The 253,217-nt window shown below is 46.9% G+C and overlaps 2 protein-coding genes across 5 annotated transcripts; both read left to right on the forward strand.

The window, feature by feature from the left end:
* The first annotated feature begins 66,946 nt into the window (after positions 1 to 66,946).
* KIF6 (kinesin family member 6) lies at positions 66,947 to 209,233 on the forward strand. 4 transcript variants are annotated; one of them, XM_044286581.1, is made up of 22 exons: positions 66,947 to 67,051; positions 72,581 to 72,687; positions 73,364 to 73,438; positions 82,646 to 82,793; positions 82,928 to 83,037; positions 91,445 to 91,574; positions 96,962 to 97,168; positions 105,512 to 105,655; positions 106,080 to 106,166; positions 106,378 to 106,481; positions 116,434 to 116,539; positions 117,236 to 117,380; positions 118,843 to 119,037; positions 149,113 to 149,215; positions 152,003 to 152,058; positions 186,263 to 186,313; positions 187,458 to 187,542; positions 187,735 to 187,870; positions 189,009 to 189,070; positions 195,332 to 195,403; positions 199,807 to 199,913; positions 207,980 to 209,233. In XM_044286581.1, the coding sequence occupies exons 1-22, from the start codon at positions 66,992 to 66,994 to the stop codon at positions 207,994 to 207,996; spliced, it is 2,307 nt and encodes a 768-aa protein (XP_044142516.1). In that variant the 5' UTR covers positions 66,947 to 66,991; the 3' UTR covers positions 207,997 to 209,233. The 4 variants fall into 4 exon arrangements, with proteins under 4 accessions (XP_044142516.1, XP_044142519.1, XP_044142517.1 ...); XM_044286584.1 differs by having other exon boundaries at positions 189,012 to 189,070; XM_044286582.1 differs by having other exon boundaries at positions 117,239 to 117,380.
* Positions 209,234 to 212,058: 2,825 nt separating this feature from the next.
* On the forward strand, positions 212,059 to 227,525 carry LOC122931402 (potassium channel subfamily K member 16-like). Its single transcript, XM_044285477.1, has 5 exons — positions 212,059 to 212,271; positions 225,246 to 225,360; positions 225,849 to 226,015; positions 226,255 to 226,420; positions 227,314 to 227,525. Exons 1-5 carry the CDS (start codon positions 212,059 to 212,061, stop codon positions 227,523 to 227,525), a joined length of 873 nt encoding a protein of 290 aa, XP_044141412.1.
* The last annotated feature ends 25,692 nt before the right edge of the window (positions 227,526 to 253,217 follow it).

Here is a 253,217-nt window from a genome sequence, read left to right on the forward strand (position 1 = left end):
GTTATATTCCTGTACATAGGAGCAGTATTATAGTAGTTATATTCTTGTACATAGGAGCAGTATTATAGTAGTTATAGTCTTGTACATAGGAGCAGTATTATAGTAGTTCTATTCTTGTACAGAGGAGGCAGTATATAGTAGTTATATCCATGTACATAGGAGGCAGTATTATAGTAGTTATATCCTGTACATAGGAGCAGTATTATAGTAGTTTATATTCTTGTACATAGGAGCAGTATTATAGTAGTTATATTCTTGTACATAGGAGCAGTATTATAGTAGTTATATTCTTGTACATAGGAGCAGTATTATAGTAGTTATATTCCTGTACATAGGAGCAGTATTATAGTAGTTATATTCCTGTACATAGGAGGCAGTATTATAGTAGTTATATTCCTGTACATAGGAGCAGTATTATAGTAGTTATATTCCTTGTACATAGGAGCAGTATTATAGTAGTTATATTCTTGTACATAGGAGCAGTATTATAGTAGTTATATTCTTGTACATAGGAGCAGTATTATAGTAGTTATATTCTTGTACATAGGAGCAGTATTATAGTAGTTATATTCTTGTATATAGGAGCAGTATTATAGTAGTTATATTCTTGTACATAGGAGCAGTATATAGTAGTATATTCTTGTATATAGGAGGCAGTATTATAGTAGTTATATTCTTGTATATAGGAGCAGTATTATAGTAGTTATATTCTTGTACAGTAGGAGGCAGTATTATAGTAGTTATATTCTGTACATAGGAGCAGTATTACAGTAGTTATATCTTGTACATAGGAGGCAGTATTATAGTAGTTATATTCTTGTACATAGGAGCAAGTATTATAGTAGTTATATTCTGTACATAGGAGCAGTATTATAGTAGTTATATTCTGTAATTAGGAGCAGTATTATAGTAGTTATATTCCTTGTACATAGGAGGCAGTATTATAGTAGTTATATTCTTGTACATAGGAGCAGTATTATAGTAGTTATATTCTTGTACATAGGAGCAGTATTATAGTAGTTATATTCTTGTACATAGGAGCAGTATTATAGTAGTTATATTCTTGTACATAGGAGCAGTATTATAGTAGTTATATTCTTGTACATAGGAGCAGTATAGTAGTTATATTCTTGTACATAGGAGCAGTATTATAGTAGTTATATTCTTGTACATAGGAGCAGTATTATAGTAGTTATATTCTTGTACATAGGAGCAGTATAGTAGTTATATTCTTGTACATAGGAGCAGTATATAGTAGTTATATTCTTGTACATAGGAGCAGTATTATAGTAGTTATATTCTTGTATAGGAGCAGTATTATAGTAGTTATATTCTTGTACATAGGAGCAGTATTATAGTAGTTATATTCTTGTACATAGGAGCAGTATTATAGTAGTTATATTCTTGTACATAGGAGCAGTATTATAGTAGTTATATTCTTGTACATAGGAGCAGTATTATAGTAGTTATATTCTTGTATATAGGAGCAGTATTATAGTAGTTATATTCTTGTACATAGGAGCAGTATTATAGTAGTTATATTCCTTGTACATAGGAGTCGTATTATAGTAGTTATATTCTTGTACATAGGAGCAGTATTATAGTAGTTATATTCTTGTACATAGGAGCAGTATTATAGTAGTTATATTCTTGTACATAGGAGCAGTATTATAGTAGTTATATTCTTGTACATAGGATCAGTATTATAGTAGTTATATTCTTGTACATAGGAGACAGTATATAGTAGTTATAATCTTGTATATAGGAGCAGTATTATAGTAGTTATATTCTTGTACATAGGAGGCAGTATTATAGTAGTTATATTCTTGTACATAGGAGGCAGTATTATAGTAGTTATATTCTTGTACTATAGGAGCAGTATTATAGTAGTTATATTCTTGTACAGTAGGAGGCAGTATTATAGTAGTTATATTCTTAGTACATAGGAGCAGTATTACTAGTAGTTATATTCTTGTACATAGGAGGCAGTATTATAGTAGTTATATTCTTGTACATAGGAGCAGTATTATAGTAGTTATATTCTTGTACATAGTTAGTATTCTTGTACATAGGAGGAGTATTATAGTAGTTATATTCTTGTATATAGGAGCAGTATCATAGTAGTTATATTCTTGTACATAGGAGCAGTATTATAGTTATATTCTTGTACAAAGGAGCAGTATTATAGTAGTTATATTCTTGTACATAGGGGCAGTATTATAGTAGTTATATTCCTGTACATAGGAGGCAGTATTATAGTAGTTATATTCTTGTACATAGGAGCAGTATTATAGTAGTTATATTCTTGTACATAGGAGCAGTATTATAGTAGTTATATTCTTGTACATAGGAGCAGTATTATAGTAGTTATATTCTTGTACATAGGAGCAGTATTATAGTAGTTATATTCCTGTACATAGGAGCAGTATTATAGTAGTTATATTCTTGTACATAGGAGTAGTATTATAGTAGTTATATTCTTGTACATAGGAGCAGTATTATAGTAGTTATATTCCTGTACATAGGAGCAGTATTATAGTAGATATATTCTTGTACATAGGAGCAGTATTATAATATTATATATCACCAGTTCATACCTCTCTCTTCCGCTTCCTGTTGTGCCTGCTGAAGAGCATACATTCATTCCAGAGATGTTATTACATGGGACGTCAATTTAATACAACCACCGGTACTTCAGTAGGTATAAAGAAGTAATCAGAAATCCTCTCAGTGAGATTTAGAAACTTTAAATCCAAACTGGGCTGCAGTGGCGCAGACTTTCTGACAGTAGTGCACGTTGTGTGACGCATTTGGTGCATCTTGTTAGACCCTTAAAGGGCATGGTCACACAGTCCGCTTTTATGCTCCAGTTTTGGAAGCCAAAATCTGGAGTGGATCATAAAAGGATAGAAACTAAAAAAAAAAGGGCAGATACGACTACTCCTCTTCTGAATTCACTCCTGATTTTTGCTTCCAAAACTGCATCAGAAACTTGTCCGGAAATGCGCTTGTTTTATTGCACAGCAGACATTAACGTTATGCATTTGTCGCTCTTACTGGAGTCTAAGGCTACTTTCACACTTGCGTTGATGTTTTCCGGTATTGATATCAGGAAAAATAAACGTTTCTGTTTAGTCCTCATGGAAAGAGATGCATCAGGATGTCTTCTGTTCCGGCAGCATTCCGTTTTGTAACCGGACAAAAAAACACTGCAAGCTGCGGTTTTGTTCCTGGTCATAAAGATGAAAAAAAAAAACCGGATCCGGCACTGAAAACAATGCAAGTCAATGGTGACGGATCCATTTTTTTTAGGACCCTAAAAAAACTGATCCTTTGCTCATTGACTTTCAATGTATCTAGTGACGGATCCGTTTTTTTTCAATTTCGATTTTACACAACCGCATCCTGACTGAACAGATGCGTTCTGACGTGCAAAATCAAAACAGATCTGTTTGATTCCGGTATTGAGATCCTCTGCCGAATCTCAATACCGGAATTAACAACGCCAAGTGTGAAAGTAGTGTAAGTTACCGCCAGCGTTAGTAAATCTGCCCCGCTGCGGCGTCCTTACGTAGCCCCGCTGCACTTTAAAACGTGCACTGATTGTGGCACCTTCAAGGTGTTCTGTACAAGCTACATGAAGACTCCGGGAAACCTGAGCGATCTGAGCCGAAGCCCCGGGTGGTCTCCTCCATTAAGTCATATAAAACCTAGGATTACAATGTGAGGAGCGGGGGACGTCTAAGCATTTCTTTTGTCACAGCGTTTTGCCAGAGAGATTACCATCTGTGATCCCGGACAGCGAGCGCTCATGGTTTATGTCTCCTTCTGAGAGATATGGAGGATGGAGGAGAATGTAACATAAACCAGTCCAGGGGACTGCGCAGATTTGAATTACCCGTCTCAGATTGTGAATGTCACCAAAATAATGGGGTGTTCGGAAGCTTCAGCTGTACAGGTAGACCACCCAATCCCAGAAGATGCAAGGACACCATGTACAAACCTGAGGGTCATGGGGGTCTCGCCAGTGGAGTGCTATCCATTCAGGTAGACCACCCCATGCAAGGAGGCTGTGAACAACCCTATCAACATTAATGTGGTCACAGGGGGTCCCATCAGTGGAGTGCACCGAGGTCCCCAAAGATGCAAAGACACTATGAACCAACCCACTAGCAATAACGTGGGGTCTCACCAGTGGGGTGCTCGCCACAAAGGTAGACCACCCCATTAATATGGGTCCCCAACGATGAACAAGCCAAGCAACAAAAATGGAGTCATAAGGAGTCCCATCAGTGGAATGCATCTACGCAGGTAGACCATCCCATTGCTATGGATCCCAAAATATATACCAGAACATCCTGAAGAAACCCACCAACAATACTGTGGTCATAGAATCTCACCAGTGAGGGACATCTGTAGAGGTAGACCTCATCATGGCCCCAAAGATGCAGGAACACCATGAACAAACCAACAAAAATGGGGCCATGATGGGTCTCACCAGTGAAGTGCCATCCATAAAGGCAGACCTCACCCCGGTAAGTGGCCCCTAAACATGCATGGACACCATAGACAAACCCACCAACAATAATGTGGTGATAGGGGGTTTCACAAGTGAAGTGTCATCTACAGGTCGACATTATCTGTCCCCAAAGATGCATGGACGCCAAGAACAAACCCACCAACAATATCGTGGTCATAGGGGTCTCAGCGGAGTGCTATCCATACAGGTAGATCACCACTTTGCTATAGGTCCCTAAAAATAATAAGACGCCATGAACAAACCCACCAACAAAAAAGGATTCATGAGGGGTCTCGTCAGTGTGACCTGTAGAGGTGGACCGCAGCATTACTCTGGGTCTCAGAAGATGGAAGTATACATTAATGGGGTCATAAGGGGTCTGACCGGTGGACCACCCCATTACTATGGTTTCCAGGAAATGCAAAGACGTGCTAAAGACACCCACCAACAAAAACGTGGCCGCAGGTAGCCTCTCCTAGGGCCACATTATTGTAGAATATCAGAAGTCAACTCTAATGGGGTCTCACCGATGGAGTACCAACTGGAATGCAAGGACCATCTCACTGGTAGATAATCAACCAGACAGGGAGCTGCTGAAAACCCAAACTGGGGGATTCCCCTTTTGATATTTAAACTCCCCACCATTTTCAAGATCCCTGTTTGCTGTAAGTGAATGGGAACTCCCTTGTTAACATCCAGAGACTGAAATCCTCTCCTGACTTAATGTCCCACCCTAATGCCCAGGCCCCCCATATAGGTTATACTTACCCCGCTCCCCGACACCACGTTGCCCCTGATGCACTGCATCTCCCTGTGGCCCTGATCAAAACATCCGGCAACCGGGGTGGGGGGGGGGCAGCCAATAGCCGGCCACGACGGGGACGAGCCTCCCTAGCGTCAACCGCGATGCCAAGAAGGCTCGTCCCCGGGGGGCTTTGCTACAATTGTATCCAGTCCAGAAAATCCTCTCCAGCACAAACCTCTCTCCTGATTGTTTGTTACAATGTATCAGTGCAGGTAAAAAGTATCAGTCTGCCGTGTAGACTATGTGTAGATCACAAAGGATTGTTTTCATGGGATGCAAATGTAACAAACCCTCTGCTGTGAGAAGTATTAGGTCAAGACATTCATATTATGAGAATAGTAACAGAATAATAATGCAATATAATGTGTATCGTAATCCTTAGTCACTGTCTCCATTATTTCTCGAGGCAGAGACCCCTGTGACCCCCGTGCGGAGCTGACACAGAGCAGGCGGCCATGTTTGCATTACTCAGGTCTTGTAAAGTCTGAAACCACTTGAAGCTGTGACATCATTTTACAAGCTTCAGACCAGAGGCTGCATCACAGCTCCATTACTGCCCCAGTAAAATCCGCAGTCGGTAAGGCGACCCCTGACGTGCCAGCCCATCCCCCGACATACACCGGCCCACGTCTACTACATCAGTCCTGAGAAACAAGTACGCTTCCATTAATGAGCCATTATTTTTTTGAGACCGGGGCTACATAACGACTTGTGACACCGATCCATTTTCCTAAGCGCTCTCGGGGCGCCATTTATGATGTCCGCGTCATAGCGCCAACATCTTTGATACATGACCCAGCACGCGTCTCTGGTGGGAAGTTTCCCTTCCATGAATGGCCCACAGTGCGGGGGATATAATGTAACATTATGGTTCGTTACATAGGAAACAATTGATGAATTATCAGGCACAGATGTCAGTAATTATGTGACTGCAGCGAGTGGGTTCTTCCGAAAACACGGCCGGGCCGAGCGCTCTCTCCGGTAGGTGATGAAAATCTAATCTGGGATAATGAATAAGGATGGATTGTTCCCAGTCTGCCGGTGTTTACCACAATCTAATCCAGGGATACATTGTAACTGATGTGTAATTAAAAAACGTGTAAACATCCTGAGACCATAGGGAGCTGGGGGGGCACCGGGGCTACACCTGGAGGAGAATTACAGGGGCCCCCAGTCATTACATTATACTGAACACCCCCCCTGCTGGAGCCTGACCGCACCTATGAATGAATAGTTCAGGCTAATTCCAGACACAGGTTTTTCGCAGAGCTTTGCTGGATTTTTGTATTTTTTGAACGGCGTCGTGAACAGTAAGACTACTTTCACATTAGCGTTTCTGTTTCCTAGGACGGAACTCAATACCGGATAAAAACAGATCAGTTTTATCCTAACGCATTCTGAATGCATCAGAACGTCTTAAGTTCAGTCACGGTACGTTTTTTGGACGGAGAAAATACAGCAGCATGCTGCGGTATTTTCTCCGTCCAAAATTTCGGAACACTTGCCGGCATTATTTTACATTGAAATGCATTAATGCCGGATCCGGCCCCAAGTGTTCCGGAAAAACAGATCCGGTTTTGCGGTCTGCGCAATGTGAAAGAGATAAATACCGGATCCGTTTTTCCGGATGACAACCGGAGAGACGGATCCGGTATTGCAATGCATATGTGAGACGGATCCGTCTACAAATGGTACCCGTTTGCATACAGATTGCCGAATCTGGCAGGCAGTTCCGCCGATGGGGGGTAGATAATTTCAAAAATGGCTATGGGGTCCAGGGGGAGAGGAGCTTGATGCTGGGCTCCTACTTCTCTTCCCGACATAAATCTTCTGCAATTTCATGCAGCCACCAATAGGGGGAGCTCAGTGCAAAGAGATGTTTACAGCTTCCATTGCTTTCAATAGCAACTGTATAATGTCCTGTGCACTGAGCTCCCTCTAGTGGTGGCTGCAGGCAGACAGTTTCATCATGCACTGAAGGGAAGCAGAGGATTTACAGCAGTAGGGGACAGACTGATCAGTGTCTTTATGTCATGTCAGATATATCAGTGCCGTATTTATGTAGGTTCTGGTCCACTTTCTCCAACACTCACGGGGAAGGGGGTCTGTGGGGCCATGTGACATCGGTGTATTAATGAAGTGGAGGGTCAAAGGCCAAACTATTGTTTGAGTGGATACAATGTAGCCTCGGTGACACAACGCTGTATCAATTTCACTAAACTCATGCAAGCCTTAGTGTAACATACTGGAAGTACTGTACATGTAAACTGGTTCAGAGATGGGCAAACTGGGCCTGAGTGGTCACAAAGGGTGTGCTGCAATAAAGGATGCGCCACCTGCCTCCACCGTGATGAACTCTGTAGTTCTGTGCAATACTTGGAATTAAGCTCCTGTAGATAATATGGATTTATTATATTGGCACAGGAAGGGTTACTTGATCCCATAATCTGCAGGACATGCCCAGTGTCCCTGCACTCACGTCTTCCCACAAGGATCCAGTGCAGATTTTATCCACTGAAATTTCACGGATAATAAAAGCAGTCACCGAATTCCGTGTATTATATTTATGTGCGGATCTGAGAGGGAGATCCCAGAATCCCTGGCGCTGTCATGAACTAAGCGCGTTCCCAGGAGCTGCGTTGACATACTAATGCTGGAAATCGGAGCTCATCCGGTATGGGTGATGCGGATTATGTGCAGTTTTTTCACCTGGATTTTCGTGTGGAAAAATCTCAGTGCAAGGCCTCATGCACACGGCCATTGCACGGCGCCCAATGCACGGGCAACATCCGTGCGGCGGCCGGGACAGATCGAGACCCATTCTGGGTCCATGATCCGTCTGCATTGTAAAAAAATAGAACATGTTCTGTTTTTTTGCGGTGCGGAGGCACGAACAGAAACACCACGGAAGCACTTTCGATCCGTGCTTCCGTCTATGGACGATATATGCATCCAGAGAGCAGCATGAATACTGACCTGCGGACGGAGCGCCCGACAACTGCTCAGATAGAGGATGCCGCCTGTGCCCGGGAGCCCCGGAATGTCAGGTTCAGCTCCCTGGATACGGTGTCTGTATTCCTTCCATCATTTCTATTTGTATCCAATGTTTCCAGAAATAAGGCCGGTCTCCATGCCCATTCCCTCAGCTGCACGGACACTCCCTGCCGCTCACCTCTGGCACTCAGCTCGAGCAAACAGCCCGGGACGCACCATGCCAGGTCTGTGGGTGCAGCACATGGCGTGTACGTAGCGGGCCGCTCACTACAGAGCCAAACATCTCAGCTCTGCTGTTTCCACTGCCGCTCATTCAGGGCTGGGCTGTTTAATCATGGTGTGTGCTTAACAGGAGCGGGAAGTCATAGGAAAAAGAAAATCATTTAAAGGGACTCAACCACAGACACTGAGCTTTGTATCTAAGTTTACCATGTTTGATACTGTGAATCAGCTACTGTATCTAATCCTATGACATGTGATACTGTCTGCGCAGTAGTTTCCAGTTCCCTCTGTCCCCCTCCACACCCCTCTATCCCCCTCAAGAAGATTCTGTCCGTCTGCACAAGCCTCTGTCATCCTCCAGACTCCTCTGTCCTCCTCCAGAGTCCACTGCTCTCCTCCAGGCTCCTCTGTCCTCCTCCAGACTCCTCTGTCCTCCTCCAGATTCCTCTGTCCTCCTCCAGGCTCCTCTGTCCTCCTCCAGGCTCCTCTGTCCTCCTCCAGACTCCTCTGTCCTCCTCCAGGCTCCTCTGTCCTCCTCCAGGCTCCTCTGTCCTCCTCCAGGCTCCTCTGTCCTCCTCCAGGCTCCTCTGTCCTCCTCCAGGCTCCTCTGTTCTCCTCCAGACTCCTCTGTCCTCCTCCAGACTCCTCTGTTCTCCTCCAGACTTCTCTGTTCTCCTCCAGACTCCTCTGTCCTCCTCCAGACTCCTCTGTCCTCCTTCAGACTCCTCTGTCCTCCTTCAGACTCCTCTGTTCTCTTCCAGTCTCCTCTGTTCTCATCCAGACTCCACTGTTCTCCTCCAGGCTCCTCTGTCCTCCTCCAGACTCCTCTGTTCTCTTCCAGGCTCCTCTGTTCCCTTCAGACTCCTTTAGGCTCATCTGTTCCCTCCGTCCTCCTCCATACTCCACAGTCCCCTCCAGATTCCTCTGTCTCTTCCAGACTCTTTTGTCCCTTCCATGTGCCTCTTTTCCCTCCAGTCTCTTCTGTTCCCTCCAGGCTTCTATGTCCTCCTTCAGACTTCTCTGTCCACATCTAGGCTCTTCTGTTCCCTCCAGACTCCTTTATCCTCTTCCAGACTCCTCTGTTCTCCTCTAGCATCCTCTGCCCTACTCCAGACTATTCTGTCCTCCAGGCTCCTCTGCCCCCCCCCCCCCCATGCTCCTCTGTCCTCCTCCAGGCTACTCTGTTCCCTCTATCCTCCTCCAGACTCCTCTGTCCTCCTCCAGACTCTTCTGTCCTCAAGGCTCATCTGTGCTCCTCCAGACTCTTTTGTTCTCCTCCCGTCTCCTTTGTACCCTCCAGACTTCTCTGTCCTCCTTCAAGCTCTTCTGTCCTCCTACAGGCTCATCTGTTCCCTCCAGACTCCAAAGGCCCCTCCAGATTCCTCTGTCTCCTTCACACTCCTCTGTCCCCTCCAGACTCTTCCATCCCTTCCAGGCTCCTTTGTCCTCATCCAGACTCCTTTGTCCTCCTCCAGACTCCACAGGCCCCTCCAGATACCTCTGTTCTTCTCCAGAATCTTCTATCCACATCTAGGCTCCACTGTCCTTCTCCAGACTCCACTGTCCTCTTTCAGACTCTTCTGTCCTCCTCCAGACTCTTCTGTCCACATCTAGGCTCCTCTGTTCCCTCCAGACTCCTTTAATCTTCTCCAGGCTCCTCTGTCCTTCCCCAGGCTCCACTGACCTCCTCCAGGCTCCACTGTCCTCCTGGAAGCCCCTCTGTCCCCCTCCGGGCTCCTTTAGGCTACGTCTACACGACGACATTTGTCGCGCGACACATAGGGCACAACTACACTGCAACATTTGTATCGCAACATTTTGTTGCACCAATGTCGCGCAACAATTTTTATAATGGCAGTCTATGGTGTTGCAACAGTCGCAGAAAAATCCATCTCGAATTGATTTTCTGCGACTGTTGCGTCGCAGTCGCAGTATGTTGCATGTTGCAGTGCGACACCATAGACTGCCATTATAAAAATTGTTGCGCGACATTAGTGCAACAAAATGTCGCGCGACAAATGTCGTCGAGTAGACGTAGCCTTAGGCTCATCTGTTCCCTCCGTCCTCAGTAGCCTCCAGACTCCACAGTCCTCCTCCAGACTCCACAGTCCTCTTCCAGACTCCACAGTCCTCCTCCAGAAGCCACAGTCCTCCTCCAGAAGCCACAGTCCTCCTCCAGAAGCCAGTCCTCCTCCAGAATCCACAGTTCTCCTCCAGACTCCACAGTCCTCCTCCAGACTCCACAGTCCTCCTCCAGACTCCACAGTCCTCCTCCAGACTCCACAGTCCTCCTCCAGACTCCACAGTCCTCCTCCAGGCTCCTCTGCCCGCCTTGCAAAACAAAAATAAAGGAAGTCCTGGGACATATAGTAGCTGACCCAAGTGTCACTGAATGGAATGCATTGGCTATCATGGGTTCTGTTCAGTAGTCTGGAATTGGCAGGATGGACATTTTCTACCATATTTTAAACAGAGTCTCTGATGGAGTCCTCCAACAGAGCCTCCAACGAGGATGTGAACTTACCTAATGTGTATGGTACCTTAGACGTATGATGTACTTACTACTCCCCATAGGAGGTGGCATGTCCATATCTTATCAGACATAGTGAATCTGAGCACTGGTTCTCCTAGTGGCTGATGAGTCAATGTGTGGTTATGATTCATTCACAATCTGAACCACGCTGGCCATTGGCCAAATTCTGATTCCTTTAATTAAGGGGAAGTAATAAATTAATAAGCTGCAGTGGCCCCAGGAGACAGTGGTCTGTAGGGAAGTTGGGGGATGGGGGGAGTGCATTCTGTAATACTAGGGCCCTGTAGTGTATACAACCCCATCCAGCGCCCCTCTGTGCATTGTGTACACGAGCTGTACACTGCGCCTTTTGTTTCGGCCGCGTCCCCTGTGCTTTACATTCACACTTTGCTCACAACTTCACCCAACAATCTGATCTGAAGATTCTGGAAATACAACAACATTACTGGATTGCGTCCTGGCACATTCACGCTTAAGGAACTTCTGGCACTTTTGGCTGTTTGTAAATATGTGACCAGATCCTGGAGAGTAATGATAGGTCCTAATATAAACCCGTAAGCAGAACCCAACTGGATTAAAAGGGGAACTCTCCTCAGTGTCCAGTTCTAGTTTACCGTATAATGTATCATCTATCTCGAATGCTTTTGCTGTATTTTAATAGAGGTTTTACTACTTTCATGATATTTAGTGCTTTCTTTTTAATGAGAAATGCTACTCTGTGCAACCTCTATGACCAGCCAAGGTGACAACAGCGACACCTAGTGGTCAGAAAAACACAGTGACTGCAACATCAAAGGGAAACTTCATACGCTTTTATTGAAAGCACATAGTTGGCGCTGACATATTCTGTAGCGCTGTACGATCATTCATACGAGTCTTTCACCATGTCAATACTCCAGGAGGATAAACACGAGGCTAAATGTACTGTACAATAACAAAAACACCGTCACAAGCTGCTCTGCCTTCTTCACATCTGGGTCGCAGGCTCAGCAGCTTCTGTCGCAGATTCTCTGTTTCGTGACAAGGAAAGTAATGCAGCATAACGTGTTCGTTTTCCCATCAGAACGTTGGAACACGACCGATTATATTATAAGCCAGTCAGGTCCCTCAGGCACCGCATGTGTCCATCGCCCAACTGGTCAGACAAGGTATAAGCAGAGGTGACGGTGACAATGTGAACAGAGCCCAACACTGACATACTGTGCACCAACAGGGCAAATCACTAGTTATAGAATGGATTCAATAAATGTAGACAAATCAAATATAAAGACTTTTATACAACAGGTTTCATTCTATACCGTTTATGTCAATCTGGAAGGAGCAGAGATATTGTATTCTTTACATTGTAAACTAGATTTCACTTGTGATAACCATTACTAGCTAAGTAAAAATGTATGCATCAGTATAACAACCTATTACATAAATGTCCAGGGCACGGAAAAGCGCGGCACTCCAACAACTGCAAACTGAAGAAAAAGTTCATTCCAGCCTCTGGATATAATATTATAATACTGCCTCCTATGTACTAGAATATAACTACTATAATACTGCCTCCTATGTACTAGAATATAACTACTATAATACTGCCTCCTATGTATAAGAATATAACTGCTATAATACTGTTCCTATGTACTAGAATATAACTACTATAATACTGCTCCTCTGTACAAGAATATAACTGCTATAATACTGCTCCTATGTACAAGAATATAACTACTATAATACTGCTCCTATGTACTAGAATATAACTACTATAATACTCCCTCCTATGTACAAGAATATAACTACTATAATACTGCTCCTATGTACTAGAATATAACTACTATAATACTGCTCCTATGTACAAGAATATAACTACTATAATACTGCTGCTATGTACAAGAATATAACTACTATAATACTGCTCCTATGTACAAGAATATACCTACTATAATACTGCTCCTATATACAAGAATATAACTACTATAATACTGCTCCTAGGTACAAGAATATAACTACTATAATACTGCTCCTATGTACAAGAATATAACTACTATAATACTGCTCCTATGTACAAGAATATAACTACTATAATACTGCCTCCTATGTACAAGAATATAACTACTATAATACTGCTCCTATGTACAAGAATATAACTGCTATAATACTGCTCCTATGTACAAGAATATAACTACTATAATACTGCCTCCTATGTACAAGAATATAACTACTATAATACTGCTCCTATGTACAAGAATATAACTGCTATAATACTGCTGCTATGTACTAGAATATAACTACTATAATACTGCTCCTATGTACAAGAATATAACTACTATAATACTGCCTCCTATGTACAAGAATATAACTACTATAATACTGCCTCCTATGTACAAGAATATAACTGCTATAATACTGCTCCTATGTACAAGAATATAACTACTATACTACTGCTCCTATGTACAAGAATATAACTACTATAATACTGCCTCCTATGTACAAGAATATAACTACTATAATACTGCCTCCTATGTACAAGAATATAACTACTATAATACTGCTCCTATGTACAAGAATATAACTACTATAATACTGCCTCCTATGTACAATAATATAACTACTATAATACTGCTGCTATGTACTAGAATATAACTACTATACTACTGATCCTATGTACAAGAATATAACTACTATAATACTGCCTCCTATGTACAAGAATATAACTACTATAATACTGCCTTCTACGTACAAGAATATAACTACTATAATACTGCTCCTACGTACAAGAATATAACTACTATAATACTGCCTCCTATGTACAAGAATATAACTACTATAATACTGCCTCCTATGTACAAGAATATAACTACTATAATATTGCTCCTATGTACAAGAATATAACTACTATAATACTGCTCCTATGTACAAGAATATAACTACTATAATACTGCTCCTATGTACAAGAATATAACTGCTATAATACTGCTCCTATGTACAAGAATATAACTACTATAATACTGCCTCCTATGTACAAGAATATAACTACTATAATACTGCTCCTATGTACAAGAATATAACTGCTATAATACTGCTGCTATGTACTAGAATATAACTACTATAATACTGCTCCTATGTACAAGAATATAACTACTATAATACTGCCTTCTATGTACAAGAATATAACTACTATAATACTGCATCCTACGTACAAGAATATAACTACTATAATACTGCTCCTACGTACAAGAATATAACTACTATAATACTGCTCCTATGTACAGGAATATAACTACTATAATACTGCCTCCTATGTACAAGAATATAACTACTATAATACTGCCTCCTATGTACAAGAATATAACTACTATAATACTGCCTCCTATGTACAAGAATATAACTACTATAATATTGCTCCTATGTACAGGAATATAACTACTATAATACTGATCCTATGTACAGGAATATAACTACTATAATACTGCCTCCTATGTACAAGAATATAACTACTATAATACTCCTCCTATGTACAAGAATATAACTACTATAATACTGCTCCTATGTACAGGAATATAACTACTATAATACTGCCTCCTATGTACAAGAATATAACTACTATAATATTGCTCCTATGTACAAGAATATAACTACTGTAATACTGCTCCTATGTACAAGACTATAACTACTATAATACTGGTCCTATGTACAAGAATATAACTACTATAATACTGCTCCTATGTACAAGATTATAACTACTATAATACTGCTCCTATGTACAAGAATATAACTACTATAATACTGCCTCCTATGTACAAGAATATAACTACTATAATATTGCTCCTATGTACAGGAATATAACTACTGTAATACTGCCTCCTATGTACAAGAATATAACTGCTATAATACTGCCTCCTATATACAAGAATATAACTACTATAATATTGCTCCTATGTACAAGAATATAACTACTATAATACTGCTCCTATGTACAAGAATATAACTACTATAATACTGCTCCTATATACAGGAATATAACTACTATAATACTGCTCCTACGTATAAGAATATAACTACTATAATACTGCTCCTATGTACAGGAATATAACTATTATAATACTGCCTCCTATGTACAAGATTATAACTACTATAATACTGCTCCTATGTACAAGAATATAACTACTATAATACTGCCTCCTATGTACAAGAATATAACTACTATAATATTGCTCCTATGTACAGGAATATAACTATTATAATACTGCCTCCTATGTACAAGAATATAACTACTATAATACTGCTCCTATGTACAAGAATATAACTACTATAATACTGCTCCTATGTACAGGAATATAACTACTATAATACTGCCTCCTATGTACAAGAATATAACTACTATAATGCTGCTCCTATGTACAAGAATATAACTACTATAATACTGCTCCTGTATACAAGAATATAACTACTATAATACTGCTCCTATGTACAAGAATATAACTGCTATAATACTGCTCCTATGTACAAGTATATAACTACTATAATACTGCTCCTACGGATATTTAGAAGATGCTGAACAGGTGGAATATTTTTTATTTATTATGAATGGACCTCCTTGTATGTATACTGTATATACGGTATGTTATCAGTATTGGGCAGAATGTTGTGTATCCTCTATTCTTTCTATTTCCTTAATCTGAGAAGGTTGTATGTCACAGAGTTTGGCTTGTAGCTTTTGTTCTCAGTTCATGTTATGCCCCCAATAGTGCTAGTACTATACTACCGTATACAGCCCATGTAATACTGCAATTCAATGTTTCCTATGATACCACTATGTTTCATTAATTCAGTTTATTTTATGTTTCAGCTTTCTTTTGGGGTGCCTGTGGGGACCCTTCATTCCTCACCCCCTATTACAGAGCAGTGGAGGCAGCCCCCGCGCGGTGAAAGGCTCGTAATCCGGAGGCCATGGTTGCTTTCCGCACAGCACATGATCTGAGGAAACAGCAGATGGGTTGGCGCAGAGGCGTCTGGCCCGTTTTATAGGATTTCCCAGCCTGGTCCTTGTTTCACCCCGTGTAGGGGATGTTTTACATTATGCGACAGATGAGGGATCAAACGCAGCCGGTCCCCAGGGCCGAGAGGTGCCCGCACCTCCATGTGCCACTAAACATGATGTGTAGGAGACTGCAGTTATGGAGGGGGATCGATTACCCCCTGGCGGCCCGGCCTGCTCTATATCAGATGACAGGATATTTAGTCTGTATAGTAAAAGTCACTGCGGTGAAAGCAGGGATTACGCATCCTGCGGCGCAGCGAGAAGCGTCACGGCAGGGGAGATCAGCCAACAATTGATTGGGTTAAATCCAATTCTATATGAATCAAAAGTTAGTATATTACACTCTGAGGTGTCCTAGGACTCAGATTTAGTATATATTTTTTTATATAAGTTTTTTTGTACAAATTTTTGCTTTTTCTCAGTCCCCACCGTTAACCACTTCCAGACCAGGCCATTTAACCCCCTCCCTGACTAGGTGCATTTTCAGTGCATGCATCTTTGAAAGCCATAACTTTTTTCCATTCAGTTATGTAAGATTTGTTGGCGTCTGTTTTTCAGTTTAGGTGCAGCAGCAGCAGCAGCCGTGTAAAGGTAATGTTAGCGGCAGTAGAGGGATTAGCAGCAGCAGCCATACGGTACGGAACATGACGGTAGGCAGGCAGACAGCGGCAGTGGCACGACGGCGCACCATCACCAAGGCCAGATCTGTTCACCGGCCTCAGCCGGAGGAGTGTGAAAATCCTCCTGGATCCGTGCCTTGTTCATTTTGAGAAAAGTGATGTTTCAGACACTGGCGGAGGACAACTTGTCCTGCCACGCTGGAAGCCCTCCCTGAGATGACACTGGAGGCCAAGAAAAGGAAGAAGATAGAGAGCAAACTGGGCCAGATCACCCACGGTTCTAGTCTGCCTGCCCCGCAGTCCATGGGGTCAGGGAACAGGTTATACACGGAGAAAGGACAGAGGGTACTGTAGGTAGGTGAACCTGGGAGTTGAGGCAGGAGGCCTCCATTTGCCGATTTGACTCAGCCTGGCACAACACGTGCCAATTAGGTGAGGTGAAGCAATCGCCTCAGGCGGCGCTGCCCTGGGTCTAAGTGGGGAGTGATGGCAGGGCCAAGGGAAATAAGCCTTTCCATTGTGGAAGCATCTCTCTATATTCAACTTGATCGGCATCCTCAGGACAGCGATACCATTGGATGCTGTGTCGGAGAGTGACATCTCCCTGCCCCGCTGTTCCCTCTGAGCCAGGCAGCATATAGCGCGGGACACAGGCCAAGGAGGCCGTCAGCGCCATGCAGTAAGTATATGTGTTTAGCCAAGGGGGGAGAGGAGTACTATGGGGGCAGCTACTGGGGGCACTATATAGAGGCATTTTATACTGGCACACATTATGGGGGGCACGATATAGGGGCATTTATACTGGCACACATTATAGAGAAGTGGGGGCGAGAAGAACTCTGGGGACCATCCACTGGGGCGCTATATAGGGGTATTTTACTCTGGCACACATTATGGGGACATTGGATCAATTAGGGGAACTAGGAGGGGGTATTTTTTGTAATGGCACACAGTAGTGGGGTACTATGGGCACATTGGCTCTACTTAGGGCACTAAGAGGAAATACCTCTTGTACTGGCACACAACAGGGGCATTTTTGTACTGACACACATTATAAGGGGGCAATTTTTGGATTCTAAAATCGACACAATTATATCGCCATATTCTCTCCCCATAGAGTCCCCATTAACCGGCTATTGTTTTTTTGGCAGACAACAATAAGACATCTCCTCACAAGCCTATCTGGGAACAGAATGGTGGTTTTTCCTTCTGAATAAAAGGACCGGCCAGCATCCTGCCCCCTGATTGGCTAATCAGACTCTTAGCCAGTCCGTGAAAGCCATCCTTGTGGTGCTGTCCTCTGTGGTACTGTGCAGTGTCATGTGGTGCTGTGCTCTGTGGTGCTGTGCAGTGTTATGTGGTGCTGTGCAGTGTTATGTGGTGCTGTGCAGTGTTATGTGGTGCTGTGCTCTGTGGTGCTGTGCAGTGTTATGTGGTGCTGTGCAGTGTTATGTGGTGCTGTGCTCTGTGGTGCTGTGCAGTGTTATGTGGTGTTGTGTAGTGTTATGTGGTGCTGTGCAGTGTTATGTGGTGCTGTGTAGTGTTATGTGGTACTGTGCAGTGTTATGTGGTGCTGTGTAGTGTTATGTGGTACTGTGCAGTGTTATGTGGTGCTGTGTAGTGTTATGTGGTACTGTGCAGTGTTATGTGGTGCTGTGTAGTGTTATGTGGTACTGTGCTCTGTAGTAATGTCCAGGGTCATGTGGTGCTGTGCTCTGTGGTGCTGTGCAGTGTTATGTGGTACTGTGCTCTGTGGTACTGTGCTCTGTGGTGCTGTGCTCTGTGGTGCTGTGCAGTGTTATGTGGTGCTGTGCAGTGCTATGTGGTGCTGTGCAGTGCTATGTGGTGCTGTGCAGTGTTATGTGGTACTGTGCTCTGTGGTGCTGTGCTCTGTGGTGCTGTGCAGTGCTATGTGGTGCTGTGCAGTGCTCTGTGGTACTGTGCAGTGTTATGTGGTACTGTGCTCTGTGGTGCTGTGCAGTGTTATGTGGTGCTGTGCAGTGCTATGTGGTGCTGTGCAGTGCTATGTGGTGCTGTGCAGTGTTATGTGGTACTGTGCTCTGTGGTACTGTGCTCTGTGGTGCTGTGCTCTGTGGTGCTGTGCAGTGTTATGTGGTGCTGTGCAGTGCTATGTGGTGCTGTGCAGTGCTCTGTGGTACTGTGCAGTGTTATGTGGTACTGTGCTCTGTGGTACTGTGCAGTGTTATGTGGTACTGTGCTCTGTGGTGCTATGCTCTGTGGTACTGTGCAGTGTTATGTGGTACTGTGCTCTGTGGTACTGTGCTCTGTGGTGCTGTGCAGTGTTATGTGGTGCTGTGCAGTGCTATGTGGTGCTGTGCAGTGTTATGTGGTACTGTGCTCTGTGGTACTGTGCTCTGTGGTGCTGTGCTCTGTGGTGCTGTGCTCTGTGGTGCTGTGCAGTGTTATGTGGTGCTGTGCAGTGCTATGTGGTACTGTGCAGTGTTATGTGGTACTGTGCTCTGTGGTACTGTGCTCTGTGGTGCTGTGCTCTGTGGTGCTGTGCAGTGTTATGTGGTGCTGTGCAGTGTTATGTGGTACTGTGCTCTGTGGTACTGTGCTCTGTGGTGCTGTGCTCTGTGGTGCTGTGCAGTGTTATGTGGTGCTGTGCAGTGCTATGTGGTGCTGTGCAGTGCTCTGTGGTACTGTGCAGTGTTATGTGGTACTGTGCAGTGCTATGTGGTGCTGTGCAGTGCTATGTGGTGCTGTGCAGTGCTATGTGGTGCTGTGCAGTGTTATGTGGTACTGTGCTCTGTGGTACTGTGCTCTGTGGTGCTGTGCTCTGTGGTGCTGTGCAGTGTTATGTGGTGCTGTGCAGTGCTATGTGGTGCTGTGCAGTGCTCTGTGGTACTGTGCAGTGTTATGTGGTACTGTGCTCTGTGGTACTGTGCAGTGTTATGTGGTACTGTGCTCTGTGGTGCTATGCTCTGTGGTACTGTGCAGTGTTATGTGGTACTGTGCTCTGTGGTACTGTGCTCTGTGGTACTGTGCTCTGTGGTACTGTGCAGTGTTATGTGTTCCTGTGCTCTGTGCATTTTAAACATAAAAAGGTCATTACAATACATGATAGGGTTATTGGGGATTTTCCCCAACTACCTTACCACCCTAAAACCCCACCAAAAATGACACAACACCGTATGTTGGAATTAAATGGCCACAGCAGCCTTTTATTAATACAAACATAACATGTAAAGATCCATATAACAATATATATAACTATATATATATATAAACCCTGACGAAGGAGGTCCTAGAAGCCCCGATTCGATTCCAGCTGGTGCCCCAAACACCCGGTTAAGCCACCCTGCCTCCAGCCGTATCACTCCAGCTCGGAGACACCGAGTAATGGTCACCCACTGAAACCAATTAACTTTCCACACCTGGGAGTCCAGCCCCACCGTTTGAGGCCCTCCCATCCACAAACACCAAGCCCTACCACCGTCTTCCAGGACCTCCTACTGCCAGACTGCTATGACAAACAATTACCCAAAACTTGCCCCCAAAGTACCCCAAACCCCCCCCCCCCCCCACGTACCAGAAAAAAGGGGAGGGTGGCTGGGAGTTTCTAAACCTAAAATGGCGCCCGTTTTCCCAATTCTTTCTCTTTTAAACTTAAAGCTCCGCCCCCTACGCTAACCCGGCCTCCTACTTCCTTAACCCATTCCTGCCCTCTTTCTAGCTCCCTGTTAACCCTGCTGTCCCCTCGTCCACCCAACCTCTCATGTCAGCCTCCCCTTAGGCTGCGCTTCTAGTCCGGCTGCACTGGAATCTCACAGAACTGGGAGACTTTTGCAAGGGAGAATCCCTCAAACAAGAACTGACAGACTCTTGGCTGCTACAAAAAGCGTTTACAAGCGGCGATACTAGGTACTAACCATGCAGGGTGCCCAAAGTACTGTTTCAAGCCATTTTCCTTTTTGTTATTTTGAAAAGATTAAAATAAAAAATAATTTTTGCTTAAAATATAAAGGGAATATAAAGGGAATGTGTCATCTATAACTTTATGCCTTTTGGAGATCGTTTCATCTTCAACTTAACTGTTCACAGTAACAGGAATTGTGACCGGGGGGCCCAAACCTTCACACGACACTGGATAGTAATATTTGGTATGTAATATGTAATCTAGTGTACATAGCAATATGTAGAATATAATATGTAGTCTGGAGTATATACAGTTGCAAGAAAAAGTATGTGAACCCTTGGATTTAATAACTGGTTGAACCTCCTTTGGCAGCAATAACTTCCACCAAACGTTCCCTGTAGTTGCAGATCAGACGTGCACAACGGTCAGGAGTAATTCTTGACCATTCCTCTTTACAGAACTGTTTCAGTTCAGCAATATTCTCGGGATGTCTGGTGTGAATCGCTTTCTTGAGGTCCTGCCACAGCATCTCCATCGGGTTGAGGTCAGGACTCTGACTGGGCCGCTCCAGAAGGCGGATTTTCTTCTGTTTAAGCCATTCTGTGGTTGATTTACTTCTATGCTTTGGGTCGTTGTCCTGTTGCAGCACCCGTCTTCTGTTGAGCTTCAGCTGGTGGACAGATGGCCTTAAGTCCTCCTGCAAAATGTCTTGATAAACTTGGGAATTCATTTTTCCTTCGATGACAGCAATCCGTCCAGGCCCTGACGCAGCAAAGCTGCCCCAAACCATGATGCCCCCACCACCATACCTCACAGTTGGGATGAGGTTTTGATGTTGGTGCGCTCTGCCTCTTTTTCTCCACACATAGTGTTGTGTGTTTCTTCCAAACAACTCCACTTTGGTTTCATCTGTCCACAGAATATTTTGCTAGTGCTGCTGGGGAACATCCAGGTGCAAACTGTAAACGTGCAGCAATGTTATTTTGGACAGCAGTGGCTTCCTCTGTGGTATCCTCCCATGAAATCCATTCTTGTTTAGTGTTTTACGTATCGTAGATTCGCTAACAGGGATGTCAGCATATGCCAGAGACTTCTGTAAGTCTTTAGCTGACACTCTAGGATTCTTCTTCACCTCATTGAGCAGTCTGCGCTGTGCTCTTGCAGTCATCTTTACAGGACGGCCACTCCTAGGGAGAGTAGCAGCAGTGCTGAACTTTCTCCATTTATAGACAATTTGTCTTACCGTGGACTGATGAACAGCAAGGCTTTTGGAGATACTTTTATAACCCTTTCCAGCTTTATAAGTCAACAATTCTTAATCGTAGATCTTCTGAGAGCTCTTTTGTGCGAGGCATCAGTCACATCAGGCAATGCTTCTTGTGAAAAGCAAACCCAGAACTGGTGTGTGTTTTTTATCGGGCAGCTGTAACCAACACCTCCAATCTCATCTCATCGATTGGACTCCAGTTGGCCGACACCTCACTCCAATTAGCTCTTGAAGAGGTCATTAGTCTAGGGGTTCACATACTTTTTCCACCTGCACTGTGAATGTTTACATGGTGTGTTCAATAAAAACATGGTCACATTTAACTCTTTGTGTGTTATTAGTTAAGCCGACTGTGATTGTCTATTGTTGTGACTTAGATGAAGATCAGATCACATTTTATCACCAATTTGTGCAGAAATCCATCTCATTCCAAAGGGTTCACATACTTTTTCTTGCAACTGTAGTAGTATGTAGTCTAAAGTATGTTATGTGTAGTCTGTATTCTGGAGTATATAGCAGTATGTATTCTGGGGTATATAGTAGTATGTATTCTGGGGTATATAGCAGTATGTAGTCTGGGGTATATAGTAATATGTATTCTGGGGTATATAGTAGTATGTAAGATGTTTTGCTGCACAGGACGTGTCCGTTCGCCCCCATCAGACACAATACATCAGTGACGGAGAACAGTTCATCTTTGTTTAAATGTCTGAGAGACGGAAACTCGAAGCAACATCAAAGTCCTGGAGGATCTGGAGTTCTGAGGCTGAAGGAGAAGAGCGGACGTATCGCTCTATAGCGCGGCGCAGTACTCCGCATGAGGGGTCAGCACCGCACTCTGTCTATCGCCAACCATTTCCTAAAAGGCCCAGATCTCAATGGTGCCCATTGTACGATACACATTTCATTCTGCCGAAGACCTGACCTGAAATGTCATCAGCAGCGGCAGATCCTGCTTCACATGGCTGACAGAGACCTACATCATAGTGACAGAGCCCCCGTCATAGTGACAGAGACCTACATCATAGTGACAGAGCCCCCGTCATAGTGACAGAGACCTACATCATAGTGACAGAGCCCCCGTCATAGTGACAGAGCCCCCATCATAGTGACAGAGACCTACATCATACTGACAGAGCCCCCATCATAGTGACAGTGACCCCGTCATAGTGACAGAGCCCCCGTTATAGTGACAGAGCCCCCATCATAGTGACAGAGCCCCCGTCATAGTGACAGAGCCCCCATCATAGTGACAGAGCCCCCGTCATAGTGACAGAGCCCCCATCATAGTGACAGAGCCCCCATCATAGTAACAGAGCCCCCGTCATAGTGACAGAGCCCCGTCATAGTGACTGCCTCGTCATAGTGACAGAGCCCCCGTCATATTGATAGAGCCCCCATCGTAGTGACATAGCCCCGATCATAGTGACAGAGCCCCCATCATACTGACTGCCCCCTTCATAGTGGCTTCCCCCATCATAGTGACATAGCACCCATCATAGTGACAGAGCTCCCATCATAGTGACAGAGCCTCCATCATAGTGATAGAGCCCCCATCATAGTGACAGTGCCCCAATCATAGTGACTGCCCCTTCATAGTGACAGAGCCCCCATCATAGTGATAGAGCCCCCATCATAGTGACTGCCCCTTCATAGTGACAGAGCCCCCATCATAGTGACAGTGCCTCCATCATAGTGACAGAGCCCCCATCATAGTGACAGAGCCCCCATCATAGTGACAGTGCCTCCGTCATAGTGACAGAGCCCCCATCATAGTGACAGAGCCCCCATTATACTGACAGAGCCCCCATCATAGTGACAGAGCCCCCATTATACTGACAGAGCCCCCATCATAGTGACAGAGCCCCCATTATACTGACAGAGCCCCCATCATAGTGACAGAGCCCCCATTATACTGACAGAGCCCCCATCATAGTGACAGTGCCCCCATCATAGTGACAGAGCCCCCATTATACTGACAGAGCCCCCATCATAGTGACAGAGCCCCCATTATACTGACAGAGCCCCCATCATAGTGACAGAGCCCCCATCATAGTGACAGAGCCCCCGTCATAGTGACAGAGCCCCCATCATAGTGACAGAGCCCCCATCATAGTAACAGAGCCCCCGTCATAGTGACAGAGCCCCGTCATAGTGACTGCCTCGTCATAGTGACAGAGCCCCCGTCATATTGATAGAGCCCCCATCGTAGTGACAGAGCCCCCATCATAGTGACAGAGCCCCCGTCGTAGTGACTGCCCCCTTCATAGTGGCTTCCCCCATCATAGTGACATAGCACCCATCATAGTGACAGAGCTCCCATCATAGTGACAGAGCCTCCATCATAGTGATAGAGCCCCCATCATAGTGACAGTGCCCCAATCATAGTGACTGCCCCTTCATAGTGACAGAGCCCCCATCATAGTGATAGAGCCCCCATCATAGTGACTGCCCCTTCATAGTGACAGAGCCCCCATCATAGTGACAGAGCCCCCATCATAGTGACAGAGCCCCCATTATACTGACAGAGCCCCCATCATAGTGACAGTGCCCCCATCATAGTGACTGCCCCCGTCATAGTGACAGAGCCCCCGTCATAGTGACAGAGCCCCCATCATAGTGACAGTGCCTCCATCATAGTGACAGAGCCCCCATTATACTGACAGAGCCCCCATCATAGTGACAGAGCCCCCATCATACTGACTGCCCCCTTCATAGTGGCTTCCCCCATCATAGTGACATAGCACCCATCATAGTGACAGAGCTCCCATCATAGTGACAGAGCCCCCATCATAGTGACAGAGCCCCCATCATAGTGACAGAGCCCCCATCATAGTGACTGCCCCCGTCATAGTGACAGAGCCCCCGTCATAGTGACAGAGCCCCCATCATAGTGACAGTGCCTCCATCATAGTGACAGAGCCCCCATTATACTGACAGAGCCCCCATCATAGTGACAGAGCCCCCATCATAGTGACAGAGCCCCCATTATACTGACAGAGCCCCCATTATACTGACAGAGCCCCCATCATAGTGACAGAGCCCCCATCATAGTGACAGTGCCTCCATCATAGTGACAGAGCCCCCATTATACTGACAGAGCCCCCATCATAGTGACAGAGCCCCCATTATACTGACAGAGCCCCCATCATAGTGACAGAGCCCCCATTATACTGACAGAGCCCCCATCATAGTGACAGAGCCCCCATTATACTGACAGAGCCCCCATCATAGTGACAGTGCCCCCATCATAGTGACAGAGCCCCCATTATACTGACAGAGCCCCCCATCATAGTGACAGAGCCCCCATTATACTGACAGAGCCCCCATCATAGTGACAGAGCCCCCATCATACTGACTGCCCCCTTCATAGTGACATAGCACCCATCATAGTGACAGAGCTCCCATCATAGTGACAGAGCCCCGTCATAGTGACTGCCTCGTCATAGTGACAGAGCCCCCGTCATATTGATAGAGCCCCCATCGTAGTGACATAGCCCCCATCATAGTGACAGAGCCCCCATCATACTGACTGCCCCCTTCATAGTGGCTTCCCCCATCATAGTGACATAGCACCCATCATAGTGACAGAGCTCCCATCATAGTGACAGAGCCTCCATCATAGTGATAGAGCCCCCATCATAGTGACAGTGCCCCAATCATAGTGACTGCCCCTTCATAGTGACAGAGCCCCCATCATAGTGATAGAGCCCCCATCATAGTGACTGCCCCTTCATAGTGACAGAGCCCCCATCATAGTGACAGAGCCCCCATCATAGTGACAGAGCCCCCATCATAGTGACAGAGCCCCCATTATACTGACAGAGCCCCCATCATAGTGACAGTGCCCCCATCATAGTGACTGCCCCCGTCATAGTGACAGAGCCCCCGTCATAGTGACAGAGCCCCCATCATAGTGACAGTGCCTCCATCATAGTGACAGAGCCCCCATTATACTGACAGAGCCCCCATCATAGTGACAGAGCCCCCATCATACTGACTGCCCCCTTCATAGTGGCTTCCCCCATCATAGTGACATAGCACCCATCATAGTGACAGAGCTCCCATCATAGTGACAGAGCCCCCATCATAGTGACAGAGCCCCCATCATAGTGACAGAGCCCCCATCATAGTGACTGCCCCCGTCATAGTGACAGAGCCCCCGTCATAGTGACAGAGCCCCCATCATAGTGACAGTGCCTCCATCATAGTGACAGAGCCCCCATTATACTGACAGAGCCCCCATCATAGTGACAGAGCCCCCATCATAGTGACAGAGCCCCCATTATACTGACAGAGCCCCCATTATACTGACAGAGCCCCCATCATAGTGACAGAGCCCCCATCATAGTGACAGTGCCTCCATCATAGTGACAGAGCCCCCATTATACTGACAGAGCCCCCATCATAGTGACAGAGCCCCCATTATACTGACAGAGCCCCCATCATAGTGACAGAGCCCCCATTATACTGACAGAGCCCCCATCATAGTGACAGAGCCCCCATTATACTGACAGAGCCCCCATCATAGTGACAGTGCCCCCATCATAGTGACAGAGCCCCCATTATACTGACAGAGCCCCCCATCATAGTGACAGAGCCCCCATTATACTGACAGAGCCCCCATCATAGTGACAGAGCCCCCATCATACTGACTGCCCCCTTCATAGTGACATAGCACCCATCATAGTGACAGAGCTCCCATCATAGTGACAGAGCCCCCATCATAGTGACAGAGCCCCCATCATAGTGACAGAGCCCCCGTCATAGTGACAGAGCCCTGTCATAGTGACTGCCTCGTCATAGTGACAGAGCCCCCGTCATATTGATAGAGCCCCCATCGTAGTGACATAGCCCCGATCATAGTGACAGAGCCCCCATCATACTGACTGCCCCCTTCATAGTGGCTTCCCCCATCATAGTGACATAGCACCCATCATAGTGACAGAGCTCCCATCATAGTGACAGAGCCTCCATCATAGTGATAGAGCCCCCATCATAGTGACAGTGCCCCAATCATAGTGACTGCCCCTTCATAGTGACAGAGCCCCCATCATAGTGATAGAGCCCCCATCATAGTGACAGAGCCCCCATCATAGTGACTGCCCCTTCATAGTGACAGAGCCCCCATCATAGTGACAGTGCCTCCATCATAGTGACAGAGCCCCCATCATAGTGACAGAGCCCCCATCATAGTGACAGTGCCTCCGTCATAGTGACAGAGCCCCCATCATAGTGACAGAGCCCCCATTATACTGACAGAGCCCCCATCATAGTGACAGAGCCCCCATTATACTGACAGAGCCCCCATCATAGTGACAGAGCCCCCATTATACTGACAGAGCCCCCATCATAGTGACAGTGCCCCTATCATAGTGACAGAGCCCCCATTATACTGACAGAGCCCCCATCATAGTGACAGAGCCCCCATTATACTGACAGAGCCCCCATCATAGTGACAGAGCCCCCATTATACTGACAGAGCCCCCATCATAGTGACAGAGCCCCCATTATACTGACAGAGCCCCCATCATAGTGATAGAGCCCCCATCATAGTGACAGAGCCCCCATCATAGTGACAGAGCCCCCATCATAGTGACAGAGCCCCCATTATACTGACAGAGCCCCCATCATAGTGACAGTGCCCCCATCATAGTGACTGCCCCCGTCATAGTGACAGAGCCCCCATCATAGTGACAGTGCCTCCATCATAGTGACAGAGCCCCCATTATACTGACAGAGCCCCCATCATAGTGACAGAGCCCCCATCATAGTGACAGAGCCCCCATTATACTGACAGAGCCCCCATTATACTGACAGAGCCCCCATCATAGTGACAGAGCCCCCATCATAGTGACAGTGCCTCCATCATAGTGACAGAGCCCCCATTATACTGACAGAGCCCCCATCATAGTGACAGAGCCCCCATTATACTGACAGAGCCCCCATCATAGTGACAGAGCCCCCATTATACTGACAGAGCCCCCATCATAGTGACAGAGCCCCCATTATACTGACAGAGCCCCCATCATAGTGACAGTGCCCCCATCATAGTGACAGAGCCCCCATTATACTGACAGAGCCCCCATCATAGTGACAGAGCCCCCATTATACTGACAGAGCCCCCATCATAGTGACAGAGCCCCCATCATAGTGACAGAGCCCCCATTATACTGACAGAGCCCCCATCATAGTGACAGAGCCCCCATCATAGTGACAGAGCCCCCATTATACTGACAGAGCCCCCATCATAGTGACAGTGCCCCCATCATAGTGACTGCCCCGTCATAGTGACAGAGCCCCCGTCATAGTGACAGAGCCCCCATCATAGTGACAGTACCCCCATCATAGTGACTGCCCCCGTCATAGTGACAGAGCCCCCATCATAGTGACAGTACCCCCATCATAGTGACTGCCCCCGTCATAGTGACAGAGCCCCCGTCATAGTGACAGAGCCCCCGTCATAGTGACAGAGCCCCCATCATAGTGACAGAGCCCCCGTCGTAGTGACAGAGCTCCCGTCATAGTAACAGAGCCCCGATCATAGTGACAGAGCCCCCATCTTAGTGACAGAGCTCACATCACAGTGACTGCCCCCGTCATAGTGACAGTACCCCCATCATAGTGACTGCCCCCGTCATAGTGACAGAGCCCCCGTCATAGTGACAGAGCCCCCGTCATAGTGACAGAGCCGCCATCATAGTGACAGAGCCCCCATCATAGTGACAGAGCCCCCGTCATAGTGACAGAGCCCCCGTCGTAGTGACAGAGCTCCCGTCATAGTGACAGAGCCCCGATCATAGTGACAGAGCCCCCATCTTAGTGACAGAGCTCCCATCACAGTAACAAAGTTTTCAAAATAGTCAGAGAGCCCCCATCACTGCCACAGATGGTGATAAAGTCCCGGTCACAGTCACAGAGCCCCCACCATAACAACCACAGTGCAACCTCTACAGCCACATTTACCTTGTGTAGTGGCCGCTTACCTCCCCTAACACTGGTTATTTGTCTGGATTCCTCTGCCCCCTCTAGACTCTTCTGCCCTCCTCCAGACTCCTCTGTCCTCCTCCAGGACTCCTCTGTCCCCCTCCAGACTCCTCTGCCCTCCCTCCAGGACTCCTCTGTCCCCCTCCAGGACTCCTCTGCCCTCCTCCAGGACTCCTCTGTCCCCCTCCAGAACACCTCTGTCCCCCTCCAGGACTCCTCTGTCCCCCTCCAGAACACCTCTGTCCCCATCAAAAACTCCTCTGTACTCCTCCAGAACTCCTCTGTCCCTCTCCAGGACTCGTCTGCCCTCCTCCAGACTCCTCTGTCCTCCTCCAGACTCCTCTGTCCTCCTTCAGACTCCTCTGCCCTCCCTCCAGCCTCCTCTGTCCTCCTCTAGGACTCCTCTGTCCTCCCTCCAGGACTCCTCTGTCCCCCTCCAGGACTCCTCTGTCCCCCTCCAGGACTCCTCTGTTCCCCTCTGTCCTCCTCCAGACTCCTCTGCCCTCCTCCAGGACTCCTCTGTTCCCCTCTGTCCTCCTCCAGACTCCTCTGCCCTCCTCCAGGACTCCTCTGTTCCCCTCTGTCCTCCTCCAGACTCCTCTGCCCTCCCTCCAGCCTCCTCTGTCCTCCTGTAGGACTCCTCTGTCCTCCCTCCAGGACTCCTCTGTCCCCCTCCAGGACTCCTCTGCCCTCCTCCAGGACTCCTCTGTGCCCCTCCAGGACTCCTCTGTCCCCCTCCAGGACTCCTCTGTTCCCCTCTGCCCTCCTCCAGACTCCTCTGCCCTCCTCCAGGACTCCTCTGTTCCCCTCTGTCTTCCTCCAGACTCCTCTGCCCTCCTCCAGGACTCCTCTGTCCCCCTCCAGGACTCCTCTGCCCCCCTTCATAGTTGATGACATCCCTGACAGAGGCCCAGCTTTGTGGCAGAACCACCTGCACTCTCTGGACTCAGAAGTTAGGAGGTGTTAGGCTATGTTCACACAGGAAAGATACACTGTGCATTCTGACGCATAATACGGCTATTTTCTTCCGCATGTGACCATGTGCATCATTTTACGCAGCCTTTCACTTGAGACGTGACGCGTTACTTCTTTTACGTGTATTTTAGCTGCGTTCCCGATTGATGGCAACAGATAAGGGCCGTAATATCTGGCGGTATTTGGAGGAGATTCCGCAACCAAATCTGTGCTGTTCACAGTGGCACTTTATCCAATAATTAAATGAGCTGCTAAGTGCACCGAGGGCGGGTCTGAACCTTAGTTCTGCTGCTCTTCTCTTCCATCCGCTCCCTCTCATGCACTTGCACCCTCCCCTCGCCTGCCCCTGTAATCCTGCACTTGCGCTGTGCATAATCGGCACCATTTAAGGTAAAGCCTCAGTACAAGATTATGTGACTTTTCTGGAAATTGTATTTACGTTGCGAGGGTCTACGTGAGGACAGAGAGTGCCCCCCATGCCGTTTACCCCTCTCGTGATTATTATAATCCCGGCTCCTATTATATGGATTTTGGTGTTTGTGCTCCACAAATCTCCTGCTCCTCAGACTCTTCCCGGACCCTGGCTGGACAATCCTGAGATTTTCGGCAGATCCCAAAGCTCTGAGGCAGCGATTATTACTCTGGTGTCTCATAACTTGCACATAAACATTGAAGCCTCCGTCCTTTTATGCAAACATCAAAGAATGCAGCGATGGAGGACCACCAAGGCTCCGATTACGGACACATTCCCGAACCGTCAACGTGCCAGGAAATACTGTGTAGCGCCTTGGCGGTCCTCCGTCACTGTACTTCTCAGGGATGCCTCCAGGGGAACCTGCAGACTCTGCTCCCAGCCTTCCGTCTCTGCACCGTTCCTCTGCTGCATTGTAGCCACACTTCATCATCCTCATGCACATGTATTGTTATATCCGCCCAGGAATAGAATAATAGATTTTTTTGCACCCTGCTGTAATCTGTGGGGAAACCAGGCGGTAAGTGTTCAGTCTCCCTGCAGCTCCCCCGCAGGAGAAATGAAGTATTACAGTGTTCTTTCACATCCATGGGTTGTCTGTGTAATGCAGGACAGGACAGGTCCTCCAGATTCAGATGTTCTCCCCTCTCACTTAACAGATGACCCCCCCCCCCCCTCACACAACAATATTAATCCCCCTGTATCACAATGACCTAATAGGATGTAGGAATCCAGGATATCCGTATGGAGCAAGAATTAAAGAGAGGAGCCACCCCTCGTGCACTCTGTACACCCATGGAGGCGTCTAACTTAATTCTGGGGCGTCTGCCTCTGCACTTTGATGGGGACAGGCAGTGTAAACCCCCTCACACCTGCCCGAGGATGCAGAGAGAGCAGAGCCTCTAGGTGCAACGAAAACACCCCTGTTGCTCCTAGAGGCTCATTTGCATATATTAAAACATTATTTTTCTCCGCGATGAACATGGGACCAACACAGACGCCTTCAGCTGCCGAGAGCACATGTAACAGGTCAGCCGGTGTCATAGGGACAAATCTGACCTTTAAAATGCATAAATTACAAGATTTACTGAATATTTTCCCATAAAATTATAAATCAATCTTCTCAGCTCCCCCTGCTCTATAAAATGCTGCCCGTGGCTTACAGGGCATTTTCATGGTGACAGGTTCTCTTTAAGGGAAGGTCAACACTAATAAAATGGCCAATAATCCTGCGCTCTGCTCTGGTCGGCTGCTCAGGCGTGCGCTTCTACTGTGACTTAGCTGCAATTTTACAGGTTTCATTAGAGCTAGCCCCAGTGTACCCTCTATTGTCCGGCCATATTATAGGGGTATCATGTCTAACCCTACACTAACTCCTACCACAAATGTCCCCCCCTCCTCCCCTGAGGGTCAGAATACCACTGAGGTGGACGCACAGGCGCTTGCCCTGCAGCGCTCTGTCTCTGATGCCATCATGGCAGCCATGGGCTCCATGTCGACTATATTGTCACAAAGCATCACCCAGGCTCTGTCCGCCCAGCCTGCTAGAGTGACTTTGCAAGACCCTATTGCTATACCGCAGCCTACCTTTAATGAACCTCCTGTACCACAGGAGACTTTGACTGGTGCGCATCCTACCACCCAAGAGATCGCGCATAGTTCACGAAAAAAAGGGCCTCATCACGCCAGGCAGAACGGGCGCGAACATGGAAGTGCGCTAGAGCACAATCACCTAATGTGTCTGACTCGGACAGAGCATCAGACGAGGAGGCTTTTGCGGATTTTAATTATGTGTCAGAGGAGGATGTTGCCCCCCCAGTTCAGGGCCCCTCAGCCTCCGCTACTGCGGCCTCCTCTGCCAAGGACGTAGCGTCCTCCTCCAACATTAACCGATCAGATGCTTTGCTGGATTCATCGGGCGAACCGATGTTCGACCCTGAGACCTTGCATCACCCTCGATCGGCGGAGTGGCTTCCCACTGACCATGTGGGGGCTTATTTAGAACACTGGGTGCGTCACCCTCTAAGCCGTGAGACACGGAACAAGCTTAGGGCCGAGTGTCCCAGGCCACTAGTCCCCAACAAAGTATGTGACACTCCCGTTGTGGATCCCAAGATGTCACAATTCCTGGCCAAGACTGGTTGGAACCCAAAAAAGGGCCTGGACTCAGCTCTACGCAGCTGCCAGGATAAGGTTTTAGATATCTTCGGCCCGCTGGCCAAGATTTTTGAATTAGCCGAGGCGGCTAGAAATGAGGGCTCCCAAATAGACCCCGAAGAATTGCAATCTGTATTGCCGGTAACGCCAATACTTCCTTGGCAATTGAGAGGCGCAAAGCCATTTTGTTTAAAATAGATCCCAAATTGGCTAATTTGGCACTCACAGAGGCGGGTAAGGACGCCCAGGGTCTCCTTTTCGGCGATTCCTTTATTAAGGATATGGGCCGATTTGTGGGTACCTTCACCGCGCTTGACAAAGCACAGGGCTCTATGCGCAGGGTATTCCAGGGACGGGTCTCTCATCGGGCCGGCAGTAGCAGGGGCCGCCTGTCCGGCCGTGCAAACTTTCAGGCCCGTGGCGCGAGTAGAGGTTCCTTTGGACAGCGACCTCCCTTCCAGGACCAGCGCAACCCCTCACCCTTCTTCTCTACAAGAGGAGGCCAGTGGCGATCTCGCTCCTTCAGAGGCAACCCCAGCTCTCGCAGACCCTTGGGTAAGTCTTCCCCAGATTGGGGATTCTATGGTCCCTTGTGTAGGGGGCAGACTCCAACTTTTTTCTCATGCTTGGGGCCTCATCACCTCAGATTCATGGGTACTGACCACGGTCAGGGGCTTTCACATAGAGCTCACGGGGTCCCCATGCCTGGTTCCCTTCCCCCCGCCCATGCCGCTGTCGCGCCCAGATTGCGCTCTGGTAGACGCGGGGCTGTGCTCTCTCAGGCAAAAACAGGCGATAGAACGAGCCCCTCCTTCTGGGTGGGGTGTAATCAGCAATATTTTCCTCTTCCAGAAAAAAGGGGGTCAGATGAGACCGGTCATCAACCTTCGCGCTCTGAATACGGTGGTACGCTACCGTCATTTCAAGATGGAGGGGATCCACCTCCTTCGGGACCTGTTAGTTCCTGGGGACTGGATGGTAAAGCTGGATCTAAAAGATGCTTACCTGACGGTCCCAGTGGCCACTCGTTCCAGGGATCTGCTCCGGTTCTGGTGGAGAGGAGAAATCTGGAGGTTCACCTGTCTGCCATTCGGGCTGTCTTCAGCTCCTTGGTGTTTCACCAAGCTGCTGCGTCCAGTCGTGTCATGGTTGAGGACTCATGGCGTACGCCTCATCATTTACCTGGACGACATCCTCCTGATGCACGAGTCCAGTGTGGGATTGCTGGAACATCTACAGTGGGCAGCGGACCTGCTGTCGGATCTCGGTTTCCTCCTCAACAAGGAGAAGTCATGCCTCATCCCATCTCAGCGGATGGAGTTCCTGGGCTTCATGGTGGATTCGCTCTCGGAGTCCCTCAGTCTTCCGATGACGAAGTTGCGTGCGATTCGCAAGGAGTTGAAACATGCTCTTCTCATTCCCCACCTCTCGTTACGTCACCTGGCTCGCATCATCGGGCTGTTAGCTTCATCGATTCAGGCAGTGTTTCCGGCCCCGTTGCACTACCGTGCTCTCCAGCGACTGAAGATCGCCCATCTTCGGACCGGTGCCTCCTTTGCGGACGCGGTGGTCCTGGACTCGGAAGCCCGAGAGGAGTTGGGCTGGTGGATCGCCAATCTGGAGGAGTGGAACGGCAGAGTTGACCATCGAGTCGGATGCGAGCCTCCAGGGCTGGGGCGCCCATTGCAATGGAGTCTCCACGGGGGGAGCCTGGTCGGCGGAGGAATCCCTCCTCCACATCAATGCATTGGAACTCCTAGCCGGTTCGTTTGCAGTGAGGAGCTTCTCCAACGGGATCGCCAACGCGTGCTTCAGACTGCGGATGGACAATATCTCGGCGGTCCGGTATGTCAACCGATTGGGAGGTACTCACTCGGCAACCTTGGCTCGGTTAGCCAAGGATTTTTGGTCGTTTTGCCTGTCCAGGGACATCATGGTGCAGGCGGAACACTTACCGGGGCTGAGCAACGTTCGTGCGGAATTGGAACTCGCGCTACCTGTCGGACGGCAGCGATTGGCAGTTGGATCCGGAGGTGTTCTCAGCGATTTCGGACATATGGGGACCGATGTCTGTCGATCTCTTTGCTTCTCGGCTCAACAGGCAACTCACCCGGTTTTTCAGCTGGCGTCCAGATCCGGAAGCAGTGGCGGTGGATGCGTTTCTCCAAGATTGGTCGGTATCCCGCCTTTACGCTTTTCCTCCTTTCTCGATGATTCCGAAGACGCTCCTTCAGGTTCAACGACATCTGGCGGACGTGGTGTTGGTGGTTCCGTTCTGGGGGTCTCAGGTCTGGTTCCCTTTGTTGCTGAGGATCCTAGTGGAGATACCTCTTCTTCTCCCGACCCGTCCGGATCTGCTGCGCAACCCTCAGGGTCTGCACCACCCACTTCTCCTCGACGGATCCCTACGGCTGCTGGCGTGCCGGATCTCCGGACACCTGGAGCTGTCGATGGCATTTCGGAAGCGACTCGACAGTTACTGAACAACGCATGGGCTCCCGGCACCAGAAAGTCTTACCGGGCAGCCTGGATAACTTGGGCTAACTGGTGCGTGGAACGGGACTTGGATCCCGTTTCGGTGCCTGTAGCTCACCTGCTACAGTTTCTCACCTCTCTTTTTGAGGCGGGGAAGGTGTATCGGACCATTAACCTTTTCAGGTCCACTATTTCTTCTACCCATTTAGGTTACGAGGGTGTTCCTGCTGGTCAACATCCTTCGGTCTCTCGTCTGTTGCGTGGGTCTCGGTTGGCACGTCCTCCTCGGCATCGTTTTTCCACTACATGGGACGTCTCCCTGGTCCTTTGCTTTTTATCCTCTTGGCCGGAGAATTCTGCCCTTTCACTTAGGCAATTGTTCTCTAAATTGTTGGCATTGTTTTGCCTTATTTCTTGCAAGAGGGTCTCGGATGTTAGGGCCCTTGATTATGACGCTCGTTCTTTCACCCCGGAGGGGGTCACCTTTAACATTTTGCGTCGCACCAAGACTAGCATCCGGTTTGTCTCCTATCCCAGTTTAACTTCGTCTCTGATTTTGTGTCCTGTGGCTTGCCTTAGGGAATACGAATCCAGGACTAAGGCCCATCGGTCTTCCGCCATATCTCAGTTGTTCCTTTCTATCCGACATCCTTTTGGACCCGTTTCTAGCCCTACGTTGGCACGCTGGCTTAAGTGGGTAATGTCGCTAGCGGGAATTGACACTTCTGTCTTCACTGCCCATTCTGCGCGGAGTGCTTCTGCCACCGCCTTGGCGGTTTCAGGGGCCAGATTAGAGGATGTTATGCGCCTGGCTGATTGGTCTAATGTTACCACGTTCAGAGAATTTTATTTTCGTCCTCCGGCTAATTTGTTTGCTTCTATTATAGAGCGGCTTTGAACTTGCAATATGAGCCTCCGTGTCTTGCTGTAAAACTCAATGATTTTCCTATTTCATGACGTAAAGTCATAGTTTTATTAAAGACACGGAGGCGAGTATTGCCCACCCTGGATTCCCTCCCTTGGGTCTCCTCGCGTTTTTTTGTTACAGGGGTAGTTTATTATTGCCTCATTGTATGATTGATCTTTTTAAGATTTTAATTGTTATTGTCATTATTGTTATAATATTTATTTAGTTGCCATTATCTTTAATGTTATTTATTAAGATTTATATTGTTTTCAGTCCTTCAATCCCTAATGTGTCTATTTTGAGTAGAGGGATTCCGGACGTGCTTGGTCCTGACGTGTTTGTTTCACCTGGGCCTATGGTCTGTTCTCTTTTTCAGGTTGAAGGTCTATCCATTCTAGGATGCCGTGCTCCCGGTTGATCTCTCTACCACAGTTTGGCCAGGTTGGCTAGTTGGATACGCTTCGTTGGCGTTGGACTTATCCGTTCCAGTTACAGTTCGGAGTTGTCGTTGTGGTGTTCGTGATGTTGGCACCAGGATCTCAAAGAAAGAGGAAGGTCCAGAGGAAGAGCGGCCTATTATAGGGGCCATAGGGGAGGGACCTTGGTTACTATGGTTGTTTCCTGTATGTAAATTTTTTCTCTTTGCTGCTATTGGTGGACAGTAAAGAAGGAGAAAGCAATATGAGCCTCCGTGTCTTTAATAAAATCATCCTGTATTATACTCCAGAGCTGTACTCACTATTCTGCAGGTGCAGTCACTGTGTACATACATTACTTATCCTGTACTGATCCTGACTTACATCCTGTATTATACTCCAGAGCTGCACTCATTATTCTGCTGGTGCAGTCACTGTGTACATACATTACTTATCCTGTACTGATCCTGAGTTACATCCTGTATTATACTCCAGAGCTGCACTCACTATTCTGCTGGTGCAGTCACTGTGTACATACATTACTTATCCTGTGCTGATCCTGAGTTACATCCTGTATTATACTCCAGAGCTGCACTCACTATTCTGCTGGTGCAGTCACTGTGTACATACATCACTTTTCCTGTACTGATTCTGTGTTACATCCTATATTATACTCCACAGCTGCACTCACTATTCTGCTGGTGCAGTCACTGTGTACATACATTACTTATCCTGCACTGATCCTGAGTTACACCCTGTATTATACTCCAGAGCGGCACTCACTATTCTGCTGGTGCAGTCACTGTGTACATACATTACTTATCCTGTACTGATCCTGAGTTACATCCTGTATTATACTCCAGAGCTGCCCTCACTATTCTGCTGGTGCAGTCACTGTGTACATACATTACTTATCCTGTACTGATCCTGAGTTACATCCTGTATTATACTCCAGAGCTGCACTCACTATTCTGCTGGTGCAGCCACTGTGTACATACATTACTTATCCTGTACTGATCCTGAGTTACATCCTGTATTATACTCCAGAGCTGCACTCACTATTCTGCTGGTGCAGTCACTGTGTACATACATTACTTATCCTGTGCTGATCCTGAGTTACATCCTGCATTATACTCCAGAGCTGCACTCACTATTCTGCTGGTGGAGTCACTGTGCACATACATTACATTACTTATCCTGTACTGATCCTGAGTTACATCCTGTATTATACTCCAGAGCTGCACTCACTATTCTGCTGGTGCAGTCACTGTGTACATACATTACTTATCCTGCACTGATCCTGAGTTACATCCTGTATTATACTCCAGAGCTGCACTCACTATTCTGCTGGTGCAGTCACTGTGTACATACATTACTTATCCTGTACTGATCCTGAGTTACATCCTGTATTATACTCCAGAGCTGCACTCACTATTCTGCTGGTGCAGTCACTGTGTACATACATTACTTATCCTATACTTATCCTGAGTTACATCCTGTATTATACTCCAGAGCTGCACTCACTATTCTGCTGTGGTCGCATTGTCCACATTCTCGCTCTCTTTCCATGATGTCTTTCACAGCACATTTCCTACTGTCTGTTCTCAGACGCCTTTGATTTTGCGGGGGCGGATGTTTCGCTCTTCTATGAAAGCGTTTCTCTGGTGGATATTGTGTTTGGCGTCTGCACTGACAAATTAAAATCACTTCAGTAATAACTGAAATAAGAAATAACATTTCTGGCTTTGATGTCGCCGTGTTCCATATTCTCTGATTCGCGTCCTCTCCTCAATGTGTTTCGCACCTGTTTTGGAGAAGAGAATCTGTTCCTCACCTTCCATCATGTAGACGCCTGAGTAACCGCAACCTCAGCAAGATGCTAAGTATCTGAGTCTGGGAGAGCTGGGTGACAACCAAAACAGAGGCAATCACAGCTCCCACAAGGGTTGTCACCCAGCTTTCCCAGGTCCCTGAACAGCAAATCAGCATAGGTCTGGAGCAATACGAGATTGGAGGACATATAAGTGTATAACATGTCAGACATACCATTCCGGAGTCTGGGAAAGCAGGGTGACAACTAATATAGATACAATCACAGCTTTCCCAGGTCCCCGAATAGCACATCAGCTTAGTTATGCAGCGATATGAGATCAGAGGATGCATGAGCGCAAAACCATCTGCACTTGGCATGGAGGAGTCTGGGAAAGCTGGGTGATACAATCACAGCTTACAGAAGGTTTGTCACCCAGCTTTCCCGTGCTACATCCCAATCTGCTCCTGTGTGGGGGAGGGATGACTACCAGAAATAAGACAATGCTCCTTTCCTTTCAGGGTTCTAGAAAAGCAGGGTGAGGACGCCATATTGGGCTATAACCGTAAATAATGGATGACGCCAGGCTGGGAATTTGCTGGGATTTTGGACCATTTTTCGGAGTCTCTGAAGAGGGCAGGAAAATATTATCCCAAATCCAATACTGCTGACCAGGAGCTGGGGGTCGGCCGCCTGCGGCGATGGGGGGCGCTGCAGGCCTGCGGGGTGTCAGTAGGGAGCCATCACTCACACGTCTCAACTCTGCCGACGTGACCCTTACTACTCCGTGTACTGGGAAGCAAAGCATGATGGGATCATATCTGTAAGCGAGCCGCGGAGTGACATGTCGGATAACGCTGGGGGGGGCGGCTATTATAAACAGAAGACTGTATTATGTCATTGCAGTCAGAGGAAACATGAAATAAGAGCAGCGTCGGCACAGATCATCCAGGATGGACACGGAGTGAGCGCCTGCGCTGAAGTCACATGGCAGACTGTCAGGAAGAGCAAAGGGGCAAATACTTTTGCACAGGGGGGTTGGGGCTATTTCTGAAAGGATGAAATGTCAAGGCCTGGTTGGTTTTAAATGCCTCAGAGTGTGAGGGTGCACATACTTTTGCACAGGGGTACTGGATACCTTGGTCCCAATGAAATTATATGGGAATGGCCATAGTGATCGGAGGACCCAAAGGACCCCAACATTTTGTGTACCCTTGATTTGTAAAGAAATTAAAGTGACCCTCCAGTAATAGGCTCAGCAATGAGGGGGGGTCACATGATACTTAAAGGAGACCTACACCTTCACCCAAAGCCCCGAAGGAGCAGCGACCCCGGGTCCCACCTCAGGGATCGGTACCTGTGTGGAGAATGGATGCACAGGTGGTTGGAAGTTATGGAAACAGCTGTGCCACCTCTGCACCTGGATGCCACGGCTGAGTGGGGTTCAGAAGACCCCTGACCTTCTCCTAAGTGCAGGTCCCTGTGCATAATGAAAAGTGCTACAACTTTCTGACGGCCTTTTTTCGGCTTCACTTTTTCTTTGCTTGCTGTTTGCACCTGGGAGTTGCTCTTCAGAGAGCTCACACTGCTCACTGCTGAGGTTTGTTACCATGTATCTGTCAACACAGTCCTCTGTGAGGTCAGCCCAGCAGCAGTAGGGATTTCTCTCTTGTCCAGATGATTTGCTACAATGTATCAGCTTATTTATAGCCCAGAGGAGACTGGATACATTGTAACACATCACCTACTGTATGTGGCCAGAAGGGATAAAACAGCCGGCACCAATACTGCGCTTCAGAGCGCGCGATACGTCAGAAAACGCTTGTAAAGACGTTAATAAAGTATATCGGAAAATGCCAGAAGTTTTCCATTTGGATCATCCGTCGGGGTGCCTGGACAATCAGGTTCCGGACTAAGGGAGCGCAGCGGTAATAGGATTTTATGGTTCGTGGCCCCTGTAATCCACTGAAGGCCTGACAATCTGGCGGTGGAGCTGCAGGCACGAGATGATGGGATGCAGGAACAACAACAAGGCATCTCATACTGAGAAGATAAAAATAAAATCTTATGGAAAGATTGCAAGTTCTGTGCCAGAGCTAATACTCAGCATCTGCTCGCCCTTTACTGCCGCGGACGCCTGAGCTCTGGAGGTCGCCCATCAGATTCCAACTATAGATTACAAGAAACGCCTCTAATAGCGGGACGGGAGATAATGGCCGCCGCAATAAAAAACCTGCTGAATGTTACAAATCAAGCAGCTCTGATCCCCCATCTCTGCGCCTTTTTATTGGGAGGATTTTCCTTTGCGAAGACTCCAAGGCATATGGCAATAAACCCCGGCATGTAAAGAGGTCATTAAGCCTTTGTCTGCAGAGCTGGCAGCGCCCGCGAGCTTGTAAATCGAGCGCAGCGCTCCAACATCAGCTACGGATTAATATGTTATAACCTCACCACGGCTGAACAGGCCAAGGCTCTGAGTTACATCAGGATGTAAGGAAAGGATCTCTAGTAGATGGAAGCCATTGGGGCGGCTGATAGGGGGGCATAGGGGGTCACTGAGACTTACTACCAGGTGTGAGGAGGAGGGCAGGAACAATGGGTGAGAGGTACTGCTAAAGTCTGATGGTGCTAGATATAGGACCCATCCAACAGCGCCAGCCGCAGGGCCCATCCAACAGCGCCAGCCGCAGGGCCCATCCAACAGCGGCAGCAGCATGGCCCATCCAACAGCGCCAGCCGCATGACCCATCCAACAGCGCCAGCAGCATGGGGCATCCAACAGCGCCAGCCACAGGGCCCATCCAACAGCGCCAGCCACAGGGCCCATCCAACAGCGCCAGCCACAGGGCCCATCCAACAGCGGCAGCAGCATGGCCCATCCAACAGCGCCAGCCACAGGGCCCATCCAACAGCACCAGCCGCAGGGCCCATCCAACAGCGCCAACCTCAGGGCCCATCCAACAGCGGCAGCAGCATGGCCCATCCAACAGCGGCAGCAGCATGGCCCATCCAACAGCGCCAGCCACATGACCAATCCAACAGCGCCAGCCGCAGGCCCCATCCAACAGCACCAGCCGCAGGGCCCATCCAACAGCGGCAGCCACAGGGCCCATCCAACAGCGGCAGCCACAGGGCCCATCCAACAGCGCCAGCCGCAGGGCCCATCCAACAGCGCCAGCCGCAGGGCCCATCCAACAGCGGCAGCAGCATGGCCCATCCAACAGCGGCAGCAGCATGGCCCATCCAACAGCGCCAGCCACATGACCAATCCAACAGCGCCAGCAGCATGGCCTATCTAACAGCGCCAGTGTCACGGTCCCTCAGGTGACTGATGTCAGGAGATCAAGGAGACTGGCTGAGCATGGAGGAATCTAACAGCCTCCTTGATTTCTCTTGATTCAGAGTTGATAGGGTTAATGACCACTTCACTTTTCTCAGCTGTTGCTCAGTGGTCATCACTTCTACCCTTTATAGTCTGACCCCACCCTTCTGACTATGCGGTAGATAGCTTCATTTGGGTTTGGCTGAGCTGGTGTGAGGTTGTCTCTGGTGTTCCTGTTCATCCATCTCTACAAAAGTTAAGTGTCGCGTTTGTTATCTTTCCTGTTGTTTGTATATGGGCCTGAGACAGAGACTTCCTTTCGTCCATCTGGGGAGGAATGGGTTGTTTCTAGTCCTATCCTTATTCTAGGGCTTTATAGGGAAATCAGGGCCTAGGTATACAGCATATGAATATTCCTACCTTCAAGGTCTGTTCATATTGATAGGTAGTTAGTGCCCGGATTAGAGTTGTTTAGGAGGTGACCTGTTCTTCTCTAGTTTCCAGGCCCCTTCCCTCCTGTTTTCAGTGTGGAGTTTCCCCCCACACTGATCGTTACAGCCAGCCGCGGGGCCCATCCAACAGCGCCAGCCGCAGGGCCCATCCAACAGCGCCAGCCGCGGGGCCCATCCAACAGCGCCAGCCGCGGGGCCCATCCAACAGCGCCAGCCGCGGGGCCCATCCAACAGCGCCAGCCGCGGGGCCCATCCAACAGCGCCAGCCGCGGGGCCCATCCAACAGCGCCAGCCGCAGGGCCCATCCAACAGCGCCAGCCGCAAGACCCATCCAACAGCGCCAGCCGCAGGACCCATCTATTTTCTACTCATTTTTCAAAACTGAAACTTGGCACAGGACGCATAATTTATTATCTTTAAACACATTATTAAATTTGGCAAGTTTTGCTTAGTAAATCTCCCTAGAGTAAGAGTTTCCATATAATACTGCCTAATATTGCCAGGCCTAAGGCCTGTATACAGTACTAGTCTGAATGCCACAGCACCTAATCGTGCCAGCTATAGTGCCTTATAATAGTACCAGTTAGTGCCAGCCACACTGCCGTTGCCAGTGACCAGGGCGCAGCCGCTTCAGGACGTCTCTCCTTCCACTGTTCCTGTCTACGGGTCTGTGTGCCATTATCTCTCTGCTCGCATGTGCCCAGCACCTGTAGACCACATGTAGCACTGGCTGCACCAGCGGAGGGATTTCTCACTGTACATTCTGGAAAGTGATGATCGGCTTCTCACTACTGTGTCCAGCAGAGTCCTCTTTGTAATGAGCAACATCCCATCCCATCGTCTTCCCAAACCTCCCTGAGCACTGAGGAAGTCCTGCGCGGCTGCCTAGTAAGACACCCAAACTCCATGTTAGGTAATCTGTATGTGAACGCTGGATCTGGAGGAGTCTTCTGGATATATCTGCCCCTCTGTCCAGGAATTCCTGGTGAGACAGCTGCCCCACAGACCATGGGAAACCCAAGAGGAACCCGGCTGCCAGTCACAACAAAAGCTTGCTTTTTCTGATAAAGAGCTGCAAATCAGCTGCAGTTAAAAATATTGAAGGCAATTATTTCATTACTGCATTTTACTTATTTTTGCCTAAAAATAATTTTTTAAACTGGTCTTTATAAAAAATTGTCAACACTTTCTTCTTGACAGCCTTCACTTTCAGTATACCTGCAGACTGGCTTTCTGTTTTACACTGAATCAGTCAGACAGCAGCTCTGATGGCTCATGACGAGCCCTGATCTCTGAACTCCTGACAGCTCATAAACACTCATTTATCAAACTGATAAGAGTTTACTTATAATTCAGGGATAAGGGCCACAGTCTGAGCCCTCAGAGCAGCTCTCTGATGGGATTTACTGTGAAGGCTGGTCTGCAAATACAAAGAAACAAAAAGCTGTTGAATTATTTTTTTTATAAAGATTGTTGGAAAAAAAGATTTTCAGCCCAAAATGAGATGATAGAAAATTGCCCCCAAAAGTGTTTGTAGCCTTTAAAGAGAAATAACATGCTGTCTGTCTGCAGCCACCAATAGAAGGCGCTCACTGTACAGTGTTATTACTTGTTGCCTGCATCCACCACTAGAGGGCACTCACTGAATAGTTTATTATCGGCCACCACTAGAGGGCGCTCACTGAATACAGTTTATTATTGGCCACCACTAGAGGGCGCTCACTGAATACAGTTTATTATTGGCCACCACTAGAGGGCGCTCACTGAATACAGTTTATTATCGGCCACCACTAGAGGGCGCTCACTGAATACAGTTTACTATCGGCCACCACTAGAGGGTGCTCACTGCATACAATTTATTATCGGCCACCACTAGAGGGTGCTCACTGCATACAGTTTATCATTGGCCACCACTAGAGGGCGCTCACTGAATAGTTTATTATCGGCCACCACTAGAGGGTGCTCACTGCATGCAATTTATTATCGGCCACCACTAGAGGGTGCTCACTGCATACAGTTTATCATCCTCCACCACTAGAGGGCGCTCACTGCATACAGTTTATCATTGGCCACCACTAGAGAGTGCTCACTGCATACAATGTTATTATTGGCTGCCTGATCATTTAGTCACTGACCTGTGTGCTGCTCCTTCAAAGCTGGGCAATACATAAAAGCTTAAAGGGAGTCTTTCACGCTGATTCACCGTATTAACCTAACAACAGACTTATGTCCACAGCATCCCCCCCTATTAAAACTGTGCTTACCGTATGTTGCTTGCTATCATCGTTCTGCCAAAAAACACTTTTAATCCATATGCAAATTAGGCTGTGAAGGTGCCCAGGGGCGGCGTTACAACGGCCGGTGCCCAGGCCCCTGGGTCATTTTCATACGAATCCACTCCCCCCCCACCGCGTCTGCCCGCCCTTGGTCTCTGCTCTAACCTCCCTCCTCCCGTCCGTAATCCTGCGCATGCGCCGATGACCTCGATATCGGCGCGTGCGCATTGAATGACCACAGTCTGGCCGCTGATGCGCTGTGATCACGACAAGAACGTAAGTTAGGCCGGGGCATGCGCACGGTAAACTGTGATGCCCCGGCCAGACTGTGGTCATTCAATGCGCACGCGCCGATATCGCAGGATTACGGACGGGAGGAGGGAGGTTAGAGCAGAGACCAAGGGCGGGCAGACGCGGTGGGGGGGGAGTGGATTCGTATGAAAATGACCCAGGGGCCTGGGCACCGGCCGTTGTAACGCCACCCCTGGGCACCTTCACAGCCTAATTTGCATATGGATTAAAAGTGTTTTTTGGCAGAACGATGATAGCAAGCAACATACGGTAAGCACAGTTTTAATAGGGGGGATGCCGTGGACATAAGTCTGTTGTTAGGTTAATACGGTGAATCAGCGTGAAAGACTCCCTTTAAAATAATTAAAGGGGTTTTCCGGTTGTTAGAGGTTATCATCTATCCACAGGATAGGAGATAACTATTTAGATCGGTGGGGGTCCCACTGCTGAAACCCCCACCAATCACAAGAAAGGGGTCCTCATACCACCTGCAGCCCCCCTGAACAAAGCAGCCGGTCAGGCATGCGTGCGTCCGCTCCATTCATTTCTATGGGAGCTCTGGAGATAGGTGAGCGCTGTACTCGGAGATAGGTGAGCGCTGTACTCGGAGATAGGTGAGCGCTGTACTCGGAGATAGGTGAGCGCTGTACTCGGAGATAGGTGAGCGCTGTACTCGGAGATAGGTGAGCGCTGTACTCGGAGATAGGTGAGCGCTGTACTCGGAGATAGGTGAGCGCTGTATTCGGAGATAGGTGAGCGCTGTACTCGGAGATAGGTGAGCGCTGTACTCGGAGATAGGTGAGCGCTGTACTCGGAGATAGGTGAGCGCTGTACTCGGAGATAGGTGAGCGCTGTACTCGGAGATAGGTGAGCGCTGTATTCGGAGATAGGTGAGCGCTGTACTCGGAGATAGGTGAGCGCTGTACTCGGAGATAGGTGAGCGCTGTACTCGGAGATAGGTGAGCGCTGTACTCGGAGATAGGTGAGCGCTGTACTCGGAGATAGGTGAGCGCTGTACTTCGGAGATAGGTGAGCGCTGTACTCGGAGATAGGTGAGCGCTGTACTCGGAGATAGGTGAGCGCTGTACTCGGAGATAGGTGAGCGCTGTACTCGGAGATAGGTGAGCGCTGTACTCGGAGATAGGTGAGCGCTGTACTCGGAGATAGGTGAGCGCTGTACTCGGAGATAGGTGAGCGCTGTACTCGGAGATAGGTGAGCGCTGTACTCGGAGATAGGTGAGCGCTGTACTCGGAGATAGGTGAGCGCTGTATTCGGAGATAGGTGAGCGCTGTACTCGGAGATAGGTGAGCGCTGTACTCGGAGATAGGTGAGCGCTGTACTCGGAGATAGGTGAGCGCTGTACTCGGAGATAGGTGAGCGCTGTACTCGGAGATAGGCGAGCGCTGTACTCGGAGATAGGTGAGCGCTGTACTCGGAGATAGGTGAGCGCTGTACTCGGAGATAGGTGAGCGCTGTACTCGGAGATAGGTGAGCGCTGTACTTGGAGATAGGTGAGCGCTGTACTCGGCTCTCTCCAAGACTCCCATAGAAATTCATCAAATGAGGAAAAGAAACAAATCACATTAAAAGCATCCAGGTCTAGTGCACTGAGTGCTACTGACAGTAAAGGGATTAATGTCTGTATAAATGGTGGTCTAGAGCATTAAAGGGGCTAATATTTGTGTGTCTGTTAAAAGGTGTTAGTGTCAGCATAACCTGGCAGTAAACAGGTTAAAGGGTTTCTGTCACCAGAAATACCTAAATTACACTGCTCCTAGAGGCTCCGTTCTCCCACCTCTGTCACCTCCCTCCAAGTCTTGATTGACAGGGCCAGGCAGCGTTCGCATCCTCCTGCCGGCCCTAAGTGCCTGGTAAATCTTGTGCCTGCACTGAGCAGTATTCGGCGCAGGCATAGTGAAGGAAGGACGCTCACTGGCTGCCGCCTTCTTTACTGCGCCTGTGCTGAGTACTGAACGGCGCAGGCGCGAGATTTACCATGCACTCAGGGCCGGCAGGAGGATGCGAACGCTGCCTGGCCATGTCAATCAAGACTTGGAGGGAGGTGACAGAGGTGGGAGAACGGAGCCTCTAGGAGCAGGAGCAATGCCCCCCCCCCCCCCCCTGCTCCAAGAGGCTAATCTGCATATCATAAAGGTTACATTTATGGAGTAACGAGGGAATAGGATAAAACTAGGAATAGGCTAGTTAGGTTCAGCTGACATTAGCACATCGCTAATATCAACCAGTTTAATTTAGGTATTTCTGGTGACAGAAACCCTTTAATGTCAAAGTTTTGGTGGCCTAGGAGAGTGAAGGTACTCAACTTTAGTATACCAAGTGGTCTAGTAAGGGTGGTAATGCCAGCATCCCTGATTGTCTAGGACAGGCATGGCCAACCTGAGACTCTCCAGCTGTTGTAAAACTATAACTCCCACCATTCCCTGCTGTAGGCTGATAGCTGTAGGTAGCCTGGGCATGCTGGGAGTTGTAGTTTTGCAACAGCTGGAGAGCCTCAGGTTGGCAATCGCTGGTCTAGGACAATAAAGGGATTAATGTCAATATACCAGGTGGTCTGGGGCAGTGAAGGGGCTGTCAGTACACCTGGGAGTCTAGGTCCATGAAGGGGTTCATATCTGTATACTAGGTGGTCTAGGTTAGAAAAAGGGTCTAGGTTAATGAAAGGGTTAATGTAAGTATACCTCATTGTATAGGGCAGTGAAGGGGTTAATATAAAGATTCCTTGTGGGCTATGTTTGTCCTGGCTTTAGCAGGAGGGTTAATACTGATGATCCTGTTTCCCCCCTGAACTGATCATACAGAAGACTGCAAGGAGGGACTAGAGAGGAATGTGCAGCTGTAACTGTACCGCCACACAGTTCTCTCCATGATTGGGCAGAGTGATTCAGGAGCCCTCCCTCTCATCATTAAAGGGGCTTTCCGAGATTTTTATACTGATGAGCTATCCTCAATGTATAGCGGCTATGCTTGGTAACCTAGCTCAGGCCCATTCACTTCAATGAGCTAGGCCTGGGACATATGACCGATTAACATGGCCCTGGCAAAGCTGGGAGAAGGCTGCCGCACGGCGAATATCGGTGTCTTCTCAAACAGCTGATCAGCGGGATTCCTGGTATCGGACCCCCACCGATGAGGTACTAGGTACAGAGTGTAACGCTCCAACGGGTGTGGACCCGCTGTGCCACTTACCGGTTTGGCTTTGGGCTAAACTTGGGAGCGGAATCTAAGTGTTCCCCTGGTCTTCACCTTTTATCCCGCTCCAAGATGCGGAAGCTGGTCTTGGCTGCAGGGGAGACACCAGGTCGCTACCGCAAGAGTGGTCCCGGTTAAGCGGCAGCTGGCCGAGCAGGCCAAGCACTGGGGATACAGGCAGGTGGAGCAAGCTGTCGCTGGGTGGAAGAAGCAGATGTAGCAGAGCTGGAGCTGTTAGAACAGCAGAGCTGAATAGCTCAGGTGCAGCAGGTGTAACAAGCTGAACAGCAGACAGAGGCGTGGGCGACAATCCGAATCATACACTTTAGAGCAGCGAGGTTCAGGAGGATCAGGCAGAGACGAGGTCAGGATACAGGCTAAGGTCGGAAGAAGGATATCAACACAGGAACCACGAGCTGGAACCTTCACTGTAGAAAACTACAATATTGCTCAGGCATCACAGAAGGGGGAAGCACCCTTATACAGGTGGAGCCTGGCCGGGATTGGAGAGAAGGCGGAATCAGGGGCGTGCACAAACCCTTAAAGAAACAGGACGCGTGCGGCTCCTACAAGGTGCAACTGAAGCTGTCGCCGCCTGAGGGTCTGCAGCGGAGAAGAGGAGCCTTGTGTGCAGTTCGACTGAGGTACATAGCAGGATGCGCTGCACGCTGGCGGCTGCCAACTGCCATTGTTACACAGAGGATAGATCAGTTCAAATAAATCTTGGAATACCCCTTTAAGGAGACAGCTCAGGGAGTCTGCATTGAGTCCTGAGCGGTTGACCCTCACATTATCCTTCAGGCACATGGAAAATGGTTGTTACGTCAGAAGAAGGGGGCGCCCCCTCTAATGGTTTACATGCCATATTCGATGGGCAAGCAGTCGACCCTCTGCTCAGTCGTATCCTCCACTCTTGCATCTTCTACAACTAGGTCCATTTCTTGGAGGATCTCGTTCTGTTTGTGATGGCCAATAACGAGCAGATACTGGAACTACAGACGCGTCCAATCACATGAGGCCGGGGGTCAGCCAGCAAGAAGATGAGGTGAGATGGCGGACGTGTCCAGCGCAATGTCTGACTGTTTGTACATTTATTTAGAGGCTGCGCAGGTTGCTATGTGATCTCATGGAAACCCGTTTCCTTTAGGAGCCATTGTTTCCAAGAGACCTGCTCCAGAAGACTTCAAGACGAGACCGGGAGGCTGGGAACCGGCACAGCCTGAAGATGGAAGCAATCACCAGGTCCTGACTGCGAGAAGGGCGCGACCTCTCTGGAAGCTATTGTTATATCCACAGCATTTACAAGAGGTTTATGGAAAGGTTACAGAGAAATCTGGACGCGTCTGCGGGAAACTGAGCAACGAGAAGACATAAAACCGAGAGAAACAGCAACATAAAGTCACCGACACAGAGCTACCCCCGAGAATCCATTCACTAGAGATCAGCGGTGACATCACTGAGAATGCCGCCTATCCATTTACTAGAGATCAGCGGTGACATCACTGAGAATGCCGCCTATCCATTCACTAGAGATCAGCAGTGACATCACTGAGAATGCCGCCTATCCATTCACTAGAGATCAGCGGTGACATCACTGAGAATGCCGCCTATCCATTCACTAGAGATCAGCGGTGACATCACTGAGAATGCCGCCTATCCATTCACTAGAGATCAGCAGTGACATCACTGAGAATGCCGCCTATCCATTTACTAGAGATCAGCAGTGACATCACTGAGAATGCTGCCTGTCCATTTACTAGAGATCAGCGGTGACATCACTGAGAATGCCGCCTATCCATTCACTAGAGATCAGCGGTGACATCACTGAGAATGCCGCCTATCGATTCACTAGAGAGCAGCGGTGACATCACTGAGAATGCCGCCTATTGATTCACTAGAGATCAGTGGTGACATCACTGACAATGCAGCCACTAGAGATCAGCGGTGACATCACTGAGAATGCAGCCTATCCATTTACTAGAGATCAGCGGTGACATCACTGAGAATGCCGCTGTCACGGTAGGTAAGATAAGGGAAGGAAACAGAACACAGCAAAGAAAACAAAACAACTGACTAGGCCCCAAATGCTAGGGAACAAAGGGGTCACTTCCTAGCAATCCCTAAAACTCTTTCCCTAAGCTGCTATGCCCATGTGCATATCTCGATGGTAGATCTGCACATGCCCATGCCCACTATAACACACTGAACCAAACCCTCAGCTGTAGGGAAGTGGGAAAGAGACACCCTGCTCCTTGAACAACCAAAGGAGCTAGCGTCACCCTAGAGGGCTAGACAAAACAGACACAGAAGGAAAAAGGGAAAAGCACTTATCTAGAGATGTGTTGGAGCTGACGATCCACCAAACTTCCAGAGCTCACACAAGGCAGAACTCAAAGGCTATAGGGAGAGGGAGGAATAAATAGCCTCACCAATTACCTAAAGAACACCTGGGAACACCACATCAGAGGGAATGCCATGTAATTTCACAATGTTATCAATAAAAACCTAAGCGAGAGTTTTCGCATTGTGCAAACCTGATAATGGTACAAAGTGAGCCATCTTGCTGAAGCAGTCCACTACTATCAAAATCACAGTTTTCCCAGAGGAACTCGGCAAATCAGTAATGAAGTCCATGGACAAATGCGTCCAAGACGAGATGGGATGGACAAAGGAAGAAGAGATCCTGATGGCTGAGTGTGAGCCACCTTCACGCGTGCACAGGTCTCACAAGCTGCTACATAACCCTTAACACCTTTACGCAACCCTGGCCACCAGAATCTCCGGGAAATAAGATCTACAGTGGATCTACTTCCAGGATGTCCCGCAAGGACAGTATCATAATGTTCCTTGAACACCTTGTATCGCAGTTCAGAAGGAACAAACAACTTGCCTGGAGGACAAGAATCAAGTGCCTCCTCTTGAGCCCCCAACACTTCCGTCTCCAGCTCGGGGTAAAGAGCGGAAACCACCACCCCATCCGCCAAAATCGGAGCGGGATCCTCCGAATCTCAACCCCCAGATAAGCTACATGACAATGCATCTGCTTTGACGTTTTTAATCCCAGGGCGATAGGTGACCACAAAATTGAACCTGGTAAAAAACAATGACCTGCTAGCCTGCCTATGATTTAAACGCTTTGCAGATTGCAGGTAAGCCAGATTCTTATGGTCAGTAAATACCTTAATCGGATGAGTAGCCCCTTCTAGCCAATGACACCACTCTTCAAAGGCCAATTTGGTGGCCAACAACTCTCTATTCCCAGCATCATAATTTCTTTTGGCAGCCGAGAGTTTCTTGGAGAAAAAAAAGCACACAGGCGCCATTTGCTAGGAGAGGGACCCTGCAACAAGACTGCTCTGACTCCCACTTCTGACGCGTCAACCTCCAAATGAAGGGTTGAGACACATTAGGTTGCATCAGAATGGGAGTAGAAGCAAAACATTTCGTAATAGCAGAAAAAGCCTGTAATGCCTCATCCAACCAGACAGAGAAGTCAGCGCCCTTCCTAGTCATATCTGTCAAAGGTTTGACAATGGTGGAATAATTCAGGATGAATTTTCTTTAGTAATGAGTAAATCCTAAAAACTGCATCAGGGCTTTCCGATTCTCCGGCCGGTCCCATTCCAGTACCGCACGTACCTTTTCGGGATCCATACGAAAACCGGAGGCAGAAAGCAAGTACCCCAAAAACGGCAGCTCCTGAACAGCAAACATGCATTTTTCCAACTTAGCATACAATTTATTCTCCCGAAGGATCAATAACACCTGTCTCAAATGATCCTGATGAGTCCTTATATCGGGTGAGTAAATTAGTATGTCGTTGAGGTAAATAACAACAAACCTCCCCACCAAATGATGAAAAATGTCTCTGATAAAGCGCTGAAAGACTGCTGGAGCATTAGTTAAACCAAAGGGCATGACTAGGTTCTCGAATTGACCCTTGGGGGTATTGAAGGCCGTTTTCCATTCATCTCCTTCACTGATTCTGATCAGATTATAAACTCCTCTTAAATCCAACTTAGAAAACACCTTGGCACCAACAATCTGATCAAATAGATCCGGAATCAAGGGAAGGGGATAAGGATCATGGACAGTAATGAGATTCAGTTACCAGAAATCTAGGCACGGTCTAAAGAATCCGTCCTTCTTTGCGAAAAACAAGCCAGTGGCATCAGGAGACTTAGATGGTCTAATTTGTCCCTTTGCCAAAATCTCGGCAATAAACTCTCGCATAGCTACTCTTTCGGATTGAGAAAGATTATATAACCAAGATTTTGGCAATTTTGCTCCGGGGATAAGATTGACCGGACAATCATACTGTCGGTGAGGGGGCAGCTCCTGAGCTCCACCCTCCTAGAATACGTCCGAAAAATCGGAAAGAAACTGAGGCAACACGTTAGTGGACACCCCGAAATAGAGGCACTAAGACAGTTGTCCATACAAAATTCACTCCAATTCCTGATTTGTCTTGTTTGCCGGTAGGGATGAGCGAACTCGAACTGTATAGTTCGGGTTCGTACCGAATTTTGGGGTGTCCGTGACACGGACCCGAACCCGGACATTTTCGTAAAAGTCCGGGTTCGGGTTCGGTGTTCGTCGCTTTCTTCGCGCTTTTGTGACGCTTTCTTGGCGCTTTTTGAAAGGCTGCAAAGCAGCCAATCAACAAGCGTCATACTACTTGCCCCAAGAGGCCATCACAGCCATGCCTACTATTGGCATGGCTGTGATTGGCCAGAGCACCATGTGACCCAGCCTCTATTTAAGTTGGAGTCACATAGCGCCGCCCGTCACTCTGCTCTGATTAGCGTAGGGAGAGGTTGCGGCTGCGACAGTAGGGCGAGATTAGGCAGATTAACTCCTCCAAAGGACTTGATTAACTGATCGATCTGCAGCTGTGGATCATTGAGCTGCTGATCCTCAATTGCTCACTGTTTTTAGGCTGCACAGACCGTTTGTCAGTCACATTTTTCTGGGGTGATCGGCGGCCATTTTGTGTCTTGTGGTGCGCCAGCACAAGCTGCGACCAAGTGCATTTAACCCTCAATGGTGTGGTTGTTTTTTGGCTAAAGCCTACATCAGGGTGAAGCTGTCACACCAAGTGCATTTAACCAGCAATAGTCTGTTCATTTTTTGGCCATATACTAAATCAGGGGCAAGCTGCGCCTGTCACCAAGTGCATTTAACCCTCAATGGTGTGGTTGTTTTTTGGCTAAAGCCTACATCAGGGTGAAGCTGTCACACCAAGTGCATTTAACCAGCAATAGTCTGTTTATTTTTTGGCCATATCCCAGTCTAATTCTGTCACTAAATCCATACCGGTCACCCAGCGCCTAAATACTAGGCCTCAAATTTATATCCCGCTAAATCTGTCCTTAGTGCTGTAGCTGGGCGAGTTATTTAGTGTCCGTTCAAGCACATTTCTTGTTCTGGGTTGAAATACAATTCCCAATTTAGCAATTTCATAATTTAGTGGTTTCTGCTATATCAGAGCTATTTGAAATCTATCCCTAAAAGGGTATATAATATTCAAGGTGCACATTGGGTCATTCAGAATAACTTCACACCAGTGGCGTAGCGTGGGTTGCCAGCACCCGGGGCAAGCCAAAAATTGCGCCCCCCCCCCCCGCGCCTACCCCAGGCACGCCACTTTTAACAGATACTGTAGTAGATCACTAGCAGTCCTATGTAACACCACAGATAACACAGTGATAATTCTGAGTACAGATAATGTAGTAGATGGGTGTGAGCCCCCAGAATTCAGAACACACACAGTGTGACCTGAAGTCTGGGGCCAGAATGCGGCAGTGTGGGCCAAATTCTCAATCTTCTCCCCCAACCCTACCATGAAACAGATATGTGGATGGACATTATTATTACAGTAGAATACCGCACCATACCTGTTACATCCAGTGACGTCTCCTGTGATGTAGACTCTCCTCGACGTCTTCATTCAGAGATAAGACCGCCATGATAACTTCTTTCAGCCGCTTCTCGTCTCTGCAGAGTTTCACCGAAAAAAATTTAGGTTCTTCACTTTACTATCATGCTCTCCTTCCTGGTGTCTCAACACTGTCATCCTGCTGCCCCCCAATACTGAGCTAGAGCCAGACAGATAGCTTTCATTCCCCATAATATTATTCCCCCTGTATATTATAATGGCCCCCTCTTTATTATTAATGTACTGGCCCCCTCTTTAATAACAAAGAGGGGGCCATTATATTAGCAAAGAGGGGGCCATTACATTAATAATAAAGAGGGGCCATTACATTAATAATAAAGAGGGGGTCATTATATTAATAATAAAGAGGGGGCCATTACATTAATAATAAAGAGGGGCCATTACATTAATAATAAAGAGGGGGTCATTACATTAATAATAAAGAGGGGGCCATTACATTAATAATAAAGAGGGGCCATTACATTAATAATAAAGAGGGGGTCATTACATTAATAATAAAGAGGGGGTCATTACATTAATAATAAAGAGGTGCCATTACATTAATAATAAAGAGGGGGTCATTATATTAATAATAAAGAGGGGGCCATTACATTAATAATAAAGAGGTGCCATTAAATTAATAATAAAGAGGGGGTCATTATATTAATAATAAAGAGGGGGTCATTACATTAATAATAAAGAGGGGGTCATTACATTAATAATAAAGAGGGGGACATTACATTAATAATAAAGAGGGGGTCATTACATTAATAATAAGGAGGGGTTCATTACATTAATAATAAAGAGGGGGCCATTACATTAATAATAAAGAGGGGCCATTACATTAATAATAAAGAGGGAGCCATTACATTAATAATAAAGAGGGGGTCATTACATTAATAATAAGAGGGGCCATTACATTAATAATAAAGAGGTGCCATTACATTAATAATAAAGAGGGGGTCATTACATTAATAATAAAGAGGGGGTCATTACATTAATAATAAAGAGGGGCCATTACATTAATAATAAAGAGGGGCCATTACATTAATAATAAAGAGGTGCCATTACATTAATAATAAGGAGGGGGTCATTACATTAATAATAAAGAGGGGCCATTACATTAATAATAAAGAGGGGGTCATTACATTAATAATAAGGAGGGGGTCATTACATTAATAATAAAGAGGGGCCATTACATTAATAATAAAGAGGTGCCATTACATTAATAATAAAGAGGGGGTCATTATATTAATAATAAAGAGGGGGTCATTACATTAATAATAAAGAGGGGGTCATTACATTAATAATAAAGAGGGGGCCATTACATTAATAATAAAGAGGGGGTCATTACATTAATAATAAAGAGGGGGCCATTACATTAATAATAAAGAGGGGGTCATTACATTAATAATAAAGAGGGGGTCATTACATTAATAATAAAGAGGGGCCATTACATTAATAACAAAAAGGGGGTCATTATATTAATAATAAAGAGGGGGTCATTACATTAATAATGAAGAGGGGGTCATTACATTAATAATGAAGAGGGGGCCATTACATTAATAATAATAATGTACTGGCCCCCTCTTTATTATTAATATAATGACCCCCTCTTTATTATTAATATAATGGCCCCCTCTTTATTATTAATATAATGACCCCCTTTTTGTTATTAATGTAATGGCCCCTCTTTATTATTAATGTAATGACCCCCTCTTTATTATTAATGTAATGACCCCCTCTTTATTATTAATGTACTGGCCCCCTTTTTATTAATAATGTACTGGCCCCCTCTTTGCTAATATAATCGCCCCCTCTTATTACTATGCCAGTGCCATTGAATAGGATAGTCTTTCTGCTCCAGTCCTCTCCCACCCCCCATACTGCCCCCAGAGCCTCTGCAATTAGGTAAGGTAACATAAAAAAAAAATACTTACCTATCTCCATCCCCGCTTGTTCCCGCCGCAGGCGGTCACGAACGCCTCACTGTGCCTTCCTGCGCCGCGTCATCGCGTCATCTCGCGAGACCCGACGCAGGAGGTCACAGTGAGGTTATCGTGACCGAGTCCTGCATCGCTCTACTGCCTTATAGGCTTCAGGCCACTAGGCCTGAAGCCTATGGGGCATAACGGAGGGGACGGGAGCCATAGGCTCCTGTAGCCCTCATTGAAATTTCGGCTGCCTGGCGCCCCCTGCAATTTGGCGCCCGGGGCAACGGCCCCTCCGGCCCCCCCCACGCTACGCCCCTGCTTCACACACACGCTTCTGTGCATTTCCAAGTCTAATTCTGTCACTAAACCCATACCTGTCACCCAGCGCCTAAATACTAGGCCTCAAATTTATATCCAGCTAAATCTGTCCTTAGTGCTGTAGCTGGGCGAGTTATTTAGTGTCCGTTCAAGCACATTTCTTGTTCTGGGTTGAAATACAATTCCCAATTTAGCAATTTCATAATTTAGTGGTTTCTGCTATATCAGAGCTATTTGAAATCTATCCCTAAAAGGGTATATAATATTCAAGGTGCACATTGGGTCATTCAGAATAACTTCACACACACCCGCTACTGTGTATTTCCAAGTCTAATTCTGTCACTAAACCCATACCTGTCACGCAGCGCCTAAATACTAGGCCTCAAATTTATATCCAGCTAAATCTGTCCTTAGTGCTGTAGCTGGGCGAGTTATTTAGTGTCCGTTCAAGCACATTTCTTGTTCTGGGTTGAAATACAATTCCCAATTTAGCAATTTCATAATTTAGTGGTTTCTGCTATATCAGAGCTATTTGAAATCTATCCCTAAAAGGGTATATAATATTCAAGGTGCACATTGGGTCATTCAGAATAACTTCACACACACCCGCTACTGTGTATTTCCAAGTCTAATTCTGTCACTAAACCCATACCTGTCACGCAGCGCCTAAATACTAGGCCTCAAATTTATATCCAGCTAAATCTGTCCCTAGTGCTGTAGCTGGGCGAGTTATTTAGTGTCCGTTCAAGCACATTTCTTGTTCTGGGTTGAAATACAATTCCCAATTTAGCAATTTCATAATTTAGTCGTTTCTGCTATATCAGAGCTATTTGAAATCTATCCCTAAAAGGGTATATAATATTCAAGGTGCACATAGGGTCATTCAGAATAACTTCACACACACGCTTCTGTGCATTTCCAAGTCTAATTCTGTCACTAAATCCATACCGGTCACCCAGCGCCTAAATACTAGGCCTCAAATTTATATTCCGCTGAATTTGAATACAATACATTGGGCCAAATAATATATTTGTTGTTGTGGTGAACCATAACAATGAGAAAAACATCTAGTAAGGGACGCGGACGTGGACATGGTCGTGGTGGTGTTAGTGGACCCTCTGGTGCTGGGAGAGGACGTGGCCGTTCTGCCACATCCACACGTCCTAGTGTACCAACTACCTCAGGTCCCAGTAGCCGCCAGAATTTACAGCGATATATGGTGGGGCCCAATGCCGTTCTAAGGATGGTAAGGCCTGAGCAGGTACAGGCATTAGTCAATTGGGTGGCCGACAGTGGATCCAGCACGTTCACATTATCTCCCACCCAGTCTTCTGCAGAAAGCGCACAGATGGCGCCTGAAAACCAACCCCATCAGTCTGTCACATCACCCCCATGCATACCAGGGAAACTGTCTCAGCCTCAAGTTATGCAGCAGTCTCTTATGCTGTTTGAAGACTCCGCTGGCAGGGTTTCCCAAGGGCATCCACCTAGCCCTTCCCCAGCGGTGAAAGACATAGAATGCACTGACGCACAACCACTTATGTTTCCTGATGATGAGGACATGGGAATACCACCTCAGCATGTCTCTGATGATGACGAAACACAGGTGCCAACTGCTGCGTCTTTCTGCAGTGTGCAGACTGAACAGGAGGTCAGGGATCAAGACTGGGTGGAAGACGATGCAGGGGACGATGAGGTCCTAGACCCCACATGGAATGAAGGTCGTGCCACTGACTTTCACAGTTCGGAGGAAGAGGCAGTGGTGAGACCGAGCCAACAGCGTAGCAAAAGAGGGAGCAGTGGGCAAAAGCAGAACACCCGCCGCCAAGAGACTCCGCCTGCTACTGACCGCCGCCATCTGGGACCGAGCACCCCAAAGGCAGCTTCAAGGAGTTCCCTGGCATGGCACTTCTTCAAACAATGTGCTGACGACAAGACCCGAGTGGTTTGCACACTGTGCCATCAGAGCCTGAAGCGAGGCATTAACGTTCTGAACCTGAGCACAACCTGCATGACCAGGCACCTGCATGCAAAGCATGAACTGCAGTGGAGTAAACACCTTAAAACCAAGGAAGTCACTCAGGCTCCCCCTGCTACCTCTTCTGCTGCTGCCGCCTCGGCCTATTCTGCTGCTGCCGCCTCGGCCTCTTCCTCCGCCTCTGGAGGAACGTTGGCACCTGCCGCCCAGCAAACAGGGGATGTACCACCAACACCACCACCACCACCTCCGTCACCAAGCGTCTCAACCATGTCACACGCCAGCGTTCAGCTCTCCATCTCACAAACATTTGATAGAAAGCGTAAATTCCCACCTAGCCACCCTCGATCCCTGGCCCTGAATGCCAGCATTTCTAAACTACTGGCCTATGAAATGCTGTCATTTAGGCTGGTGGACACAGACAGCTTCAAACAGCTCATGTCGCTTGCTGTCCCACAGTATGTTGTTCCCAGCCGGCACTACTTCTCCAAGAGAGCCGTGCCTTCCCTGCACAACCAAGTATCCGATAAAATCAAGTGTGCACTGCGCAACGCCATCTGTGGCAAGGTCCACCTAACCACAGATACGTGGACCAGTAAGCACGGCCAGGGACGCTATATCTCCCTAACTGCACACTGGGTAAATGTAGTGGCAGCTGGGCCCCAGGCGGAGAGCTGTTTGGCGCACGTCCTTCCGCCGCCAAGGATCGCAGGGCAACATTCTTTGCCTCCTGTTGCCACCTCCTCCTTCTCGGCTTCCTCCTCCTCTTCTTCCACCTGCTCATCCAGTCAGCCACACACCTTCACCACCAACTTCAGCACAGCCCGGGGTAAACGTCAGCAGGCCATTCTGAAACTCATATGTTTGGGGGACAGGCCCCACACCGCACAGGAGTTGTGGCGGGGTATAGAACAACAGATCGACGAGTGGTTGCTGCCGGTGAGCCTCAAGCCCGGCCTGGTGGTGTGTGATAATGGGCGAAATCTCGTTGCAGCTCTGGGACTAGCCAATTTGACGCACATCCCTTGCTTGGCGCATGTGCTGAATTTGGTGGTGCAGAAGTTCATTCACAACTACCCCGACATGTCAGAGCTGCTGCATAAAGTGCGGGCCGTCTGTTCGCGCTTCCGGCGTTCACATCCTGCTGCTGCTCGCCTGTCTGCGCTACAGCGTAACTTCGGCCTTCCCGCTCACCGCCTCATATGCGACGTGCCCACCAGGTGGAACTCCACCTTGCACATGCTGGACAGACTGTGCGAGCAGCAGCAGGCCATAGTGGAGTTTCAGCTGCAGCACGCACGGGTCAGTCGCACTACAGAACAGCACCACTTCACCACCAAAGACTGGGCCTCCATGCGAGACCTGTGTGCCCTGTTGCGCTGTTTCGAGTACTCCACCAACATGGCCAGTGGCGATGACACCGTTATCAGCGTTACAATACCACTTCTATGTCTCCTTGAGAAAACACTTAGGGCGATGATGGAAGAGGAGGTGGCCCAGGAGGAGGAGGAGGAGGAGGAGGAAGAGGGGTCATTTTTAGCACTTTCAGGCCAGTCTCTTCGAAGTGACTCAGAGGGAGGTTTTTGGCAACAGCAGAGGCCAGGTACAAATGTGGCCAGCCAGGGCCCACTACTGGAGGACGAGGATGAGTGGTGGCACCCAACGCAGCTCGGGTCCATCACTGGTGCGTGGCTGGGGGGAAAGGCAGGACGATGACGATACGCCTCCCACAGAGGACAGCTTGTCCTTACCCCTGGGCAGCCTGGCACACATGAGCGACTACATGCTGCAGTGCCTGCGCAACGACAGCAGAGTTGCCCACATTTTAACCTGTGCGGACTACTGGGTTGCCACCCTGCTGGATCCACGCTACAAAGACAATGTGCCCACCTTACTTCCTGCACTGGAGCGTGATAGGAAGATGCGCGAGTACAAGCGCACGTTGGTAGACGCGCTACTGAGAGCATTCCCAAATGTCACAGGGGAACAAGTGGAAGCCCAAGGCCAAGGCAGAGGAGGAGCAAGAGGTCGCCAAGGCAGCTGTGTCACGGCCAGCTCCTCTGAGGGCAGGGTTAGCATGGCAGAGATGTGGAAAAGTTTTGTCAACACGCCACAGCTAACTGCACCACCACCTGATACGCAACGTGTTAGCAGGAGGCAACATTTCACTAACATGGTGGAACAGTACGTGTGCACACCCCTCCACGTACTGACTGATGGTTCGGCCCCATTCAACTTCTGGGTCTCTAAATTGTCCACGTGGCCAGAGCTAGCCTTTTATGCCTTGGAGGTGCTGGCCTGCCCGGCAGCCAGCGTTTTGTCTGAACGTGTATTCAGCACGGCAGGGGGCGTCATTACAGACAAACGCAGCCGCCTGTCTACAGCCAATGTGGACAAGCTGACGTTCATAAAAATGAACCAGGCATGGATCCCACAGGACCTGTCCGTCCCTTGTCCAGATTAGACATTAACTACCTCCCCATAACCATATATTATTGGACTCCAGGGCACTTCCTCATTCAATCCTATTTTTATTTTCATTTTACCATTATATTGCGAGGCTACCCAAAGTTGAATGAACCTCTCCTCTGCCTGTGTGCTAGGCCTAAATATATGCCAATGGACTGTTGCAGTGGTGGCTGACATGAAGCCTGATTCTCTGCTATGACATGCAGACTGATTCTCTGCTGACATGAAGCCAGATTGTCTGTTACGGGACCTCTCTCCTCTGCCTGGGTGCTGGGCCTAAATTTATGACAATGGACTGTTGCAGTGGTGGCTGACGTGAAGCCTGATTCTCTGCTATGACATGCAGACTGATTCTCTGCTGACATGAAGCCAGATTGTCTGTTACGGGACCTCTCTGCTCTGCCTGTGTGCTAGGCCTAAATATATGCCAATGGACTGTTGCAGTGGTGGGTGACGTGAAGCCTGATTCTCTGCTATGATATGAAGACTGATTCTCTGCTGACATGAAGCCAGATTGTCTGTTACGGGACCTTTCTCCTCTGCCTGGGTTCTGGGCCTAAATTTATGAAAATTGACTCTTACAGTGGTGGGTGACGTGAAGCCTGATTCTCTGCTATGATATGAAGACTGATTCTCTGCTGACATGAAGCCAGATTCTCTGTTACGGGACCTCTCTCCTCTGCCTGGGTGCTGGGCCTAAATTTATGACAATGGACTGTTGCAGTGGTGGCTGACGTGAAGCCTGATTCTCTGCTATGACATGCAGACTGATTCTCTGCTGACATGAAGCCAGATCCTCTGTTACGGGACCTCTCTCCTCTGCCTGTGTGTGTGCTGGGCCTAAATATATGCCAATGGACTGTTGCAGTGGTGGCTGACGTGAAGCCTCATTCTCTGCTATGACATGTAGACTAATTCTCTGCTGACATGAAGACAGATTCTCTGTTACGGGACCTCCCTCCTCTGCCTGGGTGCTGGGCCTAAATATATGCCAATGGACTGTTGCAGTGGTGGCTGACGTGAAGCCTCATTCTCTGCTATGACATGCAGACTGATTCTCTGCTGACATGAAGCCAGATTCTCTGTTACGGGACCTCTCTCCTCTGCCTGTGTGTGTGCTGGGCCTAAATATATGCCAATGGACTGTTGCAGTGGTGGCTGACGTGAAGCCTCATTCTCTGCTATGACATGCAGACTGATTCTCTGCTGACATGAAGCCAGATTCTCTGTTACGGGACCTCTCTCCTCTGCCTGTGTGCTGGGCCTAAATATATGCCAATGGACTGTTGCAGTGGTGGCTGACGTGAAGCCTCATTCTCTGCTATGACATGCAGACTGATTCTCTGCTGACATGAAGCCAGATTCTCTGTTACGGGACCTCTCTCCTCTGCCTGTGTGTGTGCTGGGCCTAAATATATGCCAATGGACTGTTGCAGTGGTGGCTGACGTGAAGCCTCATTCTCTGCTATGACATGCAGACTAATTCTCTGCTGACATGAAGACAGATTCTCTGTTACGGGACCTCTCTCCTCTGCCTGGGTGCCGGGGCCTAAATATCTGAGAATGGACTGTTCCAGTGGTGGGTGACGGGAAGCCAGATTCTCTGCTATGGAACCTCTCTCCAATTGATTTTGGTTAATTTTTATTTATTTAATTTTTATTTTAATTCATTTCCCTATCCACATTTGTTTGCAGGGGATTTACCTACATGTTGCTGCCTTTTGCAGCCCTCTAGCTCTTTCCTGGGCTGTTTTACAGCCTTTTTAGTGCCGAAAAGTTCGGGTCCCCATTGACTTCAATGGGGTTCGGGTTCGGGACGAAGTTCGGGTCGGGTTCGGATCCCGAACCCGAACATTTCCGGGATGTTCGGCCGAACTTCTCGAACCCGAACATCCAGGTGTTCGCTCAACTCTATTTGCCGGTTAACGGTAGGGTTATGTTTTATCAACCACGGTAAACCCAGAACCATCGGAGCAGGTAAACCTTTCATAACAAAACAAGAAATGAACTCAACATGAGAATCACCCACCCTCAAATGGATATCCCGAACAATATGAGTTAGACATCTTTGCGAGAGGGGGGCGGAATCTATAGCAAACACAGGTATCTCTTTGCTTAATGCGCTAGTTTTAAAACCATGACTCTGAAGAAATTGAAAATCAATAAGATTAACCCCTGCGCCACTGTCAAGAAATACCTTTAACTCAAAATTTCCAGAGTCTAGCGCCACCATGGTAGGCAGGAGGAATCGGGTACTGCAGGTAGGATACGAATATGCCTGCTCTGACTCCCCATTCACACTACCAAGAGTAAGGGAGCTTTTTCTTCCTTTGAAGGAATCCCCTATTTGTTTTTCATTACCACTTCGAGGTTTAATAAAAGGGCACACATTAACGAAATGACCTTCTTTACCACAGAAGTAACACAGTCTATTCAGCTTCCTAAAATTCATATTACCAGAGCAAGAAGTAACCTGACCCAATTGCATAGGCTCCTCTCCAGCCCCTAATTCAAGTGTCATAGTACCCCGAGGGACTGATTCCCCACCAGACAGCACCCCCTGCCCGAGGGGAACCTTGCACCTCTCCCTAAGACGTCTATCAAACCGTACGGCCAAAGACATGGCCGCCTCCAAAGAATCAGGTTTTTCATGAAATGCAAGAGCATCTTTTAATCTCTCAGATAGCCCCTGACAGAACTGACTACGGAGTGCAGGATCATTCCACTCCGAGTCAATCGCCCATCTTCTAAATTCAGCACATTACGTTCTCCCTGGCACAAGCTGCGCAACTTAGATTCAGCCATAGAGACCCGGTCTGGGTCATCATAAATCAGGCCCAGGGCTCCGAAAAATTGATCCACCGACCGGAGGGACTGTGAAACAGTCAGCAGAGAAAAAGCCCAAGACTGAGCGTCACCTTTTAGCAGAGAAATCATAATCCCTACTCTTTGGTTTTCGTCTCCAGATTAAATTGGACGCAGGCGAAAATACAATTTACAGGACTCCCTGAACCAAACAAAGTTATCACTTCCCCCGGAAAACCTATCAGGGAGAGCGACCTTAGGGTCCAGGCAGACCTGGTTTCTCCCGGCGGAACCAGACGCCAAAGTACTCTGACACCGCGCAACCAAATTGCGTAGGTCAGCTACCTCTAAAGACAATCCCCTGCATGCGATCAACCAAAGCATCAATAGTTTCCATCTTGCAAACAGCATAGGAAAAAATTACGGTATGGCGGGTTATAATGTCACGGTAGGTAAGATAAGGGAAGGAAACAGAACACGGCAAAGCAAACAAAACAACTGACTAGGCCCCAAATGCTAGGGAACAAAGGGGTCACCTCCTAGCAATCCCTAAAACACTTTCCCTAAGCTGCTGTGCCCATGTGAATATCTTGATGGTAGATATGCACATGCCGACGTACCTAAGACTATAACACAATGAACCAAACCCTAAGCTGTAGGGAAGTGGGAAAGAGACACCCAGCTCCTTCTACAACCAAAGGAGCTAGCGTCACCCTAGAGGCCTAGACAAAACAGACACAGAAGGAAAAAGGACTTATCTAGAGATGTGTTGGAGCAGACGATCCACCAAACTTCCAGAGCTCACACAAGGCAGAACTATAACCCGCAAAGGCTATAGGGAGAGGGAGGAATAAATAGCCTCACCAATTACCTAAAGAACAACACCTGGGAGGAGGTGGGATTCTGCTCAAACCCACAACAAAACAAACTGTCAGATCGAGTCACGTGCAGCAACTCTGACAGATCTTCTCAGAACACCCACAGGGCAGGGAGTGACAGCCGCCTATCCATTCACTAGAGATCAGCGGTGACATCACTGAGAATGCCGCCTATCCATTCACTAGAAATCAGCGGTAACATCACTGAGAATGCCGCTTATCCATTCACTAGAGATCAGCGGTGACATACAATGCCTTGCAAAAGTATTCACCCCCCCCCCCCTTGACTTTTTTCATATTTTGGTGCCTCACAATCTGGAATTAACATGGATTGTTTGAGGATTTGCATCATGTAATTTAAAGAACATGCCCACAACTTTGATGTTTTTTTTTTTTATTGTGAAGCAAACAACAAATTAACAGAAAAAGTAAATGTGCAGAACTATTCACCCCCCTAAAGTCAGTACTTTGTGGAGCCGCCTTTTGCGGCAATCACAGCTCCAAGTCGCTTTGGATAAGTCTCTATGAGCAGTCGCCACATCTCACCGCTGGGATTGTTGCCCGTTCCTCCTTGCAGAACGTCTCTAGCTCCTTCAGGTCGGATGTTTGCGCTTGTGAACAGCAATCTCTACGTCTGACCACAGATCTTCTATTGGATTGAGATCTGGGCTTAAACCCCTCAAGTGTTGCTTTAGCCGTGTGTTTGGGGTCATTGTCCTGCTGGAAGGTGAGCCTCCGTCCGAGCCTCAGATCACGCACAGAGTGGGGCAGGTTCTGCTGAAGACTATCCCTGTATTTAGCACCGTCCATCTTCCCCTCAGCTCTGACCAGTTTCCCAGTCCCCCCAGTATGATGCTGCCACCACCATGTTTCACTGTGGGGATGGTGTTCTTTGGGTGATGTAATGTGTTGGGTTTGCACCAGACATAGTGTTTTCTCAGATGGCTGAAAAGTTCAATGTTAGTCCCATCAGACCAGAGCACCGTCCTCCATACATTTTGGGAGTCTCCCACAGGCCTTTCCGCAAACTCACACGCACCTTATTGTTTCTAGCTGAAAGTAATGGCTTTCTTCTGGCCACTCTGCCATAAAGCCCAACTCTATGGAGCATACGGCTTATTGTCGTCCTCTGTACAGATCCTACAGTCTCTGCTGTGGAACTCTGCGGCTCCTCCAGGGTTACCTTAGGTCTCTGTGCTGCCTCTCCGATTAATGTCCTCCTTGCCCGGTCCGTGAGGTTTGGTGGGCGGCCGTCTCTTGGCAGGTTTGCTGTTGTACCATGTTCTTTCCATCTGGTTATGATAGATTTGATGGTGCTCCTGGGGATCATCAAAGATTGGGATATTTTTCTATAACCTAACCCTGACTTCTAGTCTCAGCAACATTGTCCCTTACTTGTTTGGAGAGCTCCTCTGTCTTCATGGCAGTGTTTGGTCAGTGATGCCTCTTGCTTAGGTGTTGCAGCCTCTGGTGTGTATATGTAATGACAGATCATGTGACACTTAGATTGCACACAGGTGACATCATGTCACTAATTATGTGACTTCTGAAGGTAATTGGTTGCACCAGAGCTTTTTATGGGCTTCTAACAAAGGGGGTGACTACATACGCACAGGACAATTTTCTGTTTTCTATTTCTAAACAATAGTTTTATTTCTATATTTTTCTCATTTTACTTCACCGACTTAGACTATTGTGTTCTGATCCGTCACAGAGAATCCAGATTAACAAAACATTGAACTTAAGGCTGTAATGTAACAAAACACAAAAAAAGTCAAGGGGGTGAATACTTTTGCAAGGCTCTGTATACCGTTATTCCTGCACAGTGCGCTCTGGCTGTATTATTACAGTGTACGGATCCTGGTGACATCATTACATTTGGCGGCTGTGATGTCACTGGTTAGGCGCCCCTCCTGATAGGCCACGCCCACAGTTTTTAAAACTCCGTGCAGATGTTGAAGTCCTCAGCGCGTTGATTCTTTGTGCGATTTTCCCTCTTTTTAATGGAAAAGTAAAAACAAATCACATCTGCAGATGACGCATTCGTAAATTTTTGCAGAATTTCTGCGAGTCTGCCCTCAGCGGCGCGCATGAAACCGAACGGTATGACCCCCCCATCAGCCAGTGCCCCCCACAAGCTACGACTGCGTGCAACAGCCAATGGCCCCCAATCTATGCCCCCCACCCCCCCAGCAGCCAAACTCCATTGTATCCCAACCATCCCTACGACGCTGTAAGTGCGGGTCCTCCGACAGTGGGCCGCGGTGCGTCTGTAATACGGACACCGTAACATCCATACATCGCCGCGCTCATCCACATGCGGCTTCTGATGAACATTTGCAGCGGATTTCTTAGATTGTCAGCTCCTGGGGACAGCGCTGCGGAATATGTCAGCGCTATAGAAGTGAGGAAAAGAAATATTAGAACGGCGACCCGACTCTGGGCCCTGGCGCCATCTCACGACACGCGCTCCCCCTTTGGTTCCGCTCAGATATCTTCGGAAGTCTTATAGTAAAGAATGAGAAGCACGCTCCGAGCTCTTTATTCCTTTTAGGGACTCGGAGGTGGAGTCTGCACCCATCATACCATACACTCACTAACGCAGGAGCACGACTAGTGTGAACACAACCTAACGGGATTATCTACACTGGATACACTGTAACAACCCCTCAGCTGCAAAAGCACATTCGGTACCGGCCACCCGATACAAGGAAACGTTTCAACGTCAAATAAATGGAGGAAAAATCCGGGAAGCAGGCGCCTCCCCCACCCGGTGTCCACACTCATTATAACTGGGTAACCGCACAGAGCCGAACACCACCTCACAGGAGGGCAGACCGGAAGTACACTGAGCCCCGCAGACAGTCTGGTCATGTGACACAGTAAGGGGGCGTGTCCGCTGGATCTGTACGCTACGTGATAGTGGTTACACCGCCCTCAGCGATTAAGGGCAGCCAATAGGAATCCAGGTTGGACTGCGCAGAATTCTGGGTAGTGTTCCTAACAACGGTTGCTAGGGAGCTCGCACCTGTCCGAGAAGTGCCCGGGAACATGGTGAAGCAAACTATACAGATCTATGCCCGGGTGAAGCCCAGCAGAAGGCCGCACGGGGTGAGAGCAAAGGGGGCGGGGGATGGAGGGGACCCCCAGTGTATGAGTCCTATTATCACCTTTGTACTGATAACATGGACTCCTCATAGTAGTCACTGACAACTGAAAAAACACTGACTACTCTGCGCCGTACACTGAGGTATCTCTGAGTACTCTGTGCCGTACACTGAGGTATCTCTGACTACTCTGTGCCGTACACTGAGGTATCTCTGACTACTCTGCGCCGTACACTGAGGTATCTCTGACTACTCTGCGCCGTACACTGAGGTATCTCTGACTACTCTGCGCCGTACACTGAGGTATCTCTGACTACTCTGCGCCGTACACTGAGGTATCTCTGACTACTCTGTGCCGCACACTGAGGTATCTCTGACTACTCTGCGCCGTACACTGAGGTATCTCTGACTACTCTGCGCCGTACACTGAGGTATCTCTGACTACCCTGTGCCGTACACTGAGGTATCTCTGACTACTCTGTGCCGCACACTGAGGTATCTCTGACTACTCTGCGCCGTACACTGAGGTATCTCTGACTACTCTGCGCCGTACACTGAGGTATTTCTGACTACTCTGCGCCGTACACTGAGGCATCTCTGACTACTCTGCGCCGTACACTGAGGTATCTCTGACTACTCTGCGCCGTACACTGAGGTATCTCTGACTATTCTGCGCCGTACACTGAGGTATCTCTGACTACTCTGCGCCGTACACTGAGGTATCTCTGACTACTCTGCGCCGTACACTGAGGTATCTCTGACTACTCTGTGCCGTACACTGAGGTATCTCTGACTACTCTGTGCCGCACACTGAGGTATCTCTGACTACTCTGCGCCGTACACTGAGGTATCTCTGACTACTCTGTGCCGTACACTGAGGTATCTCTGACTACTCTGCGCCGTACACTGAGGTATCTCTGACTACTCTGTGCCGTACACTGAGGTATCTCTGACTACTCTGTGCCGTACACTGAGGTATCTCTGACTACTCTGTGCCGTACACTGAGGTATCTCTGACTACTCTGCGCCGTACACTGAGGTATCTCTGACTACTCTGCGCCGTACAGTCTGGTATCTCTGACTACTCTGCGCCGTACACTCTGGTATCTCTGACTACTCTGTGCCGTACACACTGGTATCTCTGACTACTCTGCGCTGTACACTCTGGTATCTCTGACTACTCTGCGCTGTACACTCTGGTATCTCTGACTACTCTGTGCCGTACACTCAGGTATCTCTGACTACTCTGTGCCGTACACTGAGGTATCTCTGACTACTCTGCGCCGTACACTGAGGTATCTCTGACTACTCTGTGCCGTACACACTGGTATCTCTGACTACTCTGCGCTGTACACTCTGGTATCTCTGACTACTCTGCGCTGTACACTCTGGTATCTCTGACTACTCTGTGCCGTACACTCAGGTATCTCAGTGTCACGACCATGGTTATGGCCGTGACTCCTGGAACCGCATGCAGTTGCCTGCGGTCTGGTTTTGTTGTTCAACCACAGGTGAGGGCCGCTAGTATGTTGCCTCACGTGTGGTTGCCGCGGGCATCATGTTGTTATTGTCATTATAGCAGCTTGAGCTGTTGCTAGGCAGCTTGCTGTCAAGGGCATGCGGTTGCACCTGGCAACCTGTCTTTTTAGGTGTGCCTTTTGGCTCCATTCACACGTCCGCAGAATAGGTCTGCATCCGTTCCGCAATTTTGCGGAACATGTGCGGACCCATTCATTCTCTATAGGGACGGAATGGATGTGGACAGCACACAGTGTGCTGTCTGCATCCGCAATTGCGGAGCACGACCCCGATCTTCGGGTCCACAGCTCCGCAAAAGATAGAACATGTCCTATTCTTGTCCGCAGCTTGCAGACAAGAATAGGCATTTCTATGGGGGTGCCGAGCTGGTGTGTTGCGGACCCGCAATTTGCGGGTCCGCAACACATCACGGACGTGTGAATGGAGCCTTTGTCTGTTTGTTGTGCACAGGGTTTATGTATGGGTGCACTTTAAGTGGCTACCTTACCCTCTCTGGTGTTGCAAGGGTTAACTCCCTTCCCAGTGTGTGTCTGTGTAGGTGTGGCTACTGGCTATTTAGCTTCTGCTGAGATCAGAAGTCCGAGGGGTACTCCAGCCTTGTTGTTTAGCTGGAGTCATCCTCCTGTTTAATTTACCATCTGCCAGTGAGGGCCACCCTTGTGGTCATAAGTTATACATGATGTTATGAAGATGTTTCGTTGGTCTCTTTGTTTATTGCAGCTTATGGTCCTGGGTTCCTGTGTGATGTGTGGTGTGTGCTGTGTCCGTTTGTGTTCTTGTGGACAGCAGCACTTATACATAGGTTCCAGGCTATGTGTCTGTGGCAGGTAGGTGTGGTACTTGTTTCATTTACCTGCCATTGCCATAAGCTGTTTATGTTCCCCTTTCTTTGTAGCTTGGCCGGTGAGACTCCTGTTCGTCCGTATCTAGGAGGAACAGGTCGTCTTACTCTGCTCCTAGTCCAGGGCCACCCTGAGGGCTAGTAGGAATCTTAGGTTCCAGAGTATGAGCCCTCCTACCATCAGGGTCGGCTCATACGGCTAGGAGACAGGGTTAGAATTAGGGATGTGATAGGAGGTGACCTGCTCCCTGATTCCTGTCCTGGCCTTGCAGCGACCAACATCTTCTGGCATCGCACGGCTGAGGGTTTTCCCCATCCTCAGCCATGACACTCTGACTACTCTGTGCCGTACACTGAGGTATCTCTGACTACCCTGTGCCGTACACTGAGGTATCTCTGACTACCCTGTGCCGTACACTGAGGTATCTCTGACTACCCTGTGCCGTACACTGAGGTATCTCTGACTACTCTGCGCCGTACACTGAGGTATCTCTGACTACTCTGCGCCGTACACTGAGGTATCTCTGACTACTCTGCGCCGTACACTGAGGTATCTCTGACTACTCTGCGCCGTACACTCTGGTATCTCTGACTACTCTGCGCCATATCTTTATGTATGCTGCGGTATGTTATATTATAGGGATATCCTCTGGTATGTTACAGTATAGGGCTATCCTTATTAGGGATCGACCGATATTGATTTTTTTAGGTCCGATACCGATAATTTGTGAACTTTTAGACCGATAGCCGATAATTTATACCGATATTATGTGAATTTTCATTTTTGAAAAAAAAAATTCCTGCTGAAAATGAATGTTTATTGTTAATGTGTATTTTTTTTTTTTTTGTAAATCTTTATTTTTCATTTATACTTATTTTGGTGTTTTTGTTATTTTTATTTTTTCCTTTTTTATTTTATTTTATTTTATTTTATTTTTTTATTTTTTTACTAACTTTTAGCCCCCTTAGGGACTAGAACCCTTGTCCTATTCACCCTGATAGAGCTCCATCAGGGTGAATAGGAGCTCACACTGTCCCTGCTGCTCTGTGCTTTGTGCACACAGCAGCATGGAGCTTACTATGGCAGCCAGGGCTTCAATAGCATCCTGGCTGCCATGGTAACCGATCGGAGCCCCAGGCTTACACTGCTGGGGCTTCGATCGGAGGAGCAGGGGAGAGGGGATCCTGTGGCCACTGCCACCAATGATTAATACTGGGGGGGCGCACTGCGCCACCAATGTTGCTAATACTGGGGTGGGGGGCCGCGGGAGCACTGAGCCACCAATGATTAAGGCGGGTGCACTGCGCCACCAATGAAGATAAGTCTCTCATTCATTCATATACAGGAGGCGGGAGCTGGCTGCAGAATCACATAGCCGGCTCCCGACCTCTATGAGCGGTAGCTGCGATCCGCGGCACCTGAGGGGTTAACTACCGCAGATCGCAGCTATTGCTCATAGTGGTCGGGAGCCGGCTATGTGATTCTGCAGCTCCCGCCTCCTGTATATGAATGAATGAGAGACTTATCTTCATTGGTGGCGCAGTGGCCATAGCTCCTCCCCTCCTCTTGTCCCCTGTCCTCCCATTGGTGGCGGTGGCAGTGGCAGTGGCAGCAGCAGCACAGGGGGGAGGGAGACACTGCTTCCTTCTCCCCTGTGCTGCAGAGGGAACACGGAGAGCGCTGACAGCAGCGCGATCTGTGTTCCCAATACGTTATCGGAATATCGGCAAAATAAATACCGATAACAGTCAAAATCCTCAATATCGGCCGATAATATCGGTAAAACCGATAATCGGTCGATCCCTAATCCTTATCCTCTGGTATGTTACAGTATAGGGCTATCCTCCGCTATGTTACAGTATAGGGCTATCCTCCGCTATGTTAAAGTATAGGGCTATCCTCCGCTATGTTACAGTATAGGGCTATCCTCCGCTATGTTACAGTATAGGGCTATCCTCCGCTATGTTACAGTATAGGGCTATCCTCCGCTATGTTACAGTATAGGGCTATCCTCCGCTATGTTACAGTATAGGGCTATCCTCCGCTATGTTACAGTATAGGGCTATCCTCCGCTATGTTACAGTATAGGGCTATCCTCTGGTATGTTACAGTATAGGGCTATCCTTATCCTCCGCTATGTTACAGTATAGGGCTATCCTCCGCTATGTTACAGTATAGGGCTATCCTCTGGTATGTTACAGTATAGGGCTATCCTCCGCTATGTTACAGTATAGGGCTTTCCTCCGCTATGTTACAGTATAGGGCTTGCCTCCGCTATGTTACAGTATAGGGCTTGCCTCCGCTATGTTACAGTATAGGGCTTGCCTCCGCTATGTTACAGTATAGGGCTAGCCTCCGCTATGTTACAGTATAGGGCTAGCCTCCGCTATGTTACAGTATAGGGCTAGCCTCCGCTATGTTACAGTATAGGGCTAGCCTCCGCTATGTTACAGTATAGGGCTTTCCTCCGCTATGTTACAGTATAGGGCTTTCCTCCGCTATGTTACAGTATAGGGCTTTCCTCCGCTATGTTACAGTATAGGGCTTTCCTCCGCTATGTTACAGTATAGGGCTAGCCTCCGCTATGTTACAGTATAGGGCTATCCTCTGGTATGTTACAGTATAGGGCTATCCTCCGCTATGTTACAGTATAGGGCTTTCCTCCGCTATGTTACAGTATAGGGCTTTCCTCCGCTATGTTACAGTATAGGGCTATCCTCCGGTATGTTACAGTATAGGGCTATCCTCCGCTATGTTACAGTATAGGGCTATCCTCCGCTATGTTACAGTATAGGGCTATCCTCCGCTATGTTACAGTATAGGGCTTTCCTCCGCTATGTTACAGTATAGGGCTAGCCTCCGCTATGTTACAGTATAGGGCTATCCTCTGGTATGTTACAGTATAGGGCTATCCTCCGCTATGTTACAGTATAGGGCTTTCCTCCGCTATGTTACAGTATAGGGCTTTCCTCCGCTATGTTACAGTATAGGGCTTTCCTCCGCTATGTTACAGTATAGGGCTATCCTCCGGTATGTTACAGTATAGGGCTATCCTCCGCTATGTTACAGTATAGGGCTATCCTCCGCTATGTTACAGTATATACACATTATACGGTATACTCGGTGCTGACCTCCTCTCTGTCTCCCTACAGATCTATTCCGTTAATAATGACGAGGCGTCTTCGTCCCTGGAGATCATCGTCCCTCGGGACCTGGCGGACGGATTTGTTAATAATAAGAGGGAGACGTACAAGTTCCGGTGCGTTCCGTTTCTGCAGAATTTTCTGTAAAATATTTGGAGGTTTTGGATTCATTTTATTAAAATATTTCCCGTTGGTCACTGGAGTCACCAGGTTGTCTGCGCTCAGGCTTCGGGGGCACTTACCTCTCCATTCCTGTATTTTTTCGGTTCCAGTTTCTGATAAGTACATGTACATTTAGGGCTAAGCTGTAAGAACCTGGCTGCAGAGGGGTTAAGTCATGGCTATTGAAGGGTCAGGTGGCGGCCGCGGTGTGGGCGACGCTGCCACAGGTGGTACCTTAGGTGAAAGAAGGTTGTCCCAAGCAGGTGACCCCCCCCTTGGTGTTATGAGGTGTCCGTCTCTGCACCCCAGCAATGTGTTTAATTTCCTCGCTGTACGCTCCCAGTAACAGGAGGCGTCCTCGCACCCGGCTCAGTGCGGGTCGGACGCGCGCCACAAAATAAATTCCACCTTGCTACGTTTTTCACAGGATTTTTACTGCCCAGAACTAATCTCCGCCATCAATTTGCTGACAATAGTACAAGCCGGCGCTCGGGCAGAACACAGGGCGCTTTGTTTCGTTCTGCACGCGGTTTTTACGAGCGGTGGGGGGGGGGGGGGGGGGGCTATGAATCGAGCTCTGTTCCACACACCGAGGTGCTAAAAACTGCTAATTCGTTGGATATTTTGCAGGTTTCAAGAGACATTTGACCAAGAAGCGAAGCAAGAAGCCGTATTTGAATGCATCGCGAAACCAGTGGCAGAGAGGTAAGGTGACGGTGGTAACGGGGCGGAGGATCATTGCAAAGCCGTGCCACAGGCTGCCATGCACACTGCTGTGGGCACTGCATTGTGGTAATGACCGTTAGTCTGCCATGTGAGTATGGGGGCGATATACTGTCCCTTAGTGCAGTTCTATGTTGTAATCAGTGGGTTAGTATGGGTTAATAAATCGCCTTCAGAAATACAGGTTGGCTCCAAACTTCCTGAGATCTAAGATGTTTCACAGCTGAGGGTTTGTTACTGTTGTATCCGGTCTATACAATATTCATAAGCTACTCTCTCTCCTATCTTGATGATTTGTTACAGTGTGTCAGTCTGGAGTCCAGTGGTCGGACCCCCCCGCGATCAGCTAGTTATCCCCTGGCCTGTGAACTTGGTACAACCCCTTTAAATGTCCCTTTGAATAAACTCATGGGTGACACAGCCCCACCCCCACCCATCATAACCCATTCCTCCCATATATCAAAATGACCGTTATGGAAAATATATAAAAATATTATAATAAGAAATATTTTAGTTGCATTTTATGAAAAAAATGTAAAATGTGAAAAACAGACTATTTTCCCACTTTTTTGTTACTTTTTACATTTTTCTTTTGATATAAAATAAAAAAAATACTTCTATAAAAAAAAAAAGCTCCCAGTAAAAAAAATACGCAAAAATTATTTACATACCCGAACAGGAGTTCAAAGAAGCATGTATTTAATAAAAACTGAAAACCTGCCGGGTCAGGAAGGGGGATACATGGACCAGTATTAAACTGGTTAATAAAGATTTTTTTTGTGACCCCTGAATTTGCGGCTCGTCCCCTTGGTTATGGCGGACTTTGGGGTTTGTGATGCTTCTGGATATCGCTCTGATCACGGTGAGTGGTTTCCTAGTCGTTGGTATTTTCCTGTGGTCTGTGAAATGCTGCTCGTATGAGGGTCGGTCGGTGCCTCTGTTCACATTTTGGGGCACATCTTGGGGTGTGTTCACACTGTGCCAGGAGATATGCCGACTTCTCCATAGGCCCCATTCACCTGACAGACGGCCAAAGAGTCTCCTTTTGTCCATGGGAGTCTACAGACGACGGATGGCGCTTTGTACAGTGTCACCTGTATGTATACACCCGGAAACCCTCCCGATGTGTCGAGCTGCACTGCCGCCCCAATACGAAAAAGATAAAACTGCATGAGTGTAGGGTCCCGCCGGCATGGGACCCCGGAGCGGAGTGTAGGGTCCTGCCGGCATGGGACCCCGGAGCGGAGTGTAGGCTCCTGCCGGCATGGGACCCCGGAGCGGAGTGTAGGCTCCTGCCGGCATGGGACCCCGGAGCGGAGTGTAGGCTCCTGCCGGCATGGGACCCCGGAGCGGAGTGTAGGCTCCTGCCGGCATGGGACCCCGGAGCGGAGTGTAGGCTCCTGCCGGCATGGGACCCCGGAGCGGAGTGTAGGCTCCAGGGTGAGATGTCTCTGCCCCCGCGAGTGACCGCTGGCGCTCAAAGTGGGTCTCACACATCAGATTTATGTCAGAGGCCCCCCCTTCCGTATCATCAGGTCGCTCTGTTTCATTAAAACAAGAACAAATCCATATTGTCAGATGGAGTTTTCCCCCCTCCCTCCATCACAAGCTTTTCCTCATAAGGCTGGTCCACGGTAGCCAAATGGCAAGTGCCAACCAGGCCAGAGACGTGTTAATGGCGCGTCTGGATATTGGGAGTAGGAGGATCACTCCAGCACTTCCCGTAAGTCTTCTCGTCCAGTACATGAATACTCAGGAAAAGAGGTAGATATGCGTTATGTAGCGTTACCGCATTCTTTCTGGAGATGCATCTTTTATATGATTTAACCCTCTGTGCTGGACGTCTACAAGAGGCAAAAAACGATCAAAGTGCAGGTACGCAGCATGAAGGGCCTGACATCGCGTCTGAGCAAGCACTGCCAGAAGAGCGCGGCCATGGCGCTCGGCTCCTGGGTGCAATCAGTGAGGACACAGAGCGGGAGAAGCTGCGTCCTCTGACCCAGTGATGTCATGTACAAGGTCCCATCCTCTGACTGGCACTTTTCAGTAACCCCGTCACATGGTCGCACGCAGGGATTTATTCTATATTCATCGCCATGAATTACGTATCTTGTGAAGCTTTGCTTTGGTTACAGGTAGATGCTGCATCATCCGGATACGGTGGGCAATCGCTGCACAATCTTGAAGGTGAAAACCTCAGTTTTACTTGCAGAATTGCGAAGCCATTGGACACTGACACCGCTGTCCAATCACAGGAAAGGGGGCGCGAATACTTTTTATGGGAATTAGCGAGGGCTGCAGGTCACTTCACTTCTAGGGTCTCTAATGGTGTTTGGTTAAGCGCGGTCAGAAGCTTTTATGATCCATCTCGGACAGCATTCAAGTATTGCGCAAGGCCCGGGGTTACTGTTGACAAGGCCGATGTTTTCCATAACAGAACATTGTTTTCTGTTCTTTGCGACTTGACACGGACACTTGGAACAAGGCGTGCGCCGAGAGGCCAGAGCCTAATCATCTGTGGGAGTAACGCCTCGCACTCTGCAGCTGACGCTGGCCCCTGGAACTGACTGCCGGGAATCCTCATCATCCGGGGTCCCCTGCTCTTCTGGGGTTCCGCTCTGTGCTCGTCAGTGTACTCTACATGAGCGTGTTTGTTAGGAAGCAGGGAATCCTCATCATCTGGGGTCCCCTGATCTTCTGGGGTTCCGCTCTGTGCTCGTCAGTGTAATCTAACCGAGCGTGTTTGTTAGGAAGCAGGGAATCCTCATCATCCGGGGTCCTCTGCTCTTCTGGAGTTCGGCTCTGTGCTCGTCAGTGTACTCTACACGAGCGTGTTTGTTAGGAAGCAGGGAATCCTCATCATCCGGGGTCCCCTGCTCTTCTGGAGTTCAGCTCTGCGCTCGTCAGTGTACTCTATATGAGCATGTTTGTTAGGAAGCAGGGAATCCTCATCATCCGGGGTCCTCTGCTCTTCTGGAGTTCGGCTCTGTGCTCGTCAGTGTACTCTACACGAGCGTGTTTGTTAGGAAGCAGGGAATCCTCATCATCCGGGGTCCCCTGCTCTTCTGGAGTTCAGCTCTGCGCTCGTCAGTGTACTCTATATGAGCATGTTTGTTAGGAAGCAGGGAATCCTCATCATCCGGGGTCCTCCGCTCTTCTGGAGTTCAGCTCTGCGCTCGTCAGTGTACTCTATATGAGCGTGTTTGTTAGGAAGCAGGGAATCCTCATCATCCGGGGTCCCCTGATCTTCTGGGGTTCCGCTCTGTGCTCGTCAGTGTACTCTAACCGAGCGTGTTTGTTAGGAAGCAGGGAATCCTCATCATCCGGGGTCCCCTGCTCTTCTGGAGTTCAGCTCTGCGCTCGTCAGTGTACTCTATATGAGCGTGTTTGTTAGGAAGCAGGGAATCCTCATCATCCGGGGTCCTCCGCTCTTCTGGAGTTCAGCTCTGCGCTCGTCGGTGTACTCTACACGAGCGTGTTTGTTAGGAAGCAGGGAATCCTCATCATCCGGGGTCCCCTGCTCTTCTAGAGTTCAGCTCTGCGCTCGTCAGTGTACTCTATATGAGCGTGTTTGTTAGGAAGCAGGGAATCCTCATCATCCGGGGTCCCCTGCTCTTCTAGAGTTCAGCTCTGCACTCATCATTCCGCCGCTGAAATGTAGCCGTCCTGCTGTGAAATCTGCGACAAATCCGCAACCTCATTGACACTTGGAAATCTGCAGCGTGTTCAGAAAAAGTAGAAACAAGTCTGCAGCACGTGGATGTGGTCGGTAATATGCTGATCACTGCACAAAATCCGCCGCAATTCCGTCTATTGTGAATGCAGCCTGACGCTATTTTTCTTCCTTGCATCATTTCTGGCGTCTCCATGCGGCTGAACGTTTTAACCATTTTCGTCAGTCCTTGGGTTTCCGCGGTAGTATGTGACGGTCTTCGGTGTCCATCTCCCCGTGTGTTACATTGTCGGATGTTCCAGACGGCTGGTTCCTCTCACATCATGTGCGTCACTCTCGTCATTCCTTGTGCCTTGTGCACACAGCTGTGTCATTGCACGCCGCAGCTGCTCTATCATGCGCCGTCAGTACACAATGTCTCCGTCAGTCTATTACCGCACCATCGAGGCTCCGGGATGAAGAGTCCTTATTTTAGTTCATTTCATCATATCCTATGTGTTAAAAAAAAAATATAATGCTAAAATGGCAAAGGAGGAACTGGGCTCTTAAAGGGAAAGTCATGTCCGTAAAATACTTAAAGGAACAATCTGGGCAAAACTACAGTCTGTCAACTAATGCAGGGACCGGGGTGCGTGTTCTTTAACTTTCTGCGTTAGGCTCCTCACCTTCAGATCCTGCACCTTTCAAGAGCCCCCGTCTCCGTCTTCATCCGGCCGGCGATGGGGAGGATCACATTCATCAATCCCTTTAATGGCTGGCCAAGAGCAGCACATCACCACTGAAGCCAGTCATTGGCTGCAGCATTGCCTATGCGCCACCGGGGACTAGAAGATGGAGGGAGCGGCGGGGAGCAGGTAGGTGTGAATCTTCTTTCAGGGGGCATGCTGAACCCCTTTAAGGAGTTATCCAATGTATGTTCGCTGCTACTCCCCTGCGATCACTGGAAGGGGTCCCGAGCCTCACCGTCACTGTATGACTAGAGCAGGGGTCAGGCATGTGCGCTGCCATCTGACTGTCAGTCCCATAGAGTACAGCACTTGGCTCTCTCAGTCAGTCTCATACAGGTTTAATGGAACAGAAGTGCACTCGTGTGTCTATTGCTCCATTCAAGGGGGGGGGGGGGGGGGCTCAGGACCCCTGCCTTAGTGGTCGGTTGGGGTCCCGCAGTCATGCATCCCTTGGATAGGAGATAATTGTGATTACCCCTTTAAGTGGTAATACAGCCGCAGCACATAAGGGGTCAGGACCCTGCTGCTGCAGTAAAGGGTTAAGCTGCGGGTCAGAACGCGGTGTTCAGCCGGGCTGTATGGTAACGTGGACATTGCAGGGAGATGATTCATTATATCCACAGCCTCTCTATATAAATAATGCAGAGGAGATTTTTCTACTTCTGACACGTTTCTATTTATACAGCTTCCTTGCCGAAAACGGCTCCAAATCCTCCCGCTCCTCCATCGAAATCCAGGAAACCGGACGTCTTCTGAGCCTTTCTTATGTTCTAAATCTGTCACGCTTCATTTAAAGGCCGCTGGCCCGGGCTCGGATTCCTTTGGTGCGGTGCCCTGCGTCGTCCGTGCAGCCACAAAGCTGTCAGTGTTCCCTCGCCTCCTTTTCTTCTTCTTTTTATTAGTCCGGATCCAGCGTATTTGTACAGTCTAATGAGGGGGCTTCGCATGATACCCGGCTCTTGTTGCTGGCGATCATAGACGGAAATTTTACGTGATGCAAACAAGCTGCGCGCCTTCGGTTATTGTCACACGAGCTCCTACGTTGGACCCAAAGTGAAGATTTGAAGAGCATTTCCATGAAAAAGGCGCAATAATTTTTTCTGTCCTGGACCGTGATGTATTTCAACAAAGCCTTAAATTCAGACCAGGCGACATCCTTCTTGGCTGGATTACTGACACTGGCGGGGAGAGGGGGGCAAACCTCTTTGTGGCATCAGGACTGGCGTCCGTTTTTAGTTTGCTTCTTTACATCTTTTTTTCCCCATTCACATCCGGAGCTGATTTCATAATTCTGCTGCTTTCCTGTTGGCTCTGACACTTCAGAACATCTGTTTTCGTTGCTTGGGCTTCTGTACGCGGTAAACTCTGCTGTGCCGCATCCAAGAGGTCCCGGTTATGCCAGTCACTATATAGTGGATGCTTTATATTCAGTTTTAACTGGCGTTTTAATTGGATGTAAATCCAAAAGATGAGCCCAATTTCAATCAAGAATCGCCTGATTCTTGAGGATCCGGATTCTTTCAGGACCCAAGCCTCGACGTAAAAGTGTCTGAAAGGTTGCAGCGATGGTAGGGACTATAACGGACCGGGTTAAGGTGCTGGTTGGCCTGGTGGTGGGCTTCTGGGGCAGCCATCCTGCGAGGTCCTACTGGCACCAGGCTGTGTTTTCCTTCGGCAATCCTCGGCGCTATATGGCAGGCCATCGAACTAAAGCCCATATTGTTCTTTGTTTAGTCTGAGAGCCGACAACCCCTATGGTCATAACCAGTGGCCATTCCTGTTCCCAGTCCTGCCGTTCCCAGCCTCTTCCATTGCCCACCAGGAACAGAGGCGCAGGAACATTGGGCAGATTAAAGATTTTAATGTATTATTTTTAATTTGCCACAGGTTACCACCATCGGGGTTGGGCCGGACTACCTCTTTAACATGGACTGTTGCCTTTTCTCATAATCTTATAATAAACTAATGGCAACAGCTTATAGAAAAAGGGACTTATTCTGTACAGGTCACTGCTGAGCAGCTCCTCGTGGGCGGGACCAGAGTATGATTGGCAGCTCCGCTTGTGCTATGCTGCACCGCATGCTGTTACTTACAGACTGATCGCTCCGCTTACAAGACGCTTCTCCGCCGCCTTTATAAATGGCGATCCTTCCCTGCCGCAGGCCGTTTCTCCGGGTACGTTTTAGGATCATTTCTGCCCATTGTTTGTGATCTTGAAGTTGTCTTCATACATGAGCCCGACCATCTTGGCCGCCCCTCCCCCTATGTTTTTAGTTTTTTTTTCATCTTGTTACACAGACATCTGGTGCACATCGATTTCGGCGCCGCTCGCTTGTGCTTGTTATTTGTTTGTAATCATTTGCGATTTACACAAGGGCGCTCATGCCGAAGGAATTTTCTAATAATAACCCCAAGTTCAATTTGTCACCCCCGATGCCACACGTCTGCACCTTGGCGGTTTTGCTCGGGTTGCGGACTGACTCCGCATACCTCTCTGTTAACATCTCATTAGCGGTACGGGGGCTGTTTGAAACCGGGATGTAAATGTCTCTGCCTGAGGCCACATGTGGCTGGAAATAGCCGAATAACTGGATACTGATGTGTGGCCACGTGTAGAGGAGAACTGCAGATGGAGGATCGGAGGCCAGTACTCCGGCCTGAGGGGGCGCTAACGAGTTCTGCTGACTGTCACAAGCACCCCAGCCATCCTTCCTGGTCTTTACACGATTCGCATCCTGCTTCACTGCGGGTGCAGCTGTCACTTCCCGTTACCTGGCAGCAGAGCAGCTGTCACTTCCCGTTACCTGGCAGCAGAGCAGCTGTCACTTCCCTTGCCTGGCAGCAGAGCAGCTGTCACTTCCCGTTACCTGGCAGCAGAGCAGCTGTCACTTCCCGTTACCTGGCAGCAGAGCAGCTGTCACTTCCCTTGCCTGGAAGCAGAGCTGCTGTCCCTTCCCTTGCCTGGCAGCAGAGCAGCTGTCACTTCCCGTTACCTGGCAGCAGAGCAGCTGTCACTTCCCGTTACCTGGCAGCAGAGCAGCTGTCACTTCCCGTTACCTGGCAGCAGAGCAGCTGTCACTTCCCGTTACCTGGCAGCAGAGCAGCTGTCACTTCCCGTTACCTGGCAGCAGAGCAGCTGTCACTTCCCGTTACCTGGCAGCAGAGCAGCTGTCACTTCCCGTTACCTGGCAGCAGAGCAGCTGTCACTTCCCGTTACCTGGCAGCAGAGCAGCTGTCACTTCCCGTTACCTGGCAGCAGAGCAGCTGTCACTTCCCGTTACCTGGCAGCAGAGCAGCTGTCACTTCCCGTTACCTGGCAGCAGAGCAGCTGTCACTTCCCGTTACATGGCAGCAGAGCAGCTGTCACTTCCCTTGCCCGGAAGCAGAGCTGCTGTCACTTCCCTTGCCCGGAAGCAGAGCTGCTGTCACTTCCCTTGCCCGGCAGCAGAGCTGCTGTCACTTCCCGTTACCTGGCAGCAGAGCAGCTGTCACTTCCCGTTACCTGGCAGCAGAGCAGCTGTCACTTCCCGTTACCTGGCAGCAGAGCAGCTGTCACTTCCCGTTACCTGGCAGCAGAGCAGCTGTCACTTCCCGTTACCTGGCAGCAGAGCTGCTGTCACTTCCCGTTACCTGGCAGCAGAGCTGCTGTCACTTCCCGTTACCTGGCAGCAGAGCAGCTGTCACTTCCCGTTACCTGGCAGCAGAGCAGCTGTCACTTCCCGTTACCTGGCAGCAGAGCAGCTGTCACTTCCCGTTACCTGGCAGCAGAGCAGCTGTCACTTCCCGTTACCTGGCAGCAGAGCAGCTGTCACTTCCCGTTACCTGGCAGCAGAGCAGCTGTCACTTCCCGTTACCTGGCAGCAGAGCAGCTGTCACTTCCCGTTACCTGGCAGCAGAGCAGCTGTCACTTCCCGTTACCTGGCAGCAGAGCAGCTGTCACTTCCCGTTACCTGGCAGCAGAGCAGCTGTCACTTCCCGTTACCTGGCAGCAGAGCTGCTGTCACTTCCCGTTACCTGGCAGCAGAGCTGCTGTCACTTCCCGTTACCTGGCAGCAGAGCTGCTGTCGCTTCCCGTTACCTGGCAGCAGAGCTGCTGTCGCTTCCCGTTACCTGGCAGCAGAGCAGCTGTCGCTTCCCGTTATGTTACTGCAGAGATGTTTTGATGGTGACACGGCCATGCTGGTGCCAGAATCCAGGGCCTGAGGCTGCGGATTTCATCCTGCTGAATATCATATCCGTGAGTTATGTCCTCTTCACCATAAGTGATGATAAATGTGAGGGGAGGAGGCCTCAGCAGGAGCCGCGTCCAGTCTACACATTTCTATTATTATGTCTGGCTTCTGCTGGGATGGACCCGGCGACCTCTGAGCGGCTCCGGTAATTTATCCGGGTATAGTTCATGTGGCCAGGATGCGGATGCCTTCAGTCAGGTTGCTGATTATGTTCCTTCACATATACAGATTTCCTCCAGTTTTCCTCTTGTCTTTCTGCGTGGCCTCAGATGTATTTTATCCCATTTAGTTGGTTTTTAGAGAAGATATTTTTAATGTCTTACTTCTGTGCAGAGTTTTAGGTTACACTGCTGTCCCCATGACAAAACTTCCTGTTCTGACATACTGTATCATCAGCAAAATGACGGAATACATTGTGTGCATCTAAACTAACCGCCACATAAATGTTCACATAACAGCGAGCCTAGTCACGTGTGAACATTGATGTGGATGGTGATCGGGCCTCTCTTTGACAGTATAATAATGTGCATTTATACCGCCTGGTCTGTCTTCACAGCGTGCTCACTGGCTATAATGGCACCATATTCGCCTACGGGCAAACCGGCAGCGGCAAGACATTCACCATCACAGGAGGAGCGGAGCGTTACAGCGACAGAGGCATCATCCCCAGGACATTGTCCTATGTATTTGAGCAGCTTCAGAAGGTACGAGAGGTGGTGGGGGGTCGCTGAGTGGTGGTCCTGTCCTGCAGAATCCTCTCTGACTTTGCACATCTTCATATCTCTGGCAGGCGCCATGTTTCTGTCAAGCACTTACCCTTTTCATTCTCTTTATTCAGGACAGTAGTAAAGTCTACACGGTGCACATCTCCTACCTGGAGATCTACAATGAGTGTGGCTACGATCTGCTGGACCCAAGACATGAAGCCTCCAAGCTGGAAGACCTCCCGTAAGTCACTTCAGCGACTTCATGACTATTGATGTTAATTATGATGGTGTATTGATTTGATATAGTAGCAGTCATGTAGTATCAGGTCACAGGGTGGTGACCCTACCCAAATCCAGCCGCTGACTTCATGCACAAGGTCCTCTTTACAGTGTATGATGGTGATAGTTCCTGATGAAGTCCATGTCCACAAGGATCTCCCCGACGTTTGGTGATTTGTTTCCCAGCTTTAGATTCTGTGTTAGAATTACAGGCTTTACAAATGACATTGAACTGACTACACCGAGCGTCTGGTCATGGAGAATAGCAGCGGATAACCACCTGAAAAGAAAACACTCATTTATGTGAGCTGGCTGTCAGAACTAATTGGTGATTTGCGTGCACTGAGAGCGGCCTGGGCTATGGAGAAAACCACAAAATATAGCGTGCCTCAGGCATGAATGTGTGCAGGAAAATCACCTCACTAAATAATAAACCAGGCCGGGGGGGGGGTCACTTATCCAGAATAAATCAAGGCAACTGGACTTGCTGTAGATTTCTTGAAAACGTTTCACTCGTTCTTCCAACGAGCTTTCTCAATTCTGAGTGACTGTGCAAAAATTCTCTGGGAATAAATATGTAGCTGAATCAACATCTGGTAATTATACCCAGCATGGGGTCAGAGGTCATTATACCCAGCATGGGGTCAAAGGTGTTGATTCCATTATCCTAATTGGAGTCAGTAGGTGATAATGACCTCCCAGAAAAAGGAGTCAAGACAGCATTGTATGTGGCAGACAATAGAACATCAGCGTATGGCTCAGCATAGAAGAGCCAAAACCTCTGGTCAAGATTCAGCCGTGTACTTACATCTAAAAGGAACAGGTCACACCTTTGAAGACAGTCAAGTACGTGTTTTGGATAAGGAGGCCGATTGGTACAAACGAGGTGTGAAGGAGGCCATCTACGTAAAAATGGAGAAGCCAAGCTTGAATAGAGGTGGGGGGGGTTAGACATCTATTGTCTTCCACATACAATGCTGTCTTGACACCTTTTTCTGGGAAGTCTTTATCACCTACCGACTCCAATTAGGATAATGGAATCAACACCTTTGACCCCATGCTGGGTATAATTACCAGATGTGGATTCAGTTACATATTTATTCCCAGAGAATTCTTGTACAGTCACTCAGAATTGAGAAAGCTCGTTGGAAGAACGAGTGAAACGTTTTCAAGAAATCTACAGTACGTCCAGTTGCATTGATTTATTTTTTACAGATATTCAAAATATGAAATTCGTTTATCTCTAAATATGTCCAGCTTTTTTTTAATCGGTACACCAGATACTGTTCCGTGATATTTCATACTTTTTGTTTAGTAAATATCACAAAACAGTATTGGGAATCTGTGGTAATAACCCGTACAATACAGTCAACGTATTTTTTGTGGTGATTGGTAAACAGTGTGAATAAAAATACAGGGGGGGGGGGGCACAACGTTTTCCTGTATGGAGCGGGGGAGAGCTGATGGTTCTGGGGGAGTGGAGCTGAAGGCACTGGGGTGGCGGAGAGCTAATGGCACTGGGGTGGGGGAACAGAGCTGTTGGCACTGGGGGAACAGAGCTGATGGTACAGATGGGGGAGAGCTGACGGCACTGGGGGATAGTGGAGCTGACGGCACTGAGAGATAGTGGAGCTGACGGCACTGGGGGATAGTGGAGCTGACGGCACTGGGGGATAGTGGAGCTGAAGGCACAGGGGGGGGTGAGCTGACGGCACTGGGGGATAAGTGGAGCTGACGGCACTGGGGGATAGTGGAGCTGACGGCACTGGGGGATAGTGGAGCTGACGGCACTGGGGGATAGTGGAGCTGACGGCACTGGGGGATAGTGGAGCTGACGGCACTGGGGGATAGTGGAGCTGACGGCACTGGGGGATAGTGGAGCTGACGGCACTGGGGGATAGTGGAGCTGACGGCACTGGGGGATAGTGGAGCTGACGGCACTGGGGGATAGTGGAGCTGACGGCACTGGGGGATAGTGGAGCTGACGGCACTGGGGGATAGTGGAGCTGACGGCACTGGGGGATAGTGGAGCTGACGGCACTGGGGGATAGTGGAGCTGACGGCACTGGGGGATAGTGGAGCTGACGGCACTGGGGGATAGTGGAGCTGACGGCACTGGGGGATAGTGGAGCTGACGGCACTGGGGGATAGTGGAGCTGACGGCACTGGGGGATAGTGGAGCTGACGGCACTGGGGGATAGTGGAGCTGACGGCACTGGGGGATAGTGGAGCTGACGGCACTGGGGGATAGTGGAGCTGACGGCACTGGGGGATAGTGGAGCTGACGGCACTGGGGGATAGTGGAGCTGACGGCACTGGGGGATAGTGGAGCTGACGGCACTGGGGGATAGTGGAGCTGACGGCACTGGGGGATAGTGGAGCTGACGGCACTGGGGGATAGTGGAGCTGACGGCACTGGGGGATAGTGGAGCTGACGGCACTGGGGGATAGTGGAGCTGACGGCACTGGGGGATAGTGGAGCTGACGGCACTGGGGGATAGTGGAGCTGACGGCACTGGGGGATAGTGGAGCTGACGGCACTGGGGGATAGTGGAGCTGACGGCACTGGGGGATAGTGGAGCTGACGGCACTGGGGGATAGTGGAGCTGAAGGCACAGGGGGGGGTGAGCTGACGGCACTGGGGGATAAGTGGAGCTGACGGCACTGGGGGATAGTGGAGCTGACGGCACTGGGGGATAGTGGAGCTGACGGCACTGGGGGATAGTGGAGCTGACGGCACTGGGGGATAGTGGAGCTGACGGCACTGGGGGATAAGTGTAGCTGACGGCACTGGGGGATAGTGGAGCTGATGGCACTGGGGGATAGTGGAGCTGATGGCACTGGGGGATAGTGGAGCTGATGGCACTGGGGGATATTGGAGCTGATGGTACAGGGGGGGTGAGCTGATGGCACTGGGGGATAGTAGAGCTGATGGCACAGGTGGGTGAGCTGAAGGCACTGGGGGATAGTGGAGCTGATGGCATTGGGGGAAACTGATGCACTTGGGCTGATCGCACGGGGGGAACGAAGGGTGTTGGGGACTGATGGCAGGGGGTCTGATAAGTTTTTATAAAGGAAAACAGTCTATTAATTCATTTTTTCTTATTAGAGTACTCGATTAATCAGTAAAAAAATAATCGGTAGAATACTCGATTACTGAAATAATCGTTTACTGCAGCTCTAATCCCAAGCTCTCAACATCTCACGGGGCAGTGTGCAATCAATCATCCAAAAATGGAAGGAGTATGGTATAACTGCAAACCTACCATGGCCGTCCACCTAACCTGAGAGCCCTTTTTGAAAGCAGCCATAAAGTCCCGTCTGCAGTTCCACAAGCCATGTAGGGGACACGGCACACATGTGGAAGAAGGTGCTCTGGTCAGATGAGACTGAAGTGGAACTTTTTGGCCTAAATGCAAAACGCTACATGTGGCGGAAAACTAACCCTGCACATCCCCCTGAACACCATCCCCACCGTGACCCATGGTGGTGGCAGCATCATGGGAGAAGCTCTTCTTCAGCTGGGACAGGGAAGCTGGTCAGAGGTGATGGGAAGATGGATGGAGCTAAATACAGGGCAATGGAGGTAAACCTGGTAGAGGCTGCAGAAGACTTGAGACTAGGGAGGAGGTTCACCTTCCAGCAGGACAACAACCCTCAACATCCAGCCAAAGCTACAATGGTTTAGATCAAAGCACCTTCATGTGTTAGAACAGACCAGTCACCGTCCAGACCTAAATCCCATTGAGAATCTGAGGCAGGAATTGGAAATTGCTGTTCACAGACGCTCTCCATCCAATCTGACTGAGTGCTAGCTCTTCTGCACAGAAGAATGGGCAAATATGTCATCCTCTAGATGTGTAAAGATGGTAGAGACAGACCCCAAAAGACTGCAGGGAAAGTTGCTCCTACAAAGTATTGACTCGGGCTGAATACAAATGCACCGCACTGTCCAGATTTTTATTCAGTAAACCAGGTATGATTTTCTTTGCATCTCACACAGACTTGTACTTTGTGTTGGTCGATCACATAAAATCCCAATAAAATACATTTAAGTTTGTGGGTGTAACGGTAAAAAATGTGGAAAAAGTTCAAGCGGTGTGAATACTTTTTCAAGGCATATAGACGTAAAGCCTATAAAGGGGAAACTGGTGAAAAATGCAGCATACAAGTCAGAAATGGTGTAATTCCTCATGGACACACACATGGCAGCTTATCCTGAAACCCCCGGCTGTGTTCACATTACCCATTTTACAATGACCACAGCGGGCAGACCCCATTATAAGTCAATGAGGTCCATGGGACATTTTTTGGAGAAGTTATTTTACATGCCCAGCACAACAATGTGAAAAGAAGCCACAATGGATATGTGAACAGAGCCTGACCGGGGCTCGCTCTGCACTGGTGCTTTATGGTCATGTGTACGTAATTTAAAGCGGTCAGATGTCTTCAGAAGTCCTCCTCTACATTGAGAGCTGTACAGATCCCCTCCTGTATGATTAATAACTGTGACAGGTCCTCTCTTGATTTTTATTCTTTTACTTTCAGAAGTTTCTCTCTATTAAAAGTGAAATGTCGTGGGTCTGGAAGTGAGGTAGAAATGGAGCCTTCTGTAAGTCTACTATATTAGATGGGTCCATAATAATCCAGAGCCGGACCTGCACCTGCTCCTTGCCCATCTGTACATAGTACATGGCAATCCACTGATGTGAATGGGTTGTTCCCACCACACGATCCAGACATAGCTAATGGGAATGAGCAGGAGTCTGATCTTAAAAAAGCACGAATAGGTTTCAGAATATCCACAAGTTTTTGGATGAAATCTGCCTTCATGCAGTATCCTGTTACTGGTAATGTGGATATGCAAGTAAATTACAGACAGCCGTCCTATATTTATCAATGGTTAGCTTCAGATGCATTTGTCCTGGTTAGAGCATCGCTATTTCGGGGAAGCAGACACCCATTCCTGCAAAGTCTTTAATTGACACGTTACGTAAATGAATAAACCAAAATCCTATCTACTACTTACAGTTCAGGTGTCGTCATCGCACAGATATTTTTGTTCTTGGCAACAGCAAAGTTTGAAATGCTTGTCTTTCAATATAGTGAAAGCTCCTGTCCTGGCCCAGTGACTGGGATGAGCTCCTGTCCTGACCCAGTGACTATGGGAAGAGCTCCTGTCCTGACCCAGTGACTATGGGAAGAGCTCCTGTCCTGGCACAGTGACTACAGGAAGAGCTCCTGTCCTGGCTCAGTGACAGTAGGAAGAGCTCCTGTCCTGGCTCAGTGACAGTAGGAAGAGCTCCTGTCCTGGATCAGTGACAGTAGGAAGAGCTCCTGTCCTGGCTCAGTGACAGTAGGAAGAGCTCCTGTCCTGGCTCAGTGACAGTAGGAAGAGCTCCTGTCCTGGCTCAGTGACAGTAGGAAGAGCTCCTGTCCTGGCTCAGTGACAGTAGGAAGAGCTCCTGTCCTGGCTCAGTGACAGTAGGAAGAGCTCCTGTCCTGGCTCAGTGACAGTAGGAAGAGCTCCTGTCCTGGCTCAGTGACAGTAGGAAGAGCTCCTGTCCTGGCTCAGTGACAGTAGGAAGAGCTCCTGTCCTGGCTCAGTGACAGTAGGAAGAGCTCCTGTCCTGGCTCAGTGACAGTAGGAAGAGCTCCTGTCCTGGCTCAGTGACAGTAGGAAGAGCTCCTGTCCTGGCCCAGTAACTGTGAGAAGAGCTCCTGTATAGGCCCATTGACTGTGGGAAGAGCTCCTGTCCTGGCCCAGTTACTATAGGAAGAGCTCCTGTCCTGGCCCAGTGACTGCGGGAAGAGCTCCTGTCCTGGCCCAGTGACTGCGGGAAGAGCTCCTGTCCTGGCCCAGTGACTGCGGGAAGAGCTCCTGTCCTGGCCCAGTGACTGCGGGAAGAGCTCCTGTCCTGGCCCAGTGACTGCGGGAAGAGCTCCTGTCCTGGCCCAGTGACTGCGGGAAGAGCTCCTGTCCTGGCCCAGTGACTGCGGGAAGAGCTCCTGTCCTGGCCCAGTGACTGCGGGAAGAGCTCCTGTCCTGGCCCAGTGACTGCGGGAAGAGCTCCTGTCCTGGCCCAGTGACTGCGGGAAGAGCTCCTGTCCTGGCCCAGTGACTGCGGGAAGAGCTCCTGTCCTGGCCCAGTGACTGCGGGAGGAGCTCCTGCCCTGGCCCAGTGACTGCGGGAGGAGCTCCTGCCCTGGCCCAGTGACTGCGGGAGGAGCTCCTGCCCTGGCCCAGTGACTGCGGGAAGAGCTCCTGCCCTGGCCCAGTGACTGCGGGAAGAGCTCCTGCCCTGGCCCAGTGACTGCGGGAAGAGCTCCTGCCCTGGCCCAGTGACTGCGGGAAGAGCTCCTGCCCTGGCCCAGTGACTGCGGGAAGAGCTCCTGCCCTGGCCCAGTGACTGCGGGAAGAGCTCCTGCCCTGGCCCAGTGACTGCGGGAAGAGCTCCTGCCCTGGCCCAGTGACTGCGGGAAGAGCTCCTGTCCTGGCCCAGTGACTGCGGGAAGAGCTCCTGTCCTGGCCCAGTGACTGCGGGAAGAGCTCCTGTCCTGGCCCAGTGACTGCGGGAAGAGCTCCTGTCCTGGCCCAGTGACTGCGGGAAGAGCTCCTGTCCTGGCCCAGTGACTGCGGGAAGAGCTCCTGTCCTGGCCCAGTGACTGCGGGAAGAGCTCCTGTCCTGGCCCAGTGACTGCGGGAAGAGCTCCTGTCCTGGCCCAGTGACTGCGGGAAGAGCTCCTGTCCTGGCCCAGTGACTGCGGGAAGAGCTCCTGTCCTGGCCCAGTGACTGCGGGAAGAGCTCCTGTCCTGCCCCAGTGACTGCGGGAAGAGCTCCTGTCCTGCCCCAGTGACTGCGGGAAGAGCTCCTGTCCTGGCCCAGTGACTGCGGGAAGAGCTCCTGTCCTGGCCCAGTGACTGCGGGAAGAGCTCCTGCCCTGGCCCAGTGACTGTGGGAAGAGCTCCTGTCCTGGCCCAGTGACTGTGGGAAGAGCTCCTGCCCTGGCCCAGTGACTGTGGGAAGAGCTCCTGCCCTGGCCCAGTGACTGTGGGAAGAGCTCCTGCCCTGGCCCAGTGACTGTGGGAAGAGCTCCTGCCCTGGCCCAGTGACTGTGGGAAGAGCTCCTGCCCTGGCCCAGTGACTGTGGGAAGAGCTCCTGTCCTGGCCCAGTGACTGTGGGAAGAGCTCCTGCCCTGGCCCAGTGACTGTGGGAAGAGCTCCTGCCCTGGCCCAGTGACTGTGGGAAGAGCTCCTGCCCTGGCCCAGTGACTGTGGGAAGAGCTCCTGCCCTGGCCCAGTGACTGTGGGAAGAGCTCCTGCCCTGGCCCAGTGACTGTGGGAAGAGCTCCTGTCCTGGCCCAGTGACATGATGTTAGTGAGGACTGAGCTCCATATTGTCAGAAAGGGAATGGAGACCAGGACAGTGCAAGGTCCCCAGCAGCACAGAGTATGTCAAGAGATATTTTTGCTCCTCTTATGAGCCTCACTGGTCACTGAATTAAAGGCTTTGTAGGAGATGAAACATACATGGTTTCCTTCTAGATGCAGCACTTTCCTTGATGATGGACAGTTCCTGGTGTTGCAGCTCACCCCTATTTGAGTGAATGGAGCTGAGCTGCAGTACCAGGCTCAACCCATGAACAAACGTGGCACTGGATCTGGAATAATGCAGCCATGTTGGTCTGATTGCACCCCACCCACCCCTTTAATAATTGATGTTTTACTGAAGCTGAAGAATATATCATCCAGCAGAGCCTATGACACTGAGATACGGCGAGGTTTAATCATCAGCTGCAGTCGCTCCAGGTGGAAGGAATGGAAAGTGTCTCTGGACATGGAAGGAACGGAAACCAACCACCTGCCGCTAAATACGACCGTCCGCTGATTACTGCTCTCACCGCCCCGACCAGAAGGAAAATAAAAATAGGCACGGACTGCCGCCCTCATCACTTGGCTTTGTCATTGTTTTGCTAGAAATACGATGCCACAGGACAGATGGAGCGGCCGCAGATATTTATATTCCTGCAGCCTGGACCAGGAGCCGGAACGCTGCCTCTGGGGGCTCATTGTGGGTACTCCGAGCAGCCATGTTGGATAGAATGAAAGAGGCAATTGCCCCTTTTATATAAAGCCGTCCTCTTCTGGCAATTGTTAGTTCTAGCTCTTTCTAGAAAAGCGGGGTGCCAGCCCCTATGTCCCCCAGTAGCTGCAGTCTCCCCAGTATTGTTCCTCCCATCGCACATCATTCAGGGCAGCCGTATATGAGGGAAAGTTGGGTGACCAGAAATAAAGCAGAACTTTCCATCATGTTTTTTTGTAATAATTGTATAATTTGCCTTTTTTCCTCTTCCTCTCCGTCTCCAGGAAGGTGACCATAATGGAGGACCCCGACCAAAACATTCATCTGAAGAACCTGTCCCTGCAGCCGGCCACCACCGAGGAGGAAGCCCTGAACCTGCTCTTCCTGGGGGACACCAACCGCATGATAGCAGAGGTGAGCAGTTTATGACCAGCACATGTAGCCGGCAGCAGCTTATCGGGGTGTAAGGCTTAGGACTCGTTCACACGACCGTGTAAAGCCCGTGCTGTGGACCGCAAATTGCGGTCCTTAATGCACAGGCACCGTCCCTGGGGCAGCCGCATGGGGATCACAGACGCATTCACTTGAATGGGTCCGTGATCTGTCCGTTCCGCAAAAAGATGAAGCAAGTTCTGTCTTCTTGCGGTGCTGAGGAACGGAACCCCAGAAAGCACTTCGTAATGTTCCATTCCGCATCTCCGGATTTGCGGACCCGTTGAAGTGAATGGGTCCACAACCGTGATGCGGAATGCACACAGAATGGTGCCCTTGTATTGCGTATCTGCAAATGCGGTCCGCAGTACGCCAACGGGGCAGCACACATTCGTGTGAATGAGCCCTTAAGGGTGATAAGTCCCGGACAGTGAAGATGCCGAGGAGCCAGAAATGTTCCATTGCTCTGCGTGGCTCCGACTTTCCTTGGGCTCTTTTCCTCTGGATAGAAGGCGCTGTGAGATATCGGGCAAAAAGGGCCACAGGGAGAGAAGCTGCAGCTGCATCCCCCTCCTCCCACCACCGTCTGCTGGAGACTGAGAATAGAATAGGCCTCGTCTACCTGACAATATGATTCTCCACCAACACGACCTGTATATTCAGAAGGTGTAAAATCCCCGCTCCGAGGTGGATCCACCGGCTGTCTGTGTCCGTCAGTAGATGAGGTCATGAGGAAGGCTACTATAAAATCTGAGGTCTGTATGTACAGAGGGAGGGACATTGGGGGCCCCACTGGTTTTAGACCCCATTTCTTTAGTCACTGACTATCATTGCCTTGTTGTGAGGCTTCACCCGGGATCATTACTGTGCACAGTTTTCCTTCACGGCCCATCCCTCCTAGGAGCAGAGACTTTCCCATAAAACTGCCGCCCCTGATCTCTAACACGTGTTGGTTTTGGCAGATTTGGTGTATAAGTGAGAGGTGGATTGACCCCTCCGTTCTGGAGACTCTGAGGGGTCCTCTCTGCAGAAGCTCTCCTCATTCCTATGTCTCATTGTATTACACATTGCATTCATTGTCCAGACCAGGGGGGCTCAGCTAGTTTTAGTAGGGGTCCGCTTACCTGGGTCTGTGAAGGGCCAAGCTGAACACCAGCAGTGAAGATCTTCTGTTCACATTCCGCAAAAATGCGCAGCCCCCGCTCCCATTCATTTCTATGAGGCCGACGGAAATAGCCGAGCCAGCGCTTGACTATTTTCGCCGGCCCCATAAAAAATGAATGGAGGGCCCTCCTTCACTCTAGGGCAGCGATGGTGAACCTTTTAGAGACAGAGTGCCCAAACTGCAACCAAATACCCACTTATTTATCGCAAAGTGCCAACACGGCAATTTAACCTGAATACCAATATAGTATATCTTCCATGTACTTTATCATTTAGCTATAATAGCTTAATAGCCTACATTCAGTGCGCTGCCTGCGCTGTTCATAGTGCGTCCTGTGCTGATAAATGGTAGGAAAAGTCTAAAGCATATTGGTACACCATAGACTTTTTCCAAGGCACGGGTGCCCACAGAGAGGGCTCCGAGTGCCGCCTCTGGCACTTGTGCCATAGGTTCACCATCACTGCTCTAGGGGCTCCGTTCTCGATATAGGTCCTTGTCTCAGCAGTGGGACTCGCACCTATAAGACAATGGGGGCATATCCTAGCAATATGCCCCCATTGTCCATGAGGAGACAACCCCTTTAATATTGATCAGACACCAGACAAGACCCATAACCCATAAAATTAAAGCCCGGACCAGACCCCTAAAATGAAACAGACCTCAGGAATCCAATATTAATTCAGAACCCAGATCAGACCCCTAAAATTAAATAGACCCTAACCTAGCACCCTAAAATTAAGCAGACCCTTAAAATAAACAGACCCCAGACCAGGCCCTTAAAAAAAATTCAGACCCCCAGGACAGGCCACTAAAATGAATTAAAACTTTAGACCAGACCCTTAAAACGAATTCCATAAACCAGACAAATAATGTATATACCCCTCCCGGGCGTGGCTGCAGCATCGGGACCCTGTGGATCGGGCCCCGGCAGGTGTTCCGCTCCTGGCGGCAGAAACTTAATAGGTGCAATGAAAGAGACAGTGCGTGCCTAATCCAGTGTATCTATAGAGGCAAGTGTGGGGGGTCTGGACAGCTGGGGGCCCCGGTCTGGATACGAACCTCAGTCCCCCTGGTCTAGACGTCTGTACAGGGGTCTTACATAGATTCTATGGGTTTTCAGTGTACACTCTGCTTTGTGAATGCAGCTCAGGATGTGACTGGAGTAATTCAGGATCGGTACAGGACGAGAAAAGCGATGTGCATCAGAACGGTGAAAGCTGCTCAGCAGCGCAGTTTTCCAGAGTACCGACCACCACACTTCTGAAGGGCTGATAAGGAGAGAGCTGCAGAAAGGACACGCCCCTGATATAATGGAGGAATATTTATAAGACGAGAGGGCAGATTTCCACTGGGTGGCCTTACGTCGCTGCAGAAGACATTAACTGTCTCCATGTACCTGGCATAGCGTCACGTAAAAATCGAAATCAGACATTAGATGAAGAATAGAGCTGAGCATGTGCGACCATCTGAGCGAAGTGGACAGAGAGACAGAGGAGAGGGAAAGAAGAACCAGAAGATGGCGCCATACAGATAGATTTTACTGAATAGCTCAGTGGCTATACAAAATTTTTAATTACATGCAATTGCAAAAGTATTCACGTCCAGGTGCTGGAGAGCCCCTGACTGCGGAGGATCACTTCCCAGAGCCCCTGGGGGTTGCAGCCTCAGATGCAGCATTCTCACTGCTGACAGGTTCTGTTGTACCCCATGTGTTCATCCTGACAGTCACAACGGACCGGAGAGGTGCTGGATTATCAGGCAGAAGGGAACCTTCATGAAAACCAGGCCCTTAGGCCTCATGCACACAGCCGTTGCCGTATTGCAGGTCCACAATATGCGGGCACCGGCCTTGTGCTCCCCGCATCACGGATGCAGACCCATTCACTTGAATGGGTCCACAATCCGGAGCTGCGGTGCGGAACGGAGGCATGGAACCCCGCGGAAGCACTAGAGCGCTTCCGTGGCGTTTTCTTTCCGTGCCTCCGCACCGCAAAAATATATAACATATTTTTTTGCGGTGCGGACGGATCACTGACCCATTTAGGTCCCGGCAAATTGCGGTCCCCAATGCACGGAACGGCCATGTGAATGAGGCCTTAAAGGGAATCTGGCAGCAGCTTTGACCATGCTAAGCCGCTGACAGCACTAGCTAGGGATTGGAGAGGACTTAGCTTTTGTGGAGCTTTTATTATGAGAGGTAGTGAGAATATGAAGTTTTATTCTGCCCCTGTAAGAGCCCGGGAGGCGGAGCCTCTTTGTGAAGTGCTCTCTGCAGTGAGCTGCATCCCCTCTGCCGAGTGACCGCTGTATTAGACAAACAGAAGTCTATTAGAGCTGTCCCTAGAGCGGAGGGGGAGGCGCTGTGAAGCCTCTCTATGCAGAGGGCGCTTTACAAAGAAGCTCCGCCTCCTGGGCACATACAGGAGCAGAATATAGCAGAATAAAACTTCATCTTGAAACTACTCCTGATGAGTAAAGCTCCACAAAAGGTATGTTTGTCCTTCTCTCCCTGGCATCTACCTAGTGCTGCCAGAAGTTTAGCATGGTAAAAACTGCTGACAGACTCCTGCCGGTTGTGTTCATACAATGCTCCAGTGGGCTCCGTTCACGTTTACATGTGCCATTTAGCCGCAGAATTTGCTCTGGTCTGTGAGCCATGTGATCGGCCGCCGATGAGGTCATAGTTTTGGATTGTTCCAACGTGATCAGCAGGGGGGGACCATGTATGTGGAGCACATGTAGTCTGATCAGAGATCAGAGGCTTCTCCTTCTTGTTGCAGCATTGTCAGGCAGTCGCCGCAGAGTCATCGCTGTTTGAAGTGGTTCTACTTGAAGACTCTTCTGCTTCTTAATAATGACCATGTGCCGCCGCCGCCTCCTCGCACCAGCACATTCTGTCCACTGATTTTTTTATTTTATTCACCCCCCCCCCCCTTATTTTCGAGGCTCCCAATCCTGAGAATTTCCCTGGGGGGTCCTCTTTGTCCGTCGGAGCACTCATAATTTAGTTGGACCGGTGGCGTCAATCACAGCAGAGACATCCACTGTAATGTCTACCAAATGTGAAGCCTCTGAGCCGTACCAGGAGGGACCTGCGGAGGAGAGGGCTCCTCTCGGACGCCATCGGACATATGGACTGGGGTTGTCTTCTTCTCACGTGTCGCCTCTTTGCTGGATGGAGGCAGTAAATCGTCTGCGGGGGGCGCCATGTCCCCTCTGCTGGTCACATGACTATTTTATTAGCTTAGTGATTTAGAATGGTTACGCGGTTGTTATTATATCATGGGGAGCGTGAACTGCCCCCGTTATTCCTGCCGCTGGATCGCAGCTGACGTCCGCGCCCCTCCCCCCAGTGTAAATGTTTATGAAGAAGCCCCTTCTGTCTATAAATATTTACTGCGTTCCGCTTTACTGCCAGGAACGTTTACCTGACCGCGGCCTATAAATCTTTACTGTCCCAGCAGTCTGTAGAGTCTCCAGTCCATCATTCTACCATCAGACACTCATAGACTCTAATTCCTCACCATTGTAAAGATCTCTGCTTGCTGTCAGTGAAAGAGAACCAGAGCTCTTCCTGACCTAAAATTCCTCACCGCTGAGGGTCTGTAACAATTGTATCCAGTCTGGACAATCCTCTGTTGTCAAAACACATCGGCAGCCCAAATCGCTCTGCTAGTTTGTTACAGTGTATCAGTGCAGATCACATGAAGCAGAATGGAGTCCAGACTGTCTGTATCAGAGAGGGTTGTCTTGACCCCGGATACATATGTAACAAGTCCCTTTGTTGTCCTGATACTTTGCTACAATGTATCAGTGTAGATAACGTCCTCCCGGTTGTTTTTATATGGATAAGCAATATATATGGATCGACACATTTGTAACAAAACCTCTGCTCTGAGAAGTCATGAGGTTTTCAGGGTAGTTTGGCTGAGGGTTTGCTACTATGTCCGTGTCTGTATTCGTGCTGTATCCTCTCCATATAAGTCAATGCTTGCTGCCAGTGAATGGAAATTTTAGACTGCTTTGCAGATTCATTGATCAGTGGGAGAATTCCAGTCTGTGGATGTAAATAGTAATGTTTCCATTCATTGGCAGCAAACACAGATCTTGTAAATGCTGAGGAATTGAGGCTTGGAGTATATTAGAGAGTCCTTCCTGTTGTACTCTACCTGACCGCAGCTCTCCTTTCCTTGTGTCTTTTTAGACCCCGATGAACCAGGCGTCCACCCGCTCGCACTGTATCTTCACCATACACATCTCCAGCAAAGAGCCCGGCTCCGCCACCGTCTGCCGCTCCAAGCTGCACCTTGTAGACCTGGCCGGATCCGAGCGAGTAGCGAAGACTGGAGTCGGGGGGCAGCTGCTGACGGAGGCCAAGTACATCAATCTGTCCCTGCACTACCTGGAGCAGGTGAGCGTCACCCCGGATGGGGGCATGGGGCGTCATTCTGGGGGGAGACCCTGTGACATACACGATGTGTGGAGGCGCAATATGATCCCTCAGCTGAGATATGGTCCAGGTTCTGTACAGAGGCTGCTGCATGATCACACCACTGGGGTCTGCTGGGGTCTGTTCACACTGTGCAATTTTAAAGACTGTGATATGATCCCAATTTACAGCATAGCATTAACCCTCTGTGAGCCATACATCAGCAGCAGCATAAGGTCAGTGGATTTTACCATCTGGACGTATCCTCTGGACGTAAACCATTATTCCGCCTAGTGCCCCCTTGTTCTCTAGGAGCCATGCCTTTCCCGCATGCTATAATTTAGTATATTATTAATCCTTACCCCCAGATTCTTCCCATTATAGATGGGATATAAGCAGCATAGATAACCGTACATTCCTCGGCAGGTATAGCCGGACACTCCCCGGCAGGTATAGCCGTACACTCCCCGGCAGGTATAGCCTAGCGGTACACTCCCCGGCAGGTATAGCCGGACACTCCCCGGCAGGTATAGCCGTACACTCCTCGGCAGGTATAGCCGGACACTCCCCGGCAGGTATAGCCGGACACTCCCCGGCAGGTATAGCCGTACACTCCCCGGCAGGTATAGCCGTACACTCCCCGGCAGGTATAGCCGGACACTCCCCGGCAGGTATAGCCGGACACTCCCCGGCAGGTATAGCCGGACACTCCCCGGCAGGTATAGCCGGACACTCCCCGGCAGGTATAGCCGTGCACTCCCCGGCAGGTATAGCCGTGCACTCCCCGGCAGGTATAGCCGTGCACTCCCCGGCAGGTATAGCCGTGCACTCCCCGGCAGGTATAGCCGTGCACTCCCCGGCAGGTATAGCCGTGCACTCCCCGGCAGGTATAGCCGGGCACTCCCCGGCAGGTATAGCCGGGCACTCCCCGGCAGGTATAGCCGGACACTCCCCGGCAGGTATAGCCGGGCACTCCCCGGCAGGTATAGCCGTGCACTCCCCGGCAGGTATAGCCGTGCACTCCCCGGCAGGTATAGCCGTGCACTCCCCGGCAGGTATAGCCGTGCACTCCCCGGCAGGTATAGCCGGTCACTCCCCGGCAGGTATAGCCGTGCACTCCCCGGCAGGTATAGCCGTGCACTCCCCGGCAGGTATAGCCGTGCACTCCCCGGCAGGTATAGCCGTGCACTCCCCGGCAGGTATAGCCGTGCACTCCCCGGCAGGTATAGCCGTGCACTCCCCGGCAGGTATAGCCGTGCACTCCCCGGCAGGTATAGCCTAGCGGTACACTCCCCGGCAGGCATAGCCGGACACTCCCCGGCAGGTATGGCCGGACACTCCCCGGCAGGTATGGCCGGACACTCCCCGGCAGGTATGGCCGGACACTCCCCGGCAGGTATGGCCGGACACTCCCCGGCAGGTATGGCCGGACACTCCCCGGCAGGTATAGCCGGACACCACCCAGCACTGCCCCTCGTCTGCTCCTTGTGTATTAGAAGGTTGCCGACCTGCGGCAGTGATTACTCGTGGTGTCCTCCTTTATTGGCTCAGGTCTTGCCGTGAATTACAAGCCTTTATTGTTTGTAACGGTGGAACACCCACAGGTCCGGATCCAGGCCGAGGAATAACAGCGCGTCCTCCAGCGGATCCAGTGGGTGGATTAGATAAAGTGCAGATGACGAGGAGACAGGCTGACAGTACACAGGGCCTGTTTACTCAGGTCCTTCATGTATTGGGGTTCACGGGGTCTCCTTTCTGAATACACCCCCCACTACAGTGTACTGAATGACTGATGCAGATAGAAGCTGCTGCAGTGAAGACCTCCTCATGACCAGAGCGTTCGGGGCCACAGTGTCTCCCACTTCCACCCGCCGGGCCCTGGGCTGGAAACCTCTGGTGGCACTCCCACAGCGCTCCTCGGAACCTCTCAATTCTCCCTGATTTTTCTTACTGATCTCCATTCAATTATGGCTCTTTCTTGCCCTGAGTAATCCAATGACAGCAAGCAGAGCTCCTGAATACTGATAGAACTTTTCATGATACCATAAAAAAAATGTACTTTTGGAATATCTGTCTACTGACACCACAACATTCCACCGTCTCTGGTTGTCAGAGCTATCAGATTTGTTAGAACAGATTCTGGGACTGTGGGAAAGCTGGGTGACAATCCACCACGGCTGCTGTAAAGAGTCACCCAGCTTTCCCAGGATCCTGAAATGGAAATCGGATTCGCCCTTGAAATCATATTGCTGCAAAACTACCAGAGTTAGAAGGAATGTGAAGGGGAACGTATCAGCATTGAATGACTGTACGAAGATGGCACGTCTCAGACTGCAAATCACCACAGAAAGCTGTGTGCAGACAGGGAGTGCAGCTCTGGAGTATAATAAAGGATGTAACTCAGCATCAGTACAGGATAAGTAATGTATGTACACAGTGACTGCACCAGCAGAATAGTGAGTGCAGCTCTGGAGTATAATACAGGATGTAACTCAGGATCAGTACAGGATAAGTAATGTATGTACACAGTGACTGCAGCAGCAGAATAGTGAGTGCAGCTCTGGAGTATAATACAGGATGTAACTCAGGATCAGTACAGGATAAGTAATGTATGTACACAGTGACTGCACCAGCAGAATAGTGAGTGCAGCTCTGGAGTATAATACAGGATGTAACTCAGGATCAGTACAGGATAAGTAATGTATGTACACAGTGACTGCACCAGCAGAATAGTGAGTGCAGCTCTGGAGTATAATACAGGATGTAACTCAGGATCAGTACAGGATAAGTAATGTATGTACACAGTGACTCCACCAGCAGAATAGTGAGTGCAGCTCTGGAGTATAATACAGGATGTAACTCAGGATCAGTACAGGATAAGTAATGTATGTACACAGTGACTGCTCCAGCAGAATAGTGAGTGCAGCTCTGGGGTATAATACAGGATGTAACTCAGGATCAGTACAGGCTAAGTAATGTATGTACACAGTGACTGCACCAGCAGAATAGTGAGTGCAGCTCTGGGGTATAATACAGGATGTAACTCAGGATCAGTACAGGATAAGTAATGTATGTACACAGTGACTGCACCAGCAGAATAGTGAATGCAGCTCTGGAGTATAATACAGGATGTAACTCAGGATCAGTACAGGATAAGTAATGTATGTACACAGTGACTGCAGCAGCAGAATAGTGAGTGCAGCTCTGGAGTATAATACAGGATGTAACTCAGGATCAGTACAGGATAAGTAATGTATGTACACAGTGACTGCACCAGCAGAATAGTGAATGCAGCTCTGGAGTATAATATAGGATGTAACTCAGGATCAGTACAGGATAAGTAATGTATGTACACAGTGACTGCACCTGCAGAATAGTGAGTGCAGCTCTGGAGTATAATATAGGATGTAACTCAGGATCAGTACAGGATAAGTAATGTATGTACACGGTGACTGCACCAGCAGAATAGTGAGTGCAGCTCTGGAGTATAATACAGGATGTAACTCAGGATCAGTACAGGATAAGTAATGTATGTACACAGTGACTGCACCTGCAGAATAGTGAGTGCAGCTCTGGAGTATAATATAGGATGTAACTCAGGATCAGTACAGGATAAGTAATGTATGTACACGGTGACTGCACCAGCAGAATAGTGAGTGCAGCTCTGGAGTATAATACAGGATGTAACTCGGGATCAGTACAGGATAAGTAATGTATGTACACAGTGACTGCACCAGCAGAATAGTGAGCGCAGCTCTGGAGTATAATACAGGATGTAACTCAGGATCAGTACAGGATAAGTAATGTATGTACACAGTGACTGCACCTGCAGAATAGTGAGTGCAGCTCTGGGGTATAATACAGGATGTAACTCAGGATCAGTACAGGATAAGTAATGTATGTACACAGTGACTGCACCAGCAGAATAGTGAATGCAGCTCTGGAGTATAATACAGGATGTAACTCAGGATCAGTACAGGATAAGTAATGTATGTACACAGTGACTGCAGCAGCAGAATAGTGAGTGCAGCTCTGGAGTATAATACAGGATGTAACTCAGGATCAGTACAGGATAAGTAATGTATGTACACAGTGACTGCACCAGCAGAATAGTGAATGCAGCTCTGGAGTATAATATAGGATGTAACTCAGGATCAGTACAGGATAAGTAATGTATGTACACAGTGACTGCACCTGCAGAATAGTGAGTGCAGCTCTGGAGTATAATATAGGATGTAACTCAGGATCAGTACAGGATAAGTAATGTATGTACACGGTGACTGCACCAGCAGAATAGTGAGTGCAGCTCTGGAGTATAATACAGGATGTAACTCAGGATCAGTACAGGATAAGTAATGTATGTACACAGTGACTGCACCTGCAGAATAGTGAGTGCAGCTCTGGAGTATAATATAGGATGTAACTCAGGATCAGTACAGGATAAGTAATGTATGTACACGGTGACTGCACCAGCAGAATAGTGAGTGCAGCTCTGGAGTATAATACAGGATGTAACTCGGGATCAGTACAGGATAAGTAATGTATGTACACAGTGACTGCACCAGCAGAATAGTGAGCGCAGCTCTGGAGTATAATACAGGATGTAACTCAGGATCAGTACAGGATAAGTAATGTATGTACACAGTGACTGCACCTGCAGAATAGTGAGTGCAGCTCTGGAGTATAATATAGGATGTAACTCGGGATCAGTACAGGATAAGTAATGTATGTACACGGTGACTGCACCAGCAGAATAGTGAGTGCAGCTCTTGAGTATAATACAGGATGTAACTCAGGATCAGTACAGGATAAGTAATGTATGTACACAGTGACTGCACCAGCAGAATAGTGAGTGCAGCTCTGGAGTATAATACAGGATGTAACGCAGGATCAGTACAGGATAAGTAATGTATGTACACAGTGACTGCACCAGCAGAATAGTGAGTGCAGCTCTGGAGTATAATACAGGATGTAACGCAGGATCAGTACAGGATAAGTAATGTATGTACACAGTGACTGCACCAGCAGAATAGTGAGTGCAGCTCTGGAGTATAATACAGGATGTAACTCAGGATCAGTACAGGATAAGTAATGTATGTACACAGTGACTGCACCAGCAGAATAGTGAGTGCAGCTCTGGAGTATAATACAGGATGTAACTCAGGATCAGTACAGGAGAAGTAATGTATGTACACAGTGACTGCACCAGCAGAATAGTGAGTGCAGCTCTGGAGTATAATACAGGATGTAACTCAGGATCAGTACAGGATAAGTAATGTATGTACACAGTGACTGCACCAGCAGAATAGTGAGTGCAGCTCTGGAGTATAATACAGGATGTAACTCAGGATCAGTACAGGAGAAGTAATGTATGTACACAGTGACTGCACCAGCAGAACAGTGAGTGCAGCTCTGGAGTATAATACAGGATGTAACTCAGGATCAGTACAGGATAAGTAATGTATGTACACAGTGACTGCACCAGCAGAATAGTGAATGCAGCTCTGGAGTATAATACAGGATGTAACTCAGGATCAGTACAGGATAAGTAATGTATGTACACAGTGACTGCAGCAGCAGAATAGTGAGTGCAGCTCTGGAGTATAATACAGGATGTAACTCAGGATCAGTACAGGATAAGTAATGTATGTACACAGTGACTGCACCAGCAGAATAGTGAGTGCAGCTCTGGAGTATAATATAGGATGTAACTCAGGATCAGTACAGGATAAGTAATGTATGTACACAGTGACTGCACCTGCAGAATAGTGAGTGCAGCTCTGGAGTATAATATAGGATGTAACTCAGGATCAGTACAGGATAAGTAATGTATGTACACGGTGACTGCACCAGCAGAATAGTGAGTGCAGCTCTGGAGTATAATACAGGATGTAACTCAGGATCAGTACAGGATAAGTAATGTATGTACACAGTGACTGCACCATGCAGAATAGTGAGTGCAGCTCTGGAGTATAATACAGGATGTAACTCAGGATCAGTACAGGATAAGTAATGTATGTACACGGTGACTGCACCAGCAGAATAGTGAGTGCAGCTCTGGAGTATAATACAGGATGTAACTCAGGGATCAGTACAGGATAAGTAATGTATGTACACAGTGACTGCACCAGCAGAATAGTGAGCGCAGCTCTGGAGTATAATACAGGATGTAACTCAGGATCAGTACAGGATAAGTAATGTATGTACACAGTGACTGCACCAGCAGAATAGTGAGTGCAGCTCTGGAGTATAATACAGGATGTAACTCAGGATCAGTACAGGATAAGTAATGTATGTACACAGTGACTGCACCAGCAGAATAGTGAATGCAGCTCTGGAGTATAATACAGGATGTAACTCAGGATCAGTACAGGATAAGTAATGTATGTACACAGTGACTGCAGCAGCAGAATAGTGAGTGCAGCTCTGGAGTATAATACAGGATGTAACTCAGGATCAGTACAGGATAAGTAATGTATGTACACAGTGACTGCACCAGCAGAATAGTGAAGTGCAGCTCTGGAGTATAATATAGGATGTAACTCAGGATCAGTACAGGATAAGTAATGTATGTACACAGTGACTGCACCATGCAGAATAGTGAGTGCAGCTCTGGAGTATAATATAGGATGTAACTCAGGATCAGTACAGGATAAGTAATGTATGTACACGGTGACTGCACCAGCAGAATAGTGAGTGCAGCTCTGGAGTATAATACAGGATGTAACTCAGGATCAGTACAGGATAAGTAATGTATGTACACAGTGACTGCACCATGCAGAATAGTGAGTGCAGCTCTGGAGTATAATACAGGATGTAACTCAGGATCAGTACAGGATAAGTAATGTATGTACACAGGTGACTGCACCAGCAGAATAGTGAGTGCAGCTCTGGAGTATAATACAGGATGTAACTCGGGATCAGTACAGGATAAGTAATGTATGTACACAGTGACTGCACCAGCAGAATAGTGAGCGCAGCTCTGGAGTATAATACAGGATGTAACTCAGGATCAGTACAGGATAAGTAATGTATGTACACAGTGACTGCACCTGCAGAATAGTGAGTGCAGCTCTGGAGTATAATATAGGATGTAACTCGGGATCAGTACAGGATAAGTAATGTATGTACACGGTGACTGCACCAGCAGAATAGTGAGTGCAGCTCTTGAGTATAATACAGGATGTAACTCAGGATCAGTACAGGATAAGTAATGTATGTACACAGTGACTGCACCAGCAGAATAGTGAGTGCAGCTCTGGAGTATAATACAGGATGTAACGCAGGATCAGTACAGGATAAGTAATGTATGTACACAGTGACTGCACCAGCAGAATAGTGAGTGCAGCTCTGGAGTATAATACAGGATGTAACGCAGGATCAGTACAGGATAAGTAATGTATGTACACAGTGACTGCACCAGCAGAATAGTGAGTGCAGCTCTGGAGTATAATACAGGATGTAACTCAGGATCAGTACAGGATAAGTAATGTATGTACACAGTGACTGCACCAGCAGAATAGTGAGTGCAGCTCTGGAGTATAATACAGGATGTAACTCAGGATCAGTACAGGAGAAGTAATGTATGTACACAGTGACTGCACCAGCAGAATAGTGAGTGCAGCTCTGGAGTATAATACAGGATGTAACTCAGGATCAGTACAGGATAAGTAATGTATGTACACAGTGACTGCACCAGCAGAATAGTGAGTGCAGCTCTGGAGTATAATACAGGATGTAACTCAGGATCAGTACAGGAGAAGTAATGTATGTACACAGTGACTGCACCAGCAGAACAGTGAGTGCAGCTCTGGAGTATAATACAGGATGTAACTCAGGATCAGTACAGGATAAGTAATGTATGTACACAGTGACTGCACCAGCAGAATAGTGAGTGCAGCTCTGGAGTATAATACAGATATATAACGCAGGATCAGTACAGGATAAGTAATGTATGTACACAGTGACTCCACCAGCAGAATAGTGAGTGCAGCTCTGGAGGATAATACAGGATGTAACTGAGGATCAGTACAGGATAAGTAATGTATGTACACAGTGACTCCACCAGCAGAATAGTGAGTGCAGCTCTGGAGTATAATACAGATGTAACGCAGGATCAGTACAGGATAAGTAATGTATGTACACAGTGACTGCACCAGCAGAATAGTGAGTACAGCTCTGGAGTATAATACAGATGTAACGCAGGATCAGTACAGGATAAGTAATGTGATGAATTGTCTCTGCTTTCTGTGCAGATTATTCTGTTTGCAGTATTAATCATGTCCTGGGTTTGTACGGTCAGTATAACACTTGTCACTTTTCCAGGTCATTATTGCGCTGGCGGAGAAGAATCGCTCCCACATACCGTACAGAAACTCCATGATGACCTCGGTGCTCAGGGACAGCCTTGGTGGGAACTGTATGACAACCATGATCGCCACCCTCTCCTTAGAGAAGAAGAACATTGATGTACGTGTATTTGGCGGTGTGCGGCCTCTGCCTCCCGTCCTGACACCACCATCATTCTCCATTGTCTGTAGAGCGGTTTTAGTGTCTGCGACTGATCGGCGGCCGCTCGGCTAACGGTGTATATTCAACCACTAGTATATTATAGTCTGGACAGGAGCGCAGCCGCCTCCCTGCTGGATGTGCGTCCTCTACTTACGTACTGTACGAGGCCATAAAACGTATATAAACACACGATGTATGTCACGCACAGAACGTACACCAGGTTTTTGGTGCAGTTTTCCATCCGGCCATACACAAAATCCTAATGACAAACCGTTCTCATTCTCCATTATCGGTGTCACTACATTCCACTCCATCTGTGACAGCCCTCCGGCCTGCATGACTCCACCTCTGGGTCACCCCTCCATATGTCTGTGTCTTCCAGGAGTCCATCTCCACCTGTCGCTTTGCTCAAAGAGTCGCACTTATCAAGAACGAAGCCGTTCTCAACGAGGAGATCGACCCCCAGCTGGTAAGAGAATCACCCTGCTGAAATACTCTGTGCTGCTAGGGCAACCCTGCTCCTTTCAATACAATATATAGCTCTCAGTCTGGGATCAGTGTTCTCGTGTCCAGAAATACTCTGTGCTGCTGTGGTCTTTTACACATTCTGATAGATTGCAGGATTTTCTGCACACTCTCAGGACGCACGCCACAGATCGTGTCCTCTCGGTGTCTTTTAGATGATCCTGCGCCTTAAGAAAGAGATTCAAGCGCTTAAGGATGAGATCGCCCTCGTTACCGGAGAGCAGAGGACGACGGAGCTGAGCCCAGACCAACTCCAGAGGTGACACTGGATGTGGAGATCATGAGGATGTCTACTTATATACTATGTGTGCAGATCACATAAGAGGATTAGATACAGCAGACAGTATCACACAGGAGAAGATTAGATACACAGCTCAGCAGACAGTATCACACAGGATAGGATTAGATACACAGCACAGCAGACAGTATCACACAGGATAGGATTAGATACACATTCAGCAGACTGTATCACACAGGATAGGATTAGATACACAGCTCAGCAGACAGTATCACAGGATAGGATTAGATACACAGCTCATCAGACAGTATCACACAGGATAGGATTAGATACACAGCACAGCAGACAGTATCACACAGGATAGGATTAGATACACATTCAGCAGACTGTATCATACAGGATAGGATTAGATACGCAGCTCAGCAGACAGTATCACACAGGATAGGATTAGATACGCAGCTCAGCAGACAGTATCACACAGGATAGGATTAGATACACAGCTCAGCAGACAATATCACACAGGAGAGGATTAGATACACAGCTCAGCAGACAGTATCACACAGGATAGGATTAGATACACAGCTCAGCAGACAGTATCACACAGGATAGGATTAGATACACAGCTCAGCAGACAGTATCACACGGGATAGGATTAGATACACAGCTCAGCAGACGGTATCACACAGGATAGGATTAGATACACAGCTCAGCAGACAGTATCACACAGGATAGGATTAGATACACAGCTCAGCAGACAGTATCATACATGATGGGATTAGATACACCGCTCAGCAGACAGTATCACACAAGATAGGATTAGATACACAGCTCAGCAGACAGTATCACACAGGATAGGATTAGATACACAGCTCAGCAGACAGTATCACACAGGATAGGGTTAGATACACAGCTCAGCAGACAGTATCACACAGGGGAGGATTAGATACACAGCTCAGCAGGCAGTATCACACGGGATAGGATTAGATACACAGCTCAGCAGACAGTATCACACAGGATAGGATTAGATACACAGCTCAGCAGACAGTATCACACAGGAGAGGATTAGATACACAGCTCAGCAGACGGTATCACACAGGACAGGATTAGATACACAGCTCAGCAGGCAGTATCACACATGATAGGATTAGATACACAGCTCAGCAGACAGTATCACACAGGATAGGATTAGATACACAGCTCAGCAGGCAGTATCACACAGGATAGGATCAGATACACAGCTCAGCAGACAGTATCACACAGGATAGGATTAGATACACAGCTCAGCAGACAGTATCACACAGGATAGGGTTAGATACACAGCTCAGCAGACTGTATCACACATGATAGGATTAGATACACAGCTCAGCAGACAGTATCACACAGGATAGGATTAGATACACAGCTCAGCAGACAGTATCACACAGGATAGGATTAGATACACAGCTCAGCAGACAGTATCACACAGGATAGGATTAGATACACAGCTCAGCAGACAGTATCACACAGGATAGGATTAGATACACGGCTCAGCAGACTGTATCACACAGGATAGGATTAGATACACAGCTCAGCAGACAGTATCACACAGGATAGGATTAGATGCACAGCTCAGCAGACAGTATCACACAGGAGAGGATTAGATACACAGCTAAGCAGACAGTATCACACATGACAGGATTAGATACACAGCTCAGCAGACAGTATCACACATGAGAGGATTAGATACAGAGGTTCAGCTGATATAGTATCACATGTCATATAATTAGATACACAGCTCAGCAGACAGTATTGTATACTGAATGACAGGCTTAGATACAGTGGTTCAGACCCAGGTAACACACAGGATATGCTCAGCAGCACGCCATCAGGACCGTCCACATTACACAGGCGATTATATATATACATACACGTAGTACTCAGCAAAAGTTTAGGCCGATGTGGGGAAAAAGTGCAGTAAAGAAAGAATAGTTTCAAAAATAGAAGTGCTGATATTTTTGAGCCCTGATCTCATCGTCCAGTCTGTCTGGGGATTACATGAAGAGACAGAAGATCTGGGCTTAGTTCTCCAAGATGTCAGGTGTGTGAGTGTACCTAGAAGACCTGGAGGTAGAGGGCGGTCGCCCCAAATACTGAGGGGATTTACATTTCTCTTTTCTTCCTTCACTTTGCATTTTGTTAATTGATAAAAATAAACTATTAACCCTTCTATACCGTGTGATACTGTCTGCTGAGCTGTGTATCTAATCCTCTCCTGTGTGATACTGTCTGCTGAGCTGTGTATCTAATCCTATCCTGTGTGATACCGTCTGCTGAGCTGTGTATCTAATCCTATCCTGTGTGATACTGTCTGCTGAGCTGTGTATCTAATCCTATCCTGTGTGATACCGTCTGCTGAGCTGTGTATCTAATCCTATCCTGTGTGATACTGTCTGCTGAGCTGTGTATCTAATCCTATCCTGTGTGATACCGTCTGCTGAGCTGTGTATCTAATCCTATCCTGTGTGATACTGTCTGCTGAGCTGTGTATCTAATCCTATCCTGTGTGATGCTGTCTGCTGAGCTGTGTATCTAATCCTATCCTGTGTGATACTGACTGCTGAGCTGTGTATCTAATCCTATCCTGTGTGATACTGTCTGCTGAGCTGTGTATCTAATCCTATACTGTGTGATACTGTCTGCTGAGCTGTGTATCTAGTCCTATCCTGTCTGATACTGTCTGCTGAGCTGTGTATCTAATCCTATCCTGTGTGATACTGTCTGCTGAGCTGTGTATCTAATCCTATCCTGTGTGATACTGTCTGCTGAGCTGTGTATCTAATCCTATCCTGTGTGATACTGTCTGCTGAGCTGTGTATCTAATCCTGTCCTGTGTGATACTGTCTGCTGAGCTGTGTATCTAATCCTATCCTGTGTGATACTGTCTGCTGAGCTGTGTATCTAATCCTATCCTGTGTGATACTGTCTGCTGAGCTGTGTATCTAATCCTATCCTGTGTGATACTGTCTGCTGAGCTGTGTATCTAATCCTATCCTGTGTGATACCGTCTGCTGAGCTGTGTATCTAATCCTATCCTGTGTGATACTGTCTGCTGAGCTGTGTATCTAATCCTATCCTGTGTGATACCGTCTGCTGAGCTGTGTATCTAATCCTATCCTGTGTGATACTGTCTGCTGAGCTGTGTATCTAATCCTATCCTGTGTGATACTGTCTGCTGATCTGTGTATCTAATCCTATCCTGTGTGATACTGTCTGCTGAGCTGTGTATCTAATCCTATCCTGTGTGATACTGCCTGCTGAGCTGTGTATCTAATCCTATCCTGTGTGATACTGTCTGCTGAGCTGTGTATCTAATCCTATCCTGTGTGATACTGTCTGCTGAGCTGTGTATCTAATCCTATCCTGTGTGATACTGTCTGCTGAGCTGTGTATCTAATCCTCTCCTGTGTGATACTGTCTGCTGAGCTGTGTATCTAATCCTATCCTGTGTGATACTGTCTGCTGAGCTGTGTATCTAATCCTATCCTGTGTGATACTGTCTGCTGAGCTGTGTATCTAATCCTATCCTGTGTGATACTGTCTGCTGAGCTGTGTATCTAATCCTATCCTGTTGTGTGATACTGTCTGCTGAGCTGTGTATCTAATCCTATCCTGTGTGATACTGTCTGCTGAGCTGTGTATCTAATCCTATCCTGTGTGATACTGTCTGCTGAGCTATGTATCTAATCCTATCCTGTGTGATACTGTCTGCTGAGCTATGTATCTAATCCTACCCTGTGTGATACTGTCTGCTGAGCTGTGTATCTAATCCTACCCTGTGTGATACTGTCTGCTGAGCTGTGTATCTAATCCTACCCTGTGTGATACTGTCTGCTGAGCTGTGTATCCAATCCTATCATGTTTTGGTCTTCTGAATCGTTTATCCAATCCTTTTGTATGTGATGCAGTCTGCTGAGCTCCTGTATCTAATCCCATGATGTGTGATACTGTCTGCTGAGCTGTGTATCTAATCCTATCATGATATTGTGTAAGAGAAATACAGAGCACTACTCCCTCCATCATGTACTGAATTTCTGTAACCTGCGCAGTTGTAGTTGTGTATCTCAGCTCTCTGCATTGGGATTCCCTGTCCCCTGTGACATTTGGGGCGTGCAGACTTTTGCAGCTCCGTCTTCGCTCATCAGCAGGTTGTCTTTCTGCATTTTGGCCCCTGGGGGCTCTGCAGATGTGGGTGATAGACTGTACACTCAGAATCCGAGAGCCCCTCCGCCCTGTACAGGACACCGCGTGGTCCTGCCGTTAACCCTTACACAGCATTAGTCCAGTGTACAGTCCAGGTCTTCCATGTCTTTTTTTTCTCATGAGCTGGCGATCTTTACTGTAGGATCTGTCATAAGAAGTTTATGGAAAGATCCGGAGTTTAAGTAATTCCTACCGGGCCGGAGGACACTTCAGGCCAACGCGTCCCTACGCACGGACCAGCGGCGCCATCTCTAGTACGAGGGAAGAGAAGGTTTATTCTGTGCATACAAATATTTGAGGATAATTCACACCAGTTTACGTCATGAAGGCTTACATTAGAGCTCAGTCTGACGTATAGTGAAAATCCTGAAATCTGGACGCGATGCACGTTGACTAATGCGGACCCGTCAATGTAGCAGCACGCCTGCCCCCCCATTATCACCTCTTACATCCAGATTTACTAAAGTGTCTGCACCAAAAATCTGGCTAAAAAGTGATGCAATTTAGTGAATCTAGGGTTTCTACGTTTTCCTCTGACATACTTGGCGAGGTAGTGAGGTTTGGAGGAAAGGGGTGGAGCTTTGTGGGAATGGAGGGGAACTTAAGATGCGCCATTTTGGGCCAAAATTGCACCACAATTCTGGCATAAAAATCTCTCTGAGTAAGCCGAGCAATAGCTGATATAGAGTCAGAGCCAAGTGTCTGTCCCTGCAGCAGATTTATCCTCCAGCCCCTGTGATGGATCTGGAGCAGGTCTAGAGGCCGGGCTAAGCTTACACCGTCTATAGGATTAGTAAATCTGGAGCAGGTCTGGAGGCCGGGCTAAGCTTACACCGTCTATAGGATTAGTAAATCTGGAGCAGGTCTAGAGGCCGGGCTAAGCTTACACCGTCTATAGGATTAGTAAATCTGGAGCAGGTCTGGAGGCCGGGCTCAGCTTACACCGTCTATAGGATTAGTAAATCTGGGGCAGGTCTGGAGGCCGGGCTCAGCTTATACCGTCTATAGGATTAGTAAATCTGGAGCAGGTCTGGAGGCCGGGCTCAGCTTCCACTGTCTATAGGATTAGTAAATCTGGGGCAGGTCTAGAGGGCGGGCTCAGCTTACACCTTCTATAGGATTAGTAAATCTGGAGCAGGTCTGGAGGCCGGGCTAAACTTACACCGTCTATAGGATTAGTAAATCTGGAGCAGGTCTGGAGGCCGGGCTCAGCTTCCACTGTCTATAGGATTAGTAAATCTGGGGCAGGTCTAGAGGCCGGGCTAAGCTTACACCGTCTATAGGATTAGTAAATCTGAAAGCCGGGCTAAGCTTACACCTTCTATAGGATTACTAAATCTGGAACAGGTCTGGAGGCCGGGCTAAGCTTACACCTTCTATAGGATTAGTAAATCTGGAGCAGGTCTGGAGGCCGGGCTAAGCTTACACAGTCTGTAGGATTAGTAAATCTGGAGCAGGTCTAGAGGCCAGGCTAAGCTTACACCGTCTGTAGGATTAGTAAATCTGGGGCAGGTCTAGAGGCCGGGCTAAGCTTACACCATCTATAGGATTAGTAAATCTGGAGCAGGTCTGGAGGCCGGGCTAAGCTTACACCGTCTGTAGGATTAGTAAATCTGGGGCAGGTCTAGAGGCCGGGCTAAGCTTACACCATCTATAGGATTAGTAAATCTGGAGCAGGTCTGGAGGCCGGGCTAAGCTTACACCGTCTATAGGATTAGTAAATCTGGAGCAGGTCTGGAGGCCGGGCTCCGCTTCCACTGTCTATAGGATTAGTAAATCTGGGGCAGGTCTGGAGGCCGGGCTAAGCTTACACCGTCTGTAGGATTAGTAAATCTGGAGCAGGTCTAGAGGCCGGGCTAAGCTTACACCGTCTGTAGGATTAGTAAATCTGGAGCAGGTCTGGAGGCCGGGCTAAGCTTACACCGTCTATAGGATTAGTAAATCTGTAGCAGGTCTGGAGGCCGGGCTCAGCTTCCACTGTCTATAGGATTAGTAAATCTGGGGCAGGTCTGGAGGCCGGGCTAAGCTTACACCATCTATAGGATTAGTACATCTGTAGCAGGTCTGGAGGCCGGGCTAAGCTTACACCATCTATAGGATTAGTAAATCTGGGGCAGGTCTAGAGGCCGGGCTCAGCTTCCACCGTCTATAGGATTAGTAAATCTGGGGCAGGTCTGGAGGCCGGGCTAAGCTTACAGCTTCTGTAGGATTAGTACATCTGGAGCAGGTCTAGAGGCCGGGCTAAGCTTACACCGTCTGTAGGATCAGTAAATCTGGAGCAGGTCTAGAGGCCAGGCTAAGCTTACACCATCTATAGGATTAGTAAATCTGGGGCAGGTCTAGAGGCCGGGCTAAGCTTACACCGTCTATAGGATTAGTAAATCTGGAGCAGGTCTGGAGGCTGGGCTAAGCTTACACCATCTATAGGATTAGTAAATCTGGAGCAGGTCTGGAGGCTGGGCTAAGCTTACACCATCTATAGGATTAGTAAATCTGGGGCAGGTCTAGAGGCCGGGCTAAGCTTACACCATCTATAGGATTAGTAAATCTGGAGCAGGTCTGGAGGCCGGGCTAAGCTTACACAGTCTATAGGATTAGTAAATCTGTAGCAGGTCTGGAGGCCGGGCTCAGCTTCCACTGTCTATAGGATTAGTAAATCTGGGGCAGGTCTGGAGGCCGGGCTAAGCTTACACCGTCTGTAGGATTAGTAAATCTGGAGCAGGTCTAGAGGCCGGGCTAAGCTTATCCTGTCTGTAGGATTAGTAAATCTGGAGCAGGTCTAGAGGCCGGGCTAAGCTTACACCATCTATAGGATTAGTAAATCTGGGGCAGGTCTAGAGGCCGGGCTAAGCTTACACCGTCTATAGGATTAGTAAATCTGGAGCAGGTCTGGAGGCCGGGCTAAGCTTACACCTTCTATAGGATTAGTAAATCTGGAGCAGGTCTGGAGGCCGGGCTAAGCTTACACCTTCTATAGGATTAGTAAATCTGGAGCAGGTCTGGAGGCCGGGCTAAGCTTACACCTTCTATAGGATTAGTAAATCTGGAGCAGGTCTGGAGGCCGGGCTAAGCTTGCACCATCTAGATTAGTAATCTGGAGCAGGTCTGGAGGCCGGGCTAAGCTTACACCTTCTATAGGATTAGTAAATCTGGAGCAGGTCTGGAGGCCGGGCTAAGCTTACACCATCTAGATTAGTAAATCTGGAGCAGGTCTGGAGGCCGGGCTAAGCTTGCACATTCTATAGGATTAGTAAATCTGGAGCAGGTCTGGAGGCCGGGCTAAACTTACACCATCTAGATTAGTAAATCTGGAGCAGGTCTGGAGGCCGGGCTAAACTTGCACATTCTATAGGATTAGTATGTCTGGAGCAGGTCTGGAGGCCGGGCTAAGCTTACACCTTCTATAGGATTAGTAAATCTGGAGCAGGTCTGGAGGCCGGGCTAAGCTTACACCGTCTATAGGATTAGTAAGTCTGGAGCAGGTCTGGAGGCCGGGCTAAGCTTACACAATCTATAGGATTAGTAAATCTGGAGCAGGTCTGGAGGCCGGGCTAAGCTTATACCGTCTATAGGATTAGTAAATCTGGAGCAGGTCCTGAGGCCGGGCTAAGATTACACCTTCTATAGGATTAGTAAATCTGGAGCAGGTCCTGAGGCGCGCCCTATTCTCTGCCCATGCTATGCCCCTTTCTTCGATCTGCCGTGAGCGACGGAAAATGGGAAAAAGTCGTGATTGCGGCGCAAGTAACCTTTTGCGCTGCAATCTGCATCAGATATACGCCAAAAAGTGGTAATTTCTGTTTGTAAATGACCCTTAATAAAGGAAAAAAAAATATTTCTCTAAAAAAAGGTATAAAATCCTCCCCATCCCTACAGCCCTTGTTAGTAGCTCCCAACCTACCCTGAAAAAGTGACTGCCGTTAGTCCGTCACATGCGCAAAATCGCTGCGTCTGGTCACTAAAGGGGTCCTCTCTCTTCAGCAAATACCATTATGTAGAGGAAGCTAATGCAAGCCACCTACTCATGTATTGTGATTGTCCATATTGCTTCCTTTGCTGGCCTGATTCATTTTCCTATCACAATATACACTGCTCGTTTCCATGGTTACGACCACCCTGCAATTCAGCAGTGGTGGTCGTGCTTGCACACTATAGGAAAAAGCTCCAGCCTATGTGTGCTCCCACAGTCCCGGCCACCAGAGAGGCCAGCGTTTTTTTTTTCCTATAACGTGCAAGCACGACCACCACTGCTGGATTGCAGGGTGGTCGTAACCATGGAAATGTGCAGTGTATAATGTGATGGAAAAATTAATCCAGCCAGCAAAGGAAGCGATATGGAGAATCACAATATTTAAGGAAGGCGGCTTGTATTAACTTCCTATACATAATAAATGCTATTTCCTGAAGTGAGAGGACCCCTTTAAGGGGTAAAATGTTACGATGTAAGGGGCTCAACCGTTCCTATTTCACTTACTTGTACTGATCTTTTATATTCCCACAATGCACCTCTTTACAGAAAACCATTCTTTAAAAAAAGAAAAAAAAAGATACATTTCTGTGTGGCTCTGGAGGTAACCAGAGTATTAGCACTATGAATGCAGCTCTGGATGCTACTGGATGTAAGAGTTGTGAATGCAGCTCTGGGTCTTACTGCATCTATAAGATGTGAATGCAGCTCTGGATGCTACTGGATGTAAGAATTGTGAATGCAGCTCTGGATGTAAGAATTGTGAATGCAGCTCTGGATGTAAGAATTGTGAATGCAGCTCTGGATGTAAGAATTGTAAATGCAGCTCTGGATATAAGAGTTTGTGAGTGCAGCTCTGGATGTAAGAGGTTGTGAGTGCAGCTCTGGATGTAAGAGTTTGTGAGTGCAGCTCTGGATGTAAGAGTTTGTGAGTGCAGCTCTGGATGTAAGAGTTTGTGAGTGCAGCTCTGGATGTAAGAGTTTGTGAGTGCAGCTCTGGATGTAAGAGTTTGTGAGTGCAGCTCTGGATGTAAGAGTTGTGAGTGCAGTTCTGGATGTAAGAGTTGTGAGTGTAGCTCTGGATGTAAGAGTTGTGAGTGCAGCTCTGGATTTAAGAGTTGTGAGTGCAGCTCTGGATGTAAGAGTTGTGAGTGTAGCTCTGGATGTAAGAGTTGTGAGTGCAGCTCTGGATGTAAGAGTTGTGAGTGCAGCTCTGGATGTAAGAGTTGTGAGTGCAGCTCTGGATGTAAGAGTTGTGAGTGCAGCTCTGGATGTAAGAGTTGTGAGTGCAGCTCTGGATGTGTGTCAGGGTCAGTGCTAGATAAGCATTGGCCTCAGGATAGGAATGTGATTTTCTAAACATAAATCATAGTTTTGCTGATTTCAGTCCCTTTGTCGGCCTCCGCAACTCTCCGTTTTATGGTCCAAATTTTAGAGAAAGCAATTCTTGTCCAAAATCAGCAGATTGCCTGCGATCCATCAGAAGTCCTCTCATCCCTCCCGACCTCACATCGCAGAAAACATCTGCAGCCCTTTCCCAATCCATGTGTTAATGAATTTGCTTCTGGGACCTCTTAAGGGGGGGGGGGGTTCGCCTTCTTACATCACTAGGCTCTGCCGATCCTGAGAGTACGGAGTCTGCGGCGCTGGTGTAGACCCCCCCCATAGCGCATGGAGCCTCCGTGTCCCAATCTACACCCGTTACAATGTGTCGGCCGTGACCTCAGCCCATACTGACCATTGACCATGTACATTTTCTCCTTCCAGTCTCGAGGAGCAGCTTCATGGTTTTCTCGAGGACAAGGACCCTGAAAGTCTCCTGGATGTGGGGGCCGACATGCGGAAGATCCACTTCTGTTTTCTCTACTTTAAGGTAACGCCGTGAGAAAAAAAATCTATACCAGAGGTCGCCCCTGAAAACCCACGGGGTTGTTTAAGAAAGCCGGCTGCAACTTTATAATACATCTTATGCTTTTATTCGTCACCTTTGTCAAGATCACTGCTTGCTGTGAATAGAGATATTCTTGTTTTTGCTTTCAGACTGAAAAACCACCCTGATCATCCGGCTCATGCATCTAAGGCTTATTGCACACGGACCGCATTTGCGGATCCGCAATATACGGACACCGTTCCGTGTGCATTCCGCATCATTCACTTCAATGGGTCCGCAAATCCGGAGATGCGGAACGAAAGCACGGAACGGAACCCTACAGAAGCACTACGGAGTGCTTCCGTGGGGTTTCGTCCCGTACTTCCGTTCCGCAAAAAGATAGAACATGTCCTATCTTGTTGCGGAACGGCCGGATCGTGGCCCCATTAAAGTAAATGGGTCGGCGATCCGCTGCGGCTGCCCCACGGTGGGTGTTCGTGCATGTGCGGGCAGCAGCACGGCCACGGGGCGCACACGTTCGTGTGCAAGAGGCCTAAGGGTTTGTCACTGTCATCTGTAGACTATTGTCTTACCTGCACTGATCTAGCACAACCTAAATGTTTCCATTCACTGCAAGCAACTGGAGATCTTGAAAATAATTAATAAAAATTAATTTTTTTCTATGATCTTTTGTCCCAGCAGAAAGTTTTCCATGAAAAGAAGGCATCAGAGCGCAGAGCGAGCTCCCCGGAGATATCTACAGGACGGCCGGCAACACCCTCCGCCCGTCCTGAGGAGGTAAAGAAGCTGCGAGATCTCCTGCAGCAAAGGGACAACGAAATCAGTATCCTTAAAGGGGGTGTCCGCGACGAAAAGAACCCCCCCCCCCCCCCCCCCCCCCCCGAACCTTAGAACTAGTACAGTCAGGTGAAGCAAAATGTCTCCCCAAAATAAAGGTAATATGGCAGTGTATTGCTGCTGTGACTAATAGGGGGGCGCTAAATACAGATCTACACTCTGTTACCCCCATATGCCTGCCCTGGGCTGAGGGCGCAGTGGTTGCCTTTCTGTGGGGATCTGGCTTGACCTGTTCTAGTGGAGCTGTGGGTATTGGGGCCCCGTAGGGATCTGGCTTGACCTGTTCTAGGGGAGCTGTGGGTATTGGGCCCCATGGTGATGTAGCTTGACCTGTTCTAGGGGAGCTGTGGGTATTGGGGCCACTTAGGGATCTGGCTTGACCTGTTCTAGGGGAGCTGTGGGTATTGGGCCCCATGGTGATGTAGCTTGACCTGTTCTAGGGGAGCTGTGGGTATTGGGGCCACTTAGGGATCTGGCTTGACCTGTTGTAGGGGACCTGTGGGTATTGGGGCCCTGTGGGGATCTGGCTTGACCTGTTCTAGTGGAGCTGTGGGTATTGGGGCCCCGTAGGGATCTGGCTTGACCTGTTCTAGGGGAGCTGTGGGTATTGGGGCCCCTTAGGGATCTGGCTTGACCGTTTCTAGGGGACCGGTTGGTATTGGGGCCCCGTGGTGATCTGGCTTGACCTGTTCTAGGGGAGCTGTGGGTATTTCCACCCAGGAGTCTATAGGTTTACATACTCCAGCCCAGCAGGACATTAGCCCCGAGTACTGCGCCCCCAGGTGGCTGGTGATCCAGGAATGGGCTGGGCTGTATAACAGTATTAGAAGCGTCTAGACCCCGGGTACCTCGCCTGTCCCTGTGTCCCCCCAGACCACGGGTACCTCGCCTGTCCCTGTGTCCCCCCCAGACCCCAGGTACCTCGCCTGTCCCTGTGTCCCCCCAGACCCCGGGTACCTCGCCTGTCCCTGTGTCCCCCCAGACCCCAGGTACCTCGCCTGTTCCCGTGTCCCCCCAGACCCCGGCTGTCCCCGTGTCCCCCCAGACCCCGGGTACCCCGGCTGTCCCCGTGTTCCCCGTGTCCCCCCAGACAGCCTGGTAATGATAAACCCTTCAACATCACCCCATTAAACATGAACACGCGGAAGCCATGTGTAATCTACTCTGCTCAGTATCTCAGCTTATACTCCGTACCGGGCAGGCGTCTGTACAGTACACGTGTGCGCCAGAGGGCAACTTAAAGGGATACTCCACTATACAGAGAAGCGGGCGAGCATGTGGGAGCCACTAATACCTCCAGCCCTCCACACCCTGACCATTCTGCTTGTCCCAGGAAGTCATTATAAAATCAGCGCCCCTTATTAAGTCATTGTATGTTTCGGGCTCGTCATCGTGTATGTGATCCTTAGGGCAGGGGTTAGGTTTCTCTTCCTATTAATCGCCTTCAGATATACTGGTCAGCATGCTGAAGAAGGAGAAGAGGAGGAACCAAGACGCTGCGGATGAGAAGAATGTGCCCAGCACCCCGCTCCGGCCCAAAACGGGGTCCACCGTGAAAGAACACTCTGCAAACAGGGGTCCACAGTCCCCAGCAACTCCTACTGTCAGAGAGAACCGGACCAGCACCCTCTACAGGAAGACAGGTGCATGACATAAACCCAGACGTAGATAGAAGATGTCACCTCCGGCTTGTAAAAACTGCTCAGATCTGAAAATAGGAGCAGTATTATAGCAGTTATATTCTTGTACATAGGAGGCAGTATTATAGTAGTTATATTCTTGTACATAGAAGGCAGTATTATAGTAGTTATATTCTTGTACATAGGAGCAGTATTATAGTAGTTATATTCTTGTACATAGGAGCAGTATTATAGTAGTTATATTCTTGTACATAGGAGCAGTATATAGTAGTTATATTCTTGTACATAGGAGCAGTATTAGTAGTTATATCTTGTACATAGGAGCAGTATTATAGTAGTTATATTCTGTACATAGGAGCAGTATTATAGTAGTTATATTCTTGTACATAGGAGCAGTATTATAGTAGTTATATTCTTGTACATAGGAGGCCAGTATATATAGTAGTTATATTCTTGTACATAGGATGCAGTATTAAGCAGTTAGGTATTCTGGTACGTGACATAGGAGCGGCAGGATTATAGTAGTGTATATTTCTTGTACGTACATAGGAGGCAGTATTATAGGTAGTTATATTTTGTATCATAGGAGGCAGTATTATAGTAAAGTTATAATTCTTGTACATAGGAGGGCAGTATTGAATAGTAGTTATATTCGTGTACATAGGAGGGCAGTATTATAGTATTTATATTCTTGTACATAGGAGGCAGTATTATAGGGCGAGATTAATAGTTCTTGTACAATAGGAATGGGGCAGGTATTATAGGTATTTATATTCTTGTACCTACTAGGGAGGCAGTATTAGAGTAGTTATAATTTTGTACATAGGAGGGCAGTAGTATAGAGTTATATTCTTGTACATAGGAGGTCAGTATATATAGTAGTTATATTCATTGTACATAGGAGCAGTATTATTAGCCAGTTATATTCTTGTACATAGGAGGCAGTAATATAGTAGTTATATTCTTGTACCGCGAGGCAGTATCTATAGTAGTTATATTCTTGTACATAGGAGCAGTATTATAGTAGTTATATTCTTGTACATAGGAGCAGTATTATAGTAGTTATATTCTTGTACATAGGAGCAGTATTATAGTAGTATATTCTTGTACATAGGAGCAGTATTATAGTAGTTATATTCTTGTACATAGGAGCAGTATTATAGGTTATATTCTTGTACATAGGAGCAGTATTATAGTAGTTATATTCTTGTACATAGGAGCAGTATTAGTAGTTATATTCTTGTACATAGGAGCAGTATTATAGTAGTTATATTCTTGTACATAGGCAGTATTATAGTAGTTATATTCTTGTACATAGGAGCAGTATTATAGTAGTTATATTCTTGTACATAGGAGCAGTATTATAGTAGTTATATTCTTGTACATAGGAGCAGTATTATAGTAGTTATATTCTTGTACATAGGAGCAGTATTATAGTAGTTATATTCTTGTACATAGGAGCAGTATTATAGTAGTTATATTCTTGTACATAGGAGCAGTATTATAGTAGTTATATTCTTGTACATAGGAGCAGTATTATAGTAGTTATATTCTTGTACATAGGAGCAGTATTATAGGTTATATTCTTGTACATAGGAGCAGTATTATAGTAGTTATATTCTTGTACATAGGAGCAGTATTATAGTAGTTATATTCTTGTACATAGGAGCAGTATTATAGTAGTTATATTCTTGTACATAGGAGCAGTATTATAGTAGTTATATTCTTGTACATAGGAGGTATTATAGTAGTTATATTCTTGTACATAGGAGCAGTATTATAGTAGTTATATTCTTGTACATAGGAGCAGTATTATAGTAGTTATATTCTTGTACATAGGAGCAGTATTATAGTAGTTATATTCTTGTACATAGGAGCAGTATTATAGGTTATATTCTTGTACATAGGAGCAGTATTATAGTAGTTATATTCTTGTACATAGGAGCAGTATTATAGTAGTTATATTCTTGTACATAGGAGCAGTATTATAGTAGTTATAATTCTTGTACATAGGAGCAGTATTATAGCTAGTTATATTCTTGTACATAGGAGGCAGTATTATAGTTAGTCATATCTGTCGTACATAGTAGGGCAGTATTATAGTAGTTATATTCTTGTACTATGGAGCAGTATTATAGTAGTTATATTCTTGTACATAGGAGCAGATTTAGTAGTTTAATTCTTGTACATAGGAGTCAGTATTATAGTAGTTATATTCTTGTACATAGGAGGCAGTATTATAGTAGTTATATTCTTGTACATAGGAGCAGTATTATAGTAGTTATATTCTTGTACATAGGAGCAGTATTATAGTAGTTATATTCTTGTACATAGGATGCAGTATTATAGTAGTTATATTCCTGTACATAGGAGGCCGTATTAGTGAGCAGTTATATTCCTTGTACATAGGAGCAGTAGTATAGTAGTTATATTCTTGTACATACGGATCGGCAGTATTATAGTAGTTATATCTTGTACATAGGAAGGCAGTATTGATAGTAGTTATATTCTTGTACATAGGAGCATATTTATAGCATTTAATCTTGTACTAGGAGCAGTATTATATCAGTTATATTCTTGTACATAGATCAGTATTATCAGTAGTTATATTCTTGTACTAGGAGGCCGTATTATGTATTTATATTCTTGTACATAGATGCTAGTATAGTGTTAAGTCTTTGTCAATGGATGCAGTATTATAGTAGTTATATTCTTGTAACATAGGAGCAGTTTAAGTATTCATATTCTTGTACATAGGAGCGTATTAATAGTAGTTTTATAATTCTTGTACATAGGAGGCAGTATTATAGTATTATATACTTTGTACATAGGTGCAGTATTATGTAGTTATATTTTGTACATAGGAGGCAGTATTATAGTAGTTATATTCTTGTACATAGGAGCCATTATGATGATTATATTCTTGTACATAGGAGCAGTATTTATAGTATTTATAGTCCTTGTACATATATCAGTATTATGTATTTATATTTCTTGTACATATGATCATTATTATAGTAGTTATATTCTGTACATAGAGGCGTATTATAGTAGTTATATACTTGTACATAGGGGCAAATTATAGATAGTTATATTCTTGGTACATCGGAGGCAGTATATAGTATTTAGATCTTGTACATAAGAGCAGTATTATGTAGTTATATTCTTGTACATAGGAGCAGTATTATAGTAGTTATATTCTTGTACATAGGAGCAGTATTATAGTAGTTATATTCTTGTACATAGGAGCAGTATTAGTAGTTATATTCTTGTACATAGGAGCAGTATTATAGTAGTTATATTCTTGTACATAGGAGCAGTATTATAGTAGTTATATTCTTGTACATAGGAGCAGTATTATAGTAGTTATATTCTTGTACATAGGAGCAGTATTATAGTAGTTATATTCTTGTACATAGGAGCAGTATTATAGTAGTTATATTCTTGTACATAGGAGCAGTATTATAGTAGTTATATTCTTGTACATAGGAGCAGTATTATAGTAGTTATATTCTTGTACATAGGAGCAGTATTATAGTTTATATTCTTGTACATAGGAGCAGTATTATAGTAGTTATATTCTTGTACATAGGAGCAGTATTATAGTAGTTATATTCTTGTACATAGGAGCAGTATTATAGTAGTTATATTCTTGTACATAGGAGCAGTATTATAGTAGTTATATTCTTGTACATAGGAGGCAGTATTATAGTAGTTATATTCTTGTACATAGGAGGCAGTATTATAGTAGTTATTTTCTTGTACATTTTCATTGCACTTGTATCGACAGTTTGTGCAGGTTTCACAGTTTGATTTACGTTGATAATTTTGGACCTTAATCCAGCTAAATGTATGGGTATGTAATTGAGCTCATCACTTCTGGTATATTTAGGGTTAGGTCTGGCATTGCTCACTTTCCTTTGGCCGTCACGGTGCCGGCTCTAGGTGCTGCCCTGGGTTTGCGGAATACTTTTTCTTCTTGCTCGTTATCTTATGAGAGGTAAATCCATGTTCATCTCTCGGTCAGAAACCTCCTGAGTTCATGGTGGATCACGTGTGGGAGACGGGGACAGAATAGTGAAGATGCAGTTTTATTGCTGCTCGTATAGCTGCCATGTTTCTTGGCTCAGAAAGGAGAGGTTTAGCTGGGGGTACAACTCTGTTCATCCTGATCCCTCTGGTTCATGAATTAGATGCTAAAGGTAAAATAAGCTGAGATTTGGTAGAGCAGGTGCCGGAGCCCTGTGTCCACTCCAGGAGCCCGCAGAGCCTCACATGCCACATTGTTATCCTAATAGTTACTGTAAGTTCATTATTCCTGTTTTATGAGAGGGATGCAAAAACGACAGTGAAGACTGACATCTGCACAAGGTATTATAATTAATATGGCTGGATATTCCACTGGCGCTTGTGCCCCGCTCCTCTATGTTTGGCTGCGGTATGGCAGCAGATCCACACAAACTGCTGCACACAACACGTAAATTATAGACCAATCTCTGATACCGCGCACTACCTACCCGGAATAAGATATGATTCCCCTGCTGAAAGATACCCGCAGTAGTACAATCAGTTTCCATTCCAAATTGCCTCACTGATGGTTTCTTTCTCTGCGGCATCCATCTTTCTCTAAATGCAGTGTGGGACTCATGCTGTGACGGGTCTGGTATTGTCACGGCCTTTGGTTTGCGCTGTGACACTGTTGCCACACTTGCGGTTGCCTGCGGCAACGTGTTGTTGTGAGCATGCGGTGGCAGTGTCTCGGCCTTCTGGGTGATTGCCGTGACATGGTTGCCAGGCATGCTGTTGCCGGTAGTAACGTGTGGCTTAGTTTGCTTGTGTGTGCATTTCTCCTTTTAAGTGGCTTCCGTCCTCTGTCTGGTGTTGGAAGGGTTAACTCCCTTCCTAGTGTTTTGTGAATTTGACACAATATGGCTCAATTTTCAAACGGATCCGGCCCCCATTGACTTTCAATGTAAAGTCTGGACGGATCCGTCTGCGGCTACTTTCACACTTAGAATTTTTTTTACAATATAATGCAGATGGATCCGTTCTGAACGGATCCATCGTCTGCATTATGTGAGCGGATCCGTCCGCCTTACCTGCCATCTCTCTATAGCTGTATGTGTTCCCCTCTCCTTGCAGCCTGGCCTCAGATAGAGACTCCTGTTCCTCCATGACTGGGATGAACAGGTCGTCTTTTCCCTGCTCCTTGGTGAGGGATTACCAGGGCGACTTAGGATCTCTAGGAATCCTGAGTATGAGCCGTCCTACCATCGGGGTCCGCTCATACGGTGAGGAGTCAGGGAGAGGATTAGGGACGCTGTAGGAGGTGACCTGCTCCCTTATTACTCCTTTTGGCCAGGCTGATCCCTTTTTACCCTTTTCACACCACACGGTCGGGGGTTTCCCCCACTCTCCGCCGTGACAGGTATCTAGGCTATGGATCGCGCCCCGGCCGGTGGCGCAATTCCATTTGTTCAGAAATGCAACTCACGCTCTCAAGGAGCAACTAGTGACGTCACTATGCAACTACGGATGGTTGCGAGTGCCAAACTTCTACCAACGCGTTTCGGACAGTGCGCTGTCCTTCATCAATGAAACTAGCTGGCAGACGGATGCCGCAGAGAAAGAAACCATCAGTAAGGTAATTTGGAATGGAAACTGATAGTACTACTGCGGGTATCTTTCTGCAGGGGGATCATATCTTATTCGGGGAAGGTCGTGCGCGGTATCGTAGAGATTGGTCTTTAATATTATACTTGCCGTTTCACATTTACCAGTAGGTGACACGTAGTATGTACATGTGTGAGTAGGGTCCTGAAAATCCGAAGAGGAATACCTTTTTTTTTATGATCGTTCTGCCTTTTCCACGTCGCCTCGTTTGCACCTGTTTATTGCACTTGACATTGGCGCTGTCTTGTCAGCCGCTCCGCTTTGCATATAGCACCTGAATCTGCTGTAATGTGAAGTGAAGCTGAATTCACTGCCCCCCCCCCAGGGACATTGAGGCCTCACCCCCTCGCCGCAGCCCCCGGACTTTTCTATGACGTCTGTTTTTATTTTATCCCAATAATAAAAAGCTTTGCTTGTTCCACCGCGAGCCTAGAAAATGGTCACATTGTTCTCCTTAGCATCGCAGCGTCGGCCCGATCCCTCCTCCAAATCCTCACCTGGAACCGTTCATCTTCCATGTCTCGCTCGGCCGCTCTGTGATGTCACAGCCGCCTTTGAAAGCACAGCGCTGTCACTCCTTAACCGCCGCCACTGACCGTTCCTGGACGCGCAAGGTCTTCCCCGCAGGACGTGTGAATTACTGAAGACATTTGAAGTTACGTTCACGTTTATTGTTCCGAATCCTCTGCCTGGAGGAAGGATGATGAGGATCCTCAGGGGAAAACCTCTATCGAAGCTGGCTTTTCACACGGCCATCTTTAACTTTTTTGCCCCTCATCTAAGTCACCAGAGAAGTGAAAAGTCTCAACATTTTGTGCAAATATTGTTTCCACCACAGTCTGCAAGTGACGAAAAGCTGTGTTTCTGTTCCGCATCATTGTCAAGATCTCTGCTTCCTTTTGTTAAATTCGAATATCTACTGTCTACATTCAGAGGGTGAAATTTCATCCTGAGCTCTTACATAGCTCGTTAGGATGAGAACATACAGTCCGACTTCCGAATCCCCCCGCCGTATGTTGAGCGTGATTTTACCGCAGGATCGTATGACCAGAGCGATGAGACCCTGTAAAGAGCTGGGAACTTGTGGGAGCAGCGCATGTTGTGGACCAGTTTTCAAATTCAAGTTGCAAGCAATAATTGTTCCCATTTCCTAACAGCAAGCAGAGATTTAGAAAATAGTAAAAGCTGAAGAGCCTTAACCATGGTAAATCTGTTTACTGGCTGAATCCCCATTTCCCGGCCACAGATGCAGCTGTGATACCAGTAAGGATCAGAAGGTCCATTCTTTGTCTTGGAGACCCGGAGAGAGCGTCCATGCTGACCCGTCCTCCTGTGAAAGTGCCTACAATGGGCACAAGAACATCAGAACTGGAGCATGGAGCAGTGGAAGAAAACGGCCTGGTCTGATGAATCAGGTTACATCATGTGGATGGCCGGCTGTGTGCGTCACTTACCTGGAGAAGAGATGGCACCAGGTGCACTATGGGAAGAATTCAGCCTGGTCTGATGAATCAGGTTACATCATGTGGATGGCCGGCTGTGTGCGTCACTTACCTGGAGAAGAGATGGCACCAGGTGCACTATGGGAAGAATTCAGTATGGTCTGATGAATCAGGTTACATCATGTGGATGGCCGGCTGTGTGCGTCACTTACCTGGAGAAGAGATGGCACCAGGTGCACTATGGGAAGAATTCAGCCTGGTCTGATGAATCAGGTTACATCATGTGGACGGCCGGGTGTGTGTGCGTCACTTTCCTGGAGAAGAGATGGCACCAGGTGCACTATGGGAAGAATTCAGCCTGGTCTGATGAATCAGGTTACATCATGTGGATGGCCGGCTGTGTGCGTCACTTACCTGGAGAAGAGATGGCACCAGGGGCACTATGAGGAGAAGATGACCTGGTCTGATGAATAATTACATCATGTGGATGGCCGGCTGTGTGCGTCACTTTCCTGGAGAAGAGATGGCACCAGGTGCACTATGGGAAGAATTCAGCCTGGTCTGATGAATCAGGTTACATCATGTGGATGGCCGGCTGTGTGCGTCACTTTCCTGGAGAAGAGATGGCACCAGGTGCACTATGGGAAGAATTCAGCCTGGTCTGATGAATCAGGTTACATCATGTGGATGGTGGCTGTGTGCGTCACTTTCCTGGAGAAGAGATGGCACCAGGTGCACTATGGGAAGAAAGCCTGGTCTGAGGAATCAGGTTACATCATGTGGATGGCCGGGTGTGTGCATCACTTACCTGGAGAAGAGATGGCACCAGGTGCACTATGGGAAGAATTCAGCCTGGTCTGATGAATTACGTTACATGATATGGACAGCCAGGTGTGTGCGTCACTTACCTGGAGAATAGAGAGCACCAGGTACACTATGGGAAGAAGGCGGCCTGGTCTGATGAATCACGTTACATGATATGGACAGCCAGGTGTGTGCGTCACTTACCTGGAGAAGAGATGACACCAGGTGCACTATGGGAAGAATTCAGCCTGGTCTGATGAATCAGGTTACATGATATGGACGGCCGGGTGTGTGTGCGTCACTTACCTGGAGAAGAGATGGCAGCAGGTGCACTATGGGAAGAATTCAGCCTGGTCTGATGAATCAGGTTACATGATATGGACAGCCAGGTGTGTGCGTCACTTACCTGGAGAAGAGATGACACCAGGTGCACTATGAGGGGAAGATGACCTGGTCTGATGAATCACGTTACATGATATGGACGGCCGGGTGTGTGTGTGTCACTTACCTGGAGAAGAGATGGCACCAGGTGCACTATTAGGGGAAGATGACCTGGTCTGATGAATCACGTTACATGATATGGACGGCCGGGTGTGTGTCTGTCACTTACCTGGAGAAGAGATGGCACCAGGTGCACTATGGGAAGAGGACGAGTTGATGGAGGCCAGTGAGATGCTCTGGAAAACCTTGTATAATGGCATCATGTGGATGTGACATGTACCACCTACCTAAACACTATACAGACAAGTACCCCCTTCTTGGCAGCAGCACCCCCTGGTGGCAGTTCTCTGTATCAGCAGGATCAGCCTGGCCACGCTGCAGAAACCAAAAAATAAATAAAAATGAGGAACCTGACAAAAAGGTGGTGACTTGTGTCCATATTCCCAGATCTCAGTCCGATTGCCATCTGTAAGATGTGTGAAGGCCGCACCGAGCGACTTACAGGCCTGAGGGCCGATTCACACGAAGCATCGGGGCAACTATCCGGTATGAACGCTCGTTCCCAATAATTCACCCATGTAAAGATGCCCCCAAAAATTAGCAAAACGCACCTAGAATCTTCATTTGTTAACAGCACATCGATCTGTCTAAACCAGGGATGGGCCGCTGACAATATGCAAAGTGAATAGGGATGACCGAACCTAAAAGCGATCATTCATCCCCCATTTATTTTGGATCAGGATGTGTGAAAGGCCCTTTAACTTGAATATCATTGATTGCCGCACGTGAGAGGCCTTGTAACTGGACTCTTGAAGGGTCTTCTGTTAAAGTCTTGTGCCAGGTACCACAGGCCACCTTCAGAAGTCTTGTGGAGTCCATGCCTTGACCCCAGGAAGGGGGTTTTAATGTAATGCTGCACGGCGTCGGGGTCCCTGGATAGCTCGGACACCTGCATGCTCAGGCTGAGCTTGTCCTGCTCCCAGAGCTGCTGCGTGGACTGCAGGTAAGTGCTCGGAGACCTATACAGGGGAGAGATTATGGCAGCGCCATGTTTAGTTTCCAGGGATTTGACTGGTAAACCTTCTCCTTAGAGCAGGACTAAGTCAGGATGAATCAGTCTGTTCCCATTCACTGACGGCAAGCAGAGATCTTTTAACTTGTGAGAAAATAAAGACTATTATAAAGTTGAAGAAGTTTTCTGAGTGCTTGGGCATTATGTCAGCCTGGACGAGTCTATTGCAGATGATTCCTCCAGCATCTGTTGCCTCCCGGGGGCCCCATCACAGGAGACCCCCGCCTCCCAGTAATTATGTGTCACATATAACACCCAGCTCAGAGATAGCGTCTGATTGACGCCTCTGACAGATACGAGCTGAATGAACTCTCCCCCAGGTCTGAGAGCGCCAGTCTCCCTGTTTGGCCCCAGAGATAAAACTCATAAATATGTTTCAGACTATGATCAGATTTACAGCTTTGGCTGTGGACGGAGAAGATTCCACATTCCTCTTCTTACTTCTTATCCAGCAGCGGAAATCCTGAAAACCCAGTGGTCCGGCATCTAAAGCTATTCTGGATGATTGGAATTTACCATGAACTGTCCTCCTGATTGCCCAGGGTCATCTCCACCGGTCCTGTTCCCAACACGATATGGATCTCCATCCTAAAACGCGCAGGAGGAGAGTCTGTTCTCCATGTGCAGATTCCTCTTGTGCGCTCAGATACTAGAGCTCGGGTTGGTTTTGGCCCGTTCTGTTCCTGTTCATACTGCGTCTTCCAAAATAAGCAGGTGCAGGGAATTGTCTTGGACACAGGCGCTCCATTACTTCACCGCCCGGCGCGCTTCGAGTTCCGATCTCATTGATGTTTTTATATCCTAGTCAATAAGCTGGATTAACTTGACAAATGTCCAGAAAATGGCAGAGAATCAGAGATTGACTAACACTAAAGTGTCCCACGAGACCGCCCGAAAGATGATCCTCATTCAGAAAGCAGATGCATTGGACGCGCGAGAGCTGCTGTAATCGGTCCGACTGTCCAAATGAAACCAAACCTCACAGGAGAGAGAGAGCGGGGGACGCTGCTGAGGTAGAGCAGATGTGCCGCACAGGCTTCTGAGGGCAGGAGTATATCTACTGCCAGGAGAACTCCCCCCACAGCGGCGGCGGTCTACCAGACGTCCTGCGACATTAGACCACATTTGCCCCGCCCTTTATATATAGGAGGCACCCACAATCTATGGCATTTAAGTCAGAAATGGTACATATCACCCTCCTTCACCTTCTGCAGGCCACAAAATGAATGCAGATTACACACCAGACCCCCTAAACAAATGCAAACCACATACCAGACACTGATCCTTAGACTATACACCACCCCAGACCATACCCCCAATCAATATAGACCCCAGGCGGGATCTCCCATTTATACAGGCCCCAGACCAACCCCCCATATGAATGCAGACTCTAGGCCATTCGCCATCATCTGTGTAGACCCCAGAACGGATCTGCCAATTATACATATCCTAGAACAAACCCCTCCATTATTACACACTCCAGGCCAGACCGTGCACCACCATCTACAGACCAGACCTTTCATCATTACACCACCAAGATCTTTATAGACCCCAGTATAGCTCTATTTATACAAACACCAGAACAAACCCCTTCATCAGTACAGACTCCAGGCCAGACCCCTGATAAGTAGTGACCCCAGACCATACAGCACCATCTGTAACCCCATTAATATAGTCCCCAGACCAGATTTTCCATCTATACAGACCCCAGACCAGCCCCCCCCCCCCCATCTCTACAGACACATATCTATTCAAACCAGACCTCCCATCTCTACTGACACTTATCTATACAGAGCCCAAACCAACTCCCATCTCTATGGACATCTATCTATACAGACCACAGACCAGACCCCCCCCATCTCTACAGACACCTATATATACAGGCACTAGACCAGACTGCTCTTTTCAGACTGAAAGAAGCCCACACAATAATCTACTATCAAACCCCAAAACAGACCAAACACCGCCATTACAAGCATACATATCCTAGTGTGGCACCGCGCACCTATCTATACAGACCCCAGACCAGACCCCCCATCTCTACAGACACCTGTCTATACAGATCCCAGACCAGACCCCCCATCTCTACAGACACCTGTCTATACAAACCAGACTCCCCCATCTCAATAGACGCTCATCTATACAGACTCCAGACCAGACCCCCCATATCTATAGAAACCCATCTATACAGACCCCAGACCAGACTCCTCTTTACAGACTCAAAGAAGCCCACACAGTAATCTACTATCAAACCCCAAACAGACCAAAGACCACCATGGCAAGCATACCTATCCTAGTGTGGCACCGCACACCTATCTATACAGACCCCCTATCTCTACAGACACCTGTCTATACAAACCAGACTTCCCCATCTCTATAGACCCCAGACCAGACCCCACATTTCTACAGACACCTGTCTATACAAACCAGACTCCCCCATCTCTATAGACCCCAGACCAGACCCCACATCTCTACAGACACCTGTCTATACAAACCAGACTCCCTCATCTCAATAGACGCCCATCTACACAGACTCCAGACCAGACCCCCCATATCTATAGACACCCATCTATACAGACCCCAGACCAGACCCCCAATCTCTACAGACATCTATCTGTACAGATCTCAGACCAGATCCCCCCCATCTCTACAGACATCTATCTATACAGACCCCAGACCAGACCCCAATCTCTACAGACATCTATCTGTACAGATCTCAGACCAGATCCCCCCCCCCCATCTCTACAGACATCTATCTATACAGACCCCAGACCAGACTCCTCTTTACAGACTCAAAGAAGCCCACACAGTAATCTATCAAACCCGAAACAGACCAAAGACCGCCATGGCAAGCATACCTACGCTAGTGTGGCACCGCACACCTATCTATACAGACCCCCCATCTCTACAGACACCTGTCTTTACAAACCAGACTTCCCCATCTCTATAGACACCCATCTATACAGACCCCAGACCAGACCCCACATCTCTACAGACATCTATCTATACAGACCCCAGACCATACAGGCCCCCCATCTCTACAGACACCTGTCTATACAAACCAGACTTCCCCATCTCTATAGACACCCATCTATACAGACCCCAGACCAGACCCCACATCTCTACAGACATCTATCTATACAGACCCCAGACCATACAGACCCCCCATCTCTACAGACACCTGTCTATACAAACCAGACTCCCCCATCTCAATAGACCCCAGACCAGACCCCCCCACCTCTACAGACATCTATCTGTACAGACCCCAGACCCCCCCCCCCCCCCATCTCTACCGACCTCTATCTGTACAGACCCAAGACTAGGGCTGCACGATATGGGAATTTTGTGCGATTGCGATTAGGGCCCTAAAAATTGCGATAGCGATATGCGATGCGATATTTTAAGGGAATTGTGCTAGAGGTCTATTTGCTTGGATCTTCAAGGCAAAAGCACAGAGAAATTACTGATAATGCAGAAATGTAGTTATGCTCAACTCAAGATCTGGAATGCACAGTGTCTTTCAAAATAAAACATCTTTTACTAAATTAAATAACATATTTGCATTACTGCAAAAGTACAAAATACAAAACTTGCCCTATTCTTATAGCGCTGCACAGAACAGAGAAATAGAAGAACATGTGCTCATTACAATAACGACTCCCTCCCCGCACTGTAACTGACGTATCGCCGGCCGCGCTGTGCAGCATAGCGGCCGGCGATACATCCGTGTCACCCACGTAAAAAGTCAACCATCGCTTTATAAGGCGCACTGCCATTTTCCCCTCACTTTTTTTGGGGGAAAAAGTTTGTCTTATAAAGCAAAAAATATGGCAATACAATTGCAGCGTTTTTGGGTCGGCGATTGCGATATGGCGATTTATTGCGATTGCTTTGGTGATATATTGTGCAGGCCTACCCCAGACCGGACTCCTCTTTACAGACTAAAAGAAGCCCACACAGTAATCTACTATCAAACCCCAAACAGACCAAACACCGCCATGGCAAGCATACCAATCCTAGTGTGGCACCGTGCATGTCTGCGCCCCAACACCAGAGCTCGGCCTGATGACCCCCAATAGGACATAGAGTGCAGAGATCAGCTCCACAGTATTGGATATAGTACCTGTGAATGTCCCAGGGATCTTCTAGTCCCGCTGCATAGTGTGGACCATGTCATGTGGTATTCATTTAGTTACATTGTATCTCTGTGTATCTATCTCTTCTCTATCTTCTCTTTTCTATCTATCACTCAGTGGAGCAGGCATTTTAGTTGCAGATGGGAGATTTATGATTTTGGGTGATATTTTAGTAAATCCCCCTCCTGGCCGGATACGTCCCTCACAGAGCACACGCCCTCTTGTGGGATATGGCATAGCGGCTGTGGCCTCGTGCGGTGCCAGTGACGCTGCAGCCTGGCGAGGGTGGAGAGCGCCCTCTTCTCACAGCCTCCAGCGGTGCACACAAGAGGAGCCAACAATGAGACCTCTTGTACTTATGATTACAATTCTTCATCCATATTCCAGATCAATTCCCCAAAAAATAATCTTTAGGAAATAGAACTCCTATGATAAGAATTAAATTCATCCAGTGTTTACTGTAAATCTGGCATTTTATTCATGAACCAGGAAGGTGAGCATGAACATAACTGTGTATGTGGACTGCGAGCTTATTGGAGGGGACCTTACACCCCCTCATCTATGCATGTGCCTCGTGACCCCCACGACATCCATCCAGCTCAGAGGGCGCTCGGTCTGTGCAGGACATGTGATTTCTGGCACCACAAGGCAGCACTCCGCTCATGGTGCGGGGGCTGAGCTGGGTGGGTCTGGTAACAGCTTCTGTGGCTTTGACTTGTATCCATCATCTCCAGCCTCTGCCAGGCTTACCAGCCTGACACCGCGCCCGGAGCGTCTCCCTCTACCCCCTCATCACAGCATTGCTCACTTTCTCCAGTTCATACGGAAATACTGTGAAAATATCCAAATTCTAAATACCAACACATGGATCAAACTGCAAGTGTCCTAACAATCCCAAAGTCTCCTGCTCTGCTATGTGCGTCCACAGGATCGATGATCTATTACATTATTTATAAACATAGGAGCAGTATTATAGTAGTTATAGTCTTGTACATAGGAGCAGTATTATAGTAGTTATATTCCTGTACATAGGAGCAGTATTATAGTAGTTATATTCTTGTACATAGGAGCAGTATTATAGAAGTTATATTCTTGTATATAGGAGCAGTGTTATAGTAGTTATATTCTTGTACATAGGAGCAGTATTATAGCAGTTATATTCTTGTATATAGGAGCAGTATTATATAGTAGTTATATTCTTGTACAGAGGAGGCAGTATTATAGTAGTTATATTCTTGTACAGAGGAGGCAGTATTATAGTAGTTATATTCTTGTACATAGGAGGCAGTATTGTAGTAGTTATATTCTTGTACATAGGAGCAGTATTATAGTAGTTACATTCTTGTATATAGGAGGCAGTATTATAGTAGTTATATTCTTGTACATAGGAGGCAGTATTATAGTAGTTATATTCTTGTACATAGGAGGCAGTATTATAGTAGTTATATTCTTGTACATAGGAGCAGTATTTTAGTAGTTATATTCTTGTACATAGGAGGCAGTATTATAGTAGTTATATTCTTGTACATAGGAGCAGTATTATAGTAGTTATATTCTTGTACATAGGAGGCAGTATTATAGTAGTTATATTCTTGTATATAGGAGCAGTATTATAGTAGTTATATTCTTGTACATAGGAGGCAGTATTGTAGTAGTTATATTCTTGTACATAGGAGCAGTATTATAGTAGTTATATTCTTGTATATAGGAGGCAGATTAAAGTAGTTATATTCTTGTATATAGGAGCAGTATTATAGTAGTTATATTCTTGTAACATAGGAGGCAGTATTATAGTAGTTATATTCTTGTACATAGGGGGCAGTATTATAGTAGTTATATTCTTGTATATAGGAGGCAGTATTGTAGTAGTTATATTCTTGTACATAGGAGCAGTATTATAGTAGTTATATTCTTGTATATAGGAGGCAGTATTATAGTAGTTATATTCTTGTACATAGGAGGCAGTATTGTAGTAGTTATATTCTTGTACATAGGAGCAGTATTATAGTAGTTATATTCTTGTACATAGGAGGCAGTATTGTAGTAGTTATATTCTTGTACATAGGAGGCAGTAGTATAGTATTTATATTCGTGTACATAGGAAGGCAGTATTATAGTAGTTATATTCTTGTATATAGGAGCAGTATTATGAGTAGTTATATTCTTGTACATAGGAGGCAGTATTGTAGTAGTTATATTCTTGTACATAGGAGCAGTATTATATAGTAGTTATATTCTTGTACAGAGGAGGCAGTATTATAGTAGTTATATTCTTGTACAGAGGAGGCAGTATTATAGTAGTTATATTCTTGTACATAGGAGGCAGTATTGTAGTAGTTATATTCTTGTACATAGGAGCAGTATTATAGTAGTTACCTTCTTGTACATAGGGGGCAGTATTATAGTAGTTAATTCTTGTATAATAGGAGGCAGTATTATAGTAGTTATATTCTTGTACATAGGAGGCAGTATTATAGTAGTTATATTCTTGTACATAGGAGGCAGTATTATAGTAGTTATATTCTTGTACATAGGAGCAGTATTTTAGTAGTTATATTCTTGTACATAGGAGGCAGTATTATAGTAGTTATATCTTGTACATAGGAGCAGTATTATAGTAGTTATATTCTTGTACATAGGAGGCAGTATTAGTAGTTATATTCTTGTATAGTAGGAGCAGTATTATAGTAGTTATATTCTTGTACATAGGAGGTATTGTAGTAGTTATATTCTTGTACATAGGAGTATTATAGTAGTTATATTCTTGTATATAGGAGGCAGTATTATAGTAGTTATATTCTTGTACATAGGAGCAGTATTATAGTAGTTATATTCTTGTACATAGGAGGCAGTATTATAGTAGTTATATTCTTGTACATAGGGGCAGTATTAGTAGTTATATTCTTGTATATAGGAGCAGTATTGTAGTAGTTATATTCTTGTACATAGGAGCAGTATTATAGTAGTTATATTCTTGTACATAGGAGCAGTATTATAGTAGTTATATTCTTGTACATAGGAGGCAGTATTATAGTAGTTATATTCTTGTACATAGGAGGCAGTATTATAGTAGTTATATTCTTGTACATAGGAGGCAGTATTATAGTAGTTATATTCTTGTACATAGGAGGCAGTATTGTAGTAGTTAATTCTTGTACATAGGAGCAGTAATTATAGTAGTTATATTCTTGTACTAGGCGCAGTAATTATAGTAGTTATAGTCTTGTACATAGGAGCAGTATTATAGTAGTTATATTCTTGTACTAGGGCAGTATTATAGTAGTTATATTCTGTATATAGGAGCAGTATTATAGTAGTTATATTCTTGTAATAGGAGGCAGTATTATAGTGGTTATATTCTGTACATAGGAGCAGTATTATAGTAGTTATATTCTTGTACATAGGAGGCAGTAATTATAGTAGTTATAATTCTTGTACATAGGAGCAGTATTATAGTAGTTATATTCTGTACATAGGGGCAGTATTATAGTAGTTATATTCTTGTACTATAGGGGCAGTATTATAGTAGTTATATTCTTGTACATAGGCGCAGTATTATAGTAGTATATTCTTGTACATAGGGAGGCAGTAGTATAGTAGTTATATTCTTGTACATAGGGGCAGTATTATAGTAGTTATATTCTTGTACATAGGGAGCGGTATTATAGTAGTTCTATTCTTGTACATAGGATGGCAGTATTATAGTAATTATAATTCTTGTACATAGGGGGCAGTATTATAGTATTTTCTTGTATCTATGCAGTATTATAGTTATATTCTGTACATAGGGAGGCAGTATTGATAGTAGTTATATTCTTGTATATAGGAGGCAGTATTAGTAGTAGTTATATTCTTGTACATAGGAGCAGTATTATAGTAGTTATATTCTTGTACTATAGGAGCAGTATATAGTAGTTATATTCTTGTACATAGGAGGCAGTATTATAGTAGTTATATTCTTGTACATAGGAGGCAGTAATTATAGTAGTTATATTCTTGTACATAGGAGGCAGTATTAGTAGTAGTTATATTCTTGTACATAGGAGCAGTATTAGTAGTTATATGCCTTGTACATAGGAGGGCAGTATTAGTAGTAGTTATATTCTTGTACATAGGAGGCAGTATTATAGTAGTTATATTCTTGTACATAGGAGGCAGTATTATAGTAGTTATATTCTTGTATATAGGAGGCAGTATTATAGTAGTTATATTCTTGTACATAGGAGGCAGTATTATAGTAGTTATATTCTTGTACATAGGAGGCAGTATTAGAGTAGTTATATTCTTGTACATATGGAGGCAGTATTATAGTAGTTATATTCTTGTACATAGAGCAGTATTATAGTAGTTATATTCTTGTACATAGGAGGCAGTATTATAGTAGTTATATTCTTGTACATAGGAGCAGTATTATAGTAGTTATATTCTTGTACATAGGAGCAGTATTATAGTAGTTATATTCTTGTACATAGGAGCAGTATTATAGTAGTTATATTCTTGTACATAGGAGCAGTATTATAGTAGTTATATTCTTGTACATAGGAGGCAGTATTATAGTAGTTATATTCTTGTACATAGGAGGCAGTATTATAGTAGTTATATTCTTGTACATAGGAGCAGTATTATAGTAGTTATATCTTGTACATAGGAGGCAGTATTATAGTAGTTATATTCTTGTACATAGGAGCAGTATTATAGTAGTTATATTCTTGTACATAGGAGCAGTATTATAGTAGTTATATTCTTGTACATAGGAGCAGTATTATAGTAGTTATATTCTTGTACATAGGAGCAGTATTATAGTAGTTATATTCTTGTACATAGGAGCAGTATTATAGTAGTTATATTCTTGTACATAGGAGCAGTATATAGTAGTTATATTCTTGTACATAGGAGCAGTATTATAGTAGTTATATTCTTGTACATAGGAGGCAGTATTATAGTAGTTATATTCTTGTACATAGGAGGCAGTATTATAGTAGTATATTCTTGTACATAGGAGGCAGTATTATAGTAGTTATATTCTTGTACATAGGAGCAGTATTATAGTAGTTATATTCCTTGTACATAGGAGGCAGTATTATAGTAGTTATATTCTTGTACATAGGAGCAGTATTATAGTAGTTATATTCTTGTACATAGGAGCAGTATTATAGTAGTTATATTCTTGTACATAGGAGCAGTATTATAGTAGTTATATTCCTGTACATAGGAGCAGTATTATAGTAGTTATATTCTTGTACATAGGAGCAGTATTATAGTAGTTATATTCTTGTACATAGGGAGCAGTATTATAGTAGTTATATTCTTGTACATAGGAGGCAGTATTATAGTAGTATATTCTTGTACATAGGAGGCAGTATTATAGTAGTTATATTCTTGTACATTAGGAGGCAGTATTATAGTAGTATATTCCTTGTACATAGGAGGCAGTATTATAGTAGTTATATTCCTATACATAGGAGCATGTATTATAGTAGTTATATTCTTGTACATAGGAGCAGTATTATAGTAGTTATATTCTTGCACATAGGAGCAGTATTATAGTAGTTATATTCTTGTACATAGGAGCGGTATATAGTAGTTATATTCTTGCACACTAGGAGCGGTATTATAGTAGTTATATTCTGTCACATAGGAGCGGTATTATAGTAGTTATATTCTTGCACATAGGAGGCAGTATTATAGTAGTATATTTCCTTGTACATAGGAGCAGTATTATAGTAGTTATATTCTTGCACATAGGAGCAGTATCTATAGTAGTTATATTCTTGCACATAGGAGGCAATTTTATTGTGAAAACAAACAAACAAAAATACAATAAAATACATTCTTACAATACAAAACCCAAAAAATAACAGGCATTGTACACACAATGACTACTCAGCTAGAATGCCTATAGAATTATATTAAACTGATAAAGTACACATTTGCTGGGGAGGAAAAAGAAGAGGGGGGGGGGAAACGAAAAACAAAACAAACACAAAAATAACATATTTTCTGTTTTAAACCAAAGACACATTCCTCCATAATTTCCTATTATTTGGGTTACTCCTTGTCTCTAATGACTTAACCCACTGGAGCTCAGACATTATTTGGTTTACGGCTGTGGTGTGGTGGAATGGCTCATTGTGTATAGACACGCGGGTTCTCATGTGCCAATGGTAGTATTTTATGACAGAAATGATCAGGTACATTGTCCCCCTGTCTACATTACTATTTCTGGATGGAACAGCATAGATGATGTCAGGATAAGTCAGGGACTGCAGTAATGGGATGTTTAGCTTTTGTGACACCTCTTCCCATATTCTCCTCCCACCCCTGCAGTCAGATATGAAGTGCTCCATCGTCTCCTCCTGCTGACAACCGAGAGGACAGTTCCTATCTGAAACACTTAAAAATTTTAGGTTACCCCTAACAAATAGCTTTCCATGTAATGACAACCAAGCTATGTCAAAGAATTTGGCGGGGAGACGTTTCCCATTGAGGAGCTTCAGACTTTCTTGTAAAGTGCTAGTCACACAATCCCTCAGGACTAGTGGAGAACAAAAGAAAGCCCTACAGATCCTCACATATAGATCTTTCCTTGGCTTACCCTCAATGTAGGACTTCTCTATCTTCCACCTTCTCACACACTTCAGCCCATAGTCCAGGTACTGGGGGAGGTAGTCACTCGTCCATCGACCCCTCTTGAGACTGCCGCCTCGCACCCAAGATTCTGCAAAAGGCAATATCCAGTCCCTGACACTGTTCACCCACAGGGAGCTGTTCTCTGAGTCCAGGCAACCAAAATTAACTTTTAGAAACATGGAGTCAAAGAACACCCTTGGATTCAGCATATCCAACCCACCCTCTCTCCTCTGTAGGTAGGTGATCCCTCTTTTTATCAGGTTCAACCTGTTCCCCCACAACAGTTGGAAGAACAGGCTAAAGAGCCTAGCGGAGAAAGATTCCGGCAAAGGAAAAACGACAGAGACATACAAGAAGACAGGGACCAGGTAAGTCTTCAACATTTTAACCCTTTCTCTATAGGTCAGCCTCCAGTTCTTCCATCGCTGAACCTTTGCATTTCCGGCTTCCAACTTCTCTTCCCAATTTAGTTTGCCGTTATCATCCCTCCCAAATTTGACCCCTAGGATTTTAATATAGGTGGAGGCTCTCACAAATTGTGGCAGATCAAAATCTGGATCACTGTCTGATATCCAAAGAGCTTGACTCTTCTCAAGGTTGACCAGAGACCCTGAGGCCTCCGAGTAACTTCTGATGGCTGCAGACAACATCTCCACCTCACGAGGCTCAGATATCACTACAGTCACATCATCCGCATAGGCAACAACACTCAGGGGCAGGCAATGGGGGACCGGCACCCCCTGAAAACTACACTCCTGCAGTGACCTCAGGAATGGGTCTAGGGCAAATACATACAGCAGTGGACTCAGTGGGCAACCTTGTCTCACCCCTGCCTCAACCCTGAAGGTATCACCCTGCCAACCATTGACCAGAGGAAAGCTCTCAGCCTCGCAATACAAAGTCTTCAGCCAATCGATGAATTGCCCCGGAATACCGTACTTTGACAAAGTGGCCCATAGATACTCATGATCTACTCTGTCAAAGGCTTTAGCCTGGTCAAGACTCACGACATATCTCCCACACCTCAGAGCTTTACATCTCTCAAACATCTCCCTTATCGAGAGGACTGCTCCAGAGATGTTCCGCCCTTTTACTGTGCCAAACTGACAGCCTGACAACAGTGCTGAGGACAGACAAACTAATCTAGAAAAAAGAATTTTTGCCAGAATCTTTCTGTCGACATTCAAGAGGGCAATCGGCCTCCAGTTCTTGATGTCACTCGGCTCTTTACCTTTGGACAGCAGAATCAGCGAGGACACTCTCATGGATGGAGGCATCAGGTGACTTTCTAAACAATTTGTATATACATCCACGAGGATTGGGGCCAAGAGGTCTCTCAATGTCTTATAGAATTCTGCTGTTATCCCATCTGGACCTGGTGCCTTCTTCAGATGTAACTTATCAATGGCCTCTTTAACCTCCGCCACCGTCAAATCTGCTGTCAAAGGAGAAAAGTCCAAATCATTAGTATCAGGGAGCGGAGTTGCCTCCAAGAATTGGGTCATTTTGTCACTATCCAAAACCTTCCTCTGAAACAAGTCAGCATAGTAAGATCTCACCACCCCCAGGATACCCTCCCGAGATTCTTGCAAAACACCCTGGGGGTCAGTGAGACCGGTGACAGATTTATTTGCCACTCGCTCCCGGCAATTCTCAAAGGGATCAGGAGACCCTAAGGTCCCATAATCCCGTTCAAGAACCAGGGAGGTATACCTGCTGTACTGATACTGCCTCATCTCAGATTTCAGCCGGTCAATCCTTTGTTGGTCACCCCCTCCCGCCGAATAGAGTGACTCCAATTCTTTCCGCAGCTTGAGATACTGGCCATACTTACACTTCCCCTTTATAACTGACAGTCTCTTTAAGAGGGATCTGATCTCATCCTTGACATCCTCCCACCAGTCGGCCATATTGCCATAAAAGTCCACTCTCTCTAGCTGACTCTGTATAAGAGAGTGAACATGACTCTGAACCGAAGGGTCTTCTAATAGACTGGAATTAAGTCTCCATAACCCTCTACCTGTCCCAGAACACTTAGTGACACCCAAACAGAAATATAAGGCCAGATGGTCTGAATAAGAGACGATCTTCTCATCTTTCTCACCAATGGTCTCTGTAGGACTCACCAGAGCTAAATCTATCCGACTTCTTCTTTCACCACAAAAATAAGTAAATTTTGGTTTCCGACCACCCTGCACAAACACATCTGACAACCCGGCCTGTTGAATGATTCTGTTTAGAACCTTGGAGTCTCTGGTAAGAGGCCTATTAGAGGTCCTGTCACTAGATGCCCTGGCGGCATTAAAATCTCCAGCCATGATGATAGGGATAGATGTGAAGAGATATGGCTTCACTTCATTATAAAGGTTAATCCTTTCAGTCACTGTCTGCGAACCATAGATATTGATGAGACGGAGCCTCCTACCCCGAATAGTAACTTCCAGAATTAGGCACCTTCCCATCAATACCTCTGTCAACCTATGTATAGTTACATCATTGGTGTTAAAGAGGATAGAGACCCCGGCACTTGGTTCTACAGCCAGTGACCAAAAGGATGGACCAGACCGCCATTCACGCTCGGCTTCCCGTAAGAGTCCTAACGTATTTAAACGTGTCTCTTGTAGGAAGAATATATCAGCATCAAGAGACCTTAGATGTTCATAAACCGCATGCCTGGTCCTCCTCACTCTGACACTGTTCACATTACTGGAGAACACTTTAAGGTTGAAGTCAGCCATCAAAGCAAAGCACAAGTAGCAGAGATATTACCCCCATCATCATAGATCTGAGTCTGAGTCCACCTGCCGACCACCTGTCTCCATGTCTGATTCGGACAGACGTTTCGCTCGCGGGGGTTTCCTTTTTGTGGGGGGGTCGCCCTCTTGGTCCTCATTAAATTCATCTACCACTCTCTTTAACTCTCTCTCCATCTCTTCCTCAGCGTCTGACTCTGATAGGACACCGTACCTATTTGTTATGGTCATGACACCTGACCCGGGGTCTACTTTCTTTTTGGAAGGCTTTTGGACAGTGGTCCATTCCCCCTCAGGCTTACGGCTGGTTTTGTCTTTCTTCCGTCTCTTCTGTGGATTTATTGATGCTGGGGCAGAAGACGACATGCCCACAACCTGCTCAGTGACCTCCCCGTTCCCCTCAGTGGCTCCTGGCTGGGACTGGTCAGGCACTATGTCACCTATATTGTCACCCATATTGTGCTGAGGCTCAGGGCGGTGTCACTGCTGACCCTGACAACAACATCTCCTCCTCTAGGTCATCTGCCCCTTCCAGCAAGTCCTCATCAGGGAAGTCCTTACAAACATTATGCCAGGCGTCTGGACAGTCCCTGTGGGAGTGACCGATCCTACCACAGAGGTTGCACCGGATGTTCTGGCAGGTGGCGCTGACATGGCCGATCTCCCCGCATAAATTACATTTTACCAGGGTGCACACACTCGCAATATGACCGGCCTTTCCGCATTTAAAACATTTTCTAGGCTGACCCGCATAGAAGCATACCCCTTTCTCCCGGCCAATAAAGAATGAGTTGGGCAGATGTTGGGTAATGTTGTTAACCTGCCGTAACTTTACCAGGACCTTCCACCCCCCAGTCCATATGCCATCCTCGTCCCTAGTCTTGGTGAGATCTGACATTAGGTCACAGTGTCTTTTTAGCCATACAACAATATCCTGGTAGGGTACCGACTCGTTCCAGAATATTATGGTGACGCTTGCTGTGTCTGGTCTAGAGATGGGGATGAGGCTGAACTTATTCCAGCCATCAGCATCTCTCACCCGGGAGAAATGAGCCCAGAAGCGGTCCAGGTCAGACATGAGTTTAAAGCTGACGTCATACCCCTGCCTGTCAGGAAGGTTTATCACTGCCAGGATGTTAGATGGCAGGAAACCCATTTGGTGGCACAGAAGTTCACGGACCACAAACCTCCTGTCAGGCAACTCCTCCTTGGCCCCTCTATGTCTGAACCTGACCACGTTCCTCCTCTTAAAAGTCTGACCTGTATAGTTCACATTAGATGTGAAGGATGGTGACCCACGGCTCCAGGCATTACCAGAGGAGACACCACCAGTTCCACCCTCCTGCTGAACTTGGGGGCGCTGTGGTGGCTGCTGACCACCTGCACTATGGGGGTCTGACACTTCTGGTGTAACTAAAGGGGGGAAGTGCTGTGCATCAGACTGTACAGCCCCCTCCCCACCACCATCCTTTATACTCTGCGGGTCACAAGCCTCTGAAGGCTGACCTAATAGTGGACCCGAGTCTAGAGATGACCCCAAATCCCACACTGACTGTGAAGCGCTTCCCTCTGCAGAAACATCATCAGTAACATCACATGCAGTCATATCAATGCAGTCACTGGCAGTATGATCCTGCTGAGCCATGACCTGTGAGCTCTCTGCTGCACTGCTGCCTTCAGGCGAGAGTCCACAGTCCTGCTGCTCTCTACTGCCCCCCAGGACTTGTGGTGACTGCACTGCTACTGCAGAGTTACCTTCAGGCGAGAGTCCACAGTCCTGCTGCTCTCTACTGCCCCCCAGGCCTTGTGGTGACTGCACTGCTACTGCAGAGTTACCTTCAGGCGAGAGTCCACAGTCCTGCTGCTCTCTACTGCCCCCCAGTACTTGTGGTGACTGCACTGCTACTGCAGAGTTACCTTCAGGCGAGAGTCCACAGTCCTGCTGCTCTCTACTGCCCCCCAGTACTTGTGGTGACTGCACTGCTACTGCAGAGTTACCTTCAGGCGAGAGTCCACAGTCCTGCTGCTCTCTACTGCCCCCCAGGCCTTGTGGTGACTGCACTGCTACTGCAGAGTTACCTTCAGACGAGAGTCCACAGTCCTGCTGCTCTCTACTGCCCCCAGGGCTTGTGGTGACTGCACTGCTACTGCAGAGTTACCTTCTGGTTTCAGTCCACAGTCCTGCTGCTCTCTACTGCCCCCCAGCGCTTGTGGTGACTGCACTGCTACTGCAGAGTTACCTTCTGGTTGGAGTCCATAGTCCTGCTTCACAGTACAAACTGCTGGAACTTGTGGTACCTTTTGAGGAGTCTCTGCAGGTCTTTGCTGGTGCTGGACACTTTCTTCCACTTCTCTGTACAAATTCCCTTTCTCAAAAGGGAAGCTGGCTGGTCTGAGGACTGGTCTTGCACAGGCCTGCTGGGTGTCATCTGGACAGGTTAGAGACCTGGGTTTAGATGGAGATGGTTCTGGCGCAGGTCTTTCCTCATGTCTTTGCTGGTTCCTGAAGGATTCAGCGACTGGTCCCATCTGCTCCAGTACAGCCTCCATGTCCTGCACAGTGTCAGCGAGCTGCACAGCGAGGGAGCTCAGCTTCTTGTCGTGAACAGCCTGATTGTTGGGGTTTGCTGCCTTTAGCTTATAGACACAATCTATCTGCTTCTGCAGCTGTAGTTTTGTCTTTTTTAATGTCTCTAGTCTCTTGACCAGAGCTGGGATCCGCTCGGCCAGACATAGTTCTGGTGCACGCTGAGTATTGGGGGGCTGTGTCGGCAGTGTACTCACAGAATGGCTGCTTACAGGCGTCCCTCTGCTTGGTCCTTGCACTGGACTTGGTGCAGCCGTGGTCACTGCTGCGAGGTCACTATCTCCAGATTGGTGACTGGGCCCCTGGTTCTTCCCAGTGACCGCACTTGTGGCCCCATGAAGCCTTCCTGCAGTACTCCCTCTGGTCTCATCTGTCATGTTGGCGACTTTTGCGCTGTTCCCACTTCCATAACGTGTGCGGTCAGACCGCATCAGGACAGACTGTTGCAGATTCTCCTGCATGGTCTGCTTCTCCAGGGATGTTCGCCTCTGTCTGCCTGCGGGTGGGGTGGATTGCACACCTGCAGCCATGCTCTCACTCAGTGATGTTTCCTTCTTTACTTCAAACACTTTCTTTTCTTCTTTGCTTCCTGCTGCACTGGGACTGGCAACACTCGGAACATTCCTTCCTTCCAAAGAAACTTTTGGATAATTATCCATGGAGTGAGAAGTCTGGGAATTGTTTCCCAGAATAGGCCTTGAAGCCTGGGCCTTGCTTGGGGAGCATTCCCACCCAGAGTGGCCCCGCCCTGGGCTTTCTCCAGACATCCAAAGCCTCAGGAGAGCTACTGACACACGTCCTCACAGCTAGGAGGCAGTATTATAGTAGTTATATTCTTGTACATAGGAGCAGTATTATAGTAGTTATATTCCTGTACATAGGAGCAGTATTATAGTAGTTATATTCTTGTACATAGGGGGCAGTATTATAGTAGTTATATTCTTGTACATAGGAGCAGTATTATAGTAGTTATATTCTTGTACATAGGAGCAGTATTATAGTAGTTATATTCTTGTACATAGGAGCAGTATTATAGTAGTTATATTCTTGTACATAGGAGCGGTATTATAGTAGTTATATTCTTGTACATAGGAGCAGTATTATAGTAGTTATATTCTTGTACATAGGAGCGGTATTATAGTAGTTATATTCTTGTACATAGGAGCAGTATTATAGTAGTTATATTCTTGTACATAGGAGGCAGTATTATAGTAGTTATATTCTTGTACATAGGAGCAGTATTATACTAGTTATATTCTTGTACATAGGAGCAGTATTATAGTAGTTATATTCTTGTACATAGGAGCAGTATTATAGTAGTTATATTCTTGTACATAGGAGCGGTATTTTAGTAGTTATATTCTTGTACATAGGAGCAGTATTATAGTAGTTATATTCTTGTACATAGGAGCAGTATTATAGTAGTTATATTCTTGTACATAGGAGCGGTATTATAGTAGTTATATTCTTGCACATAGGAGCAGTATTATAGTAGTTATATTCTTGTACATAGGAGCGGTATTATAGTAGTTATATTCTTGCACATAGGAGCAGTATTATAGTAGTTATATTCTTGTACATAGGAGCGGTATTATAGTAGTTATATTCTTGTACATAGGAGCAGTATTATAGTAGTTATATTCTTGCACATAGGAGCAGTATTATAGTAGTTATATTCTTGTACATAGGAGCAGTATTATAGTAGTTATATTCTTGCACATAGGAGCAGTATTATAGTAGTTATATTCTTGTACATAGGAGCGGTATTATAGTAGTTATATTCTTGCACATAGGAGCAGTATTATAGTAGTTATATTCTTGTACATAGGAGCAGTATTATAGTAGTTATAGTCTTGTACATAGGAGCAGTATTATAGTAGTTATATTCTTGTACATAGGAGCAGTATTATAGTAGTTATATTCTTGTACATAGGAGCAGTATTATAGTAGTTATATTCTTGTACATAGGAGCGGTATTATAGTAGTTATATTCTTGTATATAGGAGGCAGTATTATAGTAGTTATATTCCTGTACATAGGAGCAGTATTATAGTAGTTATATTCTTGTACATAGGAGCAGTATTATAGCAGTTATATTCTTGTACATAGGAGCAGTATTATAGTAGTTATATTCTTGTAACTAGGAGGCAGTATTATAGTAGTTATATTCTTGTAACTAGGAGGCAGTATGATAGCAGTTATATTCTTGTACATAGGAGCAGTATTATAGTAGTTATAGTTTTGTACATAGGGAGCAGTATTATAGTAGTTATATTCTTGTACATAGGGGGCAGTATTATAGTAGTTATATTCTTGTATATAGGAGGCAGTATTATAGTAGTTAGATTCCTGTACATAGGAGCAGTATTATAGTAGTTATATTCTTGTACATAGGAGGCAGTATTATAGTAGTTATATTCTTGTACATAGGAGCAGTATTATAGTAGTTATATTCTTGTACATAGGAGCAGTATTATAGTAGTTATATTCTTGTACAGAGGAGCAGTATTATAGTAGTTATATTCTTGTACATAGGAGCAGTATTATAGTAGTATATTCTTGTACATAGGAGCAGTATTATAGTAGTATATTCTTGTACATAGGAGCAGTATTATAGTAGTTATATTCTTGTACATAGGAGCAGTATTATAGCAGTTATATTCTTGTACATAGGAGCAGTATTATAGTAGTTATATTCTTGTACATAGGAGGCAGTATTATAGTAGTTATAGTTTTGTACATAGGAGCAGTATTATAGTAGTTATATTCTTGTACATAGGAGCAGTATTATAGTAGTTATATTCTTGTACATAGGAAGCAGTATTATAGTAGTTATATTCTTGTACATAGGAGCAGTATTATAGTAGTTATATTCTTGTACATAGGAGCAGTATTATAGTAGTTATATTCTTGTACATAGGAGCAGTATTATAGTAGTTATATTCTTGTACATAGGAGGCAGTATTATAGTAGTTATAGTTTTGTACATAGGAGCAGTATTATAGTAGTTATATTCTTGTACATAGGAGCAGTATTATAGTAGTTATATTCTTGTACATAGGAGGCAGTATTATAGTAGTTATATTCTTGTACATAGGAGCAGTATTATAGTAGTTATATTCCTGTACATAGGAGCAGTATTATAGTAGTTATATTCTTGTACATAGGAGCAGTATTATAGCAGTTATATTCTTGTACATAGGAGCAGTATTATAGTAGTTATATTCTTGTAACTAGGAGGCAGTATTATAGTAGTTATAGTTTGGTACATAGGAGCAGTATTATAGTAGTTATATTCTTGTACATAGGAGCAGTATTATAGTAGTTTTATTCTTGTACATTGGAGCAGTATTATAGTAGTTATATTCTTGTAACTAGGAGGCAGTATTATAGTAGTTATATTCTTGTACATAGGAGCAGTGTTATAGTAGTTATATTCTTGTACATAGGAGCAGTATTATAGTAGTTATATTCTTGTACATAGGAGCAGTATTATAGTAGTTATATTCCTGTACATAGGAGCAGTATTATAGTAGTTATATTCTTGTACATAGGAGCAGTATTATAGTAGTTATATACTTGTACATAGGAGCAGTATTATAGTAGTTATATTCTTGTACATAGGAGCAGTATTATAGTAGTTATATTCTTGTACATAGGAGCAGTATTATAGTAGTTATATTCTTGTACATAGGAGGCAGTATTATAGTAGTTATATTCTTGTACATAGGAGGCAGTATTATAGTAGTTATACTCTTGTACATAGGAGGCAGTATTATAGTAGTTATATTCTTGTACATAGGAGGCAGTATTGTAGTAGTTATATTCTTGTACATAGGAGCAGTATTATAGTAGTTATATTCTTGTACATAGGCGCAGTATTATAGTAGTTATATTCTTGTACATAGGAGCAGTATTATAGTAGTTATACTCTTGTACATAGGAGGCAGTATTATAGTAGTTATATTCTTGTACATAGGAGGCAGTATTGTAGTAGTTATATTCTTGTACATAGGAGCAGTATTATAGTAGTTATATTCTTGTACATAGGCGCAGTATTATAGTAGTTATATTCTTGTACATAGGCGCAGTATTATAGTAGTTATATTCTTGTACATAGGAGCAGTATTATAGGGGTGACTGTACAATTGCTGCGTCTAATGGGGGTGAGTGTATGCCAGTTCCGCCCAGTGGGGGTGAGTGTATGCCAGCTCCATCTGATGGGTGTGATTGTCCTGAGTGTTTTGATTGGAAGTTTCATCCCTCTACTGAGAATGCTGCACCCCTAAATCCAGCTCATCTCACCCTCTGCGCACACCGCCTGTCATAATTATATAATTACAAATTTGTATTATTCTTTATGTTACAATTCACCATCATTTTCAAGATCTCTTCTTGCTGTCAGTGACTAGAATCATGTGGTTTACATCTTGAGATTGAAAACCAGCACTGATCTCACACTGCTCAATGCTGAGGGCTTGTTACAATGTGTTGTCATGTGATAACTGTATTTAGTGTCCTTTTCCATGTCTCTCCGCAGCAGAACAAATGTCCCTCGGTCGGCAAGAAGCATTTGAAATATTCAAACGAGATTATCCAGACAGAGTCGGCATCGAAGACAACAAGGCATTGCTGAAACAGAGGTGGGTGGCATCAGCTGGTAGAGATGGTGGGCCTGGTCTGTGATGGGGCAGAGCATGGCCTTAAGGCTTTGGCTTTACGTATCCATTTACATAAGCTGGTTTCCTACTACCAAGCTGGTGAGATCACTGGCTGAAGCATTTCACCGCCACGGCCAATGGTTGGCTGAACTGGACCTTTCCTGCCATTTTTCAGGATATCGAGATGTACCAGAAAGTGGATGGAATTACCAAACAGCAGTAGTGGGGGGTCCGTTAGGTCAAGTATGACTTATGGAGGGGAACAGAGTAGCCTGGAGGAGGACAGGAGTGTCTGAAGGAGGACCGAGGAGCCTGCAGGAGGTCAGAGGAGCCTAGAGGAGGACAGGAGTGTCGGCAGGAGGACCGAGGAGCCTGCAGGAGGACCGAGGAGCCTGCAGGAGGACCGAGGAGCCTGCAGGAGGACCGAGGAGCCTGCAGGAGGACCGAGGAGCCTGCAGGAGGACAGAGGAGGGCCACCCATAGGAGCCGTCAGGTTGTGGTGCTGCCGGTCACTTCTAAAATGCAGTTACAATAATGGCAGCTTCTCCTTTGCTGGTCGTGGATGGAAGTGATTTAGAGGAAGCTGGAGACGTGAGGACTGACGCCTGCTTGTGTCTCCTGGTGGGACATGAAAGTCATGGCTGAACCGCAGAGATGTTGACTCATGGGAGCTGCGCTGAATCACAGTCCTGTCTGATTAAACCCGGAACGAAGCCACAGGGGAGGCCACGGGGGGCAGAACGTGGAGGTGACTCAGGACTACAATACTGTGACGTCTGCTCATTCCCCTGAGAACCAGCCGCGGCTTCCCAGGATTCTTCTGAGCACTGGACTTCAGGTGTCTACAGCTTCCCAGGATTCTTCTGAGCACTGGACTTCAGGTGCCTACAGCTTCCCAGGATTCTTCTGAGCACTGGACTTCAGGTGTCTACAGCTTCCCAGGATTCTTCTGAGCACTGGACTTCAGGTGTCTACAGCTTCCCAGGATTCTTCTGAGCACTGGACTTCAGGTGTCTACAGCTTCCCAGGATTCTTCTGAGCACTGGACTTCAGGTGTCTACAGCTTTCCAGGATTCTTCTGAGCACTGGACTTCAGGTGTCTACAGCTTCCCAGGATTCTTCTGAGCACTGGACTTCAGGTGTCTACAGCTTCCCAGGATTCTTCTGAGCACTGGACTTCAGGTGTCTACAGCTTCCCAGGATTCTTCTGAGCACTGGACTTCAGGTGTCTACAGCTTCCCAGGATTCTTCTGAGCACTGGACTTCAGGTGTCTACAGCTTTCCAGGATTCTTCTGAGCACTGGACTTCAGGTGTCTACAGCTTCCCAGGATTCTTCTGAGCACTGGACTTCAGGTGTCTACAGCTTCCCAGGATTCTTCTGAGCACTGGACTTCAGGTGTCTACAGCTTCCCAGGATTCTTCTGAGCACTGGACTTCAGGTGTCTACAGCTTCCCAGGATTCTTCTGAGCACTGGACTTCAGGTGTCTACAGCTTCCCAGGATTCTTCTGAGCACTGGACTTCAGGTGTCTACAGCTTCGACTCGCGTGTGCCGTTCAGTGCCGCACCGCCACGTTCCCATTCTTCTGCCGCATTTAGAAAGGACACACCCCCTGAGCTGTCATAGGGAGAGCTGCAGTAAAAAGGACACACCCCCTGAGCTGTCATAGGGAGAGCTGCAGTAAAAAGGACACACCCCCTGAGCTGTCATAGGGAGAGCTGCAGTAAAAAGGACACACCTCCTGAGCTGTGATAGGGAGAGCTGCAGTAAAAAGGACACGCCCAATAAGGAGTCTTGTCGTCGTCCCCGCCTGCCATTAGTTGCTCCCCCCCTGCACTGGTTGTTTTCATCCGCGCGCAGGGACCAGGAGCGGCGCAGGGAGCGTGGACCCAGGTAAGTATATTTAGTGTGAGGGACCCGGCCTATTGTTTTTTTTAGTTTTTTTTTATAGGATTGGATACCCCGTTTATTTTTTAATCACAGGATAACCCCTTGTTATAGGCCATGTCTGCCAGCGTGGTACACCCATTAGATCCTGCCAGAGGTAGGGCCTAAGAGCATCCTGTCATTGCTAGGCTGACAGGCTGAAGTATTGCAGCGTATTGTACCAATATGTTCACAAGGCTTTTTGACGCTATCAATTCCGCCACGTACTCCACAGCAGAAACCGCCACGTTTCTTGCCTCGGCTGTTTGCTGTGAACGCCGCTGACCCGCTTGCTGCTTAGTTCCATTAAACGGAGCTAAATGATGAGCGAACACCCACAGCGGCATCTGTCCAGACTCGTGATTGAGCCCCCTAGAGGTCAAAATGTTATTTTAAAAAAGTAAAAAAAAAGAATTGTCAATTTTTCCATTAAAAATGCTTCTTTATGAAAAAGAGTGTCAGCAATGGCGGAAACTGTTGACCCCTCCATCTTAAAACAGGGCGCAGAGCCCAAATGTGACTCAAGAGAGGAGCTGTCACCTCTCCTGACATGTCTGTTATAGTGACATGCATTCCCCATGTAACCATTCTGGAGCATCTATTACTCATAAGCTTCTAGTAGGAATAATAGAGGAACGGCACAACATAGAGATATGAAAAGACGCTCCAGAAATGTTATTACTTGGAGGATAAAACCGACATGTCAGGAGAGGGGAGAGCTCAGCTGCACCCACCCCATAGAGTGGAGCCATGCCCTCCACCGACTCATGGGTTCTCCGATAAAATCCTAAAAAATGTCTAACTCCAGGATCCCGACCGATGGTCTTTCTGTTCTCTTGTAGATTCTCTGAAGCCAAATCTCTGGGAGAAGAAGTGAATAACGTGAGACAGCGGATCAGTGAGTACCTGGGGGGGGTCGCACGATGTTTAGGTCAGTGCAGCTTCATTGACTCCTTTTAGGTGCAGGCTATATGGTGACTTGCTGTTTTGTTCATCCTGGTCCTCCTGGTTCACCGACTTGTCCTCAGGTAAAACAGTTGGAAAGCAGCTCTGTATAAGGGCTCATTCACACAATCTGCAAAAAATACGATTGATGTCCGTGTTGCATCCAGTGTAACAATGCCTATCCTTGTCCGCAAAACGGACATGCGGATAGCACACGTTTTTTTTTTTTTTTTTTTCTGATCACATTGAAATGAATCAGTCCGCATCCTATCTGCAGAGAAAATACAGTCATGTGAACCGGGCCTAAGGGTGATTCACATGCAGCAGACACCATGTAGTATTTCACAGTCTCTTCCCTACATGCGGTTTTCCACAAGCCCCATGCTGGTGACGGAAATGTTTGCAGCAGAAAATCTGCCGCGTGTGAATTGACCTGAACCTTGCAGATTTCTGAAGCAATGGAAAGCTGGGTCACATCGTTCAGGCCCATCTTACATTGTGGCCTCTGCTCATCCGATGCCACATGGGTTAATGTATAGCCCGGCAGAGCTTGAGGCTTCTTGACGCAGAGGCTGTTGTTCATCCTGCGCCTCCTGGTTCATCAATGTAATGATGAAATTACAGTAAAGACTAAGTCAGAAAAAAAAGAGGAAGCAGCAGACCTGTAGCTCTGTATAACGGTGTAGAGGCAGAATCTGTGGCGAGATTTAAGATCCCCCCCCCAGACCTGTCTTCCCTTTGCCGGAGAGGGGGAGTTAAGCCGCCCCCATTCGTATCCATCTAATTAGGTGACATGTGCTGAAAAATTACTTGTATGGAAAGTTTTATGATGAAAATATGCAGAAATGGCGACACGTGCATGTAATTAATGACAGCAAGTAGCTAAATTGAATCGGAAGATCAATTCAACTGCTGTCAGGCTGAAGAAGTAGAACTGCAGTGTAAAGCATGGGGGACACAGCAGCAGCCATAGCCTCAGATGACGCAGGAGGTGGAGTTCAGTCTATTTCAGACTCCAGCAGCGATGTATAATCCTCCTCTGTAGTGGCTGCTGGGAGTTATCCACCCTCCTGTAGAGGGGATTGACCCGAATTAGCTTTCAGAGGGAAAATGAATATAAAGTGCAAAATTTTCCTTTTTCCATAAAAAAAAAAATATATAAAAAAAGCCGGATGATTGTGCTGAATCTGGGAGTTCTTGTCCTCGTGTGATGAAAGGAAGAATGTTCCATGGCGCAGCCAGCTGGCGTCCGCGTGCATTAGTCACCACGCCCCGATGCCAGCGACTGTGCGTGCACATTGTTTATCCAATTAGATCCCAATAAATTAGGGGGAGAGGAGCGCGCCCAGGGCTCGCCCCCTCTGATATATATATAGCATGTGAGGAGCACAGACACAGACCTCTACACACGGGTGACAGATCTGCATCCAACATGAGGGGGCCGCATGCGCTGCTAGTCCCGGGGATTAGGTCTCACATTGCTGGGATTAAGCTGTAGATCTGGAGCTTTGTTTTATGACACCAGAAAATAATCGGAAGGGCCTGTATGTGTCGGGAGAGGGTCCGTCAGGGGCCCATTTAATCTCACCCGGTGCCTCGTCACGCCGAAGTGTATCATGGGAGGAAGAGGTGTGGGCAGGGGAGAGTACACCGCTCCAATCAATGGGGGAATCTGGCAGTAAGTGTTCAGTCTCCCGCAGCGCCACCACAGGAGAAACTAAGCATTACACAATGACCATGCACATTAATGGTTTGTCTGTAATGCAGGAAAGGTCCTCCTGACACTCCTTGTAAGCGCTTTTCACCCCAATATTAATGCAGAATCCCCTAATCGGGGTATGACAATGGGTTTTCTAAAATGGACGACCCCTTTAATTAATATGCAGTTTGTGCCCCAGATACCTGGGAGAGGAATAGGCTGCATGATATCGGCCATATTGGTTCTCATAGGGCGAGCTTCTCACAGACTGTGTCCCCCGTCCTCATTTATTGTGAACAGGTTTTTGGAGTCTTTGAAGCAGAATGTGCTGAGAAATGTAGTCCGCTGGGAGGGCGGATGGGACCTAACTGCAGCAAGGGCAGGGTGGACTTACAAGACGCAGGTAGCAGCCTGAAAATCATTCCCTATATACCTATAACTCGTGAAGTGGGGCGTATAGCAGAACATTGACCAGGACAGCTGCTCTCGGCCGGTAATGGTTCTCCTTACAGAGCACAAGCAATGCTTCTTAGGAGAAATTATGGAAATGAGCTCTCCTCCAGAAGGAAGAAACTGTCTCTCTAGTGCCACCTATAGGTAGCTGCCATGAAGCATGACTATGGATGTCGGACCACAGTGTACTTCTGATCAGGGTCCTGGTCGGCCGGGCAAGAGGCCTGAATCACTGGCTCTCTAGAGGGAAATATATAGCTATAAGAGAAGATATAATATATGTGCTGCCCCAGTTTATCTGATCCATGAATGATGAGAGTCAGAATCCTTGGCTCCAGTCGAGTAGTCTTGGTTTATATCCCATTCATTGATGTTTGCTGCCCTTTGTCACGTTGGGTGGTAGCTGTACCCTCTAGACAAAGGTGATGTCACCTAATCTTATAAATTGCTTCATAGAAGCTGCCAACACAAATTACAGTCAAAATTATATGCTGAATTTTTATCTTTTATATCAGGGCTCAGTTTTTCTGATACCAAGTACCAGATCCCCTGTATGGACATAGAGTTACATGAGAGAGCTCAGGAGATTACTACATACAGATATATACAGCCACCACTAGAGGGAGCTCAGGGGATTACTACATACAGATATATACAGCCACCACTAGAGGGAGCTCAGGGGATTACTACATACAGATATATACAGCCACCACTAGAGGGAGCTCAGGAGATAACTACATGCAGATATATACAGCCACCACTAGAGGGAGCTCAGGAGATTACTACATATATATATATACAGCCACCACTAGAGGGAGCTCAGGAGATTACTACATACAGATATATACAGCCACCACTATAGGGAGCTCAGGAGATTATTACATACAGATATATACAGCCACCACTAGAGGGAGCTCAGGAGATTACTGCATACAGATATATACAGCCACCACTAGAGGGAGCTCAGGAGATTACTGCATACAGATATATACAGCCACCACTAGAGGGAGCTCAGGAGATTACTGCATACAGATATATACAGCCAGCACTAGAGGGAGCTCAGGAGATTACTACATACAGATATATACAGCCACCACTAGAGGGAGCTCAGGAGATTACTGCATACAGATATATACAGCCACCACTAGAGGGAGCTCAGGAGATTACTGCATACAGATATATACAGCCACCACTAGAGGGAGCTCAGGAGATTACTACATACAGATATATACAGCCACCACTAGAGGGAGCTCAGGAGATTACTACATACAGATATATACAGACACCACTAGAGGGAGCTCAGGAGATTACTACATACAGATATATACAGCCACCACTAGAGGGAGCTCAGGAGATTACTACATACAGATATATACAGCCACCACTAGAGGGAGCTCAGGAGATTACTACATACAGATATATACATGCACCACTATGGGGAGCTCAGGAGATTACTACATACAGATATATACAGCCACCACTAGAGGGAGCTCAGGAGATTACTACATACAGATATATACAGCCACCACTAGAGGGAGCTCAGGAGATTACTACATACAGATATATACAGCCACCACTAGAGGGAGCTCAGGAGATTACTACATACAGATATATACAGCCACCACTAGAGGGAGCTCAGGAGATTACTACATACAGATATATACAGACACCACTAGAGGGAAGCTCAGGAGATTACTACATACAGATATATACAGCCACCACTAGAGGGAGCTCAGGAGATTACTGACATACAGATATATACAGCAACACTAGAGGGAGCTCAGGAGATTACTACATACCGATATATACAGCAACTACTAGAGGGAGCTTCAGGAGACTACTACATCCTGATATATACAGCACCACTAGAGGGAGCTCAGGAGACTACTACATCCTGATATATACAGCCACCACTAGAGGGAGCTCAGGAGATTACTACATCCTGATATATACAGCCACCACTAGAGGGAGCTCAGGAGATTACTACATACAGATATATACAGCCACCACTAGAGGGAGCTCAGGAGATTACTACATACAGATATATACAGCCACCACTAGAGGAAGCTCAGGAGATTACTACATACAGATATATACAGCCACCACTAGAGGAGCTCAGGAGATTACTACATACAGATATATACAGCCACCACTAGAGGGAAGTCATGAGATTACTACATACAGATATATACAGCCACCACTAGGGGGAGCTCAGGAGATTACTACATACAGATATATATACAGCCACCACTAGAGGGAGCTCAGGAGATTACTGCATACAGATATATACAGCAACTACTAGAGGGAGCTCAGGAGACTACTACATCCTGATATATACAGCCACCACTAGAGGGAGCTCAGGAGATTACTACATCCTGATATATACAGCCACCACTAGAGGGAGCTCAGGAGATTACTACATACAGATATATACAGCCACCACTAGGGGGAGCTCAGGAGATTACTACATACAGATATATACAGTCACCACTAGAGGGAGCTCAGGAGATTACTACATACAGATATATACAGCCACCACTAGGGGGAGCTCAGGAGATTACTACATACAGATATATACAGCCACACTAGGGGGAGCTCAGGAGATTACTACATACAGATATATACAGCCACCACTAGAGGGAGCTCAGGAGATTACTACATACAGATATATACAGCCACCACTAGGGGGAGCTCAGGAGATTACTACATACAGATATATACAGCCACCACTAGAGGGAGCTCAGGAGATTACTACATACAGATATATACAGCCACCACTAGAGGGAGCTCAGGAGATTACTACATACAGATATATACAGCCACCACTAGGGGGAGCTCAGGAGATTACTACATACAGATATATACAGTCACCACTAGAGGGAGCTCAGGAGATTACTACATACAGATATATACAGTCACCACTAGAGGGAGCTCAGGAGATTACTACATACAGATATATACAGCACCCACTAGAGGGAGCTCAGGAGATTACTACATACAGATATATACAGTCACCACTAGGGGAGCTCAGGAGATTACTACATACAGATATATACAGCCACCACTAGAGGGAGCTCAGGAGATTACTACATACAGATATATACAGTCACCACTAGGGGGAGCTCAGGAGATTACTACATACAGATATATACAGCCACCACTAGGGGGAGCTCAGGAGATTACTACATACAGATATATACAGCCACCACTAGGGGAGCTCAGGAGATTACTACATACAGATATATACAGCCACCACTAGAGGGAGCTCAGGATATTACTACATACAGATATATACAGCCACCACTAGAGGGAGCTCAGGAGATTACTACATACAGATATATACAACCACCACTACAGGAGCTCAGGAGATTACTACATACAGATATATACAGCCACCACTAGAGGCAGCTCAGGATATTACTACATACATATATATACAACCACCACTACAGGAGCACAGGAGATTACTACATACAGATATATACAGCCACCACTAGAGGGAGCTCAGGAGATTACTGCATACAGATATATATAGCCACCACTAGAGGGAGCCCAGAAGATTACTACATACAGATATATACAGACACCACTAGAGGGAGCCCAGAAGATTACTACATACAGATATATACAGACACCACTAGAGGGAGCTCAGGAGATTACTACATACAGATATATATATACAGCCACCACTAGAGGGAGCTCAGGAGATTACTACATACAGATATATACAGACACCACTAGAGGGAGCTCAGGAGATTACTTTTCACTTGCATTCAGTGCATTATGCAACAAGCTCTTCGGCTCCCCCTAGTGATGGCTGCAGGCAGGCTAGTCATCATCTAGGCACAGGATTTGGTGTTTTGTAGAATTTCACTATAACCTTTTCAGGAGTCCTGGGCAGAGTCTGCAGGTCTTATGAACATTTTAAAGGAGTTTTCTCCGAAATTGAAATTAATTAAAGGCCAGAATGCGTTTAACGTTCAAAAGGAAAGCCACTTACCTGGTCACCCACTGGCGTTCTGTTGATATCCCATCTGTCTTCACATGTGCTGCTGCAGCCATTCACTGGCCTCAGCAGTGAAGTGTCCCCGAACTGCATGTGACCACCGAGGCCAGTGTATGGCTGCAGCGGGACATGTGAGAGGGACAGGGCGTCACACTTTCAGTCCACAGGTCTGGTCTGGAGCGCTAGTGAACAGGTGAGTGGCTTCTTTTATGTTCCCGCTCTTACTTTATTTTTGCTTGTGGTTCGGACATCCCCTTTAAGACAGTCACATGACCTCCGGCCCAGCCTTGTTTAGCCAGTGACTGGCTAAAACCTGCATATGACCATTAGCGGAGGACTGTCAGGGTCTGGGCGACTCCAGCTCACTGCGTCAATAGGTCCCCCCAAAGGAGAAAGCCGACTCTTGTGTTGGGGGGGTTTAGACCACTTTGAGAAACGTGATCTCCTTCCTTCCCGTATAAGACCCCGAGCTACGCGTGACCTCCCCAACCGAGCGCCTCACCTCAGGTCGGGGCGCTGACACAGGGCATACCTCACTAATCTAATTACATGGGATGATTCACAGCCCGACCGCTGCCTCCATTAGCGGGATTCTTTATCTGTTCTGGGGACAGTTGGAGCAGGATTAGGTGCAGCGCTGAACATTCTTCTCCTCATTAACATTTTTGCTGATTGATTCAGTGTAAATTCAGTCCAGAAGGTTTCAATCTTACGGATGGACGCTCCATGGCCGGGCTCACCGCGGGACAGCGTCGTCACAGAGCGGTGAGCGGCGGAACAAGACATAGAGCAAGGTACAGGATGAGAAAAACATGGCTGCTTCCATCTGAAAACAGCGCCTCGCCTGACCGCAGGTTGTATGTGGCATCACAGCTCACCCCGAAACACCCGCCCCAAGGAGATGTTGGCATGAAGCTTCCTACGTGTGAATGTAATGGAGAAATGCATGGCCTCCAGCCTGGATGCAAGATTAGATACGGCCTCTAGCCTGGATACTAGATGAGATACGGCCTCCAGCCTGGATACTAGTTGAGATACGGCCTCCAGCCTGGATACTAGTTGAGATACGGCCTCCAGCCTGGATACTAGATGAGATACGGCCTCCAGCCTGGATACTAGATGAGATACGGCCTCTAGCCTGGATACTAGATGAGATACGGCCTCCAGCCTGGATACTAGATGAGATACGGCCTCCAGCCTGGATACTAGATGAGATACGGCCTCCAGCCTGGATACAAGATGAGATACGGCCTCCAGCCTGGATACTAGATGAGATACGGCCTCCAGCCTGGATACTAGATGAGATACGGCCTCCAGCCTGGATACTAGATGAGATACGGCCTCCAGCCTGGATACTAGATGAGATACGGCCTCCAGCCTGGATACTAGATGAGATACGGCCTCCAGCCTGGATACTAGATGAGATACGGCCTCCAGCCTGGATACTAGATGAGATACGGCCTCCAGCCTGGATACTAGATGAGATACGGCCTCCAGCCTGGATACAAGATGAGATACGGCCTCCAGCCTGGATACTAGATGAGATACGGCCTCCAGCCTGGATACAAGATGAGATACGGCCTCCAGCCTGGATACTAGATGAGATACGGCCTCCAGCCTGGATACAAGATGAGATACAGCTGGACATGGCGGCATACAGGTTCCTACGGCACATTTTCCTGCAGATGTCACAGCTGGGCCTGTAGATCCTGCACACTTGTAGGTTGGTGAAGTCTGTGTCCCCTCTGGTCCCATAAATGCTGGATTGGTGATAAATCTGGTGACCGGCAGCCGAGGAAGTGCTGTATTATGGAGGAGACATTCCTGGGATACCCTTCTGTGTGCGGGCGAGCATTATCCTGGTGAGATATGGCAGCCCTGCGATGAGAGGAACACGTGTGGAGGCTGGACGTCCTGCAGATATTGCTGACATGTTAGTGTCCTCGTATCTCTACTGGAGGTGACCGACTGTCGTATGCGATGGCTCCCAGATCATCACCAGCTCCAGTGTGTCCTCCACAGACAGGATTGAAGCGCTCACCACCAGACCTCCATACTGCAGCCCGACCGTCATGGGATCCCAAACAGAACCGTGACCGCGGCTCTCCTGACCCAAACTGACTGCATCATAGTGATTTATAATACAGTCAGTTCCTACCTGATTGCAGAACAGTACAATAGACCCACAATGCCATAGGACCGATTGTATCCTAAAACATTAGGATACAGTCAGGTGAGAGGAGCCATGGGCGGTCCAGGAGATGCAGCCATCACACAGGCCATGTTCCCTGGACCAGGCGCAGTCATGACACCAAATATCCTTCCTGTAAACGGTCTGGTCAGAGACAGGGGTGTAATGAAGGGGACACGTGTCTGGATGGTGGACACTGTGCTTGTTGGGGGATCAAACTATCCTCTCTACTGGTGTCTGTCTGGGTCGTCCGGAGCCTGTTTCCCGTGTATGTGCCCTCACGTAACCACTGCTTCCAACATCTAACAAGGTCAGAACAGGCGAGTTGACGACCAATTGATTGCAATGACCATCCTGCTTCTCTCAGTCCAATGATGCCCCTCTTATAGTCTGTCAGCTGGGCAAAAAGTCTTAGAGCGAGGAGGCACTTCTAGCACCAAGAGGTACACTACCCAAAAGTAGCCTCTGAGAGCTGTTTTATAGGGCAGCAGGGGAAGGACTTTTATGCCCTTTTGTGGCAAGGCCCAGTTTCTAATCAGACCAGACCTGTAATCATTTACAGATCTGCCGGAGGAGTGCAGCGATCTAACATTTCCATCTGAGGGCGCAGTGAGTTACCGCGGTGGAGCGGAGCAGCCGGCGAGGACCCAGATCTTCCATCTGAGGACGCAGTGAGTTACCGCGGTGGAGCGGAACAACCGGCGAGGACCCAGATCTTCCATCTGAGGGCGCAGTGAGTTACCGCGGTGGAGCGGAACAACCGGCGAGGACCCAGATCTTCCATCTGAGGGCGCAGTGAGTTACCGCGGTGGAGCGGAGCAGCCGGCGAGGACCCAGATCTTCCATCTGAGGGCGCAGTGAGTTACCGCGGTGGAGCGGAGCAGCCGGCGAGGACCCAGATCTTCCATCTGAGGGCGCAGTGAGTTACCGCGGTGGAGCGGAGCAGCCGGCGAGGACCCAGATCTTCCATCTGAGGGCGCAGTGAGTTACCGCGGTGGAGCGGAGCAGCCGGCGAGGACCCAGATCTTCCATCTGAGGGCGCAGTGAGTTACCGCGGTGGAGCGGAGCAGCCGGCGAGGACCCAGATCTTCCATCTGAGGGCGCAGTGAGTTGCCGCGGTGGAGCGGAGCAGCCGGCGAGGACCCAGATCTTCCATCTGAGGGCGCAGTGAGTTACCGCGGTGGAGCGGAGCAGCCGGCGAGGACCCAGATCTTCCATCTGAGGGCGCAGTGAGTTACCGCGGTGGAGCGGAGCAGCCGGCGAGGACCCAGATCTTCCATCTGAGGGCGCAGTGAGTTACCGCGGTGGAGCGGAGCAGCCGGCGAGGACCCAGATCTTCCATCTGAGGGCGCAGTGAGTTACCGCGGTGGAGCGGAGCAGCCGGCGAGGACCCAGATCTTCCATCTGAGGGCGCAGTGAGTTACCGCGGTGGAGCGGAGCAGCCGGCGAGGATGCAGATCTTCCATCTGAGGGCGCAGTGAGTTACCGCGGTGGAGCGGAGCAGCCGGCGAGGACCCAGATCTTCCATCTGAGGGCGCAGTGAGTTACCGCGGTGGAGCGGAGCAGCCGGCGAGGACCCAGATCTTCCATCTGAGGGCGCAGTGAGTTACCGCGGTGGAGCGGAGCAGCCGGCGAGGATGCAGATCTTCCATCTGAGGGCGCAGTGAGTTACCGCGGTGGAGCGGAGCAGCCGGCGAGGACCCAGATCTTCCATCTGAGGGCGCAGTGAGTTACCGCGGTGGAGCGGAGCAGCCGGCGAGGACCCAGATCTTCCATCTGAGGGCGCAGTGAGTTACCGCGGTGGAGCGGAGCAGCCGGCGAGGACGCAGATCTTCCATCTGAGGGCGCAGTGAGTTACCGCGGTGGAGCGGAGCAGCCGGCGAGGACGCAGATCTTCCATCTGAGGGCGCAGTGAGTTACCGCGGTGGAGCGGAGCAGCCGACGAGGACCCAGATCTTCCGCTGGGAAGTTAGGGAACCCAATAATAGGTATAAATTCAGCCATTTGTGTTTGACTCCCATCAGTGACGACCCCTCTCTGTTCTGGCCCATAGTGGAGGCCGAAGAGGGGGCACAGGTCAGAAGGGGGTCCTATGGGTGACCAGAAATGTAGCGGGATGTGATTTCAAAGCTTGCTTGCTTGTTTTTTATGTGGGGGTGAACATTACACGTTATAATGAGCCGGTGACATCATCGGTGCGCCTCTGCTGGCTCCGCTGAGTGAGGAGAACCCAGCGCATTTATCAGATCCCATTATACTGCCACATGAGGACAGACAACCACAAGTAGCATGTGGGCTAATCAGTGTCGGGCCCCGTGTCTCAGGCTCCTAATGGGAAACAGGAGCCGCAGCATGTGAGCGCAGAGGTCACCGACTACCGGCATCAGAAGAGCCAGTGCGCCAGGTGTGCAACACACATCACTACTGAGCGGGAAGCTACAGAATGCATTATACTCCAGTCACAGCCAGAGCTGCAGTTATTGGGGTGGATTCACACACAGCAGACTTGTTTTAAGTAATTTTTGCAACTGACCGTTCCATTCCTCAGACTGGGGTTGGGGTTGATTTTTATTATTTATTTTACACATTTATATAGTGCGACTCTATGCCGCAGATCTTTACAGATATTAGCATCACGCTCAGAAACCTACAAACCCCATGCAGATGGTGCCCTTGGTCAGATTCGAACCCGGGACCCCAGCACTGCAAGGAAGTAGTGCTACCCACTGAGCCGCCACTACCCACTGAGCCTCCACTACCCACTGAGCCTCCACTACCCACTGAGCCTCCACTACCCACTGAGCCTATACTACCCACTGAGCCTATACTACCCACTGAGCCTATACTACCCACTGAGCCTCCACTAACCACTGAGCCTCCGCTAACCACTGAGCCTCCGCTACCCACTGAGCCTCCACTACCCACTGAGCCTCCACTACCCACTGAGCCTCCACTACCCACTGAGCCTCCGCTACCCACTGAGCCTCCACTAACCACTGAGCCTCCACTAACCACTGAGCCTCCACTACCCACTGAGCCTCCGTGCTGCAAACATATGAATGAGGCGGTAATAGAAATGTCTGCATAGAATCTGATATATGTGAAATCCATTTACATTTCTTATCCTCCTGATACAGCCAGAGCTGCATTCACAGTTCTTATCCAGAGCAGTAGTCACCATTCTTATACACGGGTCACATCCAGAGCTGCATTCACAGTTCTTATTCACTAGTCACAACCAGAGCTGCATAGTCACACCCAGAGCTGCATTCACAGTTCTTATGTACTAGTCACATCCAGAGCTGCAATTACAGTTCTTATTTACTAGTCACACCCAGAGCTGCAGTCACTTTTTATCACAAGCAGTAGTCACCATTCTTATTCACTAGTCGTATCCAGAGCTGCACTCACAATTCTCCCGTGCTGTTCATGAAGTAGATCAGGGCAGCAGAACGTCTCTGCACAGAGCGTCGTCCATACCACCACCTCTCACCTGTCTTCTGTTTCGGGGAAAGCTGGGTGACATCCAGTATAAGCCTTATCCCAGAGGCGTTCACCCATCTTTCCCAGAGGCCAGAGCACCGGATATGCCCACCCTATGGTATGATGTGGTGGAGGGGTCACTATATGCGTCGCCCTCCTGGGGGGTTGTTGTGAGGTCGCCCTGTGACGTCTGTGCGGCTCCATCATTTGTAGACGGTGAGTAAGCAGAGCCGGGCAGACAGATGCAGGGGGGACGCTCTGAGGGTCTGTGAGCCGCTTATCACCTCCTTATCTTACACCTGGGTCCTAGTGCCGGCCTCTCTACCACATATACAGACAGCAGGTTAGAGGGACAGGAGACACTAAGACTATTTTTCCGGTAAAATGATGGAAGCCTGGCGGTTTTACAGCCTGGCACTATTCCCATTCCTATACTGTTTCAGTCCAGTTTACTGACCAGTGCGCGCACAGTGCCCCATACAGTATGAGCCTACAGCACACGTGTAGCATGCGGTCAGTGGGCCCGTACGTTTATATGTGTGCAGTCACCCGGGATACAATCATCCAGATTTCTAATTTCCCTCCATTACGGAACATCTGCAGATGACATCATCAGGTCCACACTCCAGCAGCAGAGTCTAGAACCCAGGAGTGATGTCATCCCATGGGGGCGGGGCTCATACTAATAGGCTTAGGCCTCATGCACACGACCGTATGTATTTTGCGGAACGTAACAGCCGGCCCCTAATAGAACAGTCCTATCCTTGTCCGTAATGTGGACAATAATAGGACATGTTCTATCTTTTTGCGGAACGGACATACGGAAGCGGAATGCACACGGAGTACCTTCCGTTTTGTGGACCCATTAAAATGAATGGTTCCACATACGGTCCACAAAAAAAAAAACGGAATGGTCACGGAAAGAAAATACGTTTGTGTGCATGAGCCCTTATTGTGGTAAAGGGATGAACGGAGGCCGCAGCCACAACCAGTGGCCCATTATAAAGGTCCTGACCCCGCAGATGACATCATCAGGAGTGATGTGGTCAGATCAGATTCCATGCAGAGAGATCATACAATCGGAGTATGTCGGCTGCACCTCTCGGTACGGCGGTCACTCCTCACCGCCGTGTTATGTTTTTTGCACGCCGTTTGCCGTTTCCTCTTTTACGTCCACCCTCCTTAGCATTATGGAGATGAGCAGTAAACAGGTCGCGGAGCCATCAACACGGGACTCTGCACCATGATGCACAATCTGCTGCGCTCTCCAGAAAACCGTCTCGGCCAAGGCTGTTTTTCTTGGGAGGCTTCTTTCACTTCTCAGACTGATGATTCCAGAGAAAAATACGAGACCCCTGGTATTCACAAACCCAGAGGAGGAAAAATGCAAGAAATATGTGAAGGGTTCTGTGTGCACAGCTGCCTCGAAAGAGGAGGAGGCGGCAGAAGTCGCAAGAACGGACCTCCTACGTCCACCCTCAGGGAGATGACCGCAGCCGAGGTCTGCAGCCAACCATAGGTGGGATTTCTGGGCAAGTTATGTTTTCAGGTTATATAGCTGTGCTCATCCTGAGCCTCCTGATTGCAGCGTAACGGCTCAGTCTGTGCTGTGGGCCGCAAATTACGGTCCGCAATGCATGGGCAACAACCGTAGGGCCGCCATATGTGGATGGGGTCAGTGATCCGCACCTGACGGCCCACACCGCAAAAAAATTGTGGAGGCACGTATAGAAAACCACGGAAGCACTCCATAATGCATGGGGTTCGGTGCCACACCGCACCTTCTGGACATGATGCGGTGCCCCTATATTGCAGATCCCGGCGGACAATGTGCATGAGCTGTTATAGCAAAGGCTGACACCAGCACAGGGGGGAGAGAGGGCTGTGCGGCATTCCAGGTCTTTGGGGGGGGTGTTCGATGGCCATTTTCACGTTGCATCTACTATCTAGAACAGAGCAGAATTCAAACCCGTTCATGCAGCTTTAAAGCGGCCGTACACATTAGATGAAGGGTGACCGCAGCCGCTGATTTTGGGGAAGGGGGGGCAGCCACTTATCTCCCTGACCTGCTGGAGTAACATGCATGCCCGGTGGAGCCGGACAGACGCGATAATAGAGGAATCGGGGAGGAGAGCTGGAGGCCAATCAGTCCCACGCCTGGCAGGTGGTCCTTGCACTGACAGCCAGCACGGCACAGGTATTTACATCATTCATATGTTGGATAATGGGCCTGTTGAGGGTAGTTGTCCGAAGCACAGGGTGAAGATCTGAGCAGCTCTCAGATTGTCTCTCTCATATTTTTTATTTTTTTTTGCTGAATTGCAAGTGTTATTAAGGGCGGGTTCGCATTCATGTTACGGAATTCCGTTATATGCAAAATGGACGTCTTTAAGAGGCGTTCCGTTTTGCTCCGTCCTAATACATGTCTATGGGGACTAATAACCGTTCCGTTATACATGACAGAAAAAATAGTCCTGCCCACCAGACCTGTATAACGGAACCGTTGTTAGTCCCCATAGACATGTATTAGGACGGAGCAAAACGGAACGCCTCGTAAAGACTTCCATTTTGCATATAACGGAATTCCGTAACATGAATGCGAACCCGCCCTCAAACTTCATGTTACACTAGACATATCGGGGCAGATATTGTCGTCTCTTAGCCCGGTCTAAAAAAATATTACTAAAATACATCTAACTTGGCGTAAATGAAATCTACGTCTATGAGCAGGTGTAGATTTGTGCCAAAATGTTTTCAATTTTCTGCCTTTAGTTTAAATATCTATAATTTATCAGCCGCGCCCCCTCATAGAATTCAAACACATTTGTTCAATTTTTTGCAAGCATTGTGTAAAAAGTTATAATTTTTGTGCAAATTGTAATTTTTTTTAATTGAAAAAGACTTTTGATGAATGCTCTCCATTGCGTTTAGAACCAATTCCCTAAAGGTCTCATTCCCTCAGCACAAGGAAAGCTTCCGTTCTCCTCTGGCTGACGTATTAGCATTAATCAGATGGAGACTGACCTAAAACTTCCAGCGCCGCCCCCTATTGGACAGTAAAGGTCATTAAAGTGGGCCATAAGTCTTGAGAGACCTTCAGAGCCATAGAGGCTGCTTTGATATGGGTCCAGCATCGGTTGGCTCCATCTCTCTTTTATCGTACCGTAGGTGGTCTTGGTCTGTAGGCCCCACAAGGGTCCCAGCTCCCTTCTCTAATATACACGGGATGTGTAGCCATGGTGGTGAACCATCCCTGTGCCCTGCTACCCTGAGATTGGGGTGGAAGGCTTGGTTCATGAGCCAAGAGCAGCAATGAAGACACAAGACCTGAAGATCTTCTGTATGATGTGACCATGCTGTGAGGTTCTTTAAGGGTGTAGTAACCGGGAACTCAAGAAAAGGGTTTGTCTCTGAATTTCCATGTTGGTGAAGCTACTAAGAAGACTTCTCACCCACCAGGTAGCATAGATGGTTGTCAAGCAGCAACTATCTCTACTAAGGACCATCAAGCAAACCAAAGGGGGGGGTGATAATTCTGGATATTATCCCAGCTCATTTGAGAAGACCATTATGGAAGAGATGAAGATGACGAGCGGCAACAAGATGGCAGGAGACGATCACAGGAACCATGAACTAGATATTCAGAAGCTTAAAAATCCAACATGACCCAACCAGGAGACGTGGGTTTGTGGAGGAGCACCAAACATGGCCGGCCATCTACAAAACACGTGATGGTAGTGCCCCCAACCTTCATAGTCCTGGCCATGATACATCCCAGCGTTCTCCATCGGTGGCCCTGACTTTCTTATTCTGGGGACTGTTGATGGTCTCCTAGATTAGACCCCCACCGATCGACTTTTAAATAGTAGTCCCATTTTATGCCGTGATGGCTCATCACTAGGATATGGCATCATATATGATCGGTGAGGGTCTGAAGATATAATATTCTGAGTTGTTTTGGGAATTTTTACTGCCAAAATGTTAAGTGACAGAGATCAGTAACCTTTGCACCCCACTCCTTCTATTATCCCCCCCTCTGCTCACGTAAAGGGATTTTGGGGATGAATATAGAGGAGCCTCATCCCTAACTGGACACATTTGGCCCCCTCTCCATTTATCAGTGTGTTGCCCTCTCCCTAAGTTTATATTTCTGGGTGGAAGAATCTGCTATTTACATCCTGTAATCACACGATTGCCCCTCCGAGCGTCCGTGCCCACAGCTTCTCTGCCAGATGTGATGTGCTGGTGGCGCATCCAGTCTATTTCTCCGCTCCCGTCTTGTAGAATTTTCCACAGAGATTTGTTTATAACAATATTTTGTCTGCAGAGACGTACGCAGCTCCCAGGAAGAGCCATGCAGTGTGCAAGCTGGGGCAGGGGACAGCTGGGTGGGATTCATACATTCAGCAGTGCTGCCCTCTAGTGGGGAAAACTATGAATCCAGAGCCAAAGCAGTGACTTCTATCAGTGCAGATCTACTGTAGAAGTGTAATTACACCCGTGATTGGGGAGATTAGATCCCACATGTACTTACAGTCCCATCATACAGTGTGAAAAGCTGCCGACCGACAGCGATATAATCTACGGTGGCGTTACTGTGTACTTACTTTACATTACTCATACTGTATTATACTCCAGAGCTGCACTGACTATTCTGCTGGTGCAGTCACTGTGTACATACATTACTTATCCTGTACTGATCCGGAGTTACATCCTGTATTATACTCCAGAGCTGCACTCACTATTCTGCTGGTGCAGTCACTGTGTACATACATTACTTATCCTGTACTGATCCTGAGTTACATCCTGTATTATACCCCAGAGCTGCACTCACTATTCTGCTGGTGCAGTCACTGTGTACATACATTACTTATCCTGTACTGATCCTGAGTTACATCCTGTATTATACTCCAGAGCTGCACTCACTATTCTGCTGGTGCAGTCACTGTGTACATACATTACTTATCCTGTACTGATCCCGAGTTACATCCTGTATTATCCCCAGAGCTGCACTCAATATTCTGCTGGTGCAGTCACTGTGTACATACATTACTTATCCTGTACTGATCCTGAGTTACATCCTGTATTATACTCCAGAGCTGCACTCACTATTCTGCTGGTGCAGTCTCTGTGTACATTACATTACTTATCCTGTACTGATCCTGAGTTACATCCTGTATTATACCCCAGAGCTGCACTCACTATTCTGCTGGTGCAGTCACTGTGTACATACATTACTTATCCTGTACTGATCCTGAGTTACATCTGTATTATACTCCAGAGCTGCACCTCACTATTCTGCTGGTGCAGTCACTGTGGACATACATTACTTATCCTGTACTGATCCTGAGTTACATCCTGTATTATACTCCAGAGCTGCACTCACTATTCTGCTGGTGCAGTCACTGTGTACATACATTACTTATCCTGTACTGATCCTGAGTTACATCCTGCATTATACTCCAGAGCTGCACTCACTATTCTGCTGGTGCAGTCACTGTGTACATACATTACTTATCCTGTACTGATCCTGAGTTACATCCTGTATTACTCCAGACTGCACTCACTACTCTGCTGGTGCAGTCACTGTGTACATACATTACTTATCCTGTACTGACCCTGAGTTACATCCTGCATTATACTCCAGAGCTGCACTCACTATTCTGCTGGTGCAGTCACTGTGTACATACATTACTTATCCTGTACTGATCCTGAGTTACATCCTGTATTATACTCCAGAGCTGCACTCACTATTCTGCTGGTGCAGTCACTGTGTACATACATTACTTATCCTGTACTGATCCTGAGTTACATCCTGTATTATACTCCAGAGCTGCACTCACTATTCTGCAGCAAATAGCTGGAAGTACGATTCTACCGTATGCGGTGGAGCAGTATTTGTTTTTAGGCAGAATTATGAATGCAGCTTTGGATGTAAATAATTGTGAGCCTTCCAGCAGTTTTTTTTCCGTTGTGATGTTAGTGTTCTCCCCCCTCCCCCGTTTTCTGTACTTTCTGCAGTTGTTCATGACCCGGTTCGGTGTTTACGGTATTTTGGCGCGCAGCGAGGTTGATGGTTTGGCGGCGGGGCGCTGTTTGTGGTGAGACTTGGGCCAGTCACCCACGTCTTTGTCTCCTGCGCCCGGCTGTGAGCACAGGACGTCGTGTTTACTGGTTCTGCATTTTTACTCAGCAAACAACAATCGGTCATGTCAGAGATCAGCGGCGTCTATCCTCCCCTCACCCCAGGCCCCTACAAACATGCACGCAGCCTCCCTGGCCCCCTGCCTGACCCACCGATTCTGCTCGGAGCCCCCCTCCATAATAAAGCTGAGATGAGTTAAAGGGCCAACACCTTGAATTCTGGCCTTCATCATCCCAAGATGGCTGGAAATTCCTCCACCCGCTGCCATTAATTCCTTGGCTCGCTAATTTGGCAATCAGAGGCCGAAAATAGATTTCAGATGTGTTTGTTTTGGAAGCGCTGTGTGTACGACGCTCGAAATAGCTGCAGGACGCTCCGTAGAAAGATTACAGGGAGTGACACGCACGCACTCGCGGAGCACGCCATAGACGAGATGGTAGTACTGGAGTGAGCATCACTGATTGCCATCCACAAAGAGGGGATCATCACCGCCTGGTGACACTGAACCAGCAGGGGGCGACAGGGAGCTGTGAAGAAACTAGAATTGTGACTGCTGCTCTGGGGGTGACTAGAGCCCTAAGTTGAAAATAAAGCTTGCCTAATGGTGCTCCTGCAACATCCTGGCCTAACCGCCACCGCACTGCAGGGAGCGACCCCACTGGAAGGTGCACTACATGTGCTACATTGCAGAGCTGTATGGAAAGTGACTTGTAAAGCAATAGTTTGTTTGCAAGGCAGAATTGTGAATGCAGCTTTGGGTGGGTTTAGAGTAGATGTGAATTCAGTTGTGAGGTCTGGAGCTAACAAAGAAGCAGAATTTTAAATACAGCTGTGGATGGGATTGGTTCCATTCAGAATGCATTAGGGCAAAACGGATCCCTTTTGGACCGCATGTGAGAGCGCATGACGGATCCCGGAAACGGAAAGCCAAAACGCCAGCGTGAAAGTATCCTAAGTTAAAATGAGACATCCTGTCCCAACCGCCGTCGCTCTACGCGCTAGAACAGGGATCAGCAACCTCCGGCACTCCAGCTGCTGTGAAACTACAACTCCCAGCATGCAAACTTAACCTGGCTGTTCTTGTAACTCCCACAGAAATGAAAGTAGGATTCTAGGAGTTGTAGTTTCAGAGCAGCTGTAGTGCCGGAGGTTGCTGACCCCTGCACTAGATGCATTACCTGTATATTATATTCCAGAGCTGCATTCAGTATTCTGCAGCCTCAGAGATGAAATCTACGGATTGCACTAAATAGTAGAATGTTTCCTAGTCAGAATTGTAAATGCGGCTTTGGATGGGTGTAGAGTAATGAAGAGTACAGCTGTGAAATTATTACAAGGAAGCAGAATTGCAAATGCAGCTCTGGATGTGACTGGAGTATCAGTTAGAATGTCTACCTGTGTTATTCTCCGGAGCTGCATTCACTACTGGGCTGCTTCAGAACCAAAATCCAGAGTATTCAGGTAATTTTCTGCAGAATGTGAATGTAAGGCCTCTTGCACACAAAAGTTTTTTTTTTTCCGTTCCGTTTTTTGCGTTACGGACCGTATACAGAACCATTCATTTCAATGGATCCGCATTCATTTTCAAACGGAAGGTACGCCGTATGCCTTCCGTTTCCGTATTTCCGTTCAAAAATAGAACATGTCCTATTATTGTCCGCATAACGGACAAGGATAGGACTGTTCTATCAGGGGCCGGCTGATCCGTTCCGCAAAAAGACAAAATGCACATGGACATCATCCGTATTTTTTGCGGACCGCAAAATACTGAAAAAGCCATACGGTCATGTGCAATAGGCCTAAGGGTGCATTCACGTCAGATCCGCAATACATCCGGCCGGCACCCCCATAGAGCTGCCTAATCTTGTCCGCAATTGCAGACAAGAATAGGACACGTTCTATTTTTTTCCCGGAGCCGCGGACCGGAAGATCGGGGACGCGCTCCGGAAATGTGCTGTCCGCATCCATTCCTGCCCCATAGAGAATGAATGGGTCCGCATCCGTTCCGCAATTTGGAGAACGGATGCGACCAGTGGCGGATCCAGAGCCTGGTCTCGGGAGGGGCACTTCCCCGGGCCATAGGAGATTATGGGGCCCCTGTGTCCGCCCACCCTCACGCCACACCCACACACAGCCCCACCCATATATCGCTCCCGTACCTCTTACATGCAGTGACGTCTTCTCTGATGTAGATGTTCTCTTTCCTCATCTTCTCCATTCAGACCAGACCGCCATGATGATTTCTTTCAGCCATCTCTCATCTCTGCAGAGTTTGACAGACATCTTAGTTTCCTACTTTTCCTCCCACCTTCTCAACATCCCATCATGCACCCCCAATACTGAGACGCTGCGCCCCCCAAAACTATACTGTAGAAACAGGTAAACCCCCTGAAAATACTAGTTACACACAGATAGCGCCCCTTCAATAATTATTGGAACACAATGCTCTAAAAAATAACTGCACCCAGCAAATATTGTCCCTGACACTAATAGAGTAACCATAATGTCCCCCAAAAATAACTGTGGTAAGCCGATACTGTGCCAGGGCGCCCCCACAGTAATAGTGCTCCCCAAAATCCCAGCAATAGTAATAATTCTGTGCCAGAGTGCACTTAGTAGTAATAGTGCTCCTACAGTGCCCCCAACAGTAATTGTGTCCCCGAAGTAATAATGCTCCCATAGTCCCCCAGTTGTAATAAAGCCCCCTTATAATGTGCGCCAGTACAAAAAAATGCTCCGTTGTGTGGCAGTAAAAATAAACAATTGCCCCGTTGCCCCCCTATCCCCAGGATCCGCCAATGATGCGGACCCATTCTGCGGATGTGTGAATGGACCCTAAGGCCTCATGCACACGACCGTTGTGTGCATCCGTGGCCGTTGTGCCGTTTTCCGTTTTTTTCGCGGACCCATTGACTTTCAATGGGTCCGTGGAAAAATCGGAAAATGCACCGTTTTGCAGCCGAGGCCGTGATCCGTGTATCCTGTCCGTCAAAAAAATATGACCTGTCCTATTTTTTTGACGGACAACGGTTCACGGACCCATTCAAGTCAATGGGTCCGTGAAAGAACACGGATGCACACAAGATTGGCATCCGTGTCCGTGATCCGTGGCCGTAGGTTGCTTTCATACAGACGGATCCGAAGATCCGTCTGCATAAAAGCTTTTTCTGATCTAAGTTTTCACTTCGTGAAAACTCATTTCCGACAGTATATTCTAACACAGAAGCGTTCCCATGGTGATGGGGACGCTTCTAGTTAGAATACACTGCAAACTTGGTACAAGACTGCCCCCTCTGCCTGGCAGCACCCGATCTCTTACAGGGGGATATGATAGCACAATTAAACCCCTTCAGGTGGCGGCACCTAAAGGGGTTAATGTGTACTATCATATTCTCCTGTAAGAGATCAGGGCTGCCAGGCAGCAGGGGGCAGACCCCCCCCCTCCCCAGTTTGAATATCGTTGGTGGCACAGTGTGTGCCCATCGCCCCCCCCCCCTTCCTCCCTCTATAGTTAAAAATCGTTGGTGGCACAGTGTGTTGCCCTCGCCCCCCCTTCCTCACTCTATAGTAAAAAATCGTTGGTGGCACAGTGTGTGCCCATCGCCCCCCCCCCTCCTCCCTCTATAGTAAAAAATCGTTGGTGGCACAGTGTGACTACAGGCCTCTGTCACTCCTGACAACCGCCGGCTCCGCTTCTTCTCCTGGGATCCAGACTCTCATTGGGGGAGCTATAGGACACGAGGTGCAGCTTGGTGTAAGCTACTATTCACATATAGTGTATGACACTGCTGAAGACCAAGCCCCTCCCCCTTTGGTATGGCCCCTCCCCTTAATCTAGAAGCACATTTCTCTCCGGGGTTTTAATTGCTCGTAGTCCATTACTATCCTGCCCATGCTGTAATGGGAACCATCGTGTACGGATCTCACTACCGCAGAAGTTATTTTGAAGGAGCAGGGCTACAGTGTAAAGCATGTGGAAAAGACAGCAGCAAAGTGTGACGGGGGATTTCAGATTATAAAAAGGCAATTCATCTAAACTCAGTACCCCCATCAGGGGCCAGCGGCCGCCCGTCCTGCCAGATACATCACAATGTTCTCATTACTTCCCCCAATTTATCATAGAAAACCCATTCCTGGAATAGTTGTGTACTGATGGGAACCATGCGTGTGCCGCACTGCGCCCCCCGAGGCAGGCGGCCATTATGTTACCTGTAGGGGAGACCACCCATATTACCAAAGACCCTGTGAGCGGTGTAAACCTACATGTGTACTGCTTTCTCACTCCTTCTGTCCTGCTGCCTGCTTACATGTCAGTCCACACTGTCAATTTGTCATTCCATTCTTGAACCTGGACTCTCAAGCGCTGGTAAACCATTCCAGATAGTGGACTGCTATAGAGTACAGAGGTACGGGAGGGCATAGAAAATAATCATTATGAGCGACATGGAGAACGTGGTGCAGTCCTATGTAACACCAGAGATAACACAGTGGTAACTCCCAGAGTACAGATAATGTAGTAGATGTCACCTGCAGTCCTATGTAACACCAGAGATAACACAGTGATAACTCCCAGAGTACAGATAATGTAGTAGATGTCACCTGCAGTCCTATGTAACACCACAGATACCACAGTGATAACTCTGTGTACAGATAATATAGTAGATGTAACCTGCAGTCCTATGTAACACCACAGATAACACACTGATAACTCTGTGTACAGATAATATAGTAGATGTCACCTGCAGTCCTATGTAACACCACAGATAACAAAGTGATAACTCTGTGCACAGATAATATAGTAGATGTCACCTGCAGTCCTATGTAACACCACAGATAACACAGTGATAACTCTGTGCACAGATAATATAGTAGATGTCACCTGCAGTCCTATGTAACACCAGAGATAACACAGTGGTAACTCTCTGAGTACAGATAATGTAGTAGATGTCACCTGCAGTCCTATGTAACACCACAGATAACAAAGTGATAATTCTGTGTACAGTTAATATAGTAGATGTCACCTGCAGTCCTATGTAACACCACAGATAACATAGTGATAATTCTGTGTACAGATAATGTAGGAGATGTCACCTGCAGTCCTATGTAACACCACTGATTTGGCAGTAACGCAGTAAAGCAGCTTCCTATAGACCCCACTAGACATGCCGCCACATACCTCCCCCCTGTGTTCAGGTTTGTGTCTTGCGCCCATTATATATCTGCACAGGGGCTCTGGACTCTATCTGCAGTCACCACTAGGAGGCGCTCTCTGTATTCGTACAGCTAGTGTTGAGCTCAGTGGGGGCGGTATGCACTGAGCTCCCCCTAGTGGCAGTTTTAGGTGGCCACTATGACCATCATCCATGAAGTAGTCCCCTCCTGTCCTGCCTTTCTGGTAAGTAATGCATATAGCCCGAGGTGTGCCGTATGTGGTGCTCTGCTGGACGCAGGGTCCGGGTGTTCCAAAGCTCGGCAGTGTAAATAGTGGAAGTGTCGGCGCTCTGCATTCCTTCAGCAAGTCCAGGAAAAGCCCTGGCGACGACGCCAGCGTTTAACGAGCTTGCGGTGTTTTTCTATCAGCTCGTTAGTTCTACTACTGAACATTTCCAGGAGCTTGTTCCACTGCAGTAATGGTGGGGTCTGCGGCTGCGCCCACTCTGTGACTGCCGCTGGCGTCCTGACCGCTGATCTTGTCGTGTTACATCCTAGGGATGCAGACATGATGTGTCGTAACGCAGCGCTCGCCATGCCGAGGACATCCACTCTGTATCCACCGTATGGCACTATGTGTGCTCGGCATGGCGCCTCTACTAATTTACTGTGCGGTCAGCGTCTTTTGTGCATGGCACCATTATTTATTAGGACACTACATGACGCTTATATGTATGCAGGTGTTTTTCGGCATTAGTACTTGGTGACTATAGGCGGTACTATGTAGTACACAGAAACCTAACCTGGCCCATCTACAATAGAGAAGATCCAGAAATGTCAGCATGCCCGTCCACCGTGAGAAGACAACCCAACGGGGGATTTACTAAGCAAAGGGCGCCACCAAAGAGAGCAGAATGTGACAGGCGCCAAGTTACTGTGCGGTCTACGGCTTCCTTTTGAAGAGTGTCTGGATCGATGGCTCATCTCTTACCAGGAGGCGCTGTTTTTGGTGCTGCACATGGAAGACGTGTTGCACCAAGTTCTTCGTACAGTGTGCGCCATTGTCACCAATTGCAGGCCCCTTATACACATTAGTCTGTTATTGGTGAATCCACACTTTTCAGCAGTACTGTCTGATGGTCCAAGGTGGATGGAGAGCAACTACCCCCATCAGATTATGTGGGGGAGATGAGGGTCAAGCCCCTTATTGTTGAATGTTAAAGCCCAACCTTTTCTTCTTCCGTGAGATAAGTCTGGAGGGGACAGAGGAGAATGGAGGGGGACAGAGGAGAATGGAGGGGGACAGAGGAGAAATGGAGGGGGACAGAGGAGAATGGAGGGGGACAGAGGAGTCTGGAGGGGGACAGAGGAGTCTGGAGGGGAACAGAGGTGACTGGTTTAGACAGAGGAGTCTACAGGGAACAGAGGAGTCTGGAGGGGAACAGAGGAGTCTGGAGAGGGACAGAGGAGTCTGGAGGGGACAGAGGTGGCTGGTTTGGACAGAGGAGTCTGGAGGGGGACAGAGGAGTCTGGAGGGGGACAGAGGTGACTGTTTTAGACAGAGGAGTCTGGAGGGGGACAGAGGAGTCTGGAGGGGGACAGAGGTGACTGGAGGAGGACAGAGGTGACTGGTTTAGACAGAGGAGTCTACAGGGGACAGAGAAGTCTGGAGGGGAACAGAGGAGTCTTGCAGTAACTGTTCTCCTCTCTTCATTGATTTAAACACAGGAGCTTGGAGGTGGACAGAGGAGACTCTCTTCATTGAACGCACACACCCTTGGTCGATCTGATCATCTATGTGTATGGCGGAGCTGTAAAGATAGCTGTCAGCCGAAGTGTTTGGGCATCTTAAAGGAGTTGTCCCGCTTTGCTGCTCTTAGCAGACTCTTGTTGCAGCGCGTTGTACCTGTTGAAAACCTCAGACACCTACTCCCTGCTGTTTCCTTCTGGTTCTCTTCAGCGGTCTTCTGGTCCCCATCCTGTAAACTTCCTTCATGGACAGGGTCACAGTTCTCCACTGCAACCAATGACCTGGCTTTAGCGGTCATGTGTCGTCAGTGGGGGATTTACCAACAAATGATTGGTTAAGCCGTCCGATGACAGATGTCATTGTCTGCCAAGAATTTTTCACCCAATACCCAAATGATTGTTCTGTGAAAGATCTTCGATCTCTAGAGATGTCTACTGCCTGACCCGGTTAATGGCCACACATCAAGCCTGGTGGCGGGGATCAGGGTGATGCTGGCTATACTCACCCGATCATCTTCATGGGCGATCAGCCCCAGAGGTATCTCCCAGCAGCTTTCTCCCTACTGGAAATCCATTGATGCTTGGCTAAGCCCAGCGTGCATGTGTGTTGGTTGGTCGGAAGAGCGGTCTATCGGCTGAAGGAGCCAGCCTGAGACTTAAAGGGCTTGTCCCACCATAAGAACTTATCACCCATGCACAGGATAAGGATCAGGAGATAAGCTACCATCCCCTGCTAAGTATTTGACCACTGGGACCTCCACCAATCATGAGGGGGCACCAGAGTCCCCTCTGGAGGAAGAAAATCACTCTACATCAAGTGACCTCAAACCAAGAAGTGGCTGATGTCCTGAGAACGATGGACGCCCCCTCCTGAGAATGCAGCTCATGGAAGGAATATCCCTGCAGCGACAAGACTCCTGGGAGGAGTGGAGAGGAAGGGTCCTGTGTGTGTAATCTGTGGGGGTCCAACTCCTGGGACCCCCCCCATGATCAGTGCCGCTTTTACACAGGCGGCTGTGTCTGGTTCTCATGTTGAGTTGTGGCCTTCTCGGGTCCTGCTGGGCCCCCACTTTCCACCAGAGGTTGGAGGTCGGGGGTGCAGCATCCTCATCCAGTAGTCCAGGGACTGATAATCCAGCAGGACAGGGAAGACTCTGGGGCCCGGTCGTATACCAGAAGACCTGCTGGCACGCTCAGCGTTTGGCAGTGGCTCGCCCCTCTGGTGGGGGCCCATCAGTCAGCCTCTCAGCGCTGCATGAAGGATAAACTGTGGAAAAATATTATTTTACTATAAAATTACAGTCAAACACTTATTAAAAGCAGAAAAGCAAATAGCAGCAGAGCTGGAACGATAGGAGGACGCTGCGCTGGGGGAGGGGCAGTCACTGCGCAGAAGCTGCTGCTATGTGAGCCGTACAGCTGGACTTAAAGGGAACCTGTCGCTGGCAGCGCCTCTATGGACCTCACTCATCCTGCTGCACCTTTAAGGGGGGACATGAAATCTTCCCGTCCCTTGAGTTTTTTTCCTATTCTGTCATATGGAAAGCTGGCAATATGGCCGCCATCGCTGCCCCCACAGGGCTATGCACCCAGCTTTCCCAGGAGGCTGAACGTCCGCGCTGGTTTCCTCTCATTGCTTTCATGTTGTGTATATCAGCGTCTCATTTTCTGCATTCCTGGATATTAATCAGATCGCCCCTGTCTCGAGGCGCCGGGGGGAGACACTTGGTTTCCGGATGAGGTGCTGGTCTTATCAATAGTCACATACATTATGTCTGTCTGTATGTAACCTGTACAGCCGGGGCCCCGCAGAGGAGATATATACCGTATGTGTAACCTGTACAGCCGGGGCCCCGCAGAGCAGATATATACCGTATGTGTAACCTGTACAGCCGGGGCCCCGCAGAGGAGATATATACCGTATGTGTAACCTGTACAGCCGGGGCCCCACAGAGCAGATATATACCGTATGTGTAACCTGTACAGCCGGGGCCCCACAGAGGAGATATATACTGTATATGTAACCTGTACAGCTGGGGACCCGCAGAGGAGATATATCCCGTATGTGTAACCTGTACGGCAGGGGCCCCGCAGAGGAGATATATCCTGTATGTGTAACCTGTACAGCCGGGGCCCCGCAGAGGAGATATATCCCGTATGTGTAACCTGTACAGCCGGGGCCCCGCAGAGGAGATATATACCGTATGTGTAACCTGTACAGCCGGGGCCCCACAGAGCAGATATATATGTATATGTAACCTGTACAGCTGGGGACCCGCAGAGGAGATATATCCCGTATGTGTAACCTGTACAGCCGGGGCCCCGCAGAGGAGATATATACCGTATGTGTAACCTGTACAGCCGGGGCCCCACAGAGCAGATATATATTGTATATGTAACCTGTACAGCTGGGGACCCGCAGAGGAGATATATCCCGTATGTGTAACCTGTACAGCCGGGGCCCTGCAGACGAGATATATACCGTATGTGTAACATGTACAGCCGGGGCCCCGCAGAGCAGATATATACCGTATGTGTAACCTGTACGGCAGGGGCCCCGCAGAGGAGATATATCCCGTATGTGTAACCTGTACAGCCGGGGCCCTGCAGATAATTATCCTACCACTATGTCCTGTACCCAGCTATGTTCCTGTCCCCGCAGAGCAGATATACAGGTCCTTTACTGAAAACGGCAATCATGGGTAAGACTGCCGACCTGACTGCTGTCCAGAAGGCCATCATTGACCCCTCAAGCAAGAGGGTAAGACACAGAGAGACATGTCTGAAGGAATAGGCTGTTCCCAGAGCGCTGTATCAAGGCCCTCAGTGGGAAGTCTGTGGGAAGGAAAAAGTGTGGCAGAAAACGCTGCACAACGAGAAGAGGTGACCGGACCCTGAGGAAGATTGTGGAGAAGGACCGATTCCAGACCTTGGGGGACCTGCGGAAGCAGTGGACTGAGTCTGGAGTAGAAACATCCAGAGCCCCCGTGTACAGGCGTGTGCAGGAAATGGGCTACAGGTGCCGCATTCCCCAGAAACAGCGGCAGAAGCGCCTGACCTGGGCTACAGAGAAGCAGCACTGGACTGTTGCATGTCATTCGGAAATCAAGGTGCCAGAGTCTGGAGGAAGACTGGGGAGAGGGAAATGCCAAAATGCCTGAAGTCCAGTGTCAGTCCCCACAGTCAGTGATGGTGGGCGGCCATGTCAGCTGCTGGTGTTGGTCCACTGTGTTTTATCAAGGGCAGGGTCAATGCAGCCGCTATCAGGAGATTGTGGAGCACTTCATGCTTCCATCTGCTGAAAAGCTTTATGGAGATGAAGATGTCATTTTTCAGCACGACCTGGCACCTGCTCACAGCGCCAACACCACTGGTAATGGTTTACTGACCATGGTATTACTGGGCTCAATTGGCCTGCCAACTCTCCTGACCTGAACCCCATAGAGAATCTGTGGGATATTGGGAAGAGAAAGTTGAGAGACGCAAGACCCAACACTCTGGATGAGCTTAAGGCCGCTATCGAAGCTCCTGGGCCTCCATAACACCTCAGCAGTGCCACAGGCTGATTGCCTCCATGCCACGCCGCATTGAAGCTCCTGGGCCTCCATAACACCTCAGCAGTGCCACAGGCTGATTGCCTCCATGCCACGCCGCATTGAAGCCTCCTGGGCCTCCATAACACCTCAGCAGTGCCACAGGCTGATTGCCTCCATGCCACGCCGCATTGAAGCTCCTGGGCCTCCATAACACCTCAGCAGTGCCACAGGCTGATTGCCTCCATGCCACGCCGCATTGAAGCCTCCTGGGCCCGCCATCACACACTCAGCAGTGCACACAGGCTGATGGCCTCACATGCCACGCAGCTATTGAAGCCTCCTGGGCCTCCATAACACCTTCGCAGTGCCACAGGCTGATTGGCCTCCATGCCACGCCGCATTGAATGCCTCCTGGCGCATCCAATACACACCTCAGCAGTGCCACAGGCTGATTGCCTCCATGCCACGCCGCTATCGAAGCCTCCTGGGACTCCATAAACATCCTCCGCCAGTGCCACCAGCGCCTGATTGCCTCCATGCCACGCCGCATTTGAAGGCCTCCTGGGCCCTCCATATACACCTCAGCAGTGCCACAGGCTGATTGCCTCCATGCCACGCCGCATTGAAGCCTCTGGGCCTCCATAACACCTCCGCCAGTGCCACAGGCTTGATTGCCTCCATGCCACGCCGCATTGAAGCATCTCTGGGCCTCCATAACACCTCAGCAGTTGCCACAGGCTGAGTTGCCTCCATGCCACGCCGCATTGAAGCCGTCATTTCTGCAAAAGGATTCCCGACCAAGTATTGAGTGCAGAACTGAACATAATTATTTGAAGGTTTACTTTTTTTGTATTAAAAACACTTTTCTTTTATTGGTCGGATGAAATATGCTAATTTTTAGAGATAGGAATTTGGGGTTTTCATGAGCTGTGGCCAAAATCATCAATATTAAAACAATAAAAGGCTTGGACTACTTCAGTTGGTGTGTAATGAATCTAAAATATATGAAAGTCTAATGTTTATCAGTAATTACAGAAAATAATGAACTTTATCACAATATGCTAATTTTTTTTGAGAAGGACCTGTATATTGTATATGTAACCTGTACAGCCGGGGCCCCACAGAGCAGATATATACCGTATGTGTAACCTTTACAGCCGGGGCCCCACAGAGCAGATATATATTGTATATGTAACCTGTGCAGCCGGGGACCCGCAGAGGAGATATATCCCGTATGTGTAACCTGTACGGCAGGGGCCCTGCAGACGAGATATATATACCGTATTTGTAACCTGTACAGCCGGGGCCCCGCAGAGTAGATATATACTGTATATGTAACCTGTACTGCCAGGGCCCCGCAGAGCAGATATAGACCATATGTGTGACCTGTACAGCCGGGGCCCCGCAAGAGCAGATATAGACCATATGTGTGACCTGTACAGCCGGGGCCCCGCAGAGCAGATATAGACCATATGTGTGACCTGTACAGCCGGGGCCCCGCAGAGCAGATATAGACCATATGTGTGACCTGTACAGCCGGGACCCCACAGAGCAGATATAGACCATATGTGTGACCTGTACAGCCGGGGCCCCACAGAGCAGATATAGACCATATGTGTGACCTGTACAGCCGGGGCCCCACAGAGTAGACAACAGCTGGAGGGCCCCAGGTTGAGCATCCCTGATCTATACTAATGATTCTCATCTAAGGTTGACAATTAGGGTACAGCGGTGCGGTTCGTGGGGGCTTGTGACGTCGCCGTGCTGCATACGAGGACCGTGTGGCTGCAGCGGGCTTAATAACACTGTTTATGGTACGACCACACAGCGCTGTACTGTGGCGCTTGTGACGTGGTCGCACTGCGTTCCAGTACCACGTGGTTGTACAGGCCTCAGTGGGCAGTAAGGGTATGTTCAGGAGGAGGATTTTGGGCGTAGGTTTTAGCACTGTTTCTGTACCGATAACCAGGCCAAATCTGTACTGAAACTGCCTCCCATGAAGCCGAGGATTTTAGCCACGTGGTTTAATTTACAGGTCCATTATTGGCGCAGTTATCGCGTAGACTCCTCACAAAGCCGCAGCGCGAGCCTGATCTATTCAGTGGAGCTAAGCCGAGCGTGCGTTCACGTAAAATCCCAGAAACTGCAGCACAGAGAGCAGGGGCTCATACACTGGCCTTGCACTGGGGCCCTCTGCCGTCTACACGTATGTCACCCCGGGACAGGAGCGCAGTACAGGCAGGTTTCATCTTCACTTATCGCCTCTCCTTCTATTATTCAGCCTGTACTTTACTTCTGGGACCACATCTCCTGCACCTTAATCCCCCCAATAAAAGCTGCCTGGCCGAAGACGGACGCCTTGGCGCAGCTGCTATGGCTCCGGACCAGCGCAGTCATTAGAGCCTCAGAGCCGTCAGGTTATAGTTCACGTACAGGTAACGGGGCAATGACATCATCATTCCGTCAATACAAGGGACATAGTAATGAGGAGAATCGGGTATAAAGGACAATGTGGGGGAGTCATACTCCGCTTCACAGATATTCAAGGGGAGGGGGTCAGCTTCTTCAATCATGAATTGTACTTACATTTAGACATTCGTATCCCAAATGTGGCCACAACAATGCAAAAAAATCTATTAATTCCATTTCTAGGAACTGGAAAATGGCCCCTAAAAAATCAGTTTAGACACACAGAACTCTGTATTGAATAGTGAGAACCCTCTCTGATAGGACCCCCTCTCAAGCAGGTCTTTCAGCAGTAGGCAGCAGACGTACCTTCGGCCATTCCTTCCCCATCAGTTGTGGTGGAGAGGAGTTACTGTAGATAAAGCAGTGACCAAACATGGGGGGCCCAGGAGTCAGACCGCAATCTACTAAAACCCACATATGTCTTTCCCATAACTGCTTCTGTGTCCATCACACGAGGGTAGGGTGGCTGGTCAGACGAGCGGCACAGCAGCAGCAATGACTGGCGGGTCCTGAGCTCTGGGCAGGTGGTCAACGTCTGTAAGGGATTCCTACATAGATGGGACACAAAGGAAAATCTCTGCAGCACCCTGTCATCTACATGATCACTGGCGTCTCCCAGCTCATGCACTTCCATGATGTCATCTCCTGATGGTGCTGATATAGTGAATCTGAAAGTTCTCTTTAAAGGCTATGTACACCTTCTTGGGCAATTTTTTTTCTTTTATGATTGCATTTTACTAATTTTGGGCTAAACATTTTTCAATTGGTCTTTATTAAAACAGCCCTTAAGCCTCATTCTTATCAGTAAGAAAAGAACTGAGCTATAGTGATTTGTTTAGGAGGTCAGAGATAAGGAGCCTGTCAGCTGAGCTGCCTGACGGGAAACAGTACAAATCCTGGTACTAGAGAACCTCAAGACTGTACAGAGAAAGGGGCTCAACATTTTTAATAAAGACTAATTGAAAATTATTTTTTTTAGCTCATTATGAGTACAATGCAATAATAATAAAAATACCCCAAAGGTATCTATAACCTTAAGGCTTTGGGCTCCTTAAGGCTATGTACACATTTGGAGGAAATTTGTTTATGATTGCATTTTACTAATTTTTGGCTAAAAATCATATTTTTAATTGGCCTTTAATAAACAAAAATATTGAGCTGTTCTATCACAAAGGGTTAACTGTTTTTCTAACTGTGTAACTTTAAACTTCACCTTCTGCGGGTCATCTAATAACCCTCTTCTCTAAACTACTGAGAGGTCTTAAAGACCTATTTAGGCCACATTGTTATCAGTAAGATAAGAACTGAGCTATAATGAGTGTTTACAATGTCAGAGAGCAGAGATAAGGAGTCCTTCTGCTCCCCAGATGACGGAAAAGACAAAAAATCCACAGGCAGCTAGTGGAGCATCTCAGCTCTGTCTGTACACAAAAAAAAAAGAATATATATATATATATATATATATATATATATATATATATATATAAATATTTTTACCCAAAATGAGTACAATTCAATAATAAAAATAAAAAAATCCCCCAAAGGTGACCATAGCCTTTAAGGCATTTTTTTTATTTTCTCATTCATCTTAATGCGGATTTAAGAGCAGAATTGGTGCCAAAATCCATGTGAGATCCAAAATGTGTAAATGTGACCTAAACGTCCTTTGTAGATCGTCTGTCGTGTTTTCTTTTGTTTATTAGTTACATCTGTTCCTGAAAAAAGCTGGGTGACAACCAGTATGGTGAACATCATAGTTCCCATCGAAGTGGTCAGCCAGAGCTCACTGCGGCGATATGATAGAGGAAGGGAAGATTTCTGCACAAATACATTCATATTCAGGAGGACCCTGGATGGTCGGCTCAGGGGGGGTCTGGTCAGGGCCGTCTTTAACAAGGGGCAAAAGGGGCAGCTGCCCCGGGCCCAGTTGCTCCTGAGGGGCCCAGCTGCCTCTTGAGCCCTCCTAGCCACTGCCCCGGCTGTCAGCTACACAGGGAGTGCTGCCATGCCTTGCCTGCTGGCACTCCAGGCAGCGTACTGTGGGAGCTGTGATTCTCTAGGACCTTAGATGACATCATCACCATGTGACCAGTAACCTAGCAATATTACTGGTCACATGGCTATGAGGTCATCAAGGTCCTTTCTACCAGGAGTGTTGCTGTAGAAGTTTGCCTTAACTGTGGAGCTTTTTTTGTGAAGATTACATCAGAAAAAGGTGACAGGGGCTGTTATGCTAATATACTGTAAACTACTGTATAGTGGGGTGCTGTATAGTGTGGAGGACTGTATACTGTATACTGTGGGTGCTGTATATTGTGGAGTGCTATACTTCTGTACTGTATACTGTGGGGGGCTGTATACTGTATACTGTGGGTGCTGTATATTGTGGAGTGCTATACTTCTGTACTGTATACTGTGGGGGGCTGTATACTGTATGTGCTGTATATTGTGGAGTGCTATACTGCTGTAATGTATACTGTGGGTGCTGTATATTGTGGGCTGCTATACTGCTCTACTATTTAGTGTAGGGGCTGTATACTGTGGGTGCTGTATATTGTGGAGTGCTATACTGCTGTACTGTATAGTGTGGGGGCTGTATAGTGTGGGGGGCTGTATCATATATAGTTTGGGGTGCTGTATATGGTGAGGTGCTATACTGCTCTACTGTATACTGTGGGCTGCTATACTGCTCTACTATATACTGTGGGGTACTGCATACTGTGTGGTGCTGTATACTATAAGGTGCTATACTGCATACTGTGTGGTGTTGTATACTATAGGGTGCTATACTGCATACTGTGGGTTGCTATATACTATAGGGTGCTATACTGCATACTGTGTGGTGCTGTATACTATAGGGTGCTATACTGCATACTGTGGGGTGCTGGGGTGCACTGTAACACTAGGGTGAGCCGAGCCCTGGTCTCCTTCCTGCAGAGCGGTGCCCACTTCCAGCCTGAGCCCAGCTGCCCAGAGCACTGATCCTGAGCCGCTGGAGTCTTCAGAACTGGAAGTATTTACAGTAATTCACTGGACTCTACCTGGTGTGTGGATGTTTTGTGTGTGTGTTGTGGTGGAGGCCGTGATTGCCTGCTAAGGTGTGGGAAGGCGGGATCCAGGGGGCCCAAGTAAATTTCCGCCCACGGTACAATCAATATTAAAGACGGCCCTGGGTCTGGTGTCCCTGGATTTCTTGTTGGGGTGTGTTGTACTGTGAAAAATGGGGGATCCTCATCTTCTGCGAGTAATTGTTTCTTCTGTGTCTCCCATGGCAGATCATCTGAAGGCGGCGGTAGAGCAGCGGAGAATGCAGCAGGCGGCACTAGGTAAGGTACAGGAGACACCACACCTCATGTGAGGCTCAAGCTTTGGGGCCGCCATCATTCCCTCACATGAATCCCTTCCTACATCTGCAAGGGTCAGCAACCTCCGGCACGCCAGCTGTTATGGAACTACAATTCTCAGCATGCTCCATTCAGTTCTATGTGAGTCTAGATAACAGCCAAGCAAGTGTGGATGTTGGGAGTCATAGTTTCACCACAGTTGGAGTGTCGGAGGTTGCTGATCCCTGCTCTAGTGCCCCCGGTAGGTAGCTGGAGCCTAGAGAGATGACGAGGGATATCCTCCAGATCACAGACCCTATCTGTACAGAGCTGTTTCTGAGTTTTTGCTCCTCGTCAGGACAGGGCAGGGTTCTGGTTGGCTGAGAAGTCCTTGGAAGGTGCTGGTTTGTCCTTGCAGCGATCAGGATAGTGTAGCTGCTGCAGGTCCTCTCATCCGGCCAAACCCTGTCCTGTACTGATGAGGAGCAGCTGGCTAGAGACTAGCTTCTGGTCTGGCGATATCACTAGTCACATTCCAAGGCCCGGGAAAGGGTCACTGACCTACAGGGCAGCTACCTATAGGTGGCACTAGAGGGACAGTTCTCTGCCTTCTGGAGGAGAGCTGCATACTTAATCCCAGGGGGCATTGCCTGTAAAGCTGGTCATACACATTAGATGAATGTTGGCTGAATCTGCTGATTTCAGCGGGACCTGCTGACCAGCTAATGTGTACGGGGGTCTCCCAACTGCAGATATCTGGGGCAAGGAAGGTCAGGCAGGTTGAACTGCAAAGTCTGAGCCTTTTGTTGAGAGGAAATAAGTTGCCACCTAAAGAATCTACCCCGCTGCCACCGCTGTCAGGTGACCCCCGCTGCCACCGCTGTCAGGTGACCCCCGCTGCCACCGCTGTCAGGTGACCCCCGCTGCCACCGCTGTCAGGTGACCCCCGCTGCCAGGTGACCCCCGCTGCCACCGCTGTCAGGTGACCACCGCTGTCAGGTGACCCCCGCTGCACCGCTGTCAGGTGACCCCCGCTGCCACCGCTGTCAGGTGACCCCCGCTGCCACCGCTGTCAGGTGACCACCGCTGTCAGGTGACCCCCGCTGCCACTGCTGTCAGCATTTATCATCTTGTAAATATCCTCTAGGTGTTTCCAGCTCCTACGAAGACGCAAACAAGTACGATCCGGCAGAGGAAGAGCTGCGGGAGCAGATGGAAGCGGAGAAGAAGCGGTATGCGGGTGTGGGGGGAGGGGTGTAGGGATGGGGACCTAAACAAGACACCTGCCTGCTGAATAAGACATGTATGATGGGGGGTACTGGTTTAGACCTGCTGAACCAGTACTACTCCCCCCATCATTACTGCTGCGACAGGTTATAACCGGCCTTATTCCCATGACACTGTGTATCCCCATTATATCTTAGGTATAAAACCCTCTTCAGTCGACTCAAAAGCCTTAAGACGGAGATCGAACACCTGCAGCTTCTGCTGGAGAAGGCCAAGGTGAAACTGCAGAAAGACTTTGAGGACTGGTGGTCCCAGGAGGCCGCGGACCTACAGGTACAGCATGACGTCATCAGCTCCTGACAAAGTGACGGTCATCTGCATCGGGAGATGTCACCGCTGATCTCTAGTGATGGATAGGTTGCATTCTCAGTGATGTCACCGCTGATCTGCAGTAATGGATAGGTTGCATTCTCAGTGATGTCACCGCTGATCTCTAGTGATGGCTAGGTGGCATTCTCAGTGATGTCACCGCTGATCTCTAGTGATTGCTAGGTGGCATTCTCAGTGATGTCACCGCTGATCTGCAGTAATGGATAGGTTGCATTCTCAGTGATGTCACCGCTGATCTCTAGTGATGGATAGGCTGTATTCTCAGTGATGTCACTGCTGATCTCTGGTGAATAGATAGGCTGCATTCTCAGTGATGTCACCGCTGATCTCTGGTGAATAGATAGGCTGCATTCTCAGTGATGTCACCGCTGATCTCGGTTCCTCTGTGTTTTGTATCTCCACGCTGCATAGACTAGTGAGACCACTTCTGGAATACTGGGCTCAGTTGTGGAGACAACACCTATATAGAGGAGGCTACAGAAACGGAGGGTCTGAAGCATAAAACATATCAGGAGAGACTTATAGAACTTAGGGGGTCGATTATTATCCAGGCGTATTTATGGCGCAGATGGCGGCGCATTGGTCCTTTGAGCTGCAATCTGCGATTTATTTTTATTTTTTTCCCACAGGTCATCAGTATGTGATCGGTGGGGGTCCGACACCCAGGACCCCCACCGATCAGCTGATTGATAAGGCATTGGTGCTCCTGTGAGCGCCGTGGCCTTCTCCGTGCTCACCAAGTACAGCGCCGTACATTGTATAGCGGCCGTGCTTGGTATCGCGCTCACCTCCATTCATTACAATGGGGCTGAGCCGCTCCGAGGCCACGTGACCGATTTATGATGACATCGCTGGGCTACTGCGAGCGCCGCTGCCTGGGTGTCGGACCCCCAACGATCAGATACTGATGACCTATCCAGAGAATAGGAGATCAGTATTTAAATCTCAGAAAACCCCTTTAACCGCACCGGAGATAAGCACACGTCTTAGGACATCAGGCAGACGAGGTGGACCCTGTGCTGCCTTATCCATCAGACGACTCCTAGTAACTGATTGTTTTATCATCTTTCTTCTCTTCCAGCAGAATCCGCCAGACGTAGACGTGCGCAGCGTTCAGTCACCTCTCTTGCAGCACGTACACAGGTAACACAGCAGCGTTCATCACCTGCAACCAGCCATAACGGCTATTAGTAGAATAATGCCAAAGTGTTGGACCACCTATGACAGTATTAACAGTACCATCAAAGCCCCCCTCCCCCGGCGCCTGTGGTCCTGGTCCCATTCAGGATTTAGTTCCTCGTTCTTGGAAATAAATTCATCACAATAATTGTTATAAACTTATCACCAGCTCTGCTTTTATCAATAGTGATAAACCTGCACATTTTCTCTCTTGGCCCTTAAATCCATATTATACAGAAGGATGAAATGGCACAGCGGGTGCAACTTCTCATGGTGCCAGCGTCTACATCCATGCCCAGTCATACTCTATATGGATAGCGGCAGCTGTTTCCACCACAGCCTGCAAATCTCTTGTCCACAATTCTGCAACGCTTCATTATAAAGACCTTTTGACACTCGGAACTAGTGAGGAGAACCGAGCAGCTGGAAGTAATTAATAATTTGACAAGTAAAATAAAATATAAAACCTTGACCTTTGCACATAACTAAATACCTCACTAGAGTATAACAACTATAATCATATCCACCATGTACAAGAATATAACTACTATAATACTGCTCCTATGTACAAGAATATAACTACTATAATACTGCTCCTATGTACAAGAATATAACTACTATAATACTGCTCCTATGTACAAGAATATAACTACTATAATACTGCCTCCTATGTACAAGAATATAACTACTATAATACTCCCTCCTATGTACAAGAATATAACTACTATAATACTGCTCCTATGTACAAGAATATAACTACTATAATACTGCTCCTATGTACAGAATATAACTACTATACTGCTCCTATGTACAAGAATATAACTACTATAATACTGCTCCTATGTACAAGAATATAACTACTATAATACTGCTCCTATGTACAAGAATATAACTACTATAATACTGCTCCTATGTACAAGAATATAACTACTATAATACTGCTCCTATGTACAAGAATATAACTACTATAATACTGCTCCTATGTACAAGAATTAACTACTATAATACTGCTCCTATGTACAAGAATATAACTACTATAATACTGCTCCTATGTACAAGAATATAACTACTATAATACTGCTCCTATGTACAAGAATATAACTACTATAATACTGCTCCTATGTACAAGAATATAACTACTATAATACTGCTCCTATGTACAAGAATATAACTACTATATACTGCTCCTATGTACAAGAATATAACTACTATAATACTGCCTCCTATGTACAAGAATATAACTACTATAATACTGCCTCCTATGTACAAGAATATAACTACTATAATACTGCTCCTATGTACAAGAATATAACTACTATAATACTGCCTCCTATGTACAAGAATATAACTACTATAATACTGCTCCTATGTACAAGAATATAACTACTATAATACTGCTCCTATGTACAAGAATATAACTACTATAATACTGCTCCTATGTACAAGAATATAACTACTATAATACTGCTCCTATGTACAAGAATATAACTACTATAATACTGCTCCTATGTACAAGAATATAACTACTATAATACTGCTCCTATGTACAAGAATATAACTACTATAATACTGCTCCTATGTACAAGAATATAACTACTATAATACTGCCTCCTATGTACAAGAATATACCTACTATAATACTGCTCCTATGTACAAGAATATAACTACTATAATACTGCCTCCTATGTACAAGAATATAACTACTATAATACTGCTCCTATGTACAAGAATATAACTACTATAATACTGCTCCTATGTACAAGAATATAACTACTATAATACTGCTCCTATGTACAAGAACATAACTACTATAATACTGCTCCTATGTACAAGAATATAACTACTATAATACTGCACCTATGCACAAGAATATAACTACTATAATACTGCTCCTATGTACAAGAATATAACTACTATAATACTGCTCCTATGTACAAGAATATAACTACTATAATACTGCTCCTATGTACAAGAATATAACTGCTATAATACTGCTCCTATGTACAAGAATATAACTACTATAATACTGCTCCTATGTACAAGAATATAACTACTATAATACTGCTCCTATGTACAAGAATATAACTACTATAATACTGCCTCCTATATACAAGAATATAACTACTATAATACTGCCTCCTATGTACAGGAATATAACTACTATAATACTGCTCCTATGTACAAGAATATAACTACTATAATACTGCCTGCTATGTACAAGAATATAACTACTATAATACTGCTCCTATGCACAAGAATATAACTACTATAATACTGCTCCTATGTACAAGAATATAACTACTATAATACTGCTCCTATGTACAAGAATATAACTACTATAATACTGCTCCTATGTACAAGAATATAACTACTATAATACTGCTCCTATGTACAAGACTATAACTACTATAATACTGCTCCTATGTACAAGAATATAACTACTATAATACTGCTCCTATGTGCAAGAATATAACTACTATAATACTGCCTCCTACGTACAAGAATATAACTACTATAATACTGCTCCTATGTACAGGAATATAACTACTATAATACTGCTCCTATGTACAAGAATATAACTACTATAATACTGCTCCTATGTGCAAGAATATAACTACTATAATACTGCCTCCTATGTGCAAGAATATAACTACTATAATACTGCCTCCTATGTACAAGAATATAGCTGCTATAATACTACGTAATAGTGAATGACCGGGGGGAGGCGGATGGGGGTGTTTGGCGGTTCTTTGGCTAGTCAGTCTTTATATCAGTCTTATTTCGGTGTCGGTTTAAGTTTGCGGTATTCTTTCATACCTATAGGAAAGGTAAGTACTTTTTATAGAGGGGTGTGGCTTGTTAGATGGTTGGGGCTTTTGTTGCCCATGATTCTGTGCCCATAGCCTCTGGCGGTGTTCGCCGTGCCCTGTATCATTATTTTCTTTGGGATTGCGGGGTGAGCACTGACATGGCTACCACTCTTGGACATGAGGGGTTGGGGTGTCACCACATGGCGGGGGATTCCCGGCAGCAGCAGCACAGAGGATTTTATGGGGCGTGTCGTCATGAATCCTGCAGTTTCTTAGACTTTGCACGTCCTTCTCCCTGTTTGTACAGAGACATGTAGACATTGGGGAGCCCCTCTGCACCTCCTTTATGGGGGAGTAGACCATGAGCCCCCCTATATCCTGCTCTCTCCCATGTTACGTATCTGCTGCTTCCATTATAGTGGCGGTATGTTCATAGCAGAGCGACCTCCGCATACAGCCTCACCACAGCAGATGAGCTTAGCAGATGTGGAGTACAACCCTCAGCGGAGCCTGGGGGATTCCTCAGGAAAGTGCTCCTGCTCGCTCCCAGCCGTGGTGTTAATTAGCTAACATTTCATAGCGTCCTTACGCTTTATCCATATAATCCGCCAGCGGCCGCTCGCCTGTTGTGGGCAGGCCTCGCGTCTCGTATATCTGCCTCCATCATAGGAATCACTATCTGTACTACTGAGGCCGCGGGGTACAGAGCTGTACATCTGAACCTCGCCTCTCACTGCTGGAACCTGCGCTACATCCTGAGTCATACTCCACTGATATCCACACTGCAGTCAGTATTCTAATACTCCAATCACATCCAAAGCTGCATTCAGTATTCTAATACTCCAATCACATCCAAAGCTGCATTCAGTATTCTAATACTCCAATCACATCCAAAGCTGCATTCATTATTCTAATACTCCAATCACATCCAAAGCTGCATTCAGTATTCTAATACGCCAATCACATCCAAAGCTGCATTTAGGAATTCTAATATTCAAATCACATCTAACTCTGCATTCAGTATTCTAATACTCTAGTAGCATCAAAAGCTGTATTTAGCATTGTAATACTCCAATAACATCCAAAGCTGCATTCAGTATTGGAATTCTATAGTCTCATTCAAAACTGCATTCAGTATTCTAATCTCTAGTCGCATCCACATCCATAGCTGCATTCATAGTACAATCATCCGATCACATCCAGAGCTGAATTTATAATACTAATTCTCCGGTCACATATGAAGCTGCATTAATAATTCTTATACTCCTGTCACATCTGAAGCTGTATTATAATTCGAATACCCTGGTCACTTCCAGAACTGCATTAATAATTCTAATACTCCGAACACATTTGAAGCTGTATTATAATTCTAATACTCTGGTCACTTCCAGAGCTGCATTAATAATTCTAATACTCTGAACAAATCTGAAGCTGTATTAATATTTCTATTGCACAAGTTACATATAAAGTTTCAGTGATAGTACCAATAGTCCAGTAACATCCAAGCTGCATTTATAATTCTAATACTCTTGTCACATCCAGTGCTACATTCATAATTCTAATGCTCGTATACAGAGCTGCATTTATAATTCTAATACTCCGGTCACATCCAAAGCTGCATTCAGTATTCTAATACTCCAATCACATCCAAAGCTGCATTCAGTATTCTAATACTCCAATCACATCCAAAGCTGCATTCAGTATTCTAATACGCCAATCACATCCAAAGCTGCATTCAGTATTCTAATACTCCAATCACATCCAAAGCTGCATTCAGTATTCTAATACTCCAATCACATCCAAAGCTGCATTCAGTATTCTAATACTCCAATCACATCCAAAGCTGCATTCAGTATTCTAATACGCCAATCACATCCAAAGCTGCATTCAGTATTCTAATACTCCAATCACATCCAAAGCTGCATTCAGTATTCTAATACTCCAATCACATCCAAAGCTGCATTCAGTATTCTAATACGCCAATCACATCCAAAGCTGCATTTAGGAATTCTAATATTCAAATCACATCTAACTCTGCATTCAGTATTCTAATACTCTAGTAGCATCAAAAGCTGTATTTAGCATTGTAATACTCCAATAACATCCAAAGCTGCATTCAGTATTGGAATTCTATAGTCTCATTCAAAACTGCATTCAGTATTCTAATCTCTAGTCGCATCCACATCCATAGCTGCATTCATAGTACAATCATCCGATCACATCCAGAGCTGAATTTATAATACTAATTCTCCGGTCACATATGAAGCTGCATTAATAATTCTTATACTCCTGTCACATCTGAAGCTGTATTATAATTCGAATACCCTGGTCACTTCCAGAACTGCATTAATAATTCTAATACTCCGAACACATTTGAAGCTGTATTATAATTCTAATACTCTGGTCACTTCCAGAGCTGCATTAATAATTCTAATACTCTGAACAAATCTGAAGCTGTATTAATATTTCTATTGCACAAGTTACATATAAAGTTTCAGTGATAGTACCAATAGTCCAGTAACATCCAAGCTGCATTTATAATTCTAATACTCTTGTCACATCCAGTGCTACATTCATAATTCTAATGCTCGTATACAGAGCTGCATTTATAATTCTAATACTCCGGTCACATCCAAAGCTGAAATTCATAATTATATTACACTAGTTACATCTAACTCTGCAGCAATAGTACTTTAAATCCAGTAAAATCCAAAGCTGCATCCTTAATGTCAATAATCCTTTATGTAAAGCTGTGCTCGTAATTGTAATACTCCGTTCACATCCAGATCTGGATTTACTACTATAATACTCCAAGCACATCCAGAGCTGCATTCCTTACCCTTATGTGCCAGTTAAATTGAGAACTGCATTTTACAGCTTGTACAAACCATTTATAATTTGTATACTCTAGCCACAGGCAGAGCTGCTTTTATAATGTTTATACACCAATCACTTCCAGCGCTGCTTTCACAATTCATTTACTCCAGTTGCATCCAGAGCTGCATTCATAATTCTTATGCTGTAGCCACAGCCCTTTGACCCGCTGCCTGGAGTTCAGCCTGCACCACAGGCTGCGGACTGGAGCTGGGGTGACGTCAGGGCTACTGGGTGACCCCTCTCCTTGGTTTTCCAACACTCTGAACATCCCGGGAGGGAAACGTGAGGCACAGGGGAGGCCGGGATAATAGTGAGTAATCTATAGATTAGAGTGGACCTCTCCTGCCACCCAGTGGCTAATGTCAGGTACTGCAGGTGCTGATGCAGCTGGAGGCTATAGGCAGACAGTTGATAGGAATGTACATGGGGATCAGTAATCTAATGATTCTGCTGACACATAGACGTCCTCACTTATTTACTCCGCCCGCGAGATGTGGAATTTCACACTTTTCAGCCTCTGACTCTTCACCTTCTACAGTATTTCAGATAATGCCGATCCAGCCAACAGCAGCCGCCCCAGGAGCATCCAGAGGCCGGCGACAGGCGAAAGGTAAGAGCAGACTCCACTGCCTCTACCCTGTACCCACAGATAACATGGTTTTCTACTGCCACCATCCATGGGTTACATATCACATTAAACAAAGCCCACTCCGCCTTCTGTGATGGAGTCAATAGGTGGAGGCCAGAGCCAATCCTCAGTCCCATCATCCGGAACCAATCCTCAGTCCCATCATCTGGAGCCAATCCTCAGTCCCATCATCCGGAACCAATCCTCAGTCCCATCATCTGGAGCCAAACCTCAGTTCCATCATCTGGAGCCAAACCTCAGTTCCATCTTCTGGAGTCAAACTTCAGTCCCATCATCTGGAGTCAAACTTCAGTCCCATCATCTGGAGTCAAACCTCAGTCCCATCATCTGGAACCAAACCTCAGTCCCATCATCTGGAACCAAACCTCAGTCCCATCATCTGGAACCAAACCTCAGTCCCATCATCTGGAACCAAACCTCAGTCCCATCATCTGGAACCAAACCTCAGTCCCATCATCTGGAACCAAACCTCAGTCCCATCATCTGGAACCAAACCTCAGTCCCATCATCTGGAACCAAACCTCAGTCCCATCATCTGGAACCAAACCTCAGTCCCATCATCTGGAACCAAACCTCAGTCCCATCATCTGGAACCAAACCTCAGTCCCATCATCTGGAACCAAACCTCAGTCCCATCATCTGGAACCAAACCTCAGTCCCATCATCTGGAACCAAACCTCAGTCCCATCTTCTGGAACCAAACCTCAGTCCCATCATCCCAAGTGCACAGATCTCACTCTGCTCAAAAATCTGACTCTGCTCACAGCCTATAGAATCACCTGTGAGTGCAGTTAACCAGAAGAGGTCATACAAACTTCCTATAAGCTGAGATACAAGGGGCTGTTCCTCAGTCCTATCATCTGGAACCAAGCCTCAGTCCCATCATCCAGAACTAATCCACAGTCCTATGTTCCGCAACCAAACCTCAGTCCCATCATCTGGATCCAAACCTTGGTTGCATCTTCTGGAACTAAACCTCAGTCCCATCATCTTGAACTAAACCTCAGTCCCATCATCTGGAACCAAAACTCAGTCCCATCATCTGGAACCAAAACTCAGTCCCATCATCTGGAACCAAAACTCAGTCCCATCATCTGGAACCAAAACTCAGTCCCATCATCTGGAACCAAAACTCAGTCCCATCATCTGGAACCAAAACTCAGTCCCATCATCTGGAACCAAAACTCAGTCCCATCATCTGGAACCAAAACTCAGTCCCATCATCTGGAACCAAAACTCAGTCCCATCCTCTGGAACCAAAACTCAGTCCCATCCTCTGGAACCAAAACTCAGTCCCATCATCTGGAACCAAAACTCAGTCCCATCATCTGGAACCAAAACTCAGTCCCATCATCTGGAACCAAAACTCAGTCCCATCCTCTGGAACCAAAACTCAGTCCCATCATCTGGAACCAAAACTCAGTCCCATCATCTGGAACCAAAACTCAGTCCCATCATCTGGAACCAAAACTCAGTCCCATCATCTGGAACCAAAACTCAGTCCCATCATCTGGAACCAAAACTCAGTCCCATCATCTGGAACCAAAACTCAGTCCCATCATCTGGAACCAAAACTTAGTCCCATCATCTAGAGCCAGACCTCAGTCCCATCATCCGGAGCCAAACCTCAGTCCCATCATCCGGAGCCAAACCTCAGTCCCATTATCCGGAGCCAAACCTCAGTACCATCATCTGGAACTAAACCTCAGTCCCATCATCCGGAACCAAACCTTAGTCCCATCATCCAGAACCAAACCTTAGTCCCATCATCCAGAACTAAACCACAGTCCTATCATCGGAACCAAACCTCTGTCCCATCTTCTGGAACCAAACCTCTGTCCCATCTTCTGGAACCAAACCTCTGTCCCATCTTCTGGAACCAAACCTCAGTCCCATCATCTGGAGCCAAACCTCAGTTCCATCTTCTGGACCCAAACCTCAGTTCCATCTTCTGGAACCAAACCTCAGTCCCATCATCTGGAACCAAACCTCTGTACCATCATCTGCAACTAAACCTAAATCCCATCATCCCGAGTGCACAGATCTCACTCTGTGCTAAAATCTGACTCTGCTCACAGCCTATAGAATCACCTGTGAGTGCAGTTAACCAGAAGAGGTCATACAGACATCCTGTAAGCTGAGATACAAGGGGCTGTTGCTCAGTCACATCCTCCAGAACTAATCCACAGTCCTATCATACAGAACCAAACATCAGTCCCATCGTCTGGACTCTGGTACTAAACTTCGGTCCCATCTTCTGGAACCAAACCTCAGTCCCATCATCCGGAGCCAAACCTCAGTCCCATTATCCGGAGCCAAACCTCAGTACCATCATCTGGAACTAAACCTCAGTCCCATCATCCGGAACCAAACCTTAGTCCCATCATCCAGAACCAAACCTTAGTCCCATCATCCAGAACTAAACCACAGTCCTATCATCGGAACCAAACCACAGTCCCATCTTCTGGAACCAAACCTCTGTCCCATCTTCTGGAACCAAACCTCTGTCCCATCTTCTGGAACCAAACCTCAGTCCCATCATCTGGAGCCAAACCTCAATCCCATCATCTGGAGCCAAACCTCAGTTCCATCTTCTGGACCCAAACCTCAGTTCCATCTTCTGGAACCAAACCTCAGTCCCATCATCTGGAACCAAACCTCTGTACCATCATCTGCAACTAAACCTAAATCCCATCATCCCGAGTGCACAGATCTCACTCTGTGCTAAAATCTGACTCTGCTCACAGCCTATAGAATCACCTGTGAGTGCAGTTAACCAGAAGAGGTCATACAGACATCCTGTAAGCTGAGATACAAGGGGCTGTTGCTCAGTCACATCCTCCAGAACTAATCCACAGTCCTATCATACAAAACCAAACATCAGTCCCATCATCTGGAACTAAACCTCAATCTCATCATCCCAAGTGCACAGATCTCACTCTGTGCTAAAATCTGACTTTCCTCACAGCCTATAGAATCACCTTTGAGTGCAGTTAACTAGAAGAGGTCATACAGACATCCAGTAAGCTGAGATACAAGGGGCTGTTTGCAGAGACCTCACACTGCTTTAGCTGTTTCTTTGCTGCTAGTGACTTGGAGGTGACACAGTGGTCAGTGACCACAGAGGTCCTTCATGTCACCTACAGCACAACTGTAGAGGCAAGAACCCTGTAAACAACTCTTTATATCTCAGTTTACAAGTCCATGGTCAGTCTTTGTTTTAAAGATGCTAATTCTGATACATACTCACTATATACAGATTATACAGCCACCACTAGGGGGAGCTCACTACATACAGATTATACAGTCACCACTAGAGGGAGCTCACTACATGCAGATTATACAGTCACCACTAGAGGGAGCTCACTACATACAGATTATACAGCCACCACTAGAGGGAGCTCACTACATACAGATAATACAGTCACCACTAGAGGGAGCTCACTACATACAGATTATACAGCCACCACTAGAGGGAGCTCACTACATACAGATAATACAGCCACCACTAGAGGGAGCTCACTACATACAGATTATACAGCCACCACTAGAGGGAGCTCACTACATACAGAATATACAGCCACCACTAGAGGGAGCTCACTACATACAGATTATACAGTCACCACTAGAGGGAGCTCACTACATACAGATTATTCAGCCACCACTAGAGGGAGCTCACTACATACAGATTATACAGCCACCACTAGAGGGAGCTCACTACATACAGATTATACAGCCACCCCTAGAGGGAGCTCACTACATACAGATTATACAGTCACCACTAGAGGGAGCTCACTACATACAGATTATACAGCCACCACTAGAGGGAGCTCACCACATACAGATTATACAGCCACCACTAGAGGGAGCTCACTACATACAGATTATACAGCCACCACTAGAGGGAGCTCACTATATACAGATTATACAGCCACAACTAGAGGGAGCTCACTACATACAGATTATACAGCCACCACTAGAGGGAGCTCACTACATACAGATTATACAGCCACCACTAGAGGGAGCTCACTACATACAGATTATACAGTCACCACTAGAGGGAGCTCACTACATACAGATTATTTAGCTCATTGAATCCAATAATAATTGTGTCTTCAGTGAGCTCCCTCTAGTGGTGGCTGCAATCTTAGTTCTATCATGTCCTTTTATAAGAAGTTGGATTTTCAGCTCTTTAACTGAAAAATCAGCCCCAACCACTAAGGATTTTATACTATTAATCAGCACAGAATTTTGACTTTAAAACAATATGATGTTGAAAGGTGACCTTCATATAAAAACCAGTGTAACATGTGACCTTCTCCGTATATAAATGACTCTTCTGTCGTTTTGTGTGGTCATTTCAGGGCTTCCCGCTGCGCAGACACCCCCATCCCGCTCACAGGCGACAGCCAGACTGACGCAGATATCCTGGCCTTTGTCAGAGCGCGGCAGAACCTGCTGACCAGAAAAGGTAACATCAGGTGTCCTCCAATATGGCTGCTGTTAAAGGGACCGCCACCCAGCTTTTCTACAGTCCTGATCGGTATATGGGCCCAGTTGTAGTCCTCTCCCCGTTCACCACATGACTAGTCGGGGCTCTAGAAAAGCTGGGTGACAGTTGATGCTACACACATTAAAGCTCCTAGATGTCACCCAGCTTTTCCTATCTCCTGAATGGTAAATCAGGTCAGTCTGTTTACCAGTCAGGATTTTGTGTAATTGCTACCCAGCTTTCCTGGGACCAGATACGGCAATGAAAACCTATGAAGCTATGTAACCGTGGTGCTGCGAGGAGCAGGGGCGTCGCTCGTTAGCCGCGTCATGTACGCCATAATCCTCCTAATTTTCTCTCCTCGCCTTGTGCAGTAAGCACTGACTTATCAGAGCCGCTCAGATAAAACGGTTTTCCATGAGCGCGGCGCAGGCAGCATATGGCGCCCGTGCTGCGGATTATCAGGCAGCTTATCAGCGTGTAAACACAGAGAGGAGCAGGTAAACATGGGGGGCACTCCGGCCCCTTCTCCGCTTATCTGGATTCTCTGATGTGTTCACTCTGCACTGTAAGAAATAGACTAACAATAGCCGGCGCTGCGCAGTCATGTGACCTCCATGATCCCGCCGCCAAGATTTCTCAGGATACAGAATAATACGTGACTCGTCCTGCACTGTTATACCTTATGGCTTCCTGGAGAAGATTTCACATGGGAAGAGGCCAGGTTGTGCTGGAAGTTTACAGTCAACCGATGGAGCAGCGCCCCCTGGAGATTGTGCAGTGGGAGAGAGATACCAGTTATGTATTACAATGAAGCAGCGCCCCCTGATGGCCAGATTATGATAAAATACTGTAAAAAAAAATAGTTTAGTTTATGGATAATTTATATTGAAGCAGCGCCCCCCGATGGTCAGATTATGGTAAAATGCGGTAATTTACTAGTTTAGTTATGTGCTACGATGACGCGCCGCCACCTAATGGTCAGATTATTATAAAATACTAGTTTAGTTTATAGACAGTTTATATTGAACAGCACCACCTGGTGGTCATATTGTGAGAAAATACTGAAAAACACTAATTTCATTTATGGATAGTTTATACTGAAGCAGCGCCCCCTAATGGTCAGATTATGGTAAAATATTATTTTAAAAAACTAGTTTGGTTTATCGCTGTTTTGAAGCAGCGCCCCCCTGATGGTCAGATTTTTATAAAATACTGTGAAATACTAGTTTAGGGTATGGATAGTTTATATTTAAGCAGCGCTCCCTTGTGATCAGATAATGATAAAATACTAGTTCCCCCTGATGGTCAGATAATAAAATACTGGTTTCCTTTATGGGTAGTTTATAGTGAAGCAGCGCCCCCTGATGGTCAGATTATAATAAAATACTGGTTTCCTTTATGGGTAGTTTATAGTGAAGCAGCGCCCCCTGATGGTCAGATTATAATAAAATACTGGTTTCCTTTATGGGTAGTTTATATTGAAGCAGCGCCCCCTGATGGTCAGATTATAATAAAATACTGGTTTCCTTTATGGGTAGTTTATAGTGAAGCAGCGCCCCCTGATGGTCAGATTATAATAAAATACTGGTTTCCTTTATGGGTAGTTTATATTGAAGCAGCGCCCCCTTGTGGTCAGATTATAATAAAATACTGGTTTCCTTTATGGGTAGTTTATATTGAAGCAGCGCCCCCTTGTGGTCAGATTATAATAAAATACTGGTTTCCTTTATGGGTAGTTTATATTGAAGCAGCGCCCCCTGATGGTCAGATTATAATAAAATACTGGTTTCCTTTATGGGTAGTTTATAGTGAAGCAGCGCCACCTTGTGGTCAGGTTATAATAAAATACTGGTTTCCTTTATGGGTAGTTTATATTGAAGCAGCGCCCCCTGATGGTCAGATTATAATAAAATACTGGTTTCCTTTATGGGTAGTTTATATTGAAGCAGCGCCCCCTGATGGTCAGATTATAATAAAATACTGGTTTCCTTTATGGGTAGTTTATCATGAAGCAGCGCCCCCTAATGGTCAGATTATAATAAAATACTGGTTTCCTTTATGGGTAGTTTATATTGAAGCAGCGCCACCTTGTGGTCAGATTATAATAAAATACTGGTTTCCTTTATGGGTAGTTTATATTGAAGCAGCGCCCCCTTGTGGTCAGGTTATAATAAAATACTGGTTTCCTTTATGGGTAGTTTATATTGAAGCAGCGCCCCCTGATGGTCATATTATAATAAAATACTGGTTTCCTTTATGGGTAGTTTATATTGAAGCAGCGCCCCCTGATGGTCATATTATAATAAAATACTGGTTTCCTTTATGGGTAGTTTATCATGAAGCAGCGCCCCCTGATGGTCAGATTATAATAAAATACTGGTTTCCTTTATGGGTAGTTTATATTGAAGCAGCGCCACCTTGTGGTCAGATTATAATAAAATACTGGTTTCCTTTATGGGTAGTTTATATTGAAGCAGCGCCCCCTTGTGGTCAGGTTATAATAAAATACTGGTTTCCTTTATGGGTAGTTTATATTGAAGCAGCGCCCCCTGATGGTCATATTATAATAAAATACTGGTTTCCTTTATGGGTAGTTTATATTGAAGCAGCGCCCCCTGCTGGTCAGATTATAATAAAATACTGGTTTCCTTTATGGGTAGTTTATACTGAAGCAGCGCCACCTTGTGGTCAGATTATAATAAAATACTGGTTTCCATTATGGGTAGTTTATATTGAAGCAGCGCCCCCTTGTGGTCAGGTTATAATAAAATACTGGTTTCCTTTATGGGTAGTTTATATTGAAGCAGCGCCCCCTGATGGTCAGATTATAATAAAATACTGGTTTCCATTATGGGTAATTTATATTGAAGCAGCGCCCCCTTGTGGTCAGGTTATAATAAAATACTGGTTTCCATTATGGGTAGTTTATATTGAAGCAGCGCCCCCTGATGGTCAGATTATAATAAAATACTGGTTTCCATTATGGGTAGTTTATATTGAAGCAGCGCCACCTTGTGGTCAGATTATAATAAAATACTGGTTTCCTTTATGGGTAGTTTATATTGAAGCAGCGCCACCTTGTGGTCAGGTTATGCTGAACTGCTGTGAGTAGATTTAGTACAATGGGTATTGTATACTGCAGGGATCAGCAACCTTGGCACTTACTCCAGCTGCAGTGAAACTACAACTCCCAGCATGCAAACTTACTCGGCTGTTCCTGTAACTCCCAGAGAAGTGAAAGGAGGATTCTGGGAGTTGTAGTTTCAGAACAGGTGGAGGTTGCTGCTCCCTGGTATGCTGCATACAGTGACCTCCTCAGCTCCCCCTAGTGGTGGCTGCACATACAGAGTTGTATACAGGGGAGTTGGCGCGGTGTGTGTGAAGATACAGGATGGATGGGAACAGGGGGGTAAACCCTCAGCTTTGTGCGTCTGCATCGTCCCCCGCACTAGTTGTGTCATTACTTCATTGTGACGAACAAACCTGAAAATGGCACCGCTTATCTCACTGTTTAGCCGCTGCTCCTGGTGGCCGCCGTTCTAGTCTGTCCTGATGTGTGCAGCTGAGGAGCAGACGGTGGGCGGCTGGTAGAGCTGCCACCTGCTAATGAAGTTCCTCCGCCTCATTACTCTGATGCCACTGACTCATCAGCCCGCATTTATCATCGTGCCCACTCATCCCTATGACCCGTGCAAAGTGCTTTTCCACTGCAGAAAAATAATACACCACACGGGAGTGCGCTGAAGAGTGCGCCAACCGCCGCCAGATATGTCTGATAATCCTCAGGCCCTTCAGATAGCGGCTTCTGTTTCCTCACCCGCCGTGTGAGCGTCTGGATCAATAAACCCATTTAGGACAAGCAGGAAACCTGCAGATACTTTGTTAGTTTTGGCGCTCCGAGACTGATTTACATACAAACTTCACATTCCACTCACATCCAGAGCTGCAAATGTACTGTTACATCATGTCTTGTGCTCCACTCACATCCAGAGCTGCAGGCATTATTCTGTTATTACAGCCCTACTTCAGTCACATCCAGAGCTGCAGGCATTATTCTTTTATTACAGCACTACATCAGTCACATCCAGAGCTGCAGGCATTATTCTATTATTACAGCACTACATCAGTCATATCCAGAGCTGCAGGCATTATTCTTTTATTACAGCACTACTTCAGTCACATCCAGAGCTGCAGGCATTATTCTGTTATTACAGCACTACATCAGTCACATCCAGAGCTGCAGGCATTATTCTATTATTACAGCACTACATCAGTCATATCCAGAGCTGCAGGCATTATTCTATTATTACAGCACTACATCAGTCACATCCAGAGCTGCAGGCATTATTCTTTTATTACAGCACTACATCAGTCACATCCAGAGCTGCAGGCATTATTCTTTTATTACAGCACTACTTCAGTCACAACCAGAGCTGCAGGCAATATTCTGTTATTACAGCACTACATCAGTCACATCCAGAGCTGCTTTCATATTCCTACTGTTCCACCCTATAGTCACACCCAGAGCTGTCTTCATAAACCTGCTCCTAAATCCTGTAACATCCAGGGCGTTCTTCATAACCCTGTTGCCACATCTCATATTGTACTCTAGTGACCTCCAGAGCTGCATTCACAATTCTACTGTTACGTCATATACAACAGTCACATCCAGACCTGAATTGGCAATTCTTTTGTGACATGCGGTCTTATACAGCAGTCACATCAAGATCTGCATTCACTATTCTGCTGTTTACAGCACATCGTATACTCCAGTCACATCCAGAGCTGCATTCACAATCCTTTTCTTTAAAGATATCTATACTTAACGTGGGCCCCGCAGTGAGATTTCTGACTGATTTACTGTATTTTTTGGCAAGAATGTTTTAATTATAAAAATCATGCTTTCAGTTATGTCGGGAAAAGCGGAGCAGAATCACACGGCTAAATCTCCGCATACCGCTCCATGTCCGCAGCTTCTCTGCTATAGTACATGATAAAGCGGTCTGCCTGCAGCCACCACTAGGGGGAGCTCAGTGCATAGGAATTCATACAGCTACCAAAGCTGTAAAACTCTCTTTGCACTGAGCTCCCCCTAGTGGCAGCTGCTGGAAAAATGCCTAGGAGTCCAGCGCTGGGCCCCACAGCAGCCGCGTGGTCAGCCTCCATGCTCGGCCCAGGCAGATCTTACAGTGTGTGATGTCCTTGACCCTAGAAGTCCCTATAGAGGGCGTCACCTGGGTGATAGCCACCCGTGTCATGGAGGGGAGAGGTGGAGTAGTAGTAGTACGCCTGCTATGTTACACATGTGATTTGTGACCAATGCAGATGGAGAGGAGAGGTGGAGTAGTAGTTCTCTTATTTTACACATGTGATTAGTGACCAGTGGGGATGAAGGGAGAGTAGGAGTAGTAGTACACCTGCTATTTTACATGTCATTAGTCACTGGATCCAGGTCCGGAGTATTTGGAGTCTTCAGGTTTAGGCTACATTCACACATCAGTATTTTTCTATAATCCGAATTTCGGTCCGTTTTTTGCGGATCCGTTGTTCCTGAAAATATTTCCGTATGTCATCCATATGTCATCCGTTTTTTGCGGATCCGCAAAAAACGGAAACATGTATACATTTCAATAATCAAATAAAGTTGTTTGGATTTCTTTGAAAAAAAAAAATATATATATATTTGCTATGTGTTTCCAGGAACGGATTCCGCAAAAAACGGAAGACATACGGAATGACATCCGAATGTCTTCCGTTTTTTGCGGAACCATTGACTTTGCATTGTACCAGGATCCGATTTTTCAGGAACATAATAGGACATGTTTTATATTTAAACGGACATGCGGAACGGAACAACGGAAACGGACAGCACACATTGTGCTGTCCGATTTTTTCCAGGACCCATTGAAAATGAATGGGTCCAGATCTGGTCCTGATCTGTTCCGCAAAAAACGGAACAGATCAGGAAAGAAAAAACGGACGTGTGAATGGACCCTTAGGGTAACAGTTTGGATATCGACATGAATTTGGCAGCTTATTTTCGTGTGGTTTTCTATCATTTTTGTACCCAGAATTTTAGCTTTTTTAGAATTTTTACTAGCGTTTTTATTTGTGTTTGCATCTGATAAATTATATCTGTTACTCTGTGCCTGTTTTAGGGCGATTGGATCAGGGACTGCATAAACTTTCACACATGCGGCCAGATCCGGCAATCCGGACACAAACGGATGCATTTGTCAGACGGATCTGGATACGGATCCGTCTGCCAAATGCATTGAAATACCGTATCCGTCTCTCCTGGGTCATCCGGAAAAAAACCGGATCTGGAATTTTTAATATTTTTGCATTTTTAAAGGTCTGCGCATGGACAGACCGGAAAACCGGATCCATTTTGCCGGAACCCTTAATGCTGGATCCGGCAAGTGTTCAGGATTTTTGGCCGGAGATAAAACTGCAGAATGCTGCGGTATTTTCTCCGGCCAAAAAACGTAAGAGGGACTGAACTGATGCATCCTGATCGGATCGCTCTCCCTTCAGAATTCTTTAGGATAAAACTGATCAGTTCTTTTCCGGTATTGAGCCCCTAGGACGGAACTCAGCGCCGGAAAGGAATAACGCAAGTGTGAAAGTAGCCTAACAGCAGTGATAAGGCAGGAGGTCGGCTTTTTGGGGTATTTTATTTGTATTTTCTATCCATTTTTATGCGCTCCCCCTCCCTCGGACTTTCTACACGCTATTTGCCTCTTGTCACCAGCCCGGCCCAGCAGGAGCCTCCCAGTGCTGCCGCCATCCTGCCGCCTGTTGTACAGGTGAGATGTGTCTCCTCCTGGAAACAGATCCGGCTTCATGGCTGAGCCATCCTGTGACCAGGACTGATCACTATGATGCAGTGAGTTTGGGTTGGATGAACCGCGGTCGGTCCGGGAAATGTTTCCCTCAGACAGAGCGGGTTTCGTAGAGCCCACTCGCCCATAGTAGAGCCGGCAGAGGGTCAGGGAGGATCTTCGTGTATCCGGGGGGATGTAGACCGGACCAATGAAGGTTTAAGATATGGAAGAGCAATGTGGATCCGTTATGATGGTCGCCCCTACACTAGCTCTGCAGACAGACCCTCTACTGGGGGCACTGGTGTATTTTTTGGAGAAGGGTCTCAGTTGCAGGGTCAGAGAGGAGCAGCCCCTCTGGTTCCATCGGTAAGATTAGAAGTGGGAGAAACTGGCAGTGTAGAAAAGTGCGTCTCCATAAAGTGCGCCGTGAGCCTTATCCGTTCCTTCTCTGCGGGGATCTAAACCTGCAGATTTCTGCACAGATTTGCTGCACGTTCCTTTCTAGATGTCAGAAAAACAGGCGTAGTTGTATTTTTTCTGAGCCCTAAAATGCGTCATATTTATCACTGGCACGCTGCAGTGTTCTGGCACAAAATGGTGTCTTGTGTCTGCAGCGGTGCTCTGGGAATCAGGCATGCGCAGCAGAGCGCAGGCTGCAGCAATCTATACTGCACATGCGCCCACAGGGCCAGGCAAGATCTCCCCTGCTGGCCCTGTCCCTCAAAGCTGATTCACAAAAAGGAGCATAGCTTTTGGTGCCAAGAGGTGCAACGGCGTCACCCTCGTTGCACCAAACAGCTCATTTGCACATAAATGATGCCTCAGGAATGCAGGCACCAACTGGGATGGCGGAAAAGCCTTGGAACCTGAGACTTGCCTTGGATTACTGTGGGGGTACGTGGTGATAAATGAGGCATCTGAAAGTGCGGCGGAACGTCAGGGTGAAGGCGGGAGATCAGGGGATAGACGTGCGTTCTATGACTCTAGCACGTCTAGGCTGAAAGTCCATACGGGAACCTCCATAACGTAAAGGATTCGCCTGACCCTATGATGTCATCAGGAGCCCTTCGGGTGGCTGAGCGGATCACATTTACTTTGCCGACAGATACAGAAGGTTAGCGGGGCCCAGTGTTACGGTACCAATGCGCCAGCGTCCTCTGGGTATATGTGTGTGCTCTATGCCGCCATTCACACTCGTGTCGCTCTCCTCCACAGGCTCCGGACATCAGTGAGTTCTCTTCACCTGCCCAGCATTAGCGTACAGCAGACACATCAGCAAGTCCGGGGGGTGATCAGCGGCGCCGGCTGAGGATTGAGCCATTAATCCTGAGAGATGAACAGTCCGAGGGTCATGAAGCTGCATCGTAAGAACCGCCACAAAACCATCTGCGCCATTATCCCAAGTGTTTTCTTGGAGAAATAGTTTCAGGAAATGTCGGTCTTCACATAAGATTTTTGCAAACCGGACTCCAGAGAAAAACTAAAACCGCGAGTGTCAGGACGTCATGAGGCGGCGCAGGCGCTCCGAAAATCACATTGTGTGACGGAGACTTATCACAGTCTTATACGTAACGGCCAACCCAAAAAGACCGGAAAAGAGGCGATTCCTCTGAGGACTCTGCAAATTTAAGGGGGGACTCTCACCTAGTGACATTCACAGGGATCCAGGAAGCTGAGATATGGGGAGATGTTTGCGCTATAGATCGTTGGCGTGCTAATCAGTGAATTAAATGAGCGAGGGCTCATGCACACGGCCGTAGTTTAGCTCTGCCTCCGATCTGCGTTTTTTTGTGGATCGGATGCAGACCCATTCATAGCACCACAAAAGATGGCGACAGCATCCATAAATCCATTCCGCGACCCTGCAGAAAATATAGAAAATGTCAAAGACAAGGATCGGACATTTCTGCAGGAGAACAAAAAAAAAAAAAACATGGCGGCAAGCACTCGGCCGGGATCCATGGATATGGCCGTGTGCATTAGCCTTGAACCAAATAGGCAGCTCTACTGCTTGAGGGCCTTGCAAACAGCCCCTCATATCTCAGCTTCCTGAAACTCTGCAAGTTAGGCCTCATGCACATGACCGTAGTCATGGTCCACATCCGAGCCGCAGTTTTTGCAGCTCGGGCGCGGACCCATTCACTTCAAAGATGCAGACTGCACTCCGTGTGCTGTCCGCATCCGTTGCTCCATTCCGGATCCGCAAAAAACGGATCGGTCGTGTGCATGAGGCCTAAGACCATGTTTGGGACCATTACACCTGACTAGAGCTATCTGGGTTCATTCAGAATGATCAAACATCCCCAGTAAAATTCCGTTATCCGACATCTGATCTTCTATCACACATCGATACAGATTTTTAGACGCGGGAAGGCCTGACCGGATCCATTGCCTCCTGTGATTTGTATATTATGTATTTCTTACCACAGATATTTATTGTCCATTGTAATAAAATTTATGGAAACGTCAGTCTTTGCTTTGACTGTGACTTGTGCGGCTTCCTTCAGGTTATCCGTGGGAGATACATCCCCTGACGGCGGCAGATTATCTCCGGCTGCCATAATTGTGCCTGCTGGGTGGATAACAGAATGTGTGCATCACTCTGCGTCTGCCACTGTGGGGCGCAAGTGAGGCTGATTGAAAACAGCACAGGGTAATATCAGACAACGTGTCTCCCATGATGCTTTGCTTTATGTTGTAATGAAAAGTTCCTCAACTTTCTAATATATTTTCTGTTTGCATTTCTCTTAATTTTCAAGATCATGGCTTGCCGCCTGTGAATAAAAACTGTCTTTTTTTTTTTTTTTTATATCCAGAGAGTGAAAACCTCCTGCAGACCGAATAACTTTCACAGCTTAGGCTTTGTTGCAGTCTGGATGTCAGTAAGATTACATTGTTGCAAACTATCAGTTTGTGCTTCTGGTGCATTGAGCTCATAAATTATTTTGTAGACTTGATAGAACTGCAGCAAACCCTCAGCTGTGAGAAGTGTTGTGGCTGTGCAGAGTTTTATACCGTCCTCCTAATTCGCTGCAAAGTCCCGTTTATTTGCTGAGCAGCATATTTGCAGAGATGCGTCAGTGTAGCGGGGAAGGGCTGGTCGATTGTATTGTGGTGCTTACGCTGAGGCTGCGCTATTGTGGGGGCTGTTTTGGGGAAGTGTTCAAAATTTGAGGGTGAGACTTATGTTCAAAATAAAGTTTGCACCCCCTTACAAAAAGCAGTTCTCAGAAATGTGGAAATGTCTTTCTGGGGTCTTCTTACCTGTATTACTAGTGAATATAAAAACTTTGTAATATATTTTATTACAGAAAAATGCCTCTTTCACCACTTATCAGACACTTATTCTTGTTCCCCTCAACTCGTTAACTGATCACTCATGGAGATGAGGCAGATTATCGGCTCCCAGAGGGATCAGGTTACAGTTGCTGCCCATAGAAGTCCATGAGGAGAGAGAAGCTGCAGCGTGAGAGAGGCACAGACACAGAGAGACACTGCTTCAGTTCTGTATGTTTTCTAGCTTGCGCCCATGGCTGGGTTCTCAGCCACACTGCCCAGTACTGCTGTATAATGTCCTCCATGCTGCTTCTGCGGGAAACTACAGACATATAAGGGAGATCTCCTCCATGTGCAGGGTATGGGAGACATCATAGCAGCTACAAACTCAGAGAAAAATGACCATTAGAGATGGAACCTGCCGAGGTAAGAACCTGGTTAAATATGCAGAGTCATATAATGGTTCTCATGAACACAAACGACAACTTATTCTGGAAATTCACCTGAAACTATAGTGACACTTTAATCATTAATGTGGTAGCAATCATACTTTACAATACCTGCACTTTATGGAGTATGAATTACAACCGGTACATCACATCAGAGCCACAGAAATGTCACCGACTATAAGCCCTGCCGTACACAAGTGTAATATAAGTGCAGTAACGATGTCCACCACTAGGTGGTAGTATTGTCTAGCACATTGCTGGATGATAGAGGTTTGTATTGCATGTGGCTGAGGGACCTTTTAGTGTATCAGCGCTCCATGTGGTCAGGCGTGGTATTGCTTATATCTTTTTTTAAATATTTTTATTTAGATACTTCAGGAGGTATTTCTGCAAATCTCCTGCAGATATCAATAGATACAGATTCACATTCCAGGGACACTAAGGTGCTCACTTTTTACAATGACCTAATAAAAATATCTTCCTTCAGCCGTGGATGCCCCATTTCATAGACTCTCAAGGCCAAGTCCTGGACTAAATGTATATTCTCCACTCCAGTCTGAGAAAAAAATAATAAAGTCTGGGTCAGTCTAATAGAGTTGGAGATGCTCTGAACATTTCAATCCAGTTTCTATATTACAGCTACACTATAATAATCTGTCAGCTCATGTAATGTGATAATTATAAAAGTAATCATCGTGTTACATTAAAAACGATTTATGTTTGCAGTACCGCTCTTGACCACATGGAGTGCTGTTAAGAAGAAACACACCTGTGCAACAGAAAGCACAACCCACTACTTCCCTTCAGGCACAGTACACTGCTCTGCAGCACCACCTAGTGGTCAACATTTTTAGTGCACACAAATTTAAATTGCGATTTGAGGTTTGTTTTTAAGGTTTTCTCTCTTCCATGCTATAATAACTCCACGTGGGGAATTGTTATTTAAGCGATTGCCTTCAATTTTTAATTGCGGGTTGAATTTGACTCTGTCCTTTAAAATTAGTAATTGTCCTGCAGCTACACCCATACAGTAATGATTCCACATGGCCACTCTCACCATGGATGTTCCCCCTTTATCTATTGAATGTGCATTACTTATAGTCCCAGTGACCACTCCTACCTATTCAGATCTATATGCCATGACTTCTGTAGCTAAAAATTAACCAGCTTCCTTCCTGATGATCACCTGAGTGGTGCAGGTCTGTTATCTCCTTGGGCAGATGATTCTCCCCATTATCAGCAGGACACTTGTGAATCCAGGCGAGCAGAAGTGGACACCGACCTGTATCTGGAACATCTTCTGGGGTAGAAGAGAAAAGACATGGTAACAATGTTTCTTGGTGAGACCTTAAAGAATGTCTTGAAGGAGCTTATTGGGTTCCATGACAACTCCTAAAGCGGAAAGTTGGGATGAGGAGGTAACACGTTCTCCAGGACTCCTTACCCTCATGCCTTGCCTTGTATTTGGAATAGACTTTCCATCTGTGAGGTGTGCTGCTCTAGGTTGCTCAAAGGATGGTTCTCTAACTTATGATCTATCGTAGGGGTGGTGACGAATAGTCCTCAGCCATGTCTCTGCTCTTCCGGTGCAGCCGGCAGACCATGCTGGCGGTTGCCTTGTCCTTGGGATATTTCATGTACCTGTTTATGGGGGCTATGATGTTCCAACTGCTGGAGAAACAAGCTGAAGCCAAATCCAGAGACAAGTTCCAGCTGGCCAAGTTAGGGTTCCTACAGAACTACACCTGCTTAGATGCTGGAGCCATTGAACAATTTGTACAGGTATGATGACCAACGCAACAACCTAATCTTACTCGATATATGAATGTTCGGTTGTGTATGTACACAATGTGTATCACTTTAGATTTGGGCTTTGAGGTCATTACAGTCCTCAGACTGCAGAAGGTTTTCCATTAAAATTTCTCTTTATTTCCATGTATTGATTTTACCTTCTAACTTCCAAAATCTTCTAGGTCATCAGCATATGGCTTTACTATAAGGATTGTTTTTGTTTGTTTTTTTCTTTTGTGGAAGTTTTTGCCAAAAAGCTATTTTTTGCTCAGAACTTTTCAAATTCATTTAAGAAGCTTCTGCATGGGTTATGGAAAACGTTGACTCTCCCTGCCAATCTCGAATACAGCTGGGACTAGAGAAGCGCCCATGGACTACAGTAGTTGGCCAGCCTCTCCAATCTCCAGCCACCGAAGCTTCTAGCTCCTTTAGAGTTGTCATAGGTCTTCTTCTTGGCAGATCTCTTGGTTTTTGAGGATGGTCAACTGTAGACAGATTGGGCCGTAGTCTTTCACCCTTCCAATGATTGACTTGTCGGTACTCTTAAGGTGTATTTAGTGAAAATTACTTGTCTCCATCCCCTGACCTGTTAGGATTTTTGTTATGTCTTCAAGGAGTAATTTTCAAAGGACCTGACTCTTGAACATTGAAAATATCTCGAGGTGTTCTCCATTTGACTAGTTATGTGACTTCTTAAACGAAATGGTTGTTCTGGTGATGATTTCGGTGTGTTATAATAATGGGGGTGAATACTTGTGCATTCAATTATTTTGAATGTAACTTGAAAAAGTCTAAAAGGGGTGAACATTTTTGAACCTTTTTTAGGCACTGCATATATAGAGGTATTTCTGAACCAGGTTTTGTGCACCTTGTGTCCCTTGGCTGAGGATTATGGAAGGTTTTAGTGCTATTGGGTTGGGTTCAGAAGAAGATGTGATCTGTATACAGTTTGCCCATTTTCCAGGGCTTCTCAGATCTTCTTCCAGAGGTATAAGTTTTGTGTGGCTGGGATTTTGCCACCTTCAGGGTAACTATATCTGGTCCTAGAGAACATCAAGTGACAAGTTCAGTTTGGATGATCAATTTTAAGAAATAGAAGATATTTTGGGTCTGTTAGAGGGCTATAACACATTCAAAAAAATTGCAGACCAATGTAAAATATGTTGTCCTATACTTTTTGCTTATTTAGTTCTCAGTTCTGTCATATTAGAAGCTGCTTAGAAATCTGATGGCAATTGACTCTTTTTCACTTGTAGTACCAATTTTCACCAAGACCAATAGTAAATATTTTCCATAGACACTAATACAATCGCGGCCCCAGCTCGGATTTGGTCAAAGCTCTGATATTAGATGTACAGGTGATTTAGAGGAAAGTCTACAAGTACAAATGACCTCACATTTCCCCCCCTTGTTTTTCCTGAGAATTAGTCACGAGACTATGAAATATCATAAATGAGGTTGTAGTCAACTAGAAAATCTGGGGAGAGTTATTAATGTAATGCTTCCGCAGCTCAAGGGAACAATCCAGATAACAGGGCAGATTATGACCCCACAAGTCATAAAATCCTCTACAGAGCGAATATTCAATATTGCACTGATCCCAGGCCTCTTCTCGCACAGCGTCTTTGGTGTTTGTTACATTCCCTTTCATAGCCTGCATGGCTTGGGTCAATCTAATGCCAGGTCTCTGGAATTTAAAGGGTGACTCCACATAAAAATAAGATAATTCTTTACACCAAAGTAGTCACCTGCAGCAAATCTGTCACTGCATCTATGCTGTTATTTTCTGACATCCCAGGTAACCACATCCTATACAAACAGTGATGTACAGCGTATTATGCTGTTGTATCGGAAGGCATTAGTCCGGATTGACTGCACGTCTCAGCCCCCACAGTGGGGCTCTCTTGCATTGTCAGCACTCCCCTATGCTCCTTAGATAGACTGCTTACCTGTAACTTTATACTAGTGGAAGAGGAGATCAGCGAGTATATTATTACTGTGGCTGACACTGTTGTGGAGACACTGGCACTGCTGTGAGACGCTATGGTTGTGGTTGCATCTGCTAAGGAGGCACTATTATGGCCAGTGCATAACACAGCTTAAATGTGTACAGGGGCCACATATGGCTGTTCCTTTTTACAGAGTTTGGTGATTTCCATATATTACAACTAAAAAGTTGTTGCTTTCAAATTTAATGCCACATTTTAATTATTATTTTTAATGCCAAATTATTCTCAAACTGATGAGCATTCTCACTCCAGGCATTTTCTCATAGATATTTTCATCTCAGATATTTTCTTTTCATACATTCTCACACCAGATATTGTCACCTCAGATATTCTCTTTTCATGCATTCTCACACCAGATATTCTCACTTCCAATATTCCCCCTTCATATATTCTCACACAATTCTCACTCCATATATTCTTACATTAGCTATTCTCACCTCAGATATTCTCACTCCATATATTCTCACACTAGATATTCTCTCCTCAGATATTCTCCCTCCATATATTCTCCTTCCATGTATTCTCACACTATTCTCACCTCAGATGTTCTCGCTCAATATATTCTCACACTAGATATTCTAACCTCAGATACTCTCATTCCATATATTTTCACACTAGATATTCTCACTCCATACTTTCTCACACTAGATATTCTTACTAGATATTTTCACATTCTTATTCCATATATATCTAACTTTAGATCGCGTCTCTCCGTACATTCTCATACTAGATATTCTCTCCTCAAATACTCTCACTCCATATATTCCCGTACTAGATATTCTCAGATATTCTCCCTCCATGCATTCTCACCTCAGATATTTATCACTCCATATATTCTCACACTAGATAATCTCACAACAGATATTCTTTTTCCACACATTCTCGCACCAGATATTCTCACCTCTGATATTATCTCTCCCTATATTCTCACACTATTCTCACCTCAGATGTTCTTGCTCCATGCATTCACACTAGATATTCGCTCCAGATATTCTTTTTCATACTACATAGTCTGATCTCAGATATTCTCACTCCATACATTCTCACACAAGATATTCTCACCTCAGATATTCTTAGTTCATATATTCTCACTCCATATATCTCTCACTAGATAGTCTCTCCAGATATTCTCACTCCTTACATTCTCACACTAGATATTCTCACTCCATATATTCTTACACTAGATATTTTCATCTTAGATATTCTCACTCCATATACTCTCAAACTAGATCTTCTCTCCAGATGTTCTCACTCTTTACATTCTTACACTAGATATTCTTTCCTTAGATATTCTCACTCCATATATTCTCATACTAGATATTCTCATTTCAGATATTCTCGCTCCATACATTCTCACACTAGATATTGTCACCTCAGATAATCTCACTCCATATATTTTGACACTAGATATTTTATTCTCATTATATACATTCTCACACTAAGTATTCTTTCTTTGGATATTCTCACGCCACACATTCTCAGACTAGATATTATCTCCTCAAATGTTCTCACTCCATATATTCTCAGAATAGATATGCTCATCTCAGATATTCTCACTCCATACATTCTCACGCTAGATATTGTCTCCTCAGATATTCTCATTGCATACATTCACACACTAGAAATTGCAATCTCAGAATTTTTCACTCCATACATTCTCACACTAGATATTCTTACCTCAAATATTCTCACTTTATATGTTCTCACCTCTTATATTCTCACTCCATATATTTCCACACTATATAGTCTCCCCTCAGAGATCTTCACTCCTTACATTCTTACACTAGATATTTTCTACTCAGATATTCTCACTCCATACATTCTCACACTAGATATTCTGACCTCAGATAGTCTAGCTCTATATATTCTCACACTGTCTAAGATATTTTCACTCCTTTCACACTAAATATTCTCATCTCAAAATTCTCACTTCATATTTTCCCATACTAGCTATTCTTATCTCAGACATTCTCTATCTATTTTCACACTAGATATTCTCCCCTCAGTAATTTTCATACCATACATTCTCAAACAGAATATTCTCACCTTAAGGGCTCAAGCACACGAACGTCCATTTCAGGTTTTTTTACTGCGCATATTTGGAACCATTCACTTCAACGAGGCTGTAAAGAACGGAAATGACTCTGTGTGCATTTAGTGTCAGTATGTCTACATGGCCATTCTGCAAAAAAATAGAACATGTCCTATTATTGTCCACATTATGGACAAGGATAGGACAGTTCTATTATGACCCGGCTGTTCCATTCCACAAAATGCGAAATAAACATGGCCGGTATCAGTGTTTTGAAGATCTGCAATTTGTCTCAATGTGCATGAGCCCTAAATATTATCACTTATAACATCTCACCAAATGTGTGTTCTCTGCAAGCTTTTTGGAGGAAAACTGACAAACCCTGTGATCAAGCTTTTTTTTCCATTATCCCCAGATATTCTTTGGCTGTACTCACACAGAACAGTCAGACTCATTGTCACCTAGAACATTCTCATGCAGCATTGTTATACAGAACACCACACAGAGAACATTTTCACAGAGAACATTCTCACCTAGAACATTCTCACACTGCTCCCGTTATCTCACTAGAATTGTAGATTGTCTCAGTTTTCACTTCTATATTAGTTACATAGTTAACACAGTTGAAAAAAAAACACATGTTCATCAAGTTGAACCAGGGGATAGGTGGGGACATGAATAAAAGAGACCGAGATTTCTACACTTTTACATAAACATTAATGTCATTTACTTTTAAGAATTCATCGAAGCCCTTTTTAAAACTGTCCACTGTTCTTGCCGTGACCACATCCTGAGGTGGCTGCTCCACGGATTCACAGTTCTTACAGTAAAATATATTGACTTTAGTCAAGGTTTTGTTGCTCTTGTCACTATATTCCCCCTTATCAGGTCTCCATAATCTGATACCTGTGATACTTTGTTGCAGACGTGTTCTAATTAATGTTATTTATTTTTATATAGAGAATCTGATAGATTGAACGGTTCCTTGCGCACACAGTGTCTCTGCTCCTGTATATGACATTTCCCTGCAGGATCTTCACAAAGGTCATTCAGATAAACATTCATAATGGGTGCAAGCAGAGTCAGCCGGCTGCCAGGAGATATTTACCTGCGAAGGCGAGAAATACGGTGGCTCCAAAACATCAAACACAAATAAGATTCCAGAGCCGGATAAACACAATGAGTCAGAGCTGGTCCCGGACACAAACTGCACATTCACCCGAAAACGATTGATGAGGACGCTGAGGGACACATTATTATGAATCTCAAATGCAACTGTACAAGTATTTATTATTAAAGGGATATTTTCATCTGAGACAATGGGGGCATATCGCTAGGATATGCCCCCATTGTCTGATTGTCTATATCGAGAACGGAGCGGGGAGCGCTGTGGCTGGAGGACCCCAAATTTCCCGGGGTCCGTACACCACCAAGCGCTAATCCCCGCCTCTCCAATAGAAGCAAATGGGAGCGTGCCGCGCATGCGCGGCCCATGCTCCCATTCATTTCTATGGGGCAGACGGCAATCGAGCCGGTGCTCGGCTATTTTCGGCGGCCCCATAGAAATAAATGGAGTGCGGCTGCGCATGCGCAGTGCGCTCTCCTTCACTTTCAGGGTTCCGTTTTCGATATAGATGCAGGTCCCAGCGGTGGGACCCGCACCTATCAGACAATTGGGGCATATCCTAGCGATATGCCCCCATTGTCTGAGATGAGAAAACCCCTTTAAAGGGATTGTCTGGGTTCAGGGCTGAACCCAGATATAAGCTCCCCTTCACTCCTTTACCATGTAAAACCGCCCAAAACAGCACTATACACCGCTATTTTGTGCCAATGACGTCATCCCTGCTAGGTGGAAAGTCTCCACCTAGCATACTGATGTGAAGCCCGGTACGTCACCGGCTCACAACAAACAGACCTTGCCCTGCGTGATGCAGCGCAAGGCAAGGGGAGCATCACAGCAAGGAAATACTCCGATGCTCTACACCTGCATGGTGAAGGGGAGCTTACAGTATATCCTGGGCTGAACCCGGACAACCCCTTTAACTGTTAAAGGGTCACTAACTTTTCAAAAATATGTCATAGGGACATATCAAAAAATTAGATCTGTGGGGGGCTGAGCACTGGGACCCCCACCAGTCCCTAGAATGAAGGGAGAGAAGCGCACGCATAGCACTCTCTCTCTCTTCGCATAGACTTCTATAGAGTCCAGTCTCATGCAGCAAGGAGAGAGAGTGCGCTATGCGTGAGCTTCTCTCCCTTCGTTCTACAGATCATGGAGGTCTCAGCACTCAGACCCTCACAGATCTAAACGTTTGATATGTTTTTATGAAATATCAAAAGTTTTTTGAAAACGTAGGGACACTTTAACCTCTTTGTAACAGCCACTAAGTCGCTATCAGATGTGGCTTAGGGCTAAACCAGGGAGTAAAATCTTAAGGGAATTTGAGCTCTTCACCCATAACCTTTGTAAGGATGTATGGACTTAACCTCAGGGAATCCCCAGGTTGCTACCCCCCACAATAGACTCTGTTAGCAATGGCTGTCATGTAGATGGACAGTAGACATCAAGTTGTGGTATCAAGCAAGGGGCAGACTGGCCATAGAACCTAAAGGGAAATTTCCCAGTGGGCTGATGGCCAGAAGGCCACCCAAGCCCTCCTCATTGCTGCCATCTGGGTACGTAATGATCTGATGCTCAATGGTTGCAGGTGCACTCCTGAACTCAACTATATCGCCTTCCTCAGGATGGCGATACAGTTGAATACTATGGTGAGGACGGCAGTATTTTGTGCTGCAATGTGGCATTTGGTTTTGCTGGGTTGGTATTTTGTGCTGCACTGTGGTACTGCAGGCCTCACCTACTTCTGTTTTCTCTGCCTACTTGTGTTGCCCCGTCTTCTGTCAATTTGGACCTGCCTACAACATGGAGTTGTTTTTTGGTTTTTTTTCCAGGGTCACTTTAAGTTCACAGTCCACCCCTAGTACCAAGGCAGTGGGCTGAAACTGTGGTCAGACAATGCACAGCTTGAGGCTGACAGAGTTTGTCATAAGTGGTAAACAGGTCAAGGTCAGTACAGGCACAGACAAGAAGACAATTATTTAGTCAGTGTCGATGAAACACAATCTTTAGGAATCGAAAGGGCTTTATTACTCAGGCCCCTAGTTATGGTTGAAGGATCCTTAAGAAGCCAGGGGCACTTGTTGAAGTCAGGTAAGATTAGTGTGCAGGCCAGTCAGCAGCTGGGTATGCTCGTAAGTCATGGGCCAGGCTGAGTGATGCTGATGGACAGTGCTGGGCTGGATGAGCTAGAGAATTATTGCAGTGCCCCCAGCCTATGCTTTTCCTCTTAGGTGTGTGGGCAAATTGTTGATGGAGTTTACGGATGAAGGGGGGAGCATGGCTGTTTTTTTCAGGTTCCCAGGGTTGCTCTTCTGGATCACAAATTAGCCTCTGGATTTCCTAACATCCAGGATCTGGGTGGTCTCCACCGATAGAAATACTGCATTAGTATCATGCTTCCTAGAAAACCAGTTAGGCTGACTTTTCAGGGAGATACATCTCTTACAAAGAAGGGACAGAAATGTTTGAAAATAAGAAATAATCATTACCCACCTCCTCGATCCTCTGCTGCTCCAGTCCTCTGCTGCTCTCCATTTCCTGTTCCTGGCTTGACACACAGGAAATTACTTGAAATGCCCTCTCAGGCAAACAAGCCACTTCCTGTGTGTCAAGCCAGGAACAGGAAGTGGACTGGAGAAGCTTTGGAACAGCAGTGTAGGAGGATCGCTGAGGTTGGGTTCTTCCTTGTAACCATTTCTGGTGTTCTGTATTTTAAAAATTATCTTCTGAGAAAACCCCTAAAATCTATTTTAGAATGGTATATGGACCCAGAAAGTGAGGAACATGTTTATAAGAGGGGCGCTTGAGATGTCATTACCTGAATGAAAACATTATTTTGTTACCAGGTAAAATGTGAGCAGGAGATCTGTGTCTTTTGTCTGCGGTCTTCTTACAACAAGAAATGTCTTGTAAAAATGAAGGCTGCATACCATACCTACATTGTTTTTTTGCCAGATTTCCCAATGAAGTCAGTTGGATAGGACGTGGCTGTAGGTAACTCAAAGGGAGGCCATGGAGTCAGAGGATGTGTTTGATGGATAAGGAGGATAAAGACCAGTCAAGAGACTATAATGGGCCATCCTTTAGAAGTGGTTGAAGCCTAACCAGACAGTACAGCCAGAAGAGTTTGGAAGAGTTGTGACAAAGTCCATGGATATGTGGGTCCAAGGGGTATTAGGAATTAGTAGTGGAAGGCACAAGCCTGCAGGTCATTGCTGTGACCCCTTGTTTGAAGCACAGGAAGAACATTTTGCCACATGGTCCCTTACATCGGAATCACCAGTATGTGTGCGAGATGAGATCCAGAGACTTGGTGCTGTGGAAGAATGCAGATAGGGTTGATGATAAGCTGTGGCTCTAGAGTTCGATCTTCTGGGTTAAAAGATTTGGGATAAAGAGTCCACCTTGAATTTTTTTTCTTCAGTTTATAGCTAGTATAAGACAAAATTGAATCTGGAGAAAAATAATCACCATGGTGCTTGACAGGAGTCCAGACTTGAACAGTCTTAGAATTTCTAGGATCGGTAGAACTGGTCTGAAGAAGTCTCCTCCAACAGATGACGCCACTCCACTCGCAAGAAGTTCTCCATCTGCAAGAGAAAATGCTTTTCAAAGAAGTCACTGGAGGAAGTCTTCCCTCAGCACCTTGTTAGAAAGGACAGCTCCAACCCTTAGAGTCATCAACGTCTGTGAAGAATAGCAAAGTGGAATGAGAATCAGAAAAGTGGCAGAAGAGAAACCACATTTTCACTCATAAAAAGGCAGTAAACCCTTGGACTTCCAATTTCTGACCCCTTCTCTGGTAAGGGTGGAGATGGGCTCAGCTAGATTACAGAAATGAGGGATAAACTGTCAATAATTATTGGCAAATCCCAGGAATCATTGTATGGCTTTAAGTCCCTGTGGATGCAACCGAATACACACAGCAGACAACTCTTCTGGGTCTATCTGAAGGTCTTGATCAGATACTGTATCCCCAAGGAAAGGTGACCGGGCTTGTTCCAGGAGAGATTTTTCAAGTTTAGCCTACAGATGTTTTTCATGAACTCACTGAAGCACGTAGTTAAATGAACACAACAGGACATGTCAGAAGGATGTTGTCCAGAGATATAAGCACACAGACTTAAAGATGATCTCATAAGATGTTGACAGATTCAAGGAACACAGTGAGGGAATCACAAAATCACTCCAAAGGTCATGACTAAGTGCTCAAAATGCCCATCACTGGTATTGAAGAACACTTCATTTATCTCCCTCACATATGCCCTGAGGTCCAGTTTCGAGAAATTTTTGGCCACTTGAATGGGGTCAAACTGTTTGGAAATCAAGGTCAATTAGTATTTGTCCTTTCCTGTAATTTTGTGTAGACCATAGTCATCGGTACAGGGATTTACTGTAGGCAGCCATCTTTCTTTTGCACAAACAAGAATCTCGCCGGAGAGTTGGATTTACATATAAAGCCTCTTTCCAGATTTTATGTAATGTGCCATACTGTAGGCTCCATCTCCTAGACCATGTGGAGGACTGGTACCAGTCATAAGATCAATAGAGCAGTCATAGGGCCTGTCAGGAGGTAGAGTCTCAGCTCGTTCTTTGCTGAATATGTCTGAGAAGTCAGTGTAAGCTTTAGGCATCACAGGCAACAGCAAATGCTGTTCACATGGAGGACATAGACAGATGACAAGCAGATGGGATTGACCAGCGTCTCCACAATGGACAGTTGCTGAGTTCCAGAAGATGACTGCTGCAAATTTTTGTATCCATGGTAGCTTTGTGAGGAATGGATTGATGGATCTGTGAATGATGTAGAAGGACACCTCCCCTTGCAATGGCTTGGTGAGAAAGTGGAAGGTCTCGGGGAGGATATTGACATTCTTAGAGGAGATACAAATCAGTTTCCCCTAGGAAATCACTGGAATCTGAAAGTGAGAGGACTTACAAATGAGTTTTCTGGCAGAACCAGAGTCCAAGAAGGCTAGCACTGGGAAACGAAATTCTGGGAGGCCTGGGACATTGGAAACCTTATTTTTCAAGAGGAAGAAACTTTTCTGAAGGTAACGTCTCCTACTGGCTGTAGCCTCTGGAGTTTCCCAGCTTCACAGGACCAGCACAGGGTGTTCCTTGCCTCCGCAGTACAGGCAGAGATTATTAGCTCCTCTGTGTAGTTTTTCTGTTTCTGAGTCTTTCATCTTGCATGTTCAGAGGCCAGAACAGGGTTCTTTAGTGGCCTTTGGAATGTGGGTGCAAGTCTACTGCCGACCTGATTGACAAGGGACATAGATTCATCTACAGAAGAAGGCAAATCTTGGACAGCCAACTTGACTTTAATATGACCTGCAGACATTTCCAGAACATATCCAAAAGAGCCTTATAATTCCTCAGATGCCGGGATACAGAATCCACTGTAGATAGCCGAAGCTTGGAAGAGGCAGTAGAGGGAGCTCATCCTGATTCTTCCACTCTTGAAAGTTGTTAGGAACAAGATTGGACATCACCAGGACATTACATTCCCAGGGAGATGAGGTCCAGGCCAAACAGAGTGGCATGAACTGGGTCCACTGTATTTAGGCCAATGGGAGTTGTGGACCTATGATGTTGCTAATGGATTTGATGTAGGGTTAAATCATGGAGTGAAATGTAAGAGACAGTGAATCCTTCGCCCTCATCTCCCACCAGGGGGTATAGACTGTCCCACAGAGAAGCCCAAGATAACTACCTTCAGATAAGTCTCCACATAGACCTTAGACACCAAGACATGTTACCAAGGAGTTGTAATCGGGGTCGGGACAGGCAGCGTTCATGGGTAAGCAATAGACAGGCAAAGGTCAGGATCAGGAGCGGTGGACGAGAACATGTGGTCAGGTAATCGACCCGGGTCAATGCCAAATGAGACAGAAACAAACAAAGCTTATGCTCAGGCACTGAGTGATGGCAGAAAGATCAGAAAGAAGCCAGGGACACTTGGACAATGGCTGAACTGTACTGGCCCTAGAAGAGGCTATAGAAGCCTGAGCATGCATGTGCCCCATGAACTGAGCGGTGCGATGCAGATACAGAGCAGCGTTGGAAAGCAGGACACTGCCACAGAGATAGAGGAGCCAGCGAATAGTTACACACTCCAGTGATATGAACCATCCTAGACCACCATCTATTAGCATTAACCCCCTCATCACCCTAGACCACCATCTATCAGTATTAAGCCCTTCATCACCCTAGACCACCATGTATCAGCATTAACCCCCCTCATCATCCTAGACCACCATCTATCAGCATTAACCCCCTCATCATCCTAGACCACCATCTATTAGCATTAACCCCCCTCATCACCCTAGACCACCATGTATCAGCATTAACCCCCCCCCCTCATCACCCTAGACCACCATCTATCAGTATTAAGCCTTTCATCACCCTAGACCACCATCTATCAGCATTAACCCCCCTCATCATCCTAGACCACCATCTATCAGCATTAACCCCCTCATCATCCTAGACCACCATCTATCAGCATTAACCCCCCTCATCATCCTAGACCACCATCTATCAGCATTAACCCCTTCATCATCCTAGACCACCATCTATCAGCATTAACCCCTTCATCACCCTAGACCACCATCTATCAGCATTAACCCCTTCATCACCCTAGACCACCACCTATCAGCATTAACCCTCCTCATCACCATAGACCACAATCTATCCGCATTGCCCCCCCTCATCACCCTAGACCACCAGAGATACTAGACAACCTCTATGCCACACTAGACCCCCAGGACTATTACAGGAAGAGTATCATTGACGTCTATACAACATTGTGCAAAAATTTATAGTTGTGAATGTAGGGAGGACGAGGGCAATTTTGAACCCACCCCTTTGCCATGATATAAAACTGGTGGGTGCAGCGGTTATCGCCAGCGCATTACGGGCATTTTACACTCTATGAATCAGTTCTGGGAATGATGTAGCAGAGTTAGCCGGTCCCTAACCCCTCCAGACGCTGATGGGGGGGTGCAGATCACTCTCTGGAGAACTGCAGAAATGTTCCGTCCATGAGGCAAGGTGAAAGCAACGACGGTAAGGCCCCTTTCGCACGAGCAAGTATTCCACGCGGGTGGACGCATTGCGCCCGCACTGAATCCGGACCCATTCATTTCAATGGGTCTGTGTACATGAGCGTTGTTTTTCACGCATCACTTGTGGGCTGCGTGAAAATCACATCACACCCGCAAGCAAGGAAGAGGTTGTTTGTAAACCTTCTGTTTTTTGTCACCCGCTTGAAAAAAGCATCAATGCGCATTTCACCCGCGCGATAATCGGGCAAAACTGAATGAACTTGCTTGCGGAATCTCGCATTTTTAACTAAACGCATCCGGACCTAATCTGTATCGCTCGTCTGCCAGGGGCCTAAGAGAGTCCAGAATAAGTGCCCCCCAGAACAAGGGGCTGATGGCGGAGAGTAGTTGAGGCAATGACAGCAGATGATGCTTGTAGATCCCGTGGACTACACAACGCTGGTTAAGACCTTCCCTATTATATGGAACACTGGTCACCAGAGCTGACAATCTAATCTACCAACATTACCTTCCAACAGACCAGAGGGACCTGTAGAAAGAGTGGGCATTAACTCTGTGGTCTTACATGGGGCTTCCTATTGTTGTATGGGGAATGGGGGGCATAAACCTGCACCTGAACAGGACCCCTTTTTGAATTTTGCTTTGGGGCCCTATGGAGCCCACTATAACCCAGCGGCTCCACCAGATCACCCAGTTTGGCTCTCCTCTTGTGACTTCTCTTTCCCTTCTTACAGATCATCATGGAAGCCTGGGACAAGGGGCTGAACCCCAAAGGGAACGCCACGAACCCCAGCAACTGGGACTTCAGCAATTCCTTCTTTTTTGCTGGAACAGTCATCACTACAATAGGTAAATCCCCCAGGTTACCCGGGACTATCCCTGGTGGTAGTCACTTAAAGGGATGTTCCACTTTTACCTTTAAATAACATTTTAAGAATACGCTTTAACTACCCATAATGCACCACACGCAGGAGTTCATTTGCTGCGAATAAGCTCAATGGAAACCGTCAGCAAGCTGACACGGACAAATCCTCTGCTTGCTGTGATTGGCTCATTACCTCCAAATGGGAATGACCACTAAGCAATAATAAGCTCCGTCAGCAGCAGTTAACCTGCTTGTTGCTGGTTTCCAGCATTCGCTGAGAACTACGTGGAAAAAAAAGGCGATTGGGATAAAGATAATGGATTTCCCATTTTCTGATTATAGATCCATTGATGAAAGTCTTACCTTAAAGGGGTCGTCCCCCCAAAAAATGATGAATATTGATGAAATATTAACCCATTAATAATCCAGAAGACCCGTTGTTCTGCTCTGTACTAATCGCTCTCGCTTCCAGGTTACGGTAATTTGTACCCCAGCACGATGGCGGGCCAGGTGTTCTGTGTCTTCTACGCTCTCTTCGGGATCCCCCTCAACGTGGCGTTCCTCAACCAGATCGGTAAAGGCTTGAACGCCCATCTCATCGCCCTCGGCAGGTGCATGCAGGAACCGGAAGGCTCCGGGGTAGGCGACCTGTCCTGACACTGTGTTACACATCTAGGGGGTAGCCTGACGACACACAGGTCTGCGTAGGAGCTGTATACGCAGAACGGTAGGACTATTGAACTGCTGAGTGACGGCGTGTTTGTCATCTCTACCCATAGCTTTGCACAGGAGCTGCATACACAATACGGCAGGATTGACTGATTTATCCAAGTGTCTACACCCATATGTGACCAGTGACCGTGTGTTTGTGCCCGCAGGTGATGAAGGTGGCGATGATGGGCCTGTTCCTCACCACCGGCTCGCTCCTCTTCCTCGTCTTCCCCCCCATGATCTTCAGCTACGTGGAAGGCTGGAGCTACGGGGAGGGCTTCTACTTTGCATTCATTACACTCAGCACCATTGGGTTTGGAGATTATGTGCTCGGTAAATATTAGGGTCAGGGATGAAGATATATTAAAATTTGCCTTCAATATCTCTGCTTGCTGTCAGTGAATGAGGACTATCTTTATTGCAACTAGAGGATGAAAACTGGTGCGGATCTAATACATAACTGAGGGGTTGTTACAATTGTATCCGGACCCCAGTCTGATACATTGTAACAAAGTTTCAGGACAGAGATTTGCACTCATTCTGCATGAAGCACATATGGCAAGGAAGGAACAGTAATGTGAGCAGCCTCAGGTTGTATACCCTAGTCACATCCAGAGCTGCATCCACAGTCCTCATCTATGCATTCTGCTGGGGGCAGTAGTTATTACGCATCAGACATTGCCCTGTGTGAAAGCTGCATGAACCAGCAGGAAAGGGGGTCGACCGATGCCAGGTCCTCTAGAGAGAATCTGAGTTTCTAATGCAGCTTTGGATGTAACTGGAGGGGTCTACTGCATGATGTAAATTATTCATACCACAAATCAGAATAGTGAGTGCAGCTTTCACTGTGACTAGAGTAGCATAAAGTAGTCAGAACCGCCAAATGCAGCTTTAAATGTGACTAGGGGGAGTATAGAACATGATGTAAAGTCAGGAATTTGAATGCAGCATGAGAAGTAACTGTAGGCACACTAATATTACAGATCCCGATTGTGAATTCAGCTTTAGATGTAACTGGAGAAGTATAGGAAATCGATGTATCACAAAGCAGAGTTATGAAAGCAGCTTTGGATGTAACAGGAGGAGTGTGTTACATGACATGAATCGTTTACACCAACAATCAGAAGTGTGACTGCAGCTTTGGATGTGACTGGAGCAATATAAGACATGACATATTTAACCTGCGAAATGCCAACCATATACTGACGTCTTCCCATTGTTGCCAGGAACGGATCCCAGCAAGCACTACATCTCCATCTACCGGAGCCTGGCGGCGCTGTGGATCATCTTCGGCCTGGCCTGGCTCGCCCTGGTCTTTAACCTGGGGGCAGAGATGGTGGAGAAGTTAATCCACCTGAAGATGCACAAAACTCACATCATTGAGGAGGAACCGTCCGTCCAGAAGACAGAGGAGCGAACTGTCCAGCGCAGGGTCTAAGGTCTCCCCCGGACACAGGACAGCGTACAGAACCGGACCACGTGTCATAGGAAAGGCCTGCGGGCACCAGCAGTGACATCACCGCTCTGCTGATGACATCATCACTGCTGTTATGGAGTCTTCATGGATAAAAAAAAAGTCACAAATAATGAGGTTATTCAGACCAGGACGTACGGGGGCCCCTCCGCTCCACCCTCATAGGGCAGTTACTATGGAAGACCACCATGTGCCCATCCCCCCACTGGACTACATTACCCATTAGTGGCCCCATGACTTCCAGATCTGGGGGGTTCACTCTGCCGATGCTGGGTCCTTGGGTGGAGTCTCAGGTGCCGGGGTGCGCCCTTAAAGGGAGCCTGTCGCCAAAGACGAGAGATAAAGGTCCCAATGACAACCGTGTCCTGTCTTCATGTCAGCCAATCAGCAACTTGACTCCACCCCTGTCACATGGCATCTTCTAAGGGGACAAACTCAAAGGAACAGAACTGATACATTGTGTCCTGCCCGAGGGGGCGGAGCCTAACAGAGCACAGAAGGCCCCGCCCCCAAGGCCCTGCAAAGGGTAAAATATTCACAATTGACTCGATTCTGTCCTAAATTTTGTTGCATCTGATGTATTATATTTTTTGCAGACTCTAAAATGTGACTTTTTGCAACAAAATGCGCCGCAGCTGCTGCCATAAATTTCTTATAAACAGGTCGTCTGCCGCACATCCTAAGCCGCTGCCGTCGCTCTGGCTAAATCTCGGCCATTGGACCGGTCTTGTCCAGATTACCTTAATTTTGCAACCTTACAAAAAACTGTCAGGGCGCCAATACTTTTGCACACAGGATTTCTCTTTGTACCTCTCCGCAATAACACGCTTTCTTGTGAGACAATTCTTAGAAGCACCATTTTCAGCATTAATGGCCCCACTAGAGGGCGCCGCTCCATCACTTATCTCTTAGGTTTTTTTTTTTTTTTTTTTATGTACCTGTTACTTATAGTTTGTTTTCAATTCAAACATCTCTGTTTGCTGTCAAAGAATGAACACCCCTCCTGCTCCTACCGCAGTGTATCAGTCTACAAAACCCTCTTACCTTCACTGATACACTGTAACAACCCAGTCAGCTGTGTGAGCAGGATTACAGGAATGGGTTTTCAGCCTCTGCATGCCGTAATGTCTCCATTCATTGATGGCAAGCAGAGATCTTGAAAACGGTGAAGACTATTAGAATGCTGTAGAGCTGTTCACTGTGTGATGCTTCATGTCCAGACGGGACTGATTCTGAAACTACAACTCCCAGAATCCTCCTTTTGCTCCTATAGGAGTTTCAAGAAAAGCTGAGCAAGTGCGCATGCTGGGAGTTGTAGTGTCACGGCAGCTGGAGTGCTGAAGGTTGATGACCCCCGCTGTACAATACGGACTGACTGAAGTGAGGAACATCCAGCGAGGGGCAGCCACAGGGCTGGGGAAGGGGCAGCGGTGACGCCGTCCTGCCCTTCCTGCCGCTCTACACTAGAGACCTGTAGAAATGAATAAAGTCTTAGAAACTTGTGATGTCACTTGTGAGTCGTGGGATGGAAGGGGTTAAAGACGAAAGCGTTCAGCCATGGAGATGAGTGGAAAGGTAAAGCAATCAGCGGTGAGATAAGAAGAGACAAACATTGCCAGACATCTGCTGATCCCACCTGGACACGTCTTGTAGCAATTCATTACCATTATACTTCCTGCAGCCAACACCATTAATAGGAGCGTCTCCCATCAATCATACGACGGGTCCGCAATACGCGGGACACCGGCCATGGATGCGGACCCATTCACTTCAATGAGTCTGGAACGGAAGCACTACGGAGTGCTTCAGTGGTTTCTTTCCGCAAAAAGATAGAACTTGTCCTATCTTTTTGGCGTAACGGACGGATCAAGTGAATGGGGTCGCGATCTGCATGCGGCTGGCCCACAGTCAGTGCCCGTGGATTGCGGTCCGCAGCACAAGTTCGTGAGCAAGAGACCTAAGAGACCGCACCCCAACACAACGACCGCACCCCAACACCCGCTACATCACAAATAAAGCCCCAAATTATCATTAGAACAGGAAATAACACTGACATTTGGGCTACGGGAGAATGAAATCATGGAAAAAAGATATGGCGCATCCAGCACGATGAGATGGTAAATATGCGGATGTGAAAAAATTGCACTATAGTAATAGATACAAACATGACACATGGACTAAGCCCTCACTCTAATGATACAATCTGAGACACTTGGTCAATACATTTTTCATCAAAACACATCTGTGCCCACCTACCCAGCGCCAAGGTGGTCTCAGTTCATGCGGGTCCTACCCTAAACCTGCCCATGCCGTTATGCATTTATGTTCAGGAGCGCAGACCCCGCACATACAGTGTGTTGCTCCTAGTTACCTCCGTGTGCATCAGCAGCCGGTGGGAGGAGGAGCGGCACAGCTGTATGTACCACCTAATCACGGTCGCTTCTTAGATAGGTGGGGCAAGTGCACATGAATAGTATTCCCGGAGTAGGAGCGCATTCACACCTGAAGGTGCCACTCCTTCAAGACAAATTAAACAAATCACGGGAAAAAAGATACATGGCTAAGAGTCTCCGATTTTATCATTAGAGTGAGGGCTTAGTCCATGTGTTATGTTTGTATCTATTACTATAGTGCAGTGGTGCCCAACCATTTTTCGTCTGAGGGCCGCATTAGACTTGGTATAAATTTCCCGGGCCGGAACCAGGTAGCTTTGCCAGAAAGAAATGCAAACGCTGTGAGGGGGCACGTGTGAGCATTACTACTGTGAAAAGGGCACATATCTGGCATAACTACTGTGAGGGGGCACATATCTGGGCATAACCACTGTGAGGTGGCACATATCAGGGTATAACTACTGTGAGGGGGCACATATCAGGTCATAACTACTGTGAGGTGGCACATATCAGGGTATACCTACTGTGAGGGGGCACATATCTGGGCATAACTACTGTGAGGAGGGTACATATCTTGGCATTATTACTGTGAGGGGGCACATATCAGGGCATAACTACTGTGAGGGGGCACGAGTGAGCATTACTACTCAGGGGGCACATATCTGAGCATAACTACTGTGAGGGGGCACATATCTGGGCATAACTACTGTGAGGGGGCACATATCTGGGCATAACTACTGTGAGGAGGGCACATATCTTGGCATTATTACTGTGAGGGGGCATGTGTGAGCATTACGTCTGTGAAAAGGGCACATATCTTGGCATTATTACTGTGAGGGGGCATGTGATGTATACATGTGTGTAATGTATGTAATGATCACATACTGCGCTGTCACCTTCTTCTGCAGGTCTACCTTGATGTCTGGTCTTTAGGCTTCAGTCAGATCCTCCACCGCCATGCTTGCGCTGTGTGCCCGGCACCACCAGGAGCTGGCCCCTCCTCCTTTCATCTCCCTCCGGCTTCTCCTACAGCAGGGCGATCTACCGCTCCAGTGCCCGCCCAATCTTACCAATCAGGGGCGTAGCTAAAAATGACTGGGCCCCATAGCAAAAAAAATTAGGGGCCCCCCCTCCCGGATCTCCCACCCCCACATACCTATCGGACATCCCACCCCTTCCAGAGCTCCCACCCCAACATCCCCACACCTCTCCCTAGATCCCCCCTTCAGTGTCGTCCACAGATATCCCCCCCCCTTCAGTGCCGTCCACAGATATCCCCCCCTTCAGTGCCGTCCACAGATATCCCCCCTTCAGTGCCGTCCACAAATATCCCCCCCTTCAGTGCCGTCCACAGATATCCCCTCCTTCAGTGCCGTCCACAGATATCCCCTCCTTCAGTGCCGTCCACAGATATCCCCCCCTTCAGTGCCGTCCACAGATATCCCCCCCTTCAGTGCCGTCCACAGATATCCCCCCCTTCAGTGCCGTCCACAGATATCCCCCCCTTCAGTGCCGTCCACAGATATCCCCCCCTTCAGTGCCGTCCACAGATATCCCCTCCTTCAGTGCCGTCCACAGATATCCCCCCCTTCAGTGCCGTCTACAGATATCCCCCCCTTCAGTGCCGTCCACAGATATCCCCTCCTTCAGTGCCGTCCACAGATATCCCCCCCTTCAGTGCCGTCCGCAGATCTCCTCCCTTCAGTGCCGTCCACAGATATCCCCCCCTTCAGTGTCCTCCACAGATATCCCCCCCTTCAGTGCCGTCCGCAGATATCCCCCCCTTCAGTGTCCTCCACAGATCCCCCCCTTCAGTGTCCTCCACAGATTCCCCCCCTTCAGTGTCCTCCACAGATATCCCCCCCTTCAGTGTCCTCCACAGATATCCCCCCCTTCAGTGTCCTCCACAGATATCCCCCCCTTCAGTGTCCTCCACAGATATCCCCCCCTTCAGTGTCCCCCACAGATCCCCCCCCCCCTTCAGTGTCCTCCACAGATATCCCCCCCACCCAGAGCCGCTTCCTAGCTAATTTATTCACTGCACTTGCTTCTGAAATTGAAGAGAAGCGCCGTAATCTCGCACAGGCGCACTGGCAGAGGCATCGAAGTGCGCATGAACCGTCTTCCTGGCCTCTGCCAGTGCGCCTGTGCGAGATTACGGCGCTTCTCTTCAATTTCAGAAGCAAGTGCAGTGAATAAATTAGCTAGGAGGTGGGGCTCGGCGGGGAGATTATTGCAGGCACAGGCAGCATTGCTTTGTTGCCTGTGCCGTTCGTAGCGCGGGCCACATGACACGGCTTCGCGGGCCGCAGGTTGGCAATCACTGCTATAGTGCATTATCTTCTGTGACATTGTACAGGATAATAACACTGACACTCGGGGTACAGGATAATGACACTGACACTCGGGGTACAGGATAATGACACTGACACTCGGGGTACAGGATAATGACACTGACACTTGGGGTACAGGATAATGACGCTGATACTCGGGGTACAGGATAATGACACAGACACTTGGGGTACAGGATAATGACACTGATACTTGGGGTACGGGATAATGACGCTGACACTCGGGGTACAGGATAATGACACTGACACTCGGGGTACAGGATAATGACACTGACACTTGGGGTACAGGATAATGACGCTGATACTCGGGGTACAGGATAATGACACAGACACTTGGGGTACAGGATAATGACACTGATACTTGGGGTACGGGATAATGACGCTGACACTCGGGGTACAGGATGATGACACTGACACTTGGGGTACAGGATAATGACGCTGACAGTCAGGGTACAGGATAATGACACTGACACTTGGGGTGCAGGATAATGACACTGACACTTGGGGTACGGGATAATGACACTGACACTTGGGGTACAGGATAATGACGCTGACACTCGGGGTACAGGATAATGATACTGACACTCAGGGTACAGGATAATGACACTGACACTCGGGGTACAGGATAATGACACTGACACTTGGGGTACAGGATAATGACACTGACACTTGGGGTACAGGATAATGACACTGACACTCGGGGTGCAGGATAATGACGCTGACACTCATTGTACAGGATAATGACGCTGACACTCGGGGTACAGGATAATGACACTGACACTCGGGGTACAGGATAATGACGCTGATACTCGGGGTACAGGATAATGACACAGACACTTGGGGTACAGGATAATGACACTGATACTTGGGGTACGGGATAATGACGCTGACACTCGGGGTACAGGATGATGACGCTGACACTTGGGGTACAGGATAATGACACTGACACTTGGGGTACAGGATAATGACACTGACACTCGGGGTACAGGATAATGACACTGACACTCGGGGTACAGGATAATGACGCTGATACTCGGGGTACAGGATAATGACACAGACACTTGGGGTACAGGATAATGACACTGATACTTGGGGTACGGGATAATGACACTGACACTCGGGGTACAGGATGATGACGCTGACACTTGGGGTACAGGATAATGACGCTGACAGTCGGGGTACAGGATAATGACACTGACACTTGGGGTGCAGGATAATGACACTGACACTTGGGGTACGGGATAATGACACTGACACTTGGGGTACAGGATAATGACACTGACACTTGGGGTACAGGATAATTACACTGACACTTGGGGTACAGGATAATTACACTGACACTCGGGGTGCAGGATAATGACGCTGACACTCATTGTACAGGATAATGACGCTGACACTCGGGGTACAGGATAATGACATTGACACTCGGGGTACAGGATAATGACACTGACACTTGGGGTACAGGATATAGACACTGATACTCGGGGTACAGGATAATGACACTGACACTTGGGGTACAGGATAATGACACTGACACTTGGGGTACAGGATAATGACACTGACACTTGGGGTACAGGATAATGACGCTGACACTTGGGGTACAGGATAATGACGCTGACACTTGGGGTACAGGATAATGACGCTGACACTTGGGGTACAGGATAATGACGCTGACACTTGGGGTACAGGATAATGACGCTGACACTTGGGGTACAGGATAATGACGCTGACACTTGGGGTACAGGATAATGACGCTGACACTTGGGGTACAGGATAATGACACTGACACTTGGGGTACAGGATAATGACACTGACACTCGGGGTACAGGATAATGACACTGACACTCGGGGTACAGGATAATGACACTGACACTCGGGGTACAGGATAATGACACTGACACTCAGGGTACAGGATAATGACACTGACACTCGGGGTACAGGATAATGACACTGACACTCGGGGTACAGGATAATGACACTGACACTCGGGGTACAGGATAATGACACTGACACTCGGGGTACAGGATAATGACACTGACACTCGGGGTACAGGATAATGACACTGACACTCGGGGTACAGGATAATGACACTGACACTCGGGGTACAGGATAATGACACTGACACTTGGGGTACAGGATAATGACACTGACACTTGGGGTACAGGATAATGACACTGACACTCGGGGTACAGGATAATGACACTGGCACTCGGGGTACAGGATAATGACACTGACACTTGGGGTACAGGATAATGACACTGACACTTGGGGTACAGGATAATGACACTGACACTCGGGGTACAGGATAATGAAGCTGACACTCGGGGTACAGGATAATGACGCTGACACTCGGGGTACAGGATAATGAAGCTGACACTCGGGGTACGGGATAATGACGCTGACACTTGGGGTACGGGATAATGACACTGACACTTGGGGTACAGGATAATGACACTGACACTTAGGGTACAGGATAATGACACTGACACTTAGGGTACAGGATAATGACACTGACACTTGGGGTACAGGATAATGACACTGACACTCGGGGTGCAGGATAATGACGCTGACACTCGGGGTACAGGATAATGACACTGACACTCGGGGTACAGGATAATGAGACTGACACTCGGGGTACAGGATAATGACGCTGACACTCGGGGTACAGGATAATGACACTGACACTCGGGGTACAGGATAATGACACTGACACTCGGGGTACAGGATAATGACACTGACACTTGGGGTGCAGGATAATGACACTGACACTCGGGGTACAGGATAATGACACTGACACTCGGGGTACAGGATAATGACACTGACACTCGGGGTACAGGATAATGACACTGACACTTGGGGTACAGGATAACGACACTGACACTTGGGGTACAGGATAACGACACTGACACTCGGGGTGCAGGATAATGACACTGACACTCGGGGTACAGGATAATGACACTGAGACTCGGGGTACAGGATAATGAAACTGACACTTGGGGTACAGGATAATGACACTGACACTCGGGGTACAGGATAATGACACTGACACTCGGGGTACAGGATAATGACACTGACACTCGGGGTACAGGATAATGACACTGACACTCGGGGTACAGGATAATGACACTGACACTTGGGGTGCAGGATAATGACACTGACACTCGGGGTACAGGATAATGACACTGACACTCGGGGTACAGGATAATGACACTGACACTCGGGGTACAGGATAATGACACTGACACTTGGGGTACAGGATAACGACACTGACACTTGGGGTACAGGATAACGACACTGACACTCGGGTGCAGGATAATGACACTGACACTCGGGGTACAGGATAATGACACTGAGACTCGGGGTACAGGATAATGAAACTGACACTGGGGGTACAGGATAATGACACTGACACTCGGGGTACAGGATAATGACGCTGACACTCGGGGTACAGGATAATGACACTGACACTCGGGGTACAGGATAATGAGACTGACACTCGGGGTACAGGATAATGACGCTGACACTCGGGGTACAGGATAATGACACTGACACTCGGGGTACAGGATAATGACACTGACACTCGGGGTACAGGATAATGACACTGACACTTGGGGTGCAGGATAATGACACTGACACTCGGGGTACAGGATAATGACACTGACACTCGGGGTACAGGATAATGACACTGACACTCGGGGTACAGGATAATGACACTGACACTTGGGGTACAGGATAACGACACTGACACTTGGGGTACAGGATAACGACACTGACACTCGGGGTGCAGGATAATGACACTGACACTCGGGGTACAGGATAATGACACTGAGACTCGGGGTACAGGATAATGAAACTGACACTTGGGGTACAGGATAATGACACTGACACTCGGGGTGCAGGATAATGACACTGACACTCGGGGTACAGGATAATGACACTGAGACTCGGGGTACAGGATAATGAAACTGACACTTGGGGTACAGGATAATGACACTGACACTCGGGGTACAGGATAATGACACTGACACTTGGGGTACAGGATAATGACACTGACACTCGGGGTATGAATGATCCACATATAGTATTACTCAAGGTTTCCATAACAACCCAGCCATTTATCTTCACTGCTGTAGGACAGCTTTAACCTTTGTGGTGGGTGAAGGAGCGTATCGGGTCCCCGCGCTGCTGTGGCGGGGACCCGATGTGTAACAAGGCAGCCCGATGCCTTGCACGGCGTCGGGACCTGCCTTCTACAGGTGCCGAGGAGAGTCAGCCTCAGGCCCGTCTCCTAGGCAACCTGTTAGTGTATGACTCAGTGTCATACACAGGTAAAGCATTACATTACAGATGTATTGTAATGCATTGCAGAGGGGATCAGACCCCCAAAAGTTGAATACCCAGAGTGGGACAGAAATAAAGTTTAAAAAAAAAAAAGTGTTTTCAATAAAACAAATAAAGTTTCAAGTTAAAAAGAGAAAAAAGCGGCCCTTTTCCCTGATTTTATAATAAAAATAGATGAAAAAAAAGGTAAAAACACACATATTAGGTATCGCGGCGTCCGTAATGACTGGCTTTATAAATATTTCACATGATCCACCCCGTCCGATAGACACCATAAAAAATAATAATAAAATGTGTAAAAAAAAAGCAATTTTTGTCATCTTACATGATTAAAAGTGCAACACCAAGCGTATGCCCCCAAAAATAGTACCAATCTAACCGTCACCTCATACCCCAACAAATGAGCCCCTACATAAGACGATCGCCCCCAAAAACGCCCCCAAAAAAATAATAATATGGCTCTCAGACTATGGAGACACAAAAACATTATTTTTTTTGTTTCAAAAATGCTTTTATTGTGTTAAATAAAATAAAAAAGTATATATATTAGGTATCTCCGCGTCCGTAACAACCTGTTCTATAAAAATACCACATGACCTAACCCTCAGGTGAACACCGTAAAAAATTTTTTTATAATAATAATAAATAAAAAATAATAAAAACGGTGTCAAAAAGCCATTTTGTCACCTTGCATCACAAAAAGTGTAATAGCAAGCGATCAAAAAGTCATATACACCCCAAAATTGTAGCAATCAAACCGTCATCTCATCCCACAAAAATTATACGCTACCTAAGGGTACTTTCACACTTGCGGCAGGACGGATCCGACAGGCTGTTCACCATGTCGGATCCGTCCTGCCGCTATTTCACCATGCCGCCGGACCGCCGCTCCGTCCCCATTATAGTCAATGGGGACGGAGCGGCGGTCCGGCGGCACGGCGTTAATTACCCTGTGATATCTGGGTGACCTCAAATGTATATGGACAAGATATCGCCCAGCTATCACCGTGAATGGTGAATTTGAGGCTGTATGGATAGTACAAGTTCCACACGGGCACTTATGACGTTGGCGATAGGTATGAACTAAGGGAAGGCTAAGGGCACTTCAATAGGTGCTGGGGAAAATGTCTCCCTGTACCAGCCCTAGATTAGCCTTTGCCCAGGGATGACCCCTGATGGTGGGATTTCCCTGTCCCCGTGCCTGCCCTTAGTTCATACCTATCGCCAACGTCATAAGTACCCTTGTGGAATTTGTACTATCCATACGGCATCAAATTCACCATTCACGGTGGTAGCTGGGCGACATCTTGTCCAGTGTCAACTCAAAGACAACATCTGAATGGAGTCATTTATCAAACTGGTGTAAAGTAGAACTGGTTTAGTCGCCCATAGCAACCAATCAGATCCCAGCTTGTATTTTTCACTGCTCCTTTGCAAAATGAAAGGTGGAACCTGATTGGTTGCTCTGGGCATCAATCTCCCCCTTTATGTTCTCCTCATGTTTGTGTTTCCTCCCAGACTCTGGAGACTGATGAGGACCTTAGATTGTGGGGGGACAATGTGATGAGAATGTCTGTACAGCGCTGCGCTATAGAAGAGAGGAAAATAATAAATAATAATAATGAACCAACTAAACACAAGGAATACGGCTACTAAAGGGGTCCTCTCACTTCAGTAAGTGGCGTTTATCATGTAGATGCAGTTAATACAAGGCACTTACTAATGTGCTGGAGCATTCCGGCAGGCTGTTCTCTGCTGGAAGAGCCTGCCAGAATCACTAAAGCCTCCTGCACACGACCGTATGGCTTTTTCTGTGTTTTGCGGTACGTTTTTCACGGATCCGTTGTTCCGTTTTTTGTTTCCGTTGTGTTTACTTTTCTGGTACGTTTTTCCGTTCCGTTTTTCCGTATGGCATACACAGTATACAGTAATTACATAGATAAAATTGGGCTGGGCATAACATTTTCAATAGATGGTTCCGCAAAAAACGGAACGGAAACGGAAGACATATGGATGCATTTCCGTATGTGTTCTGTTTTTTTGCAGACCCATTGACTTGAATGGAGCCACGTAACGTGATTTGCGGGCAATAATAGGACATATTCTATCATTAAACGGAACGGAAAAACGGAATTACAGAAACGAAATGCATACGGAGTACATTCCGCTTTTTTTTGCGGAACCATTAAAATGAATGGTTCCGTATACGGACCGTATACGGAATGCAAAAAACGGCCAGTAAATGGCGGGAAAAAACAGTCGTGTGCAGGAGGCCTAACTCAGATGTGAAGGTAGCCTACTACTGGTCAACTGACCTTTTACATCCAGTGACGTCTTTGTTGATGTAGATGTTCTCTGTCCTCATCTTCTCGTGTCAGACCAGACCGCCATGATGATTTCTTCCAGCCATCAATTCTCTCTGCAGGGTTTGACAGACATCTTAGTTTCCTAGTTTTCCATCATTCTCTCATCTAATCAACACCCCTCTAATACTGTGCCTGCTGTGCTTCCTATACAAGGTACACACAGATAGTTCCCCTTAACTAATTACTGGCCCACAGTGTACTAAAAAATAACTGCGCCCAGGAAACAGTGTCCCTGACACTAATAGTGTAAACATAATGTTCCCCAAAAATTATTGTGCTAAGCTGATACCGTGCCAGGGTGCCCACCAAAGTAACAGTGCTCCCCAAAATCCCACCAATAGAAATAATTATCTACCAGACAAGACGTAGTAATAGTGCCCCTACAGTAATAATGACCCCACTGTGTCCCAGAAGTAATAATGCTCACATAGTGCTCATACTAGTAAGTTCCTCATAGTCCTTCAAATGTAATAAAGACCACCATAATGCCCCCAGTAGTAATAATTCTCTTTAAAATGTGTAACAGTAGAACAATGCCCCCTTATGATGTGCGCCAGTACATAAAAGTGCCCTGTTGTGTGGTAGTATAAAAAGTACCTCCTCTTAGTGCCCCCTGTAGAGTCAATGTCCACATAGTACCCTCATAATGTGTGCCAATGCCCCCTACTGTTTGCCCCAAAAACCCTCCTAGTGCCCCCAGTTGAGCCAAGGTCCCCATCTCCTGTTCCTGCAACCGTCTCCTGCTCCTCCTCCTCTTCATTGTCCAATTTGTCCAGCTTGGACACTCAGTAGTTGTAAGGCACTGAGGGATCATTGAGGATGCTGACACGGTCTGCTATGTACTCCTTCACCATCTTCCAAAATTTTTCCCTCCTTGTGACAGTAGGACGTGCATCAGGGTGAGGGTGCTGGCGGGGTGTCATAAAAACTCTCCCAGGCTTTGGAGATTGTTGCCCTGCCTCTGATGGAACAGCTGTGTGTTCCCATTGTCTCCCCTCCTCGGTTGCCCAAAGAACTATGGACTCGTTGTCAGATGGAAATTTTTGGAGCAATTTTTCAACAAGGACCTTCTGGTATTGCACCGTTTTGCTCGTCCTCTCCACCACAGAAATGAGAGATGAGAAGTTCTCTTTGTAGCGGAGGTCAAGAAGGGTGAACAATCAGTAATCCGTGTTGTGTAAAATGCGTATAACGCGCGGGCCGCGGGAAAGGCTGCCTAACATGAATTCAGCCATGTGAGCCAGAGTACCAACAGGCAAGACTTTGCTATCGTCATCAGGAGGATGACTCTCAATCTCCTCATCCTCTTCCTCCTCTTCTGCCCACCCACACAGAACAGATGGAATTAAACTTCAATGGGTACTACCCTCTGTAGTGGAGGCAACCGTCTCCTGCTCCTCCTCCTCTTCATCGTCCAATTTGCGCTGAGAAGATGAACTGAGAGTTGTCTGGCTATCACCCTGTGTAATGTCTTCCCTCTATTTCCACCTCTTCCACATGCAAAGCGTCGGCCTTAATTGTGAGCAGCGAGCGTTTGAGAAGACACAGAAGTGGGATGGTTACGCTGATAATAGCGGCATCGCCGCTCACCATGTGTTTTGATTCCTCAAAGTTTCTTAAAACCTCACATCTACTATCACTATCTACTTAGGGGGACTCTGTCCCTCGTTGCTGAAATGCAACTGGCGTCACGACAAAAACTCTTATAATACCTTAAAGGGACCCCTGGTAGTACCTAGTCTGTTGCAGTCAAAAGTGGCGTCACGAACAGGATCCGAATATGTTAAATATTTGTGCCGATGAACTGTCTGCCTAGCCTATTGGATATACAAATATACTGTCGAAAAATACTTTAATGCGTTTATTGTGGAGCGGCAAGCGCAGAACCATGTGTGCCAGCATCTGAAGGGTTAATCCGCCATTTTTACATACTATAGTGCAGCTTTAAAGCGGGAAACTCTAGCCCTGTCCACCGGGAGCGATGTTACTGCATGAAGAAAGGAAGCGGAAGCTCCTCCCTTCAAGCTCCTCCTTCATCTCCGGTTCCTGCCAGCACTAGACAAGACAACATGGCGCGCCCTCGACAGCCAGACTGGGGAGGCCTTGAGTGGGGAGACGAGGACCCTGAGACAAAGTCAGCGCCTGAAGAGATTTATGTTTCCCAGGTACAGTGACCCCCATCAGAGAAGCTGAGGGCATTCCCCGTGCCAGCTGGCACAGTGGAGGCGGTCAGAGTTTCCACTCCTCCGCCCAGAAAGCATGGTTCGCTTGAGGGACTGAACCCAATGGTCCCCAAGCAGATTACTGCCCGTGCCCGCAACATGTGGGAATATAGAAAGTCCGTGGAAGACTGGGCTATTAAGGTGTGGGACCGGCCTCAGCCCTGGGACCCCATATTCGAGAGGAGGACCGGGAGCATCATGTGGTTCTCGGTAGAACGAGGGTCCGGGTTTGTGCAAGATCGTGTAACAGCGCGTTCACAATGTTCATCTGTGCTCGGTGAAGCGGCCGTATCTCCTGCAGGACCGTCACAGCCTGTACCAAGGGGACATGGTGGAGTACACCCCCATGGAGTTGCTACAAGGCACGTTCGCGGTGACGGTGGTTTGTTTGCCCAAGCCAATGGTACCCCTGACTGCACAAGAGGAGTGGCCAGAAGATGCAAGGGCCACCGGCAGGGTGCGCTGCTTACAGGAAACGCCCAATGGAGTACTGCACTTCAGGGAGAAACCCCAACCGGAGCCGCTCATCCCAGGGTTACCTGCACCCCCAGTATGCCAAGTAGGCTGCGTAAATAATATAATAGCTCCAGTGGCTCAACCCACCTAAATCTGTAGATTAGGTGCTTTCTCCACGACACACCTACTGTCGATCAAAAGGAAAACATAAGTAATAGATAGTTTGGAGGGCCCTCAACTATCTGGTGTTGCATGAAACACTCGATGTGTAAAAAATTAAAGAATGATAAAATAGAAATAAAATAGAATTAAATAATAGTGCATACAGTACAACACATACATAAAAAATCTGTATACCATAGTGATATAGTGTGTGATTTGCAGGCTCATAGTATGGTAGGTTAGGTGAGGGTGCAAATCCTCAGTATGTCTAATGGGTGAATATATCTGAACTGCCAGAAATGATGGTGAATATATCACTATCAATGAGGATAATGTAGCTTGCACTGGCAAAATATTAGGTATAGTGTATGATCTGTAATCCCACAACAGGGATGTATGGGGTGCAGATCCACAGTACATCACAAAGGGCCACTTGAACTAAATGGTATTTTTATGACACCCCGCCAGCACGTCCTACTGTCACAAGGAGGGAAAATTTTTGGAAGATGGTGAAGGAGTACATAGCAGACAGTGTCAGCGTCCTCAATGATCCCTCAGTGCCTTATAACTATTGGGTGTCCATAGCAACAGGGGTGCCGAGCGGCCGACAGCTCGCAGTGTAATGTGCGGCAGGCGAGGCGGCACTACAGCCCGCCCCAGCCCAGACAGACTGAAGGACTGCTCCGGAGACTGTTGAACCGGACTATAAGGTAAGTTACCTTATAGTAATTTACATGCACTAGAAAACTGATCCACACCCTGCCCAATTTAGCAAAGTGGCAAGATTGAGCAAAAAGTCACAATTGTTTGAGCAAAAATGTGGCTTCTTAGTGCCACAATTCTGGTGCAGGGGAATGATAAATCTTCCCATTGTGTTTTCTAGCACCTTCTGAACTATGTTATAGGCACAGGTGCTAACATTGTTGTGCCCATGGAGGGAAAATTAATGATGGCACACCAGGGCCGGTGTAACGTTATACTTCCCTACCTCGTGAGATTTCCCTACTCTCGTCACAACGGACATGACGTGAGGAGGTGTTCAGCACCGCGCAGGCGCACAACGACGGGTTAGGAAAATTTCACAGCAGAGTGCGCATGCGCTGGGAGCCTCGCCGGCGGTTAGGGTAGGGAACAATTATGGGCCAGTGCGCAGGCGCGGTGATCGGATGGATGTTCTCAGCTGGACACCGGCCGACACTGCGCATGCGCTGGGAGCCTCACCAGCGGTTAGGGTAGGGAAAAAGCACTGGCCCGTACGTAATGTTTCCCTTCCCTAACCGCTGGTGAGGCTCCCGGTGCATGCGCAGTGTCGGCCGGTGTCCAGCTGAGAACATCTATCCGATCACTGCGCACTGGCCCATAATTTTTCCCTACCCTAACCGCCGGCGAGGCTCCTGGCGCATGCGCACTCTGCTGTGAAATTTCCCTAACCTGTCGTTGTGCCACTGCGTTCCCGCAATTTGACGTAGCAGTACGTCATGGTGACCGGGCAATTGATTATATATATTTTCAATTTTTACTATTCGATAATTTCTCCTTTTCTTTTTCTAAGTATTTTTCCTTACAGGTGAGGTAATCTTGACTGATGTATAAAGAAAATACTCCAGTGACTAAGTGGAATCAGATAGACATGTCAATGAGGAAACCCCAATGCGCGATTACCGGCACCAAACTGAAAATCACAACGCAAAGACACCAAGGAGGACACGAGTAGGCCACAGCGGAAGAAGACACGTAGAGGAAAACGAAAGAAGGAGCCCATACAGACAATACAGGACTGTACATTTCAGTCACACACAATTGACTGATGCACAGATTGCACTACTTAATAAAGGTCTGAAATGCTCACCCTCCACTACTTATATAGGTATAGAAACATTGATTCAAAAACTTTGCTTGAAAAAATATTTTATTAAGAATCCAAGATTATGTGCAACTTCTAATTCCACCAAATATGAACATACGGACCTTAACTATTTCCCAACACATGACGTACTATTACGTCATGGAAGCCACTGCGTTCACGCAATTTGACGTAGCAGTACGTCATGGTGATCGGGCAGGCACCGGAGCAGTCCCTGCTGTATCCGCTGGCATCGCTGTAAAAGCCGATGCCGGCAGATTAACCTCTTCTATGCCGCGGTCTGCGCTGACCGCAAAATAGGAGGGGTTTGTGTCGGGTGAGGGAGCGCATCGAGTCCCCGCGCTGCTGGGGACCTCATGTGTCAGAAGGCAGCCCGATGCCGTGCAGAGGCTGCCCAATGCCTCAGGCCCGTCTCCTAGGCAACCTGTCCAGCCTCAGGCCCGTCTCCTAGGTAACCTGTCCAGCCTCAGGCTGGGTCTCCTAAGCAACCTGTTAGTGTATGACTCAGTGTAGTACATGAACAGGCAATGCATTACAATACAGATGTATTGTAATGCATTGCAGAGGGGATCAGACCCACAAAAATGAACATCAGAAATAAAGTAAAGGGAAAAAAAGTTAAAAAAAAGTGTTTTTAATAGAATTTATAAAGTTTTTAAGTGAAAAACATATATAATAAAAAACAGAAAGAAAAAAAACACACATATTAGGTATCGCCACGTCTGTAATGACCGGCTCTATAAATATATCACATGATCCACCCTGTCTGATAAACACCATAAAGAAAAAAACTGTGTAAAAAAAGCAATTTTTATCACCTTACATCACAAAAAGTGCAACATCAAGTGATCAAAAATGCGTATGTCCTACAAAATGATATGAATAAAACCGTCACCTCATCCCGCAAAAAATGAGCCCCTACCTAAGACAATCACCCAAAAAATTAAAAAAATATAGCTCTCAGAACATGGAGACACTAAAACATCATTTTTTTTTTATTCAAAACTGTTATTATTGTGTTATACATCATTATAGTGAAATACATAAAAAAAATATATATATTAGGTATCGCCACATCTGTAACAACTAGCTCTATAAAAATATCACATGACCAAACCCCTCAGGTGAACACCGTAAAAAAAAAAGGCAATTTTTGTCACCTTACATCACAAAAATTGCAACACCAAGTGATCAAAAAGTCATATACCCCCAAAATAGTATGAATCAAACAGTCACCTCATCCCACAAAAAATGAGACCTTACCTAAGACAATTGATCCAAAAATAAAAAAGCTATGGCTCTCAGACTATGGAGATACTAAAACATCATTATTTCGGTTTCAAAAATGCTATTATTGTGTAAAACTTAAATTAATAAGAAAAAGTAGACATAGTTGGCGTTTCCACGTCCGTAACGATCTGCTCTATAAAAAAGTCACATGACCTAATCCCTCAGGTAAACGCTGTAAAAATAAATAAGTAAAAACTGCGCTAAAACAACCAATTTTTTTGGTCACCTTGCCCCATAAAGTGTAATAATAAGTGATCAAAAAATCATATGTACCCCAAAATGGTACTAATAAAAACGTCAACTCTTCCTGCACAAGACGATCTGCAGAAAAAATAAATAAAATGGCGTTCAGAAAATGGAGACACAAAAAATGCTTTATTATGTAAGACTGAAAAAAACATAGAAAGTTGACATATTTTATTTCATTGCGTCCGTAACAACCTGCTTTATAAAAATAGCACATGATCTACCCTGTCAGATGACTGTTGTAAAAAATAAAAAATAAAAACGGTGCCAAAACATCAATTTTTTGGTTACCTTGCATCATAAAAAACGTAATATAGAGCAATTAAAAATCATATGTACCCCAAAATAGTACCAATAGAACTCATACCTTATCCCGTAGTTTCCAAAATGTGGTCACTTTTTTGGAGTTTCTACTCTAGGGTTGCATCAGGGGGGCTTCAAATGGGACATGGTGTCTAAATACCAGTTCAGCTAAATCTGCCTTCCAAAAACCATATGGCTTTCCTTTTCTTTTGCGCCCTGCCGTGTGCCCGTATATCATTTTGCGACCACATATGGGGTATTTCTGTGAACCGCTGAATCAGGGTAATAAATATTAAGTTTTGTTTGTCTGTTAACCCTTCCTTTGTTACTGGGAAAAATGGATTAAAATGTAGAATCTGCCAAAAAAGTGAAATTCATTAATTTCATCTCCATTTTCCATTAATTCTTGTGGCACACCTAAAGGGTTAACAAAGTTTGTCAAATCAGTTTTGAATACCTTGAGGGGTGTATTTTTTAAAATGGGGTCATTTTTGGGTGGTTTCTATTATGTAAGCCTCACAAAGAGACTTCAGACCTGAACTGGTCCTTAAAAAGTGGGTTTTGGAAATTTTCGGAAGCATTTCAAGATTTGCTTCTAAACTTCTAAGCCTTCTAACGTCCCCAAAAAAATAAAATGTCATTTTCAAAATGATCCAAACATGAAGTAGACATATGGGGAATGTTAAGTAATTACTATGATATGAGGTTTCACTATCTATTATAAAAGTAGAGAAATTGAAATTTGGAAATTTGTGAATTTTTCAAAATTATTGGTAAATTTGGGATTTTTTCACAAATAAAGGTGAAATATATTGACTCAAATGTATGACTATCATGAAGTACAATGTGTCATGAGAAAACAAACTCAGAATGGCCCGGATAAGTAAAAGTGTTCCAAAGCTATTACCACATAAAGTGACACTGGTCAGATTTGCAAAAAATGGCGTGGGCAGAAGGGCGAAAACTGGCCCGGGGTAGAAGGGGTAACAGAGAAATCGAAAAAATACCCTAGACAAGAAATAGAACATGAAATAGCTGCGTTTAGTAAAAATATAGAAACTGACATAAGAAAATTTAAAAATTAAATTAATTTTTTCCAAGAACCTTACAATATAGGAAGAAGAAGCTATTAAACAATTACAACCTTCACAACATATTACAATTAGGCAGATAAAGGAGGGGCAATTGTCATCTTAGATACAGATTTATATGATCAAAAATGTAGAAGATAATTATCAGATCAAGAGACTTACAATAAATTAAAGCAGGACCCCACTAATGAATATCATAAAGAATGAATTAATTATTGCAATGAGGGATTGAATAAAGGAATTCTCCTAGAATGTGAATATAAATATATAGTGGGTACTCAAAAAAGATTACCAGTCTTTTATTGTATTCCCAAAATATTTACTATAAATTACAATAACCCACCCGGAAGGCCAATCATTTCTGGCATTGGCTCAATTACTTCTAATTTATCACAATACATTGACAAGCTATTGCAACCCGTCATTAAGCGAACTCCTTCATATATAAAAGATACGACAGATATTATATCAACCATTGAAAAATTAGAAATCAAAGATCATTAGATTCTTGGCACTATGGATGTTAATTCACTTTACACGGTTATAGGACACAACCAGGGGATTGAAGCTTTAAGGAAACAACTGCAAAAATACAAGTCATTACATTATGATCAAATTACGTTTTTATTAAAAGGTGTCAAATACATGCTTACCCATAATAATTTTGCATATGAATCTGGATTCTATCTTCAGGAGAGGGGGACTGCCATGGGTACCAGATTTTCCCCCAGTTATGCTAACCTTTTTTTGGCCCAATGGGGACAAGTCTGGTTCTCCCCGGCGTCGTTATATTGACGACATCATTTTTGTTTGGCAAGATACTGAGGCTAACCTAAATGTATTTCTTCGAGAAATCAATGCTAATGAGAGAAATCTTAGTTTTGCTACTAATGTGAGTAAAACACACATAGAATTTCTTGATTTAATAATTACCATTTTGATATCAAAGATCATTTATCATGCGATTCAACAAATGTAATATATATATTGAAATGTCCATGCCAGAAACAATACATTGCAAAGACGGATAACAGAACATATTACAAATATCAAAAATGGCTATGAAAAACATTCTGTTTCCAAACAGATGATCACAATAAAGATCCTCTACAACTCATATTTGCAGCTTTTGAGAAGGTGAAAAGACAATGGAGAGGAGGCAATCATATGGCGAATATGTCTAGAATAGAGTCTAGAAGAATTTTCTAATTTGACACCTGCTGGTCTGAAACGCGGAAATTGAACTTTTCGGTTTCCTGTAGTTACGGGATGGGTGCCTATCTGAGATGGGACATCAAGGTCCAGCTGTTTACCAGCACCTTCATCTCCCCTCCTGGGCAGGCCCCCATCCCTACACTCTTCCACATAGTAACTGGAGTATTTTATTTATACATCAGTCAAGATTACCTCACCTGTAAGGAAAAATACAGAAAAGAAAAGGAGAAATAATCAAATAATAAAAATGGAAAATATATATAATCAATTATATACAATTAACAGATGTATTAGATTACTTACAGGTCTGGTGAATCATTCTCCATTTATTTTTCGTATTTTGGCTGTTCCCCCCCCCCCCCCTCCCCTTTTTTCTATATACATTTTTCCCCCATATACTTGTATAAACAAATAAAAGAAAAATGAGAATAGAAAATATAAGAAAACATTACTAAACTGTCATGATTGATTCTTTTGCAGTAGTAAACCATCTATTTCTATAAATACAGTTATTAACTGCGATCGCACATTGAGGGAATCTTTTCTGTTCATTATGAAATTAATATCATCACACTTGTGCAAAATAAGCTTACCGTACGTGTTCAATGTAACTGATTCAAATACCTATAAGCAACTTTGTGATAAAAACGCATTGAAAACGCACTAAAGATGCATCTGCGTTTCTGGTGTATTTTCAATATATTTTAGTTTATCTTATACCCTTTTACATTTCATTTTATTTTACAATCCCTTCATATTTTATTGGAGTTTTTTTTATAAATATGTATGTGATTTGGGTTGTATCCCATTTGGGACGATGATTACCCTCCTGCAGTAATCCAGTTCATGTTTTCATGTATTCGGTAATTAGAGGAAACACCTCTTCTTTAAGAAATGTCCCTATATAAAGACGCAAGAACATGTCCACTGCCAACCACTGGGGAAGGAGCTTGAGGCTCCGAAACGCGTCTGGTTTGATATACAGAGGCAGAGGACATGTACATGGCCCATTATTGACTGCAGTCATTCTTTATCATTGGGATTGAACCATCGCCGTCCAGTACCAGATCGCCTCTCTGTAATAAGTAACACAAGCGATACTAGTTACTTCACTGACGCTCAGCAGCAGAAGTATCCAAGATTATCTGCACACTTGCCGGCTCCCGGAGATTAACTAAAGCAAAAAGCGTCCGACCACGTGGGACGCCGAAGCAGCGGAGCCGACTTGATACAGCGGCCATTCCTAAACATCCGTACCTCGCTTGCAGTGATGTCTCGCTACAGCATGGACTGGTAATGTGAACTACCAGCTTTCTCTTACAAACCACAGTGTTTCCTCGATCACTGCTATTATGCATAGAATTGATACTATGTAAATTACTATTGATAATGACAAGTTACCGACTTTCTTAAACAATTTTTAACATAGCATCAATACATCCATCAGTGGAACGTTTTATTTTTCAGAAAGAACTATAATCACCTTATTGGTTTATTTATTCACAAACAATCGTGGACGCCATTTTCAAGTGACTGAACGTTTTGAGATACCATTTAGTTCAAGTGGCTCTTTGTGATGTACTGTGGATCTGCCCCTCCATACATCCCAGTGGCCCAAGTGACCACCCAGTCGATGCCGAAGTCCGCCACAGGATGGCAGTGGCACTCCACCACTCAAGCTCGCCTAGACTACCAAAGGCAGGATCGTCCATGGATGACCTTCAGCAGCAGCTCCAGCAGCGAGGAAGACCTGAGGTCGTTCCTCTAAAGAGCTCCTCCTCCTCCTGATTTGTCTTTAAAAGAGCAGTGACATTTGGGAGCCACCCCGTGGACTGCGTCTGAAGGGTGAGGGCCTGTTGGCATGTTTTATGTTTACAGGTTGCCCTTGTTTTAGCCCTCACCCGGATGGCCATGTGAGTTAGAACTCCCCCCACCTTCATTTACTTCCCGGTCTCAGTTTAATAGCGCACATTTTTTCAGTTTTTTCCCCCCCTTTTCAGGTTATTTGGGAGCCCCTTTGCCTAACGGTTCTCATAACCTGTGCTGCTATATCTTTATTACTCCATTTGGACTACAAATGACTTTCCTACCTCATTTGGATTACAACTAAATTACATTATTGTTATCTTGGATTACAAAGGACTTGTGTTGCACTTAAAAGTTCCAGTTAGGTGCACTTTATCTACCAAAATTGAAGAAAATGGACTCTAATGTGATTTTATTATTGCACTACCTGATTGCATTAAAAATGTACCTTCATTAAATATTTGCACTAATCTTTCTGTTTCAGCAACGTTACAAGTATATTGCCCATTGTGTGCGTTCTTTTGCAGGTGCCGCAATGTGATTCTATATGCATTTTGTATGGATTATGGTCCTTGCACTTTGTTCAGGTCACCAGATAGTCCGCACTTAGTTGCTTAGTTATTATGGACTGCCTCTGAGGACGTCTGGCACATCACAAGCAGATCTAACATCGCTGTTGGTCATTATGGACCGCCTCTGAGGACGGTAAAATACGAATGGTTCCTGAGTGACGTAGCCTATTGCTACACCAGAGAAGCCAAGCGGTAAAATGTTGCAAGCAGGTCTAAAGGGTAACCCGCTGCTACTGTATTATGTGGAACGCCTAGCTTCATCCTCCTAGTGTATATGTTTGAGAGCCTTGTGTTTAGCTAAGGTTATTTGAGTGGTGGTGCGCCAATGCCCTCTGGTGGTATGATTTGGTAGTGGCTAACCAGTCAGCCCGGTGAAAGCTGCTGTGACCTGCTGCAAGCCGGTATCCCTTGCCGGTGCAGAGGCAGGTAGAACCTCTGGTTGAAGGAGTTCTGGAAGGCAAACTGGGGGTGCCTGTGGGAGCTTCCAGAGTAGTATGTATGGTTGAACCTTAGAGTTGAAAGTCAACAGTTGATCTGGCCCACCCGTAGTGTTGGGGGTGCAGCCAGGTCAGGGATAAGGGGCTCTGGTTCAGGCTGAGCTTGTTCCCTAAACCGTAGTTGGCCGTCTGAACATGCTTGGAGGCGTCTGACTCGTCCATCAGACCCTGGTTCTTCCTGCCAGACTTCGGGGGTTATGGTAGTGGACAGAGGTTTGGCCAGGAGGGTCACCCCAGCCGAAAACGGGCCTTGTACTGACCGCATCAGGGTGTACTCCACTTGATCCCCGACATAAAGGTTGTGGCGGGCCTGAGGCAAGTAAGCCTGTTTAACGGAGAGGCAGCCCACAAAAAATTCTTCCCCACTGTGGCTGTCGTGAAGGAATCCTACTCTTCCACTGAAAACCACAGGACAGTCCTGGTGCACCGGGCGAGTTTGGGATTGCCGGGCAGAGGGTCATCCAGGTCCTGTTTGACCCATTCTTCCACTGCGGTTTTGTACTCCCATTCACTCTGGGCATGGCAGGTTATCTCGAGGGGAACCTCAGGGTTGAGGTGACTTGGCCTGGGACTGTCTTTCCTGGGCGGTGGAGTGGAAACTCCAGCCGCCTCTGCCACGCCAGCCAGCGTGCAGAGAGGGGGCTCTTCGGGCCTAGTGGAGCTATTAGGTACCACCGGGCGCGGTGCAGGGGCAGCTACGGGTCGGACCGGGGCCTCAGGGAGCGGGATAGCGACGACCTGTAGTTGCGGCCGGGTGGTCGGTTCCAGTGTCTCCTGCTGGTGATCGACGGTGGCCTCTGGAATCTCCGTCGACTCCGCCGGGGTCGCGGCTTGCAGCTGTGTTGAGACGTCGGTCGCGGAGGTAGATGACGTCATCTGGGATGTAGGTGCCTCCGGGACCTGGACTGCTGGGCTGACGTCGGCTTCCGCGGGAGCAGGCTCGAGAACGGCGGCCATCTTTAAGTCAGGGGTGGCAGCCGTCTCGCTGATTGAAGAGGAATCCGCAGCCTCTGGTATCATGGCCTTTCTTGCTCACAGGCCTTTCTTGCTCACAAGTTGGGAGACCTGGATCTCCGGTGGGTATTTTTCGTACACCGGTTCGCCTTTGATTGTCATCTGGTTCCACTTTGGCTTGGGGAGCGCCATCTTCTTCGGCTCCTCAGTCAGGCTGGATGCAGGAAGTGAAGGTGGAGCCTGAGAGGAGGAGTCTTCACTCCCTTGGCTCACATTGCAAAGTTCTTGGTGGGCAGGATTTAGGTTTCCCGCTTCTAGAGTGGCGTAGTCGGCATTGTCGAGCTCCTGAGAGGGCGTTCTTGTGTTCTCCTGCTTCTGAAGGACATGAAGAAGCGGCGCCATTACAGAAATATGGCAAATTAACCCTTGGAGTGCTGGCGCGCACAGTTTAGCGCTGTCTTGCACTGCAATAAAAGCAATAAAATCAGTTTTCAGGGTTTTCACACAATTCCTAGGCCTTGTAGCAATGGTAGACACACAATCCGATCCTGTTCGTGACGCCACTTAATGCAGTAACCAGGAACAGGTTAGCTGATACCACTTTTAGTGCAGTGGCCGGGTCAGGTGGATAATATATCCTGTATTTGTCGAGACGCCAATTGCAGCGTGCGCAGTGTATTATCCCAGGGCCCTTCCAAGGTGTTATAACGCACGTCCCAGATTAGGAATGCCAGAGTGGTGTAATGGTCTATAATGTCTCTATAGTTTGGTGGTAGTTGTGTCACGGTGTCTCCTACCTGGGTACGGCTGGACTCCTGGCTCACTTGCAATAAATTTGAGTGTAGTGATAGTAGGAGTAACAGAGGGATTTAGCAGAAGAAATGATGTCCAGACCTTTAGATGAAGTAAAACGTCTACTTGGTAGCTCTGTAACTATGGCAGGATTAGCTTCTGCAGTTATCTGCTATATGGGGACAGACTAGCTGAGGAGGAATTGGCTTCTCCTAGGACTCTGGATGCTTTTTTCCTGGAACTCTGGAGGTTGTCTGTAGTTTCAGCTTTCTTCATCCAGCAGAGCTGAGGGTGCTCTAGCTTGGTATTTGGATATTTGGCCAAGTCTCAGCTGAGACTAGGTCCTTGCTGTCTTCCCTATGCAGGGGAACTCCACACACACACACCCTACCCCTAGCAGAGGAGAGGCTACACTTACTAAACTTCCTTCTCCACCCATGCTGTAGTATGTGGGACCAGCCAACTTCTCCACAGAAGGGGAGCTGAGCTGGAATAAACATTCCAGCTCAGATATACTAAACTGTAGCTTGTACCTGCCAATGTGTTGCTGCCACCTACTGGTAACCAGGCAAATGACATGAACAATAGCATTTAACATGGATTTATATGCATATTTGTGGAGGATATAATATAAATTACATCAGATGACAGTATAAAGGCTCTTAATAGATAGTAGCGGGGTAGAGGTGTGTAGTAACACAACTCTGGGGTGTTACAAACCCTCTTTAGCAGGCA

The sequence above is a fragment of the Bufo gargarizans genome, chromosome 3 (assembly GCF_014858855.1).
Source record: "Bufo gargarizans isolate SCDJY-AF-19 chromosome 3, ASM1485885v1, whole genome shotgun sequence".
Lineage (NCBI taxonomy): Eukaryota > Metazoa > Chordata > Amphibia > Anura > Bufonidae > Bufo > Bufo gargarizans.

Coding starts and splice junctions, on each gene's coding strand:
- LOC122931402 (XM_044285477.1), top strand. CDS start 212,059: ATGTCTCTGCTCTTCCGGTGCAGCCGGCAGACCATGCTGGCGGTTGCC. Junction 212,272..225,245: donor CCATTGAACAATTTGTACAG/GTATGATGACCA, acceptor CCCTTCTTACAG/ATCATCATGGAAGCCTGGGA. Junction 225,361..225,848: donor AACAGTCATCACTACAATAG/GTAAATCCCCCA, acceptor TCTCGCTTCCAG/GTTACGGTAATTTGTACCCC.
- KIF6 (XM_044286581.1), top strand. CDS start 66,992: ATGGTGAAGCAAACTATACAGATCTATGCCCGGGTGAAGCCCAGCAGA. Junction 83,038..91,444: donor TCCAAGCTGGAAGACCTCCC/GTAAGTCACTTC, acceptor CTCCGTCTCCAG/GAAGGTGACCATAATGGAGG. Junction 97,169..105,511: donor CCCTGCACTACCTGGAGCAG/GTGAGCGTCACC, acceptor TCACTTTTCCAG/GTCATTATTGCGCTGGCGGA.